This window comes from Electrophorus electricus, chromosome 6 (assembly GCF_013358815.1).
Source record: "Electrophorus electricus isolate fEleEle1 chromosome 6, fEleEle1.pri, whole genome shotgun sequence".
NCBI lineage: Eukaryota > Metazoa > Chordata > Actinopteri > Gymnotiformes > Gymnotidae > Electrophorus > Electrophorus electricus.
The window spans coordinates 15,369,934-15,658,291 of record NC_049540.1 but is presented as its reverse complement, the minus strand read 5'-3'; the positions used below and the strand labels follow the sequence as shown (position 1 = coordinate 15,658,291).

General features: G+C 38.7%; 2 protein-coding genes across 2 annotated transcripts in view; one reads left to right on the top strand and one right to left on the bottom strand.

The window, feature by feature from the left end:
• rapgef6 (Rap guanine nucleotide exchange factor (GEF) 6) overlaps window positions 1-44,553 on the top strand; it is a 60,586-nt gene extending 16,033 nt beyond the window's left edge. The window contains exons 7-31 of the mRNA XM_035526973.1: window positions 15,495-15,647; window positions 15,956-16,136; window positions 16,503-16,639; window positions 17,795-17,953; window positions 18,619-18,771; window positions 20,000-20,164; window positions 20,925-21,032; window positions 21,211-21,414; window positions 21,940-22,048; window positions 22,251-22,494; window positions 24,777-24,934; window positions 26,928-26,942; window positions 27,966-28,206; window positions 30,223-30,612; window positions 31,863-32,074; window positions 32,917-33,040; window positions 33,905-33,928; window positions 34,703-34,920; window positions 35,990-36,169; window positions 36,872-37,012; window positions 37,159-37,305; window positions 38,061-38,271; window positions 38,978-39,414; window positions 39,784-40,071; window positions 40,567-44,553. Of these exons, the coding sequence (XP_035382866.1) occupies window positions 15,495-15,647; window positions 15,956-16,136; window positions 16,503-16,639; window positions 17,795-17,953; window positions 18,619-18,771; window positions 20,000-20,164; window positions 20,925-21,032; window positions 21,211-21,414; window positions 21,940-22,048; window positions 22,251-22,494; window positions 24,777-24,934; window positions 26,928-26,942; window positions 27,966-28,206; window positions 30,223-30,612; window positions 31,863-32,074; window positions 32,917-33,040; window positions 33,905-33,928; window positions 34,703-34,920; window positions 35,990-36,169; window positions 36,872-37,012; window positions 37,159-37,305; window positions 38,061-38,271; window positions 38,978-39,414; window positions 39,784-40,071; window positions 40,567-40,589 (4,422 nt within the window). The 3' untranslated portion in view covers window positions 40,590-44,553. The remainder of the gene's footprint in view (window positions 1-15,494; window positions 15,648-15,955; window positions 16,137-16,502; window positions 16,640-17,794; window positions 17,954-18,618; window positions 18,772-19,999; window positions 20,165-20,924; window positions 21,033-21,210; window positions 21,415-21,939; window positions 22,049-22,250; window positions 22,495-24,776; window positions 24,935-26,927; window positions 26,943-27,965; window positions 28,207-30,222; window positions 30,613-31,862; window positions 32,075-32,916; window positions 33,041-33,904; window positions 33,929-34,702; window positions 34,921-35,989; window positions 36,170-36,871; window positions 37,013-37,158; window positions 37,306-38,060; window positions 38,272-38,977; window positions 39,415-39,783; window positions 40,072-40,566) is intronic.
• Window positions 44,554-108,742: 64,189 nt separating this feature from the next.
• fstl4 (follistatin-like 4) lies at window positions 108,743-225,560 on the bottom strand. Its single transcript, XM_027011011.2, has 16 exons — window positions 225,376-225,560; window positions 220,265-220,403; window positions 213,860-213,893; window positions 175,243-175,470; window positions 144,011-144,195; window positions 143,405-143,525; window positions 126,336-126,502; window positions 122,730-122,850; window positions 121,725-121,886; window positions 118,952-119,086; window positions 116,831-116,857; window positions 116,131-116,249; window positions 115,198-115,347; window positions 112,239-112,346; window positions 109,810-109,919; window positions 108,743-109,649 (listed from the first exon to the last, which is right to left on the bottom strand). Exons 2-16 carry the CDS (start codon window positions 220,391-220,393, stop codon window positions 108,947-108,949), a joined length of 2,499 nt encoding a protein of 832 aa, XP_026866812.2. The 5' UTR covers window positions 220,394-220,403; window positions 225,376-225,560; the 3' UTR covers window positions 108,743-108,946.
• Window positions 225,561-288,358: the final 62,798 nt, after the last annotated feature.

The window sequence follows — 288,358 nt, the reverse complement described above, 5'->3', positions numbered from 1 at the left end:
AAAGAGGAAGGTAAATATTTTGTGTGTGTAAGAATATTGAGGTTGCTATGGCACGAAAATAACATCTAATAGATGAAAATTAGCTCTAAAGGAGGTGGAAGAAGTATTTAGTGATTCCCTGGCTTCCTTTGAGAGGATATTTTATAAAATTTTTATTTATTTTTTTATACAGAGAAGCTCATTTGATGATGCTCAGTTTTATCTGTTTATTTATTTCAAGACCATGAATAATGTTTAGGTGTTCCAACTGCAAAATATCTCAAGTTTTTAGTATATTCCTTGAGTAACAGAGTAGCACAGCCTCATCAGTGCTGGGTATGCTTTTTCCAGTAGCTGTGGAAACTTCCCACCTGATGATAACATCCATTTTGAGTGTTTCAGTTACAGTCCTTGGTAATCTCTCCAGGCCATGCTTCGCTGTAAACAGTCGTATTGCTCTGTATGCTTGCTCCGCCCTCTGCAGCATGGCGTCAGAGAGGGGAGCATGCCATGTGTAATTCAGGGTCTGCCATGCTCTCAAGTGCTAAGCCTGTGCAATATAAGCAATGTGTGCACGTTGGACATGTGAACGTTTCATTAGGGTGACAGAACATTGTTTCTCTCGCATTGTCTTTCTCTATCCCACCATGGCGCTGTGCTGCTCTCACCATAACCACCAGAATTATGCAGACAGGCAGGTAATAATGAACTTTGGTTTCTTTCATTTCTTTTTCTTTTCTTTGTTTTATATGAGGCCTGTGTCTTTGTTCTGGTTTTTATTGATGCTTACTTACAGGAATGTTTGAAGCTGGAGCGGGAAAAAAAATAAAAAAATAAAATAAAAAAAGGTCATGGGTTCTAATCGGGCAGTTCCAAATTGCTCAATATGTTAATTCTGTAGAAAACAGCTTGCCCTCAGTACTCTCATGTGGCACAACAGAGATGTGAGGCCCAGGTCAGATAATCACATATTTCAACCTACACTGGCTCTAAATTAGGTTTAGGTTTGTCACATACAGGGGATTTACACATGCCTATCTCCAGAATGTCAGGGGACTCCTGCTTACCTGCAGCCTGTGCGGGATCCTAAATGTCACACTGCAGTTTCATCTACTTGATACATGCACAGAATTTAGTACATAACAGTGTCCCATCACATTGTCAGACAATTTGTTTTTGCTTAAAGCAATGGTGATGACAATTTAAAAAATTGTACAGATAACCTAAATCACACTTGCAATCACACTTTCTCCCTGAGTCATGATTGACTCACACTATTGTTAGGAAGACATTGGTTGCTACAAACATTTGTTGTGCAATGGTTTGAAGAAACAGATACTGAAGACCGTTTTTATATATGAAAGTCACATAAGGTGATGTAGGCCGGAAGGGGGTTTGTGGTGGCATGCTTCCTGAAATCGTGCAAGACGTCTGGGCTGTCTTTCTCGAGAAATGGCGTCAAACAAAGAAGTAACATCCAAGTCGTTAGAGTTCTGTCCAGACCTTATAGCTGTCTGTGTCCTAGTTCTGCACCAGCTCCCAGTACTCCCCAGCCAGCCTCCTGGGTGCCATAGAGCTTCTGTTGGAAGCTGAAATATTAGAAACAGTGTTAATAATATGGCTAGGTTTATCCTTAAATCAAATAACGGTAAGTTTAACAGTACAAAACGGTAGTTTTAGGCAACAGCCTGCGGTTGATTACATCTTCTCATCTTTGAGCTCATACCTGTGATTCACCTCACTGTTTAGGCAATACGTTAATTTCATGATGGTTATGGAACAGTTCTGACTCAGAGGTCATTATGTCCCATGACATCATTATAGTGTCATTATTAACCTTGCAAGATTTCCCATGCACAGTTGCACTCTGTAGTGACCTAAGTGTTCTCCTACTGTTTGAAGTAGTGTGGCAGGTGGACCTGCATGTGGTTCCATTCTCTTTGTAACACTCACACACTCCAGTTGTGGCTTCATCAAGTCTGAAAGCCACCCATGTTGTTAACAGCATCCCTTCCCCACAATAATGCGTTTGTCCAATTGAGGCTTGGGTTACGTTGTGCAGGTGAATTTCAGAGCCAGTTTTACAAAGCCCTTCGTGGAGCTGGTGAGGGGTGGTGTGAAAGGTGTCTGATACCGCCTGGATGCAGGCAGGGAGGCAGAGCTTCTTCACGCCATCTCCCGAGTAATTGGTGATTAAAGGCTGAATTGCTTCCTTTTTCTTTCAGTGTCCTTCTCTCGACTTATGTTCAGGTCCCCAGATCCTTAAGTGCAGCAGAATGCCAAAAGCCTTGCAGTGAAGGGGTACAGAAGTTAATGAGTTACGTTGACCTGCATGTGAGGAGAGCACCCAGCGGTGCCATGCATCATGCTCAAGAGCCCCAACTGCTCTGTCCCTCTCCGCCGCGTCTCTAGCTGATGCAGCCTAAGCCGCCGGAAGGCTAATTTTACAGTGATTACATCACGGTAGCCAAGATGGCCTCTCTGCCCCCCTCCGTTCCCAGATCTCTGGGGACAGCTTGTATTTTAAGCCCACTTAGTGCCACGCACCCCAACCGCCCTCACGGGCAGCTTGCTTTACCAGCGCCTCTGCCTGGCAGAGCAGGCGAAGCATATGGCAGACAGGTACTGATCCTCCTGTGGGGCTGCTCTGCCCTTTGAGGCCCTGAAGCAGCCCTCCTGCACCCCTGACCCTGAGGAAGTGAGCATGTGGGGCTTGGAAAAATGGCAGGAAGCAGGACTGGAGCTGAAGCTGAGATGTGTACATAATACAGACACTTCCTCTCATTCTTCTTATTTCGTAGCAGGAAAAGGTGAGTTTGAGCCAAAAAATGACATGAGCACTGGGGACTTGGAGTCTGGCCCCCAGCAATAAACACCATTATACCTCTCTGCGTAAACCCATGTTGCTGTCACATGCTATAAAGTGTTGGTTTGAAAATCAAAAAGGAAAATTACCCAGGGGCTTTTTGCATTGCAGGTAGTGACCAAGGTGTGCACACGTGCTTTCACCTAACGGAGGAAAGGGCACGCTCTTGAGGGAGCAGTAAAGCATTTAACAAATCAAGTAATTTGCTTAGTTTGATTTTTTTTTTTGCTGTGTGAGCTGTCCCTACCATGTTCTTAATTAGCACTGTGAGATTGATTAACCGGAAGCCACTGCCCCACTTGTACGTGCGCCTCACGGAGCCTGGGGTTATTGTTGTGAGCTCTCTGGGCTGTGGCATGAGGCGAGACTAGAACCCACCCCTCCTCACCCCTCGTCTTGTCACTGTCACTTTCCTCCGTGCTGAGGTGACAATGAGACCCCTGGGACGTCCACCAACCCCCCCCCCACCTGCTACAGCCGTCTTCCCTGGGCTCCTTGTGTCTCCTGCATTTGTGGTCTCATTAGTCTCTATCAGCAGTGCATTAATCAGTTATGGAATGAGCGCTGGATGGCTTCTTTCCCATCGTGCTGACTCTGCATAGGTTAATTGGCTGTGCCCAGGCAAGGACATCTAGAGCTGCAAGACTGTGTGGCCTTGGTGTTTTTGCATGTACAGGAGCACCCGATTTATGAGGGGAAGTTGTGCACAGTACAGCATTGTGCACCGCACAGACACACAGGATGCACATCCTGTCTGTCATCTGTTTGCAACCTCTGCTCTTGTGTATTTTTGAGTTCCATATACAGTTTTGCCTGAAATTAGATCTTACTGAAGATAATGAATCAACATAGTGGTCAAGGCATTTTAAAGACTGAGCATTGCTTAATCTGTGACCTCAGGCTGCATTTTGAGATATTCAAATTCATCTTAACTAGTTTCGGAAAGCTGCTGAAATTCATAAATTAGCTGGCTGTTTTTTTTTTTTGTTTGTTTTTCCCCCCCCCCCCCCTCTAAACAGATGGGCTTGAACTTAAAATTTAATTGGAATTTAACTGAACTGGTACGTGCCTTTGTGTCCTGCCTGCCAGAGTCTTTCACACCCTGCCTATCCCCCCCAGGCCTTCTCCCCTCCACTCCCTAAATAAAAGATCAAAGAAAGCAGTCCTCCTCCATTTCAGACTGCACCTCTCTTTCCTTTCTTTTAGTTGGGAAGTGGGGGATCCTCTAGTAAACAGAGAAACGCAGTTCCTCTTTCCCTCTCTCTCCCCGAGACGCCCTGCTCTCGGTGTCTCCACTTCCACAACAGTCCTCGGGAAGCTCCATGTGCTGTGCTGCCATTGGCCCACTCGGAAAAAGATGATGTCATTCTTTATCCTTTTTTTCTTTTCTTTTTTTTTTGCGTCAGAGGCAAGGCGAGCAAGCCTGAGAATAGGACTGAGTTCACATTACTGACCACTTAGAGGTGTGCATCTGAGCACTCCAGCACCATCCAGGCATGGCACACTTTACCTCGTGGTATTGATGAGTGAGAGAGGCAAGTGAGCAGTATGACTGTTTCGGAGCCTGCAAGTCTTTTATGGAGCACCTTCTCTCGACTTGAATATAAACAGGAGTGGGGGGGGGAGCAGGAGTCAATGTTTAGGTCTATATTTAGTCCCTGCTCATTGGCTTAGTTTCCACGCCGCCGCAGAAGTGTGCCTTTGTCCTTGTCACAAAAGAGTGCGGAAACGGACTGCGTTCTGTGCGGACGGGATGCATTAACCTAGCGAGCAGTTTCAGCTTTTTGTTGTGCATCTCGCTCTCTCTTTGTAAGTGATTTATGCTTCAGTGTTATTTATGTGCATGAAGCATACCAAAGACACCAGGCTTTATACGGTCTGATCGATAAAGATGCTCCCCCCCCCTCCCCAACATCGAGCCGACGGCCAATAGCTCTAATGCAGTCTCCCTCCCTCCCCTGGCTCCCCCACGCCGCACCCCACCCTGGTGCTCCCTCCTTCGCTCCCTCCCTTATGCGCCCTTCACAGGTGATGTCATTCTTTTTCTGCTAGGCTCCCCCCCCCCTCCCCTCCCCTCCCTGCCCGTTAGATGTTGCGACTTGTCCAGCGGACGGGAGCTTCTCCTGGGGGAGCTGTGTCAGGGATGTGCACTGGGCGCTGGAGTACAGCAGCAGGCAGACGGGCCCCACAGCTGGAGAGGTCCGTGCGTACGCAACCCCCCTCCTCCCCTCCCCACACCATCCGCCGCTCTCAGCAGTCACAGGAACGGGAGTGCTGCGGCGTGCGGAGTTTGCCGCGTGGCGCACGAGCTCCGGCTACACAGGAGGCGAGCGCTGCCGGAGTCGGCCCACTTTCCTGCGGCTCAGCCCAGAGTGTGGAGCTGGCGGTCCTCGCCAGTACCAGACCTGGACTCTATCTGTCTGTCTATCTATCTATTTATTTATTTATTTTCTTTAAATTCGGGGACACTTGATTGCTAGGACTTGTTTCTCTTTTTGCGTGGAGACTGCCCAGCTGTTAAATCAATGACTGAATCCCTGCAACTGATGCGATGTTTTGGAAAAACATTTTTTTCTTTGTGATTATTTGCAGTGGAAATGGATGAATCCTGCGAGTAACCCTCCCATGGCTTGCACATTTTTTCCAGAAGTATTTATTTTAATGCTATTAGCTCAATCTTTAGAGATTTTTTTAGATTTTTTGCTCTTCTGAAGATCCAGGTGGAACGTGGTGAAGAGCAGAGATTAGTGTTGCCTTTTCTCTTTCTGCCTGGTGAAAGGGGAAACTTTCCCCTCACAGCTTGGGAAATGGCTTTCCTAGTCCGTTGCTATGCCAACTGCTTGCAGCCATGGTCCTCCAAAGTAAGTGATGTCATAATGCTTGTGTGCCTAAGGATGTAAAGAGTAGCCTGTGTGTTTCACTTGGGTCTAAACCATTCAGTGATTTAAACTATGCAAATGTATACACCGTTTTAATGTTTATATTCATTCAATGCGAGTAATACACATCTTTAAGTTTAGTTCATATTTGTTAGTGTATCACATTATAAAAGATTAATCATGCCACTGTGATGTTCAGTCAAATAAGTAACTAAATAGTAGTAGTAATAATAATAATAATAATAATAATAATAATGTGTAGATAAACACTTAAAAGTTGAATTAACATTAAGATTACTATTTTATTTAAAATTAAAGAGCATACTCCATACTTCAGCATGATATACTGTATTCCTTTGGACTTTATATGTATATAACAGAAATTTGCAAGGACAGAATGTTATATTAAAAAAATGTATCCAGTTTTACCCCCATATTCCCAGTATAGTTGTAGATGAGTAGATGGTTTAGAGCAGGTCTTTCCTGTTGCAGGTGTGTACCTGATCAAAGATCTCAGCTGAGAGCCATCATTACAATAATTTAACCAGTTCTGATCTGAAATCTGAATCTGTTACTTGATTCAGTAGTTCACTGGAAGAATTCACACAACCTGTAGTGAGTTCTACAGTCGGAGTGCCTAGTTATTAAAAAAAACAACAACAAATCAATAAATAAAAGCAAATGCCATGGCAAACTGTTTACCCAAAGCATGAAGAAAAAAGCATTTTAGATGGATGCCTTTAAAAATATGCTCCAAAAGCACTTCTGAATTCTCACTAGCTGAGAATAATGAATGTGAAGTGGCACATACATCCTTCTAATTGTAATCACCAATATCTACATAAGGCACTTTTCCTCAGTATGATTGATGGAGGACGTCTTTTCTCACAATGCCTTGCGTACATGCCTTCAAAGCAGTTCGGGGGTCAGTCTATCCTGACCTTCATGCCAAGCCCAACAATAACCATCAAAGCATCTAATTTGTCACTCTAACAATATTATTTTAAGTCACTGTTGCAAATCTTAACAAGCTGAAAAATTTCAATGTACTTTCAGTTGTCTTGAAATATTAAATGTTTTCATTACTCTCTTATTTTTATGTTGTTGTTGACTCATTTCTCTGAGAGGTAATTGGTTAATGTGAGCCTTACCGTGCAGCCATTATCTGTTCGCCATGCATTAATAAATAAATCTTATGAAAGTAGTCACGTTAGGCTGCTTGTTGGAAGTTAAGGGATTGCTTGCCATTTCAGAAGCAGGTCCAGGGAGGTTAATCGCATTTTGACTTGGCACTGGAACCAAATAGAACTGATTTAACATGCATGCTAAAATAGCAGTTGGGTCAGTCAGCTGTTGTTTGTGCTGAAACGCCTCTGTGATGAGAATATGTGCTGCATCAACTTCAATATATGTACTATTTACAAGTTGTGTTCATTTGATATAGATTTGCTGCATGATCAAACATTTTCTTTCCCATTGTCACACGTCTGGTTTGTCCTAAAAAAAACCAGCATAATTTGAATTTGACACTCAACTGAGCACGTGCGTGCAAAACTACACACACACACACACACACACACACACACACACACACACACACACACACACACACACACAACATTTATTCTGTTTAGTCAGGAGTTCTAGCCTCTCATTTATGTGCCCCACTGTGATAGGTCTGTTATAGGAATTGGAGGACCGCCCTCATCCATAATTCAGTGGTCAGTAATGACTCTTCAGCCGCGTTCCCCAGCGCCCGCGTGTGGAGCAGCGCTTTTGCATCTCCATTTATTTCCTGGTGTCCAGCCATCTTCGAACTTGGCTTTGCAGTGAACCTCCTGGCAGCACTGTTAATGGTGCCCTGAAAGCCATTAGCATCTATTTTCCTCTTATTTACGGTCTACATCTCAAGAAACCCATCAGTCGAAGTTGGTCTTGTGTCCCTACTCTCCTGATTTTGACGGTTATCCCTGCAGCTTATGACTGGTACCCTTTTTACCCACATGGCGAAGTCCACACTCAAGTATGTGGTGATTAAAATGGTTAGCACCTTTTAAAAGGGCCTGTCGAGAGCTTCCACTGAACTGTCTGGAATCTTTATGTGTAATATTGCTGAGCAGATATGGTAACACTTGTATGGGCAGTGCAGATGTTCCGGCTGAATGTTTTTTCAGGTGGTCAAATGCTTGAGTGTTTTTCATTGTCTCCGCCTTGGCAGGAGTTAAGCTGTGAGCCACCAGAAAAGCTTTTTTCTTAGTCTTACCTGCTTCAAATTGGCAGATTTATCTTGATTTAGAGAAGCTTAATGTCATAACGAAATGAGAGCATATTTGTAGGCACTGTGACTGAAAATTTTGAAGTGAATGCTTCAAAAATATATACATAAGAAAAAAAACAAGGTTGTTTTTTTTTTTTTTTGTTTTTTTTTTTTTTTGTGGCTTCAAAATTCTCTACAGATCCTCCTGGAATGGGCTCAGCTGCCTATATTGTCATAATGTGGCTTTAGTGCTGCCCAGCATGTCTTGCCAAACAAGGTCAAAGTCTTACCCTTGGGCAAGTTGTGCTTGAGACCTGTCCTTGTTGTCCGTCTCATACCAGTTTGTTAGGATTCAGCCTGTAGGTTTCCCTTCACTCTGCGTCAGTACTAAGCAGCTCAAGGTAACGTGCTCAAGCAGCTTCGACATCGATTACAGACCAGCTTTTGCTTTGAAAATTCATAATTTTACAGTTGGAAGGGAAAATGAGGCTGGCCTAATGTATAGTACATTGATCCTTATCGCCTCGGCTTCCTGTCCAGATGACACCCAAAACCTCCCAGGGCAGGGCAGCTAAAAGCTCTCAACCTCTGCTTGGCCAATATTCAGATGTTAAGAGCCATAGTTAAATAATGCATTGCATTGTTTTTGTTTGCACAAACATTGTAGGTTTTGGAACTGGCATGATAGAACCAGACTTTGAAAGAGATGTATTGAATATAACTGCACTCTGAAAATGATCGACAAAAGTGATAAGATAAATAAGTATGTCTTTTTTTAGTTAATTCATTTTGAAACTTACAATTAGGACTGTGAAAAAGTATTGGTGGTGCCATGCCATCTTTGATTTGCTTTATTAACAAACAGTATTTATCAAATCTGTAATACCAAACAGCATTTGTTAGTTTGATCTTTGATGACACTGTATTGATTACTCTCAACTTTTTCTGTTTTCTTTCTCTTTGTTTGCTTTATCACTTTATGAGCAGTTTTGTGCTGTAAAACCTTCCTGGCTAGACCTTTAAAGCAGACTATATTTGATACCCTATTACGTACTGTATTGATCGCTGTGTTTTGCTGTCTCCCCTGTGATTTCTTCCTAATAATAAAAAAGAAACTGCCACAGTTTTAAACGTGAGGTATAGGATATGAGATTTTCTTAATTATTAGTAGTCAATACTAAATTGCCCATGACAGACTATACAATGAGTATCGGTGCAACTAATCCTGTTACGTCTAACCCTTTCCATATCATCCTAATGTCATCATTCACCATCTAATTACTCACTTCTGCTTCAGCCATTGGGCTAATGTTTCAGCCTTGCTTCTCACATAACTAGCTATCTCCATTATCTTTGTGTTATTGATTATCCTGTCTGCTGTAGGTGAAGGGTCCTTATATATTGTCATCTGTAAATTCAAAGCACAGTGGGTCCAAATTCCCCCTTAGGCAATTTAAGTCTCACCGTTTGCTTTGAAAGGCCTTCTTCACTTTCGTTCATGTAGTCAGACAGAGGGAACGTAAATCCCCATTGGCTTGTCCAGACCAGAGCCGGCAGAAGGATGGGCGAAGCAGGAAACGACCTTGCGCGTGCTTAAGCCTTGCTTCCGAAAAACGTGCAGGTCAACAATGTTGCGTGCCACTCGATGACTATTGCCATCCAGAGAGCCAAAACAAATGTGCCGGCCTAGATCAGGGCCCTGAAAACGGCGCCCCACCCCCTGAGTGGTTTGGCCCTTATTCAGGCCTTGTCTCATGACCCATATCGGCTGTGAAAGAGCTGACAGGAAGCATCTGTGAGTGCAGGCATGGGGCGCAAAGGCCAGCGCTTTGGCTGGTTTGAGCATTTAGCCTCCCCGCAAGTATCACAACCTGGCGGAGGCACTCCTAACCTTGCTTTCTGAACTGCGCCATCCTGTTTCTCATGCAGTGATCATTCAGAGCTCCTCTCAGGCCCTCAATCCTTGCATTGTGTTTCGCTTACCTGAAACAAATGGACTTGAACAAGGCACAAGGTCTTTAATATGTTTCCAATCTACCACTGCACTGGCACTATACTGGCACTGGCTATGCCTAAACATCTAAATAAAGGTACATCATCTTGACACACTCAGTAAAGATTCCTGGCCATCAACACCCCACACAACACCTCTAAGACCAGTGACCATTAAAATTCTGCTGTTCATTGATGGACAAGTATGTCCTTTTTAATCACTTTCATTAAGAGCGCGCAGTTTTTTGTGAAAAAAACAGTGCCAGCCACAAACATGAAACCACAGCTGATTTTGACCGGTTGTCCTTTGCTATTGGCATCTGTCGTTCTTGAGTAACCTGTAGGCTGCTTGCTCTTGTTCTCTTAGACATACCAGATCAGGCAGCCTGCCACAGGTCACTCTCAGTATACTCCATGAATATTCACACCTAAGGCATGCTTTCCTGGCAGAACAGCTAAGGCCCCGTTTCCCCTCTAACAGTGCTGTTCCTTTCGCTATTCTTTTGGACTTCATTGAAGTATACTATTTATTTTTTATTTTTTTTGTTTTTATTGTATTCTTTGTTTTGCATTTAACAAAGAATAATTTTATTCTTCATTAAATGCTCTTTAATGTAATCTGTAAATACTATTGTTGCATGTAGTAACATGATCTCCAAATGCATGTAACATAATCCCTTAATACTGTTTTTGCCCTTAGATTTAATAGAATATTATCTGCCATGGCAAAGAAAATTCAGGGACTTTTGTCAAAAACTAGAAGGAAAGCGGATGAACGTGCATGTGTGCATAGCAAATCACTTCCTCTATGTCACAACCATTACATTTTTGAACAGCTCACAGTTGTGGAATGTACACAGTGAATTTCCTTGAAGACAATGGTCTTGATCTTCTCAAAGTTGACGAACTCACTTTTTCTCAGCTGCTCCTTAATATACCTTAATATACCTGGGGTGGACTGTGTCTATTAATATGTCTTCTGTTTTTGGATATACATGACTGTAACAACACTTATGTAAGTAAAATCTTTCTGTTTTGAGATTTTTGGTTGAACATTTTTGATTTATAAATAGTGCTTCTTATTGATTGGGAGAATTATAGAAAGTTAACTGTAAATTGTAAAGACTGGAAATGCCGAATATGCCCCCAATAATTTTCGGACACTTAGTTTGCAGTCTGCTTTCTACCCAAGTACAGATAACATTTCAATTTTGCTCTGGTGAACTGCTCTAGTTCATCTGGCACATAGCCTGTCTTGATCGGTGGCTATATCCATTCTCTGTCTCTCTCTCTCCATCTCTGTTTTCTCTGCTTCTTCGCCTTCACACCTGTCAACTCCAATTCCAACCTCAATTCATTACAACTCCCTACTTCCGGCTGGCTTCAACTCAGCTGCCTAAGGGTTACAGTGGAGCCCCCAACCCCCCAATCTCCTGCTCTAATCTCTCTTATGAATCTCTTAATGAAGAGAATCCGGCTGGATAGTCTCACTGTTTTCGGGGAGGGTGGGTCAGGGCTCTGGGTAAGATACTCTGGGATGCGCTTTGCTCTGGTTCAGCCAGAGTTTAATGGGATGTAGAAGAGTCTGAGCTGCTCCTGTCCTCCTATAATCCCATTAAGATCCGGCATACGCTGGCCTTCATTGATCAAAGCTGAGCACTATGGGGCTAATTTTGGAGAGTCCTTTCCCAAGTGATCTCCGTCAGCGAGGAAGGAGGCCGTGACACTGGCCAGCCTGATGTCTCCTGGTGGCTTTTTGGTGGCAGGTGACAGAGACCACTCCTCTGGTTCCTTTGTGTGACCTTTTTTTGTGCATGAGCCAAGGTTGGTGTGTCCTGAAGTGGGAATGTTTCTACCCTCTTCCTCCATTCACTAATTCAGTGTGCTTCCATTTTGAGGCTGAAGTAACACAGCTCCTTGTTGAAAAGTGGGTTTCAGCTGCCGTATATCAAATTAATGGAATTACTCAGCCTTGTGTTAGGCTTAGAGCTGATCTGCAACAGTGGGGCTGTGACTTCCTACTGAATATTTATGCATTTTGCATTACTGACATCTGCAGGCTGATAAAATTCATAGCCTTAACTGCCCTGACACCATTTCCTGACTGCCTGATATTGAAATTGTAATTCTCTCTTTTGGGGATGTGTAAACTCTCAAAACCTTTGTCCTATGCCTTTATATCCATCCATCCATCCATCCTTCCATCAGATGTTTTGAAAATCAACACAGCAGAAGGCCCCTGGCAAGGGATTTTCTGTGTGATCACAGATAGCCAGCTTCATGCAGGGCAGTTCTTGTTTTCCACCCTTAAGAATAAATGGTAAACAGCCTTGCTGTTCACTCCACATCCTGCCCTGTTCAGATAGCAGTGTTGAAGGTAGAGGTAACGATTAGGGGTTATGCTAATTGGACTGCTATTAGCGTAATTGTCTTCTGTGATGGGAGTCCTGCATGCTGCACCGGGGCTGTTATAAGTTGCCTTCTGTCAATGGCCTGTTTTACTGCGCCCCAAACACGCTCGTGATTCACAAGCCTGAACCCTGAATGATGGCGCTGGGCTTTTTTTTATTAATGAAAAGCTTCATGGAGTGGCTTTGCTGGGTCCGTTAGAACTGCCTGTCGGTCAGCAGGGAGAGTAACACACTGTAGCACTCTGATGGACACGAGTTGTAGTCAGACACTTGCAAGGCGCTGACTAGAGGACGCAGTGAACCTGGCAAATGTTTGTCTAGCTCTGTAAATGACACAGAGGTGAAGCAACATCTGGCTGCATGAATAATGCAAATCGATCTCTGCCCGCAGATCTAACTGGGAACAGTCACCATGGGGTGATTTGTCCCCTTTGAGTTCGCTACTGCTATTCCATAGATAAGACATTATATGTTTTTATATTACCTTGTTTTACTGTGATTCAGGACTTGTTCCTACAACTGATTCAGATCCACAGGCAAGAGCTCCTGGATTTCTCACTATGAGGATTGACATAAATGGAGAATAGCTTTTATCCCCATGATGCAGGCAGAGGTTGATCCATGCAGGTGAAAAGAGTTCATCTCCACCATATGGATTAAATATGGGGAGATAAGACAGAGAAACTCTAATGGCAGAGTAAAAGCTACGAAGATGCTGTGGCCTTTAGAAGTATCTGGCCTGGAAGAGCACCTAATCCAGCTGCTCCCTGCCCCGCGGCCCCTCACAGAGGCAGCCGCCATACAGACCCACTGGCATGTTTTAATGATGGGCCCTGCTGTGCCATGTACCAGCCGGTCAAAGCACTCTATTCTGGGCCCTTAAGAGCCACAACAGAGCGCACTTCATTATCAGCTAGCACATGCTAAGCAGCACATGCTAAAAAGCACACACTAAGGAGCAGATGGTAAGAAGCACACGCTAAGCAGCGCTTACATGCTGCCTCTCAGGAAAGGCAGCTGAGAGGACCACTGCTGCTCACTTTTTCCGCCTGTGGGAACCGAGGAAAACTTGTGGAAAGAGTGAGTCAGACAGCCAAGAGCTCAGTAAAACTAGCGGTTCCTTTTCTGACAAGACTGTGGTTTGAGGAAGTTTCAGGTCCAGGTGGAGCTTGTTTATGCAATATGGCAGAAGGGAAGTGCACATTTATATTTAATTCCTCGCCATAATCATTAATTCATGGTGTGAGCAGGAGAGCCCCAGAGCCGAGGGGGTGGTCGACGGCAATTAAGCGCCGCTCTGCAAATTGGCACAGTGAGACCACAGCAATTAGTAGGTCCTTCCCTTTTGCCGCCCTTCTCTCAAATGCCTTCATTACGAGCCTATGAGAATGCCTGAAGTTCATGCACAGGATGAAAGCATGACGCCCATCTTGGTAGCATCACTACCCTCGGTAAGGGTCCAAGCTGCTAGCCCATCTTCTGCATCTGCCATTTTGGCTCTGATGGAAGATTCAGAATACCTTTTGGAAATCAAGTGTCATTAGCTGATTCACTGGAGCTGAGAGGGTAATGAGAAAACACTTGTCAAAATACAGTCCATGAAAAGGAAAACAACGTGTCTACTTAGAATCCATATCTGACATTGTGCTTTCTAAGGAGTGCCGAGTTTCGTTTTAACCTCACTCCTCACAGCTGTGTAACCACTGCAAAACAGTCAATAGATGTTTAGCAAAGTTTATAATCTCTAAGGCTAATGTACTTCCACATGCAACCACTGTCGTAATTATTATCTGTAATTCTAGTATGTTGCTGTCTGGGCTTTTTGGGCTTTGTCCTGTCATTATGTGCGTAAGCTGCTGTTCCCATCTGACATACTGTGTGAAACTCGGTCTTTGTCCTGCATGACATGGCTGCAGACCAGCAGGGCCAGACTGCTAGGCCTTCCTGGGTCTGGCTGTCCTATAGCAGCAGTGACCGATTCATGCTTGTGGCTTTAGTGTTTCGCGTAGGAAGAGGTGAAGGTGGACTGGTGGGGAGAGCTTTCTTTTTACTCTTTTTAATGGCATTATGTAGGCCTTGGCATGTTTGGGTGGGGAGATAGTAGTAACACCCATAGTCTGAGCACTTACAATATTGCATGGGAACTGGAGGCCTCCAGCCTAGCAGATTTTGACCTTGAAAGAGGTCCATCTTTGGGTGGCAATGCCTCGTTTGGACATTGTAGACTGGTTTCTTGATTGGTCTTTGCCTGTTGTTCTGTATTGAGAATGGGTTCTTAATATGTGTGGGCTCTTAATATGTGTGTGTGTAATGTGCACAGCTTTAGATTTATTGCATCATTTCATGGTACGAGCAGTGTACTCGCATTGTATGTTGATTGCATGTGAACTTTTGTTTTCCTTGTTACAACACTCTGAAATAATATAGAGCGATTTTTGCTGCTTGTCCTGCTAATAATTCATATGACCGTTATATGACTGTTTCAGTGCTGTATCATGGGATTGTTTTAATCCTGAAAATTTCAGCAGACTGCTAATAGCACATCTCAGCTTCACCTCACCCCCCAGTTTTGAAACAGTCTTGCGACTAACTCCTCTGGCAGGGTCCCTGGCTGTCTCTTTGATGGGGCCAGTGTCACAGCTGTGCATCACTGCTCCTTCAGCTATAATAGACAGAGGCGTGTTCAGGGAAATACAGATTGAGTGGCACACTCGCTGCTCTTCAGATTTACAGTCACTCCTCCCACAGGGAAGTTTGTAGCCCTCATAGGTCACCTGTCAAGCACAAAATACTGTAACTCAACACGGCAAGAAATATGGTCATGTTTGAAACTTGTGGGGACGCCTTTTATTTATATTAATTTCTGTTTTTGGTTGGTTATTTTATGTCTTTGCTAGTGGCGTTCTTGTTGTTCTTATGGGTTTTGATTTCCCCTATCCTCTCTGTTGAAGTGATGGTCACATAAAACTGTAATGTAATGGGGCACAATGAACACTCACAAATAACTCACTAGTTACACAACTGGACACTTGCTGTTGGCCACTTGCAGATTCACATCACTTTACCTCGCTTGTGCTAACAGTTCTTCTCTTTTTGTTTTGATTCTAAAGCTTCCTGGAGACCTTAGCAAGATGCACTTGACTGACCATCAGCAGTTAATGCACATAACTGACCATCAGCAGGTGATGCATATGCCACCCAGCCAATCAGGATGCAGCATTGCAAGTGATTCGGGAAGCAGCAGCCTATCAGATATTTACCAGGTACAGCAGCCTATCAGATATTTACCAGGTACTGTTTTTTTCAACCTTTTCTTTTGTTTTCTTTCACTGTAAATGTATGTAGTGTCTTTGCATAAAAAACTGTAGAATATCTCACCAGCCAGGATGTCTACATATGTCATTAGATACTCATGGGCTATATCATATCATAATGTCATGACAAATAATTCTTAGGATTTGTCCCAAAGCCAGGTTAACCCTTTCATGTCTGCATACCAATCAAGGGTGCAAAAGTACACATGAAAGTATACGTGAACAGCAGGGATGTTTATATTCTCATGTGCACACAGGCCACTGAGAGTGAGATGGGTGACGTGGACCTGTCCGGGCTGCCCGAGGCCCCTGTCGACTCAGAGGACGAAGAGGAGGAAGACGAAGACATCGAGCGCACCTCGGACCCTCTGCTTGGCAGGGACCTGGTGCGTGAGTGCCTGGAGAAGGAGCCCGCAGATCGCAACGACGATGACATCGGTCAGCCTTTCTCCCATTAAACATGAATAAACATTAAGGCCGAATACTGCCAGTTCCTGCTATCGATTTGCTCATCAAATAGTTGACTTTATTAGAGTACTGCGAAGAGAACACGGGCATGTTCCTACTTAGCAGGTGTTGAAATTCTCTTTTTAAGCCTGTCTGGTTTGTAGGCATTTAGAGAACCACAGTCATTTCTGAAGAACCTATTTTGGAACACAAGGCTGTAATATGCAAATGTTGATGTAGTCGCAGGTGTTAATGGGAATAACAGCCATACATCTTTCCTTCACTGAAACATTGTCCCATATCTCACGCTCTCTTTCTCTTTCTCTATTACTCACCCCCATGTTGTTTCACATACAGAACAGCTCCTGGAATTTATGCATCAGCTGCCTGCCTTTGCCAACATGACCATGTCTGTGAGGAGGGAGCTGTGCACAGTTATGGTATTTGAGGTGGTGGAGCAGGCAGGCACAGTTATGCTACGTGACAAACAAGAGGTGAGTGCCAAGAAAAGTTCACCACCTCATTTCTTGCTTTCATATCTCAAGCCTCCACTATTTTAGTAAGTACACTTCAGTCTCTTGGTTTCTCACACATACATACATACATAGGGAATGCCTTAAATACCACTATTAACAGAGGTTGTGCTTTACTTACTACCACAATACAAATGTGGCTCAGTGTTTTAACTGTAGTGCTTTTTCCTTTGTCGTGAGCCTGAGTGTGGGTACTGTGGAAATAAAGTTGTGTGGCTTTGTCACACTTGGCCAGGCCTCCTCCTGCACATGCACGCTGCACACTCACTCATGAAGCAGGCTAATTAATTACGTTACATCCTCAAATGAAAGGGAATCTGTCTGAGGCGGCCCAGCCAAGCCTGCTCCCCGCCACACGTAGTACGAGGTCAGGTGCCACTGCAACGATTCCCCAACACGACCAGCTGGGGTTTCTCTCACAGTGGGAGGGCGGGAGGGCACACAGCTGCTTGCTGCATGATGGACGGTTACAGGGTTTGGCTCATCTCTTCAAACTTGTGTTGGTACATCGGGCATATTGTGTGGTGTGTGCGTGTGTCTGTGATGAGAAACTGCATAGACAAAGTAATCAGAAGGTTGCCATTTCAAGCCAAACCACCCTTAACCCTCAATTACTCAATTAGTTGTGTTCATCCATAATTGTAAGTCAGTTTGTATAAAGTCAGCTAAATGACATCAATGTAAAAATGTGAAACAAAGTGAACAAAAAATGATCACATTTTATGTTAAATGTTTATCACATTTTTACACACACACACACACACAAACACATGGTGACCAAATGACTAAAACACACACTGTAACACACAGCCTTAGTCAGTGTAATCTGTGTCCTGCCTTAAAATACAGCAAGTGTGACATTCTAACTTGTGGCAGGCTGAAATATTTTCATTAGCATGTTTGTGGTCAGTACGTATGTCTCCAGCAGACACCTTCAGGAAGAGAGTTTTCAGTTATGAATTCTTTGCCCTCGGTTCATCCTGCCTGCGTTCATTATGTGAGGTTTTGAATGCATGTGTAAGACATGGTCCATGGTGGACCACGCGCACTCTGCTGGTGCTTGGTAACCAGTCTTGGGTGGGGCTGGGTTGGGGCTCTTTGGTGTTTTTCTCCAAGCTGGACCTGTGGTACGTGATCCTGAACGGTTCAGTGGAGATCAGCCACGCAGACGGCCGTGCTGAGAGCCTGTGCATGGGTAACAGCTTTGGCATCTCTGCTTCCCTGGACAAGCAGTACATGAGCGGTGAGGTGCGCACCAGAGGCGACGACTGCCAGGTAAGTCCCCCTCGCTGCGATGGCTCATGGACATTACTGTAAAGCCATTTTGGCAGGAAAAGAAGCAGTGGCCAAGTCCGTGGCAGGCACTTTACCTTAGTCCGGTCAATGAGGCGGGACCATAAAAATTAAACTTGTCATAGTAAACAAAATGAACTCAATTTTCTCTTCATTAGCATTGAACCTTCTACCACATATGTTGCCTTAGTCTCAGAAATTTCCCCCATAAATTATGTATTCAAAGGGGGGGGGGGGGAAGAGGAGAACAATGACAATATCGTTAGTCAGCAGAGGACAAAAGCAAAGCGTTGTGTTATAGCCAGCCAAAGCAGGAACATGTCAACAGCACCTAATATAGTCAGGCGGACGCCGCGGTCTCCTCTAAGCTTTGACAGAGTCATTCTTAGCTTCTGTGAGCTGCCCAGTTCCTTCATCTTCACTTCCTCTCCTGGCCTGAGGCGCATTTGTCTGCGCCAGCGCCTCAGTCAAGCTGCCTCAGCCAAGCTCTCTGTTCCCCCAGAGAGTGCCCCCCTCCCCCAGAGAGCAGTTCCATGTGCTGCCACCATGACTTGGCCATGCTGTTACTGGAGCGCCCACATCTGGTGCCCTGCAACACGCTGCTCTATCACAAGCTTACTCACTTGCCATATGTCATTGTTGACCAGTTTGTGTGCATCGCCCAAGAGGACTACTGGCGCATCCTCAACCACGTTGAGCGGAATACGCACAAGGTGGAGGAGGCAGGAGAGATTGTCATGGTGAAAGAGCACCGCGAGCTGGACCGCAGCGGCACACGCAAGGGCCACATTGTCATCAAGGTGAGTGCGCTCTACCGGCTCTTGTTGGCCCTGCGCAACACTTCGCCCCACTAACCCGGATAGTAGAAGGCTGGTTTGAGGGACCTAGCATGTCGTAGCTAGTCCCCGGTGGTTCTCTTTGCAGCATTTTGTGGGCTATGATTCCTTCAGTACATCCTCGTGCAGGATTCCCTGCAATGGGATATAATGCTCTATTAAAAAAAAATCGCTTTGCTTTTGATCAAATGCAGTTTGACATTTGTTTCTGCACAGTGTTCTGCTGTGCATAAAGCTTTTCTTCTTCTGCTAGGCAGTAGTTCTTTGTGTAACTGTCAGAAGCAGCTGTTGCATTCTGATCCTCAAACTACTCACTAGTTTCAGTGGAGTTCATGTATAGAGTATATGACTTTCTTTACAGAAATTACATCAGAATGGCCAACACTGCATATTTTTCTGTCATCACATTGCTTTAGCAGTCAAAGCAGTCTGCCTGTGTATGGCTACGTATTGATTCAGTAAGAGTGCCTGTTCACACGTGTAAATAATTTTTTTTTTTTTTTTTTTTTTTTTTTTTTAGAGAAACACGGGAATCTATTCTGTTTAGGCTTTGAAAAAGTGTGTTACACAGAGCTGAAGAATTTGAGGGAGCACAATGACATCTCATGATTTCTGAGTTTCCCAATGCATCTGAGAATATTGTAGTATGAACTAGTTTTAGTCTAACATCATGAGGTCTTGTATAGATGGAGTAACTTTGTGATGGTAATAGTGAAACTATATGTATTATTTTGCCTGTGATCATTTCAGTTCTGCAAGGACTGAAATTCCCCACTACCTCTCAGCTTGTGTTCCGTCTTTCTGTTATTTTATCAAACACCACACAGGATTGCAAGTACTTGGAATTGAACAAATACAAGTACATTTCTTTGTACAACATTGTGAAGGCATTCTATTTCCTTCCCCTTCTGTTGGTTTTATCATATGGCACCTAAATACCACTCCTGTAATCCAGATTCGCTTTTGGCATCTATACTCCAAGTTAGCAGTCCAGCATTTTTGGTCTTATATAATCCTTTAGTAAATAAAACTCTTAATGTTCTTTACTCTTCTGAAGTCCTTGTTGCTGTCTTCAGTTTCTTTACAGTTTTGTCAGTAGTTATGCTGTAAAGCTTTGTTTTGTGTCTAGAATGCGAGTTTGTTAACTGCGAGTTTGACACGCATTAAATCGCATTTGCCTGGGCTGATTCAGGGTACTCCAGAGAGGTTGATCATGCACTTAGTAGAGGAGCCTTCAGTGGTGGACCCGACCTACATCGAGGACTTCCTCCTCACCTACCGCACGTTCCTATCCAGCCCTATGGAAGTAGGCAGGAAGCTACTAGAGTGGTTCAAAGTAGACAGCCTCAGAGACACGGTGAGTGTGGTGTGTGTGGGTGTGTGTGGGTGGCGCGCGCAAGGTTATGTGTATGCAAGAGAAAAAGAGAAAAAAATATTTAATTGATTTTGTTTCCTTCCTGCTTTGACACTGAGGTACATACAGCAAAATTAGGAGCAGACAGACGTGATAACTCATTTATAGTTTCTTTAGCAAAATTCTTTTGCCCTCGGTTCATCCTGCCTGCGTTCATTATGTGAGGTTATATTATAATTATATATTATAATATATAATCATAGTCAAAACAATGATTTAATATAATAGGATGCTTATTTTTTATATACAAAAGTTAAAATGATTCAGGGAAATAAAGACTTTTCTTATGGTATTTTCTAATTAAGCAAAGGTGGCTGGGAACCACAAAAGCTCTCTTTCCATTTAGACATGCCAGAATTAAACAGCAAAGGGTTAAGGACCTCCAGCCGCATATCTTTCCATTAAGCTGTCGAACACTCCTTTGTAACTGTTGGGTATAGGCTCTGCTATGGCTTATGGGAACTGTTTGTTCACACATGAAAGTGACCTGTTGGCACCTCTGCCATCTTGCTTCAGAACTCACTAAACATGCTTTCATATGAGCTGACATACAAGCTTTCCCAATAACAGTAAGGGTTTAAACATCCAAACTCTGTTTTTCCCCTGGCGCTTAGTAGACCTCATTCTCACCTGATGGAAATGATCCTAATTTGCATTGTTTGTTGTGACAGAAACACGGCAATTATTCTCTTCCCTCATGCAGGTCACACGAATAGTGTTGTTGTGGGTGAACAATCATTTTAATGATTTTGAAGGAAACCCTTCTATGACGCAGTTTCTAGAGGATTTCGAGAAGCTGTTGGATGAAGCGGTAAGAACATATCCGGTGCATTGTTGACCTCAGCCAAGTCATTTTAATAAAACAAAAAAAACGTAAAAGCTAAGATAAATCGGGATGCATAGTTTTCTTACACACATGAATCCTACAGTAACAGAATCGCACATGTTGACCCCAGACACAGCTCTCTCTCTCGACTGCCCCCACTCAGAAAATGAAAGGTCACCTGAGGCTGCTTAACATCGCCTGTGCGGCCAAAGCAAAGTGGCGGCAGGTGACACTGCAGAAGGCATCGCGAGAGGCACCGCTGCACTTCAGCCTGCAGGGCGGCAGCGAGAGGGCCTTCGGCATCTTCGTCGAGTCGGTGGAGGAGGGCAGCAAAGCTGCTGAGGCTGGCCTGAAGCGCGGAGACCAGGTGATGTGAGAGCACACGCTCGTACGAGAGCTCTCTGTGGTCGACTAAATGGGAACAAACAAGACAGTGGTGGTTGGGGGTTTATTATTTGTAGTGGAGTCTGGTATGGATGTCTTTCTTTCTTTGGTTGCTCATCTCACCTCAAAGTATTTTTCACACATATTGCCCTTTTCTCTTCCTCACCTTTGATAGCTTTGATTTCTTAGTTTGCAGTCCATGTATATCATACTATAAAGGAGAACATGTTTTATATGTATGTTTAGTGAAATATAATTTCAGTAACAGCTCTGTTAGTTGTATGATGTATTGGTGATACTTTATTTTTACTGTGAAGAGAAGTATGGTTATAGATGTTGCAACAAAGGGTGTGTGTTTTTGTGTATGCATTATACAATGTATGTATGTAATGTTTCTAAAGGTGTCTTGTGAATAGAAAATGCCACTGCAGTATAAAAAAAGATTTAACATTTTTATGTAAATGAAGAATTTATTCTGGTTGCTTGATGCTACCTGTCTTCCTCACAGATAATGGAGATTAATGGTCAGAACTTCGAGAACATCTCCTACTCCAAAGCTATGGACATTCTGAAGAACAACACCCACCTCTCCCTCACTGTAAAGACCAATATCTTTGGTATGTTCCATTCCAAATTCAGTTTCCTGATAACAAACAAGATAAAAAGAATTGGTCTGAATTTGAAATCCACAAAAGGTATCCAAGAAGTAGTGAGACCATGGTTTTCTAAACGGCTCCTGGCAAAGGCGGGTCAGACCAAAACATATCTTCTCCACTATGGCCTACGTGCACTGAAACCATACTCATGTCTCTGCCCCAGTCTTCAAAGAGCTCCAGAGCCGCATCAGGCACGAGAAGAAGAACGGCAATATCCACATCCCCAAAATCCAGGACAAGAAGGGCAACCGCTTCTCCATCGCCGAGCTACCAGGGGACCTTGAGTTCCCCACAGATGGCAAGAGCCACAAGAAGCTGAAGGCCAACACTGTGTCAGGCGGCCGCAACAAGATACGCAAAATGCTGGAAAAGACCCGATTCAGCATCCTGCCCCCCAAGCCCTTCAGGTGAGGAGAGCGTGGGTGTGGGATATGACCATGGGATTTATTCAATTACTCTCATACTGGATTTATTTACTTATGAATTCTGTAAAAACTGAAACTGGTATTTAGCAGCCCAAGGTCTCCGTGCTCATTTTAATACTTGCAAAGCAACCATCGAGTCTCCAATTAGCACGTAAATAGATGGTGTCAGTTCTGAATATTCATACTGTATAAATTAATAAATATGAATCTGTTTGAATCATTTTGACTACTACTGCATGTAACTGTGCATACTGATTGGAATGAGGCTGGCTTATTAAAGAATGATTAGGTCAAGTCACTGTCACTGTGTCTGCGAATCAAGAGTCACAGTCCTGTTCTTAATACAAGCATTTCAAGAGTCACAGTCCTGTTCTTAATACCTGCCTGCAAGTTTAGCCTCATTTCACTGGTCACTGTCCACGTTCCAGCTTCCTCTAAATCTGTTCTTTCCCCATCATTGGGGCTAAACTTGGAAAAAGATCAAATGAAAGGTTCCCCAGACCCTCAATAAAAATGCCATTTGGGCTGCGTATTGATTAGCCCTCAGTCTCTTAGCCGTCACTCCCATTTCCTGGGCTCCATGGAAACATGCCATGGGAAAAGTGCCCTGTGTCCCCCCGACGCCCACCCTCCATCACCTGTGCACCCTTTCGCCTTCATTCAGCTTTGAGCTGCAAGTCATTATGACAGTGGATGAAGCAGACAATGGCAGGAAGCTGGACCAGTCCAGGTGTCTGTGACAGAAGTGGTACCACTGTGTGTTGTATGGATCCACAGGCTGGGACAGGTGTATCTTAGGTGGCCTGATTGTAATCTGAAGGCTGTTTTCCTGAACATTTATTTGATCCATCTGTTTGTTTGTGTACATCTTCTTTTACACACAACACAACTCAGATATGGCCCTTCTGTTTCCCCAGAGGTCTAATAGACCGCTACAAAACCTGAAACCTAGATACCCATGGTGCTTCATGCATCATGCCAGTGCCAAAGCTAATCTCTTTGATAAAGGTGTTTTGTCAACACACCAGCTAAGGATTGATGCAGGCGATAAGCCTTGCTTTCACTGTTTTTGCAGTATGTTCCAAGCATGTCGGACCCAGTTAGCGAGAGAGAGAGTGAGAGAGAGGGAGAGCGAGAGAGGGAGGGAGAGAGGGGCTTTGCTTAATACTTGCTTTTTGCTCACTGTCACTTGTCTCCTGTCTTTGCAACTGCTTCACGTGCACAGGGGACTGTTTGGGTAAGAGACACCCTCACACAGCCCTCTTTCTCACACACCTGTAAATTAATATATTTTCCTTTTCTATACTTACAGTGCATTTAATTATGTTAAAGACATAAAGGTCATTTGTACATGGCTATTGGGTCATGTTGATGGTCAGGATCATGTGCAGTTTTAATGAACGAACTATTGCTGCTCTTTCAGTCTTTGTTGCAATGGTTGTTACATTTTGTGTGTGTGTGTGTGTGTGTGTGTGTGTGTGTGTGTGTGTGTGTGTGTTTGTATATGAGCCTGTGATCTGAGACCTTTCATCATTCTTTCTGAACACCATTCAAGTGCTCAAACTGACCAGTGATGGAGGTCAGCACACATAGCCAGACCCCCAAGGCCGACCACAGTTGAGAACAGACTCACCTTGCCCTACACGCTCCCATCCCTGCAGAGCACAGCGATCCGTTCCGAAAGCACATGCCAGCAACCTGCCCTGTTGTAGGCTGAGGAAGACAGGCTGAATTCTAATGAGCCAGTTTATCTGAAGGCTGCAGCCAGGGAAGTTTGATGATGAGAGAGTGGCTCAAGCTGACATCCAGCTCCTCCTTCTGAGATCTGTGCATGAATGCCACACTTGTCCTTTGGCTGTGTACTCATTGTCTCATTGAGAATGTGTAAAGGAATACAAGCCATGTGTATACCTTTTGTGTGCGTGTGCACATCTGGGTTTGGTAAATGAACTTTGATTGCCTTCTTTTATCTTTCTGTGATGCATGATTTTAGTCATGTGAACCATTACAATTGAGTGTGCTGTGTGAATGTTATGTGGATTTCTCTGCACATATTTGATACATATTATACAGAGATGCTGTTTCATCAGTCTGCCCAACCAGACTATCTAGATGCGTACTGTATGCACGCTTTATACGTAAAACAGGGAAACAGCAGCATGTACCTAAAGGATGTGTGCTTGTGTCATACCTTAGCCTCTCTCTCTCCCTCTCTCTCTCTCTCTCTCTCTCTCTCTCTCTCTCTCTCTCTCTCTCTCTCTCAGTGATGGAGGTGTGGGCCAGTCTCAGGACGACAGCATTGTGGGCACCAAGCAGTGTCGGCACAGCGTGGCCATCATGCCTATCCCAGGCAGCCTGTCTTCTAGCAGCCCTGATCTGCTCCAGCCAACCACCAGTGTGCTCGACTTCTCCAACCCTTCAGGTGAAGAAGCCCCTGTCACTTCAGTTTGAATTCTAACCCACTGCATGTGAATTTGAAATGGAAGCGTTGACCTTCAGGTGTGAAACAGGGCTTAAGCTATTTATTCAATGCATTAAGTGCGTGTATCATGATTAAAAAAAAAACTCTAACAGTGATCGGATATGGAGTCTTGAGGAAATTAAAGCGAGACCTGTTTTCCTTGGTTTCTGTTACAACCACAAGTATATTAGGATACGCTGTGTTCATCACTAGCTAGATAATGTCTGTCATTTGAGACGCAGTGAGTAGACACATAGGAGAGCCCCAAGTGACCCGTAACTAATAGCTCTCATGTCGTTCCCGTTGTCCATGTGAAGTGAGCCTGCGTGCGAGACAAAGCTACTCTCATATACTGCACAATAGATTCACCTGCTGCTGCGGGGCCCTGGGGGCAGGAGTGTTTTAGCTGTTTGTTGTGTTTCTGGATGCGTGCTTCACTGAGAAAGATGGGGGAGTGAGGGCCAGAAGAGGTGCTCTTCCTGGGCCCCATGGACAGCACAAGACAAGGCTTAGATTTGCCTTCATCCTTCCAGATGTGATTTGCCCAGAGATCTATCATCTTTTATTAGTATTTCTCCTTTTAGCCCCCCAGCCCGGTCTTTTGCAACACCTACAACGTTTCCCAACTTCCATTAAGGATCAGCACTCTTTACTGGACTCTCTGAACAAAAACATTATGTTCAAGCCTGTGTGAAAGACTATACTTCAGGGCATGAGTGCTTTATAAAGCAGTGTGTGTTAAAATGCATTCAACACTTTAGGTTTTTCTTTATTTTGTATTAAAACAATTGTTAGGCCAAACCACAGTAATTTATTACAACAAACATGATATTCATGATGGATTTGGAAACTTTGGACAGTGTGCAGAAATAGAAAAATCACTCTGGGAGGACAGGGGTATGGATGGAGATCAGAAATTCTTATATTTGGAGAATCGGCTTTAGATGATTACAACTAAAAGATCCTGTGTGCTTGGATGATGATGATGATGATGATGATGATAATATATCCATGAAATTTTATCCATGCACAGTACACTATCCTGTTAAGGAAGGATAGTTATGCAGTAGATAGCCATTCTCCCCCAGCAGTCACTGTCTATTGTTATGTCAGCATATTTCAACTGCCACTCTACAAACAGAAGATCCAATGCAAAGTCCATAATAATGAACCAGTAGAGTCTGTCGTATAGAGCTGTTTGCTGGGTTGTGTGGTACTGCATCTTATTGGCTGTGGTGGGGCAGCATAATTGGAACATGGGAATGAGACTGGAGACAGGAACAGAGGTTAAAGGGTTAGTAATGTCAATATTTGTACTGGTGAACACACTATTATTCCATAGTAATTGATTTAGCCATAGTCACAGTTAAAGAAAAGTTAGTTAGTGTACAGTACTACTTTTGTGAATCTCTTGCTATATATTGTGATTGTAATATATTTTGCAGAACAGACTCACTGACTCTCAGAAATTAAATGCATTTCTCCTGCATGAGACTCAGACATCTTGTCTGAGGGGAGGAAAACATGGAGGGCAAGACGATTGGTTTTTAATTTTTTTTCCCACACCATCTCTTTGATCTGTTAAAGACATGTTTACACAGAGAATGACATCAAAACAGCTTTTAAATGCAGATCAGAAACCAGTTGTGCCCGTTCTCTGTAACGGTCGCTTTCGGGATGGATAGGAGAGGAGCCAGTTCTAAAGAGCCACAGAGCGGGAGGCTGGGATCAGAAAGCTCTTTGTGTGGCAAGCCACACACACTCAATCGTAAACAGATGTTTGGCGGAGCGCTGAGAAGTTTCACAGAGACAGACAGACAGGCAGGCAGAGAGAGAGAGACAGACAGACAGACATGTTTTAAATGATGGTGCTAGGCCAGGCCTGCTACTCCAATTTCCTACTCTATTCTGTCCTGCCACGTTTCCAATCTGTCTGTCTTTCCTGCTTTTTCAGCTGCTGGGTTCTACTGTGAGTATAAGCCCTTTGTCATTTCTGCTATTGCATCCTGGGCTTGTATGGATATGAATAGGCATGCTGAAGTCTTGGTTTTGGTTTCTGCTCACTATGCTGAACCTGTGTGATGTACCGTATGTTTGTGTCCCCTAGTTTCACTGCATTTTAAGTTCTTGGCTGTTTAATGTTTAACACTCTCTCAGTACAACCTGGTCATGCACTATGTGCAGTACAGTAGTGTGGTAAGCATATGTGTGTTGGCCATGTCCTCACTTAATAAAACACTTTTGAATTTTCTACTGACCACAAAGCCCCATCTTAAAGTAGCCTCCATATATTAATGCTGTTTGACACTGTTTTCTTATAGTTTACCTAAGCAATGCCACCCAGAACTCTCTACCACTTTAACATAAATAACTTAACATTCAGTGGCATGTGTCCTCATTTAACTCAACTTAAATGAGACAACATTCCAGCATCTCCAATAGAAATCCATTCACCTCTAGAGCAGCTGGCATTAGCCCTGGTTCATTTCAACTACAGTCCATTAGCCACCACAAAGGTCAGGAGAGTGTTTTAGACCCATTGGTGCCCAACACATGGAACCCATCTTTCTTTTTGTGTTGGAACATGTTTGACCACCATTTTGTTTCTGAAACTCACTTATTCCCACTGTACTGTCAGCAGCACTGTCTGAGAGAACATTGTCTAGCAATGCTTATGAGAACTTTCAACAATTATTGCAGCCACTGCTGTCTGTGCAGCTAAAGGAAAATAAATCCTCTGGTTTTGTTCAAATAATAAAGTTTTTCATGGAGTACATGTTTGCAATGCAGTGTGCATGAAGGCATGATGCACTTCCTTTTCATTACTGGCTGTGTTAAGTAGCTGGCTCTTGGTCATGGCCTCAGTTAAATGGTGGTGGTATGTGCCTGAAGCAGCCTGGTCTTGACTTTCTGAGCTCCTGTGTTTTTTTTTGTTGTTTTTTTTAAAACATCTTGGGCAAATTCTATTTACCACTCTGTCCCTGTTTTGCAGACATTCCAGACCAGGTGATCCGTGTTTTCAAGGCAGACCAGCAGAGCTGCTACATCATCATCAGTAAAGACACGACGGCCAAAGATGTGGTGTCACATGTGGTCAGCGAGTTTGGACTCATCGCTGCCCCAGACACCTACTCACTGTGTGAGGTATCCGTTAGTCCGGAAGGTGTCATCAAGCAACGACGGTTACCAGACCAGCTCTCCAAATTGGCTGATCGTATACAGCTCAATGGCAGGTAAGACCAGAATTGAACCTGCTGTGTACATAACCTCTTGCTTAAGCTTTGTTGATTCAACTAACTGGTGGTTTTTTTTCACCAATTTGATCCATTGGTATGATGGTTGTATCTTTCACTGAACTCTTACTATCTTACACATGCCTTCGCTCATTTGAAAAACACTTGTTAGATAATTGAGTACCAACTGGCTACCTTGTCCTTTCTTCCTAGTCTCCCAGCCCCTTATAAGAAATGGACGCCTCTTCTTTCCGCTACCCAGCAGTCTTGCTCCGACTAGGTTAAGATGAATATTTCATTGGCTGGGTGTTCTTCTGTAGTCAGCATGTCTGGTGTCCTTCCCCCAGTACCCAACCCGGGATGCTTTCAGATGCTGCGTTCACAACCCGAGGCCTGAAGGTTGAAGCATTCCATGAAATTAGAGCATCGCCCATAAGAGTCATATTTCTTTTCCTCTCAATGCTGAGTTTACACAGTGTGTTACCATCATCGAGCTTAGCTTACATTTATTGATTAAATACCTAGGGAATGCACCATAAGTATTAAAAACATTTATAATGCTAAAATGGATTGTTATATTACACATTCAGCTAATTTCCTATTTAAAAAGGAACAGAAATATGATAAAAACATCAGTCCTAGCTGGGTATGGGTGAGGTATGGTTCAAATATTCCAATGCTTGATTGACAGCCCAATGTCATAGTCACTTTGCTGTGCTACTCAGGCATAGTTGAATATTATGACATAAGTAGGGGGAACTGGAGAAATGCATTTGAACTAACAAGTGAGAATCAAGACGCAAGTCATTTTTTTGTTCAGGGTGTGGATGGATGGTAGGTTTTAATGTTGAAAACCAGAAGAAAACAAAACTATAGCTAGCTATGTAGACTGGGAAAAATTGTAGACTTCACTACAAAATAACTGCAATCTTGGTGTCCCCTGATTTGTGGCATTATGTGAACTTCACAACTTATTTCAAATGTAGAATCTGTTACTTCAAGATTATCACTAGACTAAACTGATTCACAAGTACAAACCTGTGTTTTTTTTGCTTTCACTCACTGTCTTGCTAGGTAGCTCAAGGGTTTAAAGGGTTTAAAACAGGAATAGGAAGACTAAGCTTGAGAGTAAATCTTAGGAAGTAATTACAGATTTTTTTAAGAATTCAGCTTTATGTTCCCTGGGTCTTTAAGTGCATGGGAATGGCATTGCAACAGGCATCCCATAATGATATACTATGAGTGCACACTGGCTTGTTGGGTAAGGTTCAGGTTTCTAACAGTTTCCATCATGATGAGCAGAAAAGTTTTTCATGTGCAACGCAGATGTGCTTGTCTCCATAGCCACTATTCAAAGGCCATTAAGTCGCCTTTCTGTTGCAGAAGCACAAGCGAGGCAGCATGCATTATGGGCCCATTAGATGCAGCGCTGTAGCATGGCCCTACTGGATGCTCTCCAAGCAAAGCGGAGCAGGAAAACACCCCTTGGGTACATGTATCACTGCTGTCGGAGCCCCGTGCAACACGCCCCACTGGGCTACTGGCTTGTTTTATTGAGACTTAATGCACATAAGATTGGCGTAGAACAAGCCAGAGCAACGATATTGAAATTGGCTGCATGAGTAGAATTTGTTACGGTAGCGAGATTCTTAATGGGTCTGTGCTGCATCTTAAACTGCACTCCAAATTCAAAAAACAGTAGGCCAAATGCTCCACTCTCTGTATACTCTCACAGAAATGCCTTCATTTTTAGTTTTTCAAAAGATGTGCCATTTCATTCCTTCAAGAGGGATGTCAGCACAATGTGGCAAAGAGGTTCTGTTACTTGAAATTCCTGAAGTTGTGAAGAGAACGGTCCCCCATAGTAACCATATTTGCGCTGCATTGAATCTCAAGGTTCGCTGTATAATTTTACCGGGGCCCCCTCCAGTTTTTTCCAGGCTGACATACTTGAGCTGTTTCACTGAGCAGTGTTCCTTTGTAACTAATAAGCTAATATCGCCCGCCTCTGGTCAGGTACTACCTGAAAAACAACATGGAGACTGAGACCCTGTGCTCGGATGAGGACGCACAAGAGCTGCTGCGCGAGAGCCAGATCGGCCTGCTGCAGCTCAGCACGGTGGAGGTGGCCGCCCAGCTCTCCATGCGCGACTTCGCCATCTTCCGCAACATCGAGTCCACCGAGTACGTGGACAACCTCTTCAAGCTGGACCCCGGGGGTGGAGGAGGAGGTGGCCACCTGAAGTGCTTCGAGGAGCTCATCAACCAGGAGACCTTCTGGGTAGCTTCGGAGATCCTACGTGAGGCCAACGCGCTCAAGCGCATGAAGACCATCAAGCACTTTATCAAAATCGCACTGCACTGCCGAGAATGCAAGAACTTCAACTCCATGTTCGCCATCATCAGGTGGGCAAGGGGTCTTCATCCTGGAGCTCTGCGTAACTGTTTTGGTTGGTGGTGTTTGTTATTTCTTGAACACTGTGACCATACTTGATACTTGAATCAGCAAAACGAATTTAACATTATTTATCGAGGAGGGTGTATTTATCCTAATCTAATTGCCTATGTTGTATTCCCTCAGAAGAAAATGCTATAAACCACAGGAAACTGGTTTTAAATTGCTTTGTTGCATGTTTGTTTGTTTTTCAATTATTGTTATTGTAGGTCAAATTGTTTTGAGATTTCATAGGCCACTGCACCCTTTTCTCTCTTATTTTCTCTCTCTCCCTCACACACACACACACACACACACACACACACACACACACACACACACTCAGCTCCAAAGACTGTATTCCAAAACCAAGATGATTTCATCTTTTTTTATTGATTGTATGCAGGAGCTCCAGTGGCTTGCCCATTGCCGGGTGCCGCACTTGGTCAATATCCCTGTTGTCATAAGCAGTGGCTTTGCGAACATGGTGACATCATATTGCTGCGTGTTTGTTGTATGTGTAGAGGCAAGGCTGTCTGCTGCGGCTGGTAGCAGGGAGTCAGAGAGCCTGGCTCTGGTCACTCTTCAGTTCTCCTTCTATGCAAGGACCTCCAGGTCTTTTATCATGTGGTAGAGAAACATCTGCTTTGGGTTAGACACTGGGTTATTATGTTGACTGCTAACACAAGCTTGTTTTAAGGAATAGGACGCCATCTCGGCAAAGTCCAGTCCAACACCAGTCACCCCAACAATCTGCCTTGTCTGAATGGCACTGAGTGGTCTGGGGAACATTTCTTTTAGGTCATTTAGGTTGGCACAGTAGTCCTAGTAATCCTAGTAGTCACATTGTGTTGTTGCACAAAGAACTGCTGTCAGAAGCTTTGGGTTTTGATGCCATCTGCTTCCTGAAAACTGGTCCGTCATGGAGAAATATCACCAGGTTAGAAATTCAGTAGTCAATAATGGTAGACAAGTGAATACCTCACCTGTAATTGGACAGTGTTGAGAACCATAAATTGGGCATTTAGTGACTGAAACTCACCAGAGCACAAAACCTAAAGAAATACAAAGCAAGACTAAAACTGAATGTGTAAGGTTTTTTTTTTTTTGTACACATTATTGACCATGAGCATGTTATGATTTTTATTTTATTTTATTTTTTACTTAAAAAAAGTAATTCTGTGTCTACGTGTTGTGTGGGTGCGTGTCCACCTGTATTTAGCGGGATGAACCTTGCCCCTGTTGCCCGGCTACGAGGCACATGGGAGAAGCTACCCAGCAAGTATGAGAAGCTCTTCCGAGACCTGCAGGACATTTTCGACCCGTCCCGCAACATGGCCAAGTACCGTAACATCCTGAGCAGTCAAAGTGTACAGCTGCCAATCATCCCCCTCTTTCCCGTGGTCAAGAAAGACCTCACGTTCCTGCATGAAGGTTTGCACACGCAACACCCTCCATCTCACACACACACACACACACACACACCAGCATTGCTCAAGAAATCGGAAGCTGTGCTATCCTTGCTGATACGAAGTGAAAACTTATCGAGGCTGTTTGATGCAAACTCGATCATATGTTTCTCGCTGATGTTTAGTTACTGTTAACTAATCCCTTCATGACTGGCAGGTTAAAACCAGAAGTCACATGTAGTGTGACAATTAGTACTGTGAAACAACAAACCAGTCATTATGAACTGTGTTTAAATGTTACAACCAGACACACAGTTGGGTACAGAATGAGTAACAACTGAATTTGTCCTCATCCTGTACTTTTCTATCAGCCCTCAGCCTTCCTCTGGCCAGGCTTGCCTCACTTCCTCTTGACAGGTCACTTCCATTTCTCTTTTCTCAGAATTGCTTAACTGCTACGGAAGTGAAGATAAGAGGGAGAAGTCACATGGCATGAGAGTATTTTTCTAATCAGAAGTAGATATTGATTATACAGAAGGCACTTGATCAACTTTGAGTCAGTGTGAACGAAGCATGTGGCAGGTGTACATCCAGTCTAGTGGCTTTCTCTAGGCCAAGAAACAGAGGTCGCCTTTTCTTAGCCTTCCAGATAAAGATCAACACAACACAGTACTGTGCTTTTCTTTTAATGTAACGTGGATTAGGCTTCACTGCTCTCTTTATATGCTAAACTTTAAGAGAACAAAGTAAAAAGGTTTAGCTCAGTTTAACTGAAATGGAACGTAATGTAACACTAATTTTCTTCATCTTCTTTTTTTTAAAACCCCTCATTGTCCAACTTCTGTTTCTATTTTTTTTATCACAAAGGTAATGATTCGAATGTGGATGGCCTGGTGAACTTTGAGAAGCTTCGAATGATCGCCAAGGAGATTCGACATGTTGTTCGCATGACCTCTGCCAACATGGACCCGGCACTCATGTTTCGGCAGAGGTTTGTAACACACACACATACATATATCTCTCTCTCTATCTCACGCATTGTTTTAGCCTGTATGGAGCTTTATCGATGTGTGCATTAGTGTGTACACAGTTTTCTTCCCGATGGTGAAACAGTAACTAACAGAGGTGTGTAGCTCAGGTTTATAAAGTGAAAAACCTCCCCAGGATTTTGCTCCAACCACCGGGCAGGTGAATTAAGTGGGTGAAACCAATCGAATAAAAATAATGGCAGGAAAAATTATTTTGAAACATTTACACTTCAAATGAAAATTTAATAGTCAAAATGCACATTGTTCTGCAAGAACACTAAGGAATCCTCAACCTCCATGCATCACTACAGTGATTGTGAAATACATCACTGACCTGCCATATTAGAAATAATGTTATCATGAGAAATAACATAATTATGAGGCCATGTGATGCAGACCTTTGCTCTGAGCTAACAATAGTGGGTCTAATAATAAACTGATAGATCATTCTTTAAAAAATAAAAATCTAAGGCACATGGCTAACAAATGCAGACACTGCAGGCGGTACTGAAAAGTCATTTTGGTAAACAATTTTAATATTTGAATAGGTCAGTGTTTCAGGGTTGTTTTTGGATGTGGCATTCTGCTAAAGTCCTGTTCATTGGATGATCCTGGTGAGGTCATGTTCATTATAATACTGGAGCTAGCCTAGTGTTCTACAATGGCCACATGCTTGTCACAAGATGGCATACAAAGTCTTTGGTGGTGGTTTCCTGTTCTGACATTTGCGTAGACGGAGCGTGGGTGGGGCAGTGTGCCTCTTTCTGATTCTTTCTTTGCCCTGCTACCCTCCTCTCTCTCCCTCCTTTCATGGCTCTTGCTTGTAGGAAGAAGAGATGGAAGAGTTTAGGGTGAGTCTCTCTCTCGCGCTCTCTCTCTCTCTCTCTCTCTCTCTCGCTCTCTCTCTCTCTCTCTCTCTCTCCCTCACACTGTCTTTCTCTTCAGCTGCATTCCTGCATGCTCTCTGTGCATCATAATTAACCCCTTCATCCCCATGTCTGTATCGCTCATGTACAAACAGAAGCTTTGAGCTCTCATGTGGAGGATCCAGCCATGGCTCTCTCATCTATATTTTTATTTTAATAACCCTTGTGGCCTCATGTCAAAACCTTTTTTTCTTTTCTTATTTTTGATGGCCCTCTTTTATTTGAGCATGGTACATGGTTTGAGCCAGACCCTGGTTGCATGGTTAAATCAGATGTGTTCTAGTATGCAAAAATGCAGTCAAAATTCAGGTCGATGGAGCAAGTGCTATGAACACAGTCATTACACTGCAGCTGCCATAGGCATGACAGCCTAACACAGCGAGCATCCTTCTCCAATGAAGTGACTTCTTTGGTAAAGCCATGATGGCAAACAGTAACTAATGTAGGTATAATTGATGGAAAGCCAGCACCCATTATCAATTTTTGCCAGCAAATTAGTTTAAACTCCCCAATTAGGGACCCCCAAAAACCTAGCCTTCAGTTAGGGAGCTTGATATAAAGACCAATGGTTCGAGCTGGCTCCAAACCTCACGTGATTTAGCAGTTGCCATCCATTTCTGTTAATTCGCTTTCAACACTGCGTGCACAGCAAGACGGGCCTTTCCCTCCTTCACAACTCTGACCCCTGCTCTCCCTCAGGTCCTTGAGCCAGGGCAGCACTAACTCCAACCTGCTGGACGTGCAGGGCAGCCACAAGAAGCGTGCCCGACGCAGCTCCCTGCTCAATGCCAAAAAGCTCTACGAAGACGCACAGATGGCTCGCAAGGTCAAGCAGTACCTGGTGCACCTGCAGGTGGAGACGGACGAGGAGAAGTTCCAGATCATGTCACTGCAGTGCGAGCCGGCCTACAGCACACGTGAGTCTGCTGCTGCTCACCTCGGCCAGATTAAGTCCAGTGATCACGGCTGGTGACTCAATGGCGCACTTCATCCAAAGATTCTAGCATGGCTTAGAGTCAGTATAATCAGCATAATAAAATATAGGAAATACAGAAGAACATGTATAGGAACGTGATGGTGCAATCTGGTCTGCATATAGAATGTCAGCCAAGGTTTAATTTTTGGGTAAGGTATTCCTTTAAGACAGCCTATTTGAATTTCAGTGCATTTTTTTAATGGGTTTTTAACAGGGCTTTTTTGATGTTTTTTTAGGACGCCTAATGTATTCTTGGGTGCTTAATAAATCCTGGAACAAGCAAAGTAAATTTGAAAAGGAAACTGTATTGCAGGTTATTGCTGGCCATAAGCCGCTTTGATGAAAACGTTGTTCTTGTGTTGCGACTGCCATCTGGTGGTGCAGAAATTACGTAGAAGACTAGGCACCAAATTATAGCCCATACAATATATACTATTGTCACTGACTGCAACCAAAGTTGACATGCTAGTAGAACTGTATAACAAATGCAAATTTGAAAATATAGTGTTATACAATCAAATTGTTTAAGCTGCATTCTGCATACTCAGTAATGATGATTTTAAAGTTGCGTGAAAAAGATTAGTCATCTTTGTCATTTATCAAAGTTAGGTTGAATATTTTGAGTTCAACTTTGTAAGCTCTGATAAGATGCCAAGCTAATTTGCTTGTGGTTAGGTCCAGTAACTAATAAACTGAGATGGTCACAGCAGACTTCATGATTTTGCTCACCTGACAACAAGTTTCCATTTCCTTGAGGTGTGGTCTCATTTCATATCAGCATGCCTTTAGCTCTAGTTCTAGTTATTGCTCTATTAGCTGTTTCTCTGTCAGTCATGCCCAAAATCAGGGGATGATTAGAAACCTCCACTGGCAGTGGTTAAATGATGATCTGCAGACCTCCTGCTTCCACGTGTCCTCAGCGTAACCTCTCCCTTTCCTTGGAAGAGGTTGGCTGTGGGCCTGTTGCCTGCCCCGCTTGCTCATACCTCTGCTGTGCTCTGTGCCCACAGTGTCGAAGAACTTGAACGAGAGGAGGTCCACCAAATCGGACATGTCGCCCGTGTCGATGCGCTCGGGTGCGTCCGCTGCCAGGCCCCAAAACCGCGTCTCGCAGGTTCTGCAGGTGCCGCCTGTCAGCCTCAACCCTCTGCGCAAGAAGAGTATTGCTAAGGACCTGGCAGGCATGTACGGTGAGTGGGCGCCTGCGGACCATCGCACATGGACACTGGGCTCGGCGCTGTGTTCTCGCACTTTGTGGCTCTCTTCATCTGTCATTTTAATCTTTGTGAGTTGTTAGCCAGTTGAATCTTGGCTTAATAAATATTGCCCCCTGGTGGTCATGTTTGAGGAAAATTAAAGCAGTGTAGGGATTAAAGTAGTGTACTAATGTAGCCATTTACATGACACGAGTGGTTGAATGGCAGCTGTGCTCTGTGTCACTCCTAACATAACTGATGAGCACTCTGAAGTTGACACTGCACTAGTAACAAGGTATTTTTCCTCATCCCTCATTAGGTTGTTTGTAGAATTTTTACTTCTCTGAAACAACTAGTAGTTCAACAACATTGCTTTCTAATGGTTTTGGCAGTCCATGCATTACATCAAAGAGCTTTGTCAATTTTAAAGATTGTTTCAAAGCCCTTGGGATTAAATAATTAACAAATTTAAAAATAAATTTGTCTTAAACATTGCCAAAAACACTTAATGGATTGGAGCTGTTGGGGGACATGTAGCATTCTGCTTTGCTTCAGTGTTGGAGCTGTTGGGGGATGTGTAGTGTCCTGCTCTGCTTCAGTGTTGGAGCTGGTGGGGGCATCCTGCATCCTGCTCTGCTTCAGTGTTGGACCTGGTAGGAACACGTTGTGTCCTAACTAGTCCTCTGTGCTCTGCAGGCTACAGCTCACCACATGTGATGAAAAAAACACCCATTTCAGCAGAGGAAAGTAATGGGAAGAAGTTAGAAGAAGGTGCATCTACCGTCTCTTCCCTGCACTCAAGCCCGGCAGTATCGCCACAGAGCTGTCCTCGCAAAGGTGATGCCTCACACAAACACACACACCCCAGGATTACACTTCATTCCACCCACTGAAGCAGATTACCAGAGTCGCAGCTCTGAGACGCGTCTTCAAAATGGGTGCGTGACTGCTCACCACTTTCCATGGCGTCATCTCACTTCCAGTGGGCGGCGTGGCCAAGTCTCAGGAGTGTGGTCAGCTGAACCTGTCAGGCTCGTCGTCATCACTCGCCAGCGAGGCCAGCAACAGGGCGGCGGCAGGGTGCAGCACAACAGGGAGCATGGTTGGCGCACGCCGCAGCTACGGCATAGGTGGGACTTTTCTCCACAAGCAGATACAGCGGATGACCCAGCATGGCCGAGGGCAGGCCGCGTGCCGGCAGACAGGGGCAGCCTCAGAGCTCCACTCGCCTCCCCCACCTGAAGCCCCACCTAGGAGGCGCTTTCCATCACCCTTCAGGCTTCTGCGGGAGAGGAGCAGGTCCAGAGATGGACAGGGAGGATTAGGACAGGGCAGCAGCACCGTTAGACAGCCAGAGAGCACAGAGAGGACAGAGACCCAGTTAGCAGAGCCCCTCCGAGCCTTCAGCTGGCTGCACAGGGAGAGACACAGCAAGAGGAAGACTGTTCAGGGGAACAGAACTGGATAGGAAACCTTTCAAAAATTCCAACACATCTAAAAGATATTTTGGAATATTAGAAATTCTGTGGTTTTTAAGGAGATACAAAGCTGGAGTAAATACAAAGAAAGAATTCAGCAGCAAACATGCATTTAAGCAAATGATTAAAATATGGGTTTCTCAAGGACGCCAGTGTTTGTACTCCGTCAAACCAGAGCTTTCCACACAGACAGGAAGCAGTTTTAGACAGTTTTAGTCACTGTTCCTAATTTCTTTGCATCGTTCCTCATTAGAAGTGTTTGATTTGTTTGTTCGTTGTCTTGGTCATTTAAGAAATAAACGAGTTCCCATCCTAAGGTTAACTTTGTTTTAGAAGCACTCCCTCTCCTTGCTTCGAAAAAGCTGACGTAAACGCCCTCGCTGATCTGCCATGTGCATATGTGGCAGGCTATGCCCTGATGCCGGCGGCCAGGCTGGACCAGTCGGACTCGAGCCACAGCGAGATCTCCTCGCGGTCCAGCGTCGTAAGTAACTGCTCGGTGGAGTCGGTGCCCGCTGGCACGGCTGAGGAGCGTGGAGGCACCAAAGCCAGCAGCGAGGCGGAGACGCAGGCCCACAGCCAACAGCCAGCCTCCAACCACTGCCCGCCCTGCACTAGGTACAGCGCCTCCGAACCCTCCCTCTCGCTTCCTTTCTCTCTCTCCCAGAACACCAGTCCTGCATCAACATAGAGGTTAAGGTGCAATCTCACATGCTTGTTAGCTTTGAACTATTAAAAACAGTTAGGAATTTCAACACAAATGCAGAAAACGCAGCAATTTTACTGGGTCTATGTGTTATTACGCATTCTGTTGGATTAATAACATATCCCCTTTTTATATGAGAGGTTTTCATTCCCACCACGGAAAGGGTTTTGTAACAGAGAGCCGATGATTCCAGCTTTCACAAGCTGCATGAAATGAAATGTAGTGATGTGTATCTAGGTGGCGTTTCCAGATGTCAGCTTGTCTTATTCTCCATGGACTGTTTTAACACAGAGTAAAATCCTGTGGATCTTTTGAAATATTATTTATTTCTCGCTGTAGTAAAACATGCAGTGATGCCAGTTCAGCCAAGTAGGTTTTCATGATCTTGGACAGACACGGTACAGAAGTTGTTTTACTGGCACAGCGTGGATGAATTTTAATCTGTACCACACACCAGTGTCTCCAAACATATTTAATGAACTGGTAACCTTACTACGTGGTTGCAAAGTGATGAGCGGAGAGCAGTCTAGCCCTTTTGTGAGCTTTTGTTCTGATATTGTGTGCTTCATGTTTTTATCTGTGTTGTATATTTTCATTCACTTGCGCACTCATTCTTAGTTCATCCTTGGCGAGGCACACGGTGACGAGGGGTTCCACCTTCACCTCCCCCACCAGCGGTGAGGAGCTGGCCCCGCCTGACCCCGCGTCCACCTCCGAGGCAGCTGACAGTGGCCGCGGCAGCTGGACCTCCTGCTCCAGCAGCTCCCATGACAATGTGCACAGCCTTCAGGCCCAGCGCAACACGGACCTGGCCAACCATAGGCACCTGCCCATGGGTGGCCCCATCGCCGAGCTGGAGGTGGGGCCTGGCCGCTCCAGGCAGAGCTGGGCTCCCTCCAGCGCACTCCCCAACACCTACGAAGGAAGCTACAGTACCGTGAAGCGAAGGGTGGCCGAGCGTGGGGGGGAGGGAGGTGAGGAGTCTGCAGATGGGCAACCAAGCACAGACGGTGTGTACAAAACGGTCACGTCGAGCACAGAGAGAGGACTGATAGGTGAGAGGCTGTCCCTGCAGTGTGACAGGAGGCATGCAGATGGTCCTGGTTATGTTTTTGTAGTTATGTCACAGCAACAGCAGATTTGATGCACAGTGCTGTCCTCGTAGAAATGGCTCTTCATACAAATCCTTTCAAGCCAACATTGAAAGAGGAAGGGTGCTCAAAAAAAAAATTATACTAAAGAAAATCAGCACCTCAGCAAAACCCTGCCTGCCACAAACCTGCTGCTGTCGTTGCTCTTGCCTGCTCTAAATGTCTTTTATTTCCTTTATGTGCTCTGTTACCTTGTGAATATGGCATTAATTTCCGTGCTCCGTTGTCTCCTGTTTGCTTTCTGTTCTCCCCTCCCTTCCCGCTCGCCGGCAGTGTACTGTGTAACCTCGCCCTGCAAGGACGATAGGTACAGGGCTCCGCCGCCGACCCCGCCGGGCTACCAGGGGCTGGCCCTGGGCGACGCGCAGGTGCAGGAGGGAGGAGTGGCGCGGCTGGCCCACATAAAGCCGCCCGACTATAGCGTGGCACTGCAGAGGTCCAGGCTACTGCTGCACGGCCCAGCAGCCCAGGCCGAGGCACGGAAGCTGGTGCCCGGGCAGCGCGGCTCCCTTGCCATGCCCCACACTGTAGTCCTCCAGACACTAGCAGATAGCGAGGAGGGTACGTGCCCAACACGTCGACATGGCATGGTGCACAGGTGGTATGGCACCGGCTTGCTGCAGCTGCTGTGTGCTATTGGCTTCTCCATGGCAGCTGCTGTGTGCTGATTGGCAGTCTGGAAATGAGCTTAGAGATCTGAAATTGCTGTTAGCATCTGTTTAGGCTGTTTGTGGCAGAGTTACGGTGACGGAAAGACACTAAATTGGTCATTCCATAGTAGGGCGTATTGTAAATGCATCTGTTAGTTTTGAAAAATGGAAAATTAGTTAAGCAAGATTATTTTTAACCAGCCACAATGCATTGCCTGATTTTGGTGTTTCTATGGGGTTTTTTTGTTTGTTTTTTTGTAGTTTCTTGTAGTGTAATGTACTCTTGTTTCTGGTTGACAGTAGTTTTTTGGGACTGGTGATTTCTTTTTTTCTAAAAAAAACAAAACAAAGAAAGTTACTGTTTTTCACTTAGACTTGTTTTTCTTTCATCTTTTGTGTCTTGCAGATGAGCAGGTGTCAGCGGTGTGACTCCAGCAAGGGGTGTGTGTGTGTGTGTGTGTGTGTGTGTGTGTGTGTGTGAGAGAGAGGAACAAGGGGTCCAAAGCATTGAAGACAGCTTCATTATGTAAAGCCCTTCATGCTGAGCACATTCTCCTCAACACCACAAGCAGTGCCACACAGACCCAGCAATGTTGAGCTTTTCATTTTTCTTTGTGCCATCTTACAACCCTTAAAGCCGCACCCCTGTGTTTTACCAAATGGCACACACTAAAATTCAAGAGCTCATCAAAGACTTTTTTTTTTCATTTTGCATCCTGTTCTGTGAAGCAAAGGAACAGAGTTCATTTGCTGTGTGTCACACACCTCTGTTTTTAGCCAAACATCATTTTAAACCAAGTGGCTATTTTTGTTGCTATATATATAAAATTTTATTTTTGCCAATGAACAAAATCTTGCAGAGTTTACATATTTTAAACTTCATGCAAAAGGCATGAATACTGTTTAATTCAGTTGTAAAGCTTTACAACTGAAGAATCTTGTTTATCTGTTGCTAAGTGGGCTTTGTGTGTGTGTGTGTGTGTGTATGTGTATGTGTGTGTGTGTGTGTGTGTGTGTGTGTTTTATTGCACCTCATCAAATGTTAAGCTCTTAAGTGATACAAAATTTAAATTTTCATGATTTTCTGGATAACTTAAATAATGTGCATCGGACCAGAGAATTTTGATGTGTGTACTATCAAAACAGTATTGGTACATTTACAGCTTATGCAGCTATTATTATTATTTCTCAGTTCAGAGAAAAATCAGCATATAACCATTTAAAAGACCTGTGAGCCTTCATCGTTTATTCTAGGTCCTGTCCTGTCAGGGTGTTTACATAGTTGGAGTGTACCAGGCCACGCTTCAGCTTAAGTCACTCCCATGGTAAGAGGCGCTCTATGTATAACTGTTCTGTAGAATACCTCACCTTGAATGTAAATCCTAAGCTTGGATTTGTAAGCACTTATATTTAGTGGACATTCTTGACATGCCTTTCTCATCATTGATACATTGATATAATTGGCTTGGATATTATTTTTTATATTTGTGCAAATAAGCACAACTAGCTAGAGTAGCATGATTTCTAGAAAGAGTTTCATGTTTCAAAATGGCCTGGTCTGAGAAATGAAATGTCAGAGAAATTTTATATTTTAGGAGTTTGACTTTAGCTGCATCTCAGGCAAGACTGTGCATGCCATCTTCACTTAGATATTCAACTGCTCGGTTACTCAGAGACCAAATTGTTAGGTACTTCTGTGGTACACTGCTATCTGTCTGTTTAGGAAGTAGTAGTATATGCTTATCAGAGTCATTGGTTTTTGGGGGGGGTTAAGTGTAGCTGCTGCAAAATATTAAACTATATAGCGGCTGCAATGGCACTGTAGAGTCACAATAGTGGAATAATTAGGCATGTGTCCAGATCTAAAATGTTTTTACAGTGAATGTGTTTACAGTGATCCTTAAAATTTGTTTACAGTGTTCATTGGAGCTAGCTGTCATCTATGACGTGTTGAACTGAAGTGTATTATTTTACTCTGCCAGGCTGATTTGGAGCTTTTTTTTTTTTTTTTTGCTTTTTTTTCTCCCCCCCCCCTTTTTTTTAAAGCAATAACAATTATGTAGATGCATCTGTAACAGTTTGGTTGTCCATTTTAATATACTTGGTACCTCATACACCATCTCAGTTGTAAATGATCTGTAAATATTCATTTTGCTACTCCTCCTTGTGTATATATATATATATATAAAGAAAAAAGTCTTTGTGTCAAGGGACAATATATTTATATGTTAGATGTGCATTTTCTTTCCTTATTAGTTAATGGCATTTTAACATTTTGTATAGTATTTTAAATATACCAGATTAATTGTTGTTGCTTTCTGCAAGTATATAAATATTATTTGTACATTATATTCTAACTAAACCTTAGTTATCTAGGGTTAAGATGTGGACATATTGTATTATACCAAGGGATAAAACTGGAATATTAATTTTTTCAGATTTTCTTTCCCAAACAATGACTTGAAGATATTAATGGTAATATATATAAATATATTCATATATGAATTTTTACATATATTTTTTTCTTTGTTGTAAATTGTTATTGATCATGTATAGTAGAAAAGAGCCCTCTATAAAGTCTGTATTTTTAATATTTTACTAAAATAAAAGTCATGGTTATGAATGCCCTGCCATCAGCACCACCGTTGCTCTGTTACCTGGAAGAAATGCAAACCCCATGACACATGCCTTTCTCTTAAAAGTCCACGTTGAGATCTTTCTCTTAAAGGCCCATGTTTAGAACATTGTTTGCATTTGTTCTAATTCGGGGTTAAAGTTGAGCTGCACAAATACAAGGACAAATAATGCAGTTTCTCTAGGCTCTTTCTTTAGTGGTTTCTTGAAACCTGTAAATCTGTACATGTAATAATTCTGATGTATAACAAGATGACTTTTAAAATTTAGTGAGTGGCTAATGTAACTTACCCCTTGTGGTCCCATCTTCACAACCAGCAAAAGCTAACATGGAAACTATTTTGTTGTTTTGTTCCGACAACTGCATGACGGTCCATAATAGTTTGCTTACCTTATTCTTACTGAAAGACATCTTTAAATGTCTTAGAAAGTCTGTTCAGTCTCTATTTGCTGGTTTATTAAAATGCACCCTCCATGTTCTGAATATGAAGAAATAGAACCTCTTAAATCCATGATCAGGAACTGGTAAACCTTTTTGTGTTGACATCAGATTTCAGGCTTAACTTCACAATTGTGGGCAAATTAAATTAAATTAAATTTGATTAACAAAGTGCAGTGGTACTCTATTGATGTGATGGATTAGTTTATTGATCTCACAGTTTACAAACATTAGCCTTTGGTAAGTCTTTGAATTTCCTGAGGGAGAATGCCAGTAGCCTTTCCTTCATCTACCACTTTATTCTAAATCCCCAATTTTTGGTTTGGAAGTTTGGAAGGGGTTGTGACTGCCATGTGTTGAAATTCTAAGCTGTGTACCAAATGCGAACTGCTAATGGGGTAGTTTGTGTAGCACTCAGATATTTAGTGTGAATTAGTTTCAGTAGTTTAGTTTGTTTTTGTTTTTTAAATCATTTAACATTAATAGAGAAAACTGTTAAATAGGAAAATTGTGGTCAGATGGCCCAAAAATAATTGTTTTAGGATACTGGGTCAATTTTCCTACAAAACTAGGCTTAGGTTTTGTGAACAACAGAAGCCTTACCCAAGTGTTACTCATTCATCGCATATTGTTGACCAGCTGGAACATTTGTCTTTTTTAAACAGAGAAATTAAATGTACATTAGACATTTCAGATCCAGCAAATGCACACCAAACTCCACGTAGCAATCACTAATTCTGACCAATAATTAATTCTAAAAATGATGAGCACTTATTTAAAATGACTAATAAATGTGATGTTCATTACAAGAGATATTTGTCTATGGTGAAGATATTTAAAAATATGTTTTTGTCTTTTTAGCTTCATAACTGGTGAGACAGCCATCACATTCTGGTTTCAGGTCTATCAAAAACATAGCCCAAGGCACCACTGTGAGAATCATCATTTGCTTTCTGCTGCTCTGTATTTGTCTGTTCTCATCAGAAGCACAGGAAGGCAGCCATGATAACCTAGTTGAGCAATGTAGCACAACTCCAAATGTTCAATCCTAATCCTACAGTCCAGTTTTTTTTTTTTTTTTTTTTTTTTTTTTTTTTTTTTTTTTTTTTTTTGTTTACTTCCATTGTCTTCACGTTCTCTTATCCATGGCACTGCTGTTGTAAACATAATCTTATGTCTTTTAGAAAGACATTTTCGTGTATTCTCTTGTATTTCTATTAATGATTGTAAATAATTTGTATATTCTTGTTTGATAGAATGTTACATGGAATACTACAGCCAGTAATGGGGGCAGTAATAAAATGTTTAATGTTTAACCTCTGCATGTCTCAGTAATTACTGTTTCTCTTTGTAATGGTCTGGTGGAAAAGACACATGGATAAACTCCAAGTGGGATACAAAAGAAAAGGTGTTTATTGGCTCCCAGTGCTCTAGTGCAAAATATTTTTTTTTAATCATATCCAATCAAAAAAAACAAACAAAATATTCAAAAAGGAAAATTTAGTATTTACAAGTTCAAGGAAAAATCCAGCAATCATAACCTCTTCCATATCACTCAACTTCAAAACCATCACCTTGAATTTTCCCTGAGAAAATTATATAGGGAAAAACAGGAAATTAGGTGACATCACTTCCTGTCTGGGTGGAAAAATTCCCCAATTTGGAATCCCCAATTCCCCATAACGGGCTATGATTTCTTTTCCCTCCAAAACAACATGGAAAAATAATCACAGGTAAGTTAATTTTTCTCTTAACCTACTTTTGTTTCACTTACTTATACAAACTTTCCTGGCCAGATAAACATTAAACTTAAATTCTAGAAACAGAACAGTATTTAATTTCACCTCTTACAATAAATTTCTTTTTCCCCCTCATTAAATTAAACTTTTTCGATGCATGTTAATCACTCAATAAATCAAGTCAATAAAGTTTGATGAAACAAATTGTGTTAATTTACATGCATGCACACACATATATATATATATATATATATATATATATATATATATATATATATATATATATATATATATATATATAATATGCAGCATTGACACACAAGACCATTTTCAGTAGCTCCAAATTTGATGCCTCATTTGTATGTGGTGTCTGTTGCTGTTGTCTGTCAACATGACATGAGACACGTAGCCAAAAACCAGACAGACCACCAAGCACCATAGTAGTATACTTTCTTCAATAAAGATGTCTAGAAAAGATTAAGAGGACTATATGGACCACAGTCAACACTATTAGTATAAAAAAACTACGAAACAGACACACCTAAATGACCCCAGATCCTTTACTATAGTTTGCAATCCACTGGTAACCCTCAAGAACAGAAAAGTTAGGTTACAGTTTGTTGAAGAATAGGCCCATGTGATAAAGGCCTACAGAGATCTATGATGGTCCTATCTCAGATGGGATGGAGGTGGAGCGACACGAGAGTGCTGGAATGAGTAATGTGTGGGGAAGAAAATGAACCTATGAACCCATCTATACACAGAATTGCCAGTTTATTAGGTACAACTCAATCCTTTTTAGTCAATTCTATGTTCTCACTTGTCTTGTTCTCTGGACAGCTCAGTCATGAATGACCTTTTTTTTTTTTTAAAAGATAATGTATGGGTATTTGATTAAAGGTGCATAAACAGTACTAACAAAGGGCCAATACAGTATAAATATATATTAAAGCACCCAGCTAAAACTTGTCCTTTGGTCAAAAGATGAACACATTATACAGGACTCCAGTACAGTTAACACCTGACTTCAGAGTACAAGGGTCATGCCAGGAGATGTGGATTACAAATTAAAATTGATTGTAAAATGTAAGACTGCGTATGAGGTATTGATATATAGCTGTATCTAGTGATCACTGGGTTTAGCTGCCACTGGAACCAGTTCACCTGTGTTTATCTATTAATTGACTGGGTTTATTGGTGATCTGACTGGAATCAGTTCACCTGTGTTTATTGATGATCTGACTGCTGAAGACTGGCTCAACAATTTACAAAATTAGATTTCAAGTCTAGTTTTATTTTTAATGTTATAGAAGCATGATCTGTTATGAATATGAATATTGTTCTGTACAGCACAGTCTTCGAACACACTGACATTCAGTTTTCAAATTCTAAATAGTTCTGAAGTTTGTATGCTTACACAAGTTAACTGACCCTTCTCTTTTATGCCAACACAGATAAATAAGCAAATTATAAAGTGAATTACCATACCATAAAAACCATAGACCACTGCTAATAGGAAAACAGATTTACCAGTGGGTTTCGGAAGTGGAGTTAATAATTCTTTATAACTGATATCTGGTGCACGGGGTGGGGGTGGGGGTAAATGTACTTATTGAGATCTGAATGTTGAATGTCTAATCAAAGCAATGGGAAGTTCACAGAGAATTTTTCAGGGTGGTAAAAGGCAATTCTCCATGAAAGCTCTTCTTTCTCTTAGGGATTTCTTTAGCTAGGTTTTCTGGAAATTACTCTGATGTTATACACACATAATATATTATACATCATAACCCAGGAGCTCCGTCAACCCCAAAAGGAAAGGAGAAGATTAAAAGAAGAAAAATAATCATTGCAAATTAATCCTCCATTAAATTTCATGCACTTGAGTTTCCATGTCAGAATTCTTTGCCTAACACAAACTCAACTTAGAAGTAGCCAGCACAATCTAACTGAAATACTTTCATTCTCTCTCACACACAATACATAAATAAACTTTATGTATTATTTGATGTTCATGTCTAATAAAAGCAGTGTGAAGAGGAAATACATTTGTCTTTCAGAAAAGCACTGTTGAGGCTTTATTACTTGCCCCATTCTGGCCCTTTGTAAATAGGTTTAGGCCACCATTCTCTGACAAAGGAGACAGAGAAGGTCTTTGAGGCACTGATGAATGGTTTGGCTCCTTAGACAATGCCTCTCTTTCTGTTAGTTATCCCTAATAGCAAAAGTCAGAAGACAGGTCAGCCAAACTCATTCCTCATTGTGGGACAAATAGAGTTGATCTTGTGCTCTCTCACATTACAGTGTTGGTCATATCTTGCACCTCAGGCCCAGTGACTTTAACTCCAGGTAAATACTGAACAGGTCACAAGCTATGTACTTTGTCAGTTTGTCTTTACTTTTTCAACTTTTAGACAGTGAGACTGTTTACACTTTGAATTAGTAATGTTTCGAAATATTGTGCTGTATACTGCGTTCTACAGCGTGCTGTGTCTCCGACCTTCACGTTTGGTGTTGGCGTTGCTGTTGAAATAAAGAAGGCAGGGAGAGTGGGTGTAATTCCAAGTAAGAACTCCAGGGGGCAGTAGCCATTCACTCCAGAAAGTTCCAAGATAACTTCTGACTGTAAGAGCCAAGACCACATGGCTGAAGGAAGGAATTGTGAGGAGAATATTAAATTAAGCCTCTTTTTTTCTGAGCATGATTGCCCATTTCATTAGAGCACAAACTGCCAAAATCGGTTTGCACTGAAAACAACTTGATTAGGCCTTTGTTGAGGGGATGATCGTATTTGTCTCAGTTGTGTTTTCCCTGGTTTGCTGCTTTTCCCTTCATGAATCAACATATGCCTCCCCTCTCTGGAACACTTTTAATCGCTACTGTTAATGGCTAAGCGCCAAAGTTCATTTTGTGAGTTTCTGGAGGATAATGCTGCTCAACGGACATCACTGAAGTGGAAAAGAAGAGGGAGGCTATCAATGGACCCTCACTTCACTCCCCAGTGATAAAGACCTGCAAAAGTGTGAAATGAAAAGGTCGTTTATTGTGATGAGAAAAGATGTTTTCATCATGCGGGCCAGTCAGATAAAACAAACAACATGACGACATTGTGCCCTTCAGGAAAGTGGTGAATTTGAGGTCAACCAAACACTTGAGCTATGATTAAAACCAAGTATAACAACAAGAACCAGTTATGTGAGTTGTGTAATTATGGCCTGAAGAAAACTTTAGTGGATATTGAACCTTTACGGAAACCTTTAGTCCAGAACAAAGTGAGAAACTCTGAGAATTTGAGAATGTTATTTAATACCAAGGCTTATTTGGCCAGTGTGATCCACATGCAAGACATTAAATAGAATTGTCAATTAAGCGTGAATAGAATAGTTGAAAGGCATACATCATCAATCATACAATATTGCTACTCTATAGTGTTGTCATGTAGGCTGTAATGATTTGAAAATATTCAAAGCCCAAAATATTTTATATTTTTTAACTTATGTTCATGTAAATAGGTAAATGTAACCAGTTACTACCCACATCTGTTAATGAGTCAGTGGTTTGTGGTGACTGACATACAAAGAAATCTACTAATTTTGTGTCCTCTTCTGTTTTCTTAATCAAGGTTAATAAAGGAACCAGTGTGCGCCAAGTGTGATCATTCACACTGACAGAGACGACTCGAAGGTCATTCCACGTCACAGTGAAACAGTCCACAGTGAGATGAACCCTGGGCTCAGAATCTGCTCTGTGATATAGGCTGAGGACAAAATCTGCAGTCACGTAAGAATATGAATTCCACTCTGAAAATGACCATGATGGGATGTGGACTAATAAAATCTGTTTTATTATATGAATATTTAGTCCATGGTCACAGTTGTGGATATTTTTTGTATTACTATTTTTTTATGAATATATATTTATTTCAGTGTTATATTCAATGGAAAATTGTAGAAAGGCAGTTTTAACTTCAGATTAGCACTTTCACAAAGAGATTTCTAATTTAAATATGTGGTGTTCTTCTATACCTAAATGAGTAGTTATATCTACAGTGCAATAAGCCTAACCGTGTTTACACTTTAATATATAAATAAAGAAATATATGAGAAAGCCTTACTGGGCCCATTTGCTTGTTTTGTCAGTCAGTTCATTCCTGTGGAAACAAATACAGTCCTAATCAGGACAGTGAAACCCTGATAAATCCTGATAAACCCTGATAAATCCTAATATCCTATTCCAGCTGTTCTCCCTAGTGGTCTGCTCTTTTCGGACTTTGCGACTATGGTGTTTTCAAATAAAAATATTTGACATTAAGGAATATACCTATGCTGCCTGACATGTTATCCAACGTGAGCCAGGTCTTGGTACAGTAAGGGTGCCAAAGAGTAGTAATTTGTGGTGGTCCAAGGCCTAAAATATATAATAGTGTGCAAATAAAGACAATATGTAGGTTGCAAATGAAGTTATGAATGCATCCTATTTTTGTATAGTTTTCTATAATAAATTATGAGCATATGCAATGACCTTTGCAATATACTAAATTATGTATTTCTGTAGGTTGACTATGGAAACTTCTATCAAGTTCAGTAAAACAGGTTGGACATCCCTGTGTTAGGGGCTAGATATATATTTTTCTGCCCTTCCGTGATTCTGTATTAAATTTAGATCAGGCTTATTTGTATTCACACTTCATTATATGGCTGAAGGAACAGTGAAAAAGTGATATGTTCACTTGTAAATTGTTAAATCTGGCATGATAATAAAATTTACAACAATATGTTTATAATGTATTGCAAAATGCAAATATTGTGAAATGTTTCAAATATAGAGCATTTGGTATAAGTATTTTCATATTAAAAAGACAGAGGCATGGTAGAGTAACTTAATGTTGTACTACTGATCAGTCTGTATGGTAACATAATCTGTTTTATGAGAACCTTGATAGTCATATTACATTTGGACATATGCAGACTCTTATAAAAATAAACTGATATGACCTATAAGGGAAATGGAATTTAACATTTACTTTCCAAGACATCAGCATACATTATATCTGTAGTCTGTAGGACATGTTTGTGTTCACCGTTGTGATAAAAGTGTGTTTTTTTTTCTTTCATCTTTCCTAGTCTCAGGTGCTTTTCCTCCATCTCTGCAGGTACATTCCAGGTACACTCCATGTATTCCAGGGCCAGTAATTGGCACAAACAGACTCTTGCTGGAAATCACAGAAGTCATTTATTTTGGGCTGCAAAGGGACAGCCATCCGGTGGGTATTTTCCACTCCATGCAGCTGATATTTGCTTTGCTGTCTGGACTGGTTCACCAACCCTTGTTCCCTAAGACATATCCATATCCATATATACCACCCCCCCATCTCTCTCACACACTCACAAACACAACTTACAGATAGGGAGTCGGTCACATCAAACATTTGTAAGAAGGGTGTGAGAACAGGCTGTTAAAAAACAGACACATATTGTCCCATCATCTCTAAAGTATTCCAAGCCACACAAGATGATGATTGTCTTCAATTTCATTCCCTCCTTATTCTGCTCTCATTTCCACTTTTTCAGACTTTGAAGAGATACCCTAACGCAAGTAAAATGCTATATTCTGCTACTCCACTGCAAATGTGTGTTGGAGTAAGCAGTGTCTCTGTACACTTTAGTGACTCATAGAGTATCAGTTTTTATTTGTACCTTTATTTCTGGTGATAAAATTCTCCCATGACGATAGGTAAAGTAACACTGTATTCAAATATAGCTATGATCAAAATTGTTCACTATTGCAGAAACACTGTACCAAATTGTGTCAGCCATTTTGTCATGTTTGAAGTCATTCATAAATTAGACTCTCAATATACTTTCATTAACCCACAATGCACTGCAAATTGTAGTTTAAAGACAATGGATGTGTGCTACATTTCTGAAAGCCGGCACACATGGAAAATGTTACAAGTATATTTAACACACAGTGATGTGAATGATTTGAAGAGCAACATTTTCCCAAGGATCATAATTAATTGCAGGAGTTATATCCTGGAATAACCAAGTCTCTATAACTACAATTAGACAATATCTTTACGCCAACAAACTACTGTATTTCAAAGGTGTGTCAGAAGCTTCTTCTGTCATCACATCTCAAACATAAGAATAAAACATTATAGTTCACTGAATATCACAGGAATTTTGAACTTGCTTCTATGGACAGTTTTTTTTTTCTTTTTCTTGCAATTTCTTGCAACAATCACCAGAGATGTGTGTGTCATAAAAATCTGTCATGGAGAAGCAATCTCAATTCTGAAGTCTGTTAGTGATCTGTGATATTGTGCAGCTCTTTTAATTCCATTTTATGAGAATACATTCTGTACAAAAAACAGTAATCTGGAGATTTTATACCAAAATATGGCTGCCTCTGCCAGCAGCCTAAACCTGAGTTGTGGCTGGATTACAGTGCATTACACTGATCCAAAGCATACATGTAAATCCACATAAATGTAGTTCATTGACCACAGAAACATGATTTTACAGTGGCCACCTGTCTTTTGCTTCACAAGTGAGGTCCAAGGTCATAGAAAGATCTGGAGAGATTTTGAAATAATAGGAGGCATTAATATGTGTTATCCCACATAATTATACCACATAAATATCTTCCAGAATTAGAGAAGTCTCATATAAGTACTCTTCTCTTGGCAAAGGGACAGTGCACGGAGCACTAAATAGATAACTGTGATATGTTTTAGAAAAAAAAAAAGTTTTAAAGTTTTAAAGATAAAGAGAAATATTTTTCTTTGAGTAACTTTGTCTCAGTGAAAGGTCTGCTTTCTCTCATATTTTTAGTGTAAGAGAATTAAGATACAAATACATTTTCTTCACATTTTTACACATTTTTACACACCATTGTGCTCTTTTGCATAGCTTTTGTAAATTCTGCTCTGTTTTACATTCCATTACTTACAGGTGCATTTCTCACAACTGTCACTCTGCCTCTCTCAGTGATTACCTAGTCCTAATGATTTATACAGTACAAGCATAAATAATTTTGGGATTAGCTACCTCATCTTCCAGTTGCTTTAATCTAAAGTGGTTTGATTTTCCTCAGCTGTTTTGTGATAGGATAAGAGAAAACAAACATAAGAAAACACAACTCCACCAGTTATTTTAAAAAAAAGTCTATACTCCTATATACTCATATATTTATTTATATACCAAAGATTCACCCAATAGCTTTCAAAGTTGGCATGTTTGGGTCCAAGGGAGGTGGCAGAGGAAACACAACACAAACACCAGGGGAATGTTTAGGTACTACATTTTTATCCCTGATGGCCGATCATGCGCAAACCTAGAGGTTTCATCATGTTCCAGTTTTTGTTTTAAAAGAGGTACCTAAATTACTGTCACCCTATTTATTATTTTTCTTCAGATATTTGCACATGCCAGTGCTGGTGTGGGCACAAAATGAAAGACATAAATTAAAGGCATTTACTGCATTTGAGCTGCTGCCAACAGCTGACACCTTTAATTGATCATTTGTATGGCTAAGCCATTTGCAAACTGGCTGAAATGAAATCCAGGAATAAAAAGCTTAAATATGCCTCCTTTTATCAGCTAGCACAGACTGTGGCTTGAGACAGAGGTCATCATGACCTAATAAATACAGAGGAACCAGAGTGGCCAGTGTGACTTCTTCTGTATCACTCTATTGTGTATTGACTAGTATGGGTTCAATACACATTGCAATATCTTCACTGAGGAATACTCTGAATGAAGTTTGTGTTCATTATCTTTTTTTACTTAGCCATGGTCCCTAAGGAAGGGTGATAGGACACACACAGAATGTAATGATTTTTTCCTTGTTGAGATCAACACAGCAGTAAAGTAGACAAGGTGCACCAGTGCACTGTGATATATTGGTGGTAATAGATATGAAAGGTCATAGTGGATTGGGATCCAACATCTCTTATTGCATTTTTTACCACTCAAGTAGACCTAAATCCTAGAAATTTTAGTATAGTGCATGTAGACCTGTTTAGGTAGATGATAAAAGTTAGCATTTATTATATTTGTGTGTTAGGTTATATTTCTGTGGGTACAATGCATATGCACACGTCACTCTTTCATCAAGAGGGTGTGCCACAAAAGCAAACAGTGCCATTCTTGGTGAGCTACCCTGAGGTGCTGTTGTCATCAACAGCATGCAGGCAGAAAGAAGTGATTAATGTGTACCGATTAATGCAGCTGTTCACACAATCGATTGGTGACAAAAAAGAAATAGCTTCATTACATCATCATGATCTTCTTCTTCTTCTTCTTCTTCTTCTTCTTCTTCTTCTTCTTCTTCTTCTTCTTCTTCTTCTTCTCCAGCTCTTTCTGTTTTTTTTTGGATACACCAAGAAGATAAAACTGCCCACTGCTACCTTTTAACCACTGGTTTGTGACATTACCTTACTGCCTTACTATGCTGCATTGTACTGATTATGGCAATGATCTAGTGACTGAACAGAACCAGATGCAGTGCTTGTGAGCTTGAAGAAGCAGGACAGGGGTGTATCCCACTGTTACCCACATTTACTGAGGATATGCATGTATCCCTACACAGACATACAGTCATACGAGGAGATATGTTTTTTAACAGACATGACAGTCTTTGCCCTGCCTTTCCTTGATGGGCAAGGTCTGGATCTTGAGCTTGGCTTGACAGTGAACTCTGCAATTTCTTCAGCCTTGCTGTTGAACTGAAGAACAATGTCAGAGTCTACCCAACCACACCGCAAGGAACTACTCTCTCTGTGCTCCTCTTCATAAATTCCTCACTCCTCTGAAATCTTTAGCAAATGCCTCACAGACATGATTTGGACTTATCCTATTGCTCTTCAACAGATCTGAAATCCCTCTGGCTTTGAGCAGTTTGCTTAATCTACAGTTGCTCCTCAGATGTTCTTGTGGGTCAGAGGTAGATAGGTGAATCTTGACTCTTGTTGGCCTTCTGCTGTACATGAAAAGCTCTTGCCACAGTGCATCTTGGGAAATCTTAAGCCCTTTGCATCTTTTTCAAGGCTGCTCACTGTGTTCTTTTTACGCCATATAATATCCCCCCTGTTTTCCAACCTCATACTGATGGTACAATTTTATTTGGAGATAGGGATGTGACAAACAGCATGTTAGTGTGAATAGAGTAGGTCTTTGTGGAACAGGTACTGTGTGTGTAGAGAGAGAAGGAGCACAGGTACATGTAATAACAAATGTAATAACTGATATAATAACAGATGTAATAACAGGTATAACAACAGATGTAATAACAGAGATGTAATAGCAGAGATGCCATAACAAATGTAATAAAAGAGATGTAATAACAGAGGCACACTCAAAGTCTGTACTCAGAACAAGTCCAGCCTTGGTTGGATTGAGAGATGTGGTAGTCTCTAAGTGGGTTCAAATTGGCACAGATTTGTCGTCATCAACCAGAATATGTTTCACTTCATGTCAAATTGTAAATTGTTTATTTAGCCTCTCATATTTCCTCTAAAATATGTATTATGAAAACTGAAAAAGCAATTCTGAAACCTAATCTTCATGTAATTTGTGGAAACTAAATCTTTGTAAGACTGTGTGTGTGTGTTTGAGTGTGCATGTGAATGTGCATGTGTATGTGTGTGTACATGTACACTAGACATTTTCAACAAGCAGTGAGTATGACATTGCTATGATGATAAAATGAAGTGCCTTGTTGCAGGCCTTGTTGTATGTAACAATCATAACAGTTATAATACATGCAAGACATTATCTTGCTTAAGGACAACCTGAAAATATTAACCTGGGGCAGTGGTAGACTTGTATTCAGAAGGTTGCTGGTTCAAGCCCCACCACTGCCAAATTGCCACTGTTGGGGACCTGAGCTAGGCCCTTAACCCTCAATTGCTCAATTTGTACTCCATCATCATTGTAAGTTGCTGTGGATAAACACATCAGCTAAATGCTGTAAATGTAAATTTAAAGTCTCCTGGTTGGAGTTCCAGTATTGAGAGCTATATGATGCATCTTGGAGTAAGTGTTCCCTTTACAAGAGCTTTTTCAGGCATAGGCCTAATCAGCTCAAATGGACCAACCTTGAAAAAGACAAGTCACAGAAAATTAATTTTAATTTAATTTTGATTTTACTTTTATCGATTCATTTAATAGCATGTTTCAGGATGTGATTTTATTGTGCATAGATCTCTTTAATAGCATTAAGGGGAAAATATTATATATAGTTAAATACATAATCCAGGAGCTGGCTCTGTTTCTCTAGATCTTACAAATATTCACGTTAATTGCCTCACTGATTAGTCTTTGCTCACTGAAGCTGAGGAAAACACTGTTTAAATCCTGTTTAAATACGATTTCTTTTCCTCTTCCTAAGGACACTCACTTTTTATCTAATGAACATAACAACCAAATAAATGTGTGTTTCTGCTCATATACATGGATAGATCACTTTCTTGTACCATGACCCTCTGAGATTCTGATATTATGCCACTAAGCAAGTGGCTTTGGTCTGTTTGAGGCCTTTACTCTTCACCTTGAACTAACCCACCAAATGAAAATGTGAAGAGCTTGGGCATTAGTTGGCGATTGGAGTCATGTGTGCTGAATCAGGGAACTCACTGCTCTGAATTGCTGTAGCTCTTCAGGATCAGAGTAGAATAACACTGCTCTGGTCATTACTGCATGCCACAGGCATCTCTAGAACCACTGCATAGCAACCCTTCAAGCTTGTTCCACAAATTCATCATCTTTTATTCATGCCATGGACTGTGATAAATAATAATGTTCCCAATGGGAAATGAGTGAGGGCACCATGAGGGGCCCCTGCTGCAATATCTAGCCAAGCAATTCCCATCTACAGAGGTGCTCTTCCTGTAAAAGGCCCTCGGATTTCCACCAGTTAAATCACCTCCACATGCACAGGAGATAGTACTGTCTGAATTGGGTGGAATGGTTTGGATGTGGATGAGAAAACATGTCCACTAACCATTGTTGAAAAAAGGTCGCTAGACATCCCAGATCTGTCAGGCTTGATTTCACTCTACAAGCATTGTTATTGCCTGGTGTTTGTTATTTGTTGAACTACACCATATATAGTATATACACCATATATCGTGAACTAAAAATGCTAAGCTAACTGTTAAGTCTTAATTTATAACAGCTTCCAAACATTTAGACTGATCAAAAATAATTTTTAAAAACCTGCCTAATGTATTGTCTTTGTCGGTAATTCAAGGGCAGCCATGTCCCTGAGTTTCCTACAGAGGCCTTGTGCTAGATCAATGCCTGTGTTACAATTCTAATTTTTACTCTCTATGACCACATATCAATCCTTCTCCCTGATGTGATTACAGGAGGCTCAGATGATCAATCAGATTTTGGCAGTGATGGATTAGAAGGGACATTCAGGTGCAGGGACCCAGCTCAGAGCTCATGACAATGATGGAGTTGAGGTGAACTGACTGCACAACTTTTATTTATTTACCTATTCATCTTTTTTTTTTTTTAATTTATTTTTATTTTTTTATTTATGCCCCTTCTGGATGCCAGGAATCTGAATCCTTTGGCACGTCAGCCAGAGAAACCTTCATCAGGTGACTCCATCACAGGATGGCTCCATCACAACAGCAGCAGGAAACTTGTTTTGCATTGAGACCAGGCTGTCCAGGCTGCAAATGATTTTGGATCAGACCTCACTTTACCCTGGTGTTTGGATTTTGTTTAAAAAAATAAAAAGAAAAAATAAAAATAAAAAACTTTCCTGATCATAAAGATCTTTGGTGTTGTAAGAAATGCCTTTTTTGATCTAGGGCTATCCCACTAGCCCACCTTTTGGTCTGTAGCTATTTTGGCTATATATCTATACCTGACCGAGATGAAAATCAGGTATATTGATCCATAGCTGACCTGATGAATGGCAGTTATAGATATAGATCCATATCTGACCTGATGAAAGGCAGTTATATAGATCCATACCTGATGAAAGGCAATTATGGATATAGATCCATACCTGAAACCTGCCCAGTCAAATGTCCTTTTCTTTTTTATTTATGCCAGATTTGTAAGAATTACTATCAATATAAAAGTAATAAATATTATTAGAAACAATATAAAATAAATAAATATTAATAAACGTTTTCAGAAACAGCTCCAGGCAAGTGTCTATTTTATCCTTAGTGGATCTGTGTGTGCTTATAACAGTTTGTAACTCTAAAAACTAGAATCAAATAGGAAACACTCATACAGTCACAAAGCCCCTATCAAAATCAGTAAAAACAGTCACAGAGAGAAGCCAAAATAGCAATAGATAGAGGAGATAAAAGTATAAATTTTTATGGAATGTGCAAGTGAGATCATCTCAGATCTTGCGGGCATGTCATGGCACCCTCTTTCCCATCCAGATGGCACTATAAAAGCAGCACAGATGGTAAAGTGAAGAAAACATGCGGTGCTTTATCAGTCTATGGAGAACCATCGTGGAGTGATTTAGCATTTTGAGATAAGAGCTTGGTGGATCCGTTTGGCTCATCAGAAGGCTGCAGCTCATCTGGGCCCTTCCATGGACCAAGTACTTCCATGCAAAGCAGGTTGAGAAGAAGGCAGGGAACGTGGCAAGAAACAAGGCAGATGAGCATTTCTCAGAAGGGGTGTCAGCCTGCTGCTCCCGCTCGCTCGCTCATCCGTAAGGAGGTGCTGCCATCCTAGACAACAAATGTCTCACACATTGCTAAGGCCACACACGAAATTAGAATAATTTAAATTAGCAGTAATCAAATGACTTATGGAAAAGTCCAATCTTGACCCATGTTTGCTGTGAAACTACAGGCTGATCTTAAACCTTCCATTTATTTCCAAGATCCTAGAAAAAGCTGTAGCTCAACAGCTAAGCTCATACCTTAATCAGAACCAGATATATTAAGTCTTTCAGTTGCGGTTTAGGCCTAATCATAGTACAGAGACAGCACTGATTAAATAAGTTACTAACCTGTTGTTGGCTTCTTTGCTTATATTGCTTGATCTGAGAGCAGCACTGGACAATATAGATCACAAAATTTTACTTGATAGACTTGAAAATGAAATCCCTTTCCTGGTTTAAATCGTATATTGCTGATCACCACCAGTTTGTTAACATAAATGGAGATTTTTCTGCATACAATGTTTGATATGATGTCCTACAAGGATCTGTTCTAGGACCTCTACTTTTCTCTTTATATATGCTACATCTAGGTGACAATATATGTAAACTGTCCTAGTTTCCACTGTTATGCTGATGATACTTAGCTATATGTCTCAACCAAACAAGAGGACATATATTAGCTTAGTATTATTGCATAAAGAATGCAAGACACTGGATGTTGAGAAACTTTCTCTCAATCCTTACAAAACAGAGGTGCTTCTATTAGGCCTACAGACAGCTAGGTCCTCATTCTCTAATTACTTATGAACCTCAATGGTCTCCCAGTCACATGTACTTTAACAGTTAAAGATCTTGGAGTGATTATGGATCCCAGTCTCTCATTCGAAGCTCATGTAAATAATATTTCTAGTACTACTTTTCTCTACCTCAGGAACATTGCAAAAATTAAGAACATACCTTCCTCACATGATGCAGAAAAGCTTGTCCATGCATTTATCACTTCAAGTTTGGACTACTGTAATGCCTTACTCTCTGGCTGTACCATTAATGCCCAAACAAGCTCCAGATAGTTCAAAATGCAACAGCCAGAGTTCTTACTAGAACTCAAAAATTTGATCACATTACTCCTATCGTAACTATGTTACATTGGTTCCCATTAAAACTTTGTATTGATTACAAAATACTTCTAATTACCTACAAAGCACTGAATGGTCTTGCCCCACAGTACCTTAGTGAACTCCTAGTGCATTACGACCCACCATGTCTGCTTAGATCAAGAGGTGCAGGTTCTTTATTAGTACCAAGAATAAGGAAATCTACCAAAGGGGACAGAGCCTTTTCCTATAAAACTCCCACATTATGGAATAACTTTTCTCAATATTCCAGTATCAATATTTAAGGCTAGCCTTAAAACTGTAAAGTCAGTCATCACATTAACTACTTCCCATCTTAGGTAAATGTGTAGATCTGGGGGTCCGTGGGCATTGTGAAGTCAAGAATGTGGATCTAATTGTTCGCAAACTTGAATTTTCATTTTATTGTATTTCCCAGATCTATTTTCATAAAACATTTTCAAAAATCAGTTTTCCATGTTTTCATAAGAAACCTAGGTCTTTTCCTATAAGACATTCTTGCTGATTATTATAAAATTTCTGCTATCCAATGACAATACCCTGACCTGATCTTTGGTCTGTTTTTCCTTTTCACATTCTCATAAACACAACTCCACAGACAGGGGGCCTAATCCTAGATCTGCAGGTGGTGTTTGCTTTATGAATTGCTTGCTGCCAAAACAAAGAAAATAAATAAATGCCCCCAAAACATGGTAAAAAAAATAATGCATCTGCATTACTCATGAATTTTAATGCAGTCAGAGAGATTACATTTTTATTGGTACTGTAAAGTCAAAGGAAAGTGATTGCTAAGGTTTTTATGTTACTTTTGCTGTTTTCACTGAATACCTTAGTGATTAAATGATTCAAATGGAGTACAAATTGCAATAGTTCTGGCATAGAGAGATAGAAAATCATGATGCATAAAAACAAACAGACAAACAAAAACTTCCATTTGTGAAGAAAGCCCTTGTTTCATTTGTGATGCACTCTATAACTTAAAGACTGCCTAGCATGGGGCACTGCATCATAACTGTGTGTGTGTGTGTGTGTCCTCTAAAAGGTTGTTGTCCTCCCCCCCCATCACAGAAAGGTGAGTTTAAAATGACCCTGTTCATATCCTATGGCCCAGAACAACAGTGTGTGTTAAGGTTATGTGTGTCTTGAGAGAGACACAGCATATTAAGGCAGGGACAACCCCTTTGTTCTTGCACTGGCATCTGGTTTGTTTTTACTTCATTCTCTCTCTCTCTCTCTCTCTCTCTCTCTCTCTCTCTCTCTCGCTCTCTCTCTCTCTCTCTCTCTCTCTCTCTCTCTCTCTCTCTCTCATGACTTTGACGCAGGACCAATCAGGATCAAAGTTCAATACAAACACACAAAGCTATTCCTTACTGAGCACCTATTAGTCATTATATGGAGGCTCTCTGGGACCAAATGCTTAACTTGTTGACATTCCTGTTATTCTGCTTTTTACTGGCATTGCTCAGTTTGTACTGTGTGATATATATGCTGTATTTGGTGCACTCAAGTATGAGAGTGGACTTTCACTGACTTCAAGGATACAACAATAAAATGTTTCGTTTTCCAAGTGATGTTCCACATTGCAGAAACAGCTAAGTGAAATTGGCTATGCTTTCTACCAAAATCAATGGAGGTCTGGGCCAAAACGTTTTATATTAAACAGAAAGTCTATGCTTCAAATTATGTTTATGGCATTTAGCTCACACTTTTATCCAAAGCAATTTACAATTATGACTGAGTACAACTTGAGGGTTCAGGGCCTTGATCAAGGGTCCAAGTCTGGTAACTTGGCAGTGGTGGGGCTTGAAGTAGAAACCTTCTAATTACAAGTCAAGTATCTTATCCACTGAACTACCACTGCCCAGCTTACTGCATAATTATTATATACAGTAATTTTGTCTTAGTCTTAGCTACAATTTGAGCTACATATATTTTCAACTTTATTACCTGTATTATTATCCCCAAATAGTATAATAGTATTTTATTATTGATACTTTACTAAAGTTTCTATATGCCTTCGAGACATGGTGAAAATTACTAGGAAAATCACATATTTCAATATCACTGTAGATGAAAAGATATGCAAATGTACAATCTTTGGTCCACATGGGAACTCATACTCAGACTATAAATTCCACTGTGCTTAAGATCTGTCAATTATGCAGGTGCTGAACCATGGGAGGTAATATTTTCACATGTAATTCTCTCTGGCCTCACCTTTGAATGACATCATCCTCTGGTGACAGCATCCTCTGAGAGCATGTGACATATGGATTTCTAAAAGTGAGACTTTTTTTTGTCAAGTCTTGGGTCACAGCCTAGTTTCACCTCATTACAGTACTCAAAATATCTCCTCGTTCTCTCAGCGCAACACCTGCTAGAGAGTCTGGGCACAGAGTGCTACATCCCTAATGACTCATCGACGTGGTGAGCTCAGGTCTGACCTGTTGTCGCCGTGCTGAGCTGATGCTTGACTTGTCATTGCCGTGGTGAGCTCAGTCCTGACAAAGCCTCCTGCACTCACCGACAGGGCGGAGTTTGCTCTGCTAGCTGCTGCTGCTAGCTGTTGCTCTGCTAGATGTTTTGCCATGTGACATGTCGCAAATGAAAATAAACCAGTGTGCATTTTCAACCTTCTATTTTTTCCAAGAGGTTTTATATATTGGAGTTACTCAAGCTATTAAATTGTGCAAACTGAGATGTTTATCAGTGATGAAATGTCCATAGGTTTTAGTGTTGTGCAAACAGTACTCCAGTTTGATGGCTGTCACTTCTAAATAAGGCAGATGCATTGCAAAATGTGTTTGTTTTCTGTGTGATAGGAGACAGATTTTTTCTTTTTTCTTTCTTCCCAAGAACCGATCTAAACATTGAATACAAGCAAGACGTCCCTGGCACCACTGGGGATATAGGAAAGTGTTTTTTGACTGTCTCATTTCCTACAGACTGACCAAAGTGCACTTGGCATACTGCATGTTCCCTCCCTCCTCTGCAATGCCCTTGGAGATTGTTCACCACATCAATAAACATACACCCAAACTTGGGCTTCATGTATCGGCATCCAAGACTGATATTGAACTAAAAAATGACCTCTACTGTCATTGTCAGAGTTAACTGACCCACAATCAGTGCAACTTATTTGCACCACTGTGGCCATGCTTGGTAAGATACAGTTATCACATATGTAATATGGAAAGTGACATCTTGTTAAAGCTGTTAAAACCAATGTAAAACCACCTGAGTGATTATTGGGAGATGAAACTCAATAGGCATAGAGAATTTAAGGATAGGTCATATTGATTTCGAGATGTTTAAGAGATCATGAGTTAATTTCAACCTGCCCCCTCCTATGCCTTCAACACTTTCAGAATACAATTTTTGATTTTTGATTTTCAGTCTATGTTATGGTGTGCTTAGTTGACTGTTACCCAATTCTCAGCAAAGGTCACAACTGACACTGAGGGCGAATCCCATATCTCTAATTGTTGCCTCCTCAATTCTACTTCCTCCAGCCTGTGACCTGGAAACCGTTGCCATCTTTAAAGAATTCTCTAAATCCACCTGGAAGAATTGAGGATAAAGGAGACAGGAGGCTTTCATATAGAAGAAACACATGGATGTTCTATGCAGAGTTTTTTTTTTTAATCCTAGCCCATGACCTACAATATAAATTCTCTAGCTCCAGCCACATCTGGTTCAGTTTAAAAGCCATGGCAGGAGTGAGATCTCTTTACAAAATACATTTGCTTCTGTCAAATTCATTTTGTTCTATATTTAATATTGATCTATTAACAGGCCCATTTAGGTTTTCATTTTCAATGTGTTGTATACATTTGTAAATGCACATATTAGGCATGTCCTTCTGAATCCTATTTCAAGTGCACATATTTTGATACCAAAGAAACTATAACTGTAGCATATTTTTCTCAGTGCAACAAAAGTGTCAGGTGGGTGTGTGAAAAATAACGACAGAAGCATGAACAAGCATTTCAATTAATTTAGCATTGATTCCTCTATCCTTGCATCTATTCCTCGCATCGTTTCCTTGTTTCTGCAGAGGGAGGTGATAAGATGCAAGGAAAGGAAATGAGGATGAACAATTAAAGTTATGAGATCTTCCCATGGTGTGAGTATTATACTTATTTATTGTTGTTGTAGATGAGAAAATTGCAAAGTTGATAGTTATATCATCCAGCCCTTGATGCATAGCATTTACTTTTGCACATCAAAACGATCAAACTCTCTTATAGTTCTCAGATGAAATGTTAGAAGACCCCATGTTAGAAGACTCATAAAGGAGGTTTGGTGCAAGGAGGTGACCACAATGGTTGGCTTATTTAGGCCATCCTCATCACATGGAGGAGCACATTATATAGACCTTCTGATTAGATGAGAATGGCATGTTGTTAGCAGAATGACTTTTTAATTGTTGCTAATGCAGTTGCCTCTAATGCTAACACCTCATGAGAGAATCACTGCGTCCTTACACACTACCCTCAGAGTCACTTTGCAAACCTGGCAGTTTGGTATCATTTCTTGCTGAACTGCTCCTTTGACAGCAATTGCGATGTGGGCTAGAGGTGGCAGTGAATCTAATATAGCCCCACTTTCACAACCCCACAGCACTGCAGTCCATTCCACAATATTCCATGTTGCCTGAAGGCAATATATCATTCCTTAAAGAGGCTATTTTGAGAAACGTTAAATGAATTATAGTGAACTCTGAGTTTGTTGTGATCAAGGACATTCTGTTTTTTGAAGGCTTTATTATTTTATTATTTTATATTTTTTTCAGATAAAGTGGTTTGCAGTGAATGCTTTAAAATAAATCTTTCCCAAAAGAAAAGACATTACGCTTCCTGCTGTCTACAAAAGTGAAACTGGAAATTTGAAATATGTGGGTGACCCTGCATGTCAAGTGATGACCGAGAAAAGTAAAGGGTGTTGAACAGGGCAATCACACCTTGAAATGAAAACTTTATTCCTTTTATTTGTCATGCTAAGTTTGCCTCCTTATCACACTGAATGGTCTTTTCAAATGATTGTGTTCTGGGAGGTTTCATTATTAATGTACATAAAAAGGGATGCTTTAAAGATTAAAGAAATGCCATTATGACTCATCATTCTGTGCTTGGCTTTTGGATTAATTAGTCCAAGATGTCAGTGTTATTAAAGTGGTAGAATTTGCTCAATTAGCATAGGAGCTTTTACATATTAACTGACATAACTACTTTAGTGACTATCCCCTTTTTGGGAACAATTGTTGTTTTGAGCTCTTAATAGCACTGCATATTATTTTGACAGTGCTTGGTGGCCCATTTTCCATCTTTTAGCGCATTGAACATATTTACCTGATGTTAAGGCATCTGCTGTAGCAGTTCTGTTAAATTTTAATTCTTCTCAAAACCAGATGCAAACTAAATGCAAGATGTCCTTTATTGACCCTATTTTCTCAAGTGTTCTCTCTTAGTCAACACTAGTGTTTGCTAGTGGACTCCTGCCATTCTTATCTAGCCATTAAATTTACAATTTTCTGCCTGTTAGAAGGTTATGATCTTCTAGTTTTATGTTATAATTTTTCCAGTTTTTTTTATTTAACTACCTTTTTTTGCCTTCTCTTGTTTCATATAATCTTAGCCAAGTTGGACACTCTCCTTCAGAGAGACCTTAAAAACCATACCATTGAAGTTTGCAACCTATGAACATTTGTCAGCTTGGATTTCCCCATAGATCATACAGAATTCCCCATAGATCATACTGAATTTCCCATAGATCATACAGAATTCCCTGTAAATGTTCTTCTCCTCTGCTCAGGAGCCCTGTCAGCTCCACCTCCTCCAGCCAACTGTAGCACCATATTAGAAATCCATACAGCTTGAGATCACAAAATTGATATATCACTGCTTTAAGTTATAATGACTATTGCACAGCACATTTCAGATTTGGAAAAATCTTCCCATGATGAAGAGCAATTTGCACATTCAGGTCTGAAAAAGGTCAGAGCCATAAAAGAGGTTTAAGGGCTGAAGTCATTATCATGTGAGATTTAGCCAGGTCAGCCAACTCATTTAGATCAGAAATAAATGAGTTCCAGAGTGCGGCCTACCTGAAGCGTTGTTCTAAGACCAGTCTTTTCTGTGCCAATTCTCACCAACTACAACATTTGATAATGGAAAAACTGGACCCTGGAACAGCAGCTAAGCTGAATTTCATTATTGCCGATAAATAATGGTCAGTTATAGCGAGGTCTATTCATTTATTAACAGAGGGAAATTATGCTTTACTGCTCTTGGCAGGTTTTACCCTTGACTGATCTCCAGAGCTTGGCACAAAGGGGCTCACTGGGTTGGGGGTGAAGGTCTGAGGATGAGTGAATTACTTGCTACTTTTATTGCCAGTCTCAAGGCTTGCATTCTAAAATGCAGCATGCAGCATATGTGTTCTTAATCTGTTACTGCAGCTGTGCCAGGTGTTGCACTGCAAGTGCCTTCTGCAAGGGCATGGCATGCTGCGGGGTAACTTTAATGTTTGTCTAGTTAAGAAATCATCTATTGCAGAAGTGCAAATATAAGAACAATGCCTTCTGAAAACAACTTCAAAAATATCTACCTAAATTGAGTTGAAATAAAATTAATTTCATTTTAAAGTGGTTAATAAGTATTCAAAAAATTGTCTTAGAGAGAAAATTCTCTAAGCCTAGACATGACCAGCCAAAACAACAAATACCAAAGAATTATTATCAGACCCCATCACTTGATTTACATATATTTGTCTGTTGATACATATGTGCTGGTTCAGTTATATTTGAACATATTTGAGTATTTTGATCAGATAACGTTTTGTTACTACAAATAGATTTGCATGTTCAGTGTGAGGGTCTCAATTTCACTGTCTGCTGTGTAAGGTCTAATCTGCTTTGTACACAAAGAAGAGGCTCTCTGTAGCTCTCTGATAAAACAGACAAATCCCTCTTTTGACTGGCCCCTTCTGCTTTGGAGAGGCCTGTCTGTCCCTCATCGTCCTGCTGAGGAAGTGAAGGAGGCAAAAAGCAAATGGGATTAGCGGGACCTGCGTAGCTGTCGCCCAGCTCCACATCTCACAGATTGTTATCCGCAGTGGTCTGTGTTACACTGGGGCTGATTCACCCTCCCATTACATGCTGATTGTGGGCCTGAGATTGCTTCTCTGCCATCTCTGAAGTGCCTGAAGGGGCCTGAAATGAGCCAGAAGAGTAGCACGCATGCTTGTTTTGTGACTCAAGTAGGCAGATCTGGAGTCCTTAGGCTGTGGCTTTCGAGGAGGGATAATGCATTCGTTTCCTCCATTTTAGTGTGGCTTTTGATCCCATCAGGGCACTGTAGGGAGAGGTGGGTGGGTGCAGATGAGGCTGTGAAGAAGCTCCCTGGACACAACTCCCTTTGAGAGCACATTGTCCTTGGTGCTACTGAAGACTGTAGTGTTTGTAGTGTCGAAGGCAAGCATGGAGAGGATTCAAAGACAGGCCTTGATGGTAGCAGATAAATTCATCTGGGTCACAGTCATGGTGATTTCCCTCCTGATGCTTCATTTCCTGTTAGGGGGACAGTCATGGCAACGTTGTTCTCGCTAGCTAAGGAGAGAAACGATTTCTCTCCAGTATGCATGTGTTTTAACATTAATAAAACCGGCACCTATAGCTCACCCTCGCGGGCCGTGGGTTGCACTTTTCCACTTTGCGGGTGCGAACACTGCACAGGCGAGTGTGTCATGTATGTCTGATTTGTTGCTCTTGTGGGATGTAGAATAATATTCTTTCTTATATCATCCCAGTGTTTGGAATTTCTGCAAGGTAGGAGTAAAGGGAGACACTAGGCAGAATGTGTGCTAATGAATATAAATGATTTTTTTGTTAGTTTGTTCCTTAATTCATGGAGCTCTGCTTCACTTGTTTTCAAATGTTATTTTCAATTACTTTTGTACATTTGCTTGTCATTGTTTATACCTTGCAGCATATGCAATGTAAACAGTGAGTCTGTGCAGGTATAAAGTGAAGCAAATAAATACATCATAATGGTGGTGTAGCTGAACAATTTGGATGTTTAAATATGTCACTGTAGGTTCCAAGCATCAGAGCAAACATTTAATAAACATCAGTCACAGTCTTTTCCCCACTTCCTCTTTTCTGACTGTAAAGACACCAGGTTTTCCATGGTTCTGAACACAGTCTTGGCAATTCCATTTGTTTCTAGTGAATCTTGGAGTCTGCAAAAAATCGAGTGAGACCCATTGTGGTGGCATGTCATGAGGCATCAATCCAATACATTAAAGTGTCAATCCAGTTGGGCCTCCCCTTTCCAAACTCAGTGAAGGGGCAGGGAGCACCATGTGCAAATCTAAATGACATTTTAGCCACTCAGGGCTTCCATTAGCATAACTCATTCAAGGACCATAGAGCAGCCAGAGGAAGCAGCCACTATCATGAAGCAGTTCCTTTATGGGGGACTTGTCATGCTCCTGATTTTAATTGACGTTAAAAACCAGTGATCAGTGTGCAAATGTTCCCTGTGCCCTGCAGTTAGTGCGCAATTAGCATATCCTCATGGAAGGGGCACTTCTAGGGGCTGTGAGAAACCAATACAATTTGGTTTCTTCTTCTGCATATGTAGCAGCAATTCCAGATATATCAGAACAATTTAAAAATTTGAAGACTACAAAAAACAGACTATTCCATGCCTCCAGACTGGATTGCAAACTGCAGAAGAAAGCGAGGAGGCAAACTTATTGCTCCTTTGGATACACCAGCAACTCAATATAAGCTTCCAAAGAAATCTCCATAGCAAAGGACACTTTCCCCACTGTGTCTGTTACTAGATTTGGCTTCAAGTTTGCATGTCATACCATCTGCTCCATTTGTCCTGGTCCATCACCTCTTCAGTTTCTGTCTTATGTCTCAAAAATGGACCATGTGGGCAGAGGTAGGTGAGTGGTGCGGTCAGTAACCCATATCCATTCAGGGGACAAAACCTCATTGAGGAGATTTACAGTGGACATTTCTAAAAGATAGAGGGAGGAAAAAGGTCAGAGGAGAAAGTGGGCCAGCAGGGTCGCTCCGTGGATGAAGAGAACCATAATGGATGACCACATCTTGGTAAAATACAGTGTGAGAGAGGAAGAAGAGAAAGCAGTAAAAAAGCAGAATGTCAAAGCCATGTCAAGGACACGTGGCACAGCTAAATGATCTGAAGACTTTGGCCCCATGGTTAGGGGTTAGGAAAGCACCACTGTGCTACCCCGGGGGACCCGGCCCTAATTTACCTGCCAGGTTCTCCAGACATTCCTCTGCAGTGCTCTCCAAAAGAAGGACAAGTAGAATATTGAGAGAAGAATACACTGCAAATAATGACACATATGAAAGGAATAATTACAGAACAAGCAGAAACATTTGCTTTGACGTCTAAAATAAGAAAAACAAATAAAAAACAATCTTTGAAGTATACAAACTGAAGTGTAAAAATGTGACTGATAATCTCATATCAGTGAAACACCAGCTACTGTGTTAAAAATATCCTGGCAGCAGAAATCCAGTGGTCAGTAACTGACCAGTATAGAATCGGGTGGAGAGGAGGTGACAGATGGGCACAGTGACAGATAGTCTGTCCACCTATAAAACACACCTCTAAGATAACTGCACCTAGTAAATTAGCAGTAAGTGTTTTTGTTTGAAGTGGATAGTGAGTGTATGTCAGCTTTGTAAAACAGAGTAATGGGGTCTCTTAAAGACCCACAGAAGACCACATCAGGGAGAAATCTAATTAACACAGATCCAAGCACCTCTAGATCAGTTATCACAGTGGTAAAGTATTGGTCAAAACATGTTTAGTGTCCAAGTTTTACTTCCCTGCTTTTTTCTATCATGTGGTAATTTGAAGCCAAATAGGTTTAACACAAAAGAAGCAATATTTTCCTCAGAAATTCTGACAGTTTGAAATACTAAATCAAACATCTTTAAGCTCAGACAATAGTACAGTTTAATACATATATGGGCTGATATGCTTCTCTCTTGATAAACAGATAATTTATAAGGCATTGTCACCTAACTATTTAAAATTAATTGGATACCTCTTAAGAAAAACAAATAAACAAAAGCCTTTTTAACATAGGTATAGACTTTGAAAATACAACTTGCAAAACTACACTTTCACACGTAGCTAATGTCATTGCATTTCATTATGTTTTGGCTTTGCTGATCACATTGTACGGTAATTGTCACCTTGTTTTGCTGTTGACATGAAATTTCCTCTTGGGGGTTAATGAAGTATTGAATTATCTAATGACCTGCAGTGTTTAATTTGATTGCAAAAATTATATTTGTCCTGTTTGGGAATGCTCTGCCATTCTCTGCTTTAGAATTAATTGACTGTTATAGTAATACAAGCTATTGTTACTTACAATGAATTTACTGACTTATGCAAAATACCTACACTGACTAAAAGACTCATTTTGGCCTGTCTATGAAGCGAGCAGTGCAGACAAAAGCATTCAGTTGACAGAAAAAAGGGTTGCTTTGCTGGAAAACAATCATATCAGCTTGTTCAATCATAATTGCTAAATTTGCCTCATTTGCAGCCATAATGAAGCAGAGTGAGGTGACATCACAACAAAATTACACAATAATGTGCACATGTTAAACGATAGGACAAAACAAAAGCGTTCGCTCACTGCAGTGTTCTAAAAGCAGCTGATTAAAACAGGACTCAGATGTATGAATGTCCTGTTAGACATTGATCCCACTGGAGCCATCCTGACCAAGGGGGCAAAGGCTTAATGAACTGTGATGTATGTGGTGGTAGGATCATGGCTATTTAATTTCTGTACATTTCTAACATTGCTACTGAGTGCAACAGTTCATGACAGCAGGGTTGGATATAGCTGGGGTAAGACAATACAAACATTCAGAGCAAATAACAAAAACAAATAAAATCTTCAGATACATAAAACCAGGATCAACCTACCACTGAATCATTGATCCTTCTATTTAGAATCTCACACTCATTCTTAAAAGCTATTACAGATATGGTGGATCGTTCTGTTGAAGAGCCGTATGCATGTTTTACATATGTAGTATATAGGTTTTTCAGTTTAGAGGTAACCCTGTCAAATTCTGGCCTTCGAACAAACTTAAGGGTCAGATGAGGACAGGCCAGTTTCTCCAAATCACCCAAATCTGTCTAGTGTTTAGATTTACTTTTTAAATGGCAAACATACTGTATTGTACAAGTAACATGCAAAATGCAGTCTGGAATGATGAAACTAGCATGAATTTCTGGAATTAGTAGAATTAGTAGTTAATAAAGATCTCAAATGAAATGAAATGTCAGCAGGGTCTGAGAAGTGCTGAACCCAGACATAGTCATGGCAATTTCTTTTTTTTTTTCTGTGAAAACAAACTGTGCTCGGAGCAAGACTCTTACTGTCACACCCTGCCCACCCCCAACAGCAAGGCTGACAGTTTATGGCCATAGAGCCTCAGAAAACAGGTCAAAAGATGTGTTTTGCATATATTCCAGGGAAGAGCGAATCTGTCAGGTCTGCCGCCTGTGTGTGCCCAAGGTAAGCGAGTGTGGGTGGCTGAAAATCCCACCTCCGACTGGTTTAAATCCTCCTCAAGACAGATATATGCCCCTAAGGAGGAAGAAGGCTTTGCCATTTATCCTGGCTCCCACATGCTCGTGTTTGTGGCTGTGACTGACTCATCACAGCCTATAGATTCGCCAGACCGGTGTTTGTCTAAAAGATGCTAGAGGGGAGATCTCCAAGCCTGGCTTGCACTGCTATAAACATGCAGGGGAAACGGGTGAGAAGAAACATGTCTATCTGGTGTATGGGAGACCAGATTTGAAGAGTATTTATATAAGAGCTCCTAAGACACTGAGATGGGTAGAGGATTGGTTGATTGATATCCACATTCATATCAATGCCAAGGAATTACACTGACTTGGATTGCCAGAGGATGAGCAGAGGGAGAAGAGGATGCACACAAGGAAAGAAGGAGAAGAGGAAGAGTAGAAGGAGGAGAGAAAGAGAACAGGATGATCATAAGGAGGAGAAAAGGAGAAGATGTGTAGAAAGAGGGAAGCAGAAGAGGATGAGCAGAAGGAGAGAAAGAGAAGAGGATGAGCAGAAGGAGGAGAGAAGAAGAGATGGGAAAAGCAGAAAGATGTATGCAAAGTCACTGCTGACAGTCCAAGTCCTAATTTACAACTACAGTTGTGAGGATGGTGGAAGCTGTTGAGATTGAAGATTTATTTGAATGTTGCAGATACACAGTGGGGTCTCTGTGCAAGTGATGGGGGCTGTGTGTGAGAGAGAGAAAGAGAGAGAGTCCCCACTGTTTCGGAGGTGAGTAACCACAAGTGTGCTGCCTATGTAATGAATCTGGCATCCTTCTCCACCCACCCCAGCTATACAAGCGGCAGTAATGTGCTAGTGGTCTGCTGGGATCAAATGCGGGTCCCATGCCATGCTCACACCCACGCCAAGCTTGGTGATTAATGCCTGCTGTGTCCTTCCCACAGAGCCCAGAGAGGTAGGTGAATTTTTCTGAGGAACCCAGCAGTTTTGCTTAGAAGACACTCCCATTTTGGAGGTGTGATAAGTGGAGCCAAATTGCCCCTCACCAGAAATGTTTTCAGAACATCTCTCAAGCTTGAATGGGAATAATGTAAAATAGAAGAACTAATGACATATAAACTCATTTGTAAAGTAATTTTTTGGGTATTGGATTTACAGTTTACATGAACATTAAAAAAATATAAGTTGAAAAATAAGTTTGATGCTTATTACATTTGTAGCACTAATTCAGTTTATATACAGTGTAACATCTGACAAGTTCAATAATTAGACCGCATATTTGGCATAATGTTATACATTTTAGCTTGCCTTTGAGAAACTTAAACTATGCTTCCTCTTACAAGAACTGTGCACTGAGGGGGAAAGGTATATTAAATTGTGCTAAAGAATGCTCGATTTTATATTTTGCTGTTTGAGAGCACAAGAAAATTCAAGGCCTACACTCTTTTGTTCTGATGTTCAGTCTGCTGACTTCATATTCAACCATAATTCCCCAAAGAAGCAAGTGATATCACAAGGGAATACATATATGTTTCCTCTATTTGATAAATTCCTTTCAGTCAAGACCTTATGCTGCCTTCGTGTCCTCCTCTGTAGCCTGTTTGCCATCTGCCAGGTTCTAATTATGTGGGAGCATTTGCTCTGAAATCTGTAAAATTGTTTTAGAATGCCATTTCGTTTATAAAATGTGATTGTTCCACTTTTGCTCCATTTGTTTTCTAGCTCGGTAAATTTCTGTGACAACACAGCTTAGCACACTGTACAGAGCTGTACCATGAAGAATATAAACTGACAACAGTTTTTGTACCATGATAATACGAGGAGATGGGAGCCAGTCTTGATCCATCACAACTTAATTATCCAAATTATCTCTGTCTTTTCTACTTGCAGTTCTGATTCAGAAGGTTGTTCATGAGGAATTGCCAGGCATGTTTCCAGTAGGTTTGCGACCACCCCAAGGCTGCATTTGGTAGTCTCACCCTCTACAGACATTAGGAACCCCTAAGGTATCTCCTCTCAGTTTAAGGGGATTTGTTTAGTTGGCACATAGCTGTTTCTTCAGAATACTGGTGTCCCTCAAACTCTTTAACAGCCATGGAATTTTGTGGGTATACTGTTGGACCTATGACACCTAATGAGTGAAATGACTGACATTGGGTGAATGGACCTTTTTTTTTTGAAGATCAACTACACAATTGGTGATTATTCATCAATAGTGCTCAAACAAATATGATATCATTACATCTGATCTTTTTTAGGCAGAAAAGAAATAAAAGGAAGGAACTAGAGAGCCAATAGACAGATAGTTGTCTACCTAACATGGGAATGATGTTATTGATAAGATTAAATAATGTTTTAGTATATAGTCACTTATTTTTAACTGCAGTTTGTTTAGTCACACATGGTTACTAATGTGAAACTGAATATGTGATGCAGTAGCGGGCAGGAACTGAACCCACATTCATTGAGCCCAAGACAAGGTTGTGAAGATGCAAGGATGACGCAAAGCACAGAGACACAAAACTTTGAAGAAAATAAATGCTACTCTCATTCTCAACACAGAATATCCTGGATGAAAGCATTGGAAGAAACAATGTCAAATCATCACAAGGCATTCTAGACATTTGATGTACAAAATCATTCTTAGAATAATTCAAATTAATACTAAACAGTCAAACCACTGTGCACAGCAACCCCATAGATAAATTATTTGGGAAAAAATGTATTGTCAAGCTTGCGGGGCAAATTACAGAATGTCCCATACACTCTAGAAAAAAACAAAACAGGCAAAATCTTTTCCTCTTAATCAAAAACAACCCCAAATTAAAAACATCAATTGTGGTGGCACATTTTGTAAGAAAAATACTGTCTCTGGTACTGTATTCCATAATATTATTTTTTAAATGAAACTTTGAAGCTCAGATTTAATTTGGGAGTATCTATAACCATAAGAGAATCACTGCAGTTCTCTCTCTCTTTAAAAAAAAAAAAAAAATCACATTTACTTATTGAAGGGCATTTCAAATTATTTATAATCAAAGACAGTGATTGTTTATACTAGGTATGAAGAAAAGGAACATAATACATTGAAATGACTTTAAATTAAAATAATACAGTGATTATTGTAATTTTTCTATCTCTCTTCAACATAGAAAATATTTATATGTGTGGGTTTCTTTGGCCACTTGCATCTCCATTTTGCTCCATCCAAAGCTGTTTTCCAATGCTGTCAAGTAATGAGTGGCTTTGAAGAACTTTGAAGAAGTCCAAGACATACATAGTGTAATCATGTGTTACTTCATTATTTTAATACCTTCACTGTTTTTCTAAAATGTAGAAAATATTAACAATAAAAAATGCTTGTTGGTTAATCCTGTTTGATGCCTAATGCACTATTTACAGGGATAAAGAAGCCATTATCAGTTAGGGGAGCTAATGGTGGTTTGCTGACCTTGCATACACATAACCTGAAACACAGTGGTGTTCTGTGGGAGGTCAACTATTAGAACCACGCAGGATATGGGAGAGGCAGCAGACAACACAGCGGTTGCTAGATATGTGTTCAAAAAATTATTTGAAGCCTTTGCAAGTTCATGTTAATGTAAATCCTCAGTGCAGAAACTGGGAAAAAATGAAGCAGAACACACAGCAGACAAAGTCCCACTGCTGTTCTTTCAAATTGTTCTTATGGTTATGTTTCTACTATAGTGTCCATATTATACACATGTTTATTTTTGATCTGAAATATTAAGCATCAATTTATAAATTACATGATATTATTGCTTTGACTGAACTATTAGACAGTTTTGTTATTTTTAATTCTTACCTTAAGTCACATGTTTAAAATATATTTGTAATGGTAAACTACTTCAGTTATACCTGCCATTGTATTTGCAAATCATATGCAAGATTGTAGTTGAAATTAATGGCTGCAAAGTGATGGATATTTACATGTATGCACTTATACTTCTCAACAATAACTACATCTTCACGCTTCAGAGTACTGCTCAACCATGTTAAAACTTCATTGATTAATCTACACCCAATCTTGGTCTGTGCTCCTATATGTGCTCCTATTAAGCATGGTATAAAACCACTGATTAATTTAGATCAAAATATCCTGGTCTGTCGCTCCTATATTAGTGCTAGTCAGCACAGAAGATAAATTACACATGGGCCAAAATTCCATAACTGGGGGAATCAATAGGTACAATTTTTGGAAAGCTGCATGAAAGGCTATAGTTAGATTGCCAACAAACTTGACAAGCCCACAGGGGGGTTCAACACTTTAACATCCTAGTAGAAATCTTATTATGTATGTTTTGTGCTTGTTTCTAAAGTCATGTTTTAGCCCAGAAGTCTGTACATAAAACTACCTCACTGCGAGGTGAACCTGTCTGGCATCATGTCGAATTGCACTGTTACGCACCCTGTGCTGAAAAATAAAGTATGTATAAATTCCAAGTGCAGTCTAGAAGGCTAAAGCAAACAGAGCAATACAGTATGACAGACTTAAAATCACAGAGTAAGGCAGCAGCACTGTGTTGTACATATCGGTACCCTGAAAAGGTCTTAGAGAAGCACAGAGCCTGGGTAAAATAAGTCTTTGAGAAGCACAGAGCCTGGGTAAAAAACAAACAAACAAAAAAACCAAAACAATGGGATTCACTTTAAAGCAATGCGAACATTGAGAATTTGTCCATTTTTGTTTATCTCAATTCCATGTATTTATTTGTTTGTTTGTTTGTGTTAGCTAAAGAATTTATATTCCATATATCAACTGAGGGTTACATTTTTACCCTGGGCATTTTTACATTCTCAGGTGTAAATCGGATCAATGTCATGGAGAAGAAGAAATATATTCCACATTGCAAACGAAATATTCAAGTTTGCTTGGAAAGAAAAGTGATTACATTTGAAGTGATTGTATAATCATGTTTAATATTAGAAATACTTTTCCTGCTCTTTCTTATACCCTGACCTTCATAGGTGCTCTTCTGTACCTCCCTGCCTCCTTCAGTTCATTGATTTGAAAATGTGCTTATTTCCAGTGGTCACCCATAACACCGTAATCTTTGTCACCTTGAGAAAATATACATCAGGAACAAAAAGGCCACAAATCAATATTTCATAATTTCAGTCACCAGTGCTCTCTCTGCCCCCTCCAGTAGCAGCATGAGAATGCAGTTAGAGAAGACACAGCACTTTAGTCTTATGACTAGTTTGAATCATGCTTAAATTTGGTAGAATCAAAAATGGTGGGATGTTTTTAATACGATAGCTGAGAATGTATGTATAGTTGTGCCAATATACAGCTACTGTTTTTCACCCATGGAGTTTACCTATGGCCAGTTGTGACAAGGCTAATGTGTCTAACTTCAGAGGAGTGCTGTTTGTGTAGCAGCTAGTAATGTCTTTGTCATAACAGATTAATTCAATTGGGAAGCATCTAGCATAATATTATTGCCTTAATTTTAGTGTTTATTCATTAACAACACTGAGATTTTCAGTGAAGTAGCCTTCTAAAGCATTTTGTTCCCTTTACTATACTGAGAGGTGAAAACAGCTTGTTTGGCATACTACACCTGTGCAACGAGCAAGACATGCTCTGCCTCAGATCTGTTCACCCTCTTCATTCACTTTTACACAGTATCTTACTCTTGAGTTTCCTACCCTTTTATTTTTTCCTAGCCTTTTTGTAGCACAGCCTGGCTACATAAAATACAGATATATTTTTTTCTATAAAGTTCCCCTCCATTAAACATATAAAACTGGGGAGAACTGCACCATTTTGTAGAAATTACAACTTGGTTTGTCCTTTTGAGCCATTATATCCCAGTGTTCTAATATGGACCACTGCTCGACAAGTTGGTTGATGTACTGTAGCAAGCAAAGGCTGTGAGGTTGTGCAGTGATATATGAGGTCGATATGGTCCGTGGCCACTAGGGAGCAGTGTAATCGTTGGCCTCATTCATCCCAATCTCCTCCACTCTTCTGTAACGTCTTAATCATGCCTGCAGCAGCTGTGGTGTTTGAACAGCCATGTCTGGAACAGCATCTTCTACTCAGAGAGTCAGGTCACTGGGGGCTGGGGGGTGGTTGGTGTTACAGGACAGCACTGGTTTTATTGCGATCGGCTGAAGAATTGATTCCTGAGACCCTGCCATGTGTCGGACCAGATAAGCACAGCCCGGCAATCCATTCTTGGCCCTGTAGGGATGGATGGCCCCCCATAACGAGGAAGGGAGAAAGGGAAAAGGCTCTCATTTGCCACAAAACACCCAGCTCCGTTTCAGGGCCCCTCGAGATGCCCTTCCTTGGAGGCTGGCGCTGAGTGATGGGACTACAGCCAGGAGCCTGCTGCCAATGCTCCTACTACCCAAGCAGGGTATGAACCTCCTGTATCTGCTTGCCATGGGGTTGATGTCTTTCTCCAGCTGCTCTCCTTGTTGATCACTAGCCTTTACTCAGAGCAGAGGAGCTCCACCCAAAAGCTACCACATGGTGATATCCCACAGGGAAGCCATTAAGCTATAAAATTTGTGGTTGGGTGCGAATGTGTGAGCTAGTGCCTCTAAATGTATGTGAGTGGTGCTCACCAATATACGCAAATAGAAGTAGAGCATGTCTGTGTATGCTGATAGGTACACAGAATGGAAAACAGTTTAGAGAAAGAGAGTGAGCAGTAGGCTTCAGTATGTTATCCCTCAGTTGCAGCCAAAATGGTTGGTTGATGTGAAATCAATTTTATTCTGTTTTCAAATTTTATAAGCTTTTAAAGCATCATAGTATTAGAGCTTTTAAAGCACATATAGAGAACTGTTCTTTGTATGATATGGCAACATGCCAATGATAGGAATTACACCTTGCTCACCTGGTTTTAAATAAATGAAAAAGTTACAAGGCTGCTCTTAGTTTAGATGTCAGTGGAGTGTCAGATCACTCTCTCCCATAGGGGTGCAGCCTATGAAAACTGCTGGCTGGAATGCGGCAACCCAGCGAAAACCCTTCTCTTTAGTATGAACTCAGCATGATGCCAAGATCCTAAAGGCTTGGGGAGCACTAGCCCTAGCTCAGATGATCGCTTGACTGAATTATTGGTCTAAGAATTGTTTGATCTCATTTGAAATTGCTGATATACTGGTCTCAGATGTATGGTGGATTAACAAATCATTATATTTTGTTTCTGAAATGTTACTACTCGTTTACTACTCATTAAAACATCAGAGATCAATGAACATTTCAAACAAATGAAACACTATCCATCCTGGTGTACGGTTCTTTGAAGAGAAAAATAAAAAAGAAAGAAAGGGACAGAGAGAGAGAGAGTAAGAGCGAATGCTAGAAAGAAAGAGGGGGTTGTGATGGTGGGGGAAAAGGTAGAGCAATTGAGAGTGCGAGAGAGGTGGAGAGATAAAGAGTTCAGTGTCTCCTTTCCTGAAGTCTCTAGAAGGACCAACCCTATGAAGCTCACTCCATTAGGAATACATGATGCCCTGAGAGCACCCTGTCTCCCCACTGCCTTCCCTCACTATTTCTCTTGCTCACTCACCCTTTCTTTCTTCCCTCTCTGGAGAGCTTGAAAATATGTTGAAAGCAAACCTCCAAGGCCATTAGAATTGGAAAACAAATGGCATAAAACAAGGAGAGAGCTCTAAAACTTTTGGTTGTTGGACCTACACGCCTTTTCACCCCCTTCATCTTCAACTTTTTTAATTTAGGGTGTCTTGAAATTCGTTGTTTTACAACAAGCTGAAAGAAAAACTTTGGTCAGCCCTTGTAATTCATCCCACACACTCCATAATTAGTTGTTATATAAAGACATTTCACCGCTGAGCATGTGTATTTTCAAGGAGTCTCTACAAAGACGTTTTCAGTTGATGTTTCCAGTTCAGGTGGTTGATGTCTTCGAAACGATGCTTTTTCTTTTATTTTTTGTAATGCTTGATGTTCGCTGTCAAAGAGGTAATGGTGTGCATGCAATCAATTTTTACTTATCTGTTATGACTCCACATGACTCATGTCTAGACTGTATGATTATACCTCAAACTGACAATAGGTTGATTACAAAATTTAGCAAGTATATTTATCCCACATATTGAATTAGGAATGGAATTAAAACCACTTATCAAAACCACTGAAACCATTTATTTCACAAAGTTAATTCTGAGAGGATCCCCCCCCCCCCCCCCCATTTAAAGGTTTTTTTCAAGTGTATTTACTTACTCACTCACTTACTGACAAACAGTCATGGAAACAGTTTTATTAATGTTATACTTACTAAATGTATCTTACTCTAAATTTTAATTAACACACATATTGGAAAGAGTACATTAGTGCATTGCCCAGCCGAAGTCATGAGAATATGTGTAACCAACTTTATAAGGTGCTAAAACAGCCTTCTTTGTCAAAGATATTACCAATGATTTAAACTAAATATATAAATATGTAATACAATTAGTTTCACATTACAATTGTATTGATATATGAGGCAATACTGAAGCAATACAAATGACATTGTAAATAACAAAATGCAGCATAAAAATACTACCTATATATTAACTAATAAATAGATTCATACAAAGGAAGAGTTGAGGAGGTAGAGAAAGAGTGAGGGGGTGAGAGAAAGAAGGAAACAGAGAAATAAAGAGAGAACAAGACCAATGGAGAGATTTCTCCAAACATAACTCTTTTGTCCAGCAGCTTTGCCCCAGCTCCATTCCCACTCTCCTCCCTGATCCAGAGAAAGAGAGAGAGAGAGAGAGAGAGAGAGAGAGAGAGAGAGAGAGAGAGAGAGAGAGAGAACATTCCTTCAGTCTTATCTTGACTGACCAATCAAAAGTGACCACAATCTGGTATCACCCCCACCATAGGACCACAATCAGAAATCACAGTCAGAGAAACTCACATCTGGTATTGGTTTACAGACCAGAGTAACAACTGATCATTTGTGATGGGGGCAAAGTTTTTTGATGTGACCAACATTTTCTCTGTAAGAATTATACAGTATACTGAAGTGGATACTTGGACTAAACATAAAATAATAAAGCATGGACTTGTTACTAGCTGGGCCACCCAATGGAGGATGAGTATTGGTCCTCTTAAGGTTTCTTCCTTAAACCCGCCCAGGGGTTTTTTCCTTGCCACTGTTTCGCTTGGCTTGGATATGGACCCCATACATTTGTAAAGCTGCTTGATGACAATGAGTGTTGTAAAATCTGCTATACAAAAAAAAAGAAAAAAAAAAAAAGAATTTGACTTTAGATGCCCATAAACACAAACACCAGAAGGGGTAGACAAAATTGGACTTCATAGAGTAGAGTTTGGCCTATAAATATTTCTTAAATATTGAGTAAACCACTTATAGATGTTATTATCAATAGTATTTAAAAATTGTAAATCTAGTGGAGATATTTCACACACTTGACAGAAAACCACATGATCTGTTTGAAGAAGCATCTGAATTAATCACATATCAGGTGGTGGCTATAGCATCCTATAGCATGCTCAAAAAAGCAAAGAAACAGTGGTTTGGTCTTATCAGTTCATGAAGACACCTATGGAGATTCTTAATTGTAGTTAGCATTCACAACTGCCCTTCCATCACTGGCCTAGATTTCTGTGGCATTTGATCTGACATTTCCTATTTGAAAGGGCACCACAAGATCATCTGTTTGTAGACAACTGGATGTGAGCAGAGTCCTAACTATCTTGCATAATAAGCCATTGAAATACTTAGCTGTTGTAGTGGGTGTTGCTTTTGTGACCTGCTTACATGGCAATCACCCATCAGTTACATTTAATAATAGATTCCATTATTTGTCTGCTAATTTGTAGCTGCTCTGTCATCAGACATTTTGTGTTAATCATCATTCAGAGGGTATTCCACATTTTAATGCCTTTTGAGAACTGTCCTTTACATTAAAGTGAAATGAACACAAGGAACATTATCTAGCCACACACACACACACACACACACACACACACACACACACACACACATGATCTGAATCAATTTAAATATTCTTGTTTGGGAAATGAGACTGATATAACAGAAATAATAGTCAAAATAGGTCAAGATGGTACCCTCTGCTTTGTGAATCAGAATCTGAATCAGTTGTATTTGCCAGGTATGTTACACATAGAAACAATTTGTTTTGGTGTGTGCACATCTGACATACCAGAGAGTGAACTTAAGCATATGTAAATTAAATAGGATAAAACATTTATTTTAAAAAAGGACATATAACAACAGAGATAAGAAGGATAAATATGTACTATGGCTATAAACAGTATAGTGTTACATGGTGGCTAACAGAAAATATTTAAGCTTTACATGCCTCAAGTAGCACATGGCATAAACAAATTTTATTTGTTACTATTAATGTTAGCATCTTTTCGTTGTATAAATTACACGAGGAATACAATTACTCTACACTGCTAAGTATTAATTAAGGGATTGTGCATATGTGCCCTGATACAAATAAACCATGGACACATTGTACTTTTTTTCTGTAAACAGTGCTGTGACCTCATTTTTATATATAAGCAGGCAAACTCAGCCTGATCTGGAGGACTAAGACTCCATCTGCTGTATGCTCTGCTTGCCCAGTCCCACACAAAATGCCTGGAGGAGCTGCATTTGGCATCTGACTGGTCCTGAGTAAGCACATTTAGCAGTGTTCGATACAAACCCTGCAGTGTCCTGGACTCTCCTGGACTCCAGCTCTTACTGTGGACCTGGTCCATGCTGGAAGTCGAGACTGTCTGTGTGGCCTTTGGTTTTAAATTAGCCTCTCATATAATTTCACACTGAAGCTCTGGACTCAGTTATGAGGTTTCAACACTGAATCTCCCAGATGTGGTTTAGGATTTTAGGTAAGCTCCCTATCTTGTGATTCAGCAAGATTTATGAGTTAAGATGACTTAATTTAGGCAAATGTTGGAAAAACCAGTGGTGTGAGAGAAACGCAAAAAAACCATGAACTGGCATCAAGCTTTATATAATGAATGAAATTAGGGTTAAACCGATGATGGTTATTTATTTTTTTTATGCCAAATCTTGACAGGAGTGATAGGAGACAAGCAAATTGGGAAAAAAAATCGAATCTGAAAAGCAAAGATTATTATCTTTAAATACTGTTTTACCTTTAATGAATAAATTAATAAATAAATTAATACATACGAATTATCTTTAATAAATTATTATCTTTATTAAATTATAACAATCCATCCTGCGTGGGGTAACTAGTCTCCTAGGACTAAATATTATAGGTCACGGTAAAGTTGTCAACACAAGTTGTCACAAAGCAGCTTTACAAATGTATTGGTCTATATCCTTAATGAGCAAGCTGAGGGTGACAGAGGCAAGGAAAAAAAAACGCCCCTAGATGGGGATTAGGAAAATAACTTGGGTGGCCCAAGACTCAAGAGGGAACCCATCCTCCATTAGACAGCCCAGCTAGTACCAGTTCATACTTATTATCATATTTTTAGGCTGAGTAGCCACTTCAAGTGTGTATGTGGAGCCACAGTCACTCTAGTGACTTGTGAAACCGTTTTGTCACCAATGACAGTGGCAAGGAAAAACTCCCTAGAGCATGAAGAAGAAACCTTGAGAGGAACCAAGGCTCAAAGTGGGGGGACCCATCCTCCTCTGTCTGACAACAGACTGCAGCCATTGCTTAAAGAAACATTAAATATACAGCAAAAGTCATTTTAACTTTATAAACATGTCGAATGTATTACCAATAAACAGCTGTTAACCAACTTAGTTTGTACACTCAAGGCTAAATATATATTCTATATCAATTAGTTTAGCTCAAAATCAAAATTTCTAGACATATGAGATTTCTCTCACCAAAACTGTCTGCACGATTAACACAATTAGCAAGGAAAACAGGTGTAAAGGTAATGCTCAATAATTCCCTTCCTTGTTACTTAAAGGAGTTGGAGAAGCAAAAAATGGAGATCTTAAGTCTAATCTTTTAGTGCACGAAAACAATCTCAAGAAACTGATTGGTAGCCATCTTGAAGGAGTCACCAAGAGTATAATATAGATAAGAAAGTGCTAAAAATACAGTACAACCAGTAAAAGAAAAAAAAAAAAGCATGTAACCAGTGGAGCCAACTGCCTAGAATTCTATATCTACTTTTAGTTTTACAATGTGTTAAATGCTCCCCTCCTGAATATATGCAAATCCCTTTATATATTAATCAATTACACTATCAATTCACAGCTGGCCCTGCTCTTGTTGTATCCTATATAGCATTCCATAGCAGTTATAACCGGTTGCATTCTGTCAACAGTAAGTAATTTTATTCACTGTTGGGCAATATTTTGCTTGAATTTCTAGCTGTTAAACTATCTGTACTGCTGGATCTGATGTTCTTTTCTTAGGTTCGTTTCAGATAAATATGGGATTGTTACTGACTGTCACGCTTGCCCCTCTTCTGGTGTCATGATTCCGATGGCACCGCCTTTGCCATGTGCTTTGTTTAGTCGTTAGTGTTTCCACTTATGACTCATTAATGTTAGTGTCGCTTAGCTGTTTATGCCCTCAATAAAAGTCACTCTTTTTAGCCCTTGCATCCTGCCTCTGCTTGTCTTCCATTACACTGACCTTCTCAGGAACTCTTCTGTTTCAAAGCTGTCTGGTATGATAAAGAATAAGATGAGTAACTTGCTCTTTCTCAAAAAGAACAAGAATATCATTTACCAGCTCAGCATAAGAATGCTGTAACAATCTATCAACCTCTTGGTTTTTGCACCAAGCATTGCACTTTGAGATGATGTAGGACTTTCCTTAACAGCTCCTTGTTATAGTCCAGTGTTTCTGAAAATACATCATCTAGGTAAATCACTAGAATGTGTCAGGGCTTTAGTAACTCCCTGATGCATCCTGTTAAATTACTAGATTCCAAGTGGGCAGACAGAAGCAATCTTATATTTTTCACTTTCTTGTATCTGTATTTGATAATACCCAGACTTCAGGTGAAGGACAGAGAATCATTTTAATCCATTTTTATGAAAGGATTCATCTAGTTTGGGTAATGCATATATGAGTCTTTTAATACATGCAAACGTATCTTGGAATATCTTGTACAAAATCTTACTTTTATTTTCTTGCACCATGGTTCTCATACCAGGCTTGCCACTCCAGGTACTAGAAAATTCTAAATGTTGACATTGGAAGGAGTTCACTCATTCAAGAAGGATCATCCAACAGTGTTCATTTTGCCAATGAAAATTTTGGCTAAGTATTCATTGATGACCTTTCATTTCATAACTAAATTGTAACAACATTCATGAAAAAAAACACCTCCCATCAAGAAACTCTCAGTGCTACTGTCTTTGCAAATGTGAGGGAGGGGGAGGCACAAATGTACTAAATGTAAAAAAAAAAAAAAAAAGTGTTTTGAAGAAAATTAATTTTCTTTGTTTTTTTTCCTCCAACTAATTTTATTACACTTAAAGGTTATACTTCTCTCAAGATGAAGTTGATGAGAAATAAATATTTTATAGCCATTTAGTTTGTCGTTAAGGATATGAGTAACAACGGATGGCACTGTAAATAGAGGGAGAAAAAGTTTCATCACTTTATGAGATATATAAACAGTGTGATAATGTCAAACAGCCTTTTGGGCTAGAGGATCTTCCAGCATTATCTTCACAAAACTATTAGCTACTTTCATGTCATCCATCTGTTTTCCATTTAGAAACCAATTATGAACTATGAAAAGCACATTTGAAAAAAGCTGACAGCTCATTTCTTGCTGTTAACATCTATCCTTTTGCATGGCAAGGTATGGTATCATGAATTCTGCCCTACTAAAATGATCACCTATATGGTTTTGTACAAAGGAAGAAATGGAAGGCAAAGTGATGAATTAAAGATAAAAATTTGAAGAAGCCTATTAATGTTCTGAAATTAATGGGATCATTTTCATGCTTGTTGTCATAACAGAGAAGTCAGTCTGAAGAGATGAGACTTTTTTCCAATATAGTGTCAAATCTGCACAGTCGTTTTAGTATTTGGTATTAGTTGTTATTGTAACAAAATGTGACGAGCGAGTGGGATGCTGAGGCAAGTCTCCATAACAAAAACAGCGTTTATTGACAACACAAACAAAACTGAAACTAAAACATGAAGAACAACACAAAACACCATAAACCACAACAACATAGGAAATAGCAAAACCAGTAAATACTTGCATTAAGCATTACGTATTATATACACGGGGTCACCAACAACAGACAACAGAACAGGGGTTTAAATACCTGTGCTAACAATGAACATAACTAAGAACAGCTGTGACATGACCAATTAACATGGTAGGAGCATGACAATGGACACACACACACACGGGGAGGAATATAGGAGAGAGGGGCTGTGCCATGACAGTTATTTATTTTGATATGGCTAATTAAGAACATTGGTGTAGGGTGGGGGAATTTTTTGAAAGACCCAGTGTCCATGGCATACCAATGAAATAGAAGATGTACAAAGAAAGTATGGTAGAGCAGTAGAGACATAGCATGATGGCTTTCTAACTACATAAATTATTTCCAAAAAAGCTATCTTTACTGCAAACCACAGTAATACAGCAGAAATACAGACAAGGCAGGCTTAATTTGATGATCATATCAGCACTGTACCTACTAATGGTAGCTAATGGTGGACATGGGAATATTATTGATCTTTTCTAAGAATACCATATACCCTTTTCACTTAGAATCTCTGTTCAGACCTTCTGCATCATTAACACTTAGCTTTGGGTCAATAATTTATACCTTTTTATGAATTCACTACTCTGTTATGGCCACCCAAAACAACACTGTAATACATATAAAAATATGCAAAAACACAAACACATATTTTGTACACTCAAGCAGTAAATACATCAATGAGTATTTAATGCAGAAAGAAATTATAAATATTAAGAATGGGGAAGAAGCCAGAAATCACAAACACTCAAATAAACCTGGGGCATTATAGCCATTGGTGAACAGCCAAAGGTAAGAGAGAGAATATACAAGATATTTTTAACCTGTCAAAAATTGCCATCTCATAACCTGACCCCTGTCATAAAATTTGATTTATCACCAGACCTCTCATGTGTTTGCAGAGATCACATTGTGTAATCTACCACCTTTTTACCTCAAAGGGTATCATTTCTATTCAGGCTACCTGTCCTGTTATATGGTACATGGTAATAAATACACATTGGTCACAAGTCCTGACTGAATGGTCATTCAAAGTAATGCTCTTTGCCAGCTAACAGCACATAAAAGATGTTTTTTGAGAAGGTGTTGGCATGTCATGCATACTTCATTTGTTAAGAGTGGGGTGAGTGGTCATCCCCCTCTGACACTGAAACATAGGAAAGCATGTTTTTTTCATCACTATTACTCCAGGGAATTGATCTTTTTTCCTGATATCTGGGGGCAGAGACTGGGGGAGTATTAAAACTGCAGTCAGCACCCATCCACCCACACACCCACACACAGGGATTCACATCTTTCCAAAGAAAAATGTTTTCCTTAAAATCTGTTTTTAGATTGAGCATTAGTAATATTTCCTATAACAAATTTTTAAAAGATCAGTAACAAACTAGAGACTGTAGTAGTTGCATACTATCAAACATAAGCTACCTACCAGTTGAGTAGTACACTGTCTGAACAGCTTTTTTTTATTTGAAAGAGAGCTGACAGTGATTTTGGAAAGCGAGGCGTGAGAATGATTTTAAAATAATAATAATAATAATAATAATAATAATAATAATAATAATAATAATAATAATAATGTCTTGAAAAAATAATGAAAAAATCTTGTGATGGCAGCATTTTACAATTATTAGTAGAAGTAGCATTACTACTACTGTTAATACTACTACTTCTACTACTAGTAATAATAGCAGCACCTGCCGTTATATGTCCTCAGGTCATATTGTTTGGCTGCAACATAGGATACAAACTAAAACTTTAGTGCTGCTGTTCATTCTTTGCTAAACATCAATATTATCAAAAAGCTAATAAGATACCATAATATTGTCATCTGTGTTAGCATATTTGATGTTATAAAGCATGCTCACTCTCTAACACACGCACACACACACACCCTTTAGACATTTCAGACATACAGGTATCCAAAATGGCAAAGTCATATTTCTGACCCTGCTACATCCATACAAGGTTACAAGTTTCATTCTGTTAATATAAAGAACATGTTTGTTTCATCTGTCATTTTGTAATCTCATTCTATATTGTTTGTCCATTATACTGGCACTCCTCTTATTAGAACTATTATTACTAATATTTCCCCTTGATAATAATAATTTACCAGCATCCCCAGTACATATTTGATTGAATAGGAAGAGAGATGATCAAGCGTCACCCAACCTTCTCAGAATGTTTCAACCAGATTCCACACCAACTGAGTTGGGAACCTTTTACATCACACTTCCACTGTAAAAAGCCAGACTGTCCAACCTTTGTTCCCACAATCCTGGACAAGTTTTATTGTCAGATGCAGACCTTTTTATTTACCGCGGGAATTGACCTCCGTGTTTATAATCGCGCTGTACATTCCACCCAGCGCGAACACACGAGAGGCTCTCCAGGAGCTGTATGGAGCAATTAGTGAACTGCAGAACGTTCATCCAGACGGACTGTTTATTGTCGCCGTAGACTTCAACCACGCAAATCTCAAGTCAGTACTGCCTAAATTCCATCAACATGTGAACTTTGCAACGAGAGGAGCGAACGCCCTGGATCTCGTTTACACAAACATTTCTGGTGCGTACCGGGCGGAAGCCCACCCCCACCTCGGATACCCTGATCACATGTCTGTAATGTTGATTCCTGCATATAGACCGATCGTTAGATGCTCGAAACCGCTTCTGAAGCAGGTGAGAACCTGGCCAGCAGGAGCCATTTCTGCTCTTCAGGACTGTTTTGAGCAGACGACTTGGATCACGTTCAAGGAGGCTGCTACTGACGGTGGCACTGTTAATCTGGAAGAGTATACAGCATCAGTGACTGGCTACATCAGCAAGTGCATTGATGATGTTACTGTCTCCAAGACCATCACCACACGCCCAAACCAGAAGCCATGGATGACTGCTGAGGTGCGCATGCTACTGAGGACCCGTGACTCAGCCTTCAGAACAGGTGACAGAGCGGCTCTCAGGAAAACAAGAGCCAAACTGTCACGTGCGATCAGGGAAGCAAAGTGTGCACATGCACAGAGGATCCGTGGACACTTCAAAGACACTGGTGACACACGGCGCATGTGGGAGGGCATTCAGGCCATTACTAACTACAGCAAAACATCACCTTCCTGTGACAGTGATGCCATCCTCCCAGATGAACTGAATGACTTCTATGCACAGTTTGAAGAGCAGAACAACACGGCAGCAGAAAAGTCCATCCCTCCGCAAAATGACCAGGTGCTGTGCCTGACGGCGTACTCTACATAGAGTTAACCCACGGAAAGCTGCTGGACCAGACAACATCCCAGGTCGTGTGGTCAGAGAATGTGCTGACCAGCTTGCAGATGTCCTGACAGACATCTTCAAAATCTCTCTGAGCTGAACCGTGGTCCCAACATGCTTCAAGACCAACACCATCGTGTTGTGTCTCAACGACTACCGTCCCATCGCACTCACATCCATCATCATGACGTGCTTCGAGAGACTTGTCATGAGACACATCAAGACCCAGCTTTCCCCTTCTCTGGACCCCCTGCAGTTCGCGTACCGCCCCAACCGCTCTACAGATGATGCCATCTCTACCACACTTCATCTGGCACTCACACATCTGGATAAAAAGGGCACCTACGTAAGAATGCTGTTCATAGACTTCAGTTCAGCATTCAACACCATTGTTCCTCAGCATCTGATTGGAAAGTTGAGCTTACTGGGCTTGAACACCTCCCTTTGCAACTGGATCCTGGATTTCTTGACTGGTAGACCTCAGTTTGTCTGGATTGGAAGCAGCACTTCCAACACCACCACACTGAGTAGTGGTGCTCCCCAGGGCAGCGTACTCAGCCCTCTGCTGTTCACACTGCTGACTCATGACTGTGCAGCGATGCACAGTTTGAATCACATCATCAAGTTCGCTGATGACATGACCGTAGTGGGTCTCATCAACAAAGATAATGAGTCAGCATACAGAGAGGAGGTGCAAGAACTGGTGAGCTGGTGTGAGGTCAACAACCTGTATCTGAATGTTGACAAGACAAAACAAATGGTTGTTGACTTCAGGAGAGCAAGGCGAGATCACTCCCTGCTTGCCATCAACGACTTCTCAGTGGAGATCATCAAGAACATCAAGTTCCTTGGTGTTCACATAGCGGAGAACCTCACCTGGACCTTGAACACCAGTTCCATCACCAAGAGAGCCCAGCAATGTCTTTACTTCCTTCGGAAGCTGAGGGAAGCCCATCTCCCATCACCCATCCTCACTACCTTCTACAGAGGTACTGTAGAGAGCATCCTGAGCAGCTGCATCATTACCTGGTTTGGGAACTGCACCGCCTTTGACCGCAAGACCCTCCAAAGAATAGTGAGAACAGCTGAGAAGATCATTGGGGTCTCTCTTCCCTCCATCACGAACATCTACATAACACGCTGCATCCGGAAAGCCACCAATATTGTGAAAGACCCCACACACCCCTCACATAAACTGTTCACCCTTTTGCCATCTGGAAGAAGGTACCGCAGCATCCAGTCCCGCACCTCCAGACTGTGCAACAGCTTCTTCCCAGAAGCCATTAGACTCCTGAACTCTGGCTAACTCCAATTCCAATTCAGATTCCAAAATGGGCACTTCTATACATGCTTATAGACAGTCACACACACACACACACACACACACACACACACACACACACACACACACACACACACACACACACACACACACACACACACACACATACATACGTACATACATACATACATACCTATACACACACTCACACATTGTTTTGCATCGGACTAGTGCTGAAGTCAAACCTCACACAAATAAACTATGCACTTCTGTTGCAGTCTTGCACATTATCCTACTTGCTGCTAGAGTACTGTACTAAACCAGCACTGTACTCTGAACTGTTCTGGCTGCTACCGGTGACTGCTATGTTCAGGGTAGCATATCATTGATTCGCTTTACAACTCGCTTTACATATGCTCAGTACTGTGTACTGTACTAAATTGCACTGTCTACTCATTTTGTATTTTGTATTTGTCCTGTCCTGCATTTATTATTGTTTATTTAATGTTTATTTTATGACATTTTGCACTATATTGGACTGTTTGCACTTGTGTAGCATGTTGTCTGTTGCACTGTTGTTTTTATGTTGCACCATGGTCCTGGAGGAACATTGTCTCGTTTTTGTTGTGTACTTGTATATAGCTGAAATGACAATAAAACCTTTTGAACTTGAAGTTGTTGATATTTGGTTTTCTTTCTCTCTGCTGCTTCTTCAAAGCCCTTCTCTCAAAGAACTGTTAGGTCCACCAGAATGATCTTTCCATCAAGTGACAATGTCTGAAGTCATTTGTGGACAGTACCACCTGTGGGAACAGGAGTTTTTTCCCAGGTTGAGTTTTATCTTCCATCCCAAGGTTGACATCAGCAGATTCTGTGTGGCTTATACCTGCTATACAGAATTCTTATACCTGCTTCCGTGTTGAGTTGGTCTTGAGAGTGCCTATATGTCAAAGACAAACTGCAATTGGCAACTTTGAACTCCTCCATAACTGATCACAAAGGGGGCTGAAGCTGTCCAGACCTTATGTAAAGACCGACAGATATAAAACTTGGTGGTACTCCCAGCCATCTACGCAAATGCTTGTTCATCTTCCTCTCCACACCTTCCTCTAATGCTTCCTCCAATGTTTTATCTGTTAGGATATCATACCATTTGCATATTCATTTGATTGGGTTCCCTTGTATGTTTGGTATCACTTCCCCTTGCACAAGTAACTTGAACCTTTGAATTTGTTTACCTTTTGGATAACCAGACACCTTGGTTTATTGGTTTTGAAAGTAATCTCAGCCTAAAAGGCCATGTGGTCAAGCTCTGCTAGGACCCTCTTGTCTGCACGAGTGTTGATGACATGGTAAGGTCATCCATAAAACCACTGATTGCTAGATGATTTCTTCCAGCAGTTTTTGGTCTTCTTGATTCTTGGCTGTCGCTTCAAAACAAACATGATGGTGAAGATGGTAGAACCGGTTACAATTCCTTTCTCAATGGACTGCCACTTTGTTGTAAACTTGGCAGATTGTACTTGTAACCTTATGTCACCAGAGGAACTGGTGATGAGGTCCTTGATGTGATTTGGGATATAGTAGTGGTCCAGAGCAACTTCAATCAACTCGTAGGGAATGGACTGATATACATTAATGCAACTGAGTCAAACAGGTATGAGGAATGAGGATGCCTTTCTTCTTGCTTTTTGTGTCATAACGCCCAATTCCGCATCAAACTACAACACCCAGCAGGCTGTTCATCAACCCAGGACTCTACCAATCATGAACTTCACATCAGATCATCATCACCGGAATAATGAACTCACCTGTGTACTTGATTATTTAAGCCTGTCTCAAACAATTGGACACTGTGAAGTATTGCCTGCAGAGTCCTATGCATGCCGAGTGTTCTTTTGGATTGTTTTTCTGTGTACTGAACTTTGACTTAATGTTTCCCATTTCTGATTTTTGCCTGTCTTTTTACCTGTCCCTTTTGGATTCTGATGCCTGGATTATTGGATGGTCTTTACCTTTTTTTGACACAGACTGTTTTCCCTACTTTTAAGTTACTCCTTTTTTGTGACTGTTTCCACTACCTGTTACCTCAATAAATCCCTGTTTTTTTTATCTGTGAGCATCTGATTTTTTTCCTGGCCAGTAACAGAATACTTTGCCACCATGCAGATGGCAGACTCAAATGCTTTGAAGGAAGATTTGACCAACCAGGATCAACTAATCCACTAACACCACCAGTTGCTTGAGGGTTTTACATGATCAATGGATACTATAGCCAAGCAGCAAGCGGACCAACAAACTCAAATGATGGAACTAGGACAAAGTCTTAGAGAACTTACCTCCTGGCTACAAATGATGACTACTCCTTCTCAGTTCAATCCCACACCTGCACCTAGTACTGCCACGAGCAGTATCCAACCAACCCTCCCTGTGAGTAAACCCCGAAAAATATGATGGCTTCCCAGACAAGTGTCGAGGTTTCTTGTTGCAATGTTCATTGTATTTCAATAGCCTTCCAACTTGTTCCACTCAAAATAAAATTACCTTCATTACCTCTCATCTAACTGACAAAGCTCTTAACTGGGTGACTGCCATCTGGGCTAACGTACAATTGGTGTCTTATGATGATTTTATTGAGCAATTCAAGGCTGTGTTTTATCACCTGCATAAGGGAAGAGCCTGTGGAAAGATACTTACCAAATGACGGCAAGGCAATTGTTCTGTGGCCAACCATGTACGAGAAGTCTGTACAGTCGCTACTGGCAGTGGATGGAATGAGGCGGTGTTGATCATTACTTTCCGGAATGGTCTCAATGTAGAGCTTTTACATGAACTGGCTTGCCGAGATGATGTTAGATTTGAATCGGTTTATAGCTCTTTCTATATGTCTGAATCATTTCATCTAAGAACAAAAACCACCTATAACTAGTAGTTCTTGCCATACTTCATGCTTGACCGAAGAGGAGAGGCGGTGCCGATTCCAAGATGCTCTCTGTTTTTACTATGGATCCTCAGGGATTGTAGTCTTCGACCTAATCAGGCATCGCTGAGCCATAGACAGATCAGACAACCCACATCAGAAAACAAGGTCGAGATCTTGCCACCAAGAATGATCGCTATGTCATTTTTGAAAACTGTTTGTTAGGCCTCCTACACCATCTTCTATGTTTACAGCTTTAGTTGATTCAGGAGCCGCGGGAAACTTCATACATACATGCACGTCTTGCACGGGAATTGGACATCCCAGTGGAGCTATTACCCAAGCCTCGCCTGCCGGCTCTGCATGGATTGCCAGTAGGAGCCGGTTCCATTACACTCCGTACTACACCCATAAAACTTACCACAAGCGCACTCCACTTGGAGATCCATCTCATTTCCAGTCATTTTAGGTCTACCTTGGCTAGAACAACATGACCTAATTATATCATGGTCACGTAACGAAATCACTTAGTGGTCATCTCAATGCCTAAGAAATTGTTTGACATTACCAGTTGTCCAGTTATGTTCCATCACTGTTGAGAGCCCTGCTAATACACAAGCCTTTCCCCCCCCCCTCCGGAATACCAGGATCGCTCTTTAGTCTTTAGTAAGAAAAAAGCAACCCTGTTACCCCCCCCATTACCTCTCATTCTCGTCGCTCTAGAACTATTACAAGAAGCCAAGATCTTCACCAAATTACACCTCCATAGTGCATATAACTTTATAAGGATCAAGAAAGGTGATGAATGGAAAACTGCCTTTATCACCACCAGAGGTCACTATAAGTACAAAGTCATGCCACACGGTCTCAATGTGGCTCCATCTGTCTTTCAGGCTTTTATCAATGATATTCTCTGTGAATACATCAGAAAATTAGTTATCGCTTATATTGATGACATCCTAATCTATTCCTATGACTTTAAAAGCTGCATACAACACGTATGAAAAGTACTGAAGACTCTTCTGGATAACGGGTTATATGTCAAGGGTGAGAAATGTGAATTCCACCTTCCTACCATGACTTTTTTAGGATACATGATCATCCATGGTGGGATCACCATGGATGACAAGAAGATTGAAGCTATCATTCAGTGGCACATTCCAGTCATCTTTAAAAAGCTCCAGTGTTTCTTGGGGTTTGCAAACTTTTACCAACAATTCATACGGAATTTTAGTAGTATTGCAGCCCCTCTCACAGCCCTCCTGAAAAGAGCAACGACCAAGTTATTGTGGAATCAGGAGGCTGACCATGCATTCAGAAAACTGAAAGAAGCTTTTACCACGGGTCCTATACTTGGGCATCCAGATCCTTCCGTTCCCTTTGTCGTGATAGGTTGATGCTTCTATCATCGGGGTAGGAGCTGTACTTTCACATCAACAAGATAAGTCCAAGTTACACCCAGTAGCATATTTTTCCCATAAGTTATCACCAGCGGAACGTAATTACATAATAGGAGAACGTGAATGGTTGGCCATTAAACTGGCCTTAGAAGAGTGGAGGCATTAGTTAGAGGGGGCGAATCATCCCTTTCTTGTTATCACCGACCACAGGAATCTGAAATGCATGCGTACAGCTTAACAACTGAACCGACATCAAGCCCGTTGGTCTCTGTTCTTTTCAAGATTTGATTTTAAGATCATGTACTGTCCCAGGACCTAAATACTAAAGCTGATGCCTTATCCCGCGTTTTCTTGGAGGAGATGACTCTGGAAAAATGGAAACTATCCTTCCTAGCTGGATACACCTGTCATCTATACAATGGGAAATAGATGAGAAAATAAAAAAGGCCATGAAAGTCATCCCAGTCATCCCAAAGGAGTGTCCGTCAGGGAAACAATACGTTCCTACCTTGTGCCATGACCACCTATTGATGTGGGCTCATTCCTCGCTGGTTTCAGGGCATCCTGGGGAGACACGTACTTGACAGCTTCTCGTTAACCAATACTGGTGGGAGACCATGACGGGTGATGTTCATAAATATGTTTCTTCATGTTCAATTTGCAGTCAAAGTAAAACACCTAAGACCCTACTACCTGCAGGAAAGCTCATGCCACTTCCCATACCAGACAGACATCACTTTAGATTTCATTACAGACCTCCCATGTTCCGAAGGTAACACTACACACTTTCTTAAGGAAAGTGTGTAGTCAGTGAATCTAGTAAGCAAATGGAGGATTTTGAGCATGAGATCAGAGATGCAAGTTCTGGCTCTTGGATAGGTGTAAAGGATTCTATAGTGTTATTTGGCTTGGTTGTTCTCATCTCTTTGTAGCTGCCCGAGGTCACATTAATACTCTCAATGTTATCTGTAATGTGCTTAATTTTCTCATGAAAATTCATGAACTCATTAGTACTATGTAATGTTGTGTGTTATCTGAGCATTCGTGTCAGCTTTATTCCTAGTTATTCCTAGCTATTGTACTAAATAGAAATCTAGGGTTATTTTTATTTTCTATTAAGATCGAGAGATAAGCTGTTCGAGTGGCAATAAGTGCTTTTCTATACTTGAGAAGGCTCTCATTACACGCAAGCTGGAAAAGTGCAAGTTTAGTGTGGCACCATTTACGTTCTATTTTTCAAGCATTTTGTTTTCATTTCCGAATGTGATCATTATACCAAGGCACTAATTTTTTTATTTTTAAGTGGCTGTGCAGCAGAATACTGATTCTAAGCATTTGGCCATTTGATCAAGTTCTGTGGGATTTGAAGGATTTGCAATAAATCTAGATGCAGTGGCTATGATTGTGCATCTGGTGTGGTAGCAAGGCAAGGTTACTATATTGTGGCACATATGTAATTCAAATGAAATGAGGGAATGGTCTGAGATGGAATCAGACTGGTTTAGTATGGGGTAGTATGTTCTCTGTCTCCACCATATGTCTGTACTAAATCAAGTGTATGTCTACCAGAGGTGTGGGTTCTCTTATACATTGGGTGAAACCAACTGATTCTAATATAGAATTAAAGGCCGATCACAGAGGGTCCTGGGCACTATCGTATCAAATATTGAAATCACCAACAATAATGGCTCTTTCTACTAGAGTGACTATATTAGAGAGGAAATCTGAAAAGGGTCCTGGTGGCCTGTAGATGCCAATTAATGGAAGAGGCTGGGTGGACTTCTTATTGCTGGCTACATCATTTATGCTAGTAAAAATAATTTTAAAGGACTCGAAATCATCACCAACTTTCTGTTTTATGCCTTATGTGTCAGTATAAATAACTGCAACATTGCCTCCACAGCCAGTTAGACGAGGACGCATTGTCCAGCACCCTGGCCCCAAGTATAAAGCTAACTACTGCTGCTGGTGTCTCTAAAGGCTTAGCTAATTTCCTGTGTCATTAAATAGTCCCCTACAACCAGAGCTCTTTCAACAGGCTTCTCAGTGGGTGCCTTGCTGAGTGGGGCAAACCTGTTGGACATGTGAATGGGAGAGGTGTACTGCTCCCGTAGGTGAGCTGAAGCTCTGCTATTTCATCATAACGTCACCCATTTGCCCCACTGCTAGGGCTGTAGTGCCAGAGTTGAGCACTTGTTAACTTCGCCTAAGGCATCCAGAGCTTGTACTTATAATTCCTCAATAGGTCTAACACTTCCTCTGCACCTCTAGCACTAGAATATTCTCCATCACACTGAAGAATGGAAGCGAAAAATGTTAACGTTACTTACATTTGTACATAATTATTTGGCTGTAGTTTTTCATGATAAATTAGACTTCAATGTCTGAAACTGAGAGAAGGAGCCGCCACAGAGCCTTGATTAAGCCTTTTCTACTGTCCTGTTTGAGCCTTCTCTACCGTATCACTGTCCTGGTCATTGCTGTTGATTCTGTCCTGGTGAGGCTCTCTTCCTTGCCCCTTCCCATGAGACTCTGGGGTTACTTTCTGAATTTTCTTGGTGTCCTCTTGTGAGTGCTACACCAGAAGTCACTAGCCTGTGTTGCCCAGCTGTCTTTCCAGCATCACTGATCTTTCAGACATGTCTGGTCTTGATTTCCAGCATACTTTATGTTGAGTAATGTGTGGCAACAATTATTAGCTACTTTTATTAGCTATTAACATCTTTTATCTATTGTTATCTGGCAGAGAGCATTCTTGTGAATTCAGTCAGGACTTGTAACAACCATGCAATTGACCACTCCCACCCCAGTATAAGGCTAGAAAAAACACAGATGTGTTACATACCAACACCTTCCCAAAACCAATCATCTTTTATGTTATTAGCTGGCAAAGAACATTCCTGTGAATGACCATTCAGTCAGAACTTGTGACCACTGTGTAGTTACTAACATCTCTGCAACCCAGCCGGACAGGTAGCCTGGATATAAATTATACCCTTTGAGGTAAACAGGTGTCAAAGTACACAATGTGGTTGCTGTGAACACATGGGAGGTCCACTGATTACATCAAATATCATCACAGGGGTTAAGTCATGAACGATCAAAATTGTCAGTTTATAAAAATGGTCTTCAATGTTCTGTCTAATGCATAATACAATATTTAAAAAGCCAAGACAAATATCCGCTATATCTGTAAATAGAAAACGTCTTTTAAAACACACTTATTGGCTTATCAAGGGAGCAGACCTTCAAATATGCCAAGAAAGGAAGAAACAAAGACAATGTGAGATTTGGCCTTGAACTTTCACAATTTCACCTGCCAAATAACTCCCTGTGCCAATATCACAAACCCACCACTGATATTGCTTCTGTTTTTGTCTCATCTGAACAGTTTCACTTAATGATCCACTTAACGTCAATTGAACTTTTTATCAAAGCTCTATTTTTTTTCTGAAAAACTCAAAATAGATATAATAGCTTGTTGGAACTGAGTTAGCATTGTATTTTTAAAGACTTGGTGACCCTAGAATGCAAACAACACTAACAGTCCACTGTGATCCTCAGTTATGTCCTCTTCCAGACAGGTAGATCACAGTTGTTTGAAACTTTATTAATTATTGCCCTAGGTGTGAAGTGACATTTTATAGCTGTTTCCTGATTTATTAACATAAGGATCTTTTAATCTTGTTTTTTATATATATACTCTTATCCTTCCCTTGCTGATGAATGACTAAAGGTGCTTGCCGTGTTTCGGCAAATATTTATATACCAGTGAAACAGATTACATTTCTATCTACTGTATATATTTTTTAAAAATGATCCTAATATCATCCTAGTGACATATTTTTGTTTTATAATATATATACGTAAGCACATTTCTCATTATGAAGTACATTTAAAGCAAGGAGTGTTTGCCATAGTGCTATATAGACAGTATTTTAGTATGCAACTAACTTTTCATGTCAATCAATTATTGGCATCCTCTTGTTCCTTTGGGTTCCCTTTCTTAGGTAGGACATGGTTGGTTTTGTTTCTTTTTATGTTTTAATCCTCTGTCCTTTTTGTGGTACTGTCTGGCCTTCCCCAGAGCTATCAGTGCTGAACTTGTGTTCTTGTATTCTTGTTGTGGCTTATTCCTCCTTGGTGTGCTGTCCAAGCCTCTCCCCTCTTTTCTTTTTTCTCCTATTTCCTTAAATACTGTTTTTGTAACAAGCATCAGTAGAACTAAATCTGACATACAGTATAGCCCTTCCCCATAATTATATGAAAAGACAAAAGATTGCTCCATTCAGTCTTTATTATTTGTAAATCAGTATGCTCTTAATATTTATCCCTTCGGGCTAATAACAGCTTTAAATCTGTATCTACCAGCTGTGCATTCAAGCAAATTCACAGAATGACTAAATGTACTTGAATTAAGAGTTTTATCTTTTATCCAGAAAAGGTGAACTTTTTAAATTATTCACTGGTATTACAGTTCTAAGCCTAATGTGTCCTTGAAAGAGACCATTAGTTATCTAATAGTAGCTGACCATGGTTCTCCTTGCCTATTTAATGTACTTGAATTGAATGCAGTTTTTGATACCATTGACTGTCATCCTTTTACAATCCATGCAGCAAATGGTGCTTTCAGGTTTTGTATTACACTGACTCAGTTCCTGTTTGACTGGGCATAAGGAATGTTTAACTATGGGTAGATATTCTGAGTATATAGTGCTAATACTTCACTTGAATCTCTTGCAAAATCACATGCTGAGAAATTCCATCAAGTCTTTGAGAACGGTGTAAACAAATGCCATGGTGTTACACAGAGTACTGGAAATAATTGTATTTTGTAATCCAGACAAATCTGATGACTTCTAAGGTCATTTCTGCTGCAAGATAGTGTAGTGTCTGTTGTTTTCCTTAAGGACACCCTCTGAAGTGTTCTATATAGAATTGTGATGTGGTAATGTGTGGTGTGTGGCCAGAGCAATGTATAAATGTCAATATTTTTCCTCTAATTACATTTTTTTTTGGGGGGAAAGGTTAGTTTCCTTAGGTTTGTTTTCAGTGGAAATTTGATAAACACCACCAATTTTTTTCATAGTCTACTGTTAATCTTTATCAGTACTTCTGGAGAGTACTGTGCATTGTGAAATGATGAGCTGCCATGCCACTATTCATAACAGATTTGATGATTTAATGTCTAGATTGCTAGAAGTAAAACTCAGTTGATTTGCACTATTTGTTAAAATGAATTTCATTTCAATAAAATGAATTTTTGCTTGCCTCTATTTCTTTCAATCTTATCATATGAAAACAGACCATTATCGTTAACCTAAGATGTTTTGGACATTTGTAACATAATGGTAATTTATACTGGCAGATGGTTTGTTTCTGCATTTACTGTATGCTTCTGTAATAATGAACAATCCACACTATAATGATGAATGAGTCTCTTAAACCTCCCACCCCCTACTGTGCAGCTGTTCTTTGATGCCTTTCTCCAACACTTCATCACATTCTCACACCCTCATAGTTTTCCTACACTAATTAATTGAATCTGACAATTTGCTGTAAGTGGTTGACAGCTCCTGTCCTACATGCTCTCCTTATTCATTTTTATTTTAGGAGAGGAGCTAATCATGCATCAAGTCATGTCCTTGCAACTTGCCACTGCCAAAGTGGATGAAAAGGTCAAGATTTTCCCATCTGCGGTGCCTTGTGCTGGGACATTCTGCCATGATTACTCCAGCCAGTTCCAGGATGGGGTTCCAGTTACTCAGCTCATCAGCAGGCTTACTGCACTCCTTTGCCTTATCCTTCCCCGTTCGTAAGACCTGGTAGATGGTGAATGCCAAGCTGTCAAACCAGCCCAGGCACATAAACACCACATTCTCCTAAGGGACAGTTGGCCACCACATCTGGTCTTGTTAACATGTGCTTTGTTAATATTACTTCATACTCATTTTTCTGTGCCATTTTCATTCCAAGAAGCCCATTTTAGATTGGAAATTGGTTTTTCAGGACTCTAACATGCTCATTTAGAAGGTACAATATGCATCATTACAGACCAAGCATTGTTCAGAAATATGTCGTAGTATTAGCAAACACACTATTACCACAAACATTAGGAATTTCTAGAGATCCAAATATTGCTGGATGACGTTTTATGCCACATAACAAAGAAAACTAATATTATAATATAATATTATATTTTTGTGGCTTCTTATGGTTAGAGTGACTTAAGAACCCTGTGTGCATTAAGAACATTAGCTTGTAACACTACATCTTTTTATTTTAAGATGTGTTTTTATTAGTGTTCGCAAGTAAAACATTTGCATATTTTGTTTAAGGAAACATTTTTAAACAGAAGACTTGCATTTTAAAAGTTATTGCAATAGCCTTATATCATCTAGCTATAAATCAAATATCAAAAGGAAAGCTCCTGCTCACATTACAACTACTTAAACTTCGCAATTGTAAAGCGAGCGTATTTTAGCTGTTAGCCAGAACCACCACTAAAACGCATAGCTAACCAAGTTAGCGTTACTAATCTACACGTTAGCAACGTGCTAGCTAAACAAGTTAGATAAAGCTAGCGAGTTAGCGAACGCTAGCTAGCGCAATTCTCCAGAACAACCACCAAGTTAGCTACATAACAAGCCGTTAGCGAGCTAACTAGCGAACTAAGTTAATGTTAACAGTTAACTAGGGCAAACCTAGGTTTCACTAGCTTAGCTCGTTCACTGGTACTGTAAATGAAAAAACTACCACAAAATACATAATATACAACTTGCCATCTTAGCAAGCTACTAAGCAACTTGCATCTTCTCCAGCAACATGCATATTCTCCCTAAAGGATTTTGAAGTTGAATTAGCTAAAGGTGTAGATTTGGGTGTCCATGGCATTGAGAATTATGGCAAACTTGGATGTTGTGATGCTGTCACTTCTACTTGCTTTTGTCACTCAAACTTCTTCACTGAGATCGGTGGCAAGCTGATGTTCTACTCCTAATACCATGTTGTTATTGAGCCTCCAGCCGTCTCAGCTGCTATGATTCCTCCCACCACCCCCTGCTGTAGCCCACCACACCTCCACCCCAGCCAGCTACTTCTCTTTTGCACTTGACAGAGGATCACATAGAAGATGGGTTTCAGACAAACGCAAATCAGACTAGACATTCATTGCTTATTTCTTTATTTTTATTATTATTATTTTATTATTATTTTTCTCTGACTACTTATTCTGTTCTTTATTGTTTATATTGTTACTATTGTAGTGTCTGTGTCGGCCAGAGGGTAATGGGCCCCCTCTTTGAGTCTTGGTTCCTCCCAAGGTTTCTTCCTCATGCTCTAAGGAGTTTTTCCTTGCCACTGTAGCCTTTGGCTTGCTCCCTGGGGGCTTGGACTTGAACATGTGTAAAGCTGCTTTGTGACAATGGCTGTTGTAAAGACTGTTATATAAATAAATTTGACCAGAGCAAAATGCGATGCATACATTTTGCGGTTTTTGATCCCATTCCTCCGTACAAAACAGCTTTATCTGACTTATGTTGATAGGTTTCCTCCCATAAACTGCTTGCTTCCACAACAAGGTCAGGACTTTGACTTGGTCATTCCAAAATCTTAACTGTATCCTTCTTTTACCATTCTTTGGTAGATGAGTTGTGTGCTTAGGTTTGTTGTCTTACTGACATTCAGCTCACAGATAGATGGCCTGACAATATCCTTTAGTATTTGCTGGTATAATTTGAGATGCATTGTTTAAGCAAGCCATCAAATGCCTCAAAACAGGCCAAAACCATAATACTACCATACCATAATACTGTGTTTCACAGAAGGGAAGAGGTTTTTATGCTGGAATGCAGTATTTTCATTTTTCCAAATATAATGCTTCTCATTAAAACCAAAAAATATCTTTTTTATTTCCTATAGCCTTCTGGCTTGTCCACGTGATTTTTACCAAACTAGACAGGCAGCAATGTTCTTTTTGGAGAAAAGCGGCTTTCTACTTACAACCCTGCCATGCACACAGTTGTGTTCTCCTGTTGGTGGACTCATGAACATCAACCTTAGCCAATACAGAAAAGCCTTCAGTTGCTTAGAAGTTATCTTGGTTTCCTTTGTGACCTTTGCGGACTATTACACACCTTGACTGTGATGAGTTCCAGTCAGAAGACAGTGACAAGTGGTTTTGTTCCAGGCATACAGTAACTACACAAGGTGGGAGAGGTGTACAATAATAAATAGCATTCATTAAAGCTGTGAATTACTGAGTGATGAAAACCAATTATTCCTGCTGATGAAGACCGTCATGGCTCACAATGGCAATAGAATGAGTCCTAAAATTACCACTCTGCTTAGTGTTATGACATATTTTCTGCTGCTTTCAAAAATCAAACACTTATCAAAGACCCCTGCAGAAACAGGAAAAACTGAAAGAATTTTTACTGATGTAGCATTTGCATCTAATTACATATCAATATTTGGCAAAAACAATCTATCAAAATGAAGGGAATTTTTCATCTATAATATCTCAGAGTAATGACTAAGTTATTTTACAGAAGCTTGTTCATTAGCACCCCCCTCTTCTCATTGCCACTCACTACATGCTGTCACATCCAGGTTGAAAAAGCAAATATGCTTCACATTGATTGCTTGGACCAGGTCTCCATGGTCTGTGACTCTTGCATCCAAAGCAGTTAGTTTTTTTGTCCAGAGCATGACAGTGAAAGAAAATAATCATCAGCTAGAAAAAGGCTGTCAATTAAATGCATGGATTAGAGAACATTTATCAATACTGATTTCACAAATTCTGGCTAAGGTCTGAATGCTGGTGCACTCCCCACCAACCAATAACATTGACTCTAACCTAGGGAGTACATGAACTAACATTAAAGGGGTTATCAAACCACCAACTTCTGTGCAGGAACCAAGCATCAGACAAGATTATCAGATAACCACTGTCAAGGACATCTGTTCTGCTGATAGAATGTCTATCAAAAATTAGTTTTCACTTGGTTTTTGTAAATAAATTTTAAAAAGCACTTCTAGTTCTAACCGAGCTACACCGGTTCTATGAGGAGTAAAAATTTCCAGTGAATTTCTTTGGGAAACTTGTGGAAAGCTACCCCAAGAATTTGAAGTTGAGCTATTAAAAGACAATGCCACCAAATACTTGCAATGCGAGGTGGCCCGAGTGCTGCAGGGCGAGGGGCAGGACGCACAGACTCCAACGTCTCAAACATACATTTATTCAAACACAAAGACAACGGCACTCACGTGTTAAAAACAAAGGATACGAACATGAAATGAGTAACATTAAACGAACACGATAAATACATCTAACAATGACGAGTATGACATTTAACATTATTAACAACAACACACCACATAGAAATGTTACGGCAACAATGACCAACGATGCTGCATTCCCTGATATGGGTTTAAATACACAGACAAACGAGGTACAGGTATGTGCAGGCGTGGCCACAAACAAGGGTCCTCCTAATGCATGTGGTTGGCCAAACCACATGCCTCACGGGTGGCGAGCGTTCTGTGACAATACTAATGAAGTGTATGTTTGACCCACTGAAAATCTATACTAAGTAAATCCTGAAATAAATCTCTTGGCTGTCTTTGGGAACTACTTTTTATGAAAATGAAATGCATAATTTCCACAACACAGGAAACATATCATAACTTGAAATTTGTTATTTCATGTAAATAAAAATAGACTGCACTTGAAGTTGTCTCCTGAGCAAGATTGTTCACCTATTAAATGAATAGCAATATAAGGATTGCTGCAATTCAGTCTTTGATATGTTCTGTTTTAAGATATGTTCTGTTGGATCCTAGTGCCACTTGCATACTGAGGTGGTTTGTTTAATCCAAAATCACTCTCTGCATGTGTGTCTCATATTGAAAACGCAAGTCTATCAGGTATCATATTAGAAAACATAAGTCATGAACAAGTTCGTGTGACGGTGGTGGCACAGAAGACGTGAGAGGCGAAGATGAGCTAACGTGCTCTTTATTTTCCATGACATAGGCGTGTCCTTCTCAGTGGTAGACTGGCCAACCGTGACAGTTTGAACTAATTTTGTGGCTCATTTTATTATGAGGTGGTTTATTATGATGTTTTCTAGCTGGTGCTTCTTGTTATGGACTGTTAAAGTTTCAGTTTTATGTGCCTTTACATCTTGTGCTGAATGATGTCCTGCTTTCTTGATTTGCATCACCTTACAGGCCCTAGTTGGGCTGTCTTGCTGTCTTTGTGTTTTTTGGACTGGTGAATAAATGGTGCTGGAGGTTACCTTTTTTTTGGGGGGGGGGGGGGGGGGGGTTTGTAGCTTTGTAGCCTTTTGGAAAACTGCTGTGAATGCAAGATACTAGTGTTTTTAAAGCATTTCAGTGAGGATTGAGGCTCTATTTCTTGTTTTATTTACTAGGTGCTTGTTGTGATTGATATGCCTAATATCAATTTATGTTTTGAATGTTTTCCCCCAAAAGAACTTGTCAAAACATATGGTTTCATGGGTGTTATATTGAAACAGAAAACTTGTGAACTGCATAGATTTTCCAGGACAAAAGGGAAAAAAGTTCCCAGATTGCACATTTTTAATGGTGAATTGTAGTCTGTGATTTACACACATTATGTGGAGTAGGAGTTCTATACAATTCATGATAACATAGTGCTTTCCTTTACTGTATCTTGCTCTATGAAAATTGCACAAAACAGTTAATTTCTGACATTACTAAAATAATTCATTAGGATATCCATATAGAATATGTATTAAAATAAATAACATGATTTGTTTTATTGATGGCTATATAACTGAATATACTTCTGAGGTAGATTTGCAAAGTCATACTAGTGGGATTAAAACCTGGGACAACTCTTTCTCAATGTACCTTTGTGTTGACTGTTTGGAATGCACTTTCTACTAATATTTACCCCTACCAGCTAATAGGATTTATTCAGATACAATACAGCAAAGGAAAATATGACTTTATCACATATGTATAATACCAAAATAACATATGAACCATCACAAAATTACATGGTTTCAGTTCAATTACATTCTTTGCAAAAACAAAAACAAACAAACAAACAAACAAACAAAAAAAGCAAGCACTTCTAAAACACAATCACCGATTGCTGAATTATTTTATTCTGCTCACATACTTGGAAATTATTCATGCTCATGGAAAGTTTCTGTTGTGTAAACTTGCCCCAGGTTGCAAAACTATTCATTTCAAAGTGCTAAGATGTCCTCACCCCTTAGGATGAAAAAACAAAATATGTATGGAACCATTCTTTCTGTAGTTAGGCTATCATTGTGGTGTAGCAGAAAAATTGCAGTAAAAATCCTCCAGCATTGGATGGTCCAGCATCCAAAAATACCCTGCCAACAGTGATGTTGTGGTCAGAAAGCAACCACTGATAAATAGCAGTAGGTTGGCTGTGTGTAGCAGAGGATTGCTAACTGTAACCCTGGATGGGTTTGGCATGGCAAACCATTCTCAGGTCAGCAGTGACATCACCACCTGTAAAACTCCAGAAACACTGCTCATAAGCTAAAAGCAGCACAACACATTACCATGACACTACCACTTAAGTCTTACATCATGTATGTTTTGAGAGTGGAATATCATCCAGGTGGTTTGCTGTGGAAAGAGACTATCTGGTGTTAAAAGAAATAAGGTGATGGTGAGGGACTGACAAATTGAGGAACAAGTACAATTACAGTCTGTAACGGCACACAGACATATAATGCACCTATATGACAGGTTTACCTCTAAAGAAACACTGACTATAGGTGCAATGTAGGAGTTCATAATAAACTAACAAGTGAGGGTATATATATATATATATATATATATATATATATATATATATATATATATATATATAGAGAGAGAGAGAGAGAGAGAGAGAGAGAGAGAGAGAGAGAGAGAGAGAGAGAGAGAGAGAGAGAGAGGCTTGGTATCATTCCCAGTGGCATCACAGTGCCATCCTAACACTTTGTGGTGTTTTAATGGGTAGTGCATGTTAAAAAGTGAAAGATGCCCTACCACAGCAGATGAAAAGTAGTCTCCAAGGTTCAGTTCAGCAAAAGGTTTATTAACAAATATGCTCAAAAAAGAGTCAGTGAAAAGAAAAAGATGTGTAAAGTTGAGTTTAAAATGGAGCAGTAAACAACTCTCAAGAGTGATTCCCAAGAGAGAATATTCCATATAAGCAGTCACTCAATGTAAACAGCAACAGGTTATATGAATTAAAGAAATAGGAAGTTATAGCAATTAAAGTCTGTTGGCTGCAAAGCCACATAGGACTCACATACACATCCACCACCACCAAGCCCAACTGCACTTTACTCAGCGTGTTTATACCCATAACCCCGCCTCTCTAGGGTCTGTTATGTTCTGTTACATCCACAGGTGTTAGAAGTAGAGACAGTTTAAAGGTTCTTTTTAGGCATGCCTTAGAAAAAACACAAACATACAATCAACATATCATGAGCATTAAAATAACTTCACCTGTTAGTATATAGGTTTTGTCATAGTTAGATCTTGTGCATACAATCCTTTCTGTTTACAGGTTCCACTGCATTTCAGGACAGCTGTGGTACCACCCAGACTACTTAAGGATCCCTCATTCCTTTGGACAACATGGTCTGTGGATGCATTACACTGTCCTGGTGATGAGACTGGTCCTCTAGCCTTATAAATATATAGTAAGTCTTATTATTTGGTAATATTTTAGTGGCTTACTAATAATATGCTACAGTACATAGTATAGTACAAAACCATATTAAACATATTACACTTGCCTTTTAATGTCAAACAAATTAAATGTATTGATGTTAAATAAGCTGTACATCCAAACATCTGCTCCAACAAAAGTATAGTGTCTATTTGGGCTACAATGGAAAGAAAACATTTGTCATTTTATTTTTTGATGGACAGCTCAATAGCAGTTTACTGTACCAGATTAGTCACTGCATAAACAAATTGCAATTTAAATAGAAGTAAATATTATGAAAAGTAAATCTGTCATCATCTAAGATATTTTGCATGACACCTTCAGTCTGATTATGGAAGGAGCCTGTGAAAAATGCTTTTTATTTACATGGTGACTAAATAGGATAGCTAGCACATATGCAAAACAAAACTCCTGTTGTAGAACAAGGCTCTGAAACTGCAGTAGGCTTAGAGAATAAATATGTAGTGAAGACAAATGAACAAAGTTAAATAAAACATGAGGAGAGAAGAAATCCATAGTTCCTGTCTGTATATGTAAAAGTCAGGCTGACATTTCAACATAACATTGCACCTTAAAACAGCATATAAGGTATATATTAGGAAGATTATGCAAAGGACATTACTATATAGGCTACACCATGTTTTGCCCTTGAAACACATGAGCAGCTAATTAGTGTTCTTTCTGAATGCTGGACTTAGCCTGATGTTGCACCAACGCAATTCCATTTTTACCATTCAAAGTAATTAATTACTTAACACAGCCACAATTATTATTATTGTTTTATTCATTTTTTACAAACCATTCTGTCAAAGTAGAACACACAAAACTGAAATCTGTACATTTCAGTGTTCTAACAAGAACTATAGAATTACAACAGTGACTCTAATGTCTACCACACTGACTTGGTTCTGTTTAAGTTCTGGTTGGGTTTCATGTCAGGTCCACGTTTTTTAACAGAGATATGTGAATTATACATTTAAAGGATGCAAAATCAAACGCATACACAGGAAATGAACGGAAATAAAGTAAATTTGAGCTTACCTGAATAAGATTGGTAAACTAAAATTTAGTATTGAGTTTTGTGATTCTCCAGAGGATCTGCATTTGGTATGCCATGCTCAAAAATGCTCAAATTGACATATACCATATAGATGTGCCATAAAATGTTAACTTCAGTCTAATCCCACGGGCTGTCTTGAATTCTAATAAACCTATATCTTATACTGTACATCTGACTAGGGTTCATCTTAGCAACTTGCACAAAAACTGTTAGATCTAGTTAATATTTTCTAAATTTGTCTTAGTTTACATCAGTGCAACAGTGGTCTAAAAAATATTTTTGCCCTTGAATAACGTTATTAAATTATTAAATTAATAAAGATGTAAAATGTAGGAAAACTTCCCAAATGGCACATAGTGTTATTACACAGTTGGGCTGGTTCTAATTTTTGCAGATTTTTTTTGTAGGATTTAGCAAAGGTCCAAGGCATTTCTATATAAAGTCAGCCAGTAACTACGGCTACAGTAAATAAGTCATTTTACTCAACTTAACAAATTGTGATCACATCTTTTGTAACTTGACAACAGACAAAAACATATTTCATGTTGTTTTAAACTGTTTTACATGTTAATAAATTCAGCCTAAATCATATTGAAGTTTTATTTAATATATATTTTTTTTAATTCTGCATTTCTTATACACTTTTTTTAAATTAACATTTTCTGTAGCATGTTTAATAAAAATTTGATCATCAATGATAGGGTATAAAGGCATACATTTACTTTTAGTATCAGGTATCCTGATATACTCATATCAGGTGTTTTAGCAACAAAAGCATTCTCAGGGTCACTTGAAAGTACATAAGTAAAATGAAAAAGAATAAAAACAAACTGTTATGAACAATAGGAGATTAATACATAATTTTTGGCATGTCATTGGTGTATCAGTTATTAAAATGTTATAGAGCTTGTGGGGCATGTAAGGAAGGTTTTCACATTATAGTTCACATATAGACCAAAAAATGTTCCCATATGCTTTTGCTTAAGTCGACCATTTAATGAATGAATAATCAACAGAACTCTGACAAAGGTTAACAGACTAAACAAAAGGTTGACAGACTGTTCAACAAACCATTAATTCAAACCTTGTACAGAAACATTTCGACGAGGCAGACAAACACTATAATGTTCACTAGCAAGAGACAATTTTAAAAGTCAGATATTTTTTGACAGACATAATCCTTATAATAATTATATGCAGCATTGGTGAAGTACAGACCTCCTGAAAAAAAAAAAGCTGAAATCTAAAGAAATAAATATTAGCTCTGTGCATAGTTCCTTTTCAAAGGTTGTCATCTATTCTTTCTTCTTTTGCTTAACTTACTATATTAGTAGTGTTACAAGAAGTGCAAAAAATGTACAATTCCTGGAGGGTGAGTGCTCATAGATCACTGTTGCACTGAAGGGCATCATCAATCCCTCTTTACGTAGGTTTTCCTAATAGTCATCATTTACTTAATGTGTGTGTGTGTGTGTGTGTGTGTGTGTGTGTGAATGTGCATGCATTTGTGTGTCTATGTGTGTATACAATTATTACAATAACCCGTGTGTGTTCCTCTCGCTCAGTCCTGGGGTTGAGTCCACTTGTGTCCATTGAAAAGTTATGGCAGCGTCAGCCAATCAGGCTGACGCCGTTCAGCACAGAACCGGCCAGCAGTCTGTGGCTCATACCTCTCCAACCCAGACCACTGTGTTTCCTCTCTTGATGTCTGACACCTCACAGTGAAGGCTGCTCTGTCTACCATCCAGAACAAACAGTGACTGGGCTGCTGGTGTGACCAAGTACTGTCCAAACAGACCACTGGAGACCACCACCCTGTTGACATCACCCCAGGGCCAGTGGCTGGATGAAAGGGGCTCTTTGAGATTCCTGAGAAGCTCGCTTCTCCCCGTGGATAGGTCGGAGATGAGCAGGTCAGAACCCAGAGCTGAGGAGGCAACTGCCACATACTGGTTTGACTCTGTGAATGATGGCTGAAAAACCAAGTCTGATATAGGAGCTGAGATGTTCAGCTCATGTTTTAACTGAAGTTCTCCCTGGAATGAGATGGTCTGAACTTTAAGTTTTTTGCTCTGATTGTCTGGTGTCACCACATAACGGCCATCAGGTGACACAAAGGGACTTCCGGTGACACCATTGTTTGGTCCAATGACAGCATCAGTAACACTGTCAATAAGGAGCTGTGGGCTGGGGCTGGAGTGGTTCTTTCCTTGGCATTGGATAAAGTAGTAGCCGCTCAAGTGAGTGTAGGCCATTCTTACTGGCACACAACTATAATTCTTCAAACTGATGGTCTTGATGCAATGGAAGGTCTCCAGGTCAATTTTATGCACAGCAGGCTCCACTTTCAAGAAGACAAACCCAAACCTGAGGTGACAATGGTCAAAAAAAGGTTAATAGTCTTTTTTTTTGGACATAATAAGCACTTTATTTTAATTACGATTATAATTTTCCAATTTCTCCTTTTAGGAATTACTATGTTGATGAGATTATTGAGGTTATGCCCAGGTGACCTAGAGTTTCATACCTAACGTGGGTGATAATGAGGTTGGTGGGTGGGATATAGAAGTCTTCCACTCTTTGGAACTGTGTGCGGATGGTGCGATGCAGCTCCCCTACACTTGCCTGCACAATTACCTGAAACAGTGCAGTACTAATGTAAACAAAGTGTAACAGTAACATTTTAAACACTGACACAGAACCTGCTAAGCGATGCAATAAAAAGCAGTACATAGATGTAAACTGGATGCAACAGCTGTACGTAGAGGAAGAATTCACCTTATGGAGCTTAAAAGAGATTGAATAAATATAGCTAGGCCCTGCTTTTGAGATTTATCTCATCACCATGGTTAATGGAGTGTGTTTGCAGTCTCTTCTGCGAGTCCACCTAGTTGCTCTCATGACAGATGCTTTATTATGCCCTGTTCTTGGACACTGCCAAAACCAGGTGCACAATTAAATATACCCAGAGTTCACCAAAAATATCAGACTTCTTCAGAGTCCAATGCAAAATAAGAAAAGTGACTTGTTTTAGCAGGCAAAAACAAAGGCAAGGTAAAGATTAGAGAACAGAGATGAAAACTAAAGAAATTGCTATTTAAAAGGGCGTCTTTGAATTTAAAACTAATGTAAATTTAGCATGAAAGTATGTGTTGCTGGTTGCTAAATGTTGTTGTTTGATAATTCAAAAAACTTGCCTGCATTTGAACGACAGTTTGGTTGATTGATTAAAGACATTGTTATCCTTTGTTGTGATTTGTACTGGAGATACTGGTGACTATGTCACACTTCTCATTGTTTGTTTGATGTTTCTTCAGTTATATTTTGTTTTATTATTTCTTAAAGTATTTCAAGGACAGCCTTTACATAATGCATAAAAGTTTGAAACCTAGTCCATATGTTTTCAATTTCCAGATTGGATTCCTGTAATGCCTTACTATCTGATTATATCAGTAAATGCTTAAATAATGCTTTTTGATGTTTTAAAGGTGACCATTGTTATACATAGGCTGTACAAATGCAAACAATTCTTGACTCTGAGGGCAGGAAGCAGTACATATTCAACTAGAAAGAAGGCTTTTTTTCCTTTTCTTTTTAATTAGCATTTTGATCCTCAGTCACACACATAGCCAGAGTTAAGAACCCAATAATGTCTGTGACCATAATTCTATGAGAACGGCACTACAGAATCCTGTTTATTTAAAACACATATTTCATAATTTTACATAACAGATGTCTGTAATACAGTCTTTATAAGGCAACTGGTTCAGTTGATTATGGCTGCAAACTAGACAGATCTGCTTCCTTCTGTCAAAATCAGACTCTTCTAGCTGTGGGAACACAGCCAACCTAATAAAATGCTCTTCTATCTTACTACTGGCTTGTTTGCTTGTTTGCTTAATGCAATGAATTGGTGATCTAAGTTAGATGTTTGACAAAGGATATTACATAATTTGTAAAAAAAAAAAAAAAAAAAAAAAGAAGAAGCCTACTTGATATTGCACCACTCAAGAGGGGTATTGCTTTTAGCTTCCACAAATTGCAAATGCCCAGGTCAATTGCCGTGCTTCAAATGGTCATGACATTATCAAGCCATTTATATGTGGTGAGGATCTATATGCCCCACAGCCCATTATGTGGCTTCCCTGTAAAATCTGCTCCTGACCATTTGAGTGATTCATACCCTTTGTGGTAATTATTCATTACTATTGTGGCATGGTGTGTGTGTCCTAGCCTGAGCAAGCAGAGAGAGATGAGGCAATTTTCCACACATTATAGTAATATGATACGAATATTATTAAAACAAGCAGGAAAGAGTGACAAAAGGACCTTTTACTTCCTTTCTCTTTGTATAAAGCTCTTGGTTCAATGAGGAAAAAGTGTGTATGACATTACGATACCACCATGAGTGGAAAACCAGATGAGAACTGAAACATGTTCCCATGATAATAAGGTGGGTTTTTATCACTGTGTGGAGACAGCCTTGCAGTGTTTTAATGGAATTCTTCCTTTGTGAAAGAGAATAATAGGTGCTGTGTCCTACGGTGCTCCCCTGCCTATTCTGAACTTCTCACAATCCAGCGAAGTCATAAACAGCATGACGGTGGTCCCAAAAGTAAGACAACAGTGAGACTGCCCTACACCTAAATCCCATACAAGATGTGTTGGATTCACACCCAGAACATAGTCATTAAATATCTGTTGAAATAAAAGGGCTTAGTTACATTATTTAACTCCAGGGGGTGCTGGGGGTTGGTGTGCAAACAGCATACTAAATATGCTATGGTAATATATGGCAAAAGACATACATACATTAAAAGCAAATGTGACTATAAATCACTACCAGAAGGTTATATAATATAAATCTTGCATTAAGACAACAATGTTGGCCTTTGAGATTGCATGTGCATGATTAGTCCCTCATCTATTTAAGCCTCCGCATATCGCGTCACTCACCTGCAAGGTGGGATGGGTCTTCTGAATGTCTCCCCAGCTCAGCACCCACACCTGGTCATGGGACTTGTCATAGAAGAGCCTGACTGGCACTGGGTCTGTTTCTACAGCCTGTGAGGAAAAAGCAAAATAAAAAACAGACGGAACAACTGTAACTTGCCATGTGGTCAGAAAAACCCTCTTAACCATCCTTGAGGGGCAGTGCTGCACATGAAGAAGCAAACGATGAGCAGGAGTCATTTTAGGGGCCCAGAACAGTGGCCACTACCAATGGATCAAGCACTTCTGCAATAAGGGCTACACTGCGATCTACCCCGCAGTGATGAGGAACCAGGGTTAGGGGGAATATGGTGAAAAAGTGTTAATGACTTAAATCTGAATATACTGTGCTAACCATATTTAGTAATGTACTCTTTAAAATACATAAAAAGAGTAATATATTCAATATATATACACATTATGAATATATTTAAAATTTCAAAAGGTACATGTGTAGAGGTTGTGCTGTAGTACTATTTGTCGGTTTTCTGTCTGTATTCTGAATGCTGCTTTTTCAAAATGTATTGAGCTAAATACTTAATTTCTGTATTCTGAATACATATCATCGTTTACATGTTTTATGTTACAGCCCTACTCTGTGTGGAGCAGATATGCATGTTGGTTTCAACTTCTAAATCAGTGACTGGCTGACATGACTCACTCTAACAAATCTAATGTATTGGCTGCTTTGTTCAGTATTTAAAGGCAAATAATTAAATTCATGGACAAAAAAAAGTGATTAAGTGATTGCTTTGTTTCAAAATGAGAAAGCCATGAATTATAGAATTAAACAGAAAGTGTACTTATACAAGTACATCTTGTGCATTATGTATATAAACTGTAAGATTTTTGTCTCATATATCATCTTCATCTCTTAAAAAGTAGAGAGTAAGGATTATTATGCACATTAGGATTAGTATCTACATGTGTATTAAAACTAAAAGATACTCAAAGATTATTCAGAAAGAGAGAAGCATTCATGATATTACGATATCCATGTGAAAGACAATCAATAAAATAAGATGGAAAAATGGCGGACTTCCAAACACCTCAATGGTTCTCAGATTCTATTTAATTCATTTTGAGAAATACAAATAAGACCTGCTATATGAAGAAACTGTGTAGCTCCACTGAGTCAAAATTAGGAAATGAGAGTTTTCATTTAGAACCTCACATTTTTGACTACTCATGAGCTTGAGCGAGTATGGAATCATCAGTTCATCCCACAGAATAAACAGACAATAAAAAAACTGAAAAGGAAAAAAAGTGGCAAGAGAAAATTCCCTACTGTGGCCTGAAGATGAGGGAAAAACCTTGAGAGGACTCAAAACTTTAAAGGGGAACCTCTCCTCCTCTGGGTAGCACCACATGGTGAAGTGATAATATTAAATCTCAGTTGTTATGTCTCTACCCATTGTACTTATGGATGCCATGCAGTGTTAAACATTATACATCCCTATGCTGTATATTTTGTCTTTCTGTGCTCCTTGTGTTGCAAGAGAGAAAATCTACATTAGTGATTGCATGCTCATGATTCAGTGGTGTGTGATATTGTACAAGTTACACTGGATGCTGGATGTTTCTCATCACCCTGCTCTATAATTCAAGTGTGTTCTGCTAATGTGTTCAGTTTTATTTATGTATTTATACAGTAGGGTATTGTTTGTCATACTGATGTTGACTTACATATTCTAGTACTTATTGTTTATTGCACTCATGATTGTCTAAGATTTTATGTATTTTGTACTTCTAGGCATCAGCATTGATCCCTGTATTTCTACAGTATTCCAATTCATTGGTATATTGGACTCTAACCTACTCTACTGGCTAGGATGTATTCTATGAGTAAATAACAAAGCACCTTTGTAAGTCGCTCTGGATAAGAGCGTCTGCTAAATGCCGTTAATGTAAATGTAAATGTAAATGCAGGGAGTCTCAACACACTAGTCCATTTATTAGTAGTAGAATGCTGAGAATGTTTATGATTTTTTGCACTTTATTCTACCAGTTGGGGCATGATGTTTATTGTCTATAATCAGTTTAATTATATATTTTTTAATTCTTACTTAATTAATTAAATCTCAAGGCCAAATGTGAATCACTTTAAAAGGTCTACCTTTGATCACAAACTCCAATTTTACTAATATTTCTGTTTAAACAGTAAAAGCTGTAAACGTTCAGTTTATGAACAAAATGAACATTTTCAGAAAAACAGAGGATGGTACTGATTTATAGGCTTGTAATTATGAATGCTGGGTCTTGTTATCATATGTTATGCAAAGGAGGACTCATCACCAGGGGATGGCAGCAGGTAAATCATTTATCAGATGATCTACAGACATGATTGCAAAGTTGATGTTATTTGATAGCTGGCGGTAGTGCTCATCCTAAAATAGTTACTCTGAATTCTCAGGCAAAGGGGGCTTTCATATCTGAAGGCATGCATTAACCTTATCACACACACACACACACACACACACACACACACACCCTGAACACAGTTACTGTGTCCAACCTGCTACTATGAGCGGTATCTATGCTCTGTGTTGGAAAACCGTTTTGTTTTACTCTTAATCCTGTCACTTCCTGTTCTCACTCTTGCCTTTTCCACTTCCATCCATCTTATGCTGCCTTTTCTGCTCAGAATTGCACATTTTTTACTTCCTCACAGCATTGCTCTCTGTTAGAGCTGTAATGGATTCTTTACCTTAAAATCCCAAATTGCAATAATTTGACTATAACAAAAGGCCAATGAGTAAATTAAAAAGTATGTAACTAAGCCAGTCTCAACTTCTTTAAAATTAGCACAATTCAACAGAAAATAGAAAACAGATGCACACAAATAAACAAATACTAGCACCACATTGACCGCACTCCACAGCAAGCCAAACCAGTTTATGTTCAGTCAGAGGTGTCTGCCTACCTGGACAACTTTCTGTGCCTGGGTATCGATGACTAGCAGCCTTTTCTGAAAAGGTTGGGAGACGTAGACATACTTGTTCCGCACACTAACTGCTGAGCCCCACACACAGTGTTGGGGTGTAACCCCCTCACTTTTGGGACACATTTCCTCCTAGAAAACCATGGAAAAATTAGCACATTTCTTCTTCTTTCTTTCTTTTTACAGAGAAAATAATACATGATGGTTTGAAGCTATGATCTTTCAAAACATTGGTGAGGACTGTGCTGAAAGAGCTTTGAAAGAGTACTTGGCTTTGTGGACAAAGTGTAGGAAGATCTCGTTTGTGATCTACACTGTCTCCTTTGGATGACATGGCACTACACACAGATAGTGTATTCCAATATTGTTTTATACACACCTGATCCTGCCATTTAAAAACTGGGATGCAGATAATATTCAAATACAGGACACACTTGCCAAGTTTAGAGTGGGGTATGAATACTTGATAGTACAAAACACTCAAATAAGGTGGGATTTGAAAAATTACATGGTGTGTGTTGAATGAATGGTTTTGACAGTGAAGGGTCTGATATTTCACATTTGCATTTTGTAAAATATGGTACAATCCATGTAAAATATATAGTCTTATCTTATTTTGTTTTATTAGTTATTATTAATAAATTAAGTAAACGGGTAAAAAATCAATAAAATACTAATTTATCTCTATACAGCTTCAAGAAGTTTATAATGATAAAGTTTGAACATAATCTTCAAGCATTTCAAAATAACTATAATAAATAATTACTTTCTCAAGGAAAAGAGACGCACCCCCCCACACTCTTGTTTACACGTCTGGCTAACACTCTGGCACCTCTAAGGTGACACTGAACTGTTGATTCTCAGTGTTACTAAAAAATATTTTTGCCCTTTATGCTCAGCACTTTTAACACCTACATAAGTGGCCATAATCCTTTCACTTTGTTTGATATGCCTCCGAATCTCGCAGTTGCCAGGCTGCAGTATCGTGATCCCTTCATCAGAGAAAATGTAGAACATATTTCCCACACTCAGGCCTGGAATGAAAAACACACAATCATATAAATGATGTCATTTCAGCCAATATTCACCTAACACAGTATTCACATGCAGCAAAAGAGAGATTTAGGACCTAGTATAAAACTGTGCAGTTCTCAGTCTATTAAAATTGCTTGTGGATAGTGGAGCTAAAACTGACATGAAAAAAAAAAATGCAGTTGGAGGTCTGTCACCTGACGGCAAACAACAGCTGTTAATTAGCAGGTGCACACTAGCAGAGTAATGCTTTCTCAGACAGCAGAGTTGTCATGCTGTCAAAAGATACAAGGTGTAAAAGATACGTTCTCAGATAGGCTGTGCATGTTAGTGGTGGTGTTGATGCTGACAACTACAGTGTGGCAGTCAGAAAGCTCTGCTGGAGAAATTCACCCTGCCTCAAAGACAGTTCTCACACTTATTTCAGATGGACTGGGCAATGTGAGCTGAGCTGTGGTGGCTTTTTGGTAGTTACTGCTTACATACCTACACACATATGCACACACACAAGCACACACACACACACACACACACACACACACACACACACACACACACACACTCACACTCACAGTAACATTACCTTCTTCCCGCCACAGAATGTTTGCCACTGCAAAGTCCAAGTGCCGGGAAGTGTAAAGAAGAAAAGAGAATATATGATAAAAGCATCATTAGGAAGTCCATTTAAACTGAGGCTACTTGTTCAGAAATCTTAGCCCTTACATATTTCCTTGTCCACTGTACCCCTGTCCTTCTCAGATAACAGGGACAATTCCTATTAGTGTGACTTAAAGCAGTAAAGCAGAAAACCCCACAGTGTTTTTTGGCTCTGATACTACGATAACTTTATTTGAGGGAAGAACAGAACAAGAAATGTGATACCTTTCATTTCAAAGAATTTATAGATCAAAAGTTGTTTTACTGTATTTAAACGACTAATAATTGGACAAAAAATATTCACATTTGAAGACATAGAAATATATATTAATAAATGGTTCTGTTCATCCCATCCTTCTACGCAACATGAACTTCTGATCTTGAAATTCACACTACACCATCCATCGTTCTGAATGAGTGAGCACATTCAACAAAACATGCTGTAGACATTTGTATATTGGTTGTAGCATCACTCAAGTTATAAGACCTCACTGAATAAAAGGATCAAAATCTCACAGAAAGGTATAAACATACATTAAAATGATTAGAAAGCTTACAGAAAGTTTACAGTAATATATAAATTGAACTCTCATGCTCTTCCTGGCCAATTCAGTCTAGAATAACCTAGCTACAGTATTTAATGTGGTCCAAGCCTATCAGTGATTGTCAGATAATATATATACATACAGGGAGAAGAAGAGAATTCTGCTTCTGCTTTCGGTAAACTACTTTTTTCCAATTAGCAGACCGAATGTAGAGTGGCCCCATAAACTCCTACTTGTCATCTGTCTTGCGTTACTGCCTTTGCCAGGAAGACATTAAGTGTTTGTCCCAGAAACATTTGGCATGCCTCCAGAAACTTTTAATGCTTGAATGAATTAAACAGCAAGCTTTTATGTGTATATCTTTAGCTGAGCAAACCAATGGAGGCCTTGAAATGTGCACATTTTCTTTTCTGTGAAATCAGATTCTAAGCTTGTGCCTACAATGATCAGAGGAAGATTGCTCTCATGGGTCATAATGTAACATTACTAGTAAGTGAATAAATAAATGTGTCATGTTTGGCACCTCCTAGCATCCTTATTGTCATGGTTACCCTGCCTCGGGTATTTGTTTTGTTTCCGTGTTTCGTTTTCTCCACCCTTCATTTATAGCACCTGGGTCATGTTAAATTCTTTTTAGTACTTGTATTTAAACCCTGTCTTCTTGCCTGTGTGTTTGCTGGTCATAGTGATTCCTAGCCTCTGTGTTAATCCTAGCTGCTGTTCGTGTTCCAAGCCTTGTGTTTTCTCTGCCTGTTTTGTTATTTGCTAGTGTTAGTTCTTATCATTGCTTGTGTTTTTGTTATAACCTGCTACCCATTTTTGTCATCGTGAGTTTTGTTTTCTTTTTGTTGATCATGTATTCTTGGACTTGCATATTGGATCTATTACCCTGGACTGTTATAATGATTACGACTCTGGATGTGCCCATAATAAATCTCTCTCTTCTACATGTATGCGTTCACCTCCTAACCACTTATCATTACAAAATGGAAATACAATCTTTTGTTTACATCTCTTTTTTACACATAAATATGTTTTAGAAATAAATATTTTGTATCAAACTGTATTGCAAACCCATTTGGATGGTACTAAATTCAGAAGAAAATCTAGTTATGAACATGCCAAATTGAATAAAAAATTAAACAGTTAATTCCTCAGTCACACACCGATATGTACATGCCGAGAGAGATGGAGAGAGACAGAGAGAGAGAGAGAGTTCGAAAAGCACACAGTCTCTAAATTTTATTATATATGAGCAAATACCAGAATTAACATGTTAAATATAGCAGAGAATTAAAATGCTAATCCCTCGTGTGGAGCAGTGTAATACTGCAGGATTGCTTAGCTTGTATAGATGTCAGAGTTGTCAACTCTGACAGTCTTAGGGCCAAAAGAGAACTGGCCTAGGGCTTGGGAACAGCTATGTAGACCATGTAGGATACCGACTTTATAATACTTAGATCTAACTTTGCAACTGTCTCATTATCTATATCACTACTCACATGTCTTTCGTGCAGAGTCTTCTATGAACAGGGATGAGATGTCTTCATCCACTCCGACTTCATTTTTGGCAATGCATGTGTATGCTCCTGTATCCTCATAACGCACGCTGTTGATATGTAGCTCACTGCCGTTGGCTGAGGAGAAAACACAAAGATGGGATCTCTTAGCTGTGTAAAGCCACATCATGCCGAGTTTTCTCACTTGATGCAAGGCTCTCAACTGTAAACATGGGTTGGCATGCCACTGAAGCACCCTTGGTAGAGGGCACCATCCTCTACTCAGACTCCCGGTAGGATTCATGCTCGTCACTTGCACCACAGGGTGTAGGACTAAGGTACGAAAAACACTGTCTAAATTTTGTGAGGTGTGTTAAAAAAGTGTAAACAAGAAAGCTCACTATGAGGGGTGCATATCCTGAGAAAATCCATTCTCCCTTTACTATGAATATTTTCTGGTTTTGCTGCATTATAAAGCACTGTTTTTGTTTTAGGCTGCATATGTTGATAAAAATCACTCTGAATGGAACAGGCTGCTGTCTCATAACAAAGTGTAAAATGTCATAGTTTTGTAATGGTGAATGTTTTATCAAAGTGAAAATGGAAATGTAAAGTATATTGTCATGAAATCCATATTTTCACTGTACTGAAACAAGTAAGATGCTCTCATTGTATCGACTTGAACCATGAAATTTTGTGCAGGCAATTAAAAAAGTATTATTGAAAACTATGAAGGTGAGAAAATCTAGGTTCTAGCTGTTTAACCTCCAGGCAGAACTGTGCTATATGTGATATCCTGGGACATCTGTTGTGTGTTGGCCCTTTCTGATCTATGGGTGCATCCTCAGATCTATCGCTCCCCACCACAGCTGCCTTGATCACAATACAGAAATCTTTAAAACACATCCCAACTGAAGAATGCCTGAGTCTGATATTGCTTTCATGTTTTGTGTCAAAGAACTTGTGCATGTCCACTGAGCTCTTTTATTCACTCTCTTTCTCTTTCTCGTTCCACAGCTTCCCTGGTTCTTCTGTCTTTCCTTTTACCTCAGCATCCTCATAGCATGCACTTTTTCCTTTTTATTCTTTGAAGTGTGGACTTGATCTCGATCCCTCTTCCTGGGAGACTTTCATGAGCTAAAAGCACCTTCACTTATACCAAAAATGCTATTCTGCAGGGAAACTGCAGCCTGCAGCTTTCAGTTTCAAATATTATGTGTATTCTCCTTCAATATGCATCCTATTATTGTTTGTACTGATAACTCTTATATAATTATTACAAATATTAAACATGATGAATTATAAGTGAAATGCATACATGAGGAAAAACAATCTATGTGCAATCCATAACAGCACTTTGGCCTACATATGGAAATGAATTTAGGAAAATTAAAAGTCCCACTTCAGAATCTGTTTTAGTACTAGGCAGAGGAACCATAGCAATTACAGGAACCAGGAGTCTGAATTCCATATTGCTGACCATGCAATTTGAATTAATATGAAAAAAAAAATAGACAAAGGTGACTACACGTTTGAGAAACAGTATTCACAAGACATCTGCAAAGTCTCTTTATCAGACATATTCTGATTGCTTTTGTATTTGGCTTATCCTATAGTTTATCTTGTAAACTATAAAGGTCAAATCACAGTTCCAGACTTTAGGTTATGCCTTCCTCTAGATTAAATTTATAGCCTTAAATTGTACTGGATTAGTATTGCAAATACAATTAGCACTTCACACTGCATCAAGAACTAACAATAATCTCTGTCTGAATAACCATTCCTGAATGGTGTAAACTGAAACATCAGCACATAGAGGAAGATGAATGAATAAAAAGGCATATACCTCTCCGTTGGGCCCTGCTGAACTACTTGAAAATAACCATTTACCCCATTCACCCAGTCAGTAGACCTGAATCGAAAGCACTTCATTTTCATACTGAACTATAAGAAACCCGCACACTCTCAAGCATCTGATGTCGATAACTGCCTATTACAGCAACTAATGACCCAAACACAGCTAGTAAAGTGCCTTCTAATGAGGGGGGTGCTCCATAAACGATGCTCCACTGTGGTCCTGCTGAAATTGAAACTGCCTTTAAAGAGAGGGGCCCACGTGGCTGACCACAGTACATTGGGCATTTCATAGAAAGCTGTTTATATTATCATTACCCATGCAGGAAACCTCCCACAGAGCCAAGTGCTTGACTAACAATGGAACTTGTGTAATCTCGGGATTCTTGAGAGGGCTGTGTGGCTGTGTGGGTTCTTGAATGCTTATAACTGTGCTTCAATGCTTTATTAAATGATCTAGACAATCACAAAGGCATAGGATTTAAACAAGTCTCTCTTTCTACGAATAAAATGTTTAATTCTAGGTCAATATGAATCAGCAATTAAACAGATTGCTGGGGGGCCAAGGTGGTCAAGACTCACCTAAAAGCCAACTGTAAAAGGAAGGCTATGTGCTATGGGTTGGTATTGTATTCTGTAGATGAATCTATGTAAATCTTTCTCTTACTTAAAACAATGATCCAGGGCTTCACTCATAGAACCTGATCTGGATAAGAAAAGCCTTAACTCTTATTTCTTTAAAGTTTATGCTAGCTACTAGATGTAGTACAGCCAAAACAAATGCTAGCATTTATTCATTGAGTGGCTAACAATGAAGACTAATGAGGAGATGTATCATTGTCTCTCATGTTTCAAGCTGCTTCCTACACACTCTTTGTGTAAGTGGAAACACAGCTAGAAATTTTCAGGTTGGAGGACTTACCGATGAGCGAGAGCTGCTTAGAACTGTAGGGCTGCAGATCGAGGCCATTCTTCAGCCAGGTGAGTTTGGGGTTGGGAATGCCATCAGCATGGCAGTGTAGACTGGCAGCTACACCAGGTTCTTGGGCCTGAGTTTCTGGGTAGACCAGTATTACTGGAGGAACTGAGGAAGAGAGCAGCAATAGAGAGGGAGAATGGGAGAGAGGGAGAGAGACAGAGAGAGAGAGAGAATTCCTCCTGTTTATCATAATTCTCAAGTACATGTCAGTGATGTGTGGTAAGGGAGAGAGAGAAATAAGGATGTATTGCCTTCAAAAAACAAAAAAACTTGGATCCCACTCAAGGTCTCTAACACAGCTATATCAATTTTCAGTTAGCCCAATCCCCCTCTGATGAAACATAACAATCATGCTTATTGTCTCTGTTGTTTGAAAATGTTTTTCTGCATCAATTTTTTTTTCTGCATATATCACACAGTAATTAATCAAAGCACTAAAACTGGATAGTTATCTTTTATTTGATAGAGTATTCTGTTTTCCAGGAACCTTTGGCCAAAAAGGAGGGCTGGTTATAAAATAATTTAGATAAAAAGGTCCATACAAATACCTGGTATAAATATGTGTTGTTACGCACTAGAAGCTTTAGAGTTCTCTGTAGCCTTTGGCTTTTGAATGTAAAAAATTAAGTTTATTTGCATGACAATAAAATAAAGAAATGCAAATACGCAAACGCACCAGTACTGGTATGCACTAGAAGTAGTAGTAGAATGCAGTAATGAAGTAAAATGCAGTAGAAATTTGTCATGAAGTGTTTAGGCTTGAAGTACTAGAGAACCACACCTTAGTTTTAGTAGTGGACTGAAACAATAACAATGTAATTAAGTGGTATATTGTGATATGTAGCTATATATTGTACATTAGTCCCATAGTCTGAAATGTGAAATGATCTATTTCAAAGGAACATCTAAAACAAAAAAGTTAGATGTGAAAGATGTGCTATTACTAACCATTCACCTGCAGCACATGGGTCTGGGACATCTCCTCGTACCCATATGCATGACAGCTGTAGTTTCCCATGTGGATGGTTATCACCTTGGTAATGTAGAGGGAGCCGTCATCACCAAAGTCCTAATTGAGGAAAAGGGAAGAGGAAAAGAAGGGGACAAAACAACAGGGAGTCATGGGATAGATAGACTATGAATCAACAGCGTCCCGTGAGTGAGCGGATGCAGGGGTTTGTGTCACCCTGTCATGCTTCTTTGGGCTGATAAATGGCAAGGGTTAAAAATATAGCCAACATTAACGTGATTAATGAAGGCAGTTGTTGTTTTTCAGGGATGTTACAACTCACCTGGGGTTTTAGTGTGGCTAAGGGGAGATTTAGGCATTAAACAGTTCTGTATTTGGACGAGCTGCAGAAGATAAGTGATTCTGAAAAACTAAAAGGCCGATTTGGTACCATCATCCTCTCACATGCAGGTTACTGAGCTAAACTCTGTGGTTAGATGGGGCACTGCAAAGTCCAAACCTGACAGGCAGGACCAAGCACCAGCCAAGATTAAGAGTTGTCTATGGGTCTCTTTGCATCAGGCCAGAAAATTCCCACTGACTTTGTTCATATATGCTGAGTTATTACTTGATTAGTTATATCTATTATAATGCTGTAGCTGCAAAGTAAGGCAGTCATACATTTTACAGCCAATTTGTACATTGTAATCCATCCTCCTGGCACCACTAGTACACAATGAAGTTAACTGACCATACAAGAATTCTGTTCCCTGTGTACAATTTGCCAGCATGTGTTTTAACCACTTATGAATAGAGAATAAATGGATACACACACACAGACAAAACATTCAGACAAAATATGGAAGAACTGTGCAGAGAACAAGTTACCATTAATCAGTTAACTTCTGAGTACATAGAACTGACCTAAAAAGCAGTGTTAGCTTGTATGTACAGCTATAGGTATAGCTATAGAGTGCTAAACTAGCAGCTTGGTGCTTATTTGTATCATTCTGGTATATTCTGGTAAACCACGACCAAGAAGTTAATTTTGTCTGTCATAGTAGTAGCTGCAACAACTTTGCAATCTCTGAACAGCTAAGAATTAATTTGTGTAATGTCTCAAGTAATGATCTTTGCAAAAATGTTCAGAAACAACAAAAGTGGTATACCACTCAATTGACAAATAAGTTTACATATATCACTATACTAGGTCAATTGTGAATTGAATTATGTGTTGGCATAATGAAACTAATATGCAAGACTGCATTTGTATTCAACTTTTAAAATAATGCATGCTTCAAAGGAATATTTTCACATACAATAAGGAATTTATTTGAAATTAAGATATCACATGACCATTTCAGTATCATTAAAATGGATTTGATAGTCATGCATTTGATAGTTCATTTAAATTCAATATATTGAATGGGAAACATTCAGAACAAGAATTTTTGTCTGTGAGGAAAGTGCAAAGTCCGAGTCTGATGTGGCCTTTACTTTAATACAATGGTTAACCCTAATCAGCCCTCTCCATCTCTCAAAATCACAGCATCATTTGTAAAAAGAAAGCCACTCAATATGTAAACTGCCCAATTTCACAGTGAAATAACATACCGCCTTTTGTTACACAGAGTAAAGAGGTCTCATTCAGTCCACAGGAAATTGCCTTTCAGGAAACCATAAAAAGTGCCTTTACTGTGAGACATTTAATCACATCGTAATGTGTGGCGTGGTTATTGATTTTGAAATGCATGCAGTGTTCTTAAAACTCAGACAATATGTAAAGTAAATACAAATAAGTAAACCAGAACATCGGTACTAAAAATTAATTGCTAGGGAAATCTGTTTTGTGTGACAGCATAGGTGTGCATAAAACATTTTGCTGCTATTTGGAAAATTACTTAAACTCTATGCTGCTACTGCAGTTCTGATTATGTAAGCAATACTTGTGCAGCATGTGTATTGGTGCATAATTATGATCATATCATGAAGTTAAATCATAATATCATAAAAGAGTTTTGTTAGAGTTTGCATCTATCCACACATGAGAATATGAACCATTTATTTATGATATGATTTAAGCACTTTTACACCTTTAAAATAATTTAAATGGCTCACGCATGGTCTATAAAAGATGGTTAGATCAATGACTTAATTTTTCTTTTTTTTGTAGTTTTATAAGATGGTGTAGTACTGTGGTAAACTATTAAAAAGCAGAATATTATTAGGTCATTAATAGGTAAACCCTTCAATGTGACTACTTTTTCTGCATCTTGCTTTTCTTCAAATTTTGTTAGAACTGAAAATAGATAAATAGTATGTTGGACAAAAGGCAGGGCAAATCCTTCAAAACAATATGGGATTTCAGCTGACCAATCCTTGCCTTGTAATATTCAGTAAATTAAGAAAAGACTTCACTGAGCCTGCTTTATTTTAAGAAATGTTAAGGCGTATTTATAGTGCAACAGACAAGAATATAAGAATTTGAAAGGGTCAGCAGTCAGTGGAGTGCTTTAGGAAAGTTAAAATCCTGCACTACAGACAACTGTCTCAGTACTGATTTCCCATCAGCAAGCTAACGCCAGCTAGCTACACTGAGGTTTATGCCCAGTCCACCATCATCCACAGGTAGCTACACAGTCAGATAAATATTTATTTGAGCGCATGTTAAAAATTAGTCTTAATCTCCATACATGTGATGCTTTTATGTTTAGCAAAAGTAAATGATGAAAACATTAGCTACAGAAGAATCTGTAGATTTGGCAGTTCTGAATGTACATGTAAACAACCAATGTATAAGCCCACAATCTCTTGTTCATATTCTTGTTGGCCTGTCTGCTATTGTCACTGTAGCAACACATAACAAGCACTTAATTAACAGCTTAATTAGAAAATTCTAAACAGCCAGTGGACAAACACAGACATGCAGGTAAACTGAACAAAGCACTTCATTAAACCAACAGCCATTCCTAATACCAACATACTGCCCTTTCAAATCTCTTTCTATTTTTTCTCTCAGTTTGTGGTCAGCATGGCTTCTGAACTTGCTTCTGAGACCAAAATCGTTATTACTTGCAAATATAATGAATATACTGGCTATAATGCAAAGTTAGTATGAGTGTTAATTAGACAAAAAATGAAAGCCTCTTGCACAATATGATGTATGCTTTTATTAGCATTTATAATTTTATTTTTTATTTCTAACATTTATTTCATTGATAAAAATCAATGGAACTGGACTCCAATTGAGCCCCCATACTCTGAAATAATTATTAGCTAGTTCAGCAGCTGTCCAACTAAATTATGTTGGAGTGCAAATTTCTGAAAATACTTCCTTTCAAAACTTAATTTTGAATTTCACCAATTGGCCATTTCATTTATATCTAAAAAAAAAAAAAAAAAAATTAGGCCTCTTTTGATTGCATAACGGAAATGGCCATATGAATAAAAGCTTCACCAACTGCCTCTTCACTTCATATTCATGTTCATTGTCTGGACAATAATCTAGCGTACCAGCAGCTAATCTTGGTAAGTCTAGATAGCAGTTACTATATGCATTGGTTTGACAGATCACTTTTAAAAATGAACCAGATATGAAGACTCACGTTAATGTCTTCTAGGTCCAAGAAGTTGAGTACAATGCCATTCCTTTTCCAAATGATTGGTGGCCTCAGTGTCCCCTGAATAGTGCAGGACAATACTGTGCTCAGGCCCACAGTCACAGTGGTAATGCTTACCCGTTCTTCCTCGGGGAGACTGAGCTGAACAACCTCTGAAAAAGATGAAAAACCAAAATAAAGATCACTGTTCAGTGTATGCCCACAACAGTGTTTCAAATTGGTTTTTAATTTCTTGAAACTCAAAAAGGGCAAAATCACCCCCTTTCACCCAACCAGTGTAAAGGACTGGTAAAAGGATACCATAAATCCTGCATGTGTGATTGACCCTGGGTCAGTAATGGTCTGGATCGTTACAGCAGAAACACCTTCGATTGCTTGATGTACATTGATTCCTAAGATCTGACAGAGAACTAAATTGGGTCATCTCAGCATAAGTACCAGAGCTACCTTCACCGGAAATAAATGCTTGAGGCTCTATAGATCTTGCCATAAATTATGAAATAATATGCCCAATGTAATTTTGGTTCTGATCAATGTGATTACATGTTTTTACTCATTGCTAGTAATAGAAAGTTATGATAGTAAATTTACTTAAAGTTTTTTTTTCAAGTACTACACATTTAAAGCACAATACATGAATGTTTTTTATTATTCCATCAGTAATAGAAAGAAAGGTAGTGAAGGCTTATTGAATGTGGGAATGTGCAGAACCAAAATGAAAACCTGTTATCTAGCCAAGCGTGAAATAATTAAAAAGCAATAAAATGAAACTAAAGTTAATAGAAAAACACAAGCAACAAAATAGTAATAAAAAAACAGAAAAACAATGTACCTGAGGAATATGAAACGTTATATATGTGCTGGATATATTGCTTTCAGTTTAAAAAAAAAAGGCTTTATGGCATATAAGAGCTGCATATTTCATGTTGTATTGCCAGGTTAAGTAGATAAACATAAACCAGGCACTGAGCATTATTTAGACAATTAACATGAAATATCAGGCTGCTCATTAGAAGCACTAGAGACATCTCACCATCGCAGAGGCATTTGCACACAGGCTCTCAAATCTCTGCAGTGGATCTGGAAACTTTATTAGATGAACCACTATGTGACCACATTAGTCAATTTAAAATATAAAAAAAAAAAAAAAAAAAGCATAACACTTGCCAAAATAATAATAGATTCACGCTTAAGGGAACGATTTGCAGGTGTCAAATGAGAGATCCCCAGGTGTGCACATACAGAGATTCCCCCTGTGCCAAGAGTCATAATAAGAGACGTTTTGTTGACTCCACAATGTTCATATGAGTTATATACAGGGTTTTTTAAACTGAAAAACAACACATTTCTGGAGCAATATACTTCATACCAACAACATTCGCCTTTGCCAACCCAAAAAAGCAAAAACACACCTAGTCCGTACACACACTCAAGTTCCAATAAAGAATGAAACAGATTTTCATGTTCATTCTGATATTTTAGTATATTTAGGGAATATATTTTATGGGAATGCATTTCTGGGCTATACAATTAGCCTTAGGTGTGACATTACTCTGGCTGAACAGAAAATAGAAATGACATCATCTTCACGGAAGGACAATTATTTCATTGCACATGGCAGACTTGTTTAGATGTTGGTAAATTTCTTTACAGGTTAGTTTAAGAGAGAAAAAAAAAACTTTTTTGGCCATTTAATTTAGAAGAAATTCAATATGCAAGTCCAGTTGAAAAAGCAGCATTTCTCTATTTATGCAACATTCTTTAAGTGAACTCTGTAGTGTTCCTCAAACCATTTAAGTGCGTGTTTTTACAGACACTTGAAAGTAACATTTTAGTAATAGGACAACATGCTCAGCCATGATCAATGTCATCACTGTTTCGACTGCCTTGGGCCAGCACTGATGTATTTGAATAAATGAGGCTGCCCAGTTCTTTAGAGCAGAGAGCACCTTGTGAGCTGATTGCTGCGATATTGAGAGCAATTTAGTATGTATGCCATGCAGGGAAAAAAAAATCCTCCTCTACTGAAAACATCAGATGCATGCCGGCTTCCACCATTATGTTTGCCTGCTGGTTCCAGGTACATTTAATTCCTTCAAATAAAGAACTGTAATTGAGGTGACAGGCAGGGCCGCACGGATCAGGCTAGCGCCGACCCCAGTGCATCGATTCGTCACAGTGAGGGGGACATCCAGCGCACTACACCTGATCCTCCTGTCAAATTAGAATCATGTTTGCCATTGCTGCAAGTATACCATGGTGAAATTACTTGTTTGTGGCTAGTACTAGACAACATGGAACATTTCTCAACAGTTGGAATTGGTACACAGTGACTGGCCAAAGAATTTCATTTTAGATGAGCTATTGAACTGTCTCAAAGACTTCAAAGATACTTGTACGTATATTTAAACGGATTTCATGTCAGTCTTTGACATAGTAACCACTCAGCCACCAAAGCACTCTCTTGGATTGTGATGCCACACTAACACCAAACACCAAAAATAAAATGCAGCTTTCATGATTCAGTCACTGCTTTACTGTTAATTCCCCACCCCAGCCACTGAGGGTGATACAAAGCATGATTCCTGGTGCCACGTTCAGTTTGCCTACCAATTTGTTGCACATCCGCCATGAAGAATGGTCCTATTTGACCAAATGATGATGGCCTCCTCTCTGGAAGAGACACACAAATTACCCATCTGCTAGCCACTGTGGCGCTCCCCACTGGAGAAGGTTGACATGACATTATCTCTGTAATGACTCCCATCTTCTCTCCTCATCCAAATATAGCCAAGCTGAAGTAATTGACTTTTCTGGAATTTGCAAGTTATTGATTCATCTTAGCTAAACATTGCTGGTAAAAGAGAAAGTGTTGCTATATGACCAAAAAAAAACCCTTCACAAATAAAAAACCTAAGTAATCAAATACAGACTATTTAGTCTCTGTGTGTGTGTGTGTGTGTGTGTGTGTGTGTGTGTGTGTGTGTGTGTGTGTGTGTGTGTGTGTGTTTAGTAGCATATGGTAGTCTATATGTTCCTCAGGTAAGTGAGATACACACACCTGGCTATCCATATGATGTAAAAGAAAAAGCTGCCTTCTTCCATGGCTCCATGGTCCAGTTCTGATATTCACATGCCCATTGTAAGCACTTTCCTCTGTGTACAGGGGTAAGTATGGGAACTCTGACTGTACATGCCCTATACACTGCAAGCTGCAATACACTGTGTGTTCTGCCATCTTTCTATCATAGTCAACATGATCTTTTTCAGCAATTTGTGCTACAATAGCTCTTTTGTGGGATAGGACCAGACGGGCTAGCATTTGTTTCCCATGTTCATCTATGACCCATGTCAAAGCTCCCTTGACCCTGTCACTGGTTAACTGGTTGTCTTTCCTTGGACCACTTTCCTTGGAATAATTGGTTGGTACATATTGGGAACACTACACAAAATCTGCTGCTTTGGAGATGGTCTAACCCAGTTGCCTAGCCATAACAGAGATCCACACTGATTTTTGTTTTATTTCCTGCCTGGGGTTCCATGGAATGCTGGAATAATACAGACCTCAGTTGTAACAGTAGCAACTTGATACACTGCAACTTTATTCAAATTGACTCTGGAAGTGGGAGGAACAGTGGATGTCAATTTTTTTTCTCTTTCTCTCTCTCTCTCTCTCTCTCTCTCTCTCTCTCTCACACACACACACACACACACACACACACACACATCATTTCCATCCTTTCTCCATTAATCCCAAATATACTAGGATTAAACAGTTTTCTTTTCTTTTTTAAAAGAAAACTATACTGGTAAAATGTAGACTCTGGGAGCAAAACTTTTATAAGTATTTATCGAGACTTCGTAGTACTGGCCGAGATGAAGGTTTCCCCATGGCATCACATTTTCACACTACCTTTGGAATAAATTAAGAACAGTAATTAATGACAGCACATTTCCTGTGTAACCCTGTATGTGTTAAAGTAAAATATTCTCTGTAAAAACCTAAAACTCCCACATGCAAAACAACTGCTGGATATCCAAATATTGTAAGACCTATGACTGCTCTTCTAACATTTCTGTGATTCCACTGTTTAAAATGTTTTATTGAAATGTGTCCAGTGAATTCTCCAAACAGTAAGTCTTGGACACAATAGGTCTAAAAAAATGAGTGAAAGTCAATCTGAGTGGAAAGGGCCTAACATGCCTAACATGTCTGAGCTGTGGCTGGAATTGGAATACAATTTTTGGATAGTCTGTTATTGCTGAAGGACAGTGGTGTTGAGGATGGGATGATCAGTTGCTCCAATTACTTCCACTGTACTGTGCCTCCTAATCTTATTCATATAAGTGGGCTGATGCACACTCCTGAAGTAGACACTCCTTCAAGAGTTTTTACCCGTGGTCTTACCCACACTTACACAGAAACACCAATTGAAATGTTTCCCCTGGAGGGCAATATATATATATATATATATATATATATATATATATATATATATATATATATATATATATATATATATATATATATATATAATATTTAAATAAATAATTGTGGCAGAAAAGTTTTTACTCATAGGGACCTTCACTAAACAGCATTCTGCAACTGTAAATTATGACAGTTCAAGGTTTAGGTCAAAAAAGCAAATGGGTTTTAAAATACATACACATGTTTCTATGTCAATATGCATTTGGGTGAATGATTGATACAATCCCAGAGCATGTCACATTAAGATAACTTATAAATATTTTACGGGCCATCAATAAAATGTGTCAGCAATGCCTTCAGAACCCGTAGGCTAAACACTGAGAGTGGAGCAGTAATGGTGGCAGCCTTACTTTGTAATGAGAGAACAGTGCTTAGCATCCCTCACCACAGCAGTCCCAATGGGCCACATTAACCAGCGGGGAGATGAAGGGCAAATTACATGATTAATTGCCTACCTGAGGGTTAAAGAAATGTTTACTGAAACAAGAGAAGTTTGGAAGTTGCCCTATGTTTTAACCTGTTAATTATTATTGTATAACAAAAATGGCAGCAAATTTGCATAAGTGCTCCATGCTTGCCACAACATCTAAAAGGTCAGTATAGAAAGTAAAATCATAGTTATTGTCTGAATACCAAGGGTGCCATTTCACCTCTTCAGCTGCATTCATATTCAGCCAAGGTTCTTGATGCTTCAGTCTTTTTTGGTCTCTTTAAATGGAGGACAGAGCATCATAAAATATGGAAAAGAAAAGCAATGGAGTGTGAACATATTGACTTTCAGCTGAATATGGTGCCAAGCACTAACCGCTATGAATAACAATCATTTCTGCATTCAGATGTGGGCTGGCCCTACAGGGCATGGGGTTAGCATTGCTTTGTAGTTGAAGATGCTTCAGTGTTTGTTAACAGTAACTGTAATTTCAGAACTGACAGATAGATTTATTACCTTTTTGACATATGAGCTTTGATCCTATCTGAAAAATTCAATGTTCTCATTCTTGCAGGAACAAAAGCTGTACCTTAGCAGTGTTGCTCCAGTGCCAGGTGGTGCACCGCTATGGGTTCTGTGCTTCCTCTATGGGTTCAATACTTCCTATACGGGTTCTGTGCTTCCTCTTCTCTACTAAGTGTGTTTGTTTGTGGTAATGATTTAATTTAATTTTGGCTTGCTTTTATTGAGTACAGACAGTGCACCAGCTTGGAAACAAAATAATGGCCTCTATAGGGATTCTAGATAAAAAATAATCCTTAAATAAACTGATAAACTTCTGTAAAAAAACACTGGTTTACATAATGCATCTGAATGTACTTCTAGTTCATCATCAGTCTATGAAAGGAAGGAACTTAGTACTGTGATTTTTTACTGAATTATGGCTAAATAGATGCTACAAGGACTTAATAAAAACAGTCACAGGCTTGTGATAAATAAGAAACTGTTCAAGTGCAGAAGGAGATGAAAGTCACTTATTTTTGTCTTACTGATTAAATGTTAAATTACATTAAATTCAACTTTATCTTTGTGCTAAATACAATGCCAATGAAATACAGATAGCATCGTATTGGTGGGCAGTGGTAGCTCAGTGGTTAAGGTACTTGACTTGTAATTGGAAGGTTGCTGTTTCAGGCCCCACTGTTGGGCTCCTGAGCAAGGCCCTTAATCCTCAAACTGTACTCACTCATAATTGTAAATTGCTTTGGATAAAGGTGTCTGCTAAATGCCATAAAATTATTGGTAATGCAAATACCAATGTATGTAGTGCAAATGGGATGGGTCTGAATGACTGATGCCTTAAATGAATGGAGTTGATGATATTATAGTGTAAGGGCTCTGCAGACTGTCTATAATTAATTAAATGAAGCGCAGTTCAGGGATTGGTTAATGAGCTGACTGAGCAGAGGGAGGAAAAAAAACTGTTTCTGTAGGTTATTGTTTAAAACTCTGTTTGTGTAGGTTATTGTAGCACTTCCCAAAAGGGAAAGGAGTGAATATTCCATGGTTGGAGTGTGAGGGTGGAAGATCTTAGTCATTCTCCAGCCTAACAGACTGTTAGAAAGAAAATCTGAGGTCCAATTACAAAGACATGTGCTGACACTAAGACTGATGAGCTTGGAGATCAGTTTCGATGAGCTAACCATGTTAAAATCTGAACTGAAATCATGAAATGACATTCTGATACGTCAAGACATGGTACTGGCATCCTCTGTTGACCTGTTCGGACAGTAAGCAAAATGAAAGAGATTGAGTGTTGAGGTCACTTCCTGTCATAAACGGCACTTGTTGTTTTCAATTTATTTATGGGATTTTATGGTATTTACCCTTTTCTGGAAAACTTAGTTGGTCAAAAGGTAAAGTGTTTACCAATGTAAAAACAGCACTAGTGCACAGAACTGAAGAAAAGCTAAACAGTAACACTGCAGTATGGTAAAAAATAATTTTAAAAAAGGAAACCACTATACTCTATATATTGCTTTGTGTGTTGCCCTATATAAAAATGTTTACACTGCTTTTTCTGGGGTGTTGATCATGCAACAAATACATGGCCATTACAATGGCTATTGTTTTTTTTCCCATTTGGGCACTGAATATTGGTTCAGTGTTTTATACATTTCATTGCAGAGAATGCATTACATTCTTAAAAGCTCTAATAACAAAACAGGCTATTATTATTGATCTGTTTTTACACATAGCTTTGGCTTCTCCTAGCTTAAAAGGTATTCAAAAAGAAGAGTTACAGAGCTGCTAGAGCATTTCTCAAAGTTATGCTCCTATTATTCACCTATGATACACTCAGTAAAGTTAAAAAATCATTACATTTTCCCCTGCTCCCATTGCAACTAATGGATTTGATCAAAGCTCCATAATCAAACCAAATATGTTCATGCACTGAACTAAAATGTGAAGATTTATCCATTGTTTTATTTTATGATCATCTTTTTAATGTGTGCCTATTTTGTATGCATTTACTCTGTATTCTCCTACTATAGAAATATTTGCACATAGTGAAAAATAGTTACCTTAATAAGCATTATAATTTGAATTGTATTAGAATTAGCATTGTATTAGCATTGTATTAGAATTAAACTTTTGTCAGCTGGGCACACAGTCTTGTGCTGGCAGGTGAAAGTTAAGATGTTTGCAATATGGAATAATTTTCAAGACACAAATACATTTTTGAGGCTTTTAATTGAATCTACCCAACAACGTTTAATTTAGTCAGTATGGTTTATTATGTAAAGGAGGAACGGTTGAGACATTTAAAAAATTATTTAATCAAATTATGTACTTTTAAATAACGTCTCTGTGAGCTATCATGTCTGTTCTACCTTCTGTCTTTCCCTTTTTAGCAAAGCTGCTTTAGCTAGTTCTGCTGGAGTATCATATATAACTGTCCAGCCTACTTTAAATAGAGCTAACTGTCTCTGTGTTTCTTATCTCTGCTAAGATGTACAATGCCCCTCTTATCTCTTCTGATACTGACCTTGACTGCCTGACTGCCACAGAACCAGCAGCTGTACCTCATTGGCTCATCTGCATGTTCCAGCTACTCTCCTGTAGAGATGAAAAACTGTTCCTGGGTGCCATGAAAGCTATAGTGAATAGACTATCACTATTGGCTCCCATGCTAGACTGTGTTTAGCTTTTTGTTGTGCTGACTCCGAATAGAGCTACTAATTGGTTGTAACTGAGTACCTTTGCCAAATATTTTTTATTCCTTCAAGTTTATAAGTTTCTCTTATAAGTTATATAGCAAGTTAATGTAAAGAAAAAGCAACGTTATACAATATGTGTTATTAGTTTGCAATTTGGTGTTAAGCAGAAGGTTTCTTTCTCTTTCTCTCAGGAATTTTTTCCTTGCTATTGTCACCTTGGTTTGCTCATTAGGGGCCTGGACCTGGATTCTCTGTATATGTAATGTCTGTAAAGCTGTTTTGTAACGTGTTGTAAAAGCTCTCCACAGATAAATTGAAATTTGAATTTGAAATTAATTAAAATTTTAACTTTTGATATATTTATTTTAACCCAACCTCTGTTTGTAGTCCTCAAATTTTTGCAGCCCTGTTCTTCAGTAAGCTGTGTTTAATGATTATCCTTATTATGCATTACTAAATGAATATGTTTACTGTTTAGCTGTTAAATGACTATGTTTACTGTTTAGACCCCAGTCTGTGCAAATAACAGATCACAAACAGATATGTGCTTTTCACCTTCTCTTCAGAGAAAGCACACCAGCTCACACTGACACAAAAACCCAGTTTGCCCTTATTTTACCTTTTGGCCACCATACAACAAACACATTACTGCTAGTCTCAGCTGCAAGTGTGGTGGCTGACGAAGATCTGATAGAGATGTTGGGGCATCAAATCTCTTGTCATGTTGCACATTGTCTGGGAACCTGAGGATTAGAGGGCTAACAGCACAGTTCATGGCAAGTGGACAGCACTCAATTTTGCAGCTACAGGTGGAAGAGCACAGCAATGCAGTGACCATAGCTTAACATGTGCAAGGTCTGTAACATCAGGTCCAACTGGTGAGAATGTATGATTTGCATTAACCATAGGTTGTAATGCTGTATTAGTGATCACATTGAAATGATAAAGAGAGCCTCCTTGGAAAAGTAGTTCATGACATTTTTTAAACAGTTGGCACTTTTACTTTTTTAAATTGAAACAGTGGTACAGGATAGCTGGAAAGAGTTCTACTGTTGAATATAAGCCATGTCACAATTCTGTCCAGGACACACGGGGAAACAGCCATACAGTAAGATTTCAATAATGTTTTTCTTTTTTTTTTGGGGGGGGGGGGGGGGGGGGGGATACAGCAATAACTGTGCTATGGAACCTTGCCTCTTGAGTTTATTTCCTCCATCTGAAAAGACATGCGGTCATAATGTAATAAACCAAAAAAATATAGAGCATAAACCATTTTCACCCCCTCCACTTAGTTCCAGACTCAACATTATGACAACGACAGGAGCTCTGAACCCAAACAGATTCATGTATGAACAACATAGACAGTAATTTTTTAAAATAATTCATTTATAATTAATAATAGCTTTAAATGTCATGAGGAGTTAAATAATTACACTCTCTAGCAATTATGTCACAATTATTGTATTAACACAAGTATGACAATGAGTTGAAATATTCGATTTGGCAGTAATTGCAGTGTCATTCATGTGTACATGTTGATGTCTTATAAATATAATTATATTATTACAATTGTATTTTACTAAGCTTGTGTTCTTTTTGTTCATATGTTTTGTCAGGTTTTTTAAAAGGTATTTACTAAATTTACTAAATTTTTTGCCATTTTACATATACAGGACTTTGTCATTATATCTACCAGGCAAAAAACTATGAAATATGAAACTTCTGTTGTGGTGATTTGTAGCATTTATCACCCATCTTCATTATTTTGTTAAATGGTAACAAATATTAAGTCATTGTGTACTTTGTGGTAGTGATGTTAATTTAAACGAGTCAGCCAATGTGTCTGACATTCAAGTTCTAAGGTGTAGAGTTAAAAAACTAACATATATGAATATCTAATATCTAAATCATATTAACACAAAAAATCCTTAATAAAACATTCACAAAAAACTACAGCCATATAGTATGCAATAAACATTGCAACTGGACATTTTTATCACTGTTCCAATGCCTGTGTTAGAAGTAATTAGATTACTTATGTAAATAGATTATTAAAGTCTAGAATTATTAAAGACATTTTTTTATGATAAACACTGATACTTTTATACTTATATGTTATATTTACATTTATAATGTAATTTTATAATTCCTTATATATATGTTTCTGTTTCTATTTTAAAGCTCCTGGACTTTGTATAATAGTGCACAGTGCACTATTAAACTTTGCATTTATTTACCCTGACAAATTCCCCCATTTCATTTAGAGGTGGGTTTCTTATGTGGATCATCCAAGGGTCTTTCATACTTTAACTGCTTCAGGGTAGTTTGCTGATGTCTTTAATGGCTATCGAGCTTATCATGCCAACAGCATGTGGGCTTTGAACTGTGGGTGTGTGTTAAACATTTAAGATGCTACCAAAAATTAATTAACATGGTCTGTTCTGTTTTTTGTTCTTGACATCACTGTCAATAAAGCATTAGAACAATGTATTTTCAATGTCATAAAACAAGCCTCATATCTTCCATTGTTTAAAGACACAAATGTTAATCAAAATTTGATGTCAAGTACTTATGTCAAGTTTTGAATAGGAAGCAATGATTATTCTGGTTCAGTGTAATCTTATACAGCATAATAGCACAAGTCATCTTAGTGTCTTAGTGTCAGTTGCCACAGTAACAATTTGGAATGTTTGGATGACATGATGTTTTTTTGTTTTGTTTTTGTTTTCATGGAAAGATATGGGCAGTGAAGATGATGTTATGCCATGTGCACTTCTATGAAATCAAGTGTTTGTGCACTGACTGCTTGCAAAGACTGCTGTGCAGAAAAACTTGATATGCACTAAATCAAAGAGGCAAAATTCCAAACACACACACAATGTTTGACTGATATTGACTGCCATTGTTATTTTTGTTTTTTTTTAAGACGAGCAATGTTTGGGATAGTGTAGACCAATCAATATGCTTTTAATATGAGTTATCCACAGATTTCTGCACTCAGAACAATGCTAACAACGACTTTAGCCTTGGTGAGAAATGCTGTGTTTTACAGGTGCTAACACTAACAAGTTCCATTTTTTACACTGAGACATAATTATAATAAATGCTGCAGTATGATTGTTGTATGATGAATAGTTTCTTAACAGTAGTGTAGTACTGATTTTCTATTAAATCTACCTGCTTTACTTTAGGTTTCACAACATTTTTAAATGCATTAGCTCAATCTAAAACTGTAAAATCCATAAAAGTAAAGTTTATTTAGCAAGCTACTATCATGTGGAAGTTAGTATATGCCCTTACATTCAATATAGAAGAATTAATCTAAAATCAGTAGTGTGTAAAGAAAACATAAGTTACAACTTCTCACACTGAATGTTTATTAAAGGATATGCTTTTGTTGTCCTTCAAAGTCAGCCTTCAAGAGCTGAAGGACTGAAACCATGAACATCTTCCATGAACATTTCTGCACTTTGCCATCTTTATGATGGGTGCAACACTGGGGCACTTCATAAAGATCAGAGAGGGCTTCCCTATCCCTAATGTCTTCAGTGTCTTTGGGATGCACTAACCAAGGAATGAAGCAAAGCCTCAGGTCTCCAGTGCACCCGTTTGAAGTCAGGGATAACGTCTGGGCCTGCCGAAAGAGCGAGTGGAGGTGTGGTAATGAATTATTTTGTACTCACGGCCCCCAAGTTAGAATCCCGAGATAAAAGAAGCCCTCATGCTGCTACGTTAACAGCCAAGAGGATCCCAGCCAAGGCTTGGTGTGGATCCGGAGCCCCAGGACTAAGGCAGCAGCTTCAGGGTGTGCATATATATGAAGAGCATGGGGGGCTGGGTATGTGTGATATACTTTTGGGAAGAAAAAAAGGTTTAAATGATAATGGGGAAACCTTTTAAAGGTGCAGTCAATCAGTTGCTGTAGTATTACCCTTTGGTCTAAATAAATAGATGCTTTTTAATTTTAATTTAATTGCTTAATGTGTCACTAATATGTATTTGTCATTATTGGCCACTCCCTAGCATCCTATTGTCATGGCTTCCCAGTCTAACCTCACTGGTTCTGTTTCTCCATTCTTGATCCAGTCCTTGTTTTGGTTTTCACCTCATTTGTATCACCTGTGCATCGCTAATCCTCATTACCCTGTGTATGTAAACCCTGCCTTGTTGCTTGTGGGTTTGCTGGTCATTGTTAATTCCAGCCTACAATCTAGCCTCCGTGTATTAAATAATAGCTGGTCCCTGTTTGTCATTGTATGTTTCGCTTATTATTTATTCCTGGACTCTATGCATTGGCTCATCGACCCTGGACTGTACTAGTGACTCTGATTGTGGATTTCCCCTTAATAAATCTCACTCTTCCCAGTATATACATCCGCCTTGTGATTGTGCCATGTTACAGTATTATATGTATGTAAAACAAGTTCTTAGTAAATTCAGAGACAATGGTGTTTGGCTTTATTTTCTGGAGTTTGGTTTGTCCTGTAAAAGTCCTCTGGAAAATGACAATTTATGTTACTTTCACCACATAAAAAGTTAACTACAAATGTCTGGGAAATGTAAATACTTTCAAAACGCCTACTGTTCCCTTGGAGAAAATCTAACAAACTTAAACAGCTGTTCCTGCAGCCCGCTTATACATTTACTTTAATATTCTTGTAGTTTCAATCCAAATTTCTTTGCTTTGAAGTGTGATCAATTGACACTTCTAGGGGTCGCATTTTCAAGACTAATCTCACTTTAGAAATATTTTCAAATAGTGAAAATGCACAAACATCTGTCCATGTGGGGACAGCCCCACTGCTGCATTGTAAAGAGATTATGCAAGATTACAGTGCCACTGTTGCCATGGCAATGTTTCCCAACAAGTCCATATGCAGAGCTAAATGAATAGCAGGCTTTATTCTAGATGACAACTGCTTGGCCACACAAGCAAAGATGGACACAAGGAGGGCTTAGACAGACTTGAGTGGATGGGGACATGTGTCATATCTAGCCACAGGGTAGAGGGAAGGGTTTTAAAGCTTGAAGGAACTCTTTGACATGTAATTAACCAAACAGTGCCTTGGAAGCTCCAGATGCTGCCAATTTGCCACGAAGGCTAAGCCCACTGAGCTAAACATGGAACTGAGAAAGACATGCACATATGTGTGAGTGAATGCAAATGGGATTTGCTTAAGCAACTTTCACTGAAGTTCCTTAGTGTTGTAGGTTGAGAAATAGCATGCAGGTGAACCCAATACAGACATTAATGAAAAAGGGTGCCTCATGTTCTGACTATGTTTCAGATGACAAAAGAGAATGCCTTTAATGAGGGCAAGTGAGGCAGAGTCATTGTCTAATGGACTCTGCCATTGCTAATGTGGTCATTTGCACCCAGGAGAGCTGTTGTGATCTCCCTGTGATACGTGTGGACCTCCATCACCTTGAGAGAACTCCAAATGAGAAGATCGAGCACATAAGGAAAGAAAACAGGGTGCCATGAGCCCCCTACTGACCATGACTCTGATCTGTCCTCTGATCAATGTCTCTATCTATTCTCTCTCTCTCTCTCTCTCTCTCTCTCTCTCTCTCTCTCTCTCTCTCTCTCATATGATTTCTCTGTCACTCCATGTTAATAAATCACATTCTCTCTCTAGACAATAAAGCTACTGGTTAAGATGCTGATATCACAAAAGGTTGCAATATGCAAATGAAATGAGATGTCTAACAAATCACTTTTGTAAAGCTTTTGTTAAGATGAACTGTGGCATGTACCTGATTGAAAATAATGAAGGTCAGTCTTTGTAGACATGGTCAAGATGTGTGTCAGCCTTTAGACATGGCTAAGATGACCTGCTAAAGTTCAAAGCAAGCAACAGAATAGGGAAGAATGGCATGGTTACTGATGCTGAGTTTTTCAGGAATTGCTGATCTACTGGGATTTTCATGCACAACCATCTCTAGGGTTGATAGAGAATGGTCCAAAAAATAGAAAAAATCTAATAAGGGTTAGAGAAGAATGACGAGACTGATATAAGCTGATAGAAAGGCAACAAATAACCACTCAAATACCTCAACTCAAATAACCATTTGTTACAACTAAGGTATGCAGAAGAGCATTTCTGAATGTAGAACCCATCAAACCTTGAATAGATGGGTTACAGCAGCAGAAAACCACACCGGATGCCACTTCTGTCAGCTACGAACAGGCAACTGAAGCTACAATTTGCATGGGCTCACCAAAATTGGACAATAGAAGATCGGAAAAACATCACCTGGTCTTATGAGTCTCGAATTCTGCTATGACAATTGTATGGTAGGGTCAGAATTTGGGAAAATCAACATGAAAGCATAGATCCATCCTGCCCTGTATCAGTGGTTTAGGCTGCTGGTGGTGTCCTGGTGACCACATCCATTCTTTTATGGCCACAGTGTACCCATCTTCTGATGGCTACTTCCAGCAGGATAATGTGCCATATCACAAAGCTCAAATCTCAAACTGGTTTCTTGAACATAACAGTGGGTTCACTGTACTCAAATGGCAACCACAGTCACAGTCACTAGTCATCTCAATCCAATACAGCCCATTTGGGATGTGGTTCCACAGTAGATTCACATCATGGGTGTGCAGCTGACAAATATGCAGCAACTGTGTGATGCTATCATGTAAATCTGAGTCCAGATCTCTGAGGAATATTTCAAGCACCTTGTTGAATGTATGCCACAAAGAATTCTAAAAACAAAAGGGGCATCCAACCTGATACTACCAAGGCATAATAAAGTGGCCAGTGAGTTTGTGTGTAATACACACACACACACATATATTCATCTTTCTTCTTTCGAGCCAAGACAACCTGTGCTAATATGTCCTTTTCTGTTGCATCCACTTGATGAAGATAATGCATATCACCACTGCTGTTTATCTACCATCAAACATTACAACCAGGTAGACACAGGGTCAATCAATCACCAGGCATTTCCTCTCTCCCTCCTTTCTTTTGACTGCTAATTCACCTAAGCCTACTGGCTATCCTGTATGTAAGGTCACATTAGTCAGTGCACTTGTTCTATCTGTATCAGTAACAGGATGATTCATTTCCACCCAACTGCCAATATGTCTGTATATATTTTGGATGGCAATTCTAGAAGTGATCCATATGATAAGAACATATATGGTCTTGCGACGCAGGGACATCGCCATGCATGAAATACCAAGGTAATGAAAGGATAACTGGATATTGCAATCTTTTTATTTGTTTTCTTCTGTGTTCTTTTTAAACCACAAAAAACAAACAAGCAAACAAAAAAACAACAACAACTGAGAGCCAGCTATTACTGAAAATACAGGGAGTGAGTTGGGGTGGGGCAGTGGGGTACATCTAAGAGTGGGATTATGAGCTCTGCAGTCTGAAAGCTTTCTGGGCTACAACATTCAGGGTTCATTTCATCTTTTTGCCTGAGACATCCAGACCTTTTACAATCCTATAATACTTGTTCTGCGTGAGATTTCTTTTTGAAACCACACTAGATATACCTATCATCATATATTGACAACACAATATGTAGGCAGAGAGAACTTCAATAATTACAGTGTTCTATACTTGTCACTTTGCTCTCATGATTGTGGGGTACAATAGAGAATTGTTGCAAAACTGACAATATTTGGAGGAAAGTTGTTTCTAATAGTATTTTATCAAAGAAAACAAAATACAAAATATCATTCCATCATTTTGCTGACAAGGGAAAAACCTGCTATCTTCCCTCTTCACGATGCTTTAAATGTGTCTATTGACTGCAAAGGAACTAAGAAATGCTGAATAGTACTTTACTGCAGGCACTGTTTGATGTAATTTCTCTCCACCCACTTTTATGACAACCTAATGTCACCAAAGATCTGTCACCTAGCAGATTTTATGTCAAATACACATCAATGTTGACAAAACAGCTTTTATCACAGATGATGCTTGTTGGAATATGCACTTATTATATGTTTATGTCTGTTTATCAGTTGTCATGAAGGGTTTATGTAGGGTTTATGTCTGTTATGCCACTCAGTAATCTGTTACTGAATGTTGTTGCCTTTGGTACATTACCCACATGTGGAACACCAGGATCATACCACTTTGCTAATGACTTTCTCTGGAGATGACTTACTCACCACGATTCCAAATGACATCCTATGAAAAATCCCTATTCAAGCTCTTTTTTCTTCTCATAGCACAATGGTTAACCTTGAGCAGTGTCTGATCAACTTCATGTTTTATTGCTCTCTGCCCAGTCCTTCACTTTGTAGATAAACAACTAGAATGACCATGCATAGTCGAGGGCCAGTAACGGTGATGCTGATGCCCATCTGGCATCTTAAACAAAAAAACTGTATAATGGCAACAAGCAACCTCCCAGCGCCCATCACTGCTATGGTTAACAATTGGTGCTGTTATTTGACCTGTGTTTTTGTGCCACACTAGCTAAATTTCAGAAATAAGATTCACATGTTACAGTTAATGACTTGATTTATTTCCTCGCAAAACAGGAATGTAATTTCCGCTGTGGCAGCCTGCTCTTAAGTGCCTGGCTGATGTGCATTATTGGAGGTTCCTGTTTAAAACAAGTGAAGGGCTTTTGCTTTATGTGGCCAAGGAAATGCAATGGCACGGAATGATCTTCAGTTGCCATGTTGCCCACACTTTTCAGACACAACCGTTCAAATGTCATCACAGGCGTCATGATTAGGTGCTATTAGTGCAAATAAGCAGGTGCTCACAGAGATGGAGCAAACTGTTCAGATGGAGATAATGACACCTATCTGAACAAAATATATAAATAAATAAAGATGTTTGTGGCAGGGGTTGTCTGATTGGGGATAATCTGGCCTGATCCAGGCTTGACCTAATGGCACTGAACAGCAGAAGCAGACTAAAGTGGAACATACGAAAGGCTGTGTAGAACTCTTGTAGGTTGAGGATGCCATCGTTGTTGTAGTCATCATAGCGTAGCAGGTCCTGCATGGTGCACTCTAATAGGCTGTCCTCTAAGTGCTTCTTCATGGAAATCTAGATAAGAATGGAATAAAGGCCAATCACAGACAAGCAAGTCTGAATAAAGAGTGGAAGACCACATCAAGAGGTATGATTATTATTATTATTATTATTATTTTATTTTTATTTTTTATTTTTTGCTTTTTGATAAAGAATCTACAGGCCATCCTCTCTGCTGGTGACTGCTAATTAATAAATAAATGTCATTAATCAAGAAAAGCAATCTATCTTTGAGACCACTGAGGCACAGTCATTGCATTACTTTGGTCTGAGCTCAGTGCACCATGCCATTGGCAAGTAGTAGGAAACAAATAAAACCCAGAGTAAAACCCAGGACGTTTCTGCTGAAAGGATGAGAACACAATTGCATTAAAATGAAAGTTTACTTACATTATAGTGCATATGTAAGATATTAATGTTTTAAAAATCTGTGCTCTAACATATTTACTTTTTAAAGAATAGTGCGCGCACACACACACACATCACATATAGATGATTACCTGTGCTAGTTCTTCACTGCTTATACGCCCATCGTGATTCATATCCATGTATTTGAACATGGTGTTAACCAACACCTTCCTCTGGTTCATTGCATTTGCAGGAGTGCCTTCTGCCACGCCTTCATGCTGCATGTTCAGCAACATGCCTTTGAGCTTGTTGTATTCAGCCATACTGCATGTATCCACTGTACAGACACAAAACAGAACAGATAAGTTGAATTCATTTTCTGGGAGCTGGCATTTCTTTACGCTGGGAGATGGTGATGCTGTCTCCATTAGCCAGCAATTTAATGTTAATGAAAACAGAAATGCACCAAATTTTAATTTCACTTCACTCAGGGTTCCTATTAATTCAATGTGATCTTAAAAAACTTAAAAAAAAACTTAAAAAAAAAAAATATATATATATATATATATATATATATATATATATATATATATATATATAGATAGATATATATAAGGTATATCAGGAAACTTTGTAGTTTCCAGAGAACAGGTGGAATAGGGGATTAGCATTAAGGTTCCAAGTAGATTTGCATTTAATCCTGTGCTGTTTGTCAATGCTCACACTGATTAAGCCTGCAAAGAAAAAGAGATTGCCATGATTAATCAAGTGCACTGGCTGGGTGTTTATCCCTTATGTGCAATAAAATGATGCAGACACGCCCACCCGCTGAACTGCTTTTTAGTACTCGACGCTAGAGAGGAAGTGTGGTCTCTGTAACTGCCACTGTGGTTAAGGCTTGTATGACAGACAATGGGAGGGAGTGTTCACCAGTCCCCTCTGAAATGATGAGCGAGTAAGTATTAAAAGCTTCATAGGGATGAATAAATCATCAGGAAATATCCCTCCAACATTTGGAGGAGCCACGCTTCCCAGCTGTGGACTGGATCGTAACTATAGCAGAAGAATACAAAAAAAGGACAATGATGCATTTGGGTACTGGCCCATGTAATCTCAAACCGACAGTTTTAGTGTTACTGCATCATTCTGTTATTCCATGCTGATCACCTCTCAGGAGCATTATGTCCATAGTAAGTAAATGATGGGTGCGGTTAAAATGTCACAAATTATTGTGATAAATGTCTGGAGAAAAAAAAAGACTGAGGAAATGCAGTGTTAAATGGCCTTTAAATTGCAATTCTTACAAGCATTTAAAAATTCTATTCATACTTATGAGCAAGATTTCCCAGTGATTGACAAACCTACAATATGCCAACAATCATGGTTAGTGACTCTTATGTCTTGAAAAGTTTTTTTCTTATATATAGTGACATATAGGCAATAACACACAGCCTTTACAGTTACATTTTCATATTTGATCAGGCACATTCCTCTATTAGCATGACATTGGGATTGCGGTCAACTCAACAATTAAATTTTTTCCCTTCTTTCCCTCATTTATCAATCAATGATGAACCTAGCAGGAAGACAGGAAGGAATTCCATTTACACTTTTCAAAACTGGTAATGAAGTGCATTTATCAACTCTGTGTGTTATGAGAAAGGTCAACGGTGATATGGTACAAGTTGTTATGACATGCCATTAATCCAAGTCTTCAATTATCTCATTTTTTTCCACTGAAAGGTCTTATAACCTTTCTCTCTCTCTTTATCTGAAATGTTCATAAGTTCAAACATGCACACAGGCACACTGTACATATGCAATATTTTAGCATTTATATGCTCTACTGAGAATTACAATAATAGCTACCTTTGATTACTTAAGAGCATAAAAACAAAAAAGGTCTTTACTTGACACCAATATGGAGAGGTCTCCTGACTTTCCTATGTTCAGTTTAGACAAAGTAAGGGCTTCTTATAAAGGAAATTAAAGAAGCTACATAATTTGATACTAACTGTCATTAACCTAATAAAAGATGGGCTACTTGTCGCACAGAACTCTCTAGAATATGATAAACAAAAGGTCATTACATAAATAAACTTAACATGATCAAATGAACAAAAAACTGCTGCTGAAAATATTGAATGCTTCAGGCCCCTTTACAGGTACCAACTATCAGGCTGATAAAGTGTCTGAGGTGGAATAGTGTCATGGAGTAAAGCATTCCTACTCCCTCTCCACCTTCTCCAGTAATGTGTGTCATGTAAGGCACAAGTGCTCTATTTTTCAACAGTTGATTGATACTGTGTTCCAATAGCCTGGGTTGGATTCATTTCTGGTCTGAAAAAAATCTTTCATCCCTCTCTTGTTGCTTCCCTGTTGGCTCTGAAATTGTCCACAGTTAAGAAACCAGGAGAAGAACTCAGGTCAGGTTGTCTCAGAAGTGGATGTGTAAGGACTAGTTGTTTTTTTTTCTCAAAACCCTGCAGTAAATCCCTCTCAAGGACTATCTATTTGTGCTCACCTATTTCTGTTTGTTCATACCCTCAAACTACCTGAAATCTCTCTTGTCTCCAAGATACTTAAATCCCATGGACTTTTCACTATTATTATCTCATAAGAACCATGCCAATGAAAGACAAAGGTTGAATATTAAATCAAACAGCCAACTCTCACTTGGTGGTAAGGGAATCCCATAATACAAACTGTCTCTCAAATGGGAATGCAAATTTTTTTTTCAGCAAAAAATTGCTAGAGATTATGATATAAATACTACACTGCTACACTGTGAAAAAGCTTTTTACAGATGTGAAAGTGGCATTGATTTTTTTTTTTAACATTGTCACATCATGTTTAATGCTGAGGGAACTGAAGCTTCCAAAAACTCAAATAAATACTGTGAACTAGACAAACACATTACTAAGCATGTTACTAACTGAAAGCAGCAAAGCGTATGGTGCCAATACATGCAATCTTATACACAGTTACATGTAGCACATCAAAACTGTTTAAACTGTTAAGATGTTGTGAACATTCAGGATTACATTTGCATTCATCCCCAGTTTTGCCTATTTATTTAATCATTAAACATAGGATCATCCATATCTTTTAAACGTTAACTTCTCTTAACCTAAGCTTCAAAAATCGCAATGTTGCCGTGCAATATTTTCCTTTGCCTCAAAGTTTAGAGGCAGTCTGTTACACAGAGCATACTCCATGGTGATCATACACAACTGAAATAGCAATGACTTCTGATGGTGAAATCATATTATAAAAGCTGCAAGTGTGACAACGTGTGGTTCATTGTGAAAGCGGTTGAGCCCTAATGCTTTGATCCATTGTTTTTCTTTTTGGTTGGATCATGCTGACAGTGAAAGAGAGACAGTGCATGATGACGATGACCCTATGTGTGTTTGCACTGAGACAAAAAGCCATGCTGCAGAATGCTTATTTAGGAAGAGGAGGGGGAAGGCTGTGAGGTGAATGGGAATGAGCTAGAGACAAGATGGCTTGGCCCTCCTTTAGTGGGCTGCCGCTCACAGCAGAGGTGATCGATGCTCCATTGAATTTGCTCAAACATAGTTTTCAATTTTTGTCAAGTCCTTAACCAAATAATGCTAAGCCTGAAAACAATGAATGGAATTGTGATTTAACATGACCTTGTAATGGGTTGCTTTCAGAAAATGCTGACATGATAAGTAGATTCATTTTCACAGGGAAGTAAGTTAAAGATTAATGCAATAGTTGCTTTCATTTGCTATACACACTGAATATGCAAGCAGTGAAATGTCATTAAAGTGTATGACATTTCTCAGCTGGCAATCACACACATGGCCTCCACAGGACCAGAAACGTGGACATTACAGTGCAACTGCCCTGATGTTGCTAGCCAGTCAGCTCCTAGCCAGAATGCTGCTAGCCAGTCAGCTCTTAGTGTCATATGAAGGGATTCTAGGTTTTAACTAAGCTTACCTAAGTGATAAGCAAGCTTAGAATAGCAAAAGGAAATGAGCTGAAGAAACCAAAGAAAAATCAGTTTTTCAGACTTATGAATCATAATTTGAGAGTAGATCTCAGAATAGTTTTTTTTTTTTAACAGTTAAGCCACTATTTGGCTACATGAAAGAAATAATTGTGATTATCTGGTGGGAAGGGCTTTGGTTTCACAAGGCACAACAAAATGTATACATGTAACATAAAATCAGTATATATTATAATTTATATAAGTGAAGTTGTGAAAAAAGAAATTCGCAGAAGTACATGTATGTGGCCATAACCCTAAGCATCAGATTTCACTCTTGTCCATTTTGTATCTGTCCATCAACTAAACCATGTATCTCAACTGTGCCTCCTTGTAGCCACTGCCAAGATGAATCTCTTCAACATCACTCAAATTGCAGAACTGAGCAATGACCCTAATCAAGACTACAAATAAATCCCCCTTGATACACCAGCTTTATATGCACACTGCATTTCATTGAGCCCCACATCTAGCTGAAAACCATAGCCAGGCTGTCGCAAAGTAAACAGATTAGGTCTATGGGCCCCTGTCTTGATTACATTCTAAGCACAAATTTTATCTACCAAACCTGGACTCTACTGTACAATGCAGAAATATGTGGGCTTTCAGTAACTGATCCCAGACTAGGGGCCTTGTATCCCCAGGGGAGTTTAGGGTTTTAGATTGCTTGGTGTGCTGCTTCAGCACTGGCTGTGCTTTCACCATATCAAGCTGCCCATCATAGATCCCTAGAGTGAGAAGCTTGACCTTGAACTGGTTGGTTGGTATGGGAGGTAAAAAGAGAAATGGTTCCAACTTAAAGGTAAGATAAGTTAACCCATAACCCTTAAGGATGTAGCACACAAATCAATATTTAGTATGAAATAAGTGGTGATAAAAAGTTAAGATCCATGGTGGCCTGTGACCTACAAAATTCCTTTATTGAGTAGTGGAAGTAACATTGAAACATACTTCCTCTTCTGTTGTCATGGAAAGCCATGTTACTTGTTTTCCCATTGTACTGTGCCTTATGCTATTGTCCCAGTAGTGAGGCTGTGACCTTTGTGGCCATTCTTTGAAGGATAGCCACCAACTGACATTTCTGGTCTGTCACAGGGCACCATTTGTTTTTAACTTCCATGCCCTTTTAGTGTGCCTGGGAGTGTTCTTACATGTTCTGCATCTGAGGAGGTAATTAGCTTCACAATATCTGCAATTTTTTGTTCTGTGAAGAAGTTTCTTTTCATTACCACCACCAGTGGTACAACTGTTGCGCCCTGTTTCTCTGGATGTTACTGGGGTTAAAATAACATCTCTACCTGCTTTTCCTACAGGAATTTTCCAAATCCCTTATACAGTCTCTTATACTGGTACATAGAGAGATTATTTTTAATCACTCCTATGATTAGGTTTCTAATGCAGAGAAGACATATATCTTATACACTAGCTATTTTGAGTATATATGTTGCACTTCATGAATAAATATCCCAAACTGTTTTAAAATAAGTGGATTCAGATCATTATGTCAGGGGTAACACTTTTAATAGCCTGATATTCCCAACTACAGTTTACAAGTTACATTTACCACATACACTTCACCTAACTTGCATGTTTATGACACTTATGGCATGTTTATGCTAACTATGGAATATTTTTTCTTGTGTACATTGAATTCATATTAATTTTTGATAAAATATGGTAAATGGATGTTGAAAATCCCACAAGAGTTCAACAATAATGTAAGAATACATGTAATACATAAAGGGTCACCAAGGTCCATTATACTATAAAATTAGAAAGTATATGATAGTACTCAAGAGTATTTACAATATGTGATATTTCTTTTCACACCTCTTAACGTTTCTCACTGCTCTACTAATTAAAAAGGTCAAATGTAATATAATATTACAAAAGAATAATTAAATTAAATCAACAGTGAAATCAGCTTGTCTCAAAAGCATTTGGGGTCACTCAGTAAAGAAATCGTGGGACTAATGAAGACATTAAATGGGGATTTCACACCGAAAACAAAGAGGAGCACAAAATTGTGTAAAATATACCTGACAAAATCCAGAAATCTATGCATTTGCAGCCTTTTTATCTGGTTCTAAGTGGCAAGTCTTGTTAAGAAATGATTGCTTATATTGGCCATGCCTATCACATGCTACACATACTTGTCTGGATTTTTTTCAAACCAGCTGAGTGGGTATAATACCACATGGCAATATTCTATGTGAGCTCAACTTGATAGGCTAACCCTAGCCCTCTAAAAGTATCGGGTTATTTATATGTTTAAACTGTACACTTGCAGAAATATGTAAAAACCATATGAATGAACACTTATGTAAATGAAATGATCTTCTGTGGCTTATGAAATTATGAAATTCTGTGTCTTAAAATGTACTGATTGTCAAAGATAAAGGGTATTGGAATATTTTGAGAACAAGCTTGTTATGAAATGTAATACACTGACACCAGCTTGACATTATACCTTATATGACAAAAATATTAAATTATATAAAATTTCCTGAATAAAGTGATAAAATGGTGCATAAAAATGCAATAGCTCATAGCTTGGAACAGATGATTTATTGTGACCAAAATCAGTGTCAGTTTGATTTGTTACTGAACAAGGGACCTAAATGCTTACATGAATAATATGTGGACTAAAGGAATATGTTACCGGAATAGTCAATTCCTAACATCATTTCATAACAAATTCAGTCTTGTGAAAGATATAACAATATATTGAATATCAATGTAATGTTACCAACAGAAACATCTGGTCACCACTGCATGTTTACCCCAAAAACTATGCACACCAAAAAGTACTGTTTTTTTGTACTAGACAAGCCGAGTGATCAGAAAACAGCTTATTGCTAACACAGACTCTTTACATAACCGTTTAGCTCCTTACAAATTATTCTCTAAATAGGCTTTAAACATCTGAGCAAGGAATAAGATTGGCTCCACAACAGTTCCAGCCTACCGTGGTAAAAAAGGTGTGAGGAGAAGTGAGCTGTATAGTGCTTTCATTTTCTTCTCGGTTCCACTGACCATGACAGGGGTAGAGGGTACTACTATTTATTTTTCTTTAAATATAAAGAGTATTGCTGCATTTTAGTCATAAAAGACAGCTTCAATTTATATCCTGCCAGTCGGTACACACCACCACATGTATCGGTCTTTAAGATGCAGCATGCAGACTTTACCTTTTTTGTCTTTCTGTTTCATTTAGGACTGGGCCAAACTACTGAATTTCTATTACTAGATTTTTTTTTTTCATACACACTGGATTTGAAGATAAAGATGCAGCTGGTATCAAATCACATTATTTGATCCACTTCTGAACACATAATAAGGGTAACTGTAACCTGTTGGTTATTATCGCCTTTTCTTCTTTTTTTGTGAAAGTATTCATTTATTTTCCTTTTGTATTAATTTATTTTCTTTCTGAGGCCACATTATTCACACACTATGCATTTCAAAATTATCTGGCATCATAAAAAATAGTTGGAGGAAGAAAAAAAAACACATCAGAAGCTCTGAAGTATATTATTTAAAACCATGGAAAGAACACTACATGAAAATAATCTGCCCTTTAATTTCACTTCACACATATTTGAACGACATGCAGCATTTCCCCTTTCAATACTTAAACTCCCATTTATCTAAACAAACAGAAGTCACAGAAATAGCTGGGCTGGCTGCCCGACCCCATTCCCATGGTGGGCCTCCAGACTGAAAGTTTGATGTCAAAGCCATTAGTGATTACAGGCACTTCTCCTGCCCCACTTCCTCTCCCCCACTGTCTCCTTTTTCAAGCAGGTAAATAGAATGAACAGAAGTCATTTACCAGGGAACAGAACTAATGAAGGTGCAAATTAATATATCAACAAACACACATAACAGGGGCTCATACCATCTTGCACCCTGGCTTAATTATCCTATGTAGGTCAAACATGTCCCTCAGTGCCTGAGTGTTAGCAAATCCTTGCAGATGTTTATATACAGCCACAATCTTGGCACCATATTAAAATAATTCATTTAAATAAGAAAATAAGAAATAATTGTGATTGCTTCCCTGACAAGCAAACATGACTTAGTAAATACACAATTTTAAACACCAAAACAAATAAAATGACACTATTTAACAGATTTCTCCACTCCAACTACCCACTCTTCTATTCAGCAGGGCTACTCTATTTTCATCTGTGGATGACACAATACACTCTTAAAATGACAAGAAGCCTCTCTTTAGCAGTGCTTTTTTCAAGTGGAATGACATATTTAAAATCTGAGGTCTAAAACTATTAAAATACCCACTAGCCCTATGTTTCATTCAGATCAAGAACAGAATTCTTTCCCTTCAAGCTTGTCACTCACAAACAGTGTGTTTAAGATGTCGATGTCCCCTACTGTCCCATGAATTGAGTTTTGGAGCAGATGTGATGTGAACATTTTCCTTTCCCTTTCTTTTACTAGCTTTCTTTTAAACAGCCTTCCTCTCTTCCCATCTTTAACTGCAATGAAACTAGTATAATTTATAAGAGCAGTATGGGGAGAAATGTGGTACAAACTAGTGAAATTAACACAATTTTGCCTGGAGATAGTATGATCTTCTTCAGCCCTCCTGATCATTCACATAGCTAATTTGATGACAACACAGGAAGCTGGAGCCTATTGATGAGGGCCCTTAATTAAAAATCCCATATGATTTCAGCAATACATCTTATCTGTTTTATGACATATGTAGCTAAGAGAGATATCAAGAAGGTTCAAATTAAGTGATGAAAAAAACAAAAAAGACCAAATCAAATTCAGAATACTTTTATTCATCAGTTATGTTGCTTTCATGTCATTTATGGCAGAAAGTGTTATTATCTTCCTCCCAATCTGTTTCGCAGGCATTTTGAAGTCTTCACATAATTAGTCAATGGGAAAACTAATACATTAATAACACACACACACACACACACACACACACACACACACACACACACACACACACACACACACACACACACACACACACACACACATCCAATTAACATGCCAAACAGAAGATTAAAACTACAGGTCTCTTGAGCAATGGGAATCAGTACAAATTCATAATGGTCTTAATAATGGTTGTATTAATAATTAATTTAGGCAAATGAGAGTGCGTGATCTTATCAACCACATGAGATACTTACATGACAGTTATATGTAGGTCATTGGAGATTTGCCCATCCTTTAACATGCTAAACTAGACAGTGACATGTTAAACCAAACAGTACACTCAGAGGACAATAAGGAATTCATCTTCAGCCTAGTTTTCATTAAATCCCTGCAATTCACTAAACTGTTTTCCATATCCATCATATCCACATTTTCTGATAAACCAATTCTTCTATTTAGAGGAGTGTAAGAAGACAATGGTTAAAATCTAGTTGTGTGTAAAACCAAAAGTTTTGATGAGACTTTAAAAAACTAAAAATAAAGAAGGTTCAGTATTCCAAAGTCCAAAGCAAGATTTTAAAAGACTTATCCTTTCATACTGATAAAGTGGTTTCCGAGCTAATAGATATGGAGGATAGATTGCAATTGCAAAGATTATGCTTTTTAAGTCCCTGCCAAAGCTTACACAGGAATGATGATGATGCATGCATTATTTTGAGGCTCAATACATGATCTTGGAAGGTTTTTTGTCAGATATTAATAAGCATATTTATTTTCATTTTGAAATGCTCTGAGACCATAACTAAAATTGTTAAATTGCTACATTACTAAATATGACCAATCTCCTGGACCTGACATGTTATGTCATACTATATGACTTATGCTATTTGTATTCAATTTATTTTATGGTGTTTTGTGGTATTTCTAAGAAGTAGAACTACTAAAATAGTTCAGATCAATGCTACAATTAGGCACACACACACACACACACACACACACACACACACACACACACACACACACACACACACACACACACACACACACACACACACAGATTTATAGTTATCTTCTTATTCTGTATAGGACCAATAATAAATAAATTAATAAAAAAATAACCCAAACTCATGAAAATGGAAACAGTTTCCACATAGAGAATATGAGTAAACTATTACAATATGATGAAATGCTGTAAATGTGGGGGTTCAATTCAATTAAATTGTAATCTAATCTTCATCTAAGTCTTAACAAAGGTCCTTATAAAACATTGTCATTTTTATAAATTACAGGAACATTGCATCCTGTTGTAGAAGTGATTCATGTAGAACTGTTTGTATTTCATTTAGTTTGTATTTGCAGATTCATGTAGTTTGTATTTAGGGATTTTCAAAGACAGCTAATAAACACAGGCAGAGATGTTCAAAACACCAGCAGAGTAGATAATTATAGCTGGACCTATAACTGTAAACAAAGGAACAGGCTAGCAAGGTCAAAAACCCCAAAACATAAAAACAAAGAACTTAGACAAATATGAGAACTACAAATATGGTTCAGTAGAGTTTACTACAGAAGTATATGTGAGCATATATGTAGTATATATGTAGTAGTAGTCCTACGGAGTCCATGAAGGAGGAACAGGCTTAGGTCAACATAAGCCTCAGGTGCAAAAGGGTGGGACTGGAGCTGCACTGGGCCAATCCTGGGCAAAGAAACTAAGCATATTGTCTCCCTGGGTGGAGCCACCCTGACAAAAGGTCTCAGAACCTTATTCTTATTGTAAGATGCATCAGATTTCATCAGCCAGTCAACAGAACACTCACTGTCTGGAGTGTCAGGAATGTCAGGTAAGAATGCCATGAAAGCAGGGCTCTGAACTTCCACTGTTGTTTCCTCTCTCCCTCATACTCTGAAATCCTGCCACACTCCCTTATGCTGCAGCAGCTGTAGCTTTCAAAGGCCATCATTTTGTGAGCACTCAGGCTGCCAGAAGCCAGTCACCTTATGATTTAATAAGTCAGTGACACTTTAACTTTGCCAATGTTTTTTAATACCATGCCTGACACATAGACACACATGCACACACGCACACACACGCACAAACATGTACAAACACGCCCACAAAGAATTCTACTACTGTGCCAATTTGATGGGGCTGGCACAGACCCATATCTCTTGCAGACACTCACGTGCATACACACACACAAGCATAAACAAACACACACCTTCCTCTGAATAATGCAGATCTTGCTAACTCTCGATTAGGACCCTAGGGGAATTTTCCCAGATGCCTTTGCACCTGGTAATACATTTTCAATGCAGCCAGTTGTCACGCTTGTTTGCTTTCGTTTATGATCGCAAGTAAACCAGTTTAAGATTGCACTTTGATGCAACATGCCAAATCAATCTTAATTTAATACTAGCTTATTATTGCAGGTACTTTTGCCAAGTTTTGGTATCATTATTCACTATTTTATTGATCTGTCCTGGACATGTCTATACTCATATATACCCTTTCCTTGCCAAATATACCAAATTCCTTCCATTGGAAATATTTTCAGCCTTATAAATAACAATTATAATCTTAAATATAAGGCATTTGTAGATTTAAAGCAGCTATTACAAGTGTTCCTTCATTACAGACCAGTAATTACATAAATAACATAACATAATAAACTAAATGTGGCTTGTTTTTCTGCTGCATGCTTTGTTTAATGGAAAAATCTGCAAGGTTGCTCTTGGCCTAATTTTCTTGCATACAAAGTTTGTTTTTGACTGAAATGATCATTGACTGGCTCTACATTTAATCTACTCAAATGTTTGGTGTGTTAAAAAAGGGTTATATGAAGAAAGATGAAAGTTAGACAGTATTATAACAGAACCTGTATTTACAAGTGATAAGCTGATCCAGGAACAGTCCATCAGCAGGACACAGATTCCCTATTGTATTGTATGTGTTAGAAACCTAATTTGAGGTTGCACACACACAATTGCATATTGCTTTTCTTCATCAGAGAGAGGGGGAGGGAAAACCAGAAAGATATCTATCAGGCTTGCACAGACACAAACACACACACACACACACACACACACACACACAAACATACACAAGCATGCACACCCTTACTATGACACAGAGTAGAACACATGTTTGATGGTGTAAGGTTGCATGTGCCCATGTGTATAATACTCTCAGGCTGCTTTGTGGAGGGCCGAGAGGCTGCTCTGTAGAGGGCAGAGGGTGATGAATGAGCAGAGTAATGTCAGGCCCTCAACCAAGAAAACATAGACAAGGGCAGGGGGCTGATAGATAGGGTTAAAGGTGAAACTTTATTAATGATGCCAATGTCTAAATCTTCAGTTCTTAAACATGAACAAATATTCTTACACATATCACAATCTTTGATAGCAAGGTTCAAATTGCAAGTGGATGATTTCAGGTATAACAACAGATATACTGTTATACCTCCTACTTGAGATGAACCTTTTTGTCTTGTTAAAGTTTTTTCCCTTTCTCTACAATGAAGTATTAGCTATTGTAAACTTCACATTGTCCTGTGAATACTTCCCAAATGCTATGAAAATTGCTTTGGTTAGGCCATTGCTTAAGAAAGCACATCTTGATCTAGCAGTTTTCATTTATTCCAGGCCTATATCTAACCAACTATTTCTGAGTATATATTTTAATTTTTTATTTAGCTAAAAAAATTCCTGAACTCTTAGAATGTTTTTGAGAACTTTCATTCAGGTTTCTGGTCTAATAGTTTAGAGACCGCTATGGTCATTGTTTTAAATGGTCTGTGTGTGAATGCTAGTTCTGATTATGCATCTACTCTTGTTCTTCTTGAGCTCAGCACAGTGTTTGATATTGCTGACCATGATGTCCTGATACACAGACCAAAATTGTTCAAATCATACCTGTCTGTTTCAAATAGATGGTTTTATGTTGGTTTGGCAAGTATCCATTATGGGACTCTTGCCTTTCTCCCTTTATGTTACATCACGGCAGAAATAAACTGTTAAAATTGGTGTCACGGCATGCCCCCCACTCCTAGACTCCTCTCCGTGTGTGTGTGTGTGTGTGTGTGTCTATCATCACATCCTCACCTTGTTAACTGATCATGTGTCACACCTGTCCTTAGTTATGTTCGTTGTTAGCAAATGTGTTTAAACCCCTCTTGTACTGCTGTTTTTTGTCGGTGTTTGAGCCCATGTGTACCACACAACGTATCTAGCCAGTGTTTTCTAGCTATGCTGTTCGCTACATTGATTCAGTTTAGTGTGTTTTGATCTATTCTTTGTGTTTTGGTTTCAGTTTTGTTTGTTGTTAAAAAAACATTTTTTGTTGCGGTGACTTGCCTCGGCATCCCACATCCTCGTCACGTCTTGTCACAATTAGCTTTTTATAGCTAAGCTGATAACATGGTGATTTCATTTGTTGATATTTCGATAGATAATTTGATAGATCTGAATGGATTTCACACTCTTTATAGTTAAACCAGGACTAGGATATAAAAACTAGGATATAAAATATTGGAGATCTCGCTTGGTCTTCTAACCCTGTGCCTGTCATTTTCTTTGAACAGAAAGTCACGTACCCACTGACATATTGTCCTCAGGCACCTTCACTGGAGTGGAATCCTATTCATCAGCACCATTAATGAGCTCTTCATTCTCACTCTCTCTCTCTCTCTCTCTCTCTCTCTCTCTCTCTCTCTCTCTCTCTCTCTCTCTCTCTCTCTCACATACACACACATATACACACACACACACACACACACACACACACACACACATTTCCTCTTCCATCCTCTTCACAGCCAGCTAATGGATTTAAAGTTAATCCCTTAAATCCAGTGACAAGACACCATGTGATCCCAATTACCTACCTGGCAGAAGATGGTCTGGAAGTGAATAAAAAACTCTCATGTTGACTCAGCAGTCAGTTATCGGTAAGATATGGCAGTGACGGTCTGTGGTTATTGTCATGGTGCAGATCAGAGGAGAATGGAGCATAAAAGAGTGAGACACTACCTTAGGTGGAACAGTAAATTTAAGTATTGAGACTGATGCAAAAAACTCCCAGAAAGACTGAAGAGAATTCAACAGTATCTGTAAGTAAAGTTATAACTAACCAAATATTATACGGTTTTCAGTCTAGAGCCAAATCACTAGCACATTGATAATCACGCTTTTATAACATAATTATAAAATAATAGACAACAGGCATAACTACTACTGGAATGTGTTTTGACTGCATCCATTGACGGGCAAGCATTGTAACACCCCGAGTGCCGCAGGGCGTGGAGCAGGACACACAGACTCCTTCGACGCAGACAAACAGATGTTTATTTACATATAATGCTGAAAACAGTGGCACTCACACATAACGTAATCAGTGAACATGGATACATATAACTATCTTGATATTAACAAGGCGACACGAACATAGAGGTTTAACATGGATACACATCAGCACGAACAATGACCAGTGATGAGGCGAGGCACACTGATGGTGATTTAAATAGATATACAAAAACTTAATGTCTAAACCTTGTACATGGCCTTGTGTCCTCACAGAGGGTGTGGCTACAAACAAATGAACCCCCTACACACGGCAGGCCATACCACGTGACTCGTGGGAGGGAGCGTTCCGTGACATAGGTTGTCAGTGTTATCCACACCACTATGCCCTTCAGGGATGTACTTAAACAGAAGTTGGAAATCTCTGTGCAGCTGGCCAGTGTATGGTAATTTGTCAGGTAAATGCATGTGGAAACATAAACTAGGCTTGTCCTCCAACAAATCATTTTACAATGTGCTACTAAGCTTCTTACCCACAATGTACCTATAATATCCTGTCTATATAAGCAGGATAAGTAGTATACTCCTATTCCTAACCACCAGTATATCAGTTTCATCACTTATGTCTCCCAAGGAAAAAAAAGATTCAGTTTTGCTGGTATGGTTTGTTGTAGAAAGCAAGTGGTGTTTAAACTAATTTAAACTCATTTAAGTACATCAAGTCAAATATTCTGTAATAACAAGTCATTTTTTAAACATCGGTGGGTTATTTTGAAATAACAAATTATTTTGAAATCTGTCAGTAAAAGTAAGTGCAGTATATGTGTATTGTTTGTATATCAACATCAAGCACAGCACAGCAGAAAAAAGAATCAGCTACAACAGTCAATAGTCACATAAAGGAAAGTATTATAATTCATTCAGTTTCCTTCAGAATCTCACTCAGAAAGTCTAACGTCAGAGTGTGAGCTTTTTGTGTGACTTTTTTGTCATTTTGGGAGTTGGAATAGACAGATTGTATGGAGGATGGTAGCTTTCTTGGTGGTTTTCTTGATGGTAGCAGACCAAATAACTCGGATGATGTGGCCGCCACCATCCGTCTTCTAGCCCTGTCCTCCCTTTGGATATGCTCCTCCAACCATAATCCCTCCTCCTCCTCCATTTCAAAGGCATGCAGAGTGGTGGCCATCTTTGAGGAAGAAGGCAAGGTGCTTCAGGCGAATGTGCTATGTGCCCTTGTTTTTCTCTCTTTTGTTTTCGGCAAAGTGGGGGGAGGAAAAGAATCACTAGTAAGAGTCCAGTATCATAAATAATGCATCCACAAATTATGTGAATCCGGGGACACCCTGTTCCACATGATACTTCAAAAGCACATTTTTTTCTTGGCTTGTCCACTGCTGCCTTCCACCCACTGTACTCTTAACACAGGCCAGGCCAGCAGCTGAGGCCAGGAAAGTGCAGCCTTCTGGAACAGATTTAGACCATGTATCGCAGCCATGTCACCAAATTTAAGTACCCTTCCTCACCTCTCTGTGGCCCCTTGATGACTACAGCAGACGTTCTCTGTTGAACAAGATGGAACACCAATGACAAGGGCAAAGCTGACTTTAAATAAAGGTGCAGCCTTTGCCAGTGTCAAAAGATTAATATGGACTAATTAAGAAGAGTGTTTATGAATATTTATTTTGGATTATTATTATTATTACTTATAGCTATTACTTATTATTTATTATATACTTACAAGTCTTGCAAAACCTGTCTTTAAATAATTATCTAGTTCTCAAATGGAAGTATGTTTAACTGATGATGTTTAATTGATCTGTTTACTAATTTAAACATCATCATCCATATATTTATCACAATTTTTTTTTCTTTTACAAGGGTAAATAAACTGACTGATTTGTAAAGATTAATTTCATGGATTTCATTTTTTTTTAATGTGCATGCTTCTAACCCTCTAGTAGTCTTGACAAATCATGATTTTAAAATGCAATCTTTCTGGAATAATTTGCAGTTTCAAAGGGCAATTAAAACTCATCATGTAATGACAATGTTGGCGTGTCACAATAATCAATGCTTTGGAGAGGATATTATCAGTTTAAAGGACCCCTACAGCCTTTCCAGAAATCAGTAAATATGTTCAGTATATCAGTAAATTCTTCAATGAGAAATATATTTGAGACTCAAGAAGCTGGATAAGTAAATAGACATTTAAGTGATGTTAATGCTAGCGACACTTTTTTTTTCTTCAAATTTTAGAAAACCATTCCTCTGGTTTAGATATTCATTTATGCTTTTTTTTTTTTTTTTGTTGCTTTTATCATTGATTCTGGCCATTAAAAATAAACAAATAAATTAATTAATTATGTAGATCTAATTTTAAAAACAAATATTTACATTTACGCTAATAACGATGCTATATGGCTAAAAGTGAGTGGACATGCTTCCTAATGATTCAGTTCAAGTATTTCAGCTACAGTCACTGTGTCACGGTATGGCCCCTTCTCCCAAATGTCTCCCTGTGTGTGTGTGTGTGTGTGTGTGTGTGTGTGTGTGTGTGTGTGTGTGTGTGTGTGTGTGTCCATATGGCCACGCCCTCCCTGTGTTTCACACCTGCTCCTCATTGTGTATTGTTAGTGTGTGAGAATATAAGTCTCTTGTTTAAGTGTGAATGTTGTCCTTTGTGCCCAAGTGTTACATTCACTGTTTTGTACTAATAAACGTTACGTCCTGTTTTCTATGACTTGTCCCCGCATCCTGCTTAGCCTCCTCAGCATTACACATTGCTAACAGGTGTAAAAAAAAAAAAAAAAAAGGTAAATAAGCATGTAACAGCGACAACAGCTCAAGCATTAAGCAGTAGACCAAGAAAGCCCACAGAACAGGGCCACCAAATGGTGAAGCAAGCAGCATGTGAAAAAATACACCTACATCCTGTTGCATCACTGAACACAAAGTTCCAAACTGCCTTGGAAAGCAACAGTAGCACAACAATTTTGTGCCGTGAAAAGGGTTTCCATAAACAAGCAGCTGCACACAAAGGTGAGATGACGATACGCAATGCCAAGGGTTTGTGGTTTAAAGTGTACAGCCACTGGATTATGGAGCGCTTTCTGGAGTGATGAATCACATTTCACTATTTGATGGATGAATCTGAGATTTGTGGATACCAAGAGAACACTACATAGCAGAATATGGTAACAGTAAAGTTTGTTGGAGGAGGGATAATGGTTTAAGGTTATTTCTTAGAGTTTGGGCTAGTCTCCATAGTTCCAGTGAAGAGTAATGTTAGTAGTACAGCATACAAAGACACACTAGTCAATGATAAACTTCAAGCTTTGTGGCAACATTTTGAATAAGGCCCTTTCCTATTTTAGCATGACTGCCCATATGCACAAAGCAAAGTCTATGAAGACATGGTTTGCTGAGTTCTTGTATGGATAAACTTCAGTGGCCTGCACAGAACTCTGACCTCATTGCCACCGGACTCCTTTGGGATGAACTGGAACATCAACTGTGAGCCAAACTTGTTCATTCAACATCTGTGTCTGACCTTACATGCTCTTTAAAAGGGCTGTTAGAGTCTCAGAGGAGGGGCTATTTCACATTAATGTTCATGCTTTTTGGAATAAGACAAGCTCATACAGGTGTAATGGTGAGGTGCCCACATACTTTGACCATATAGTGTATAACCACATGCTATCATTTTCCAGTTTGTGCAGGCTTCCTGACCAACCCATTTTGTAAGTTCTAACTACCACCTGTCATAATTGTTTTTTATTATAGCGATTAGTGCCATTGCTGCAGGCCAGTGATATTAGCTTATGAAATATGGTGCTATTGCATCTGTTGGCTTTATCCCAGCACCTCATGTGGCCATTAGAGACCTGAGGAACAACAGTAACATGCCCTTAGACTACAAGCTAATCACCCCATTAAGACTCTGTGCTGTAATCACAACATAGATACTCAATCCATCACCCTCAACATCCTATAGAGTGTCAGATGCATTTATAATTGGAATATGGGCTGAGAAGGCAAGTACAGCTATGAGGCTTAATTTTATGTGTCAACAGTCAGCAGTTCAAGACTAGTTACCATTCATTTCAAGTTAGCAGGGTGTAACTGACCTTGTACTTATGTTGTCAAAGTCTTTCATCCAACTAATTTTCCTCAATGCTGCAGTGAAATTCCTCAATGCTGTTGTGAGATTTAAAAGTAAACCTGAAAGCAAATTGACATCATGATGCGATCTGTTGAATGAACTTGCATAGCACTGATTTCAGCACAACTGAACTGTTTAAATTAGAATCATATAATCAGTATTCATTCATAAGCATTGATGCTACATGAATCTATTAATCACTTGTGATTTTACTGTGCTGTGGAACCCTGCCTTCAAAACCCATATGCTAGTGCAATAGGTACATATTCCTGCTCTATTCTCTGCATCACACTGACTTATCTACTGATTCGTATGAAAGGATGCCCTTGAATTGCTGATAAGGTTCCTGAAACAGCTCCCATGACAGCACATCTCAGGCTCAGGAGAAAGCCTTCTTCTCAGCATTGCTCAGCTTCTCAGCAGCAGGAGGCAGAAACAGTGAGTTGCTCTCAGCAGGAAGATCAGCAGGAGGTTCTGGGCATCTCTCCCACCCCAACCTGCTAATTACCACAGTGGAGCATACCAGGCTAGCAGAGAGGCCACTCCACCTGATCTCTCAGGCTAGACGAAAACGTGACTGCCTTGAGAATGTATAGCATGCTGTGCTCTCCATTCTATATTAAACACCTTGTGTTGGGCTCTATGTAAAGAGTGCAGTGTCTTATATTATATAGAGCTGCTGCACAAGCTGGAACCTTAAATGATCAACCCTGAAAACTCTGAAGTTGACTGATGGACTGTTAAACTCTGTGCACACACATGGCCATCAAATATAAGATGACCCACACAAGGATCTTGCATGAGATTTGTATACAGTGGAATATATTGGTGTCTAAAAAAGGAATGAAGGTTGTTTAAAGGTTACAGTCTTATCCCTGTCTGAGTGTAATTGGCCTTTGAAAATTAGCTTTTCCAGATAGGGCATTTAATTGGATCGAAAGACTAGCACAAACTGGCATGGTATGTCACTCCTGCTGTTTGATAAAATTTAACTATAAACATTGATGGCTTCTCATCAGGTTCCTAGATGGCTGTAAAAAAGAAAACCAAACCTCTACTACAACTGAAGAAGGTATGTTGAAATATCTTCTTGAAAGGAAATGAAAGTTAAACCTGCAGACATTTTTCATGATGACTGAATTCTAAACATTGGAAGAATGCTACTGAGTACTAAACTAAGGTCATGCTAATTTAGTCTGAGTGTGTGAGTAGTCTCCTTTTTTGGCCAAGAAATCTCTCTGTAGGCTCACTGAAGGATACACTAGCTGCTAATTATTTATACCTACAGCACTAATGATATAATGTGTTAGCACCTGACTTTGAATGAGTAATGTATTAGGCTTGCCAGCTGTTGACATTTATTTCTGATTTCTCTACCTGCTGTAAACCTGTAATTAACATTGTCGGTCTTTGATCGTTATTTAATTAAAATCACCAAAAGATCCACCAAACGACATTGTGCTGTTATTGATAATAGCTCTCGATTAATTGCACAGTCTGGCAACATCAATCTTCACTTGATGCAAACCACCTGGTACTGTGATTAAGCATTCAGTTACTGTGGCATCAGACACATTATTGCCTTACAATGACGATAAAGAGATTCCAGGTTTTGTGAGTCTTTCTATTGCTTTAGGACAACTTTGGGACTGAGCATACCAATGGAGTACTGCAGGAGTCAGTTCATATTAACATTGTGACAATGTTTTAGTTAGGTCTATCTGAAATGTGTAATATAGATTTACTGAGAACATGTCATCCTTTTGTAACGTGAATATGAATGAAATGCCAAGAGAAAAGGAGTAGATAAGTAAATATATCCTTTCACTAACACACACACACACACACACACACGCACGCATGCATGCACGCGCATTTCTATCTCCAGTTCAGTGACTTGCACTAATAAGTCTAGAATATTAAAGATATATTTTTTATATAATTATTGCAGATGCAATGGAGTCTTGGTTAAAGGGAGTCTAACAGGACAGCATTGCAGTGTTGGAGTGTATTCTCTGGGCTGGTTTTGCCTATAATGCATGCATGTATGTATGTGTTTGTATGCACTTTTGCATGTGTGTGTTCGCAGGTGTGTGTTCGCTTGTGTGTGTTTGTGCATGTGTAGGCCGGTGGAGGTTACAAAAAAGAAGAACAAATACAGGCTTTGGGGAGAGTGAGGGAATTGGCTTAGAAAGTAGCTGGAGGGATCCACGGTCCATTTCTTCCAGCAGGCAATAAAAATGGAGTCAGTCCTGTCCTCTTTAGGGGTCTAATAGGGATGGGCTGCGGCTTCCGCCACTGGCTCTGGTTTTTGAATTGCTAGGGCAGTGGTCTGTAACAGATGTTCTGGCAGCAGCAGATGAGCTTCTTCTCACCCCTCTCATGAGGCCAAAGGCTTCTAAAGTTGCAGTGAGAACAGTTCATGATTCTTGTTTGACCAGTTCTGGTTGTCACAGATGCATTGTGTCAGGGAATACTGTCTTTAACTTGCACTACTTAAACAGATTAGAACAGCGATCACTCATCCACACACCTGTTACATAATCATGCAGCCCAGCCAAGCAACATGCTGATTGGGACTTTGCCATTTTGGGCATGACATTATCTTTGGTAGCAATTCATTTCATTACTGCCCTTTACATTCTCTTCCAAAAGTGGACTGATCTGATTATTATTCCATTTTTTTTCTGTTGAACTGACATTTAAAATGAAAATAAAAATATAATTCAATTTTAAATATAAAATGAAAAATGATCATCAATTACACAGTGACTTTTGACTATATGCCTTATAGTATCTAAATTAAATTTAGAGATATACTTATTTTAATAAATATATTTAAAATAAATGTAATTTGGTTATTGAAGAAAAGTACATTGATTCAAACTTTTATCATAATATGTTGTGGTCTAACAAATATACTGTGGCCCACAACTGTCTATAGCACAAGAAAGGCAGAAAACATGACAAATTGTTGTTGTTGTTGTTGTTGTTGCTGTTGCTGTTATTGTTTTTGTTGTTGTTGATTATTATGATGATGATGCTGATGATGTGATATCACCTATGCCCAAACTAAAGCTGTATTCCATACCTATATTCTTTCCCAATTTGCCTACCTGTAAGCTCAATCATGCTTTATCATCAATTGTCATCATAGCCAAAATTATTTCACAATGAACAAGCAAACGAATATTACATATGAGGAAATAGACTCTCTAAAGTATAACTCTACTGTTATACTACAGTTATACAAGTTATACTTGTCTGTAACTGTAACTCACAGTATCAGAAGTGAATGTGGCTGAGAAAAAAAATAAAATAAAATGTTCTGATCCCCTAAGATAAATACTAATAATGACTCTCATTTAATTGCACGATCATAAAACTGACCACACACATGCTGACTTATCTATGGGTATTACTTATTTGTTTTTTTTCCTCCAGAGTCTTATTTCAGGAGTATCACAAAGGAAATTTTAGATGCAGTTGCAAAGCATGAAGCGTCATTATTTTAATATGCATTATGTATTTGTTCCCACCAGGCAGTCTAGTATGAGTTGTAGAGAGTAATTTGTTATTTAAAGCATACAACATACTCAATTATACAGCATTCGTGCTGTCACAAATACACACATGGACATACGCACAGACATACACTCCCGCAGAAGAAGCACGGGGCCAGGGCTGTCACATGGAAGAGGTGATGCCTAAGAAGGTCGCCTGCATTCCACGTTGCGTGTCCATCTCAGAGGAAATCAAAAAAGCCCCACGAAAAACAATAACATGCACCGTTAACTCCCCAAGGCAGCGCTGCTTACCTTGGGAGAGAGCAAGAGGAAGCACCAGAGAACGCTTTCGGTATTCAGGAACACACTCCGCCATGCTGCGAGGAGCCTCTCGCGTGACTGAGGTGTTAGCCCTCTCCTAATGAGAACAAAGGGCAGAGCGTCACCAGATATTAGCACCGATTTTTCCAGCCAGGGCCCTAAGGGGACCCAAAAACAGAAAGAGAGAGCAACTGCATCTCCCCATGGAACACACAGAGCTGCAGTCCCTATATCTATACAGGGACTTTTCCCCAGAACTCTGAGGCATGAATGCTACATCAAAGAGAAAAGCAGAAACCAAAAAAGTTAGGCTGATGCTTTTATTTTAGATGCATTACACAGCGCCTTGATCTGATCAGATTCAATTAAGCAAAACCAGTACCCACAATGATGCAAAACAAGCAATTTGAGTTGACCGCATCCAAGGAGAGCGAACAGGGTGTAGAAAAGGAGAGAGTGAGCAGGGGGTGCAAAGCTAGATTAAAGCATTTGTGCCTGGGCCGCTAATGACCTTGTACCCCGTGGACAACACATTTAGCCCATGTACAGAGAGTTTGCATTTCACACAGCAAATATGGTGACTTCACCAGAAGAAGGTCAGTCATGGAGAGAAGGACACATACACTCACACACATACACAGGCAAAGTGACTCACTGTTCACTCTGTTTATACACAACATCTACTAATGTTATATTGCCTATTAATGTTAAACAATTTGATTATGGTTTCTTTGCTTATGGAAGAATTTTTTCATTGCTATTTCTGAGCAGATATAGGTAGTATTATTACATGTCAAATTGTAAATTAAGAGTAAAAGGTGTCAGGTGTTAAGGTGTTGTTTGTCACTGCAAATTTAAACTGCTAGCATTTGAGTTTATAGTGGTCTCCAGTGAGATCCTGATGATACATTGGTAAAATAAAATTGGCAAGATTCCTTAATAATGATTAATAAAAAATAAAATTTTCTCAGAAAATGTTTCTCAAAAATACATGACATTCTGTTCTCATAGCCACTGTTTCAAATATAGTATTCCTAACTAAAACAGCAGTCCAGGGCTAAAACAGCTCTATTAAATTCCTTATGTGTAATGCCTTTGATCATCCAAGTTTTGAGCATGCATTATACTGCCATGTAGCTGTAAGGAAGTCATACTTCTAAAATAAAATAAAAATAAAAATAAAAGGGTGTTAACCTTTATCACTCTTTAGCTCATGCTTTTATCTGACACTAGATTATAGCCTTGGGGTCTTTCTAAAGACCTCATTTCAGAGATCGGATAAATTCAGCAGAACTGTTTCTCTCTCTTTTTCTTTCTCTCTCTTTCTTTTTGTCCATCTCTCTCTGTCTCTCTCTCTCTCTCTCTCTCTCTCTCTCTCTCTCTCTCTCTCTCTCTCTCTCTCTCTCTCACACACACACACACACACACACACACACACACACACAACCTCAGGTCTGTTTGCCTAGGTAGGTAATGCTATCTTCTCCCCCTTTTCCCCCTTAAGCTTCTCATTCTACTTCATCTCCGAACCAATTTTACACAGACCAGAAAACAGGGAGAAAGCTTGACAGCATGGCCAGAATCCCTGTGAGACCACAGGCAAGGAGGGGTGGGGGTGTGTGGGGGTATATGTGCCAAGTTCCAAACGAGTAATTCTACACAGCAAATAAAAAAAACCCCACAATGTTGAATTAATACCTACAATTAACATTTGCAGTGTTCATTTGTATCCAACTGGGCTTATATAAATGAATTCAACAATAGAGTTTTTGTTGGGTGAATGCTGGCTTGCCATGCATTAACAGATGCAATCTGCAAAACAATCTCAGATGTTTATTCTCCCCATGTAATGGATAGGGGATATCCCAAAATTTCTTTGGCCTCTCAGTCTTGATTCCTGTTTTTAATATTGAGTACTTGTCAATACAAAGGCAAAGCTCATATTTCAACAGTTAACACAGCAACACAGTAGGGACAGGCCTAAAAAAAGGACCAGTCTAAAATGCAATAGACATTAGTGGGCAGGAACCTGCCACTGGTTGCAGAACACATACTGGCACCACAACAGCTAGACAGTGATTGCTGTCCATGGTGTTTGATTGTTTCCTTTTGCACAGTGCTCCTGTTCTTAATAGTGAATGGCTGCCAAAATGAGTGCAGCCATGAAGCACTCACATGGCGCAATGCACCAGTTTGTGTGAAAACTCAGAAACAATCGTCTAACTACAATTTGGTAAAAGAAGAGTGCCCCAGTGACCAAGAACAAGCAAGACTTCAGCAACTTTAGTCATGGAATCTAAAACATTTCATCTAAAACACATTAAGCTGCTTGAAGTCATACATTTGATATTTCCAAAGTATTTATTTTTGATTTATTTTATGAAAGTTAAGCAGATTGCGTTCTGTGTCATGGTGTTTAAAAAAATGTGTGCATATGTGTAATGGGCAGAACGCAAATGCAGGAGGCTCTATTGAGTGAGGGAGACAAAAACATGGGAGGCTAGAAAATAAAGGCACTGGGAAAACACGGAGGCAAAGAAACACATGAATTAAGCAAACGGCAAAACAAAGGCGCCGATAGGGATAGCGAGAATAGAGTTAAACACAACTGAACAAACCAAAATAACCGACAACTTGGGAAAGAAAACACAGGGCTTAAATAACCAAGACAATTAAGGTCTAACCAGACACAGTGAAATGAATATACGAACAGTGAAAACCAAAACAAGGACTGGAATTGAGGAACAGAGAAACGAAACCAAGGGACGGAACAACAAGGAACTAAAGGAAAACAGGCATGACAGGGAAGCTATGGAAACAGGGACGCCAGTAGGGTGACCAATTGTGACAATATGCATGTGTATGTAAGCTTTCTTTATAGTACTCCTCACCGAATAGTACTCCTCACCCAACAACAACAAAAAATTGAGAAATTACTGAATTGGCTTTAGAGAAAAACTACAGCTACATGAATTAATAGGGGAACTATAATGGTATGCTCCCCTTCCCACTTATCATGTGGAATCAAGGCTTATTGTTTACTGTGTTTACCGTGACTGCCTTGTTTGTTGCCACACCCCTTTGTTAGCACACTCTTGCATCTTGCTATTTGTTTCATCTATGTTTGTATTTAAAGCCCTGTTGTACCATACTGTCGGTCATTGTTCATGTTAGTTGTTAGATGTGCATGTATTACCTAAGTATTACCTAATGTCAGCATTGATGTGAGTGTTCTTGTACCCGTTATTGTTCTTTGTTCACATCACACTGCACTGAATGTTGTGTGGGTGCCATATTGTTTATCATTCATGTATTATGATAATAAATGTATGTCTATGTTGAGAGAAGTCTGTATGTCCTGCTCCTTGCCCTGCAGCACTTGGACCATCAAAGTTAATTTCTTTCCTCAAAATTATTTCCTTAAAATTCACAGATGAGTATATTTACCCTGTGTTAAAATTGCTTTGATGTGTAATTCATATCCAAAGTTCACTGCATAGGCTATTTCAAATAATGTTTAAAAGATGTAATCATAGTTCACAAAATAAGTGGCAAATGAACCAGATGCTTTGCAATTTAATCATTGCTTAACAAGTAAACATGCTCAGTGACAAAGCCATGGGCTTAATAGAGGTTCTGCATTCATTACTTATAATAACTGGTCCTTAACTAGGTTAACAGGCATTATTGACAATTCAGCGTACTTTCCTTGGTGACTTGTTTTGGGTCAAACTTTGCATTGAAAAGGCTACAGCTTGCATGCTCATCTCTAGAGACAGCTTTGCGGGCAAAGCTCCATTGTGCCTTGTATAATCTGAGCTGAGTGAGGCAAAGCATCCTGTGTAGCACAGAGGATGTATGCAGTAGCATATCTAGATTTAGTAGATGGGTTGTGTCAGGTGAAAGACACAACATGAATAATGTAATTTTTACACATTTTCTAAATTGTTTTGGACCTTAGGCAGTATAGTCACATAATAAAATTTTCTATAAAATGTGGAGGGGGGGTGGGGCTGAGTGGTTTAGATGGAAGGTGGGGCTGTACATCTGCCACTTTGCCTCACTGCATCAAGTTGTGGATAATAGTTTATGTCACATCTACAGCCGCTACCCTACATACACGGTAATGAGGTAAAAGAGCAGAAACAAAGGAACAAAATGTGATTGGCCTAATTATAGCAAATGCAGAAGCAGCTATTAAAATAGAGCTTGATCGGTTTTTATATATATTTTTCATACTGGCTTAGGATATCTCTAGTAATTGATATGACTTTCTAACAGAAATGCAGTATACATATTAAGATTCTACTTGTGTTTGTATATCTGGCCACACTGATTTTAATGGTTTATAGAACACATAGCTTGAAGAATAATGTAAATGTTTTGTACATGTTCGTAAATATCTTTTTTTATGAAGAGCTGTAAAATCAACCTGTCCACAAAAGCCAGAAGAGAAAAACCATCATTCTATAGAGGAGGCAACAGTACTCCATGGCCCAGTTTACCTAAACATGTCAGTGGCATCCTTGCTAACTGGCATCCTTACTGAATGGATAACTAGCTTTGATTTAAAGATGTACAGCACAGCCAAGCTAGAACTGGTCCTGCTTGAGGTGGAGAAAACATTTTAAGATTGTGTATAATAAAACTTTTGGGGATTTTTGTGAAGCATTGAATATACGCTAAACTTTATTTAAAATAGTAGCCCACACTTCATGAATACAAAAAATGAATAAATTAGAATAAACTATAGACCTTTCCCTGAGCATGGACTAATCACATAATGACACACAGCTGGCTAAGAAAGAGCAAAAAATTAGCCAGTCGTCCAATTCCGTACGATGCTTTTAAATGTGTGAGCTGTGAATATAAAGGTTTATGATTTCTGCATAGTAGATAACAAAACATATGCTAATACCCTCAAATTAAAGCAGAAATGTTTCATTATAGACTCAGTTTCATTTTACATTATGTATCCTGAAGCAACATAATCTTGATCACTGTCCTGTCCCTTAAGGACTATATCCAAGCATTTGGTGACATGAACTGTACAACTACAAATTCACAAACATGAATGTGAACTGAATGCCCAGTATAATTTATTCTAAACCCAAATTAACCATTTTAAATCAAATAACTTGACGGAAGAGTAAAGCTTAGTTGAGCAAAAGCCCTTCCATTGAAACTAAGACCAAGTCAGAATACTGTGCCAGGTTGTCGTCTCTGGTGAAAAGGCATGGAGAGTGATAATGGCCTTATAAAATGAATGTCAGGGATTCTTAGGCAGCCCTAAAGATGTGCTTTGAAAGGAGATTATTTTGTTTTTGAGGTGATTGGGCATGTGTTAAAAGTAGCAGCCTGTGTTATACTCATCTCTCAGTTCAATGTTTTCGGCTCCAAGCCTCAAAAGTACATGTTATCGGTCTGTCATAAAGACACTCCAGAGAGTCCAAAGTCCTAATCCTGCACTTGATTAAGCTCCCTGACAAAAGGGACTGCTTCTAACAGTCTTAATATGTCTTCACAGGAAGCTGCCCTGGTTTAACCCTACTGAGTTTACCATTTCATGATCACACAGAACACAATCACAAGATCAGTCAGGTACAAAGGACATGATGAAAATATACAACACTGGTAGGTCAGCACTAACACAATATCCTTGAGTCTGCACTTCACAGTGTCCAGAGGAACTTTATGCACACTCTCAAGTGACTCAGACTGATGTTTATGAGGCAAGGGACTAATGATGAAATAATGGACATTTATAACTGGGACACTGTATCCATTTCAAACAGCAAATACTTTAATATAATGAATCTCTGGGGGCCAATCAAGTTAATGAGGTGACCATGTGACCAAGGGAACTCAGGGACCCTTCATATTTGTTTTACTGAAAGAAGGATTGAGTTGCCTCCAAAGCCCATTAATAACTGAAACAACAAGAAAAATTGAGGGCTATTACGAAAGGCATTGGCACACCTGGCTCTGGACTGTGGCCCTGATAAAGAACAAGCAAAGTAGATTTTTTCTACTTTGAAAATTACACACCATTCTGAAATTAAAAACGCAAAAGCTTCCTGGAAAAAAAAACAAAACACCAAGACCCAAATCTGATCATTAGAAAAATTGTCAACAGGGTGCATGTCCATGATCTGATCTGACCCACAAGTGCAAAGTGCAGATTCTCACTGATCACAAAGGGTAACTTGTGGAGCTTGGAAGATCCAGCTTTAGAAAAAAAGTCAGCTTTGATGGTATGCTTTTCCAACAGACATCAAACTAGAAGACTGTGGCAAGAACAAATCAAACTCAGCTACTATCAGCCCCCAGCAAGGGTGAGCAGTACTCTGCCCTCTGACAAATAAACCCATGGTTCAAAACTGATCATTAGAAGACATGTCCACAAGATGTGCCCCTTTCCATCTAAACTGTGAAACTCCTCCAAACTTAGTCTGCACCAATAATGATTAATTTGTGTGGCCTTCATCGGGGCAGAAGGCAGTCCTCAAGGGCAGCCTCCATGCTAACAGAGGCATAGGGGAGGGGTCAGGGGTCAAGCCGCTTCCGACTTCACAAGTCTCCCACTGAGAGCCACACTCAACATCCAAACAACTCTGCACATCCAGCACGTCATTTCAGTGGTTGAGCCAGGGATGAAAGCCTGGAAGCATGTTGCCAAAACCTTATGTCTGTTCTAACCATGTGAATTTTAATCAAAGCTGAATTGCAGGGAAGGCATGATCCTGTGAAGTAGGTTTCTTGTTAATTAGGTGGATACACAAGAACAATCTCTTGTTCAAAAGGACAGAAAGAGAAGTTAGCATGGCTGTATTGAGACTCAGTGATATTTAATTACAAGACGTGTAGAAGATAAATCTACAAGGGTTCCCAAAGGTCCTGAAGGTGCTAAGTCCACAATTTATTTAAGATGATGGCTAGATGATGGCTAATTTTAAACTCAGTGCTTTTCAATAGTTTAATATTTCATAAAATGTACACATTTTAAAGAATAGGAAATGAGTCTAGATTTTTGCAATGAACTGCCCTAAAAACTGATTGTGTTTCAGTTAAAACAGCATTTGTATAAACTAGATATAGTGTTATAATTACAGATGAACTGCAAATTTTTGTGTAAAAAAGTAGCATTCTGCTGGCGTCCAATTTTTTAGTCCTGTAACAATCGTTGTTCTCAATATTGATAAATATAATTTTAGAAAGATTTAAATGAAGCCACAACACAGTGACTTCACTGACTATCAACTACAAAGGAGACCACATGAATGTAGGAGAAACCCTGTTTCAAACACAATGCTTCCCCAATAAATAATGGTATACGACAGGGGCCAGAACAAGTGACAAAATGATTCTGCAGTTCTTTGCATTTTTAGAAAAGCTCTTTTGCCCTTCATGACTGCTTAGTAATAGCCAAAAGGTTCCATCAGTATTATTGAATGTCCAATAATATATCCTAGGACTAGCTTTAAAAATATGTGCAAAAAGTATATTTCTGCTAAGAGGCAAACATGCAAGTGCCACTCTGGAAATAAGAGAGTGTTGGAGATAAAGAAATGATCAATAGCCTTCAGCCCCCTTCATCACCATTTTTGGTTGCAAAAATAAGAAAGAGAGACAGAGAGTGAGAGAGATAGAGAGAGAGAACAGAAAGAGATAGACACCAGAGGAAGAGAGAGAGAGAGAGAGAGAGAGAGAGAGAGAGAGAGAGAGAGAGAGAGAGAGAGAGAAAAGAGAGAGCCTTCTGGTGAGCTCATAGAGAATGGGGGCTGTGATAGCAATAATAGAAACAGACCCTGGCATTTGTGAGGTCATAAACAGCCCCCCAAATTGTAATTGAAGACATACATACAGAAAATTGTGTATTCACAATATATAGCCTAAAACTGATAAGACCTATGTGAAAGTTTGGTATCTCTTCTCATGTATTACAGTAATGTTGATGTAACGTGGCATATCTGCACTGGTCCAAACACAAGCTAAATTACTATGCAAATAAAGCAACAGGTCAACAACAGGTCATTCAAGAGTTGGTCCAAACAGTAAATGCATCCTCTCATTGCAACAGTGAATAATATCAGATTAATATCAAATATTATACAAATAAAAGTTATATGAAAATAAATGTTTAACAAATAAATCTTTCATCATCTACATTAACTCCCATGCATTTATTCTTTCATTTTCATCTGATAAATTTGTAATAAATAAGCAATCCTTTCTCTACCATTTCACTGCGTGTTGTACTGTGTATGACTATGTATGTGACAAATAAACCAAACTTGAAACTTGAAACTTGAAACTTGAAACAATGTTTAAAATGATGGCTCTTTTTTTTTTTTTGGTAGGAAATCACTTTTGTGTAATACGGCAAGAGAATACCTGCTAAATTCAGATTAAGCATGTACAATTTTTTTTGTCTGCTAGACATCAGGATGTTTTTTATTATATTGTTTTTCTTTCCCTTCCTGTCCCAGTCTCTAACCCAGAGCCTCACTTCCTGCTTTCTGCTCATGCATATGGACCTCTCCAGACCTCGTGTCTGAGTTCCGCATAGTGGCATTGCAAATATTATGCATTGTTATTTATGGGAAAGATAATACTGTTTCCATCAGCAGAGCTGAAAATGACCTTGGGATAGTTAAAGGAATGCTTCACCCCTAGCCAGCTAAATTAATTGCCCATAGACATTATTCTTGCTGGGACCGATGGCAACCACTGAACTGCATGTTATAGATACCTGCCAAAAAAGAGATTTACAAAATGTGGAAGGGATAAGGGACATTTTACACATGTTTGTTAAGGAGCAGTAAGAGTGCTTAAATTAATAGAAGTGTGTTAGAAGATTTAACTTAGTTTATTAGTCTTTTGCCATGTCCCAGAATTGGACACTGAAATGTCTGTTCGGTTCTCCTGAAAACTGCCATGAGTACCAGCAAGGCAGCAGTCAATAATACTGGTCTTTAACTGCAGTGAAAATTGGTTTCATTGAAAAACGTTAATGGATTCATTTTAAGTTACAAGCGCATGTATGAGGACCATAAAAGAACACTCTGGTGAATGTGGGGGTGGGCACTTGTCTTTGCTGCTGGTAAACACCAAGGGACAGATTGAGCTGATCTAATACTACTATCTTACCTTTGAAGAAACAGTCTTTGCTGTGTACAACATAGATCCTCCTCTTCTGCACACAGGCTGTGCGGTACACCTCGCAGTGGTTCTCGTAGAAATGCCCGTCAGATCCGCAGACAGGCACAAACGAGCTGTGGCACTTCTCTTGGCACACACACTCAACCTGGCCTGTCTGTTGCCTGACCACACACTCTCTGCCCCTTCCACAGTAGGTGGTTCTGCACAGGCCCCCAGCTGGAACAGAGTGAATGGAGTTGAGTTAGTATAATCCCAGTGCTGTGATCAAATTATATCAAATATACAGCAAGAGTAATAGCTGCATATTCTTTGGCCTTAAATGTATATATGATCATTTATTCTTCTTTTAGTTTACATTATTATTACAAGAACATTTAGCTATAGGTCCTATTTGATGAGTTATAGGTAAAAGAATACATTTTTTAACAGTTTAAATTTTTTCCTACTAAATCAAGACATAAAATGCCAGACCCACAAACTAATTCTCTACTCATGTCTATTAAATATGACCAAAAAAGTCTATCTACTCCACAAGTCACAATTTAGAAACTGAATAGACAGTCAACAAAACTCCTGTCTAAAAAATAGATCTGCAAAGAACACACAAGATTTCAGACTCACACTTCAGGACAGTCAGGGAGCACCTGTCAGTAACATCCACTATCCAACATCCACCCCCACCCCCCTCCCCTCTTCACTCTCGTCACACCGACTCCCATGTGCCCTGATGATTTCCTCCATTTGCACTTAAAGCAGCACAAAAGCTGCTGAGTCTCACAGCCACTCTACCTTGGATTGATCTCGCCGGGCCCTGGCTGCACAGGAGGGGTGGCACCCACTGGGATCACAGCCAGGATTTATGGGCCAAAGAGCAGCCCCGCCACACTGGATTTAGGAAATTCACTGGGCTCTGCTGGAGAGCAGGAGGCTCTTGGGCCCTGGCCAGCAGCAAAAAAAGCAGCACCCAGCACATGGCCCATGATATTGTTTGTTTGGTTTTTTCGTGAGCCCATGCTGCTTTTGTTTGGCAAACCTCTTTACCACCAAAGAAGTCTCACTAGTCTAAGTTGTCTGACCAAACTTGCAAAAAGTTATGGATAGAGTTTGAAGCATAGATGAACAGATCGTTCTCATGAAATAAAATTAAATAAATAATAAAAACATGGCTTCCAAAATCAATACCTGTATTCCAAGGCATATAAAAAAAAAAACCTGAATTTGCAGTCTTCATGAGATCAGGTTGTTACCAGTCACAGTTCAGAAGTAACAAAAAAATATAGAATAGATACACTGTATTTAAACCTTTCAAAAAATCCTTCAGAAAAAAGGAAGACCCAGGAGATGAGTTCATTTTATTTTCCTGAAACCTTCCAAAACATAAATTAAATGGGTCTCTTGAGCACTTGATGGTATTCAACCTGGTAGCGTGCTGAATAATAGCTGGCCTTCCATGGAGTCTGGAGATAAAGGTGTTTTTAATTACAGTGCAGAATCCGCTGCACCACACACATACCCAGGCATGCCCAAACGGCTGACCCTGGATGAGCACAAAACAGGGCCCACCAAATGTCAAGGAACGCAGGTAAATCCCCTCTGGGAGGGATGGACAGGAACGAATGCACACCTAGTGCCTTCCAGTTTACTAATTATTCACCATATCTCTGCCAATAATTTGCAGGCCTGCAAATACTTTAGCTCCCCAGCGACCTTGTTGCTCCATGTCAAGGTCGAAGACGATTAGTGGATCGTTAGTATTCTCTGAGAATCAAAGATTAAGTGCTTAGCCAACTCCTGCATTTGTCAGACCTCTCAGTTTTTTCATTTTCCACTTGCTGTTTCTCACCATATCTTTTTACCCACAATATCTTCTATATATTCTTGCCAATAGCCAAATTCCCTCTTTATGGCCACAACATTGCTCATTTGTATAAGGATAAATTGAAAACAATGTCTCAGTTCTCAGGCTGAGAAATGTCAGCAATGTTTGTTAAGAACCACTTCAGTTGTCGATTTCTTAGGAAACTAAAGAGATTTGGTAATCCAATTGGGTTGAATGCCTGAACAATGGTGTTATGTGGCCAAATGCTTCCTTGTCCTGCCAAACATCTTTTATTCACTGAGTGCACTGCAGCTGCTGTTCTTTTTCTCCAGTTAATCCACTCATTCTACAGCTTCATTACCACCAGAGTCTGGCCAACAGATAATCACAAGCACTCTAAAAGAATCATTTTGGGAGTCATTTTGGGGTACTTTCACTAAGTACTGGACTGTTCTGGACCTCAACCAGTTGGAACTAAGAAAATAATTTATTCCTTTCTGTTAAATCTCGCTGTAAATAGAAATGAGACTTTAATCCATAAAAGCGTGCATAATATGAACATCTCCTTCTTTGATATTAAGAATAGGCCTTTCCTCAATGAGATTACCCTAGAAGTTACTGTAGCTGCATAAAGTCTCTAAAATGTCAGATGAAATGTCATTTGCCTTCTCACTTATTCAGTTTGTGCCAATATCTTGTCAGAATATTTCTCTTTAGCTATTCATGGTATTGTAATGTCTGACTACCAGCAGGTCATTATGCGCATGCCAGCACACCTTGAAAATTTAAGTTGGATATCTATCCTGGCCTATTTACACTCATAAATACTCATACTCATACTCACTGTAAAGGTAAACTTGTTTAGCCTATAATAAGTAATAATTATTTAAAAAAAAAAAAGCTTATGTTCCTTAAAGCAAAAAGGTAATAGCAGCTAGACAGCAGTAGCAACATGATTATGCTTAACAGCTGCCATTGGTTTTGTACTCCTGTACATCTGGTCGAGCAGATACAGAACAGTGTTAACAGTACTGTAAAGGGGTCAAGGGGTCGATTCCCAGAGAGATGTACTGTTCTACTGTCAAAAGCATGCAGGTTTCTCTGGTTGCTCTGGTCTGCGTAATGTAAATATTTTCTTGTATGAAGAGGTCCAAAACAGTTTCCAAGCAGAGTGTGTATTGATTTATTTTTGCAATAATCTGATGGCAATAAATTGAACTGTAATGCATTTTAGCTGAGGCTCCTCTCATTGAAAATTAATCATGTTATTCTAGACAGGCTAAAAAGGAGCTAGGGTCTGAGACTGGTGGTTACACCTGCATCAGCTGAACTGATGGCTAAACACAGTATGCTGCTTTCCCATGTCAGATAATCCAGTATTTTATTTATTCTAAAGCAGATGGATGCAATTATATTCCAAGTGACGACCCGTCATGTTTGAGCATTTCTCCATGACTCCTGATGGCCTTTGGCAACACAGCTCAATCTGAATATCAAACGATATTAAGATACTATGCAAAAACCGACAGTTCAATCTGTGATCTAGAGTCAACCCTTTTGATGAAAAAGCAAATAAGAATATGTTTTATACTCATGCTGGTGACCACTTTCACCTTATGTCCCATAAGATATCTCTAGTTCAATGAAAACACCTTTTTAAGGGCTGTAAAACTTAATATTACTTAATATTACTTTAATACTTTAATATTACTTTAATAATTAATAATATAACTTAAAATACTTCATAGATATTTAAGAACATATTTTCCTTTTTTATAGGTATGGTAGAGCATCAAGCCTATACTTATAACTTAGACATGTCCTAATATACACTCCACTCATTTCAGCAGATAAGCAACACATTTTGTAATAATGCAGGAATAATACAGCATAAAATAGTTGAATTATGCATAAAAAATAAGTTATTATTCAATTATTATCTGAAATCAGTAAAAGAAATGTACCATTTTCTATATTGTAAACAAACAAGTATTGTAAACAAAAAGAAAAAACAACTCAGTGTTTTAGCACAAGTAACAAGAATTAAATGTTCACTTGCTCCTGAGTTTACAATGCATTCCAGTTAAAAACTCATTTCAACCCCTTGTGACTTTGTCTTTGGCTAGTCTTAAAAGTAGTGGCCTCCTATAATGGTTTCTACTAACAAACCATTTCACTCTTCTTGTAATGTACAGAAGAGATTATTGTAGAGTTTAGATATAAAGAACATATGGACACTAACAAAGAATTCATAGATGAAACTGAACAGTAAATGCATTTAAATTTCCCAAGCCAATTAAAAAGCGCAGTGGCAAAAGTATTGACTCTGTCTGCATAGACCACCAAAGAGCCACTTGTCTTTGGTTCCTTATGGAAAATGAAGCACACAAATTCATCAAGGGACAAAACTGAGTCAAAACTGAGACAAAACTGAATATTAAATACAATAACATGGCAAATTTGAGCATGGCATTCAGCTCAGTGAGAAAAAGATTCCATTCCACTTAGTGTCTAGGATAAAACACTGCTTTGCGGGATGACTGGGGGCTGAATATTAGCAAGATAAACAGAGAAAGATGAATACTAGACAGTGAGTGAATGGGATTTTGAGGGTGAGACAGAAAGAAAGAAAGATGTAAAGAAAGAGAGAAGCCTAACATGCTTGTGAGTAGGCCTCGATAAACACTGAAAGACTAAGCTGAGGCCACCACAAATAAGATTCTCCAGTTGTCTCACAGGTTTGCCCGATAAGGCTTTATCGATCTTTGCACCTGCCGCTAACTGTTGGCTCTAAGGGGCTGAGACAAGCACATAAGGGCTGGTGTGCTCTTTACAACTGCCATATTTTGGCACCAAACTGCATCATGGATAAGAAACCAGTGTAATGAATCTTAAGAAAGTAATGATACAATGAGGCTGGGGACACTGTCATTGTCACCATCGTAAAAGGAAATGGGTCTTTTAAGCATTTTTTGTGTATCCTTTCTTTTTCAAAAGTAGTTTTCTTACTATTTTGAAGTATTATAAGGGTTTCTGTCAGAGCCGTTTTTCCTGAAGATAAAACAAAACTAGTTTGCTTCACTTGCTGTCTCACATGGCTACACAGCCTGTGCCACTCTGAAAGTGTCTTCTTATAATCATAAGTGATATATACACACCTTTTGCAATACATGTGTTTTATATATATATATATATATATATATATATATATAGAGAGAGAGAGAGAGAGAGAGAGAGAGAGAGAGAGAGAGAGAGAGAGAGAGAGAGAGAGAGAGAGAGAGAGAACTGCAATGTGGGTGCACCTGGTACATGTATATTTAATTATATGAGAGAAAATGAAAGGTTTAAAGGCTTTACCATTCACTAACCATTTAATTAGAAACACATACCTTGTAGGTATACCTGTAAAGGTACAGCCTATGTGTGACCATGCACAATTTAAAAATAGCTGTCACCTAACTTTGTACCAGTAGTCTAGTTCTGACTGTGTGACCTCAGTTGGCTGTATATTTCTGGTCTGTGAGCCACTGTCAACTTGAAGAATAAGACCCCAGCTACATCACTGTGTCTGGTACATTTGTAGCAGCACAACACCCACGGCTGTGCCACTGCCCTGTCAGTGTCATTTCTGTGCTGAAAATGTTCTTCCATAAGATATTGTCAGCAGTGGTCCTGTGGTAGAAATGGACCCTTGATGAATAGGCCACAGGTGGCTCACAAAATTTGGCATCAGATGGGCTAATGGGTAATGTAATTGGTCTGTAATAGTATACCAACCATGAGTGCCTAACAAAGTGGCCAGTGAGTGCAGGTACAAGATATGTATTTTTAATAAATCAGTCAGTTTAGATGGCATTTTTCAATCTTTTATTTATTGCATGTGTGTGTGTGTGTGTGTGTGTGTGTGTGTGTGTGTGTGTGTGTGTGTGTGTGTGTGTGTTTGTGATGGTGTGTGCACTTATGTACCCGTGTTAGCATGGGGCTCAACTTAACCATATCGATCTGTGTGCATGATCCACAGAGCTCTGGAGCTCAGAGCAGTCATGCTGACACAGCAACTCCACTCATCCCAGTCCTTTATCAAGCCTGTCGCCTCCCTCAATGACACTATTCCATCCTCCGTACCACATATAGCACTAGGGGTCAGCATTTTGTCTTTCCAATGGCCAGTCATCACTGCTTTGACCTGAGCATTTGCTAATACACTCCCCTGCTGCATAGGTGACTCCATCTGGGTCCAACTTGGCATTAAAGAGCCCTTCATTAAGCTACAACTAGCCAGAAGAGTTAATAAATGTAGTGTAGATAGAAAGCAATTCTGATATTATTATTTAAGCCATGTGGATATTATGGGATATTATAGGCAAAGCTTAATACTAGTCATATAGAATTAATTGGAAAATCAATAGTTGATAGATTCTTAGCACTATTATAGGGAAATTACACCAGTCTAGTTCAGGACATTGTTGTTTACATCTATAACAACAACACATAGAAGTACAACATTCTGAGATGCTGATGCAAACAGTTCAATATGTAGATAAGCAGGTGGCTGAAAATTCATGCTGAAACAAGCAGAAACCAAAGATAATAGTGACCTACTTCTTGAAGTTATTTCTTTTGTGTGTGACAAATGATGACACTCTTGTAGTCTGCATAACACTGTCTGTGACTGCTTTCAGAAACACTTTTTCTTTGTGAGTTTTTGAAATGATTATTTAGCTATGGTCACTATCATGCCAACCTTATAACTGTATCTAAATAAAGCACATATCCACTTCAAACTAAAGTGATCACATCCGCTTAAAATTTTTTCAGGATATGAGCCCATAGAAATGATAACTGTAGTTAATCCCATGAGAGAGATAAAATTTTGAAAACATAATTAAACCATAAGATTGTCCAGAGATCAACAGCATGGCCATAGGTCACCTTCAGAGACCAACAATAAGGGTTTCTAATGTCAGGATCCCAAAATAAAACTAGCTGAGTATTAAACTTTAATCAACAGAACTAAAGGGACTAATGTTTCTTATTTAATTTAAAGTTGCAGTTCCATGATATAAAGTTTCAATTTTATACATAGTCATAGTTTAGAAGTAGTAACCATGGTGGCCCCAACCACACAGTACAACCAACCACACCCTAGTCCCACACCAAAAACACATCCCAGTCCCATACCACAACCACACAGTACAACCAACCACATCCCAGTCCCACAAAACAACCACACATCACAACCAACCACACCCCAGTCCCACACCATCACATCCTAGTCTCAAACCACAACTATACCTTACAACCAACCACACCCCAATCCCACACAATGTGCGCTAAATCAGAGTACAATCTACACATTACATTTATACATGGATAATATAAATTAGAGAACAGTTCACAGAAAAAGATGAATGCATAGCACAACTGTAAGTTGCTTTACACATTATAGATCTCTATATGAGGTCTAGTTCATCAGTGGCTTTTGTAAATTAAATGTGAATCATACTGGAGGTTGTTGATAAATGTCTTTTATGTACAATATATACTGTGAGAGTAAAATATTTTATATGCTCATAGCTATATTTATACATACTGAAACTCTGCCAACATTTATTCTATACCCTATTCTACATCAGTTACACTGGGTCCCCATCCCTGAACGCATTCAGTTTAGAATCCTCCTCCTTACATTCAAAGCTCTGCACGGTCTTGCACCTCCCTACCTAACTGAACTCCTACACTCATGCTGCCCCACTCGTACACTCCTACAGTCCTCTGATGCAGGACTCCTTTCCACCTTTCCCAAGTATATATGGGTCTCTGTAGGAGGCAGGTCCATTAGTGTCATGGCCCCAAAATTATGGAACACTCTAGCTCAGTCTCTCCATCTCTGCTCTTCACTTTCCTCTTGCAAATCAGAACTTAAAACATACCTCTTTTCTCAACATTTCTTATAACATCTCTTCATATTCATTGTTGTTAATTCATGTGTAGAATGTGTCAATTAATGTTTTTTTCCTCCATCTTTATTGTTATTCTAAAGGGACCTTGAGTCTGTGAAAGGCACTATATAAATTAAACTTATTATTATTATTATTATTATTATTATTATTATTATTATTATTATTTTATCACTGTTTTTGTTGCATAGGTAATAACAGTTTCAAAACCTTTTATGTAGTTGCACTCCCATGTCAAATATGAGTGTATATAGTTATTAGGAAGGTGTCTCTCTGTCTGTTTGTGTAACGCGTGGTGGCCCGAGTGCCGCAGGGCGAGGGGCAGGATGCACAGACTCCAGCGACTGGGACGTACATTTATTGACATAAACACGGAACGATAACGGCACTCACAAGCATTACAAACGTTAATACGAACATGAGACATTAAACAAACATGAACACAGTTAACAATAACAAAAACATGTAACATTACCATGATACAACAACACACCACATTACGTCAACAAGTTACATCCACAATGACCAACACTCTGCACACTTTGACACAGTTTTAAATACATACAGACAAACAAGGTGCAGGTGTGTGCAGGTGTGGCAACAAACAGATCCTCCCACTACACGTGGCTGGCGGGAGGCAAGCGCTCTGTGACAATCTGTCTGCCTGCACCCAGATTTTATCAATATATTCACTTAAATGATTTTTGTATATCTGTGTGTTGTATATTTTACAGTTGACTTGAAATGAGAATTGATTTTAAGAATTGATTACAGCCCGATACTGTAATCTGTTATAGTTCATGAAAAGTAAATGCCATTAGTCATTGCAGCATTTATGTTTGATGTTATTTTTATGGTGTCTCATGAAATATTACGTTTACAGGGTCTGAAACACATTTAACATGTAAGGAGAAAATTCTGCTTCAAGAATGACCAAGCATAGACGGTTTCGCACTGAAATTCCCAAGAATGTTACTTGGGAAGACAGTTAATGGCAAAACTCTACACTGAGCTGGCTGTATTCCCAGAATGTTAATTAGATAATCAAATCACATCAATTTAGATAATTAATTCACAACTGTGTGTGTGTGTATGTGTGTGTCTTTTTAAGATAGACATGAATAACTACAAGATCTCAGCTCTACACTGAGTCTATAGAGGATTTTAAAAGCACTCAAATCTGCTCAAAGTCAGATCAATCCAAAACCATGGACTACAAGACAAGGGTTGTTTTCCAGTCAGGGCTGGCACATGCCTGCCAGTGACCACCCCCTCCAGGAGCAGCAGGAGCAGCTGGAATACTGCAATACATTGTCTTGGGCCAAAGTTAACAGCACTGCACTTTGCAAATTCTTTTTCCCACACATCAGCAAATTACACTTATGCAAAAAAGAACATTTTAGTCTCTGATGAGAGCAGCAGACCACAGTAGTGCCCCATTATATTTTAGTTCATTGGTATTCTTTAAATAGCTATTTTATTTTATAGAGTAGGAAATTTCTGTAATTTGAAAAGAAATGGTCACTGATTACATTCTAGTTAAATAATACATGATCAACGTGCTTAAATTGTTTCAGGTTTCTAAATGAGTGATGTTTGTCCTTTTAAAAAAATTGCCAACAGTAAAACTGGTTTAACTAAAAAAAAAAAATTTCTACTGTACATCCACAGTAATGTGGTTTGTTTGCTACTGCAGGACTTCTGAATTCAGGGTTGCATTTACAATAGGAGATTATTACAACTTGTATTTGTTTTATTTGTCTTGAGTATAACAGTAGCAACTTAATCCAAAAGCTTCAGCTGCAGCAGACAACATGTAGAAATACTGAATAAAACAACATGTTAAAATGGTTCAGTAAAGGAAACACAACCCTGGCACTGCTTATGCAGTTCCTTCTCATGCTTGCAAATAGTGTGTTTATCCAAATCACTTCCAATAATACTCCTGGAGTTTAACCCTAAGGAAAAAGCTGAAGTGAACAACCAAAGCTCTCTTGCATTTATTCAGATGTACTACCCATTTTCTTTTTCTCTCTAGATGACTTTGGTGCAGGTGTTGTTCACGGATTAAAAAAAAAAAAAAAACATGGATAAAAGGATGAGCCGCAAAACTCAGAAAACTCACAAATTGTGATAATGAAAAAAACCACCATATGCACTCATAGAATGCTGTGCCATAAGCATTGAAGGAGTATAAATAATACACGGAACACTGGGTTAAATGAATAACAAACATAATATAAAGAAAAATTTAAAGGCCCGCACACATTTGATATTTGAAAGGCTAGCAAGAGTAAATATTAAACGAATGAATGAGACTAAATGCCACCCGGCCCTGCTGGCATTTATTTATTTATCGTTGAAGGAGTCCAAACAAAATATATCCTTTAATATGGGATTCCAGTACTTAAAAATAAAATGGAACCACTTAGATCTATAGAGCAAGCTGAAACAAACACTTGCTCTTAGAAAAACTTATAAATATACTCATCATTACATTATGGTTGTGGAGGCCTTCCTCATCACTGAAGACTTCATCAAATATTTTTCATGTAATTATTTCAGGATTAGCTGTAAGTAGTGATCATGTAGCTTGAAACATAAATAAATCTCATTTAAAATGAACAAATTAAAACATGGAAAAAAATGTTACTGCAAAAACACATGCAATACCACCACATCCCACACACAGTGTTTGAAGAGCACTGAGATTGAGTATCTGTCATGTCCAGTTAGGTTTCTTTGTCGGCTGCTGGCCTGGGGTGGTGTTGACAGCAACCTGTCAGTGCTTGGAGTGGGGGAGCATGAGCCTTGGGGCTGATACAGACAGGGCTAGAAACCCAAAGTGGAGCATCACCCAGAGTTCACCCCTGGAAAAGAGGCAGCTTTTCTCAAGGCTACTGCATGTGGAGAGTGGGGTTGGGTGGGGGAGTGTGGGGGATGGTGGGGGCAGAGCTCCTTTGTTCCAGCTTGAAGCTATATCTGCCCTGTTCTAACCAGGCCACTACAACATATGCTGGCTGAAATTGCAGTGGCATAGGTTTGTGGTATCAAAATTAAAAGCAATGCGGAACTGAAAGAAAACATTTCTTTACACCATTATTTTTTTCAACATTTCTGTCTGCTTCTCTTTCTCACCCCACCTTGATATTCTAGATGTTATATGTTTCGAATCCTTGGGTAATAAAGTGAAATACATTTTTAACTATGTTATAACTACGTAGTACTAGTAATAGTACAAGTAGTATTATCCAGTAGTACAAAGGCTGGCACAAATTTGAGCCTGTATGAATTCAGAAATACAGCAAATCCCTCAGATGGAAGTAGGCAACTTTGCACAAATAGCATATCCACAAGATCACACTCTCAGAAGCTCTATCTGCGATTTGTTCCCCAAGGAAATTTAGCACTCACCGCTCTTCTGTTATGTGCACAATGTGGGTTCACGCTGAGGCCGGAGGAACAGTGCTACTCTGTGCCTCTCAGTCCTCCCATAACAGATACGCTGGTGAATAAGCGATCAGAGATCACCACAAGAACATAATGTCTGTGATGGAACACTAAAGCCGCTGTCACCTCCGTTACACATCCCATGAGTGTGTCTTGCAGTGCTGGCAGGTAGCATGAAAAAAAAATAAAAAAATCAACGATGCTCCTTCCAGACTGCCTCTCTTCTGTTACCCACAGCAGGCTTCATTGTGCAAAGTCACGTTGAAGAAGCAAATTGCATTCCTTTGGAAAATAGCAACCATGTGAAAGCAGGCTCAGAGGTCAAGTAAGAAACCCAGTGCGGAACTCCTGATGCTTTTCACATACAGAATGAAAAAGTTCTGTCCTTAGAAATTCTATCTGTAAGGACTGAAATGGAAGCAGAAAGCTTGCTGACTGAAATATCTTTGAAAGGGAACATAGATATCATGTATGCAAAGTTTAAAACAAAGCAAATGCCCCTTCCACAACCATTCTTGACCAGACCCACCTAATTCATGCACTGTAACGTAAATGCATGCAGTAAATGGATAATTATTAGCTAGATAAGAACATTAACAATAGTTAGGCTAATAGGCCACACTATCACTTGCAAGCATATAAATACACACTCTCACATGCAGACAGTTTCAAAACAATACGATTTTGGTTTGGATTGGAAACACCTTTACTAATTATTTTCCATTATTTATAATGACTCACAATGAATGATTACATGTATAAATGAACATTTGCTTTTATTTACAATGCCCATATGTCAATTGTGCCAAACTGCAGGTTGAGGTCCAACACATTCTAACACTGATTAACTAGATTAAGTAGTCAGAATTAAATTTAACAGGTTAACAGAGCTCCAGGACTGGTACCTCTGTTTTGTGCTGCTTATTGAAAACAAACACTGTATGTTATGTGCAGCTTACCAAAAATGAACACTGTATGTTACATGCAGCTTACTGAAAACAAACACTGTATGTTATGTGCATCTTACCAAAAATGAACACTGGATGTTATGTGTATCTTACTGAAAACAAACACTGTATGTTATGTGCAGCTTAGCAAAAACAAACACTGTATGTACACCTGTCCTGAAAAGTGGAACCTAATGAATGATGAACCCTCATCCCCATCTGTCTCTAATGTCGAGCAGCCTGATGATTTAACTGTCTGTGGTTCGCATAATTATTTTATTGAACTAAAAAATGTTTATAAAAAATGCACAGTAGTTTTGTCTGGCTATTGCTCAAAAATGCATCTCTGCCAATTAGACACAGCAGTCCTAATCAAACTTCTGCCTTTTAGCTGAGAAGGGTTTCTTATTCATTGTTCTGGCTTGTGTATGCGTGCATGGGTGTCCATTTGTGTTTAGCAGACAGAGACAGCTAATCCCAGTTGACTATAAACTGCATCAAAGAACAGGCTAATTCGATAGAGGAGATTATCTTAGATTTACGGTGGGGACATCATCCAATCCCCAGTGGAAAATCAGGTGACAACATAAGACTGCGTGAACAGACATGTCTAAAACCAAAACCCTGACATCAGCATCACTGGAATCAATGCCACTTCAGGAAGCATGAAGACAAAATCTAATGATATATCACTCGTGAAAAATACCTCACCTCCACTGCCACCCCTCTCCTTTATTGACACACATACTCAGACACATGCTGCTGTAGCATTCGGCGACACAAATGCATTGGGTGGGAAGATGGCATGCAACAGATGAGTCTGTTCTGCCTGAGCCATGATATTATGAGTGCACATGCAGCACTTTAGCCAAGGGGAGTCTGCCACCGGGGAACACTAAAAGCAAATTCTGACCCTGTTGATCATCAATGATTCAACAGAAATCAGGGTTAAAAGAAGTGCACTGCCCAGCAAAAACATAATTCATACATAGGGAATTAGAGGTGGGACAATATCCACCATCAAAAAGTTTGAATTAGGCATGAGGACTTGCTCATGTGCCTGTCTACACACGTTAACGGCATTAACTCTATTACAGTGTGTCCCAGCGAAGCAACATATATGCAGTGGAGTCCAGGTTAGTATGTGTAGAGAGGGCTGGAAATGGATCAGGGTGCAGTCACCATGAAGGGGTGGGGGGGAGTGCAGACAAGCATGATCTAAATGGGCAGATGGTTCCCTCAGTTATTCCTTCACCCCTTCATAAGACTGACCATATTACATTAAATTGGCTGATGTCAAATGAGATTCACTCCAGTGTGGAACACATCCAATCTGAACAAGACACATTAGAGGCTGCAATTTGAGATCTGCTATTGTTATAAATCATATAGTAGCTTATGTTCAGAAGCCTAAGAAAACAACTTAATGTTTCAGGTCTTGTTTAACTCTACCATGGTAATGCAAAAAACTGCTGTGCACAAAACATGAAAAAAAATATTGAAAAATTATACCAATAATAAATTGCCTTATTAGCGTAAAAGCACTTTTAATACGTAAACCAGCAGAAATGACCCGTGTACCTCTGAGGGAAATTCTGAGTCACTTAAACCAGTACAATCCTGACAGTTTTAATAAATGGTCCACATTAATATTCATCACCATACATTTGATGTTAACAGAGCTTTGAATATGTAAGAACAAAAACTTTTTCCTCTTTTCCTCTGTGTCTCTCTCTCTCTCTCTCTATCTGAATTAATTTCTTCCAAATGTCTGGGGTTTTTATTAGTTTTTCAGGTGACAGCATCAAAAGGAATGCCTGTCTATCCATGCAAATGTGCTATGCCTCACATGCCTGTAGGCTGCATGGCACATTTGCACTTAGTAAGTGCTGTCAAACTTCAAGAAGCTTGCAGTTCCTTCAAACCTCTTTAATATTTTTATACCCCCTGCAGTGCACAGAAAATTAGCTGAAAATGGATCAGTGACACACTGTATACTGCTTGCTCAGAATGGGTAGGGGGATTATTACACACTGTATACTGCTTGCTTAGAATTCATAGGGGCATTATGGCACACTGTATACTGTCGGCTCAGAATGGGTAGGGGTATTATGCACAACAGTTAATAAAGATGTGGATACATCAATACAATCTATGAAGAATGTGTGATCTAGAAAATCTCACTGCACAAAATATAATAAAAGAGGAGAGTCTTTTTTTTCTTAAACAATCCCTCAGAGCAAGCATTAGGCACTTTTCATGTGGCCTATGAATGGAGTGAGGGAAAGGAAATGATTCAATCAAGCACCACATAGACCCCCAGCATGCCACTATGCTGTAGGTTTTACTACAAATGCAGATTCCACTGTGTTGTGATGTGCCCAAGAGCATGCTTGTTTGCTGGCAAGCATACCAAGTTATTCAAGAGGTCTGGAATGCTTGTACAAGACTCTGCACACAAAGATGAAACAAAAAGTGGAGATCAGTGGAGAAGAAGAGAAATGGAGAGGTTCAGCAAAGAATGAAGTGGAGAAAAATACAGTGGGGAAATGTTTAAGATGATGTGGGTATGATACCAGCTAATGATTACTTTCATTGTACCCCTAAGCAAAGAGTTTAACATGTTCCAAAGAGACTTTCACTGCAGTCAACTAAGCTGCTACAGGCAAAAACATTGACAAATGATGATAATTAAATGAAACTGGGTATGTTGGTGCACTCAAAGTTATCACATTAAAAGCCTACCTGCCTGATTATTCTTATTATTCAGGATCAGTTACTAAGAGGAAAAAGTTCTGCCTCAATTAATTACATATAAAACACATCTACTGTAGTAAATGATGTTTGTGCCACAATGTCAAAATAAAGTGATAACAGTCAAATCTGAAGATAAATGACCACACAGTGCAGAAGACACTGTCAAAAATCAAGTCACATTCCCTAAAAAGAGAGAGGGAAAGTGATGACAGAAAAATTATCAATCCTATTAATATTCACCAAGCCATGATGCGAAAATAGATTACTTCTTTTTTCACCTCAAAAATACTGATTAAAAGATAAGACAGAAAAAAAATGAATGGATCTTAGAATAACCTTGAAGCTATTCCAAGTCCTCTCCCTGTAGTAATGTGAGATTTATCATCATGCACATAGACAGACATATTTTACACTATGACAGACTAGCTCATAAGATCTTGCACCAGTAATGTTTTCAATACCCCCCTCCCGATGAGGAGTTCTTCAATCTCCAGTTTGGCTGCAACAATTAAGCACTTCCTGTCCCTTGTTCCTCCTCACAAGATCTCATTTAAAAATCATTACTGAAAGTAAACATTCATGCTATTTCAAGTAGAAATGTGTATGATTTATACACAGGTGCCAATGTGAGTATGTCATGATGTGGTTAATAGATGCAGAGCGATTTCTGCAACTGAGTGATCTCCATGGCGAATGAAATTGCTTTCATGTGGTGGCTTCCTGTCATTGCCATATTAAAACTCAAGGTTACCCTCAAGAAGAAAAAGGATATCTCTTTTGGTGTGTATATTTATTTTGCATCCATGTCCTTTTTGAGCATGAATCCAAGTCAAGTTCCAATTTAGTTATTGGCTAAAGTAAATCATTAAGAATTGAATTAATTACTATTTTAATTACTCAGAAATATATGTTACCATTTGCAGAAAAGGCTAAAACACTAAAAGGAAAACAAGGAAAACAAAATATAAAGTTTGCTTGGTCCTCTTAAGTCTCCTTCAAACCTTAATGATGACCCCCAAACAGCATTTTTTTTTTGCAAAAGGGACCGTTAAAATTAGTGAATTTTATACATTCAACATCATATATTTATATTAATATTTATAGGGTTGAGCTATGTCCTTGTCACGATCAGTCCCTCCCAGCTTCCGTGTTCCGTGTTTTCCCTGTCTTGTGTTTTTTAGTTCCCTTCCATAGTTTGGTTTTGTCCTCCCCTCATTTGATTTTCAACACCTGTCCCTCGTTTAGTTGATTGTATTAAAGCCCTGCTTTGTTCCCTTAGTTTTTGCTATTCATTGAATGTTTATTTCGTATGGTTATGTTCCTTTGTACTCCGTGCCTTTGTTTATCCTAGCTTTCTTATTTCTTACCCCGAGTATTTCCTAGCGTCTTTTGTTTTTGCCTGCTTTCCGTTTGCCTTCGTGTGTTTTTGTTTGTTAATCATGTATTACCGTACTCTCCATGTTGGTAATATGACCCTGGACCATTATAACGACTCTGATTCTGGATTTGCCCTGAATAAATCTCACTTTACTCTGCTCATGCGTGCGCCTCCTTACCGCTCACAGTTACAGAATGAACAGCCCAACAAGGATGCAGCAAGAGAGCGAGACGATCGGAGGTAGTTGTTCCGCTGGGACGAAACTCCGGCTGTTTCCAAGTTTGTTACATCTCAGCGTCACCAAACCAGAGGCAGCAAATTCCCTGGCGCTGTGGGTACACGGGCATCTTGTCATTCTCGGAAAAAGCAGGGTCACGTTTATTTTGATGACGATGAGATCCCAGGTAAGTGCCAAGAGTCTACCCATCTTGACCAACGCTGCAGGGGGGAGCGGCCTGCATCACAAGATGTGAGTAGGCGGAGTGAATGCACAGACAATCCATGGCTAGGCACTCGGTGTGCACTAAAGTACAAATGAGAGCTTCCTATTGCTCGTGTGAGCCTTGGGAGCTGCCGAGATGGGTCTGTGTGTTCCTCCAGGGTCACCCAACTTGTACCTGTGGCTAACCCGCAAGCCACCCAGCCTGCTCCAGTTCCTGTTCCCGGCGTGAGAGATGCCACCCGTCCTGATCTGGGTACTGTTCTTGGCATGAGAGACGCTGCCCGTCCTGTTACCAGGTCTGTTCCTGTAACCACGCGTCTGGACCTGCCACTGCTGAAGCCCACAGCCGCGCCCTCAGACCCGCCGCCACTGTATGCCACAGCCGCACCGCCGGACCCGCCACTTTCTGTTCCTGGAGTGGAAGAAGTCAATCCACGAGCCCCTGTGCCTCATGCCAGGCCTGTCCCTGTGCCTTGTGCTAGACTTGTCCCATTAGTTGCTCCTCAAAGCCCTCCTGCTGCCTCCGCCCATGGGTTCCCATCCATCCTGCCCCCGGCCTGTGTCTCCTGTTCCCTGTATGCCTCCTGTGTCTCCGTTGTTGCCTGCTCTACTGCCCTGTTGTTTTTGCCTTCACCGTTGCCTGGTTTTGTTTTTGCTCCTGTTGTGTTGTCTGTGCCCATTCCAGTTTCTGTGTCTCCCTTTGTTTCTATCCCTGTGCCCGTCCGTGTATCTGTTCTGGTGCCCATGTCTGTTTTTGTCCCTGGTCCTTTGTCCCTGGCCTGGTCTGTTTTGCATTTTTGTACTCCTCATCCTCCCTCCCGGCACTCTTTTCTCGCCCTCAGTCTGTTTTTGGTTCTGCTCCCGCTTCCGCGTCCATTCCTGCTGCTGTTTCTGCTCCTGTTCCTGTTGCTTCTTTTCCTGTTGTTCCTGTTCCTTTGGTTCCTGTGTCTATTCCTGCTTTTGCTCCTGCTTCTTGTCCTGTTCGGTCTTCTCCTGTTGCCCCAGTTCCTGTGTCTGCTCCTGTTCCTAGTCATGTCTCTTGTTTGGGCCCTGTTTCTGCTCCTGTGTCTCATCTGGGTCCTGTCCCTGTTCCGCGTCTTGCCGGTGCTGTTCCAGTTGGTGTTTTGGCCTAGTCCTGTTTTGGTGGTTCCTGTTGTGTGTTTGTTTGTGTGTGTGTGGTGTGTTTGTTTTGTGTTGTGTGGTTTTTTTTGTTGTTTTTTTTTTGGGGGGGGGGGGCGGTATTGTCATGATCAGTCCCTCCCAGTTTGTGTCTTCTGTGTTTTCCCTGTCTTGTCTGTTTTTTAGTTCCGTTCCATAGTTTCATTTTCTCCTCCCCTCATTTGAATTTCAACACCTGTCCCTCATTTAGTTGATTGTATTTAAGCCCTGTCTTGTTTCCTTAGTTTTTGTTGTTTATTTCATATGGTTATGTTCCTTTGTACTCCGTGCCTTTGTTTATCCTAGCTTTCGTATTTCTTAGCCCAGAGTTTTTCCTAGTGTCTTTTGTTTTAGCCTACTTCCTATTTGCCTTCGTGTGTTTGTTTGTTAATCATGTATCCCTGTACTCTCCATGTTGGTAATATGATTCTGATTCTGGATTTGCCCTGAATAAATCTCGCTCTTCTCCACACATGCGTCCACCTCCTTACCGCTCATGGTTGTAATCCTTTGGTATTGAGGGGAATGAAGATTGATGGGATTATTTGGCCTTGAACAACGAGTTGCAGTGGATCATGTGGCATTTCATAATAAAAGCAAACGTTATCATCCTGCAGCCTGGCCCCATAGGAGTCCTACAACAAGCTCCACTGAGTCTTCTACTCTAGACTAAGGCCTCTCTACTTGAAGTAGGTCTCACCTTCACACTGTAAAAGCAATGGCCTTGAACACACTACTGGTATCAGTGATTTAGTGCTTTTGGTTTGAAAGCACTACATGCATCTAGGGACTGAGCACTTTTATCAAACTCTCCCAAGTTGTTATAATTCACTACCTAATTTGGGAACCTGTGCTGCTATATGAGCCTACCCTTTCTGCTCTAGCCACTGAGTTCTGATTTACAATGTATATTCAAGTTTTAAAGCAAACCCTGCAGTGCAGTTTTCCAGACACTAATTCTTTAAAGCAGCACTATGCAAGATTGTTAAAACTGAAATAAGTCACATTACTGAGTCAGGAGAAGAAAAAAAAATCTGCTAAAATGTGTCCCCTTCTGTTACTGCGAGTCACCCTTTAAAGCTTGATGTATTCATTTGTAAGTCAGAGCACTTAGGTCGGATATGGTGGGAATTTTTCAGACCACGTCAGCAGTCTTTAGTCAGTTGTCTCATGCAGAGGCTCAAAAAGGTCTTGCTTGATGGGCTGGTTATATATGAAACATTATTGGGGGCGTAGCTCACAGTGCTGATCTGTACAGTGCTGAATGTTAGTGAATGGAAGATGAGAGAGAGAGAGAGAGAGAGAGAGAGAGAGAGAAACCACTGAATATGGAGACATCAAAATGGTAAACCCAATAGTCTTCTGTGGCGTCACCTATTAAATGCCAAAGCAAAAAATGTAGAACTGAAGAGAGCCAGTAAACTAAAAGAGAAAGTGATTTGAGCTAAGACCAGAATAAACATTGCCTTGGCTTTTCAGAGGTAACAGCTCTGTGACCTGTAGAGGTTCAGGATTGAGTTGGCTTTTTTTTTTCTTTTTTTTTTTATAACTACTGAACAGGTGAGTTTTGCTGGTGGTTTGCTAGCTAGCTATCAAAAATAGCCAATTTATTAATATTTAGCCAATTACTTTGCTAACAGGGTCTTTTTTTTGCTTCAGACTATGTCCTTTGTTGTTTGACAAACCAGGCTAGCCATTATTTTCAGATAAATATCAGTGCTACAGTTTATCATTGTGTCTAGCTATGCATTTTACTAGCTATACTAGCTATGCATTTTCATCACAAAAAGTAGTTTTCTTCTGAGTTTGTCTGAGCCTGAATATCTGGAGAATACATGTGTGATGATTAGTTAGCTAAACTATAAACTAGAATAGTATCCAACTCTCTGGCTTCTTTTTCTCCTCTCTCTTCAGACAAAATTCTTCAACTCTTAACTTCCAGCAATCCTACTACATGTCTGCTGGATCCCATTTCTTCCACTCCATTCCAGACAATCTCAAAAGATCTGCTCCCTTTCATCTTTGTCATCAACAACTCCTTATCCTCTGGACATGTACCAAATGCATTCAAAACTGCCAGAGTGGTACCAATCCTCAAGAAGGCCACACTCGACAGCTCCAATATAACCAATTACAGACCAGTATTACTTCTCTCCTTCAAATACCATGCTTCAAGTCTTATGGAATACAAGCACAGAGACTTTTCTCTGTCCTGGCTCCTAGATGGTGAAACAAACTTTCGCTTGCTGTCCAGACAGTAGAGTCCCTTTCAGTCTTCAAACGCAGACTGAAAACCCATCTATTTGTAGATTATTTAAATGACCACTGACCCTGCTCCTATGTTAACTAAAATTCTAGTACTTAAAGCCAAAAATGGACCAGCCCCTCCATACATGATGTCAATGGTCAAAGCCCAATCCGTAGCTCAAGTACTTCAAACCTCAAGTACAGTTCAGCTTGAAATACCATGCTACAAGTCTCATGGAATATAAGCAAAGAGACTTTTCTCTGTCCTGGCTCCTAGATGGTGAAATGAACTTTGTTGAATAACCTCTAGTAGGGAGGGGAAATTATGTTAAAATGCTATTTGTCGACTACAGTTCAGCATTTAACACTATCATCCCCTCCCTACTCACTACTAAGTTGGGGGATCTAGGACTGCATACAGCCCTGTGCGACTGGATCTCCAACTTCCTAACAGACAGACCACAATCAGTACGGGTGGGCAACTGCGCCTCATCCACCCTCACCCTCAGCACTGGAGCTCCTCAGGGTTGTATCCTAAGCCCCCTGCTCTACTCACTGTACACCTACGACTGCACAGCCACTTCCAGCTCCAACATCATTGTCAAGTTTGCTGACGACACCGTTGTCATGGGTCTGATCTCGGACAACGATGAGAGGGCCTACCTGGAGGAGATTAAACACCTGGAAAACTGGTGCCAGGAAAATAATCTCCTCCTAAATGTCAGTAAGACAAAGGAGCTGATCGTGGATTGCAGCAAGAAGCAGGAGCGGCACTACCAACCTGTGAGGATCTGTGGAACCACGGTGGAGAGAGTAGATAGTTTCAGGTACCTTGGAGTTCACATCTCGCAGGACCTGTCCTGGTCCCGCCATACCAACTCCCTGGCAAAGAAGGCTCGTCAGCGTCTTTACCACCTCAGACGCCTAAGAGACTTCAGACTGCCCTCCAAAGTACTGCGGAACTTCTACACCTGCACTATCGAGAGCATCCTCACGGGGAACATCACAGTCTGGTTTGGGAATAGCACCAAGCAGGACAGACAAGCACTCCAAAGGGTAGTGCGTTCAGCAGAGCGCATCACTCACACGGAACTTCCTGACCTGCAGACCATCTACTACAAGCGGTGCCAGACCAAGGCCAGGAAAATTGTGAAGGACCCCGCCCATCCCAACAATAGACTCTTCTCTCTGTTGAGGTCAGGGAGGCGCTTTCACTCCCTGAAGACCAAGACAGAGAGGCTAAAGAGGAGCTTCTTCCCACAGGCCATTCGGGCCCTGAATCAGGGAAACTGATAAACTGTGGGTACCACCACCACCATGTAACATAACTATATATCTGTACATCTGTATATATAGATTTATACTCAATTACCTTGTTACACAACAACTGTAGATATGTTATTATACAAAATGGATCTGTACATTCTGTAGATTGTGTACATATATACCCAACCATATTACACCTGCACTGTACATTCTGTAGATTGTGTACATATATACCCAACCATATACATTGTGTATATAATCATAATACACATATATTGTACATACACTGTTAATATATTTTGTACATACATAGAATATATATATTTATCTTGCATATATATATTTTTCTCTATGCACCCCTGTTTTCTTTTCCTCAGTTTGGACAGAGCACTCTCCACCATTTCACTGCGAGTTATACTGTGTATGACTATGTACGTGATGAATAAACCGAACTTGAACTTGAACTTGAACTTATTCTTTAATGCATTGATTGTTGAGAGAGCTTTTGTATTTTGCACTTCTAGGCATCAGCATTGATCCCTGTATTTCAACAGTATTCTAGTTCAATGGTATCTTGGATTCTGACCTACAGGATTGGCTTGGATGTGTTTTATGAGTAAATAACAAAGCACTTTTGTAAGTCACTTTGGATAAGAGCATCTGCTAAATGCATTAAGTGTAAATGTAAATATCCTGAATTTCTGCATTGTTCTCATGAAACTAATCCTGGTGCTGGTATAAGGTGTGGCCAGTGATCTCATATTTCATAGATAGCATTTGTGCGATCTCTCCACTGCTGTTCCAACACTTGCATCAGTGGAAGTCAGGCCTTCGAGCCAAGCAAAGAGGCATTCCTGAGGCATTCCCTGCTTATCGTTAGATGCTTTTGGAATTTTGAAGGAAGGTGAATGTCCATTATGGTCCAAAGCAGGTGGTGGTCTGACGATTAATGTTCTCATCTGCAGCAAAAGTTGTTGTACAGGTGCTGATAACGATAGCCAACTGGTTGTTCTTCAGATGGAGGAAAAGGATCATGAGGCATTCATTGATACTGACAGTAGGGTAAATGAGTCAGATTATGATGTTTTTCTTCATAGCAAAGCCAACTCCATGAATGCGTTGGTAATTGGCCATTAGTCTTTTTCAAAAGAAGGTGAAGCTGCTGTCGTCAATTTTTTGTAAATTATAAATGTCATATCTTGCAAGTTCTCTTAATTATGGCAGTCCTTCATTTGGGATGGTCATTCTTACTATTGTTTATAAGAGAACAAAATTGATTTGGTTTCGTTTTGACTGCAAAAAGGTGATTGTGCGAGGCAAATTAATCCAGCAAGGACAAAGAAATGGCCAATGTTTAAGACATGTGCAGGTTTGTGTCTGGGCACCTCCGGATTCAGTTATGTCCCTTTCACCACTAGCTCATCACCACAAGTCTTTATGGAAGAATTGAGGGGGGGGGGGGGGCACCTTGAGGGGAGCCTGTGAGTGAAAACCGGTGGGGAAGCCAAGGTTTAGGGAGCATCCACTTGATCTTGATCCAGTAGAATGGGAGGCCACTATGACTGGAGGTCACTGCAGCCTTCTTCCAACTAACAACGATCCAGCACATATCAATGGCAGACAGGCAGAAGAAGACACACTGTCTAAATGGCTGTTATGGCAACTGGATAAGATTTTAAAAAATCAATTGTCATTACTTAGTACATGGCAATGAAATACAGCTTCTTTTGGAAGCTGATGTCAGAGCACAGGGTCAGCCATTATACAGCATGCCTGTAGATGAGAGGGTTAATTAAGCAACTTGCTAAAGGGCCCAATAATGCTTGCATAGCTGAGCCAGGAGCCAAACACACCAGCCTTCCTATTAGTAGCCAAAAGTCCTACCGACAAAGTTACCCCTGTCAGGACCAAAACAGTAGTCATATATAATATATCCTGAGAGCACATGACTGTACTAGCAATCATCAGATAAATCTACACAGGAATGCAGCACAACCCACATTACAAAATGTCCTTCCGTACATTTTATGCACTTAAATATTTCCATCAGAGATGTTGCCAATTCCCCAAACTTACACAGTACAGCTTTACATACCCAGAAATCTGTACCTGTGCTTTATACATAATGGTCCTTGGAACTACCATGAGTCTATTCAAAAGAGAACACATTTTTATTAGATTACTCTAACATTATGTCATTTGTGTCTTGATTACTTTTTCAGTTAGAGTCTGGTGTCACACTGTCATTTATGGACTCACTGTAGCACTAGTATGCCCTGACCCTGAACTAGCATCACTCCCAGCAACATCTGTGCTTTAGGCAGAGGACAGCTGTTCTGCCTGTTCTGCTTGAGTAAAGTACCAATAAGGGCTTGGTTATATGTGGGAAAAAAAAGTATCATCTGCAGACAAGGGGGAAATCAGAACACATATTTCATATCTTTACCTAGCATCTATACATTTCCATGTTACACTATCTGTATAGTCATGGAGACATGATTTACAAGCTGAATTTGCTCTTGCTCTCGTATTGTAAATTACACATTTGGCAGAAGTTATAATTCTGGTAAAAAACTAAAAATCTGTTAATTACAGTTTATGAATAATGTCATCTTGTGCATTTTTATGAAATGCAAAATGAACAAATGTAGCATAAGCTGTTGCTCATGCATGTTACATAGGCTAATACTTGGTCTGTGCACTAATGCTTATCATGTTGGCAAGCACTAAAGGGGTTTGAGTAAAGCAGAAGCACTGCCATGTCTCAATATCCCTCTTTACTCAGATATGCTTCTCACACTCAATATAAATAAATAAAAGAGCTAAGTAAGCACCAAGATGAAAAAAATCAAGCTCAGTTTCCACAAGTGGAGCTAGTTACCACTAGCAACACTGAGCCAAACTAAAGTTCTGATATTGTTCTCTCTCTCTTTCTAAATAACATACAATATATTAGACTCTTATATACATATTTGTAAATATAGCTGCAGCAATGATTTATTGTACACAAATGCATATTTCTTCAACCACACAAAATCGAGCAAGTTATCATGAGACATTTTCTGTACATGTCCCCTGCTAGATTGATGAATCTTGGTGAATCTTTTTGTTTGTTTTTTGTGTTTGCATCTTGGTAGCTGACGAGTGTCATTGTCCATTGATTTTAGATTATTATTGATTTTTTTTTTTTAAGGCAGTGCAAGCATTCACACTAAGGTAGCTGTTTCCTCTCTAACTCCAGGACAGACACTCTCTTTATGTCTTTCTCTTTCATTCTCTCTTTGTCCTCACTATGAGAGCACTCTGTCAGGGGGATTGCAATTAACAATTATGGCAAACACCAAAAAACAAAACACACAAGACCTTTTTTTTATTTTGCACCCTGCCAGCATTAGTGCAGAGCCTCTGTCTCCAATGTGCTGAACTGCTGGCTGCTGCCACAGCTATAACTACCACTTATCACACTAATTGACTTTCTCTTGTAAAATGTAATGCACACTTGGGTTCAGGTACTAGAGTTTTTTCCAAATGGCTTCCATCAGCTGCAATGAGCTTTATATTCCCTGTACATCTGACTGCCTTGCAATATGCTAAAGCCCCTTTTTACTCACAGCTGTTATTTATATTGGCACCCAAATATTTTACATGGAATCATGAATTGGGAGTGGGGCTGTGAGGGGGTGGGGGTGGAAGTTAGGATGCTCTAAGAACAAATAATAATTTTCAAGAATAGCTTATTCAGTACTACTTCACATTATCTGCATTGACAAATCATACACAGTAGCTATATCCAGAGTTCATCTGACCTTTGCAAGCACTTTTAAGGTAGACTTGTGTTAGAAAAATTCAACAACCCTGACTACCCACTGGTCAACCACAAATACACCAGTTCTATCAAGCCAGAAATATTTAGATAGATGGGAATTGATTTTTTCAATCAGTACTCTGAAGGGCTTGCTGAAAATGGAATCAGGACTCTACATTGACTCTACATTGGTTTTTTGACAGTGCGCAATAGCAACAACTGTATAAGGAGCAAATTATAAAGTGACATTAGGCCAGAGTCATCTTTAACTTTCAAAGATGGTCGTTCAAGGATCTCAGATAATGTTATATTGATGTTTAAAGTGTATCATTGCCCATCTCTTTCTGCCTTCAGAAAAATGTTGAAAAATTGAAAAATGAGAAGGTACAAATCTCCACACACATCTCCACGTCATCACAAACTTGATGAAACTTGCAGTTATATTTGTGCAACTAAACATGCTTGACCCCTTTTACTCTCAAATTAGTTGACCAATAGTAAAGCTATTGCTGGTAAATTAAAGAGGAAGTTTAATTTATCCAATCAAAGCAGAGTGGCTGCTGTCACACAAACCTTTTGTCAGCAATTGGTAACCGCCTACAATTCTCGTCATCATGGCGTTTTCCCAACGGGTACCGTTGGAGAGCTAGGTGTGATAATACTTATTGCCAGATGAGCTAAGCACAGTGTAACTAGAACATATCCATGTGCCAAGCTTCCTCTTGAGATTTTCACTGAAGTGATGTCTTTACATACTACTGGTCTTTCATCCATATAGACAGTTTTCTACAATTCCTTTACACAATTTCTCATTTTCCCATATCATGTTGTTCTGCATCCCAGATAGTTTCTTTTGAGCTTTATTTGACACGACTCCTTTTCTATGTCACAAGTGCCGCAAAACCATACACTTTCGAATCTTTTATGGCAACTTTTAACTCTCATCATGGAAAGTCTTTGGACCGCAGCCATAATAAATAGGTAGCCTGTCTTGCTCATCTGATCCTTCTAGACCTGGTTGCAACTTCAAAATAATGTCTATAATATGGTTTGTACCTACCTATTTTAAATAACACTACTAGGACAACTGACAACAAATACACATTTTTGTATCTTGTATGTGTATATCTTCACCATTGTTTTGCAGCCTCCCTCCCACATAGTGCCCCTATGCAATGCATATGTTGCATCTACACACTGCAGTTTTGCGCCTATGGGTAGCAGGCTGGTTTATGACGGATTCATATATGATCACTGACTGAGGATTGACTTGAGTGTCTACAAGAGACTACTTATGAAATCCACTTCCCATTCATTAACAGTGATGATAACAGCATTACTGTTGCTTACAACAACATTGATGTTTTACACAATAAGTATTGTGGTGCATGTTCTCTGTTTTTGGCAGAATTCTTATGCATTTTCCATTCATGATCAAGTTTTAATATGTACTAAGCATAAAAACCAATAACGTTGGTCAGTGAACTTATAATAGTCATCTCAATAATGCACATAAATTGATGCAATCTATATCTAATGGCTGTCAATGAAGGGCCTTCTCTAACTTCTCCATTGCTAAAACATCCCTGCTTAAAATCACCTGAAAGATGATCATGTTATTAGACTATCAGATATCCCTGATCTTAAGCAAACCTTAAGCATAAGGTTTAATAGCTGGTCTGATGTTGAACTGTTAATGTATGCTTAGGTTTAGAGGTCCTTTAATTAGTATGAGTAGTTTTACATAGGTCACACAAAGAAATTACTAATGCACAGCATCCTCAGTACAAGGCAAGCTCCCTGCAGAATTCTAATCCCTCTTCTTTGCCTAGGGAAGCATATGGGCATCTCCTGACATACCCATGAAGATGAGTAAAATGGAGATAAAGTGTCTGAGTCTTCCATGTTGGTACAAAAATATATGTGGCCTTACCATAAGACTCATAAGAATTTATGATAAATTTGAAATCTGAAATAACTTAAATGTTGTAGGATAGACAGAGAAACTGTAATTATATTGCTCTTGGTAACCTAAATTAACAAACAAACAGATAGCTAAAGTTCTCTAAGTATGACCTTCTGGTGTAATTTAACCCATGCCTATAGCTTAGCTGCATTAACATTAGCTAGTTGTAGGTTGCACATCTAACCTTACATTAAATCCTACACTAAACTAAACATTACAGTAGCAATTATACACCTAGTTAGCCTCTTTGTGGGCTAATAGATTAACTATCTGGTTAGATCAACTCTAACCAGATCAAATCTAGCAAGTTGTAGGCTGCACATTTAACCTTACACTAAATGCTACACTAAACTAAACATTACACTAAACATTACACTAAACAATTAAACACCTAATTAGCCTCTTTGTGGACTAATAGATTAACTGTCTGGTTAGATCAACTCCCTGAGCAACAGCTAATGATTAGTTACTATATTAAAGGTGTCATTTTGACTCTATTAGCATTACACTTTCTGCTTGCCTGATAAAATTAGTGACTCAGCTCTAACTATGTTGACCATATTAATAAATTCCACTTGGCATTTTGTGCTGCAGAACAACATCTGGGAAATAAATGAAACAGATCAATGTCTTACTTAACATAACTAGCTAACTATGCTGCGATTTGACTGGTTAGCTGGTTATCACTTGGCTACAGGGCTATAAAGCTATAGTTTTATTGTAAAGCTGAAATATTGCTCAGTATATTTAATGCAATCAACTACTCTCCAAAGTGAGCATTTTGTACTTATTTTATACTAACATTGTACTTAACCCATGTGGTAATAACTATTCACAAATATTCAACTCCTTGTGCCCCTCAGGATGTCCCTTATTGGTGACAGCCACTCAGTGCTTTGACCGGATAAGCAATAACCTTACTATTGCAAATCTAATTCAGTGGCAAAATGGGGTCAATAATATACAGTTAAAAACAGCAAGATTCAGGCCATTTGTGACCATCCAAGATTCAGGCCATTGTTTCAGTAGCTCAAAATCTTTCTGGCCTTTCTTTGACTCCATACTCCCCTCTTTCCCCCTGACTACACCACAATTAATTCAGCCCTTGTATAGCTATAGTCACTTAAAGCCACAGTCATAAAATAGTATATCTAGCAGGACAGTTTTTGGGTTGTAGCAACAGAATTATAAACCTGGCCTACACACTGAGATGTGTATGTTCACCATGAATTTGTTCAGTAAATTCAGAAGAAATCATAACTAACACACTGGCTCATATTTCAAGTATTTTTGATAAATGTTCACAAGGGAACAAAGTGTGACACTGTAAAAAAAAATCAGTAAAAATCAGTAAAAAAAGAACCCCAAAAAAACAGCTTTCCCCTTCTTCTTGTACACTCCCTATGGCTCTCAAGCAGTACTGTTGCAGATGTTTTGTAATTCTTAAATTGAGTGTATACCCTGTGCAGTATACCCTCATTGCTAAAGAAGCAAAGGCTCAAATCTGCTACAGTAAGAGCTGAATGTACAGTACGCTGCAGCATGAAGGTGTGTAAACCTGCTAGTAAATCAGCCCTCGGCAGCAGGAGGTGGCAAATGAAAGTGTCTCCAGCTGCACAGTAGTTATCTTTGAACACCCTCCTCACTCCACACTGTGACAACACACACACACACACACACACCTGCAGCATATTGTTCACACCTGTGAGGCTTTCGGCAATCCATAAAAGAGAGATAAGAAATGAACTTTATAAAAAAGTTAAGGCCACAAATATTCATTTGTGTAGAGATTTCTTCCTCATACTGTTTAATGCTGTTTTTGTGGATTTTCTTTTAAAGATTACATAAAAACTGAATATGAGTTGCCAAAAATGTGTGTGTTTTTTTTTTTTTTACTCAGTTGGTTAACACATGTTAATTACTGTGAATATTGCCACAACCAGTGATAAAATTTGATTTGGATATCATGCTGGCCCTTTTTTTGCAAGACAAAATGAAAAATGTCAAAGCATTATCTCACTCAAGCTGGAGTTGATCCCTTTGCTGGATAAACATTTAAAATATTTATACTTCCATGAAAAATTATATAAATGAATTATGTGTGATAGTGGGTCCAGACAACTGAAAAATCTCTACATTACTCTATCATTGACTAAATAATATTGAGATATGATATCAATTATATATGGATATAATTATGCATTGCACATTGGCTCTTGTAATGATCTGAAAGAAAACCAATTTAATGGACTACACATTGCGTCTGTCTTATTCAGCTGAGTGCATTATGTGAGCAGGACTATAACAGTAGCATTACAGATAACTCAGTAGATTAAGCATCACTTATTTCTAATAAAGGATAGTGTGTCTGCAAGGAGTCAGCTTTCTGGGGGAGGTACATAAGCAAATTTATATCATGAGCCAGAATCTCATGGCATTGATTTGCACTTCTGTAAGGAATTAGATGGCAATCTTTGTTTTATGTGGTTTATACTAAGGAAAAGTATGTCATGCCATTTAGAGGGCACTGGAACAAAACAATTCAGCCAGATGTTTCAGATTTGTTTTTTATGTTTTTGTTTCAGTATTCCCAAGAGAGTCTCAAATCCAATGGGTAAAAGTCAGCATGCCAAAATAATCCATGTTAAAAACGTAGGTGAATGTTCTGTGGCTGAGATCCACTTCTTCAGCAAATGATATTCCGGCTACTCAGTCACATTATCTAATTACACTCTTTTAGTTTGGAAAGTGTACTATGGGGAGGATGTTAAAGATAGTTAAGCTTATCCATTTTTCATCAATTCAAGACCACCCACATGTCACACTGCACAAGAGAACAAGTGTGCTTGTGCATGTGTACTCTTTGTCCTAGTGTGTGTATGTGTGTGTGAGGGTGTATGTGCTAGCGCACTTTATCTACCATTAAAATATTCACAGACACCATGGTTAATATTTCATACCACACTAAATCTGTTTTATTGTTACGAAGTTGGGCACCATGCAAGTCAGTCATGACACAGATGGGATCAACTGAACTTTGCACTGTGCCATGGTTTTGAATCCTGACGCCATCCCCACAGTTGCGTTCATAAATCGCCATTAGATGGAGGCCCTCTCGCACATCCCAACAGAATAATGTCTTCATCTGTATCTGTAATTACATGCCCTAAAACAAGTATGCTCCATAGTATATCCAAGACCAGCATGATCTTTCAGGCAATATGTAAATCTCCTATGTATGAATATTGGACTATTTAATGGAAGTGTAATGTACTTTTCAGAGGGTGCAAGGACTGTGGGAAATTCACTTAAATATATTCTGATGTAGTCAATGGCAGGTTAACGTAAAATGTGTAAATTTGATGGCCTGAGTGGTCTGATGGCATGGTTCAAATTATGTCTGCTCTTAATTCTATATGAGATTACAGTGAATAAATATCTTCTCTAATTATGAATGCATTTAAACAATCTATTTAAATTTATCCATATAAAAAAGCTTTTTTTCTTAGTGTAAGTGCTTTGCCAATCTGGGAGACAAATTAGTGTCTTTTTCTGTAAAGAAAAAGTCATAGACCTAGATGACAAATATGAGATTATGCAAATTATTAGTGCATTCTCACGTTGACAAGTTTCAAACTGAGTTGTCAACAGCTTCACAAAGCGATACAGTTATGCATCAACAGATAATCACAACTGAAATCACAGTTACAGAAAACAGGTATGCTCAATAGAATGCATTTGTCTATTACTTGGCAAGATGGTGTCGGTTGTGTCATTTTAGAAAAAAAGTGCCTTTGTGTAATTCAGCCATGCACTTTAAATGACTATTGAATTCAGGGCTAATTGTACTGAGTTAGATATCAGAAGCAACCTAAAAGCAAAACTTGAAGCTGCCATACTTTCCTCCTTTTTGGCTAATGTGTTTTCTCCATGACCAATGTCCTTATCCAATGACACTCCTAATTCATTCCTCTGACCCACTTCTGTAGCATTAAGTGATGTTGGTGGAGGTGAGGAACCTCTCTCAGGACTCCACATGCACATGCACATCCGAGGTCCAGAGAGCCACCGTTACGCATGCTATTTGCACAAATTGCCCCATTTGTAATGGAATGTACAATACATTCTTCACCACACACCCCCGCCCCAAAGGTATTCCTCATGGGTACTGAATGACAGATGAATTTTTTTATTTCCTATTTTTTCTTTCCTCAGATGAAATCTCATCTTAGTGTTGCCAATACGTCTTCTATCAAGCCCTTATTTTAGGTAAAAGGGTATACTTTGTCACACTGAAAGTTCTTAACAGATACTTTCATGTATACTTTCATGTATACTTCTAATAATCATTGTATTTTTGTGCTTTGTGTATTTCTGCAGGATCTCTACTGGATTTCGGCTAACCGACAACATGGTCTGAGGCATCTGGGACAATTAAGATTGATAAATTGCATATGTCCTTTAATTGATAACTTATGTTTTAATTGCCTCATTAAAACATACTGTTGTATACTGTTTTTATTAAACAGCCTACCATAAACTACACACTTTCAAGATAAACTCTCAAAATTGCTACCTGAAATTAGGTCCATATGGGAGAAGAGGGCGGGGGGAAACAGGTGCGAACTTAAGGGAGCCATTTGAAGTCACTATATCGGTGTCAAAATTGAGGGATTTCTTTATTGCACACAATGGTGAAATGCCTTGTCTAGCAGGCTGAGACTTTAAAACTACTGCTGCAACTTAATCACAGGGATGGGTGGAAGATCAAACAAACTAATTTCTGTTACATATTTGCCCTCAGTTCAGTCCTATGTTTGCCTTTGTTTTTTGTCTCTCACTTACACATTGCTCCTTCACTCCTAAATGTCACAGCTACTCTCTAAGCTTCCACAACAAAGATCAGTTTATCACTTGTGCTATTAGTTATCAAATGTAATAGCTAAAAAGAATCTTATAAATAACATAAAAGATAAAAATATCACCTTTTATCAAATACAAAAGAATGTATAAAGAGATTGAAAAAGCACTCTAGTACATTAAGTGGATGTAGGTCTTTGTTGCTCTTAAGTAAATGGAATAGTTGCTCTGCAGCTATATGTGCAGCTGTAGCTCATTACTTGAACGAATCAAATCCATACAGTCCACCAAATCCACAGAACTCTCCAATCAAGGGAATATAAAGGAAAGATAAGCAAGGTATTTCTAAAGTGCTAAAAAAGCTGTCCAGTTTCTAATATTTTAAAACTACTGCTGCAACTTAATCACAGGGATGAATGGAAGATCAAAGGAACTAATTTGTGTTCAAGAACAGGAAAAATGAGAGGAGGCATTTTGTGATGCTTCTTGGCATCATATGGGTGTAAATCAGAGAGAGAAAGAGCTCAGTTAAAAAATAATGGATATAAAGTATAGAGACTGACCAGTTAGACATCTTTTCCTACACAGTTTATTACCTTCTAAGATCAGTAAAGCATAATGTGATTTCTCCACGTTTAACTCTTAAAAGATTTAGAAGATCTTTAAGCTAATCATACGCCTGACTTTCTGGGGCATTCCAACATATTTCAATTAGACCGAACTGCACTACATACTAAACTGAGGGTGGAGAGAGAGAGAGCTGATGCTGTGCTTACTCTGCCATCTGAGTCAGATTCACGTTTGCCTGTTCATAAATAATTCAGTGTTTTAATTCCAGTGAGAACCATAGAAGCCACCCACATACAGTGCAGCCGCTTGTTGTTGTTGTTATTATTATCATTCATTGTGTGGCATGATTTTGAACACAGAAAACATCACACTCTGTATGAACAACCTAATTTGCTAACTTGCACAGCATTTGTTTGTCTCTGAGATTTATTATTTAAGAGGCCTGATAGAATTCCATAGGTAATTTACATTATCATTTCATATTGATCATACTACATACCCCCCCCGCCGCCCACCCCTCAGAAAAAAAACAAACTGCTGCCCAAAGGTGAAACCAAAACTATTAAAGGAGACATGTATGAATGACTGCTGCCAGTCATTCTATGAGTAAATGACAAAGCACTTTTGTAAGTTGCTCTGGATAAGAGCGTCTGCTAAATGCCGTAAATGTAAATGTAAATGCCAAGAGTGGTACTCTCCTGAAGTGCTTGGAAAAAGTAATTTCCCATAACACCCCTGCATCAAACAGATCTGCAGATAAAGCCACCTCTCTCTGACAGGAAGAATACTTATCAGAACTCTATATGTCAATAACAGCTACAAAATGTAATAACACCTAGCAAAACTGTTATAATAAGCCCAGAATTTAGGCTTCATACCTCTACTGTTCCAGGCCACTAGTGGTTCTATGTGTGTATAACTAGGTAGTATGCAAGATAACTCATATGCCCCCCAAGTGTTTAGAGATGGCACTGTTGAGCATAGTGAATGCTGTCTATGCTGTGAATGCTGTCTACAAAGGCATGATGTATTTAATTCAGTAGGCCATGGAAAATTATGGTTCTAGAAATCTTTATTGCTTGCACTGGTTGCATGTACCAAATAAGCACTGAAACCTTAAAAACCCTGGAAACAAGCACATATGCTTTGTCCAGCTCATAAAATATATGCTTTTACTTTGCATATATGAATTCTATATATCACGCTCCACTCCACTCCCAACAAAACACACACACACAGCCCCATTCACTCTCCTCCAGTCAGACACCTCCAGCCCGTCAGTCACGAGTCCCTCCACCAATTATGAAACACAACCACATTCCACATTCACAATCCCATATTTATTAATTAGCACACACACTGTACTTCATTCCATCTTCCCTATTTAAGCCCACAGGACCATCTCCTCAGTGCTTCACGTTGACCTTCTCCTTGTATGAGAACACATCTTGCAAGCCTACAAACTCCAAGACTATTCAGTCTCTCATTCGCCTTTGTTCACCTTTTGCTCAAGCTTCTTGTTTCTGTTACAAATTTGCCCTTAGTTCAGTCCTGTGTTTGCCTTTGTTTTTTGTCTCTCACGTACACCTTGCTCGTTCACTCCTAAATGTCACAACTACTTTCTAAGCTTCCACAACAAAGATCAGTTTATCACTTGTGCTATTAGTTATCAAATGTAATAGCTAAAAAGATTCTTATATATAACATAAAAGATAAAAATATCACCTTTTATCAAATACAAAAGAATGTTTAAAGAGATTGAAAAAGCACTCTAGTACATTAAGTGGATGTAGGTCTTTGTTGCTCTTAAGTAAATTAAGTAAAGAACTCTCCAATCAAGGGAATATAAAGGAAAGATAAGCAGGGTATTTCTAAAATGCTAAAAAAGCTGTCCAGTTTCTAATATTTTGTATTAACATCTGTAAGAACATGCATGATTATATACTAGACTTAATATAGAACATGCATGATTATATACTAGAATAAAAAAGTCTAGGCCTAAACAGTTTTTAAACTGGTCACCCTGTCAATAAATCAAAACATAAGGATATGGTAAAATCTAAAAGTATCCAAACTGACAACATGGCAGCTATATGAGAATCAGGACCCGACCTTAAATGTAGTATTAAAATTTAGCCTCTAAAATAGGAGTTGTGACAGTATTGTACAATCACAGTTCAATGTAGAGTTTTCTAATTCAGTACATTATTGCAGAAAACATGTACTGTGAATTTGTATATCCTTCACCACCAGATCCTTACACTTTTCAGAATCAACTTTGCCAATGGCTTTTAAGAAAGCCTAACTTGTAATCATCAGTACAGTGGAATGCATATGGTGTCATTTACAGTGCCAAAAATGTGTAAGTCTATAAAATTAGAAAAAAGCACTATAATAAGCATGTTAAAAAAAAATGTATCATTGTAGATGTATGTGCATGTACGCATTACATTTAGGAGCATGTACACAACTTTATCAAACCATATTTGAAGAAAAGTATGCTAGCAAAAACCTAGAATCCTTGGGGAATATGTAGTACTTATTACAATACAAACCTCAGGCAACATTCCTAATGCATATCAGAAGTACTGATATGCAGTCAAATACCATGCTTGTACATACTGATATTAATGCAGTCTGTCTACTAATCCTAATAGAGTCTGCTGAAGCAGCTGGCATTCTGAGTTCACTGGCTTCTCATGCAGTAACTCACTTTGAACAATCAGTGCATGTATTGTAGTGCTAATTATTAATGACACTCTGGCCCACTCTTCATGCAGTATTTCAACCCTGCCTCCTCACTTCTGGGCTGACTGCCAGTTGCAAAATCTCTATCAGGCAATTGGGGAATCTATTCCTTCCCCTGAAGGCTGTAACATCGTCATGTTACAGATTACATCTTAACTCTCTCCTGTCAATACAGACTAGAACCACTAACAGAATGATTTTAAGTAACCTATGACATTTTAGTTGTTAAAAATGCATGAATCCTAGTAGAGCATTTTCATCAACACAATGTCATTGATCTGGCTTTGTTTCTTTTTAGCAAACTTTAAATAATCCTTTATTTAGACTTGAGAACAGATTCACTGAGTGTAACAATAGCTTAGTTTCACTTCTTTTGGCCATCTCAACCTCATCTTGTGTACTATGAACATGGCCTTGGTAACCCATCAGGCATGTTGTCAGTATTCAAACCTTTTATTTTTTTTTGCTGTTTACTGAATCATGAATTCTGGTGCGACAGCAGCTGATTAATATTTCCACTTCCCCCGAGATATGCAAATACGTTTTGTCCTCTGCTGAGTGACAAAGTGTTACAGAGGACCTCACCCCATGAGGTTTCCTACATGACTTAGTCTCAAACCCTTTCTGAGAGAGAGAGAGAGAGAGAGAGAGAGATGAAGGGATTCATGATAAAAATGTGCTGTGACTGCTTAGTTTGTTTGCCTGAATAAGGACTTAACACTTTTATTAACTGATTTCAACTGAACAGAGTTCTTACATGAAACAGCAAACTGCTTAAAATGTATGCACAAATGACCACAACCCAATTTTCTGTCCTTTCCTCTAAACTTTTTAAAATAAAGTTATACTTGAAAAGCCTCCAGTTGAATACACTCACCAAATCAAGCTCAAATAGAAATCAATACCTGAAAAAAAGTGCAGGTTCATGATTTGTGTAAACTGCCTCACGCTACAGCTTTCCAAAAAAAATGTATCTTTTTTGTATCTTGACAAACATTTAATGGTATGTATAAAAACTGCTGCTTTGCCACCTCTTAGGAGACTTGGGAATGTTACAACTTTTCTTACAACCCCTACGAGGCAGAGAGATGTTCCTCCTTGGCAGTCATAATTTAACATTTTGATTAACTTTCTGATGGCTCACTGATTTCGGATGGTATATTTTATGGACTGTACACTGTGTGCACTTTATTAGACCTCAGTATAATGAAATTATACATCTCTAGGGATTTATGGTTGAATGAGATGACAGTGACTTATAAGTGACATTGCTCAGTAATATCTAACAATAGCCTCCAATATTGAGCTCCCTGATCTAATAGGTAAAGTACTCAGAGCAAGTTTACATCTGGTGTTACCATTATAGTACTACATGTATGAATAAACCTGTTTACCTCCTTACATCAAATATTTCTCATGAAATAAAACATTAAGATACTCAGGTTCAGTTATTACTTGTATTTCTGTATAACAAAGATGCTTCAACATATGCACATTTACTGTACAAGATATTAACATTTTGCATGCACTAACATATTTTAGGGTTTAACGCTAAATTTAAATTGACTATAGTGTCCTTTAAAACAAAAAACAAGCCCTTATGTCCACACAAATATGCTTTGTTTATACAGCCATAATTTGTCTGAGTGCTGCCAAGTGAAAAGTGCTTTCAAAGTAGCAATTTATTTTCCATTTTTATTTTGTTACCCACTCTCCCAATTTTTACTCTCCAAACTTTTTGATCTCTCACAATAGGCTTGTCTTCTCTAGGCTTTCCGCCCTCTCGTCTGCCCTCTGGCTAAGTCACTTAGAGCTTGTTACAAAACCCCACTGGCAGCTCATGCCCTATCTAATTCCATTCCAATTACCACCTAAATGAACCACAGGGCTGCTTAACCATGTTTGCCTCGTGCTATTGTTTAATTTACGATGGTAAGAAAGCCTGCATTAAGCCTCCCGAAGCCAAATGAATTACAGTGTTTCAGCAGATACATTTTAAAGATTTAATTGTGCCTTGTATTGGACTACAAAAGGAAGCTTCTTAAAACTGTTTCTCCTGTAACTTGGCTGTTTCCAATGGTCTTTAAGATGACCTGGCATGCCCCAGCCACAGACTATTTATTTATGACGGGTGGCTGAGGACAGTGGGGGTGATGTCTTAACGCATTATTGCTTTGACATTTACATAGGCATGATGGTTATCTTCTCAGGGAAGAAACCTAATGTGAAAAAAATTGGGTGGGGACACAAATTAACAATATAATTCCCATCTGAGAGGGAAAAAAAAAACTGGATTGGGGGTTCTTTGCTTGTTTTGTGGTCGTTGTGATGTCCATTTGACAGTGAATAATTAGTCCCAAAAGACTTCCAGGAATTAGTAGTCACTTAGAATATTTATGGTATATTAAGGAAAAATACCATCATTCTACACCAGTGAAGAAAGAAAATATTTCTGCAAAAGGACTTTCCCTTACCTGTGTCTATTTATCCTTTAGATCTGCTCTATATGGCTGGCTGTCCAAGCTGGACAGTTTCTTTTACTCTGCAAATAGCTCTGGGAATGAAGGAAACTGAATCAACAACTGAGTATGGGAGGTGCTGCAAAGAATTTGAGCAGCAGTCACATATCTACTAGATATGTACCTCACAGAAGAGAAATAGTGGCACTGGATCCACTGAAAGCCTGATATAGCTTGCCAATAATATGCCTATATCAGTCTTCTTGTCAGGTCTCTACCAGCTATCGCACACACATATAAAATTGGCAAAGCAACACTGACAATATTTCAAATCAATGTAAGCAATGTAATCAATGTAAATGTAATTAATTCAGTATTTTTAGGTTTCACAAAATAAAAGTAAGCTGTGGTTAAAATTGCAACATTTAATTTTTTTCAGCTGCAAAAATATCCTAATGTACCAGATACAAACAGAGACACAACTCGAACAAGCACAATCTAGAATCGCTTTGCTGTAAAGAAAGTCAAAGCAAAAAGAAGAATGTGCAATAATAGCAAAAACTGGGTTTGTCTTTGCATATGCCAGCAGTTGCTATGTAAAGACTTCAAGTGTAAAGACTTTAATCAGTTATGGACATCTCGCATGTGGAAAGTTTATGATGGAAAAAAAAAATCTCGCATGATGACCACTGACAATCAGACAATATTTACAGTCAACTGCATATAAATGAAGATGCAAAAAATATTTAATTACTTAGAGACATTTTACTTACATTGGCTGGGTTTCTTCTCAGATGTTCCATATTGCTGCAATAAAAGAGGCAAAAGCTTATTAACATGATGTAGGAAAACTAAACAATGGTTCTCCAAAGTCATGACCTTTCACATTAAAGAACTACCCAGTAGAGCTTACCCTAGACACACTACCCCATTAGAGGCTAGAATTTATTGCATCTAAATTGCCATATTGTGTACTCAACTACCTTTTTTTATTCTAGCCACTCACTAGTTCGAACTTACAATGGATATTAGTTTTACCTGCTTTCTGGATTACCATCTCAAAATTAGCACAGAAAGACCAATTCCATAAGACATATTCAGTCCGAATAAAATAATAAACACTAAAAAGGTTGTATTAATGCTTTTATCAGGATCACTGTCAAATTACCTTATCAAAAAAAAGCTTTGCTTGCTATAAAAATGACTGATAGATCTTTTGCATGCAAAGCACACTCACACCTATAAGCTTATAATAAAGCCTTACAGTAAAGTAATATATGCTTACAGGACTGTGATCCTAGGTCCCAGTGGAAATGAAAACAAATGGAAGCAGGAAGTGTGCATTTGTAAACAGTCTAGGACTTTACAGCTAACTTGCACCAAATGTCTGTGTTTTGGTTCAGTGGAACTTCTTTGAATCAAAAGTCTAAAGCAGCCATGTCTTTACTCTGGCCCGCAGAATCCTTCCAGTGCCTCTAAAAAGGCTATCTTTCAGAAAGCCTAGACTGCTAAAGCATTTGTCTGTTAGTTTTTCAGGTCTGCCAGTTCAGAAAGCCTGGTTGCCCTTAGGGGAGTTTTCATACTGCAGCATCATGGCTGAGAATCATGGCAATTACTGAGATGCACTCGAACCTTCTGTTCTTCTGCCACCTGTCTGTCTTAACTACAGAACTGCATTCCACGGGCACCAGGAAGCAGAGTTGATGATGGAATGATGGAAGTTTAATGGGAATGACAATGAGCCTTTGTTATATGAGAATGAGTCAGTAGTTCCCTTTAACATAGCTCTAAACTGGAACAGTATTGATGAACACATGGTGACACAAGACAGTTAGGGTTACTCGATATGCTGAAGATTTAATAATGTTTACGCCGATAGACTGAAATCATGTGTATTCATTAACAGTAGGTCTGGAGTATTCCAATAAATACAAGCATAGCACAAGCAAGCAATCAGGTCTTATTCACAACAAGCAGATTTTATTGTATGTGAATATTATTTTCTTTACTTTTATTTTATTATTAAGTTCTGAAAAGATAATATAGGATGTGTTTAAAGCTGAACACAACCACTTCATGTACAAAAGATAATCAAAGTCCAGCCAGTTTTCCAGACTGGCTTGTGGTGCACCCTTCAGCAGTGCTTGTAACTGCTTGTAGCCCTTCTCCGATTTTGCCTAGTCTGGAGCTTTAGAGCTGCCTGATATAATTGCACCACATCCTGCTCTTCCACTTGACATGTGATGTAATGACTGTCTGGGCAAGGCCTGAAGGGCCTCCGTGCTAGTGCATAGTGAAGCCACCGCACATTAATAGCCACTACCACTAATAATCGATTAGTGATCAGTCACTTCGGATCTGATTATAATGAGGGGGAAGCTAAAAAAATTACTTAATTGAAAAATCATGTGTTGACTGTGGCCAATAGAACAAAGGGAGCTGGCATACCACAGAGGTAGACTGGTGTATTTTACCCTCAGGCCTCACTGGCAACATTTACAAGTAGTTTAATAATTATTCGATAATCACTATTTTAATAATTGTCCCAGGACAGCCCCCTCCTCCCAGACATCTCCCTGTGTGTGTGTGTGTGTGTGTTCATTTGCATGGCCACGCCCTTCCCATGTATTACACCTGTTCCTCATTTTACATCGTTACTGTGCATGAATATAAAGTCCTGTTTAGGCATTGGTGTTTAACCCCACATAAGCAGTGTGCTTAATTGTGCTGTTGAGTAGCATTCATTCATGTTTAGCAGTCTTTGTTGTGATCATTTTGTTGCGTGTATTAAATAAACGCCTGTGTGTGCAACACGGCTCGTCTGTGCATCCTGCCTCACCTCCCAGGTCACAATAATCTGTCAGGAGGAGGAGAGTTGGCCATGGAATCACATGGACCTGGCTGCTTTCACAAATGGAACCAAGCATCCTTATATATATATATATATATATATATATATATATATATATATATATATATATATATATATTCAAATATAATATTTTGAAGCATAATTTCATTGCCAGTGGTCTACAATAACTGTGATATGTTAGTGAAAGAGGAACAAGGCATGAGGACAGGTTGAAGGCAGGTTTATTTGAGCAAAGAATAAAAAGGTGTTTAAACAACACAGAGCAGTCCTTGAAGACAGAGTAGAGAGCAATGCATTAGTTTCTACAGAGGCTGATGCAAAGCGCTGTTGGATAGTACCTGTGGGAATAAATAGGTGGAATGTAATAGGGAACAGGTGTGAATGATCAATCAATAAGTGGGTGATTGGCAGCAAGGAAGTAATTGAGGGGTGTGATTGGTGAGAGTGTGGGTGTCTTTCTGGCTGGGTGTCAACAGAAGCATGACAAACTCCTTTTCTTGTGTTTTCATGTTCAGTAAATAAGTTGCATAAAGACTGCATTTGGCTGAGCCTGCCAGATTTTATGAAATATTAAAAACACAAACACATGAATAACACGCTGACAGGAGCATTTCAGGTAACCTAAATACTAAATGAAGATAATCACATGCAAAAAAGTGTTGTTGTTGTTTTGTTATTACTTCTATTTCAGATGTAAATGGATACTTTCAGTAGATTATTGAGTTTAGGGTGGCTATATACAGTTCAACTCAAACATAACAACTATGCATTATTAACTGAATAAGACATTTATTGTGAATTATCATTAACTGCAAGAAGATATTCATTGTAAAAGTCCAATTTGAAGCATGAAATATTAGGCTAGTTGATATCTCACCGCTGAGACCAATCTAATTACATTATGGTAATTGATTTCCCACACTAGACTTTCCCGTCTACCATAACATGACTGAATGAGATGTAATCATTAATGTTGCATGGTTACATAAAGGTTCTCACTTGTCTCAAACATGCTTTATACTTCAAAAGAGCAAGAGGCTCCTAATGTATTTTTATGATTACTATGAGCGTGTGTGCACTATTGCAATAATTGTTTAACCCCGAAAATATCAATTACTCAGATCTAACAACATCAAAAACTAAAAAGGCATATTCTGTATTTATTTGTCAGTCTAATGGCGAGGTAACAGTTAAGAAACCCATTTATGTTCTTTATGTTCAAAAAAAGATTTCACTGTTTTGTAAAACTGGGACGCAGAGCAAGGATTTACATTGATGATTAATGGCCAGAATGCACAATGTAAGGCTTCTAAGGTTGCCAGCTTTGGAATTTATTGCATGTCATTAAATGGAGAGTTTGCCACATGCTACCAGGCTATTTATGGTCACAGTTTATTCCATAAGTAATTTTTGATTAACTGTAATTTGGACATGTCTGCTCTGAAGATGAAGTGAGACAAAGAGGTTGGACCACAGGGCCGAAAAAGCTTTTACATGCACAGATATTTGCCAAATTAAAGTGTTAATCTCCCCTGTGATAGAAGGCCACAAAGGGTCAGGAACTGAGGAAATCTGCTCCCTGATAATACCCCACTTCCCAATTCCTTATGCTAACACTTTCTTACACTCTTGCTAGACAATGAGAACAGTTCCAATAGTCTAGAATTGTTGGTACAGCTCATAGATATTCCAGTAAGTCAACTTCAAAAGAGTTAGGACCAGGGTCATAGTCATGATGCACGTTCTATTGATGTCACGTAAATAATAAACCACCATGCTAAATATATGTGTGCTATCCCACTTTCTAATGAATTAATTCCCTTGTGCTACTATAATGTCAATTAAATTCAAAACCCTTTTCAAAACTGACCATAAAATGATACATGCAAAATTTTTGATTTCACTTAATTTATTTCCCATAACATCATTTCGTGAACTATTTTCAACAAGGTTTCAACAAAAAACAATTCTGAGTCATGTTAGACTGCTCTTTTTTTATGTAAATAATTTGTTATTTCATAACTTGTTATAATTTGTTTATTTAATTATAAATTGATTTTTCTTTTTTTGCCCTACGCTATTTATCCTGTTTCTCTTAATGCTTGTCTGCCTGTGTACCCAACAGACTGCAAAAGAAGTGTGTTAATTACTGAGACTTAGGGTGTTGCTAAAGCTTGTTCAGTAATGTGAGTATCAACACATATCACACATAAATCTATACATTTTCAGGGGTATTGTTGCTTGCTGGTGTCTCTTCTATTTCAGGGTTAGAATAGAATAGGTCATTTTGAGGAAATAAAATGTCATATGCATTAGGCTAGTTGTAGTTTGTATCATGAATTGGATGAAAGAGATGTTCATATACTACAGTACTGTCTTCTCTGCCACTGGAGTCTGGGAGACACTTTACAAAATGTACTTTAGAGTACTCTAAAGATCTGTTATATACAAAATACTCTGTTATACCCTGATCTTCCTCCAGTCCATACTGCAGAATGGTGACCCTTAGAACTCTTTAAAAAGCCCTTTTTGCTAGATTTCCTGCTACATTTACTATGATGCCTACATGAAAGTATGTTTTCTTTTTAATGGATCCTTTTAAAATGGAGGCTTTTCATATATGCACCTAGACTCGGAGATTGCTTCGATTTATATTCTATAGATCTGCTCAGTGGTGCATACACTTGAAAGCCACCTTTAAGAGTCCTTCATCTAGATCACTTTAGATCATACTATCTTAGGACATACACATTTTAAGCCCCATAAGACAGTTATGTACTAAATATTGATAAAATTAAAATGTTGCACTCATATCAGTTTGATTGTACATGTTCCTATAACAAAACAATAACAAAAAACAACAAATTACAATTTTAAAGGAACCAGTTTCAGAACATGTTTAGGCATACTTATAAATCATTATGATCATGATATGTAAGGTAGATTGTGACAGATGGCAGTGTGTGTATGTGTGTGTGTGTGTGTGTGTGTGTGTGTGTGTGTGTGTGTATGGTGAAAGTCATTTTTCTTATGAATGACTAACACTACATAGGTCATAAGTCTATAAAGTCAGTATATTTTATAAACATACCCTAACTGCAAGTGGTCCTAGGTTTTATGATAGCTACAAGTCTTTATCAAGTATATAAATGAGTTCTGACCAAAGCAAGTAAAATTATCATTTATTGAATCAGATTTAATATTATATGTGAGGATGCTGAATTTATTATCTTATTCTTAAGTTATTTATTAGTTTATTCTTAAGTTAAAAGGAATCCCTTTGAAACCCAACTACAGTCAATTAACTACCAGATACGGGTAAATACTGCGGATAATGCTGTCTTTTCTTTTTTTTTCTTTTTCATAGTATTGGCACAGACAATTTGTGCCCGCAAAGTATTCCACCTTCATTTGTTCCAATTCACCACAGGGTATGAACCGCTCACATCCATTACGCCCCAGCCTTCTCCAGTGTTGGGTTGGTTGTCTGTCTGCGCAGTGGGATTAAGGTTGCAGAAGTGGGGAATGCAATGCAGTGACATTCCCTCACTACCCTGAGAACATGGCACCCCACGGGCAAGACAGAGTGAAAACAGACCAGAGGGGTTCATGCTTAATTGCACAAAGAATTTAGGGGGGAAAACAACTGTGGATGAAGGTAGGAAACAAGCCTCCATTTGCTTCACAGGTCTGTGGGACAATTGATTTAGAGAGGCTTGTGAGGATTGCCTGCATGCAGCGTAAAATCAAATCCTCGAGTGTGCTGTAAGAAATGGAAGAAAATCTCACTAGGGAAAAAAGTACTAAGTTAGAGAGCAGGACATATTGCGAAGCAAACGATCATAAGGTTGTGTTATGCAAATATGAGAAAATGTAATTTGAAAGGGACTCGTTTCAGAGCAAAAAAAAAGTGGTGTAGTGAGAGTGTCAGCTTGATAAATTTAATGTTCTTGCTGAGCATTTCCTGCTTTTGCTCTCTGTGTGTGAGGGGTGACTTAGCCACGGGTAATCTTCGCTAACAGAACATAGAAGTAATGGGGAAACACTGTTAGGACAACTGAATTTTATGTTTATATTATTCTGTAACAGTTTGGGGGGCACAATAAGTGTAAATAAAGAAAATCATTTTTAATCAGTTACTTTTTAAAAATAAATTGTCAGATCACTCTCATGTGATATGATGAAATTATATTGAATTTGTTATTGAATAGAATCAAGAAACCATAAGATAAAACCATAAATCATAAGAATCAAGAAACTGAGAAAAGCAAGCAAAGACATGGAGAGAACAAGTGAGGGTATTCACCAGTTGCTGAAGTCCCTCGGGGACACCGTCTGCTCTGTTCGCCATTTCAACACCACCATGTCCGTCACAGAGCTGCCAGAAAGAGGCTCCGAACAAGATGGGGAGCGTCCAAATGCCCAGCCTGCCCATCAGTGTCGGCCTGTTGCAGGGAGAAAAACGTGACACAGCCAATGTGAAAAAAAAGTATCCTGACACTCAAAGTCACAAGCAAATACAGCCCAGACAGACGAGCGCTGTCAAAACTTATCACCACTCAACTAATTAATCTAGACACTAGACACTTCTGCAACACTATTGAGATGGCTCTCCTCAGGCAATAATTGCTACTACAGCTGTCCTCCATGAAATGAGTTTCTGAAAAAGTTAAAAAAGCATGATGGTATTTTTTTTTTTACCTTTGTCAATTTTTGTTCATTGTTAGACTTTTAATATAACTTTTACTTTGATCTTTGAAGACAATTTAACCTTAAAAAATTTAACTCCCACAAAATATGAGTGGTGAAAGGTTTCTGACAATGAGGGGAAACACTGTCCTTGTGAAGTTAATTCAGCAATGCGGTCAGATGGTGCCCTGATTTGTGGCACTAAAATCCAGCACCATTACAGGCTTCATCTCAGTGACTCAGACAGGTGCTTATTAGATCAACGATGCTGTTGAATTTATGGTGGATGCAATAAACTTGTGGGTTTTCTTGACTGCACCCATTGTAAGTACATATCTGCTTACATAAACACGAAACAGTGATCACTGACATATGTGCAAGCTGTCTGTCTAGTCCCTTCTGCCACTGACACAAAATCAATAGTGATTTGTTTAGAATGGAAACCTTTTGGACCTTCTTCACTATTTATTATTAGTGTGCAAACAGAGATGAGGCTGTTGATTTTACTGCTTCCCTTTATATCTGACAACAGTAATGGTGCAACCAATCCAGTTAGCGATAGCTCTGTGCGCGCTGTGTGTTCTCTATTAGCAGGTAGCAGATCAAGGCGTTCCTTCAGAATGCACCTGTCATTGCCATGCCTCTGCTCCTGCTTGGAGTTGGTTGACTCACATGCGGTGAAAGCCAGGGACTCCAGCCAAGAGAACACAGCACAGAGTGCATCTTCTGCCAGCCGGCTTACCATACGGATGCCGCGTGTCCAGAATGCACTCAGCTATGAGAGCTTTTTAGCGTACCCACCCATCTGCATGAGTGAGATGTTCTATATTTTAAAACTCTGCAAATGAGATATGTGACAGCAATATGACCTCAGCAAGAAATCTGAGGTCATAACAGACAGAATGGCCAAAGTCACACTCTGTGATTTTTACACCATCTTCACTGAATGCGAACAACAGCTCTTTGTTCCAGATGCCTAAAAGAAACTTTCATAGCTCAGCTTAAGGTGATATAGAAATCTTTAAAATATGCCTCTTACATATAGAGGCCTGTCTGTGAATTTGGAGGAGCAGTGTCAAGTGTCAAATTATATTTATCTATTAATATTTATATATGTGCAGCTAACCAAATATGCATAAGACTAACGTTATCTAAACACCTTGTTTGTCCAGTTAATGCTTGAGGCTTTCAGGTTAATTCTATGTAGTCTATAACTTTTTTTAATGAAACCTTCATCAGCTCCCAAGAAACTGCTACACCGCAACCTCTTTGGAAATGCATTTTCAGTCATTCTTCCAAGTGCTATCCTCGAGGATTTTTATATGAAATATAAACCTGAACAGGAAGTCCCTCCATATTCCTAAAATCAATCAGTATTCTAGGAGTGACACAAGCAAAACAATATCTCAAAACGCATAGTATAAAAAAAATTCTCTTTACAAAAGTGTCGTTTTTTTTTTAACTTGAATTCATGGCTTTTTTGCAGCACATGTACCCTCCTCTTCACATTTAGTGACTGTACGGGTATAGCTAATACAGCCGATGAAGTTGATGAAATCAAGTTCTCCGGTAGCTTGTATGCTCTTGCATTTTTCTCATTGCTATCACTGACCCTAGGTTAACAGGCAAAGCAGGCATAAGTTTTAAAATGATAAAATGACATACAGACCTATTTGAAGTGGATTTATGCAGTCTAAGCAATAGAAAGATAAGGCTGTAAACTGCGCTTGTTTTAGAAAAAGAGAAAAAAAGAATGGAAAAATAAATGCTACGGCATTGAGGAGCTAGCTGAAACAGACTCCTCCAAGTACCAGATCTGGTGCTTGATGCATTTTTTTTCTGGTTGTTTTGACATAGCTGTCAAGGTTTATTATCTTATAAATGTACACATGTAAGATTTTTACATCTAGGTTCCATTAACATTTTAACTGATTTCATTAACTTTTATTAAATATAATGTCCACTTCACATTCTTACTTCAAAATTTCATTAACAGATCATTATTAAACCTTCATAAATTAAATGAGTGTCATTAGCCAACATATGTCACCATCTAATTTCTAAATGGTGTTTCCTGAAATTAAAATGCAATGAATGGTGTCATTCCATGAATGCACAAAGGATAAGCAGTTTATTAGGAGTTTATCTTGTGAAAAAATTAAAAACTGTTTCACAACTTATCATGTATAACTTGTATCACCTTAACATTTATCATTTATAAATTGTCTCATAGTTTGAGCCAGTGGGGTGTTACCAAAGTAGAACTAATACGATTTACTAAGAGCAAAGTAAAGTTTACAAACAGTTTGATTTTTTATAGGTCTATGAGTGTATTTAAGTTATTACTAAGACTATTTTTTTTCTGTTTGTTTTAATGTCTGTTTATGCTATTTTCTAATACTCTGAAATCTCAGTCAGTCAGTCAGTCACATATGTTTTAAAATATTGTGTATTATTTTGGTAAATTCCATTACTATATACCCAGAAGTAAATGGTTTTTCATGAGTATGGTATCAAGCTTTCATTAGTGAGAAAGGTTTGAATGAGGGCAGGAATGATAAGTCAAACGGTTCAGAAGGCTATAATTTCAAACGCAAGGTATTTGAAATACACCCTGACAGTGCACCTGATTCCAATAGCTGTAGACTCATAGGTCTAGTAGCTTCTTATCTTGTTCTGGTCATTTTAATAGCTTCTAGCAGAAATGTGGGACAGAGATTGCGCTGTAGGTCACTTTTAATTCCGTGGATTGATGGAAAGAGTTCCTAAATGGCAGGAAGCTCAGTAAACCTCTAAGGCACAAGTTGGATTTTGCGTTTCCTCTTCTGTGTATTCTAGCATACTTGTGTACTTTAGAAGGGTCAGTGTATTTGTAAGCACAAATAAGCAATACAAAACCATTTGCATGGGCTATATAGAACCTGAGTGAAAGGTATCAGAGACAGATTATAAAGACAGATAATGAATTCAACACACTTGTAATAAACAACATCAAACCAATATGAGACAATGCTAAAATAAAACTATCATCATGTAGATGACCTGAACAAACTGCTTGTATTGGTTTTCACAAGAAAGTCAAATAGATCCTCTCTAAGCAAATAACAAAACCACAGTCAGATCCAATTAAAACTCTGAATGCAATCCTTTCACATTAGTACTTTCCTTTTTAGAGCTTGTATTAGGAGTTATATCTCAATAATCAAAGAGTAAATTAGCTGAACATGGCTATAGTCATGCTGAGAATGTATTTTTGTCTGCAAATATAATTTTTAGCTTAAAACCATATTGACTTTGTAAAAAAGTTTGTTGACATCATTTTCTAACTGAAGTTGACAGCTTATAATCAATTTGAATAATGTAAACAGTAATTATATTTAGAAGGACAATGAGTGCCAAGAGAATGTACAATATATATTAAAGATGCAAAATAATTATATTTGCAACAATACAAAGTACAAGATAAATAATTTACAAATATAGCATTGATAAAGATTCTTATCATTTTCATTAATAAGGGACAGGACAGCACTGCATGCCACAACTCAAACTTATAAAGTTACTTCTGTGCTTTTCAAAACAAAATGACAAGCTATTTTAATTAGTTATGCCAGATGTTGTCAACTACCATACTATTCAGAAATACATTTAAAACAATAGCAACTGAAAACTAGCAAATGCATTTGAAAAATAGCTGGAGAAAGGCATGACATCCAAAATTCAGCATAGCCTGTGCAGGTTGAACTACTTCATGGATCTTATCCGCAACACAAATAAATGTGCAGCAAAAGTGGTACTCTCTACCAGGCCTGTATTAAGTTATAAATTGTAAAACTTGGTTAATAACGTTACAGATTACGTGACATCAGTTACGGTTAGGATAAAAATACAACGCATTCCTGTGTAAACACTTTCCTCCAGAATGGAGTAGTCACTGTAGTATTACAAATGCTTTTGCGAGTCATTGGACATCTTCAGAACCATGGATAGCTCCCTCAGCCACGCATCACGGTGGACAAGGAAATTACTTTGAATGTGTTCCTCCGTTATTTAGTCATTTAAAATACTATACTACACATGTTACAAAATTACAACATGCGCTTCAAGGCAGATCTCAGGTGTAAAACTGCTTGATGTCGACATTGTGATGTAATGAATCTTTCCATTACACAGCGTATGATTGTCTTGGTGGACCTTTCCCTAACAAACGTCAATTTATGTAAATATGATAGAGCAATTATCTGCACATCAGAAAGCGCAGGTTATGATTACACAAGTGGTCCTGAGCGCATAAAATGTACGTACGGCAGATTGAGAGATATGATGCATGAATTGCAGCTTAATCAGGAGCAACATTCAACACAGGTCGGTAGGGCGGCACATGCCAACTGCCAAGTAAACTAAAACTGATGTTAGTTGTGGAACATTAGTTTGACCAAACAACCTCTTGTCATATCTTCAGATTTCACGTATAATAAGTTTAGGTAAAACAAATTATTGTCACTGTTATCAGTTTATAGAACTGGAACACAGCATAATCTATGCGTCAGTATTCTTTTTTTTTTTCGAATAATAGTTATAAATAAAATCAGATACTGCCCTCATTACATGTATGTTAGAATTTTACCGCATACCCATCGGATCATCGTACAATAGGTAAGAAGCTAATAAATAAGAAGTACCATTACATACGCATAAAAGATCCCGTATAAGCAGTGGTTTACCTACCTGTCGTATTCCACGGGAGACTGAAATGGTGAGTAAATAACCGCCAGGCGTTTGCGGTGCAGGTTCTCCAAAAGCCCCGCTAACTTCAGTTCTTTACCCCCGTGCCAATTTCTCTCCGTGACAGTTGGCTTTATTTAATTAAGGCTGCAAGCACGTACGCATTCGGCGTTTACACTGTTAGCATGAGCGGTCCATTCTTCGGCTATGAGTGGCTCGCGCCGTTACAGCTTGCCCTATTTCATCGGCTTCAGACGACACTCCTCTTGACGTCACTCGATACATATAAAATATCCGTACGTCGCGCGCTGAAAGCAGACCCCTGTGCCCATGCTCCTGGTCCCTTTAAAACCTTTACTTAAACATATGACGAATGGTCATTTCAATTAGAGTTTTCTTTTTAACAAGGGCCAATGTAGAACTAGGCCACGGCAACAAAGTCTGACTATAAATCATTGATTCACAGATACACTGAACATAAACCGAATGTGGAAATTGCGAGGCTGGCTAACAGAGTTTAGTGACCCTAGTTAAATGAGATATAATGAGATGTTATTAGTTAAAACACTAGTTTTAAAAACTCGTTAAAACACGTGTCGATCGACCAGTTGACAAACGCCTTGACACAGCCCAGAAAAGGAAATACTAGCATGCAGACCATTTCAGAAATCGTTTTTAATACAAGACCCTTTAATAGAAGACCCTGGCACACTTACCGACTCTTACAAGAGATACGAGACTGAGTTGGAATCAAATTTGCATGTGTCTCTAAAATATTCATAACGAATGTAACATTTATCATGTATGAGGAAAGAACTTTATTAACAGTGCAGCCTCTTTTGATTCCTCTTTTGACCGCTGCAGGCTGGTAAACTAACGGCTCGGTGTAGCACTAAATTAACGGCAAAAGTAGAACATAGGCTCTAATGACAAAATCTAAATGCACATTGCTGAAAGAAAGTGTTTCAAAACTCCAGAACCTGAAACATTCGAGCAACTACAAAAGCAGCTACTTTCTTACAAGTGTTTACAGACTTTTACAGGGGAAGAGTTTGTAGGTGTTTCAAATGCACTTATCACAAGAAGTTTTGACAGTAGGCACACAAAAACTAATGCTTTGCTAAGCACCGTTCGGAGGCACCTGGCCCACCAAAGGGTGGTTTCCTCTTTGGGAGGCCGTCCTAGTTTTTCCTTCATTTAAATAAATCTTTTCCGAGTTACTATTTTCTGTACCAGCGGTATGTCAGTAGTAAGTGCACATTTTACCAAAGTGTGATAAAGTGATGGATTAATAATAACTGCCACATCTGTGATGGCAAAATAATCAAAAGTCTTTTAAAATATATGGACAGTATTCATCTAATTGAAATAACTATTGCTTTTAAATACTATTATATAATATTAACATTATGATTAGTTATGCCAATAATTACAAGAAAATAAAAATATTCTTTGGAAATAAATTATGTAAAAGAATGGCCCCTGAATTAGCCCCTAAAGTTAACTGCCAGAAATGTTCGTGTTATGAGCACAAGTCTAGCTACATTCAATTCTTTATTCTTTATTTATTTCTTTTTCTTTCTTTCTTAAGTAATTTAATTAAGTCTTTCCCACAATGTGCTTAACATAGTTTTTGTATAGCCCTAAAGGATTTTTAAAATCTTTTAATTACCTCTGGGTCACCCAGTCTAGAAAACATCTTGAGCGGCACAAAACTCTGTTTTGTACACCAGAGTTTAGAGTGTATTGGCAAACTTAGTAAATTTAAAAAAACTATAATCAGTATAGAGCAGAAGCCTTTCTTATAACAATTTATGCAGATATGTTTATTTTCCAAAATGACAGTTATGTTGATGTAGTTTTTTAAGGACAAAAACATTGTGACTTTGTTTGATTTCAGATGTTTTCTGGATAAATCTCAAATGAATCTTTTGGCAGACATGTGCAATAAATACATTAGGAAGCATTTTGTAAATGAATGAATGTTATTTCTATGGACATAAAACCCTAATGATGTATAATATCTCAAAGATATGGCAATCATGCTTTTATTATTCTCTAATAATGAGTCTTCCCCAGATAAAGTGCATGTCTTTATTATTTGTCATCTGTTCTGTAGTGCATACTAAAGCCTTTGATACACCATTCGAGTCAAACATAATTTTTCAAAGAAGAAGTGAAAACTTTTCTCATGTGAAATGCTTGCCTGCACTGACAACCTGCACTATAATTCCGTTGACATCTGGCTTTTTTTTTCCTCCAAAACATCTATCTTCAACCTCCACTCCTGTGCTGTCAGCTTCAAAAAAAATTTTTTGAGAAGATCATAGGGTTTCAATGTCCTTTATTTCCAGTATTTTATAAGTCCTTGATTTGATGTAAATTGTCTTAGGGTTTGTGAAGGTATGGGATGGACTGCAAGTACATTTCCAGTGGAATGACAAGTTAATTGCTGTGAACTGATATTATAAACCAGGCAGAAAGCAAAGACATTGTAATCCTATTCAGATACTATTCAGATTCAGATTTTTAGTTAGTTAATCACCTACAGAGAAACAGAAAAAGATCATGTAAGCAGTTAAAATTCTTCAAACGTGATACCAACTTTATAAAAATACATCTTACATAAACAATATTTAATGATAAGCTATTCAAGTGTTTACACACCATCACAATCTTTGACCTGGATTCGGGCACATGCTGTTATAGCACCATATAGGTGATGAAGATTGTTCTGACAAGGATTTTTGTAGTGAACCTCTCATTCCCCCTCATCTCAAAGGATGCTCTATTCAAGTGCTTGCCTCAACAACAAAAACTAAACAACTACTCCTCATGTCAGCATTATATATATTGTATGGTTTTTTTTAAGTATTGCTACATGGTTTTCTTGGCTTTTTGTTTTTTTTAGAAACTTCAGAACAATGCAAAAAACTCTTAATAACTTCAGATCTTGATACGTGAATCTGTGATACAACTGTTTGAAAATCCCAGGCCTAAATCACATGCAAGAATCACATTTACTGACTCCATTTATGTTTACCTAAATAACACAGCTTTCTGTGCTGTTTTTGTTTTTATTCTGACTGCTGTGGTTAATAACAAATGTTACTCTTAACTACCTGCAATATTCTCTAATGTGCATTATTCATATAAACCTTTCCTCCAGGACTTATCATTACGGTATTCTCTTACCTTATTAAAGCTTCTGTGATTCAGTGTATACAATATAATGAGATGAAGTAAGCCCATTGTGCTGATTCTGAAGCAATTCCAGGGGAGTATGTTATCTCTGAAGCAGTGTGTTAGGCACTTGTAGTAATTTCCATGCATCAATGTACCAAGTTGCTCTATAATTATACCAGTCAGTATAGATATTTTGTATGGCTTTTATGACCCTCTTTATCTGAATTGCAACAGGGAAAGACATACAGATCATGTTAAATATAACAAATGTGTTTGCAGTATTATCATGAATTGATAGATAGATAGATAGATAGATAGATAGATAGATAGATAGATAGATAGATAGATAGATAGATAGATAGATAGATAGATAGATAGATAGATAGATAGATAGATAGATAGTTGATGCAGAGTACTATCTATCAAATGTTCATACTACGATACAGTCATAATAATCAGGTTATGCAGAATCTGCAGTATTTTTACCCACAGCACAGGCTTCCCTTGGTTTTATACATGGCCCAGGTCATTACAATCTTTTCCTCCACAGCTTACAAACCTATGGCCACTTTTATGTGTCTGGGCAACATGTCAGGGAAAGGAAAATCTGCATGGCTATGGAGGCTTATAAGAGCCCAATCAATCGCATCTAAAACAGACAAATATACCTATTGATCCCCTGAGCTTGTGAATAACACTCCTCATGTGCAACATTCTCCAGCCAGAGCAAAAACAAAAGAACACATAGTTATCATGCCAGTTATTTGGCTGTGTGCGATTCATCCTTTCAACTGTGCTGTTTTGATGCTGCATGAGGTTCTGCATGATAATCGATTGTAATTTTTTATGTTCATTTTTAAATGTTTCCATGAAGTCTGCTATGCATTTGATAATGAGGAGCAAACCCCAGGCTAATTATAATGAATGTTTAAAAAAATGAATTATTTTGACACCTCCATCACTACTTCACCTGCACAAAGCTAAGCATCAATTAAGTTAATAAGACTGACCACAAATTACAGCACTGAAAAATCTGAAATCTAGAACTGTATCATGCTGTCCATCTAATTTGTCTGTCAGTTTCAAAACCTATGTGTCTGTCCCTTCTCACTCCCACACACACAGAGTTTGTGTCCTGTGTCTTCACTTGTGCCTGCTCTTATTTCTGTTGCAAAGGGAGCCATGCAGAAAATTTTATTTCCAGTAAACTCCCCACCACCACCTCACACTGGCTCTTTGCAAGCAGGGCAGCTGCAGAGTACTGCAAGCTGCCCTCTATCTTCCTCCCTCCACTTCTCTGTGTCATGGCCCTCACCCTCGGCTCTGATTTGTTTCACAGCTGTACTTTTTTGTTGCTGTTGCTGTCCCCCTTGCCTTTTCCAACTTGATGTTGATCCCATTCCAGATGACAATGATTCAGAGAAAACGGATGAAAGCGGAGACTCAGCAAACACAATCTAGCTCCTGCGGCTCACTGTTGCGGACCATACGTCTCTCTTATGGAGGAAGTGTCCTTCTTCCGGGCCTGACCTGCACATATAAACACCTCAGAAGAACACTGTCATTTAATCTCCACGGCCACGTTTGGTTATATCTCTGCAGTCTGTGTTGCTGCACAGCATCTGTCACCCCTTGTACTTTCCCCTCCCTCTTGCCTTTGCTCCCCCATAGTTGCCATTAACCCAGAAAAGGCCAGCAAGCCCCCTTGAAATGGTTTGCTTTCATTATGCTTTGCCTCTAAAGCCAAAACAAATAGTTTTTAGTGGGATGTTCATTTTGAGATGAGCTATGTGTCAGGAGATTCTCAGGTTAATGAGAGAGAGAGAGAGAGAAAGAAAGAGAGAAAGAGAGAGAGAGAGAGAGAGAGAGAGAGAAACCAAGCAGTTGGCTGTATAAGTAAATTTAGCTATGTGTATGGGTATATGCCAGGTTAGCTCAAAGTGGCTGAGAGGCATTTACACACATTTTCAGCTGGCAGTGCAAATATCAATAAGAGAATGAGAGACACAGAGAGAGAGAGAGAGAGAGAGAGAGAGAGAGAGAGAGAGAGAGAGAGAAAGAACATGCTTCCCAAAAGACACCACAGTCTGCCAGAAGGATTTAAACAAAAGATGCACAGGATTCATTATCATGAACACTGTGGTGGATAGCATGAAGCAGGATGGTAGTCATTTGATTTGATTTACAGAGGGCTTCAGGAAGGGGGGCAACAGTCTCATGCTAACTTGGGCTTTTATTTTGAGCATCACAGTCCTGCTGAAGGACACTAACAGGTACCACACAGCAACTGTGTGTCAAGTCCAGTTTGGTTCAGGTTACTGTCCTTTTTCCATGAGAAAGACTTCAATTAATGAGGTCTTTGTTCTGCATGATGATTTGTAGAATTAACATACAAAGTGGTGCTTGAGATTCTTTCCGAATTTAAATCAGTGCACAAAGTTAGAAGCACCCCTCAGGACATTCCTATTTCATTAAAAAAGGCTAACCCTTTATTCTGAGTGGTGTTTTATAGATGATTAATATACTCACAACAGAGTATCTGTAACACGATCAAGTAGTTTATTAAACGAAACAGTGCTCATATATGGAACAGTTCTATTGTCAGTCACCAGCGATAAGACCTCAAAGCAACCCAACTAACCTTACGCTTAACCCAAAACCTAATCCTAGCCCTAAATGTAAACCCAAGATTAACCCAAAACCTAATCCTAATCCTAATGCTAAAATTGTATATATGTTCAGATACTTTTCAGGTCTACTGAAATATCTATAGATATGAACTTATATGTACAGTATATGTTATATACTGTAAGTCTTTCTGAAAAGGAACAAGTTTGGCTGCTACTGCTATAATCAGACAGAGTTAGATTGGTATCATAAATCTCTTGGCTTGTCTCTTTCTTTCAGATATACAAGATTGGGCAGAATCCACAAATGTGACATTGCAGTAGAGGGAGGCAGAGTGGTGAATTAGGGAGGCAGAATTGTGAATTATGTAGTCAGTGTGGGAACAGTTTAAGAACATGAGTATGAACATGCCAGAACTGAAAGGAATACACATTATATTGCCACTACCTTCATATTCTATTATAGTGTGTGAAGCAAACAGAAAACATAAAAGTATTATATATTAATTACATGTATACATTTGAGATATTAGTTTGGGTTTAGCTGGAAAGAACTATTAAATTTGGTTTAATCCATGACAATGTCAAAGTGCCTGCTGTATCTATTTATCAGCAATACCTTTGCACATAATGCAAGGCCAAGACGTAAAATATCTGCAGAGTAGTCAAAAGCCCAGTATAGAAATGTGCTTCTGGAAGGCAGTGTACCATGGAATGACCTTGGAATGACTGGTAGCACTTCATTTGCCAGGCCTGGCCAGGCCTAGCCATACTGTGGTCCACCCTGCCCTCCTACCAACATTCCTAATGCATTCCACACTTGTCGCGAGCTGGAATTAACCGTTCGCTAAAGCACCCTCACAGCTTTACGGAAATGCAATTACCCAGGAATACCATTATACAGTGTAGATTTTTTTACATCAGTTACAAGAAATATTCCCCTTAATTACTTATAACAATTACAGTGAATTTTTTTTTAATAATTCCAGCATATGAAATAAAAAGCAATTATAATAAAATATAATTAAAAAAAATTCTGTTCTGTGATAATCTAAAAAGTAGATGATATAGTCTGTGTTAATGAGATAATTAGTAGCTTTCTAAATAAGAAGCATGTTGGTCCTTCATTGAGCTTTGAATAAGTTTAACATAGACAATGTGAGCAGTTACAGTGCATTTTGAAAAAATGTTTTATGATGTAAGCATTGAGATGCATAACCCATTTAGAAAAAGGTTTTGAAAGGGAAATGTGACAGAAGAATTGGTTAACTGGAAGAACTGAAACTAAGAGGGTAAACATGTTTGCAATGTACAGGGAGCAAAGGACAATGACATTTCTCCTATTCAGTCTGCAAAGCATCTATCCAACTACTTACAACTATTATGATTACACTTACAAACTTATCTAATTATATCACCCTAGTGGAGAAACACTCATTCTAAAAGGTTAATTACTTAATCTCTCCACCATATGTACACCCGTTTTCATAATCCAACTTTTAATGAATTTTTTTATACTAAACAAAATGTGCAGTACACATGTACTTTTACATTGTCTCATGTTTTAAAGTAAAAATATCATAAAATTAAATAAAATGCAATATAACATCTCAACTATAATATAACAGACAGTATGTTGTCAGTGGAAAGACTTTGCAAAGAGGTCAACCATGTTTGTCTGGGTATTTCATGCCAAATAGCCTCTTGCCGAAGGAAGAGAAGCTCATCCGTGAGGTAAAGGATAGACATTACACGGATCATTACTCCTTGATATAAGAGAGGGGGCCACGGATGGCTTAATGATGCTTTGATAAGCTGTTCTCAGGAGGTAAACATAATCTGTTAGCTTTGGACTCTTGTGTTGTACAAACAAAGTACTGTTTGCTACAAAATTAAAACATCATTGGCTTGTTAACAGTACTGGAGACTGAATTCTTAATACGTGTTAAGGAGTTAACAATCATGAAGCTCTCTCTGCAGTTTGTGCTACTGTAACTGAGTTGTAGAAAAGCTGAGACTGGAGTTAAATAAAAGTTTATTTTACTGTCAGTCAGTCGTGAAATTGAGTTATTGCTGCTACTCTTATAGCCAAACTGAGCTGAGTATGTGGCTATCATATTCAACAACAAATTTAGAAGAACAGGTAGATTTAATAAATTGCTCATTACACAGCAGACTTCCAAGAAATTGGAAACATTTCTGTCCTGAATCAGGGGAATTGGTCTACACCCTGTATTATAGAAGTGACAGGTTTATCTGAACTGCTTGTACACAAATACTGCACTTCTTGTCAAATCCTTTTTGATGAATAAACCTCTTGTGAAAAAGACATTTCTAACCTTAGATGGTGGAAAGTCAGTAAGCCAATCACATAGTCCTCCACACCTTCCAGAATTATCCAGTAAACCAATCGCATAGTCCTCCACACCTTCCAGATTGATCCAGTATACCAATTGCATAGTCCTACACACTTTTCAGACTGATCCAGTAAACCAATCGCATAGTCTTCCACACATTCCAGACTTATCCAGCAAACCAATCACAGTCCTCCACACCTTCCAAATTGATCCAGTAAACCAATCATATAGTCCTACACACCTTCCAGATTGATCCTCCTTGCTGGTTAAAAGCTGTCTGATGACAGTTGAGATAGAATATCTTTCATGTTTATCAATTCCTTCCCCATTTCCTCTGCTGAGAAGTGCTGTTATTGAGCTCCACTAAAATTATATGTAACAGTTTTGAGTATAGATAGTAAATTTCAAAGGTAAACCCAGTGCAACATGATTTTTGTAGGGATGCATGAATTATCTACTATCAGGACATTCATCAAAGTGTTAATGTTCTCACCAACATCAAAACTAGTGCCATCTTAGCTACTATACTTGGAAACAGACTGAATGTTAAGGAACATTTTCAGACCTCTGCGAATAAGCTGGTACCCTGCAATGTTAACATAAAACCTACCAATGAGTGATTTTGTTGATAACTTTAAATCTTTTTTCCTAAGATGCCCTCCAGCCTCTTTAGAAGTCAATAGAGGTTTCTACTTAAGGAAATGAATAATTTATGATTTATGGTTTATGGTGTTTGTCCTGCTTTCCTGTGTGTCTACTGAGGCTTTCAAGAACACCATGGAGACAGACATGCCATCTTCTGTATGTTACGACATGCTACCCATCCCATAGATCACGTGATACAGCCACATTGTGCTGCTGGTGTTGTTTTCTTGTTGACTGTTCACTGTGTGATTGTCTTTTGTTTGTAAACATGCCCTTCTTGCTAGCCTATCACTTGTTACATCTGCACCCTGTTAAATCATCTGTGCATGTATTTAAACCCCTGTGTTTGTAGTGTTTTTGTTGGTCATTGTTCCTGTTCCTTGTTTGTATCTGTATATGTTGAGATTTGCTGCTACATCCTGCTCCTTGCACTGCGGCACTCGGGCCATCACACTCCAATGTTATTCTTGATTAAACTAGAAATGTATAAATGCAAATATTAAAGTAAAGATACCTTATGAAATAAAATGTCAGTGTAAACTGTTATACAAAAGGTATGTAATAAGCAATCTCAAATAATCACTAAAGTATCAACATATAACAGCTATCAACAAAGAAAGACAGACATATACACAACTGTGTATAGACACAGTTCAAAACAATCACCCAAAGTACAGATGTACTCCAGCCAATAATATAAGATAAATTACACGGATAACTGGTTAATGCTAGCTTAATCTCTTCCTGCTCAAACAAGCGCCACTGCAACTGTGCTTGCTGTGCTAGAACATCAGCTATTTTACATTCTTTTTTTTCCTGAAAACATAACAAAAAAAAAATTGTAAAAATCCACCATTTGTGCTTTTCTGAATACAGTATTCAGATTTGGCATAAACCATAGTGGAAAGTATGATGCCACTGGACTCTGGATTGGAATGGAATCCATTGGAAATATGTTCTTCGGACTAATGAATCACTACATGGCAGTCTCACTACATGGCAGCCTCACTACATGGCAGAGTTTGATGGATGCCAGGAGAATGTTTCTTACCTAAAGAAACAGTTTATTGGGGATAATGGTCTGTGTTTGTGCTAAGCCCCTGTGCTCCATTGAAGGGTAATGTTAATGCTGCATCATAGAAAGACATTTTAGACAATTTTTTGTGGCAACAAGAAGACCCTTTCCTGTTCCAGCATGACTGCACCACTGTGCACAAAGCAAGATCTATAAAGACATGGCTGAACAAGTTTGATCTCCAGTGGCCTGCACAGAGCCCTGAGCTCAACCCCACTGAACACCACTGGAATAAATTGAAATGTCGATTGGGAGCCAGGCCTTCCCATCCAACATTGGTGCCTGATCTCACAAATGTTCTTTGGACTGAATGGGGACAAATTCAGTAGAAAGCTTTCTCAGAAGAGTGGAGCCAATGGGGGATGGGCACAGGGGGTGCAAGTCCATTTTAATGCCCATGGTTTTAGAATGGGATGCTCAAGAAACTAATAAAGGTGTGATGGTCAGGTGTCTATTTCGTTTTGTCCATATCATGTATATTCCAACCCCAGTTATCTAGGAGTGTGATGTGAATACAGAGTGGCCACCTGTTATTTTAACTGTTCAATCACTACCAGTAATTACAAAAGGACAAGATTTTATATTTCCATGTCTGGAGTTGAATACCTCTATCAAAGCCCATAAGTTACTATGCACATTTTGTGTACATCATTCTCCACCTCTCCATTGGTTATTGGCTTTTGAACACAGAACTGCTGTTGACTGGATATGGTCTAGTTATAGACCATACACAGCAGTGACACTGACATGGAAAACCTTGTTTTGCTTCTTGCAAATATAGCCTGGCTTCATCTGAATTCAGGAAAAAAAAAAAAAAACTGAGTTCAGGAGAAGGGTGATGTTTGCTTTTCAAGCAGGCCACCCAAGATTCTATCCTTATACTCTAAGGTGGAAGTCATAATATCATAATTCTCAAAAGCATTTAAAACATGGTTTCTCTCTCTGGTGTGCTTTATTTCCTCTTACTGAAGGAGAGGCTTGCGAATTTAACAGCATATCCAATGGCAAACTTTGTGAAGTTTTTCAACATGTTGGATAGGGGACAAAATGGAGGAGGGGAAACACTTCAGCTGGATGACAAGGTGACAAGTCCATCAATCATCTTAACCCATGGAGAAGCAGGGCTGTGAGCTGGCAATCAATAATGTTCACAATTAGTCTCCCTCAGCAGGGGGTTTCAGCCAAGCACAGCTGGACTGGAGCACTGTGTGGCCTGGATCATGCCAGCCACATGTCCCGATATTAGCCAGCCCCTCATGGGACACTGTGACATTTCCATGGACTCACAGAGTTGTGTCCACGTGTATGTGTGGCAAGCTGTGTAGTGTTCACCTTGACTTATTGAACTGGAACAACATCTGAAAGGAAGGGACATACACATCCCGCCCCCCCCCCCCCAGAGGAGTTCGATGGCTCCGTATCAAGTAGTGGAAAATAGATGTCTGTCATCAGTCATCAGGATGGCAGTGAGTTAAATAAGGGCAAACTTTCTGTGTGGGGTATGGTAAAGCGTAAGTCAGACTCCAAGCATGACTGGAGTTTGGCTGTGCTATGTTCCAACACAGGGCTAAAAGCAGGTTGCAGGTCTTGAATGACTTCTGTTAAAAATACACCTCATCAAGGACCTGTGTATTAAATAGAAATGAAGAACTCAAAGAATTTATTAACATAGTAAAAGTAACAGTGGCAGAAGAATGTTTCAGTTATCAAACTTGAAGGAATTTCTTAGAAATGTGTCTGTTAGAAATTGTATATGGTCAAATTCCTATAATAACATTTATCCCTATAAATAACTGCATTAATATGATTGACTCTGATTGATTTATTGAGTTTATTATATTTTTTGATTAAACATGGAACAATGAAAACAAGATTGGTTAAATCTCATGAGTCAAAACAATGTCTTAATTTTGAACTACATCCTCATCTTAGTGCATCCCCCTTAGCTCTGACGCAGTGTTTGTGATGATAAGTGTGATTTCAGGAATGGATTCTAACTAAGAGGGTCAATTTGCATTAGTGTGATGGTATGTTGAGGTAAGACAAAAAGGCAGGATGCAGACAAAACTAAAGTAAAACACACAGCATCAACTTCTATATTCAAACAATAACCAAAAAAGATTAAACAAACAAGCAGGCAGAACATTTAGAAGAGGTGAGAAAAAACGAGAGACAGATGGATGGACTTAGGGTGGGGATTGACATGGGTGAAGGGTGGAACCATGGAGGATGAAAGCAAAGAGCATGATGTAACATGAAGAAAAACAAAGGACCATGTGGTGAACAGTGCCACGTGAGAGAGGAACACAGGTGAGGGGGTACCATAACATTTAGGCTATGCCTATAATTTATCAAACTTAATTGATAAAAATAGGTTTTAGCATTTATATGATAAGTGTTTGTGTCTTCAGGTTCTTCATAGTAATTTATGCTCAAATTTAAGTACAGTAGACAAAGTCAGTCTACATACAATTTAACTCTAAAATAGTAGATGATTGTAAAAATAAATCCTCTTGTCATGGTAGGCCAGTCATCCAGCAGGTGGGATACACCCACTCCTGCTCAGAACTGCACCACACATCTGCCACGGTCCCAATCACCCACATATTAACCAGAATCACCTGTTCCTTATTTTCCTTTCTTACTATTTAAGCCCACAGGTTCCTGAAGTCAGTGCTGCACATTGGTGGACCAAAGAGCCATGTGCTTTGCCAGAGCTCCACTATGCTGATCCAAGCCAAATTCCTGTTTAGTTTACCTTTGTTTTTTGTTGTAAAATAAATCTGTTAAACTACATCAAAAATTACATAAAATTTCATGACATTTCTTTGAAATTTTAAGGTTGTTAAACCCTTACAAAGTCCTTAGAGATCTGCACATACATGTTCTATTTCCCTAGAGGGCAACACACTATTACACCCTCATTTATTCTGTAATCCTGCAAAAAAAACCAAAAAAAACATGAAAAGCTAAAACCTCAGCAGTATGCTAGAATGCTAAGCAAATATGAACTGCATCTATTTTCAACTCAGAACAGCCATCAAATGAACAACAAAAGAGCAGGCTTCAATGATTGTCTTGCACAGTTAAAGACCCTTTGCCAGGCTGTAGAAAGCTGCTAAAAGTACAACTTTTCAGACTCATCACTGATTTATTATCAGTGTTCTTTGAGGTTTTCATGTCTTTAGAATGCTACAGTATACACAGAGCATTACCTGGTTCTTTTACTTTTCTACATGCTGTGTAAAACCTGGACGTAATGGATTTATACCACATATATCTGTGGAGATCAAGAAAAGCAGTTGACAGTACACCCATCTGTGAAATTACATATACAACACATGTACTCTTTCTAGGTGTAAATATTTTTATCATGACACTAAATGCATTTTTATGTAAGCGATAAAACTCAAATTCTAATAGTCTTGCAAAACCATTACAATGATTAAGAGAAGGGATCATAAAAAACAATATCCTATCAACTTATAGGTCTTAATAAACAAGTCCCTAATAAAGATACCACAGGCTTCAACTCAATAAATATTACTATTTTCTCCTTTGTCCATTCCAAGCCACTTGTTCCAAGCAAAAAAAAAAAAAAAGCATCTATGAAATTACTCCAAGGCTTAAAAATGTCCAATTTCTTTTCCTGGAAATAGCAGACTTATGCACAACAGTCAGTCAAATTTCTTATTTGTAAGTCATTCATATGACTGCTAATTTTAAAGAAAACCCACAGAGCATTCTATTCATTTTCATATTAGCAAGAAAAGGGTTACCAGGTGAATGAGATTAAATGGAATTCTGTGCAATTAAGTAATTGCTGAAATTAAGAGTGGCTTGCTATGTTACCTACACTTCATTAACAGTTCTGGACCTCTTAAAGAGGGACTTTTTAACACCTGCACCTAAAGGGGACTTTTAACATAGATTGCTTATTTTCATATATTGTAATACTAATTCTACAATACTAAAAATATTGCACTGTGGAATCACAGTACTAATACTAATTCATTTCAGGATGAAGGATGCTGGCACTGGCCATAATGTACGCACAGCCCCCTACTGTTGAAGCATTTGGCATACAGCACTTCCAGGGACTTAAAGGACACAAAGGGTTTTTTTTCAGATTTATCATTCATCTATGTCTCTGCAAAGTCAATGCATGAAGTCAGGAGACTCTTGCAGTATAATCCCTCTGCAGAAGGAAATAGGGCACTTCTAAGACAAACAGCCACTGGTGGTATACAAGCAATTCAAACATAGCTGTAGGAAATAACACTGTGCTGTATCATGTATATTCTCTAATGTTTCTTACAGGTAGTCTACTTCTAAACAAAACCCTTTGAGTACTGTCACTTCAGTGCATTAAGGGAGCTTGACTGAGAACATAATAAAAATAATGTTACTAGGGATAAACCCACAACCTATGAAAAACATTGTCATGGCTCTTCTCAAGATATCTACAAGGGGTTTCATCCATTGTCCATCACTATGACAACACCACTATATACAAACACAGTGGAAGAAGTTATTTTATGATTTACTAAGCCACAACAAACTCCGGACTAACAGTAAAGGTTTATAAACCTGCCATATTGATGAGCAGCCTTAGTGGTTCTGCATGCTAGGCATTTTTATTAGTGAACTCTGTAAGTCTTAGAAATGTAATGGCCCAGTCACTAATTACACTCTAACGCACCCTCCTTCACCTATGTTGAGCAATTCAAAAAGCATGTCACTCCCAAGAACCACAACCTTTTTCCTTTTTTTAAACTCCCTTTCTCTTTTTCTCTGCATGAATGAATGAATATGAAGCTAGTCTGTACAATATCCATGCCTTGGACGCTATGGTGGTCTTATAATCATATAGTTTTATATAATAAACTTTTATATAAACTATATGATAAAACTATATGACACACACACACACACACACACACACACACACTCTCACCAGCCACTTTATTAGGTACACATGTTCAACTGCTTGTTAATATGAATATCTAATCAGCCAATCACATGGCAGCAACTCAAAGCATTAGGGCACATATAGATGGTCAAAATGACCTGCTGAAGTTCAACAGAATGGTGAAAAAAGGTGACTTAAGTGACTTTGAACATGGCATGGTTGTTGTTGGTATGAGTATTTTAGAAACTGCTGATATACTGGGATTTTCATACACAAACATGTCTAGGATTTACAGAGAATGGTCAAAAAAAAAGAAAAAAAAATCCAGTATGCCAGTGTCTGGTTTTGTGTTAATTAGTTCATATATGTAAACCCTGTCTGGTACCCTGTGTCTCTGCTGTTCATTGAATGTATGTCTGACTATCTGAAAACCTGCATCTGCCTCAATGTATGTATGTTTCTCTGAGTTCTTCCTAGTATCTTTGTTATAGCCTGCTTCCCTTGTTTGCCTTTGTGTGCTTTTGGTTTGTGTTTCCTAGCCTTCATTATCCTAGCCCTTGTTTTGTTTATCATGTATCCTCATACTCTCTGTGTTGGCTCTTTGACCCTGGACTACCCTAACAACTACAACTCTGGATTTGTCCTTAATAAATCTCACTCTTCTCTGCACATGCATCCTCCTCCTTACCACTCAACGTTAAAGAATGAACAGCCTAACACAGACGCAGAGAGAGAGCGAGACTCTGGGAGGTAGCTGTTCTGCTCGGAGAAAACCCCAGCTGTTTCTACACAGTCCGAGTTCATTATGTCTCAGTGTCACCAAACAAAAGCAAGCAAATCCCCTACCGCTGTGGGTACACAGGTTTCTCGTCATTCCCGGAAAAAACAGGTTCCCATTTTGATGATAATGAGATCCCAGGTAAGCGCCAAGAGTCTTATGATGGTGAGAGAGTAACAGGCCTTGTGGCATTAGAGTTCCTTGGTTTGTGTTTCCTAGCCTTCGTTATCCTAGCCCTTGTTTTGTTTATTATGTATCCTTGTACTCTCCATGTTGGCTCTTTGACCCTGGACTACCCTAACGACTACGACTCTGGATTTGTCCTTAATTAATCTCGCTCTTCTCTGCACATGCATCCACCTCCTAACCGCTCAACATTACAACATTGAACATTGAAGCAGATGGGCTTCTGCAGCAGAGGATCACACTGCACACCACTCCTGGCAGCTAAAATACAAATTGCCTTGACTCAGCAAAATTTCCTAATAGAAGGTTGGAAAAATGTTGCCTGGTCTGATGAGTCTCTTTTTCTGCAGTGACATTTGGATGGTAGGATCTGAATTTGGCATAAACAATATGAAAGCATGGATCCATTCTGCCTTGTATTAGTGATGGTGTAATAATGTGTGAGAAATATACTTGTCATGCTTTGGGCCCCTTCATCAGATGATGGAAGGATAATGTGCCTTGTCACAAAGATCAAATCATCTCAAGTTACCCACAGTTACCCACACCTTTAGGATGCCTTTGGGAACCAGTTCCTAATTTCTACTGTCAATGCAAAAAGATATGCCATTAATGTCATATCCACTAGCATTAAAATGCCTTGCCACTGGAAATGACAAATTCTAAATTCTGATGGTTTGAAGGTGTTCAGCAACCCGATCAGCAAGCCTTCTCTTGATTTCTCCATTGTAAAGCTGAATGCATATCTTTAATTAATGTAGTAGATAACTCCTGCAGTAATTTTTGAGTTAAAATATAAACTGTTTCAACCTCCTACTTTGCTTGCATAGCTGATGAAGGACCGTTGTCTGAAATGTCCTGTTTTTCTAAAAACCTTCACTACTGTACTTCACTACAACTTTGAATATCTCTACAATGTTAATTGCATTACATTTTTGCTTGGAGCGACTTACAGCATCCTTCCAATTCTGCAAAACATTGGACAGTGGGTAGGTGAAGAACTTAGTTATAAATTGTGTAGGGGTTGGGACACTGAAGCATATTTTATCAGCACTTAAGGTAACTTTGTTGCAGGGATGATATACATTCAGACATAATCAGATGCTTAGGTCACTACCATGTTTATTCAATATTGTGTAAATAGAGGTTTACGTTTTGTCTAGTAGTGATATGAATGGAGTAATTAGGTTTGTGCATAAGCAGGTATTGGAGAGTGAGTGCAGGCTATAAACATCAGTAGATGGGTCAAAACATGAGATTGGAAATTGGTAGCAGATGTAGGTAAGACACTATAGGTCCTAACACTTAAACTACACTGAGGCCAGACATTATAGAGTTAATGATTCCATTTGTGGATGCAGTTGAGGAAGCTTTTGAGAGAAGGAAGCTGAAGTATGCAGACATTGGTGGCTCATGTGAGAATGTGGGTGACAGGCTCATATAAGGCCAATAGAGACAGATGCTAGGAGATATGGGCTAGTGCGAGGTTGTGGATGAGGAGAGCACAGGTACAGGCTTGCTAGGAAATGCATTATAAAGGCATGAGATGTCCCATATTTCAGCTACATGGAGGACTGGGCAGATGTGTGGATTGTTGTGTCGTGTTATTGTGTAATATGGTAGATCCAGATGGATTGCATGGCACTGAGCAAATATTACTTGTGCCAGTTAGCACTGTAACTGGCACAGGTAATATTTGCTCAGTGACTGAATAAGACTATGGCCTTAGTCACCAAGGAGGCCAATGTTGTTTTGAGGAATGCCTGATGGTGTAACAGTTAAAATCCATATGGAACCTGCGGCAGTGAGTATGCATTAATGGTGCCAGGTGACTGGGTATGGCCTTGGTCAATGGGGAGGCTAATATGAATTTTATGGGTTAGGAAGTGATTGGCTGCGCAGGGCAATGCAGTGTGTAAGTACAGGGAATGCTTGCTGTTGGAGTAGTCTGTAAAGCCCATATGGAACTGTTGGCATTGAGCATGCTTTACCAGTGCCAGTGGGGCTGAGTACAGCCTACTAGGTGGGTTTATATTTAAAGAAGTGCATGCAGTTGGTTGAAACATGAGCTTGGAGGGGGGTGGGGCTGGGACGTCATAACTCACTGTTGAACCGTCTTTTTTGTGGGCTTAATTCAGTGAAATTCAGACAGGGAATTGACCCCAGTGAAGAGCATGAAATGTTGTGGTTTCCAGTAGGATGTGCGTGGGTTGGGAAACTCTAATGGATTGGCAAAAGATATTGACATCTTATAATGTGTATAATTACAATTATGGCCCCATAAAATATAATTTATACAAATAGTATGTCATGTTAATCAAAGGTCAAATTTATTTATATAGAGCAGCTGTTGTTGTTACAAAGCAGCTTTACAAATGTCTGAGTCCAAGCCCCCAGTGAACAAGCCAAGGGTGACAGTGGCAAGGAAAAACTCCCTATAGTATGAGGAAGAAACCTTCAGAGGAACCAAGACTCAAAGGGGGAGTTTTGAGAAACCAAATACATGGAGCAGGTAAAGCAAAGAAGAGCCATATTCAAAACAATCTTTGTTCAGAGCCATATGAAGAAGAACTTTAGGAAAAACTAAAAAAAATTAATTAACAGCATATGGCACAGTATCTGTCCCCCAAACAAGGGGCATAGCCTTGCATACTTTACACTATGAAGTGTTTCCACCTGACAAAAGGTGTAGACTAAATGAAAACAAAACAATAGATCATGCCATGGAATAAGTTTTTGATGCGAGAACAAGAGACTATGACAGAAGTTGCAGAAACACCAACAGACTGATTTTAGCATTACAAAGGCTAGGTGTTAAGACTTTTGTAATGTATTGTTATACTATTTATATTTTCATCTGTTAAATGTGAGACCACAGCAAGTACAGATAGCCAATCATACCTAGAAACCTAATTTTAAACAGAGTAGTTGCTAAATTTCTGTATGCACAGTAGAAAAAAAAAGGATCTTGATTGTATTACAATATTGCTGAGTGGCAGCAATTTTAATTATGTATTTAATTTTTTTTCTGATTGAAACACAATGATTAAGCTGTATGATGCTTTTGTTTTTGCTGTGATAGTGAACGACAAATCATCAAATTGTACTGGTATTGGTATTGGATACCAAATGTTTTGTGTTGGCACAACACTACCCACTTGCCTTGTAACAAAAAATGCAGGGCTTCACCAATAAATGTTCCAAAAAACCAAAGCCAGGATTAAAGAAAAAATGTGATATGGATTATGGGTTCTATTACTAAAGACCACATGTATAGTAACCTGTAGAATATATTCTGAATCGCATGGGACACTGCAAATGAAAAACAAGACATTGATAAACCTGAATGCATCTTAGAATCAATGTTCTTAATTAAAAGTGAAATAGCACTTTGTCATTGAAGTACTGACCTGTTTGAGAGAATGCCTGTTTGTTCCATTTCCTAGAGTGTCATTGGATCTAAAAAGTGAATTGCAAAAGAGAATTGTGGTATAAATGTATCTTTAAATATAGAAAATCATCAATGTTGTTCTCAACTACAAATTTTTCCAGATTAAGATTAATCATGCTTTCACTTATTTGCCTCCTTGGAATGTTTTACAAGATTCTATAATACATTTGTTTTACAATACAAAAATGATCCATGTCTGATATTCTGACCTAGCACACTGGAACTGTCTTCAACAGCTACTATTGTCTTTGTCTGGTCCAGAGTATTCATATTAGTCCAGAACACATTTATCAGTGCACACTTTAATGCTTAGTGGGGGGAAGATACATTTGTTGTTATAACTGGGCTGTTTTGATTGTTGTTAACAGCCCTGTACCAACTGTGCAAGCACTTATAATTATATTCCTCTTATGACTAATCCTACTCATCAAGCTACTTACATGAGTGCTCTTTATGTAATGGTTATGAGGTGATATTTGAACCATTTAATTACACATATTTATCCATAGAAAACCTCAGTAGGTCTTAGTGGGGCTATATTTAAACCATCTGGGGTTTGTGGGGTTTGTTTCTTGAAAGCATAATAATGCTAAGTTGTAGAGGCAATTATAGGTTAGAGTCAAATATAAAGTTATACACGTTTATAGAGGCAATTATTACTACTACAGTTATACAATATTTTAACTGAACTCTTTAATTATTAATTAGTTTAATGTATTGTTATTCATTATTTAATGCCAGCATTAAAAAAAGTAGTGTTTTCAACAGTTTATTTCCAAGTTGTTAGATTAAAATAATAAGCTTTGATATTATGAGCTATAGGTACAAGTTGTGTGATTTACCAGTTGTCATTAATACATCATGCTTGTCCATCTGACACAAAAACACTAGCTGTTGAGTGAACAGTGAGAATCATGCCTCATAAATGTAGTTTTATGGTGCCAAAAAATAAGTATGTGACCAAAACATTTCTCCAGTAAACCAAAGACACTAGGACAATGAACTACACTGGCCAACATTTCCAGTATGCAGGCAAAGCTATGTTCCTGGTGTACTACATCCCAAATACATAATGACAATTTCATTTAAATGCTGCATGAAATTTTAAAAAATATTCTCTCTAGATTGTTTTTCTTTTGTGATCTTCAGTTTGAAACAAATAAAATAGCTGAGCCTAACTCGCAGCAAAATGCCGAATGTCATTCAGGTAAGCTGCTTCAGGTTAGCAACCATTAATTTTAAACAGCAGGTGACATCTGTTAACTCTCTAAATAAAGTTTAAATAGAAATAGTTGAATAACTTGAATTGTTGTCAATATGAAAATTAAAGCAGCACTACATACGTTTGGGGAATTGGTGACCTGTCTGATGGAAATGTCACTGCACAAAATGTGCAGAAGAATATTTTCTAATATGCGATGGGTTGCGTTCCATTTCCCCAAGCAGATGTATTTGATGATTGCAAATATTCAAAAAGAATTTGATCAGAACTCTGTGAAGGGAATGTTCTCTGAGGATGTATTGTGAATTATATACTGTTGTAATAATGGGATTTGCCTTTGAGACACTTCAAATGCAGATATGTATTAGAATACAAACAGAATCATATACACCACATACTAGGTTCAACTAGGTTCAACAGTAGACTAAGAGTGATTACTGATAGTCTAGATTGCTGTCATCAATATTGTGAGATGTTTAGGCAAGAGAATGTACTGTTCTGTAGATAGCGATGCCAAAACAATGCGTAGGCTATTTGCTGTGCTTTTTGGCCAAATATCAATTGCTTTGATATCACCTGCTATTAGTTATCTTATGTTAGGTAAAGTAACCTCACATGAGCCAGTAGTCAAATGCAAGCCCAAGAAACATCAGTAATGTCAGTCAGCCTGCTGATCAGTCCCATTCTACCAGCCCCTCACCCTTGGCAGTGTGAAGCCAATGTGCCACTTCACCTGATTACTAACACCTGGCTCTCATTACCTATTTGTCAGCTCAGCTATTTAATCAGCAGTCCTCCGCAACCTTGTTACACTTCTTCACATGTTCTTGCTCTGCTATCTTAGCATTCCTGTATCAGGTTAATTCCTGTTGTTTTTGTGTTTAACTGTTGCCTATGTGTATGTAGTTTTCTCCTGTGACTAGCTAAGTGATTTTTTTATAGAGTTTTGTTTTGGAAATCTGTTCTATAGTCCTGATAGTTCACTGTGTTCTTCCTGTGTTTCACTACTATATGGTTGATTGTTCTCTGTTCCCCAAGTTGTTGTTATCTATTAAACCTGCTAAAAGAATCATCAGCCTGTCTGTCATTGCTACATTAGCTTAAGCCATCAGCCTTGTATTCTCCAGATATTTTAAATATGACAAATTATGAAAAACTAACAAGAATACATATTATGTATAGTATGGTTTTCACAATGATAATGTGATTGCTCCACCAGCAACCTCTGTGTAGTGGGGTGGTGGCTATCGTGTGACTTTTGTTTATGTTGTCTCTTTTGTTTCATGTGTTTTATGTTTTATATTCCTGCCACAGCCCACACAGGTGGTGTGTGTTTCCATCTCCATTTCAGCACCACCTGTGTGTTATGTCTTTATTTCTTTCCTTTGAAACTCCATTTTATTTTAACCGTGACTTTGGTTATTGTTTTCACATTGGGTTTCTTTCATTTTCATTTGTGCATATTATTAGTTCTCCTTTGTTTTCATTAAACTTCTTCATTTAGAAACTTATTCTTGCTTCCTCCTTTTTGCCCATGACAGACAGTAATGCTGGAAATGATCCAACAATAAAGAATATCCTGGTTTGAGAAAACAAAGGATGAACCATGAAACAAAAAATACACCATTAACCATTAAGTAAATTGATAATATTAGCAAATTAGCTAGTTAAAATTAGCTATACAGCTAAACCATCTTCACAATTACAAGGGTATTAAATTGCATTATATAACAAGGGTAACATTAATTCTACAACAAAAATAATCTGGCTATCTATTTTCAGTATCTAGCTAGCAAACCACCAACATACCTGTTCAGCAATAAAAAGCCAAATCAGTATCACTCCTGAATCCCTTCAGGTCATGCAATACTGAGAGCTAAGCCAGTGTTTATTCTGATTTTAGCTTGAGCCCTATTGCTCTTCCTTTTAGCTTGCTAGCTCTCCTCAAGTCTATGTTTCTTTGCTTTGACCAGTGGTGAAGCCACTGAAGACAACTGAGGTTGCCATTCTGATGTCTTCATATTCAGTGATATCGCTCTCCTTCCATTCAACTTTTATTGCTGTACAAATCAATACTGTTAGGCAAGCCCCCACTAACATTACTTAGGAAACTGGCCCATTGACCTAAACTTTCTTTATGAGTCTGTGCGTATGACATTAATATGTGAAGATGACTGATGTCTGAAAAACGTCCACCAAATCCAATCTGATAGCTATGATGTTTGAATGAATATTTCATGCTTTACAAGGTAACTTGCAGTAGCAGGCTAGACCCCTACCATCTAAAGCGCTCATGATAAATGAAATCGTAATATTGCATAGATTTAATGTAGTTTGTCTAACAGAAACCTGGATCAAGCCAAATGAGTACATAGCTTTAAACAAAGCGTGTCCTTCTGGCTACAGCTATGTACACTGCCCTCATCTAACTGGCCGTGGAGGTGGCATTGCAATTATTTATGCTGACATATTAGGCGGAAACCAGAAAGTTGTTTATGATTTTCAATCCTTTACAATTATTTTGACTAGCATACATGAGGTAGCCAGCGATAAGAAGCCCGCCCAGCCTCTTCCACTAATTGGCATCTACAGGCCACCAAGACCCTACTCAGAATTTATTAACAAATTTGTATATTTCCTCTAATCTAGTCACTCTAGTAGAAAGAGCCATTATTGTTGGAGATTTCAATATTCACTGATAGTGCCCAAGACCCTCTGAGATCAGCCTTTAGTTCTATATTAGAATCAGTTGGTTTCACCCAATATATAAGAGAACCCACACACTCTGGTGGGCATAAGCTTGAATTAGTACTTGCATATAGTGTAGGCATTTAGAACATAGTTATACTACCCCAATCTGATGCCATCTCAGACTATTCCCTAATTTCATTTGAACTATGTATAAGTATTAAATGCTTAGAATCAGTAGTCTGTTGTACAATCAATGATGTTGCTCCACTTAAGAATAAAAAAATCAGGGACAAAAAATGTGTACTTCGGTATAATGATCACATTCACAACTTAAAACAAAACACTTGAAAAATAGAACGCAAATGGTGCCACACTAAGCTTGTAGTCTTCCACCTTGCCTCGAAGGAAAGCCTTGTCAAGTATAGAAAAGCACTTATTACCACTCTAACAGCTTATCTCTCAACCCTTATAGAAAATAACAAAATTAATGCTGGATTTTTAGTATAATTGCACATATAACTAGGAATAAAACTGACACCAATGCTCAAATTACAACATCACACAGTAGTAATGAGTTTATGAATTTCTTTAATGAGAAAATTAAGCACATTAGAGATAACATTAAGAGTATTAACATGACATGGGGCAGCTACATAGAGATCAGAACAACCAAGCCAAAAACGACTCTGTTAAACCTTCCATTTATTTCCAAGATCCTAGAAAAAGCTCTAGCTCAGCAGCTAAGGTCATATTTGAATCAGAACCAGATACATGAAGGGTTTAGGCCTAATCATAGTATGGGGATAGCACTAATTAAAGTAGTTAATGACCTAATGTTGGCCTCTGACCAGAGTTATGTCTCTTTATATTGCTTGATCTGAGTGCAGCATTTGACACTATAGATCACAACATTTTACTAGATAGATTCGAGCTTGTCGCTACCAGTTTGTTAACGTAAATGGAGACTTCTCAGCATACAACAAGGTTAGCTATGGTGTCCCACAAGGATCTGTTCTAGAGTCTTTGCATTTTTCTTTATATATCCTACCTCTAGGTGATATTAAATGTAAACATTGTGCTAGTTTCCACTGCTACACTATATACACTGCTATATGTCTCCACCAAACCCGAGGACATATATCAGCTTAGTATTATTGACAAATGCATAAAGGACATCAGACACAGGTTGTTGAGGAACTTTCTCTCACTTAATCCTGACAAAACAGAGAATCTGTTATTAGTTATTATATTATTATATTGGTTATTATAGATCCCAGTCTCTCATTCAAAGCTCACAAATAAATAACATTTCTAGGACCACCTTTCTCCACCTTAGGAACATTTCAAAGTTTAGGAACATGCTCACCTCACATGATGCAGAAAAGCTAGTTCATGCATTTATTACTTCAAGATTGATCTACTGTAATGCCTTACTACATGGCTGTGTCATGAAGTGTCTAAACAAGCTCCAGCTAGTTCAAAATGCAGAAGCCAGAGTTCTTACTATTATCTTAGCTACTTTACATTGGCTCCCGGTAACATTTTGCATTGATTATTAAAAATAACCTTCCTGTAAATGTTTGAGACTCAGACACAGTCTCAATATTTAAGGCTAGGCTGGCATTATATTAACTACTTTTACATTATATTAACAGTCAGGCATTATATTAACTACTTCCCATCTTAGGTAAAGGTGTAGATCTGGGGGTCCATGGGCATTGAGAGTTATGGTAGACTGGGATGATATGATCCATCACTTCACCTCCCTTTTTTCACTCCAGCGTGTTCCAGCGTGCCCTCATATCTGTGCTTCCATCTGACTCCATCCTTTTAAATATGCTGCCATAGCTAGATCTGCCAGAATCTTTTCACATTAAAGTTTCCTAACTTACAGACCCTTGTACCTGGACATGCCTAATAATTTAGTCTCTCTTTCAGCTGAGGCACACCGACCCCTGATGTCATGATGTTACAGACCAACCTGTCTCAGATGCCATGGCTACTCCCACCACCCCCTGATGTAGCTCACCACACCTCTACCCTAGCAGACAGTTGTAAAGCTGCTTTATGACAACATCTGTTGTAAAAAGCGCTATAAATACATTTTGATTTTTTTATTTGAAAAAAATGTGAAAAAATGTGCATGGAATGCTAGCAGCCATTATTGATTCTAAAATAATTATACAGACTCACAGAAGAAAAATAGGAAAAGCCTATTAAATTGTGTGAAGACCTGCTACATCAAGACACAATTGAACAAGAAATTCAGATGGAAACACAAGTTTCAGAGATTTAGTGGCACAGATAGAATTCCTCTTACTGCACTTGAGACACTTAAGAACAGTGAAATTATATTCTTCCCTACCCTTACAAAAAATAAGCTTATTCAAGTGCACTGTTATTATACTTCTTTTAAACTGAAAATAAGTAAGTATACTTTCAGTTTGCTTTTTATGCACTTATCGAAGATAATATAAAATGTTACTTAAGCATACTTGCCTTATACTGTCAAGTATACATAAAGGTTTAAGTATATTTGGCCTACACTCATACTTATTTACTTATACTGACCAGCAAACAGAAAAACCTGTGTACAATAGTGGTACAAGATATATATGCTTGCCTTATATATAAAGTTCAATTATACCAGGCTTGTAGTTTGAGGTGGAATAGGAAATAATGGAACTAAACCTGTTTTTGTATGTACACAGTGTTATTAACAGTGTTAGAAAGAAATATTCACTTGGCCAATTATTTCAGATTCTTCTAATTGTGAGATATTATGAGAATATTTGAAATGTTTTATTAATAAAGACAACAAATATGTCCTTAATCCTGAGTATATCTTCTGAATTTTATATGTGCATACTGTAAAAAAAATGCTTAATTTAAGTACAATTGAACTGTCAATTAAGACTGTCACAGCACGGCCCCCTCCTCCCAGACGTCTCCCTGTGTATGTGTGTGTGTGTGTGTGTGTGTGTGTGTGTGTGTGTGTGTGTGTGTGTGTGTTCGTTTGACTGGCTACGTCCTTCCTGTGAATCACACCAGTTCCTCATTCTATGTCATTACTGTGCATGTATATAAAATACTGTTTAGTCGTTGGTGTTGTCAGTGTTTGACCCCACATAAGCATTGTGCTTTATTGTACTGTTGAGTAGAGTTTGTTCGTGATTAGCAGTCTTTGTTATGCTCGTTATGTTACGTGTATTAAATAAACATCTGTGTGTACGACACGGCTCGTCTGTGCATCCTGCCTCACCTCTCACATCACAGATTGGTGGAGAAATTAATGTAAATTCAAGTTGAATGGTGCATTGTGGGTTGTTAAATGCACAATGGTCACTCTTGATTCAAATTTTTGTCTGGGTTTTTGACCTGTTATTATTGTACTGCTGTTTCTGTGGTAATATTTTAAATTACTTTCCATATAGAAAATGTATAATATAGATAATACAGTTGAAATGAATATACCAGCAAATATGGCTAGCTAACTTAATGGATTAGCTACTTTCCCTCAGGCAGCTTGTCTCGATAGCTAGCTAATGATACCTACCTAGCTAACCTAGTTAGTTAGGTTAACTAATGTGACATATTAAGAAACATTAAGGAGGCTACAAAATCAAAACAGTTCTTTTTAGTGTGACCTCTGTGTTCTGCCCCACCCAATGACGCACACCAGGTTGTGGATAAAAGGGGTTTCCTTTTATTTTCCACACTGCTACAAGTTCAGACCACATTTAATTTCACTGAGTGGTCAGCTAGCCAGCCAACAGCCATGTCTTGCTCTGCCATGCACCTTACTCTGCCATGCACCTTACAACTTCTTCCATAATAACAATATAATAAAATATATATATATAAAAGGAAGTTGTGATCGTATAGTGTAGTCATAAGTTTACTGTATAGTGTAATAATATGTTTATTATGAGATCATTATTTATAATCAAATGACTACACTATACAGTCATATAGTTGAATGATTGAAGGAATTGTCATTTGAGTTTATGGAAAATGTACCACTAAATTTTTACTTATTTATTTATTATTACAGTGCACTACACAACTCAACAAGTATATTGTTAATATTATTTCAAGTCTATTTAAAGTTCAATTTAAGCTATGTTCCAAGTCTAAAAACAATACCTATGTACAAACCTAGTGGTATGCTTTAAACTTATATATATATATATATATATATATATATATATATATATATATATATATATATATATATATATATATATATATATATATAATTATTTAGAATCAAATGACTATACAATCAGAACTTCCTTTTATTTATATATTTTATTATATTGTGGTTATGGAAGAAGTTGTAGCATTTACCATGAGATGCACGGCAGAGCAAAACGTAGCCGTGGGCTGGTTAGCTGACCACTCAGTGAAATTATATGTAGTTGATGAACTTGTTGCAGTTTGCAAAATAAAAGGAAGCCCCTTTCATCCATAACCTGGTATGCATCATGAACTAGAGTAAATTAAGTATTATAGTAAATATATTTAAAGAAAACCTATAAGTATACTTGCAGTATAAAAACAAACTAGTAGTTCACTGAGAGTACTTAAGTTTACTTTCAAAATGTCACGTTTGGCCCCTCGTGTCCTTATTGTCTCTATGATTTCCTTGTCTTGTGTCTTTGTTTTGCTTTGCTTCCTTGTTGTGATTCCGTTCCTTAGTTTAATTTTCTCCGACCCTTATGAGTTGCACCTGTGTCTAGTTAAATCTTATTAGTACATGTATTTAAACCCTGCCTTTTTGCCTGTGTGTTTGCTGGTTATTGTGATTCTTAGCCTGTGTGTTAAAACCTAGCCTTGTGTTTTCTCTGCCTGTTTTGTATTCCCTAGTGTTTGGTGTTAGTTCTTTTCATTTCTTGTATCATTGTTATAGCCTGCTCCCTTTTTGTCATCATGTGCTTTTGTGTGTTTCTTAAGATGTATTCCCAGACTCTACATGTTAGCTCTATGATCCTGGACTGTTCAAAAGATTATGACTCTGGATTTGCCCATAATAAATCTTGCTCTTCTTCTCCTAACCGCTCATTGTTGCACATAAACTAGAAAGTTTAGAAGTTTAGAAATAGTAAACTAACAGTATATCTATAGGCATTGTTGCACTTGTCCTGAATACTTGAGTCCACACCCAGGACCTATTCTGGGCTTATTTGAGGGAGGGACTCTATCACTCATTTGCTTTCACACATAAAACTCTAGCTGAACTGTGGATCAATTGCGCAATTCCATAAATAACTTTTCTGCATGTAGAAGCTTTATCTGTTTGCTGCTTTTTATTATTTGTCTTGGATACAAATACTCAGGCAGCAAGGAGCAGTGCTTTTGGGATAGATGGAATTTCACCATGCAGGAGCATCTGCAAACAAGGAGCCCTTCTCATATGAGAATATTTTTGTTGCATTGCACGTATACAGACTGTATTTTTCCTGTAAAATATACTCAACCTTTCCGTGCAAAATTTTTGGGTACCAGTGAAAAATGGATTTAAAAAGTTTATATAGATAGTAAGCATTAATTTACACAGAAAATACACAAAACCTGAAAAGGGAAGTAACATAAGTTAAATCAGTCATGTTACAGAATGAGCCAATCATGCAGACTGCACTAGAGTTCACTAGAAGCAAACCCCAGTCCACCAATTTGAGAAGGACTAGAGATCCCCCTTGTTGGAGGTAAATCTTGGGACATATTTTTATAATACTATACATGCTTTTCAACTAAGCTCTTCAGTTTTATCAGTCATACAATCTAAATTATTCAAATGAATGTCTTCAGGCAAACTCATAAAATCCCTGGTTGGTCTGAAATATCTATTTGGCTAGAATTGCTCCACCAATGCCTAATACATTTATTAAATCAGTTGCTGAGATTGTATACTAACATAGGTCAATATTTTATAACAACCAAAAGAGCAATTCATCAATATTGACACGTTCTTCAATACTATTTAGATATTGTAATGTAAATTAAAATCTTGCTGAACAAGACTTTCAACTCAGATATACATTAACAACCATATAATGGCTCCATGGAGCATTTTATTTATTTATTTCAATGGGGTTTTGTGCATTTATTTTCATAAAAAGTTAATGTACATTATTAGTAGTAGTAAAGAATAATTAGCATGACTAACTGAGCTTCATATAAATTACTGAAAAACATCTACTTCATCTAGTAGAAAAGATTATTTTTTATTAAATAGAAGCATTCATGTATTTGCCTGTGTGTACAAATACAGAGGGAAAAAATCACAAGGAATCACATGTTTTACACATAGCCAGTTGTTTAATGTAGAAACAACAGCAAGTATAGAATCTGTGAGCTTCAGTTTAATTCAACAACTAATTGCAGCATGCTGGAACATTCACATTCATATTCTCAAATGGTTGCCCAATACAGTAATCAAACTTTCTGACCCTGTTCTTATTAACTAGTGTAAGGAAGCACAGTAGTGACTTAATACTCATTTGCAAAGACCTTTGCATTGTAAACATGTGCTATGAGGTTTTGTGTACTCAAATTAGTTGATCAAGGGCACTCCACTCCACCTGGAGCTGATGAACAAAGGCAACTCTTTTTTATTGCATATAGCTAAAAACAAGAGCCTTTTTTATTGCATATACCTAAAACAGGAGTTTTAGTAACAGGAGGAGGTGAAATAAGTATTGTAATCACACATTGTTGAATATTTATTAAACCAACTTTAAGCATAAACACACAGCCGCATTAGTATAATGACAAAAAAAAAGGTCAAGAAATTAAACGAAAAAAACGTGACTCAAAGAAAACCAAGACTCCCTATACTGTTCTTCTGCTAAAACCTTTTGAGATGGCTTTCTTTTGTTTACCATTGCCCCATCTGTTAGACAGCATGCCTTCATCTCCAAGACTCCCACTAGATGACATGCAGGCATTCTTGTTAATTAAGTGTCATTGTGCCTTCTCTTGTTAGCATACCAGCACCATGCTGCTACCTAATCTGTTGTGAATAGCCGCCCGGGAAGTAAAGGTAATATTCCATCTGGGGTCTTCTTCGAAACACATCCTAGGGAGGAAGACAAAGTATCATCCACTCATGGAATACATTCAAAAGCATTCTTGCATATATGCTGTAATTGTTTCTAAACCAACACTCACTTAATGTTGGCGCTAGGGCACATGGACAAAGCAGATCATCAAAATGGAGACACCAGGTATCTCACAGTCATATCCTTTTATTACCTGAGGAAATTATAATCGAAAGGAAACAGAAAGGCCATCATCTCCATTTGCAGGGGTACAGCACTGCATTGTCATTCCTCACCACCAAGAAGTGTTTCTTTGAGGAATGGGGATAATGAAGACAGAGATCAGACAGCTATACCTTTGCTTGGAGGAGGGAGGCATGTTTGATGATAATTGAAGATAGCAGCATGCATTTGGAAAGTACTAATTATACAGGGTTCTCCCCCAGTGTGGTGCACATTAGCTGTCTGATCATTTTGAAAGACTGATTGGGAAAACCTTCAAAGCTATTCCTCTTTTAAGGCTACTTTATATATCAAAGACAAGTATTTTGGCTAGCAAAAATTATCTGAGGTATTCCATAATGTAACACTGTTTGACAGCACAAGGAGCAACCTCACACAAACAGGTATGAACTTGGCTTTAAGAGTCATTTGAACATTCTGACATAACCTAAGTATGCAGTGTTACCTTGGCAAATAATACCTTAGTAAACTGTTTATTTATCTAACCCCATTGTCATTTCAAGCATTTTGGTTTTGACTGGCTATGTGTTAGCATTATAAAGCAACAGATGGTTGCTGTGTATGATCGGTGATGTTCTGGTAAAATAAAAAGAGGAGATGGACATCAGATTTTGGTGAAATCCAACCCAGCTGGAGCAGTGTACTTTCACTGGCAGCATATCATATAGGCATAGCTAAAGAGAAGCTATCAGTCCTTGTCCACAAGTTTAATGGAAAGTAGATTTATAGTTCCACTCACCCTTAAACTGCAGAATGTCTGTATGTTAACCCTGTGGTTCCTTGTTGATCTTAGAAATATGTGCAAATGCCTGAGCCTGAACAGTGTGTTGCTTTTAACCTTGACATGTCTTTTCTGTTCCTTTATCTGTTCAGAAACTACTTGCCCAGTGTCTGCAAAAATACTTAATACAATCAAGTTAACCAGCTTCACTATGTCTCCCTTCCCTCCCATTTGCTCTCTCTGTCGCTCTCTCGTACACACATATACAGACTTTTAAAGCCATCCTGGTTGCTGTGCATTGTTCACACTATTGATTACAGTTCTTGGTCCTAAATTTATTTCCATAAAGGATTATTATTGATCATGCACTTCATATTCATGTGGGTTCCTTATCTGGCCTAAATCAATATCTTCATACCCAATAGAATCATAAAATTGAGGCATGTTTGAAAAATGTATACAATGGGTTAATATTTTTTTTACATCCAGCACATTTAAGTGACAGCATATAAATGGAGATGTGAAATATGCATGTGCAATGTTTTAAGACGGCAAACCTGCTGTAAAATATCACCAACATACCAAGAAATAAAAACCTTCTTCTTCTTCTTCTTCTTCTTCTTCTTCTTCTTCTTATTATTATTATTATTATTATTATTATTATTATTATTATTATTATTATTATTACTTAAGGTCTCTCCAGAGAGTGTCAGCACATCACAAAAATATTTAGCCTCCATGTGTCTGATGTGTCCCATCAATCTTCATCAAAAATTAAACAGTGAATCAAGTTTAGGCTTCATCTACTGCAGAATGTGGCTACCAATTTTTGTGTATTTTTGTCAGTGAAGTGAAGGACTGAATGTAATATTGCCATTTGTCATTATTTGACAGACAGATAATTTGTCTGAAGAAAGTCATAAGACTGAGCCAGATAGGATACCAGTAGTTCAGATAGGAACCAGTGCATTGTTTTTGTTTGTTTGTTCTTCTTTGTTTTTTAGAAAATAGACTGTCTAGTCAAGAAAGGAAGATGGGGAAATTGTTATTAAAAATCTATAAGTATTTGTGAAGACCTTTGAAAAACTTGAAAACTTGAAAGCTTTTTAGCAAATTTATCTGAATCATGGAAGTTTTCTCACAACATTTGATGGGGCTCACACACTTCTATTTTTAAGTATACATTTTTAATAGTTCCAATTTACCTTTGATATTTCTGACATATTGATTGAAGATATTTGTGCAAATAGCATCACTTGTCACACTCCAGTTACAACCCAAACAGGATTTCATCTTTAAAAAGGATGAAAAGCTTAAAGTTTAGCTGCCAGTTATACTAATAGTTAATGCTTGGTGTGACTGTTGAATTTAAATAGTTTGAGGGTAAGAAAGGTCAGAGTGATATGGATTTTGTGCCTGTGTGTTCTACCCCTTTTTAATAAGCTCACTGCAGCTTTATTTTTTAATATTTGTATATGCAATTCAACTTCCTCAATTAGCACTAATCGTAAATGCCTTCAATGACTTCACTGAAGACTCTAAATTTTAAATCAGGGATATTTTCATCCTCAATGGTGAACAACAGAAATGATAGTTGTTTAAAATTGACAACTTGATCGTAAATAAAACTGTGATTAGTATTTTTGTATTTTGTTACAAAATATGCTGATATACATCACAAAATGCTAGATATCTACTGGTGGTGCTTGTTAGACCAGGCTTTTAATGAGGCCATCATAAGTTCCTGTCAGCATTATACATTCAGTTGTATCTGGAGTTGAAGCACTGACAATTGAGAGATTTGGTAAAGTCTGAGAAGTTAAGATGATTCATTAAACTTCAGAATTCATGCTGCTGCAGCCTTCATCAACACTAAAAATAAGTCAGTCCTGTTGCTTGCCTTACAGAACTCTGCCATGATGTTTCTTTCTACACTTTTCTCTCTCTGTCACTGTGGAATAAGACCATTTTCAGCTAATTTGTTAATAAAACTGGCCTCTTTATCTTTTATAATAACCAGTGGATTGCCTGTGACATTTAGCTGAATGAAATCATGCTGTTGTATTCTTCTCTTTATGGTCATCTTTCCTAAAGCCTTTACTATATTTTTGATAGTGTTCATTGTCTGTTCAACAATTATTTTTCATGCTTGACACATTCTTCCACCATTCAGTTCTTATTCTTGACTGATGTGTGATTAATGATGGTTTCCTTTATAGGCATTGACACTGGTCCTGGAGTTGAGAGGAAGCAAATGCAAATAACACATCTAAATCAAACTTTTATCTCACTTGGGTATGATGCAATAACACAAATGTGACCAAGAAACAACTTAACCCCACTGATACTGGGTGTAAAAGACTTGTTTCAGTCTGTTTCCACATTTGAGTTATTTTTTCAGCTATATTCTAGATGTGACTGTGAATTCAATCATTGTTATCATGTAATAACACTGTTCAATAAGGTAAGAGGATTTTTTTTTTTACATTTTTAGATGTTCAGTAAAACATTACATCACTGAGTCTCATAAGCATTTATTGCTGTTGACATGTTGGGAATAATCCACATGACATTCAGGTTCATAAAGACAATGAATTATACATTTTTAAAATATTAAAGTATATTGAACTATTTTCTAGCTAGATATTTGATTAATTATGAAACCTATTAATGCTGCATTCATTCATTGTGTCACTGATTGGTTTCCCTGCTGTGTCCTTTGTCTTTGATCATGCAACCTGATATATTTGTCTGTTGAATATGTATTCATGTAAAATGATGGAGCTTGATCCTCTTTCTGTTCACGGAATCATCAGCTGCTCTCACCTTCTCTTGCCTGTAACAGAGTGTATCCATAGGGGCTGCTATATTAATACCACCCAGGGAGATTTCCTTACCACTGTCACCTCTGGCTTGTTCATTAGGGATCTGGACCCATAAATTTGTAAAGCTGCTTTGTGACAATGTGTGTTTAAAAAGAGCTATATAAATAAATTTGACTGTAACTTTTGTTACTATAGCAAACAACCATAACTGCTTATTTAACCAGTAGGTGTAAACAAATAGAGCATCTGTTGCTACACATAATTTGTAAGCAAACCTCTACCACATTCTTCTCTGGTGAGTTTTAGATCACATGTGGACTGTTGACTGAACACTATATCTATTATGTTACGGGTTTTGCTATTTCATCCAACAAAAAAAAATTCTTCACTTTGTTACACTATATAGGCCACATGGACCATTCACATTCCTGAACCCTTAACTAATCTCTTTTTGACTATTGACTAAGCTACAATTATATTTGTGATTTTAATATACACATATAGATGATAAGTGAAAAGTATCCTTTAGAATAAGCAGCATAAGCATGTGTAGCATGCTCTGTGAGAGATCACATCTTAATGATGTATTTAATTCATAACTTAGATGATTGTGATCTATTTTAGACATTTTAAAACATGATAAGATTATTAGACTTGTCCCATGGTACAGTGAACACTTATGCTCCAACAAACAAATCTCAATGATGTGAATGATAACAGTGAAAAAAATCAATTAGAGCTCTTAAAAATAACGAGAAAATAACTAATTAACTACCATCAAGTTCTTGTTACAGACAAACCAGCTTATATTTTAAATTTGATTGAAAGCAAATAGAACACTACTGTATTCATAATTAATACAGTATCCAGATTAACAAATAATCAGGCAATCCTCTTTTCCTAGTTCATAATAGCCATAAATTCTTACACGTCTTTAGTAAGGAAACAAAGACCATTATAGCGTAAATAGTTGGTTTATACCGAAATGTTCTTGCCTGGTTTAAATCTTATTTGTAAATAAGTATTTTTTTTCAGAGCATGAAGAGTGTATTTTCTGTTTAGGACCATTATTGTATTCTCTTTATATCGCTTTATATCCAACATAATTCAATAATAATAAAGTTGCAAACATAATGTTGGCTTTCATTTTTATGTTGATATATTTCTGCAAAACCTTTTTAAAAAAAAGAAAAAAAAAGGGGGGTACCCCACTCAGGTCCTGAAGGCCTAGTGCAGTCAGGCACAAAACACTGAACCCTCAATTTCTCAAGTTGTACTCATACATAATTGTAGGTTGCTTTCGATAAAAGTGTTAGTTAAATGCCTAAGACGTAAAGACAATTTAGCTGTTTTAATGAAAGAAAGGCTGTGTGTGAAGATGTTCTTTACACCTTTACTTCCAATGGATTCTTACAGTAGTTCACATTGATAACTCTGTGTTCTGACTAAACTGAAATGAGGTAAACCACTGTAAATGCCTGTCAACATGGATAGATATAACAATAAAATGGAAAAATGCTACATTGATCTGTGCTTATAGTTAGATTTAACCAGATATACCACACAAACCTTTAAATTATGTAGATATCTCTCATGCAGTTGCTTACAAGTACACAATATTGGTCATGATTTATTATTTAAATGCCCATTATAAATTCCAGCACATTGTTATCCTTATTTAAATCGATGGACCTTCCAAAGAAATGGAGTGGATTTTTTCTCGCTTAACTCATTGAGAAAAAGTCTAAACTGAGAGAGATTGCTGTACTAGAGAGGACCTCTATTTGGTGAACATGAGATGTAATAAGAAGTTTAATCTGTTTTGTTTTTTTACAAAAAATTTGAATATATGAAATTATTAAAGTCAAAATCTGAAGTATTTTATAATCTAAGGATTTTATGAATTTACATCACTATACACAAGCTTGTCACAAGCACTATCTTCTTTCATATATACCAATCAATGATGCCCCACTCTGGACATGGATGTTGGAATTTTGTGAGGAAAACCTAACTGTAGCATAAAATAATATGCATATGGGTGGACAAAACATATCCCAGACCATCAGGTCTTCTTTTGTATGCAGCCTAATGAAACGTAATGTGCAAATAATGACTTGACTTTGCTCCAGCTAATAGCTACAACATACATATGGACTGCCATGACCTTATCATTATACTCTTTCTGACCTTTCAGTGACTAGAAGAAAACCTATTGTATGCTCATTTTGACCTCATAGATTTCACCTTGGAGGAGATCCATAAAACAAGGTGTGGGCTCACTGTGTTTTGTGAAAGCTCCTCAACATTCACCTAAAATACACATTCACCTCCAAAGTGACTTATTAACTGGGTTATTGATCGTCTTTTCCTTGGGACTACTCAAGGCCACATCGAGCCGCCGGAAAGCAGGAGATAATTTAGAAATATAATGAGGACTTCCTCTCAAGGGTTCCACATATTGTTTCTAGAATAACTGAGCAGACACTGGGGATAACAAAATCAAAATGGTTTGGTGTAATTCACATTTGTCTTGTCTTGATGGCACTTGGGTAATGTGTAAAACACATCAATGACCATTGTTGTGAGAATATTTGAGATAAATGCAAACATTGATTAGATTTCTTTATATTTGCCATTATAGAGCCATGTCTGACAATGTGTTTTGTTATGAAGTGAATATATAGTTTATAGACACGTGCTCTTCTTGTGACAAATGCTGGTATTTTTCATGAATATGATGTTCTAATACATATCCATTGTCAAGAAATAGATATCAAATTCATATTGTCAAATGTCCAAGCAGATTAGTTTATTATCACAAAGTGCTATTAAAAGACTGGGGTGCCATTGTGACTTTGACACATTTTGGAAATGTGGACAAGATTGTTTTGAGAATCTTTCAAATAGGACAAGGAAATTGTTAATTTGAAATAGATTATTTGATGTGCATAAGTGATCATGAAGTGTAGAGTAAGATAAGTAGCTGAAATTAAGAGTAATGAATGCTTACCTTACAATACTTTTACAGTATTTGTTTTGTTATATCTTTATTGTATATATATTTTTCCAATGGTCTTAATCTGACCTAATGGCTTAGACAGTAATGACCAATACAGTATGTACCTCAATATTTTTTCATATTTTTAAAGATTACAGTTGGCTTTGCCCACCTTCTGAATAGTGTTTTATTTTCAACTCCTTTAATTCACCTTGACAAGCTGCTTCGTTAAATAGCAGAGTTGTTAACTCTGTCTTTTAGAATATATCCTCTATGTCTGTCTCTCTCCAAGGAAGGACAAACAATTCATTGCTCCTCTTTGTCTTGTTCATTATGGCATTATTGTTTTGAGATTGAGAGGCACAGATATTTTGGATTTGGCTTCTTAATCATGCAAGCGCAGACATCCCAGAATGATTGAATAGGGCCAGTCTTATCTCCAGTAGTCAATATCATATACCCACTGCTGCTAAGCGATTACCATACTCTTCTGTAGATACTTGTCAATTTGAATGAGAGGCAGACTACTGATTAGGTGATAACAGTGTTAGATAAATGAAGGGACTGGTAAGCATTAAAGCTGGCTATTTCAGGTTGAGACACAGCTTCGGACAGGGTACAGAAGAAGGGCAGTCAGCAACACTGTTATATTGCTTGTGACCAACAGGCTATGACCACCATGCTGTGCAACATGCTTTCTTTCCAGCAAGAAATAAGTATGACAATTAAATGACAAAGGTTGTGTGTTCCGGAAGGCAACAGGTGTCATTTAATGTGTTCAATGTGTGCTGTATGTTTTCTTTATAAAGAATGTAAGGTATTGAGGCTGAGAGCATGACTTCCAAGGGATGACTTGAGAAACACTGATCTACACAAAACACACATTGCAAAATGTAGAGAACTGCCTATTTATAAACTGTTTATCAAGATTAATGATGCTCCTTCTCTGTACCAGAGTTTTCAGCATTTTGCCCATTGTATCTTTTCCTGATGAATTTTCAGTCTTTTGTCTCTTGTACTAACAAAAATCCCCACCCCACATGCCTATAAAGTTTGTGCCTCATAAATCTTTTGCCCTATGCTTTGCTTCTTTTTTATCTTTCTGTTGCCCTGTTACCTGCTCTACACACTTATTTCCTAACTAGTGTAGCTACAGAAAGCTATCATGATGGGATCTCACATGTGGGAGTCACATGTAGGTTAATGGAGCAACAGAAGGGCTAAATGAGGCCTAGTTCAATCCAAAGAAAGGCTAGTTGACTGAAGAACACAAGGGTGAGAATTGAGGTTTTTCTGCATTATAAAGGCCCCCTGTTTTCATTACTAAACAGAAGACAGAAAGGTCAGTGAGACATAGAGGAAAAGGTGAGGAGCATGGGAAGGAATGCAGTGATGGAAATTTGCCTGAAAGCCTTCAGGCAACATGAATGCAACTTGGTGAAATTAGTCCCAGTGATTTACAGAAGAGAAACAATGAGATATGGGTCATGTGCACAGAGCTGCTGTATTGTAGAAGGTCGGGGACTGAAGATTGAGATGTTGGAAGAACAAATGAATAAAAAGATTAAGCTACAAATTTCAACTCAAGATTCTAAATATTAGCATTAAATATATCTTAGATTCAAATAAATTTGCTGTACTAGAAAAGCATCAAAAAAGCACCCCAGAATAATTTAGTATTCTCTAGGATCTAAGGTCCTTGTTTTGGGTTTTCAGCAACTGCTATCACCTTGTTACAGCTGTTACTTGTAAAACATGTCTTTACATTATCTAAGTTTAAGAACATTTTCATCAGTGATTCTGTTGTCATAAATGGAAGCCTCATCTACATTTTTTGGTTTTTTAGATGAGAAAATGAGAAGAGACAGGCAAAGATACGAGGATGAGTATGATGGTTAAATGTAAAGGAACTCAACCATAATTTCCCTCTTACATTCAGTAAACCATGCAGAGCTGAATTAATAAAATTACCCACTATCAGTGAGACCCCATGGAAAAAGTAATTTTAGAAGCACTCAATGGAATTATTCCACTATTCATTTTAAGATGAGTTTAATAGCTATTATGAATTGTGTGATAGCCATTGACCAGGACTTCAATTGTATTAAATACTGCAGGAGACTGAAGGAGACCATTTTGGAGCTGACAGTCTGAAAATAACCTGTGCTGGTTGAGGATGATCAATTTACTGGCAGGGAGACAGCAGGGGTGTCATGTGACCATGAGAATATACAGTTACTTTCAATTAGCGATAGCCTCATCACTTTCTATTCCACCTTGGAAGAGATATCATTTTCAGAAAGAACGGAATGAATGTGAGTGCGTGTGTGTGTTTGTGTGAGTGTTCATTTGCATATTAGATAAGTAATAGAAGCAGATGTCTTTATGCATATACAATTGAGACGCCGAGACACTGTTGCTAAAACATTACATTTATTTGCTCTTGTCCAAATGAGAAAAATTATTCAAGGCAAACATATTGAATTCCCTGCTGACACTAAAACTGATTTCCAAGCAACAATGCAACAATACTCCCTGATGCCAAGGCATCACAAATATTATAATCATAAATTGATGTTTCACTTGCTCATTTGTTAGCTATTGGCTAACAAAAGAGAAATTACTATTATCAGTGAGAGATTTTACATTCAGCATTGTATTAGATTACATTAATTCTGAAAAAAATGTTCTTTTGAAAAGCAGCACCAGCTACCACAATCACCAGCACCAGCTACCAGCTACCACAAAAAGTAGAATTATTGCTGTAAAGCTGATATATGTAAAAGCCCTATAAATGCGGTTTCATGCATGGATAACCATTAATAGGTTTTCACAGAGCACCAGGAAATTAATGTGTAACCCATAATGAATATATACACAAAACAATGTTCTACTCATTAACTCGAATCCTGAAACAGGTTTCATTTACAACTAACCAGTACCATCCAGGTCTCTAGACTAACGTAGGTTCAGACCCCTAATGAGCAAGCCAATGCAACAATGGCACATTAAAATTCCCTGAGATTATGAGGAAACTTTGAGAGGAAGAAAAGTTCATTCTCCTCTGGTTGACACTGGATGGCAAACTAACAAATCACAATGAATAGTTGCTTTTGTATTTACCTTTAACTAGCTATATAACATATATGTCTAGCTTTTGTGCTTTAACAAATGAAACATTTGGCACTCAGATTATTTAGTGAGAACAAATTCAAAGTCTCTACAATAACCAGTAAAGTACTGACTCCATGGCATTTGGGTTTTGATCTCTTCAGATGAATATGTGGAACATGCAAATTAGCCAATCAGGTAGGGAATGGAGGGCCTGTGGTGGTCAGGGTGGACAGACAACCAGGACCTTTCCTTCAGGGTCAAGCTTGTATCAGCATCAGAACACACAGTTCTGATGGGTACAGCTCGGCAGGGAAAAGATAGACAAAGTAAGTTAGATCTGTTTGGAATGCACTGGACAGTAATATATGATTAATAGGGTACAGCAGAGACTCCAGTTAAAACTAGCTAAAACTAGCTAAAACAGCTTAGTTAAAAGAGCAGCATTCCTTTGTTATCTGCAGAATGTGCCTTTGTTCTGTAACCCCATCATGTTGACAGGGAAGAGGCCTGCCATTGTTTATTTTAACCATTCAGCACTCAAAAAAAAAACAAGAAAGCAAATGTGCTGGAAGAAAATATTAGATGACTTATGTGGCAGAAGGCATTACTATTGCTTGTGGCCTACAGAATACATGGCACCAAGTTAGGAATTACAAATTAGGAATAAAATATTAATAATAATAATAAAAATAATAATAATAATAATAATAATAATGTTGATCATGTAAACAAACTGCATAAATCAACAAATAAAACCAAACAAAACCTATTTCTGAGGTTCTGTGAGGTTCTGCACAAAATATTCTGACAGATGCTGCCAATATTCTGGCCTAATTTGTCCTAAATTAACCCTCCCTGTGGAATAGCAGCACATCAAAGCATTGTACTCCTCACTAGATTGAGCTAACAATGCAAGTTGTAGCCAAATTCCATAAGAGAACATTATCTGGTGGCACCTCCACTATTACAGTTTGTAGAGGTGATGCTAAAAGGGGGGTGGTCAGGATCTGGCTAGAAAGAGAGTGGTGACATCCAGGTCAGTTGCTTTCCCAGTATGGTGCAGCCATTAGCGGCAGCTGCCTTAGACATGTGCCTGCTCAGATTAGCATCACTACTAGTAGGGTTTCACAATGCAAAGCCACATGGCCTGAAAACATGCTCCCACAGGACAAACACTGCCTCTCTCTCAGCTGCAGGTTCACATTCAGGTTAAGAGGTTTAGCTCAGCTACTGGACTGTGCTTCTCCAAGGTAACAATGAAATAGACTCAACTGGTTGCTAAAATTAGCTATGATTTTTCCCCTAGCAGCTGGGAAATTGCCTTATGAATGATTTGGAGGTGGTGAATTATTTAGAGGAGTCAGAGTAGTACTATGTATGCTTTTTTTTTAAGGCTGGGATTAATCACTGCAAAGGCAAATCATAACTGCAAAAATGTTTGTTTTTGTTGTATAGGAGAACATTAGGATATAATCTCTAATAATAATAAAACCACACATCCTCTTGCTTGAGCTACTGGCCCAAGTGCTGCAGGGGCGCGGGGCAGGACGCACACACTCCCTCGATGGTACAAGACATATATTAACATTAAACACATACAACAAAACTGGCACTCACATATAACACTTACAGAGAACTTGATAACACATTTAACATTTAACGACTAACATATACACATGAAATGGTGATGATACAAACAGATGTTACAGCTACAGCATTGTTTACAGATAGTGACAGTTACACAAAGTAGTGACAATGACCAACAAGGGAGCACACACTAACAGGGGTTTAAATACCAACACTTAACACTAAACCCTGTGCAGGTGTGCGCTATCCCAGGAGGGCGTGGTTACAAATAATACACATGTGAGTCCCCCTGCACGCAGCGGGCCATACCACATGACTCCATGGGGGGAGGAGGCCTTCCGTGACAGAAGGTATGTTAGTAGTTCTGGAGTTGCCACAGAATATTCAGTGAATATTCACAAAGAAATTGCCTGTGTGTTGTTACAAAAATTATATTCAACTTTGATTTATCTGAGAGATTTGTCAGTTCAATAAGTTATAACTGGTGAAGGGAGTCTGCTGACATGATTAAATTCAAGACGAAATGGGTGAATTTAAGAATTTGAAATGGGTTTCTCATGTAGATTTACTGGTACCACTTTTTCTATGCCAGCAAAACACAAGCAGCTTGTCAGTTGGCATCATTGCCCTCAACCAATGAATCTCCATAATGGAATGTATCGGCTTCTAAGAGGGCACATTCATTTTTATTAATGACTGTCTCTCACATACTATTGCACTCAGCACCAAGTTGAAGAAAACTGGGGTAGTGTGGGGGCGGGGTGTGTGTGCTGCACTGGGTAGTGGCAAGTAGAGCTCATTCCTCAATGTATATATTTTTTGCCTAATTGTATGTTATATTCATCTTATTCACAAAATAGTAAGCCTAACTGCACAAAATAGTAAGTATAATTTTTGGGTCAACCAGATGGTAGCTTTTAGTAAAGAGATGAATTACTCAAACAGACAATGTTAGTAAAGCAAATATTTGAAGGGGAAATGTAATTTTTGGATGAGTATGGATATTGTAAACGAGTAAGGGGAGGGGCTAGATGTAGACAGAACATGAGTGAGCCAGGCTGGGTTCCCTTTGTCGTGGTAGAGATGAAAGGTGGACAGAAAGATAAATTAGCACTCACACCCTTGTCATTGCATGGAGCAGGAGAGCCCAACTATCTACAGTTCACTTGAGGACCTTAACATTTGAACAATGGTTTACCTTTTTCTTAAATAGACCTACACTAAGTAATCTTCATTTTGTCATTTACTCTCACAGTTTGTTTCATTCAAAAAACACTAGTTTTATGTAGCTATCTAAGAATGAGTTGACTAACTTCAGTGCTTCAGTAAAGTAAAGCACATAAATGAAATGTAGCCATGTCGTAGGTGAACTCACACAGAGGAGAGTTTTGAAGTCTTTATGCTGACTGTTGCCAAGATATAATGTTCTTGTTGAAGAAAATAACAGCATATCTCATGTTGAACAAAATATCAACATATCTTATATTTTCTGATATTTGTGAGAAATTGCTACTTTGCAATAGGAAAAACCCCATGATTATTAAAGATCACTTGCTTGCATTATCAAGTAACTGGTCAAATTAGCTTTACATGTTGGAACCTTCAACCTGACAGAAACTGCATAGACGTTTGATTTTTGACTGTGTTTCTTGTAGCTGAGCATTCAATTATGGCATCATTTCCAGTGGACATCAAATTCAAATGGCATCCATATCCTTATGAACCCTGTAACGCATGGTGGCCGGGTGCCGCAGGGCATGGAGCATGACGCACAGGGACGAACAGGAAATGATCCTCGACAGGGACGAACATTTAATGGAAACATATAAACACAACAGCACTCACATGTATTACAGATACGGAACATGAAACGGTTAACAATAAACAGACACGATAAATGGGAATACATGTAATGATGACACTAACATTTAACATTAACACGTTACATCGACAATGACCAACGGGGCTGCATTCCCTGACATGGGTTTACATACACACAGATAAACGAGGTGCAGGCGTGGCCACAAACAAAGGTCCTCCTACTGCACGTGGCCGGCCAAACCACGTGCCTCGCGGGAGGTGAGCATTCCGTAACAAACCCAAGTCTGTGACGTGATGTAACAAATGTGGAACTGTCAATAACTGCATTAAGATGTGAACAGAAAGGAATTAGTAAAAACAAATTAAACTTTTGTTTTGAGTCCCTAAAACTCACTAAAACACTAAAAAAAGATACTAAAAACCACTATTAAACACATCAATGGAAGAAGCAACATTAACATTTTTTATAACCCAAAACATGAAAAGTAAGATCAAACTACTAATCAAAAAATATGTGAATTTGCTGATAGTGTTTGGTTAAATGCAGACTTTTCTCATTTTACCCCTGTGTGCCAGTTGACTAAGGTTTCTATAATTATTAAGTCATGTAATCAAGAGGAGTACTCCTCAAGGTGACTTTGTCTGTAGGTTTCATCACTGGACTATGACCACAATCATGTTGCCAGTCAGCTGGCAGATGTGTCCCAAGCCCCTAGGCTCCACTGACTAGCACTAATTAAAGCCAATGTCTAAACTCTTTGCTAATCTATAAACCATTGAATCAGACTGTGGCACAGCCATTGATTAGTCTCATCATTCCAAAGACAGGAAAGTTCAATCTAATTACAGATTAGACAAGATTTAGAAGATTTGCATTTCACCAAAAGGCTCCACCTGTTACAAATGTATGCACCTTTAAACATTCTGTGCATTCTCAAAAACTCAGAAGTGTGAGTGATGAGCATGAATTATGAATTTCCCTTTTAGCATCATGCATGGTGCTTTACCCTAAATATAATGTAAATGATATTTGTCTATATTGCTAAAATCCATATTGCTAATTTGTATAATAGAGAGCCTGCAGCGCTACCCAAATCCTTTAATGGATTTGATTTCATATCTCTATGCCCTGACTTACATTATGACTTATTACTATAGTTCAGCTAGAGTCCTAAAACACTCAACCTGTAATTATAAAGATCAGTCATCAAAAATGAGTCAAAAGCCAATTCAGTTATTGTTCCATATTAAGTTAATTAATCTATTATTCCATTTGCTCATTGTTCCATGCTTTCACCACTAAACACCGAACTTCCTTTTTGTACCTTCAATAGGAAGGAATACAAGCAGCCCAGACCTTGAGTTCAACCTCAAGGCCTGCTCTCACAAATGGCCAGACAGCTTAATTTCATGGGAGGAAGGCTATTTTCCCTGATCTGTGTCCCTCTGCTGTAGACACAGTGACTCTTATAAAGCTCTCGGCAGCCTCTGTCATGGGACAAAGTCAGGGCAGGGAAGCTCCGCTGAGGCAAAGGGAAAAGAAGAGCTGGAAAAGAGGAGGGACAATTGTTTCAGAAGAAGAATGGAGTTGAAAATCCCTGTCGACCTCTCCCTTGTGTGGCCATTGATTTAGCAGGCCTGATTTGGTCCTTGTATTAAATCACTGCTGGGTCTTAAGAGAACCTTCTCAAGAACTGGTGTAACCTCAGCTTTTGTTCTGCCCAGCATTCACTGTAATGGAAAAGACTTTATACTCAGAGTCCTGAGTCCAATCTCTAGTCAGTCTGTCCATCACCACTGACCCCCACCTTCCTATTAAAAACACTTTGTGTCCTCTATCCTTTGTGGCCACCTTATTTTGTAAGGAAACAGCACTTTCTTTACAAAGAGTCCTCACGGTCTTGTACAGTGACAACAAATGAGATTTTTGTTTGGACTGCAGGCAGTAATTTGTGGAAAGCAATCCTTCCTCTGGCTATTACTTCTGAGCTTTGTTGGTTATTAGAGGTTTGATTCAAGTTATGACCAATGAAAAACCAGGGTGTGATTTACTTCCACAAACAAACAAATGTACACCCCACTGCCACTGAACATAATTCATAACAAAGTTGTGGTCTAAAATCAAAACTGTTCAAGAAGGAACTTGCATGTTCTTCGCGGTGACAGATATCTAATAAGTTTGATGGTTAATTATACTTTTTTTACAAAGTGGTACATGATTAAAATTTGTTGAGGTTTGTTAAGGATCAGCATTACATAACCTGTACAATAGGTCTGGACCACTCATAAATTTTGTTCATACCTCAGTGAAACAAATAATTAATTAATAATTAACTAATTCATATTGTTCTTAATTATTTAAATGTTATATTATTATTTCCAACACAATCTTAGTACCACAGACTGTTTGGACAGGCAACTGCAGCAATAAATAAAATATTTTTAGAGTGCACTTTCAGGAATTTCAGGACATGTCCTCAGCATCCCCAGTGTAAAGATTTACAAGTTGTACTATCTAAGGAAAACCTAACAGTAACTTTAAAATTCACCAATCATACCTGACATCATCATGTTTGCACTTTTGCTATTCAGCATGCTGTTGAAGGCTGTATATGCACACACTTCCAGACTAAGGAATGGGGCTATCACTATCCTGAATCAGTCTTCAAATAATTCCCCCTAAATATAGAACTCATACACAGTCCTTACACTGACTAAATCTTTTGCACTCTATATACAAGTAAGTGTATATACTGGTGGCACACAATTTGTCTGCTACTGCTGCTGTCAAGCTGCTCTTGTTAACCTTCGTCTTAGACCAGTATGTCAGTGTACTACAATAATTCCTGTTAATGTATTGCACTGTTGCACTTTTAAATGCCCATATGCTGCCATAGATTGCTTTTGACTTGTATAGATAGATCTATATTGAAAACATCTGATATTGTGTTTTAAAAAACTAATTTATTAAAGTAATTATTTATTCTGCTCTGGCATGCAACACACTGAACCTGTAACTGTTCTTATCCGGAGTGAGGAACAGGTGCTTCAGGGTGACTACGATGCGTAGTCACATGGAGTGACACAGACACTGAAGTAGACACTCTGAACGGCTCATTTATTCTCTACCCCCAACCAAACCAAAGCAGGTCACATGACTATCATTCCATTTGTACATAAATAGAACAATATAAAGCACCATACAGCTTTACCAAAAAATAAAAGGAATGTTGAGAAGGCCAGTGAGGGGTAATGGTTCTCCCCCAGATTCCTGCTCTTCTCAACTAAACTCTGTCTCTCTCTTGCAAGAAATATACTTAACCATAAAAGGAGCTATTAAAGGCACAGCACAACTGTGTCTGTTACATTTCTCCCAGGGTTAGATAAAGGCTGTCCCCAGCCATACACAGTAAGGAAAAGACCCAAACTTATCAAACTGCCATACATGGGTAAGTTGAAAAGCTGTCAGAACCACATAGTGTATTCATACACATCATACAGAGCATAATGCTGGTAGATGGCATACATGTCAGTGCAAGGCCCATAGGAAGCTATTTAAGACAAAGAATTCAAACAAATGATGTAGTTTCACTCATGAGCCAAACAGAATCACTTTTTTTGCAAACATTTAGAACAAACCTTTTTTGTTTCTAGGTACACAGCAGTGTTATGCCATCACCTTCCACCTGTTCTGAACACTTTAACATGTCCAGCACACAATAGTAAATGATCAATGTTTATCAAGTTTTATTTTCTTTTAACAATAAGAAATTAGTATAGCCCCAACTAAAGGTTAATTCTGTGAGTTTGATAAGGGTTGGTTCACCTTGTTGTTAACCATCCAGATGTGACTCTGGGAACCCATCTAGGCCTAAAGTAAAATGAACTAGACATTTCAGGGACAACATAAAAATCAGTCAATGCGTCCTCATCTTGAGATGCATCTTCTGAATTATGTGTAATAGACTCATTGCAGTTTTGCAGTCATGATAAGTGTAATGCTGAGTGGTTAGGAGGCCGACACATACGCAGAGAAGAGCGAGATTTATTATGGGCAAAGCCAGAATTGCAATCCTCAATACAGTCCAGGGTCATAGAGCCAATATGTAGAGCATGATTATATGAATTAACATACATGATTAACAAATAGGAAAAAAACACACAATGAAAAAAAGGGGAAGTAGGCTATAACAAACACACAAGCAATGATAAGAACAAATAACTAAGAAAAGAGATAAACAGGCAGAGATAACAGCAGAGGTTTGGAATAACAAACAGTGGATAGGATTCACACAATGACCAGCAACACACTCCACAACTCCACCTTAGAAACATTTCAAAGATTAGCAACATGCTCTCCTCACATGATGCAGAAAAGCTAGTCCATGCATTTATTACTTCAAGATTGGACTACTGTAATGCCTTACTATCTAGATGTACCACTAAGTGCTTCTAAACAAACTCCAGATAGTTCAAAATGCAGTAGCTGTTCTTACTAGAACTAGAAAATTTGATTACTCCTGTCATGACTACTTTATATTGGCTCCCAGTAAACTTTCTTATTGATTATAAAATACTTCTAATGACCTAAAAGCACTGAATGGTATTGCCCCACAGTACCTTAGAGAACTCCTAGTGCATGTCTACCCACCACGTCTGCTTAGATCAAAAGATGCAGGCTTTTTATTAGTACCAAGAATAAGAAGATCTACTGCAGGGGGCAAAGCCTTTTCCTATAAAGCTCCCACACTATGGATTAATGTTTCTGTAAATGTTTGAGATTCAGAAACAGTCTCAATATTTACAATCTGTACAGTCAAGCACTTTATTAACTATTTCCTATCTCAGCTGCCACGACTACTCCAACCACCCTCTGATGTGTCCTCCTGTAGCCCACCATACCTCCACCCTAGCCAACTACTTCTCCATTGCCTTTAATGGACGTTATCTTGCAGGATGGACACATGCATACCATTAAGACTAGGACCTCTAGAAAGACATTAATTGCTTGTTTTTTTTTTTTGGGGGGGGGGGGGGGTTGCTATTATTGTGGTGACCATGGTTGACCAGAGGAGGATGCCCCCTGCTTTAAGTCTTGGTTCCTCTCAAAGTTTCTTCTCATGCTCTAGGGAGTTTTTTCTTGCCGCTGTCACCCTTGGCTTGCTCACTGGGGGCTTAGATTTGGACATTTGTAAAGTGGCTTTGTGACAACATCTGATGTCAAACTCACTCACTCATACACAGTAGAACAGAGGTACAGAATACCACTGCTGACTGCCACACCATCAATGCCAGTGACGGGTGTGAGCTAGGATACCACCAGGCAGCCCAGACCTAGACAGGAGCAACTGAAGGTGAAGGACCTTTCTGATGTAAAAAGCACTATATAAATTAATTTTTATTTTATTTGATTAAGTACATGGGCCAGTGAGAATTAAAAAAGACACAGGTGAAACTCATGAGGAGCGGAGAAAATGAAACTAAAGAACAGAACCACAACAAGAAAGTAAAGCAAAACAGACACAAGACAGGGTAACCATGACAATAGAACGCTAGGGAGTGGCCAATAATGACAGTACCCCACAAGCCGCAAGTCCCCCCCTCCCCCAAAGCACACAGCAAAAATGACTAGGACAAGACACCGACAGGAACAGAATGGGCAAGACAAGGAGCAGAAAGAGAAGCAGATCCAGGGGCAAAAACAGGAGCAGGAAGGACACAGGTAGACAAAGGAAATGAAAACAGAGCAGAAGAGACAGAAGACACAGAAACTGGAGACACAACAGGAGCACAGGCTGCAGACACAGGCACTGGAAACAGACACATGGATGGGCACAGGGACAGAAAAAAAGGGAGACACAGGAACTGGAACAGGCACAGAAACAGGCAAAAGGACAGACACCACAACAGGGGCAAAAATAAAACCAGGCATAGGCGAAGGCAAAAACAAAGAAGCAGCAGGAGCAGGCAACCAAGGAGACGCAGGAGGCCCATGTGGAACAGGAGACACAGACCAGGGTGGGATGGGCGGGAATCACGGGGCGGTATCAGCAGGAGACACAGATGGGGGCAGGATGGGCAGAGAACTCAAAGTCTGCGAGTCAGGAGGCAGATCTGAGGGCGTGGAGGTGACTGGCAATGAATCTGGGGAGTCCAGAGGTGCAGCTGCTGCATTCAGCGGCAGGTCCAGGGGCGTGGTTGCATGTCCAGAGGCATGGCCACAGGAACAAACCTGGAATGAGGTAAAGTGGCATTTGTCACACCAAGAACAGGCTGGGTGGTATCTTCCATGCCAAGAACAGGAACTGGAACAGTCTGGGTGGTATCCTTCATGCAGAGAACAGGAACTGGAACACATGGGGTGACCCTGGAGGAACACATAGAACCCACTCGGTAACTCCCAAGGCTCATGCAAGCTATAGGTAGCTCGCAGTTGCGCTTGATAGCACACCAAGTACCATGCCATTATCTGTGCATTATCTGTGCATTCACTCCTACTCAGGTCTTGCGCTGCAGGCCACTCCTCCCTACAGTATTGGTCAGGATAGGCAGGCTCACAGCACTTACCTGGTATCTCATAATAATCATAATATATATATAGGATCCTGTTTTTTTCCAGGAACGATGAGATGCCTGTGTACCCACAGCACCAGGGGATTTGCTATCTCTGTCTTGGTGGTGCTGAGATGCTGGTGGTGCTGAGACACTGCAGAAACAACTAGTTTCCTCACAGTGGAACAACCACATACCAGAGTCTCGCTCTCTTGCTGCGTCTTTAGTAGGCTGGTCATTCTGTAACACTGAGCCATTAGGAAGCGGAAGCATATGTGGGGAATAGTGATATTTATTATGGGTAAATCCAGAATTGTAATCCTCAGAACAGTCCAGGGTCATAGAGTCAATACATAGAGCACAGGAATACATGATTAAGAAAAAGGAGAAAAATACATGAGTAAAAAAAAAGGGGAAGCAGGTTATAACAAAGACACAAGCAATGACAAGAACAAATAACTAAGAATAGAGATAACAAACAGGCAGAGAAAACACAAGGTTTGGAAAAACAAACAGTGGCTAGGATTCGTACAATGACCAGCAACAAACTGAGGCAAACACAGGGATTAAGTACCAAGGCTAATGAGAACTAAACAAGACACAGGTGAAACTCATGAAGGGCTAAGAAAACAAAAATAAGGAACAGAACCACAAAAAGGAAGTAAAGCAAAACAAGGACATGAGACAGGGTAATCATGACAATAGGACACTAGGGAGTGACCAATCATAACACACAGAATAAGTCAAAAAGATCATCTGGTAACTCAACACACATGCGCTCAGGAGAGACCTGATCTGAATCATTGTGGCCAGGCAAAAACAGTACTCATGGAATCAGAGTGCACTACTTGGGGCCAAGTGTGCCTGCTAGTGGCAACTGTGTCCCACGTATGGAATGGCTGTAAGTTGACAATGTGGAAGACACAAGCATGGGCAGGATGGTGGCTTGAAATGAAAGTGGTTTTGGGCCTTGAACTCTTGTCAACCGCCACCTGTCAGTAGCTAGGTCAATAGTAGAGAGAAATTTTCCTTGAGCCAGGCAGTCTAGAGATTCATCAGTCCTTGGGATGGGATAGGAGTCTCTCACTGTGAGCTGATTTAGTTCCCTGTAGTCCACACAGAACCTTGATTTCTGGGGCAGCCCATGGACTGGAAGAAGGCTCAATGATTTCCTCCTTAAGCATCTTTTGTATCTGGTTCTCAATTATTCTTTTATTGGCTGGTGATGTGTGATAAGTTCGAAGGCTCATGGGACTAGCATTACCGGTATCAGTAGCATGCTTAGCCAAGGTGGCCAAGGTGACCATCAAACAAATCACTGAATTCCTACAGTAGCCCCATCAGCTTAGCTTTTTGCTCTGAGTTTAGGGAGCCATTGACTTTCTTTGACTTCACTATGGATAATGCAAGTTAGAGTTTCAAGACAAATTATGGAATCATCTTGATACGATAGGTTAATCATGCCATCCGCATCAGAACTGGAGTCAGGGGTGCTGTCATAAAGTGTCACAGTCCTGAATGGAATATGTATACAAACTGAAGCACATTGCATAAAATCCATACCCAAAATCAGTGGTGAAGATAAATGTGGAATAGCAACAAACCTGTGGTAGAAACTCTTGCCCAGGAACCCTATTGAAAGCCATGTGCCATCAGCTAATTGTATTGGAGGGGCAGACCAAGCTTGAGTTTTAGATGTACTTGAGCTGTTCTGTGGGGCAAGGTCGGCACACACATCTGGCAGTGATTCACCGGTGTCCAGTGTGGCAGAAAGTGCTCTTTCTTTAAAGTTCACTTTGGTTCTGAATGGCATATTCCAAAAAGCTTCTGAGGTGATGCCTTTCACATGTCCTATGTAGGGCTGTGTTGAGTAGAATGGAAAAAGGCCTCCCTCCTCTGAAGTTTCCCCTTTGCCTTCCTGAAGACCTCTTGCCACCAAAATGATCTGTGGCAGACATGTCTTCCCATATAGGCCTAGGATGAGAGTAGGGATGGTGGGGTGCACAACCAACAGAGATACTGTGACTACTGTTGTCTAACTGAGAAAGAGAATTGCAACGTGGGAAGTTGCGAGACGTGAATCCAGGCAGGGAACATTTGAAACCATATGTGTCAGTGGAAGCATTGCTCCTTTTCTGAACACAGAAGCGGTGACAGCCACTAGGGCCAAGAGCAGAATGGAGCTCATGAGCCTGCAGTAGAAGGTCCATTACTGAGGAAATAGTTGTGCCATTAAGTGCCATTCTGTGTCTTTCCAATGTGTGTTTGCATACAAGACCAATCTGATCCTGTTTGGGAGGAACTCTTCGTAGTTTATTTAATTGTGGGCCACAAATGTAGGAAGTGGCTCCTCAGGTGCCTGAACCTGATCAAGAATGCCTTTCATGACTCTTGGCTCTTGGTTGTCAGATGGCAGAAAGACCTTCTTGAATGAACAAAACTGCCCAGGTTACCATATGCATTCAGAGGACAGTGATCCATTTCCGTGGCTCTTTAGCCAAAAAATTCAGAAGGAAAATCTGTGCATCAGTTAAGTCAAAAGACATTCGACAGATGTTCATGGAACAAAACCACTCATCTGGTTGGATTTTGCCATCACCCACAAACACAGGGGGCTCCAACTTTGATTAGTGCAGCACAGACATGAGAATTCTAGAGGTACTGTACAGATCCACAGAATTTGGCAGATGAACAGAGGAAGCACTGTTAGACTGGCTGTCACCCTGGCCGTAGAAACAAGTGTAGGCAGAGTCATTGTGTAAGGTGTTGAGGAGGTGGCCCCAACAGTACCAGCATGGTGAGCAGCCGAAGCATCATCAGCCGTGCCACTTGACTGGCCCCACTGTTAAAGTATATGTCATACCGCCCGACCCCCTATCACACTACACTACCCAGCAGACTGTTTGTCAACGAATCAGGGACAATCAATCAGATCAATGTCACCGGAATATTGAATTCACCTGTGTGTTCAGAGGATTTTGCATATAAACCTGTCTCAAGCTTTCCTATATTGTGAAGTACTTCCTCTAGATTCTCTAAGCCTACCGAGTGCTATTTTCTTTGATTATCTTCCTGATTTTGCATTTCTCATTGCTGATTTTTGCCGGCCCCTTTCTTGGAATTACTGCCTGGTTTTGGATTGCTCTTCTGGTTTTGACATGGACTGTTTCATCTCTATGATTTGGATTCCCCTTACTTCGCTCTTTTGGTTTTGACCCTAGTTTATTCAACTACTACTGAATTGAACATGAATAAAGCTCCTGTTTTATATCCGTGAGCATCTGATTCTGCCTGGCCCATCACAGTATGCTTTTCTTTAAATTTAGCAAGTCATTCAAACACTACTATAGAAGCCTCACCTCCGCTTGCAGAGACTGCACTTGGTCTGCCAAACAACTGATAGAGCGCTGCTGCTGCCTCTGTCTGGTAATAGGTACCATATCTGGTAAGTCACTGAGTCAGGGGAACTGAACATGATGCATAGACAGGTAATACAAAATGCTAAAAAGTATGCAGAATGCCCAAACTAATCAAAATCCAGGATAGTCAAAAATCCACCGGTAGAGTTTGTAAGCACAGTTATATGCACAGTCTGCTCACACTGTAGCTGCGTGCGTATCAGCAGCAGTAAATAGCTTGTAGCTAATGCACAGTTCTCTTAGCTAGCTAATTCATGAAGTACTTTGCTGGTTCATAGACAGAACTGCAAAATTAAAATATCTACTTGACGAGGGCCTCTTGGTCCAGAGAGAGATGTTCAGGCGCAGTTTGTAATGCTTCTTACCCAGAGTGAGGAACAGGTTGATCAGGGTGACCACAATGGAGTTAGCATGGGCTCATTTATTCATTTATTCTCTCCCCACAACTGTGTCTGTCAGAAACTGCTAATTGTATTGTACATGTTTAATGGCCATAAAGATTATATTCTATTCTACTCTGGTGGCCAAGGGTGAAGTGTTTCATTCATCACCCTTATGAGTTTGGATATGGCTGCGGGTCCAGCTTGGTGAAAATGCAGTTCTGTGCAGGAGGCAGCAGCCACAGAGAACAGTATTACTTGGCTGTTGTTTTAAGCCCCAGTAGTTGGTCACCTTTAATTTAAATATTATATTGTTTTTAACAATATACTTATTTCATATTTCAAGTTTCCCAAATTGGACATATCCAAATGTTTGATTTATAATGCTTCTTTTCATGATGGTCTCTCATCATGTTCATGTCAATTTACACTCTTCCAGACTAAGGAAGGGGTCCTATCTGTCAGTGTGATGAACCTCTTCACCAATTGGCTGATCATTTGCAGCACATTGCCTAAGACTATCCAGAGCCTGCTGATAAATACATGCTGACTTAAACAATGCCCTAATCAGAAATTTCAATTTAAAAAAAAACCCTGCAGCAATTAAAATTAAAGTGACTGCTTTATTGCAATAAATAAAAGAATAGAATTTTATAGTATAATAATTGCATGATTTTTATTTAAATATGCACAATGTTCATAACTTGTTTATAAATACTCCTGTTTATTCATTTGAGTATTGATTTCATAGATTCTATAATATTTATTTGAAATTTGCACAGATACCACTGAAAGCAACCTTGGCAGGCTCATAAGCTGCTATACTGGATGAGGTAAGTAAGTGCTGCCAGGAACTGCTGTGCTGGGTGAGGTACAGAAAGTGCTACAGGAAGACCTTGTGGAAGAAACAAATTGGAAACACAGACAAAGTACTGCTGTCTGACATGAGTAGTGGGTCTAAGTGCTGGAGCACATTCTTCAGAGCATTAGTTTTGTAGTTTCAGAAAAAATGAAAATACAGACCCTGTTTCTGCTTCATTGTAATTGTATTTTCTGTTTTGCAAAGAAAGAAAATTAATATAATTCATTTTTGCATTTTGTATGTTATGTCTGACAATGAAAACAAAAAGATTTTGAAATGAGAATCAAATACCCATCTGTGCTTCACATTTATTTTGCACAGCTGATGAAGGACCTCTGTCTGAAACATTCTGTTTGTCTGGAAACCTTGTGTACTTAACTGCCATTTTGACTACCTCTTTAGCTTTTACTGTACACTGCAGGTTCACCTGTTTCTTGTGGCAAAAAACTGTACATGCTTAGTCTTATTTTGGGAAAAGCTCACCCTTCAAAAGATGAAACAGCTGGGTTTGATATAGATTCCTCTTAATTCATCATTTGAGTTATACTCCAGCATCTAAGGGCATTTTCACACAGCACAAAAAGTGCCCCAAATCTAATCTTTTCCTCCATATGTGACAGATGGCAGTGGGAATAGCAAAAATACACTGAATCTAACATTTTCAATTCCAATTTAGACCAATTTCAGATGTGGTACTTGAATCCAATATGAGTCACATGGCAATGTTTGTATATTAATCCAACTTGACATTTGTCATAATTTCATTGCTTTGAAGGATAAATGGACAAAAATTTGTACTGGAGTTTTGGAACCAGTTTAATGATTTTTGCAGATTACTGTTTCACCTGTGTCTTGTTTTATCTTCATCGGCACCAGTACTAATACCAGATACATTGTGAAGTTTTACTGCTGAACAGAAAAAGTCTGTGCCATTTCCAAGGCGCTTATGCCAGAGTACTAATTTTTGTTTTTAATCTTCCATTTTCCTTCCTTTGCAATTTTAGCGCTCTTTATAAAGTGTTTACATTACCTTAACACGAGCCTGATCTTTTCATACTAAGAAATAGATCTCCAAAATTCATTACACAAAAGTTTTCAATTAAACTTTAATGTAGCAGAAAATATATTGCATTGTAATGAACCTAAGCACTTCCATGGATGAATTAATACTGTAATGTCCAGTGGGCAAAACTATAAGCAGAATTCTAACACATGATTCAAATATGAAGCAGCTACTGACTTCATTAACTGGATCAGGTCTGTTAGATTTTACAGCTAGAACTAAATTCTGCAGGAAGGTAGATTTCCACAAGCAGACTTACACACCCTTGCTCTTTTGATCACATTTATTAGAAGCCCTTTGAGCTATGATCTGATTTTCTCTAATTTCTTTTTGTCTACTCACAAAGCCATAATTGCTGGTGACATCAGCAATCAGATGGAGAATTAAAGCAAGCCTTTAAGGCAAGGATGTCTAGACTTTTTGTCATCGATATTAACAATGTACTTAAAGTCCCTCTGAATAAAGTTGTATCAGATCCTTCTCTTAGCTGCTTTGAATTTCAGATATGGCATTACATCCTGTATTTGCAAGAAGCATGTATTTACACCATTTTATAGATAAGACCTGGACCTAAGTGAACTATGAGGTGTGCCATACGAGAGATCATATCTTGACTGTTGGAGTAAATCCATTAGTGATGGATTTAACCCAACAATCAAGATGTGATCTATCATATGACACACAAAAGGCCTACCTTGGACATTGTAACCCCATCTCATATAAGAAAAATAACTGTTCAGAAATTTTGTCTATAGTACGTTCTTGCTGGTTGCCCTGGTGTCTCTTTAAATAAGCATCAGATAGTTGAGACTGTGGCAGAGAACCAGCATTATCAGCATAGCAATGGTAAGAACAAGTTCATACAGCTCCCCTATGGCATGAGGTTTGGCATCCTCACACTGGTTTAGCATCAACAAGATAAAGAAACTTGGAGTAGACCTTTGTTAATGGTGTTTTCAAAATATTTTAAGAAGGTATAACAATAGAAGGGGAAATTAAAGTTTAATAAACATTATGCTAGTAACACATTCCTAATTACTTATACATGAACAAATGCCTCAAACCAGCTTGCCTCATAGTCATCTTAGTCTGGGTAACAGTGTGCAAATTTAATCCTAATTTTAAGGTCTAAACTGGACCAATTTACACTTCATCATATGTACATATGCACATTATATGTAGTACTATATTATATGCTACAATAAATGTTAATGTTTAATATGTTATAGCTAAATGTTTTAAATAAGGCATATGTGTCAAAGTAATAAATGCTTCTATTTTGAAGGGGTAGCATTTTAAATTACATTTATTTATTAAGTATCAGTAGGTTTTCATCACCCTGAATTCAATTGGATCTTTCTCATACATAATAATATGTTTCTTGATTACCTTTCAAATAAACTAAAGCAGTGATTTTCTCTCTTACAGGTGTATTTGGCTGTTACTGCAAGGCTTTAAATTTTAATATGAAACATGTCCTGCCATTTTTAAATGATATGTATGTATGGACAAGTTGTTGCCAAACCACATAAAACACTAAGCAAAAACAATGATATATGCAACATGCTGAACCTTTCATGTACAGTGCAAAAGTGTGAGTCCAATACTGGAATTGTTTTTCAGCACTCATGAGAACAATCTGCTTTGTAATGCTTTTCTGACATTTTTGCATACATGGCTTATCATTTTAAAGAAAAATATCATGCAAATGGTGCTTGAAATAGTTACTTTTAAATGTATACTAGATTTTCACCAACAGCTGCAAAAATGTATTTGTTTTAGGATTAGAGTCAGGATTTAGGATAGTTTATTCTTTAATAATAAACTGAATAAATCAACTGAATAAAAGTTCACATTAGTTTTTGAAAAATGATTAAATTAAATGAAGGAAACTTTGGACTATACCATACACATGAATGGAGTTAAAGTTCTAAAATTGGTTTGGTAGTGTCCTGCTTCATGCTACATGCCTTAGTGATCATATCTGTTTAATTATTCAAGTCTATTCAGGCTGGTGTTTGCAGGGGTCACACCCTCTAAAGCTGTCTCCTTCACCTCACCTTACCAATGCTTGGTTTCACCAGCTCAATACCTAATAAATACAAGATAAACATACACCAAACAGTTATGAAATAACAGTTTAGAAATATAAATATAAAGCTTATTAATAAATTAAAGTAAAACTATGGCCCTTTTTCATAATAACACATTTCTCCCAGAGTTAGATTCCCTTTCACAATAAAGGGACAAGTAAGTAGTAGCAGAGCAGCTAAGCATTATTGCTTAATATTCACACTATGACAAATTTGTGCCACAGTACATTACTTGTGACCAAACAATACATTCTATGACGTGTCTCGGAGATTTGTATTACATAAGAAGTGTGGGCGTGGTTAAATATCAAAGAATGCATGACATAATAAAACTGTGATATAAATCGAAAGCTATAGGCTTGTCAGAGTCATTTAAGTAAAATTACTTAGCCAATGGCCATATGGATAATCATATGTCCAATATGCAATATATTTAGAACAGTATTCATTGCACACTGAAAGTCTTAATTTAACACTGCTGATGTTCTGTGACAGTATTGCATTAAAATATAAAACAACATACTGAAGTTTACTGTCCTGTTTTGTTGTTTACATGGTTTCACATTTGCAAAATTAAAAGCAAAAAGGATATTTGAAATTATGTTTGACATATATAAAAGAAAGAATGGAATTGATTACTATTACTGTCATTGGTGATGTCACGCACTTTGGAATTACTGCCTCACAAATAGAAGAATTAATCACTAAATGCTAAGACTGAGAAGCCATAGCAAAGTCCCAATGCTGCTACTGAACTAAGACTTAGCAAAAATTACTAACACTGCACTATGTGGACGAAAAACCACATATATTCTTTTTTTTCTAATTTACAGTTATCACACAACCCCAATCACAAGCAAGAGGTAGTTTCATTATACACAGTCTTAAACAAATCACTTACCCAGTTCCAGCTACACTCTGCCCATCCCAGTGATTTGCTCCATATTTGAATTAATCTGAGCCAGGCATCTTTCCAGGCCAGAGAACTAGTAGCACTAGCAGTTGATAAAACTCCCACTCAGAATATTTTCCTTTATACCAGATAAGGCCTGTCAGGAAATATTATATCTAGCCTTCCTCTCCACTATCTTGCCAATCAAAACGTTTTTGGGGGATAAAAACTGAAGGAGATCTTTGACTCTGGAACAGACTTTTTTTTTTACGTTATCTTTCAGGGCAACAGGAGAGCTTTTTTAGGTTTACATTCAAGGTTTCTGTAAAATGTTTCTTTTCTTTGCAAATTAACGTTTTAATTTTAATATGTTCTATTTATAAATTGTCTTATGTAACCTTTTCTTTTATTTTACAAAAAAACAAATCTCTGGATGTAAGAAGCTTTATTATATTTTATTATGTATTTGTAAAGCACAATGAATTGCTACTGTGTATGAAAAGTGCTATACAAGAAGTCCTGAGAATTGTAGTATGGGTCATCATCATGATTTATCACACTGTAGCCCTAACTATACTTGTCCCACTGAATATTGCTCCAGCCACTAAGGGCCTAATGTTGTCAGTTGTGACTACTTTCAGGCCATTCTCCAGTAGCTTCTGATGCCACTGTTCATGGCTCAATAATACCTCAATTTCCCTGCTCAGCCGTCCTTGGCTCCACTGCCATCTGTGTCTCAGGATTCAGTGACTCCTGTTTCACAGTGGTCACTTCACCACCAAGGCCTATACTGTTTCCCAAGCTACCTCACTACCTGTCGAGAACTTTCCAGTTACAGGCCTTCCTGAAATGTGATTCTCCAAGCTCTAGCTCAGCTATTCCTGGACATCTGATACAGTTGCCCAGTCCAGTCCATATTCCCCACTGTGTCTACACGCCCCAAATCTTCTGATCTGTTGGCAGCTGAGCACTCTGCACTGTCCTATTCAAAGACTCTTAAGTGTTCCAGTATCTGTCTGTGCATAGCATCCTACTGCCAATTCTGTGGCGTGTCCTAAGTTGTTCTGAACTGCCCTGCTGCCACCTCAGAGTTCACTAGCTCTTCAGCTAGTTGCAGCCTTATTGTGAATTATCCTGTCTTGTCTTCATGCTGTGATTCAATGCTGCTAGTCCAAGCCAAAGACTCTGAGCCAGCCAGCTATAACATGGACAAAGCATTTTATGCCACTGCTGAAGAGCCTACCCTGCAACAGTGTCTCTCGTGGCTTTGCTGTGGAGCACCTGAGCATAGTCCTTGAGGGGAGCAGACTTTTTTTGCTAAGCCTTCCAGAGAAAAACACAAAACATTTAATTCCAGGCATTTCTCCTAGCTGTGGTTCGTCACACTCTTCCAACTTGTGCTACAGGTGCCATCACAGTCCCAGCTCCTATCCCTGTAGTCCCATCAGTACTTGGCCATCTGAAACTGATCCCAGATTCTGAGCATGTGATATAATGTTGTCTCTGCCCTGAGTCAAGCTGTGGGCATTGGTGCAAGATGTGGCATTGTCTTGATCACTGGTTTCTTACTATCTCTCAATGTCTGTCACACACTGCCTACTCTCATCCCTTCTTTTTTGCTATAGCTTCTTGCTGTTACTTGCTGTTCTTATGAATCCTATAACTCAGGTTCCTGCTATGGTCAGTGTGGTGACATCTGGACTTGATCCTGGGCCTGCTATGGTACTGACCAGTGAGATCAGTCCCTTTTTGGTAACCTTGTTCCCACTCCTATGCTATCTCTCTTTGTGCATTCTGTGTACCTGTGTCCTTTTATGGTTCCACATGTTCCCTGTTCTAGACCCATTCAAGTTCTGTTGTTCAAATTCACATTACTTCACCACTTTCCCAATTTCAGTTGTTTTTTATCCATATTTTTATGCCCTCTGTTTCTATCTTTTTCCCAGGTTTGTCTTTGTATTTACCTGCTTTCTGACTTCAATCCATAGATTATGGATTTAAAATAATAAAACTTGTAATAAAACTATAACAAAACATTAATCCTGTCTCAGATCATTCATTAATCTAGATTACCATAGTGTCCACTATAGTAGGTCAGGTTTACTTCCTGTAAACAGCTCTTGGGGATGAACATTACACAGGTACGTTGTGACTGTGGCCAACAGAATGCAATTGTATAAATAAAAATAATAATAAAATAAAAAAAAACTAAAGGTCTGAAGCATGCTTTCAATACAATATTTAAAAGGTACATCTAAAGTCATTTTGGAAAGCGAGCCAATCCTGTAACTGTGGACAAGAGCCAGTATTCAGCTTGGACTTGAGAAAGCCAATAAAGAATCAGCCTACACAAATGTTTCTTGTGTTTCACCATTATAGTTTATGCAAGAAGGATTACAAGGTATCTAAAGGTAAAAAATAATCTAAAATAGTGGGTTATGTTTACTTGGATGCTGCAAAAGGAAAATAAAAGTCATCCATTTGCAACCTTAAAACAATGTCTGTATATCTAAATAATCTAGGCTTCATTCAAAGAACTCCAGTAGGCCATGTTAATTTTGAACACAAAACAGTTAAAATTGACAACAAATAGCATCTGCTCACATTTATTTACAAAATTGGGACTTTTGTATCCTGGTACACTTGCCCGTGTTTGTTGTAATGTGATTCATTTTACTTCTGTGCCTATTGTCAGAAACTAATTTCTGAGACTCATTTCTATGCTCCATTCAAACTGTGTTCTCCTCCATTAAAGGTAATGTGTAACCTCATGACTTCCAGGATATTCTATAGAGCTAAGCCTACAGCAAAGGAAAAATGTAGTGCAATTGCCTCCAGTTTCTCTATAGAAATAATGGCATAACATTCTTCCATTTTCTTAGTTCCAACACATATGTGCCACAGTACTGTCAGGTGGGACAGTTCTATGCTACCCCTCGCAGGAAACTGAACACTATTAAAATATTTTTACAAAAAAAACAAAAAACAAACAAAACTGGCAGTTATGGTTGCCAAAATAATTCTTTAAAAATACAATAAACATCTTTACAGAACAATCTGTAGGGTTAGGATAAGATTAACTGGTAACTAAAAAAAATTTTGGACCAGTAAATCTAACATCCATTTTTTGCAAAATTAACACGATCACACTGTTATTAAACTAATTCTTTCAATATTTACATACAGTTGTCACTTATTGAATTCAGTGAAAGATGCCAAACATTATTTAACTGTAAAATCCTCAGAAGACTTTATAAGACTAGATTTTGTTTCTGCTAATTGTACTTATGTACTGTCCTTTGTTGTATTAATGGCAAGAGTTTCAGTGAAAGCAACATCTAAACACTGCATTTGCATTCTCTCTATAATATATAATTTACAGAGGCATAAAACCCTGTTCTATGACTGTCCAAGGTAAAACTGTTTAAGGATTCCTCATATATTGTTGGGATTATCACTCAGTGAAAAATAAAAACAATTCCTATACAGATTGAGAGGACTTTTATCTTAGATGATTTAATTTAAAGTGCTCAGCCTTCATATGGATGTTTGATATATGTTTCATATAATGTGTGCATAGATTAAGCATTTTGCAACTGAAAAGCAAAGATAGATATACCTTAACATATACTGTACTGAAAGATTTTTTTAATCCAACAATACCTTACCTTGCTAAGAATTTATTAACCCAAAAGCAGTTAAAATCATTTGTAATTTCTCAGTATACATATTCAGAATATGTACTTCACAAAAATTAGAATGGAGAGCATGTGACTGAGATTAGAAATGAGAAATGACCCTGGTTAGTGGAAGATGGAGAGAAAGCAACATGAAAGAAGGAAAAATAGAAAAACATTGTGGAAAATTGAGAAAATGACAATGGTCTAAATTAGAATTGAACATGTTTAGTTGAGTGTTTTTGCCATTCCCACTGCTATATCAATTTTCCCCTAGAAATGTCTTAAGTACAATTAAGTTGGGGGGTTTTTTTGTAACCCTTATAAATGTAACCCTTGAAGGATTACATTTCCTTAGTAGAACATATGAACAAACTTCAAACTGAGGTACAGACATGTGAATGAGGAAATACACCAGCAATAAAACTCCAATTGCTACAATTACTCTAAAATAATCATACACAAAATCATTTTTGTCTGAAACCTTTACTTGCTACTAAAGGTCCTGTCCACATATATCCGGATAATTTTGAAAACATTTTTTCCCCATCTTCAGCAACATT

Coding starts and splice junctions, on each gene's coding strand:
- fstl4 (XM_027011011.2), bottom strand. CDS start 220,393: ATGGGCAGGCTGGGCATTTGGACGCTCCCCATCTTGTTCGGAGCCTCT. Junction 122,851..126,335: donor TGGACCTAGAAGACATTAAC/GTGAGTCTTCAT, acceptor TTCCTCAATTAG/GACTTTGGTGATGACGGCTC. Junction 119,087..121,724: donor TAAGCAGCTCTCGCTCATCG/GTAAGTCCTCCA, acceptor TTTTCTCCTCAG/CCAACGGCAGTGAGCTACAT.